The sequence below is a fragment of the Prionailurus bengalensis genome, chromosome D2 (genome assembly GCF_016509475.1).
Source record: "Prionailurus bengalensis isolate Pbe53 chromosome D2, Fcat_Pben_1.1_paternal_pri, whole genome shotgun sequence".
Lineage (NCBI taxonomy): Eukaryota > Metazoa > Chordata > Mammalia > Carnivora > Felidae > Prionailurus > Prionailurus bengalensis.
In genome coordinates this window covers 30,373,191-30,603,470 of record NC_057351.1, presented here as the reverse complement: position 1 = coordinate 30,603,470, position 230,280 = coordinate 30,373,191, and the positions used below count along the sequence as shown (strand labels likewise).

Below are 230,280 nucleotides of genomic sequence, written 5' to 3'. Positions count from 1 at the left end.
TGGACAATATTAGTGTGATAATGGATTAGTAGTTGCTCTGTTCTACTGGAAGCCAGGGCTGTCCTTTGTAACCGGAGACGTTGGTCAGGACTCCATGGTTGGGGGTGAATCAAAGCAATGTGTTTATTTCATGGGGAAATGTTCACTTGCTGTGGGCCATCCATGCTTTCTCTGATTTCTCCCTGATGAGGCAAAGGGTTGTGAGAGGCAAAATTTTGACCTCTTCAAAAAAGGAGAACCCCAGTTCTCCAGCAGTGGTCAAATGGACGCTTTTCAAAGCCTTTCCCATTTGGTAATACTGTGTGTATTTGGCCCCGTAAACTTGTAAATGTTTAGGCAACGGGAAACGTTAGGGTGACTGAGGGCCTCCAATTGCCTGAATGGGAAAGAACCCAAAGCAAGAATCCACTGCTCTCTGGATTTATACTAGTCAGTTGAGGCTGTTGATGGAATTAGTAGATAGCGTTTTAGACTATCTGCATTTTAAACAAGTGTTTTGCTGAGAAATCTGCCGACTTCCCGGAAGATCATGCATGTGTCGTAAGGGTATAAACACATCTCCGTTTGTTTAAATCTCATATGGCTTCTCGAACTCTTCTGGAAACAATGGTCTCAGTTTGTTGGGGGCTTCCTTACTCTTCTTTTTACCCCGTTTACCCTCTCTATGTAGGATTTTACTGTTCTTTGTCTTTGAAGGTACTCTCCAGGTCAGAAATTTAGTCAGGATAAAGTCCGCGTTTCCCAAGACATATATTCAAAGGGTTTCCAATGATCCCTTGGGGCATCTCAAGTGGTTTCGATTTCCCTGTTCTAGAGGAAGTGCCTATATCCCTTCTTCTATAGATTTCTGGTGTCCACTCTTGATCAGAAATAACCTTCAGGCCAACATTCAGAAGGGTTCAGGAAGGAGCCCCTGGGAATGCTTGAAAAATACTCCTACCCTGTGACCCACTCAGCCAGGCTGACTGAGATATAGTTGAATAATTCATCAATATATATTAGCTTCACATTCTCCCTGTAACTTCGCAATAAAAATGGTACACGTGGTCATTTTTATGTGCATTTTATGTAACTCATTTCATCCTAACATTTTGTTACGTGCTATCCTGAGAAAAAGGCTGGGTCTAAGAATTTACCAGGCAACATTCTCCCATTTCCTACTGGTTGTTTTCTTCCAATAGATGAATGATGTAGTTGCAACTCAGAGAGTCAAGGGGAATGTCAGCTTCATAAGGCTCTTGTTCTTTGAACAGAAGAGATCGTAGAGTTCACCTGCCTTTATGTTATGGGCAGACATTTGATATTCAAATGGGTGACGTGACTTGGTCAAGGCCATGTGGGTGAAACTTAGGGGCACTTCCAGATACCCAGCCTAAAGCAATTCCCCCCGACTCCAGACTTCTGAGGATGTAGAGGAACAGCTATGCAACCTAATGTGCAGACCTAGCTAAGTTATATATGTTATTGGGCATCTGACACATGCCCAAGAAATTCACCCAGATAATAGTGTGTAGTTAAAATACATTGAAAACAGCGTAATTATTAATTCACCAGTCACTGTGAGTTCTGCAGTGGCCAATAGCTCAGGGAATCTCAGACAAGGAGACTAATAAAGCGATAATGAGAGTTTACACTTACTGAATGCTTGCGATGTGCACTGTTGTTTTACATTTACCAACTCACTTGCTCCTCGCAACAACGCTCTGGGTTGGGCACTATTTCCTTCTCTGTACGGATGGAGACACGGAGGCAGAGAGTGGATGAGAAACTTGCCCACAGTTAATGGAGTTACGAAGTGACGGATTCATGCTGTTAATTCCTGTGCTAATAATCTGGTGATAAGGATGTGCACATCCATTTTAAGCAAAGAAATTTTGTGATTGGTCACAGGATGGAAAGTCCCTTGACCATTCCCAATACATGTCCTCAAGGAGTCAGCGAAAAGCCTCAGTACAGGAGGTTTGGTTGATTACCACTGCACTGAAGACATTTTCTTAACCTTCGACCTGTATGTGTGCATAATGTTATGAATACATGAATTGATTGCGAGTTGACTCCGTTAGCGACAAGGATGTCTGGCAAACATTTTATTGAGGTGCAGGATGAACTGCTTCTCCACTTAGGGACAGGCATGTAGCATGCTTTAGAGATGAAAAAGAAAGAAAGAAAGAAAAAGAAAGAAAGAAAGAAAGAAAGAAAGAAAGAAAGAAAGAAAGAAAAGGAAGAAGAAAAAAAAAGACGCAGCCATGCAACTGGGTTCATCTTCTATTGAGTCTACGTGTCATTCATTCACAAAATCTTCCATTTTAAGAATAACTTCATTGATTCTGCCCCCCCCCAAACCATTTAACTTTCTCATGATCCCAATTTATGATGTTGTGTGAATTGAGTGGGTGTTTATTTTCCATAGTTCGTTCTCATCTAGTTCATGACATCGATTACAATTTGTGATCGTTTTAGCCTTCTGAGATCTTGGTATGCAATTACCATATTAATTTCCTGACTGTCGCCCCTTCCAGAAGTCATGCAGGTATGTATTTATATCTGACCTACGTGACTAGATGGGTATAAGATTTATATATCCAGAATAATTTCATCTGAGAATTTCTGATCTCCTTTGAAGTAACTTGAGCTTCCCTGGGAGTGTCATGGAAACAGATGGAAATCATTGGTTTAAGCTCTTCTTTGAATGTAAGTTAGGCAATTCTAGATGCCGTATTAATTCCATTAAGACGCCAACTGGCATAACTCTAAATAGCAACGTGGAGGCCTGAGGTTATGAGTGTAGACAGAGCGCCAGGCTGAAAAGCACCCCACTATTCCAGGAAGCAAATACAGCTTTTAAATGTACCCTCTAGCTTGAAAAATTCCAGGCGATCTGATTTAAAATTTTTTATTAGATAGAAATATGCAAAGTCTTCCCTGATGTTATAGCTCGAACACTGAACATTTGATTAACATTTAATTAAACATTTGATATCCTTGATCAAAACTGGCGGCTTTAGGATCTTAATCACTTATGAAAGGGAATGATGTCTTTAAAAAAACACATAGGCAATTATTATGCCAACAAAGCCTATTCTTAGTAGCTCTGGTTAAAATGAACATCTTTGTCTCCTATCAAAAGAGACATCTTAATAGTCCAGGTTTTTTTTGTTTTTGTTTTTTTTAAACAACAACAAAATATGTCCTTTTGGATACTAAGTCCTGACCATTTGGTTCTGGGAAAGGGGATTTACATGACTGAGTATGTGTGAGTGTGTAGATGAGTATCTATGTAGATACATCTGTATATGAATTTATAAATGTCTGGTGTGCGTCTTACGTGTGCGTATGTTGTAAGGCGGGTCGTGACAGAGACTGCGGGGGGCTCAGCGAAGGGGGATACTTGGATTTTAAAGAATCTACCAAATGTTTAGCACTTAACTGGTGACTACATTGTAAAAGAAGATTTAATGTTTCAGGTTTTTAAGGGAAATACACCGTCAGCCCCGATTATGCAGAGTTGTGGTTAGGAAAATAAGGCACGAGGTGTCATTATTAATGGAAACAGAACGCGGAGCTGAGGGGAGCGAGACAGTTCGTATCTTGCTCTGTACAGTGCCAGAGCTCCCTGGGAGATCATCCCGTTACCCCCAGGCAGAGCTCTTCACCACAATTGGGATGGGAAGTGGCAGCACGCGTCTAGCGACGTTGGACCTTAGCATCTGTGTTGGGAGATCGGAGCAATGTGGCCCTCACACCCAAACAAAATTGCTCTTTCCAGTTTAGACCCATTCTAGAGAATGGGGGCACAGATTTTCCAAATCCACAAAAGCAGAATACCATAGTAAAACTATAATTTATTTATACAAATGGTGTGTTTTTACAAAGGCCATCTGTCAGTTGACTCTCTGATCTAAAACAAATCTGTTTGTTCCCCAAAAGAAATAACATGTCTGTTGAAAAAGGATTTATGGACGACAGGCTGCCCAATCCACCAGCCATTGGTATAATAGGAACTATTTATGATATATTTACTTCTACAGGAGTGCTGTGAGTGGAAACTATTACTTGTAAAGTATGGTAATTAATTTTTCATTACCTCAAAGCCAAGAAATGGAGCCCAGTTGCATTTATTAAGATGACTGCATGAAAAACATGTTTCTTGTGGAAAAAAAAAATCCAAATAAAAGCGTTCAGAGAGCTTTGGCAATGTGGTAGCTCACTGCCTTGATGGGTGCTGGTGGGGCCATGGGCTTGGACTTGAGCACTGGATTTGTTTTTGGAGGACAAGAGGCCAGATCATTATTGAATGACCCTGGCCGCTTGATCTCTAGGTACCACTGAGAGCCCTTACTGGAAATTAGATGTTACTAGTAATACTAAATAGAAAAAGGACTCTAGGCTGGGAGAGAGAGCAACGGAAGAGGAGAGAAGGCCCCCTGTCCCCATCCCCTGTACACAAAGGGGACAGTCAAGTGAATATTTATTAATATTTATTTCTGAATGGAATCTAACATTTTTTAAATATGAACTCTTTGCAAGACTCCATGCCAGGTCAAATGAGAGGTACAAAGAGGCATCTTCTCTCAGGAAGCTTGCCATTTATCTGATAACTGAGGGCATGGTGACATGCAGAAGTCACCTCGAAATTATCAGTGAAAAATTGTTAAGAGTTAGGAGTTACCTCGTCACTGAACACCTTTCTTGAGTGAATACCGATTTCTACATTTTGGTTTTCCAAAGTGTTCTTAAAATGAGCTAAACCAGGCTTTCCCCCAAGTGTTTATTTTATTGACTTTTATTTTTTGGTTTTCAAACATTTTGAGAATAGGTAATCGTTGAATAAAACCACAAGGTCTACAGGTGGACAATCCACAGGGTCCTTTCCCTTGTCTCCCCCAGGCAGCCGGTTGTCCTCTTTAAGGGCGCCAAAGTTACGTTCCTTCGGTGTCCTTCCAAGCATGTACTTTCCTCCCTGTTGGTGGACAGAGGTCTTGTCTGTCTTGCCTGGACTCTGGAAGAGTCTTAGCGTTCAATCTTCAGGGGACAGACGCTAAGCACATCCCCTCCTCTCTGCTGAGGTCTCAGGCAGAAGAGTGGATGTAGAGGCTCAGAGGCAAGATCCTGGTGAAGGTATAGGTTCGGGATGTCCTGCCAGTGCCTCAAGGTGAAAGACCCTCACCTCTGGATCTAGGAAAGTCCTCATATGGCGTAAGTCAAAGCTCAAGGACACAACTGGCACTGAAATGTGTTTTGTCTCTCAGGCTGACCATCCAAAATCCCACCTTGGAAGATAAGAGAACCCTCCTTTTATTTCTTGATGGGTCCTTGGAGATGCCCAGATGCCACTCAGCCGTATTTCCCACAAACACCTCCCAGTAATGGAGCTAGAGCTCAAGTGGGCACTGCTCTAGACCCCCATTGTGTAGACAGGTCTCTCAGGATAGTTAGACTGAGTCTGTCCCCAAGCTCCACCCTGCAAAGGGCATCGGAAGTGATGAGATGGTTTTTTTGTTGGGAACACATCCAAGGGCATATCTGCTTGGGACCTCTGCAGCCAGGGTCCACGGACAGGGTCCCCTTCAGCTAGGGCTGCTAAGCTTCCCATCGGGAGGCTGGGTGTCAGCTCAGCCCTTGGGGGAACCCCAGGGTAGTGGCCAGGGCATAACACCGCCCTGGGTGCTGCATGGGCAGGAGGTTGATATAGCCAAGGCACTCTAAGACTTCAGAATAGTGTGGCTGGGGGCAGCTCTTGGCTTCCTACGGCCCTTTAACCATGGCATCCTCAGGTCTGGTTTTCGGGAACGTTCTTGCCTGCCCCTCCCCTCCCCTTTGTAGAGGAAATCCTGTGTCCATTCCTGGGCCTCAACACACCATTCCCTGCCTCACCTAATTATTCCTTCCGTTTCAGGTGGGCTGGGAAGGAGTATCCGAGGCAAGAGGTGAGGGAGTTCATGCTAAAGGAGACTCAATCACTCACACCTTTGCTATTCATAGAGGTTTCTCTCTCAATTTCTTTCTTTCTTCCTTCCCTCCCCTTTGATACTCTTAGCTTGGGTTTTTGGGCACTTCTAAGTCCATCAGGAGCTGTTAGGGTTCTTGGAAGAACCCTGGAATGTTCTGGAATGTTTTGTGTGAATGTGCATTTCTTTTGAGAGGATCCATCTTATGTTGTTGGCAGGATCTCAGAGAGATTCCCCCATCCCCCAAAGCTAGCTAATGCTGACTCAGTTTTTTCATCTTGCCCCAGGGCCAGCTGAGCACTGGTTCCATTGTTATGAGGAAACTTCATTCCTCCCTTTATAGCAGAGATTGACAAACTTATTCTGCAACTGGCCAGATAGTAAAATATTTTAGGCTTCTGTGCCAAGAGACAACATGGAAGTCAATGTAGGTACTTATATAACAAGAGGGAAAAGAAATTTCCATAACATTAAAAATTTTTTTTTAAATTTTTTAATGTTCATTTATTTTTGAGAGAGAGAGAGAGAGAGAGAGCGAGTGGGGGGGGGTTGCAGAAAGAGAGGGAGACACAGAACCCCAAGCAGGTTCCAGGCTCTGAGCTGTCAGCCCAGACCCTGATGCGGGGCTTGAACTCATGGACTCACGGACTGTGAGATCATGACCTGAGCCGAAGTCGGCCGCCCAACGGACTGAGCCACCCAGGCGCCCCCATAACATATTTATTAATAAAATTTTGACTATAAGAACAGTACATTTTTTTTTTTGTAATACAGATTTATAAGTGAAAGAACAGAATTCTATTTTAAAGGTGATAGCATTTCTCATAGTAGGGGTTCGAAGTTCGCGTTCGCTGTCATCAAAACCGATCGCAAATGTTCATCTGTTAATGTACTAATGACTAATCCACTGCATGTGTTCAAACTGCCATATTTAACTGGAGGAGATCCTTCATTATGTGTAGAAGAAATTTCCTTTTCACGTAAGGGAAACAAATGGCTCAGAAATGGTCACAGGTGGAAGAAAAAACTCATCTGTCGGGCAAGTAGATGAACTGTTGACACACCCCCAGACTTCCAACTTTTAAAATTAAATTAAATTAAATTAAATTAAATTAAATTTTATGTTATTTTATTTATTTTGTTTTATTTGTGTCCACATCATTCATGGAAGGAAGAATGAATGTAGAGATTAGAGATTTGATTCCAGTTCTAGTTGCTCCATTGTGTGACCTTGGGCAAATGAGAGAATTGCTTTGAGTCTAGTTTTCTCATCTATAAAATGCTAATAGCAGTTAAAATTGAGGTTTTGGTGGTTTCTTTGTTTTTTTTTAACCGAATTTTGCTTTTGTAATCGTGTCTTTAAATATTTGGTCTAGGGGCACGTCGGTGGTTCAGTTGGTCGAGCGTCCGACTCTTGATTTCAACTCAGGTCATCGTCTCACAGTCACAAGATCGAGCCCTCATTCAGCAAGGAACCCGCTTAAGATTCTCTCCCTCTCCTTCTGCCCCTCCCCTGCTTTGCAAGCATGTTCTCTTCTCTCTCTCTCAAAAAAATTTTTTTTTTGGTTAAAATGAACCGAAAATGAATCTTTAAAATGAATATTATCTAATAGATAAGCTTAATGTATTATAATATCAATAGCTTTTATTTATTGAATACTTTCCATGTGCCCGGGACTGCCCTGCACTTCAGTAATGGTAATAATGTTAGTAATAATCAACCTGATTTCATGCTTATGATGTGCTATGTACTACACTAACTGCTTTGTATGTACGAGCTCATATATTCCTTATAATAACCACTTACGACAATTCCATTACCAGCCCACTTTATAGATGAAGACAAGTAAGGTTTCAGCGGTGCCACAACTTGCCTAAGGCAGCCCATCTCTCCACAAACTCTGAAGTCTTTGCTTTTTGCTTTTTTCTTATTTCTTTCTGTCTTTTCATAAAATGTTGTATCTTTTATCTGTTTGTTTGTTTGTTTGTTTGTTTAAGTAAGCTCTACACTCAAGGCAGGGCTTGAATTCATGACCCGAAACTCAAGAGTCAGGTGCTCTGTCAACGGAGCCAGACAGGCGCCCTCTATGTTCGATTTTTAAATGAAAAATTAAAACAAGCAGGTAAGATTAGAGAACCACAATTGGACCTAAGCAAGACTTGCCTCTAACTTGAAACTTACCGTTTTGAACCCAAGGCCACAATACGGTTTAGAGTCACGGAAGGGGGGTCGCCTGGGTAACTCAGTCAGTTGGGCGTCTGACTTTGGCTCAGGTCATGATCTCACGGTTCGTGAGTTTGAGCCCCGAGTCGGGCTCTGTGCTGACAGCTCAGAGCCTGGAACCTGCTTCCGATTCTGTGTCTCCTTCTCTCTCTGCCCCTCCCCTGCTCATGCTCTCTCTCTCTCTCCCTCAAAAATAAATAAACATTAAAAAAAATTAAAAAAAAAAAAAAAGAATCACGGAAGGGGACATGGGGTTTTTCCAGTCTAACCTCCCGTCCAGCGTAGGAATTCCCTCTTTGACAGCCTGGGCAGACAGTCACTTGGCCTCTGTTCTAACACCTCAGTGGCTGAACTTTTACCGCTGTATTAGGCTGTCTGTGCCACTGTTCAAGAATCTCAACAATGTGGCCAACTGAGCCACCCAGGCGCCCCTAGACCAAATATTTAAAGACATAATTAACAAAGACTCAAGCCCTGCAGATGCCTTTGCAATGCTAAAGCCATCAAGTAAGTGCTGGCCCATCTCTTTCTGGCTCTCGTCTCCCTCCCTTCCCGTTTCCTCCAACCCCTTTGGTAGAGGATTTCATGAAACTGGCTTTCGAGTGGAGTGAGGACGGCTATGTGGGATTTCATCGGGTGGAGCTCAAGGGCAGGGGATCAGAGGAAGGCTGCAGGTGGGCCAGGTGGGGCGTGGCCCGTGTCCCAGCTTGGTGGATCGTTGGGTGTTCTCGAACGGCTTAACCAATTCTCTGGAATTGACGGTGGAGGCCCTAACACAGGGAGCCTTGGACACAAGGGTGAGGGCTTGGTCTTGCTGTGATAAGCAGTGAGATCTTGGAGCTTCTTACGGATAGGGGAGTGGACAGGCTGAGAGCCGTGCTTCGGGGATGTCCCACCCTACCACCCACCCCCGACAACCGCAATGAATGGCCTGGTGAGGAGACTCTGGAGCAGAGACAGGTCCTTCCCAACCTGCTGCAGCGGGGGCCCCTGGTTCTTCTCATCCACAGGATCCTCTTTCTTTTAACACAGTAGAATATTCTTTCCCCTTACCGTAGTACAGGACAAGTTATTACATTTTTAAATACTAAGGATGTACAGGGGCATCTGGGTGGCTCAGTTGGTTGAACGTCTGACTTCGGCTCAGGTCGTGATCTCGCGGTGTGTGAGTTCGAGCCCCCCATCGGGCTCTGTGCTGACAGCTCAGAACCTGGAGCCTGCTATGGATTCTGTCTCTCTCTCTCTCTCTCTCTCTCTGGCCCTCCCCCACTCACACTCTGTCTCTCTCTCCTTCAAAAATAAACATTAAAAAAATAAACATTTTTTTTTTTTAAAGAAAGAAAGATACTTTTTAAAGAGGCCTAGTCAGTAGACCCGCTGAGAATCTCCTGGGCTAGTCGCACGTGTGTGACCGGTAGATGTGGAGTTCTCCATTCTCCTGATGCAATGATCTCACCTACAGCAGCCTGTCCTCGGAGCCCAGTTTTGTCAGAAGGACCGGTTCTCTTTCCAGCACGCCATGCCACCCTTCTCCCCGGTGGCTCCTTTCTTTCATCCAGCTCCTCGGATGGGGGTATGCTCCCCTTGGCTCCGTGTGGATGCTCATGAAATGGAGTGCTCCCAAACAATAGGACGAGGGAGCAAGAAGAACCTTATTGGGAGCCAGAGGGGATGGTCACAATTAAGATCTTTAAGAACTTTCAAAAAGACGTCCCCGCAGAGTGGCGTTGACAGCTGCTGCTCGCTGAGATGAGAAGCTACTGGCACAGAACCAGCCAGTTCTGAACAGCAGGGTTTCCCTGCTCTGCTCCAAAATGTTTCTTTCTCTCCGCGGTGGCTGCTGAAACGCAGGCCCGAGGAATCCTGCTTTAAATGTGCCACTGGGGACCCTGGGTTATTAAGGGTTATTGCTAGGGGTTCCTCCGTCTAAGAAGTGATTCCAGTTCTATATTATGCATGTTTGCGTCGGCTCAGAGGACTGCACGTGTGACTACAGAGCGGTGTGTGTGTTTGAGCTGATAACCCGTGTGGTCATTTGTCATGAGAATGATGTTGAGGACATTATAGTACATAATCCTAAGAAGCAACCGTTTGGGTATCAGATGCTCTCACTTCCCCCCTGCCCCCTGCCCTTAGGATACATTCTGCAGACTAAGCCTCCCATGCCAATGTTTTTATTTTCCAAGCAGAATGAGTGCTCGGATGACCTTGGCTCACACGTACATACTCTTCAAATGGTTACGTGCATTAACGATTCAGTTGAATTAATCACCCCCCATGCCTCTCTTGGGACGATTGAAAAATTTCTTAGATTGCCCAAGGTTAGATAAAAATCCCAATGTTTGAGTTCCGTCATCACGAAACAAATCCTGTGTGCCATCTCGCGTTCCTTTCCGCGTTGGTAAACGTCTTTAAAAAAAAAAAAAAATCAACAATCAAACGAGGCATCCTTCAAAAAAAAAAAGCGCACTGTAGTCCCTTTGCTAATCTTTTGAATGTGTGAGGTGTTGCCCTGGGAAATGCTATGAGGCTGATGTTTTATGTGGCTAATCTTACTTGACTCAACCCTAGTCATTCACAAACAACAGATGTTCATGGTATATTTTTTCACTTTCCTGCTTGCTCTGTGAGCAATTAGGTTTATAGTAGGCTGGGCCTTTGTCAGGTCCTCAGATTTCTAGACAAACCTGGTATTTTCCTCTGGCTGATGTTTTCCTCCCTCAGGATGCGGTGTTCTGCTGAGGTTAGAGGTTTGTGGTAGCCTTCATTTAGGTTTGTTCTTGTTTCGGGGTACAAGTAATTCAGGCACGAGGTTTCTGCGCGATGAAGTTTAGAGGCACTCTGTGTTTCTGTCTGGAACGCCGAAAACGCAGAATCTTTCCACAGAATTTGTAAAGGCGCTAGGCCGTCTCCTTGTTCACCAACCAACCACAAGATCTTTTGGACAATGCCAGAGCCTTCCGGAGAAATCCCCAGGGTAGCCGATTGTCCACTGTGGCTTTGGAATAACTGTTCCTCATCCCATGTCTCTCAGGCAAATATTATTATTCATTAGAATATCAGATTCAGAAACGTGATTTTAGCTGTCTTGAATTCAGTTCTGTGCGTGACAGTTTTGGAATGCCTACCCTTTACTAGGTTCTGATGGTCAACACACGCCACGGTGCAATCTGGATAGGAAGGGGCTGGGCTGATGTAGTCGAAACAAAGAACCAAAGAGAGCCAAGCGAGGCCCAAGGTGTGAATCCTATTCCTAAAGGACAGTGTATACAATTTGTGGAGTAAGTATTTCCATTCTAAGTATTTGGTGGCTTTATGTTTTTTTCCCCGATTATAAAAGCAAATCCTATTTATTGCCAGCATTTCGGAAAGAATAGAAAAGTAGTCGTGATCTTTAATCTCCACATTCGTATAATAACCGTCGCTAACACTTTATTTCACATCCTTCCTGTCTTTTCTCGAAGCATGTCTATAGTTCATAAAAAATTTATTTTATATTGTTTTTAAAAACTTTACGTTAGAAAATAAAACCTGTATTTAGAAAATGACCCAAATGTATGGGTTCACTATCAGTTATCACGAGGTGAATATTCTTGGAAGCGGTATCCAATAAAGAAACAGAACTTTGGGGCGCCTGGGTGGCACAGTCGGTTGAGCGGCCGACTTCAGCCAGGTCACGATCTCGCGGTCCGTGAGTTCGAGCCCCGCGTCAGGCTCTGGGCTGATGGCTCAGAACCTGGAGCCTGTTTCCGATTCTGTGCCTCCCTCTCTCTCTGCCCCTCCCCCGTTCATGCTCTGTCTCTCTCTGTCCCAAAAATAAATAAAAAACGTTGAAAAAAAAAATTAAAAAAAAAAAAAAAAAAGAAACAGAACTTTGCTGGGGCACCTGGGTGGCTGAGTCGGTTAAGCGTCCGACTTCAGCTCAGGTCGTGACCTCACGGTCCGTGAGTTCGAGCCCCGAGTCAGGCTCTGTGCTGACAGCTCAGAGCCTGGAGCCTGCTTCGGATTCTGTGTCTCCTTCTCTCTCTGCCCCTCCCCTGCTCACGGTCTGGCTCTCTCTGTCTCTCAAAAAATAAATAAATGTTTAAAAAAAAAAAAAAGAAACAGAACTTTGCCAACCGCCCCAGGAGTCCCCACACCTACCCCATCACCATCTCCAACCCCTACTTGCTACAAAAGTAACCACTATTCTGGTATTTATCACGTATGACATTTTATCATTTATAACTTCTACATAGGGAATAAGCCCCATCTTATATTGTTACTATTTTCCCAAAAAGTGTCCATGATCTCTTAAAGAGCTTTAAAAAAGTAAGACAAACACTTTTTTTTAAAAAAATTTTTTTTTTCAACGTTTATTTATTTTTGGGACAGAGAGAGACAGAGCATGAACGGAGGAGGGGCAGAGAGAGAGGGAGACACAGAATCGGAAACAGGCTCCAGGCTCTGAGCCATCAGCCCAGAGCCTGACGCGGGGCTCGAACTCCGGGACCGCGAGATCGTGACCTGGCTGAAGTCGGAGGCTTAACCGACTGCACCACCCAGGTGCCCCAACAAACACTTTTTTAAAAAGTTTATTCATTTATTTTTGAGAGAGGGGTGGAGAGAGAGAGAGAGAGAGAGAGAGACAGAGAGAGAGAGAATCCTAAGCAATCCTTGCTGTCAGCTCAGAACCTGACCGGGGGCTCGATCCCACGAACCGTGAGATCGTGACCTGAGCCGAAATCAAGAGTGGGACGCTTCACCCACTGAGCCGCTCAGGTGCCCCGGAAGAACACTTTTCTGTTTATGTAAATATTGACCATTTCTGGTGCTCTTCACTCTTTTGTGTTGATCCAGATTTTTCCATCTTCTGTACTTGTCCTTTTGCCTGCAGGACTTCCTTTAACATCTCCCAAAGCGCAGGTCTGCTTCAGTACAGTCTTGTAGCTTCTTTACGTTTGAAGACATCTTTACTTTTGGCTTTGAAAGGTATTTTTTTTTCCTAGGGTATTTTCTCTGTGATATTACAGGATGACAGAGTTTTGATGTCGGCTTAGGATGTTAGAAATGTTGCCCCACTGGTCTCTGGCTTGCATTGTTTCCCTTCAGAAGTCGTTTGTATTGTTGCCTTTGTTCTTCTGGCTGTTTGTAAGATTTTATCTTTGTCGCTGGTTTTCAGCAATTTGGTTAAGACATGCTTCGGTGGTTTTCTTCTTGTTGCTTGTGTTTAGCTTTATGACGCTTCTTGGACCTATGGGTTTAATCATGTTGATAAAATTTGGAAAAACTTCAGCCTGGACCTATGGGTTTAATCATGTTGATAAAATTTGGAAAAACTTCAGCCGTTATTTCTTCAATTACTTTTCGCCCCCTCCCCCTGCTTCGCACCTCTAGGGGCTTTTATGCTGCGGGGAGTTACCCCACTGCTCACCCATGCTCTGGGGTTTTTTCAGTCTTTTCTCTATGTGCTTCACGTCGAATAGTTTCTGTTGCTATGTCTTGAAGCTCTTTTCGTTCTGCACTGTCTAATCTGCGGTTTTTCCTGCCCAGTGTGTTTTAAAAATCTCAGATGTTGCGGTTTTCATTTCTAGAAGTTCACTTGGGTCTTTATTGGGTCATATTTTCCTGTCCTTTTTCATGCCCGGTAGTGCTTTTTAATTTAATTTTATTTTATTTATTTATTTTATTAAAAAAATTTTTTTTCAACGTTTATTTATTTTTTGGGGGGACAGAGAGAGACAGAGCATGAACGGGGGAGGGGCAGGGAGAGAGGGAGACACAGAATCGGAAACAGGCTCCAGGCTCTGAGCCGTCAGCCCAGAGCCTGACGCGGGGCTCGAACTCACGGACCACGAGATCGTGACCTGGCTGAAGTCGGACGCTTAATGGACTGCGCCACCCAGGCGCCCCTATTTTATTTATTTATTAAAAAAATTTTTTTTAAAATGTTTTTATTTATTTTTGAGACAGAGAGAGACAGAGCATGAGCAGGGGAGGGGCAGGGAGAGAGAGGGAGACACAGAATCCAAAGCAGGTTCCAGGCTCTGAGCTGTCAGCACAGAGCCCGACGCGGGGCTCGAACTCACAAACTGCGAGATCATGACCTGAGCCAAAGTCTGATGCTTAACCGACTGAGCCACCCAGGTGCCCCTATTTAATTTTTCGAATGTTTGTTTATCTTTGGTAAACAGAGTCCAAGTGGGGGAGGGACAGAGGAGAGGGAGACATAGAATCTGAAGCAGGTTCCAGGTTCTGAGCTGTCAGCACAGAGCCTGATGCAGGGCTTGAACTCACGGACCTCGAGATCATGACTGGAGCCAAAGTGGGATGCCTAACCAACTGAGCCACCCAGGCGCCTGACTGGTAATGTTTTTTTTAATAGGCTGCAGATATTGGCTCCAGACATTTTAATGTGTAGGATGCTGGTTGTTTTGCACTCCTGGAAATATTTTTGAGTTCATTTGTGGGATTCAGTAAAGTTACTTGGAAACAGTGTGACCACTTTGAGGTCTGCTTTTCAGTGTTGTCAGGTGAGGAGGTCAGAGCAGCGTTTGTTTTAGGGCTGATTTTGCCTCACTGTCTAAAAAAATTTTTTTTAACGTTTATTCACTTTTGAGAGACAGAGAGAGACAGAGCATGAGCAAGGGAGGGGCAGAGAGGGGGAGACACAGAATCTGAAGCAGGCTCCAGGCTCTGAGCTGTCAGCACAGAGCCTGATGCGGGGCTTGAACTCACGAACTATGGGATCATGACCTGAACTGAAGTTGGATGCTCAACCGACTGAGCCACCCAGGCGCCCCTGGCCTCACTGTCTCATGCTTCATGAATAACAGGGTTTTCCCACTCTGGTTGGTGAGATCATGGATGTTTCCTGGTTCTGTGTGAGCTCCTTTTGAGTGTCTTTCCCTGCCACTCACCCCCCCCACCCACCAGATTTGGGTAGTTTCCTCATGTCCATGTGCCATCAGTCCTCAAGAGTGGCCTCCTCAGACTCCTGGAGCTCTCTCTGGGTGCTCCTCTCCTCCCCACTGGACTTCACCAAATGGCCTTCTTGAACTGCTAGCTTGGTCTGTTCCACTCGGGACAGCTGTTAGGTTCCCCAGCTCTGCCTCCTGGGCTGGATAGTTCTCCAGGCAGGAGGCTGGGGCAATTGTGGGGCCCACCTTGTTCGTTTCCTCTCTTTCAGGGATCACTGTTCTGTGCAGCCGGATAGCCGAGGTCTAAAACCGGGCTTTTCCCTCTATTTTGTCTCCTCTTTTAGGTCTTCCAGGCAGGAGGGTAAATCTGGTTCCTGTTACACCATCTTGATCCGAAGCAGAAGGCCCTATCCCGACTTTTAAAGCAACTGCTTCTTGGGGCGCCTGGGTGGCGCAGTCGGTTAAGCGTCCGACTTCAGCCAGGTCACGATCTCGCGGTCTGTGAGTTCGAGCCCCGCGTCAGGCTCTGGGCTGATGGCTCGGAGCCTGGAGCCTGTTTCCCATTCTGTGTCTCCCTCTCTCTCTGCCCCTCCCCTGTTCATGCTCTGTCTCTCTCTGTCCCCAAAATAAATAAACGTTGAGAAAAAAAAAATTTTAAAGCGATTGCTTCTTATGCTATTTTGTAGTTTTATCCCCCAAGTGTACCTCTCTTCTCACTGTGCTTCAGTCTTGCCCATTAAAAAATTATCAGACATCTTTTAAGTCTCTTTTAATATACAGACTCCTTCTCCAGGCCTTTTTCCCCCCCTTTCATTTTATCTGGGGAAGGGCGGGACTCTTTGCCCAGGAGTGTCTCGTGCTGTGGATTTTGCTGATGGGTGTTCGCGGAACAGTCCAACACATGGCTTTAGCCTTCTGCATTTCCCACAAGTGGGCCGCAGATCCAGGGGTTTGATCTGACTTGAGTTCGGCGCCTTTGGCAAGATTACAGGGCTGCTCTCTTTCACCAGGAAGCACATCACGCCTGGTTGTCTCTCTTTCTGTGGTTGTTACATTAATGCTTAATGCCTACGTTTATTCATTCGTTGAGGATTGCAAAATGGTGATATTCTAATTCTTTAATTTCTTTTTCATTTTTTAGATGGAGTACCTTTATAAAGAGACACATATCCTCATTACTATTTGATTACCCACGGTAGAGTTTATATGGGAAGGCCGAATAAATGATTCATTTAAGATAATGAATTGGTTTCATATCATTCTCTCGAGATGACCCATTAGTATTTTAAAAATCATTTAAATAACATTATTAACTCACTGATGGATGGGTTTTAATCAACTGTAATTATTATCCTTTTTGAAGCTTAAATTGTCCCATCTTTGGCCTGGGGGGGGGGCCCCTTTAGGTTGGCACTCAGTCCCTTTTAACACTTTAGTAGCTTGGGAACTGCCTCGCTAGCTGGTGTGAGGAGATAGTCCAGGCTCATTTATACACGTTCTGCCCCAAACCAGGAGTAGCAACTTCCCCAAGAAGCTCTTGTCTCTTTTTGTGGAAAATGGTATTTCCAACGGTCTGAGTGTAGGCATGACCATGGCTGTTGGGTGGGTCATCGTTTTCAAGCTTCTTGAGTGACCAGAGCTAAGATTTCGTACGCGTGGACATTAGGAGATTTGGATCCTTTCCCAACATCTCACGATTTCCTGCGGATTCTTCCCGTTCATAACCACAGGGTTGTGAAATTGGACGTCTTCTCCGTTACACCTGTCTCTCCTCTCTTTTCCACCACGAATCCTGATTCTCAAGGGCACAAGAGATGATAGCATTAGAACATTTCACGATTACTCATGGACTTTATCCTTCACTCAAACAAGACACCTTCAGAAAAGTAACTATAAGGCTTCTACTGCCAGTGTTATTACTAAGAGTAGTGAAAATACTTTTTTGGGAGAGTCTCACCATTCTACCCCCATTTAAAAATAATGTACCGTATCTACCTTGTTTGAATGCCAACCACTGCATACTATAAAACTCTTTCCTTTAGGCCTCATTTAACGTTATTGTTACAAATAACTCCATGTTTACCACTGGGCACCATTTCTTAGGTTAAATGTTTCTCTAGTCATTTGGCTGGACTTAAAGTTAATTTGTTTTCGTTTAACTTATTTTCTTTCTAAAAATATATTTGTTTAGTGTTTATTCATTTTTGAGACAGAGAGAGAGGGAGAGAGCGAGCATGAGCAGGGGAGGGGCAGGGAGAGAGGGAGACACAGAATCCGAAGCAGGCTCCAGGCTCTGAGCTGTCAGCAAGAGCCCGACGCAGGGCTCGAACTCACAACGCACGAGATCGTGACCTGAGCCAAGGTCGGATGCTTAACCAACTGAGCCACCAGGGGCCCCTAGCCTATTTTATTTCTGCATATTGGTCTTGTCTGCAGCTCTTTCTTTAATAGATTTTTTCAGGGAGGGCTTATGGGACCAATGTCCTTGTGTTTTTTGCATGTCGAAAACATTTTTTTGTCCCTTTACACCTGAATGGCATTTTTGCTGCCTCTAAGATCCTTGACTCTGCTTTCTTTGAGTATCTTAAAATTATTGTGCATTTGCTTGCCAAGAAATATTAGCGTAGAAATGTTGTATGATAATCCAATTTTCTTTCTCTTATAATTCGTTTGCTGTTTTGATTGGATGCCCAAAGTGTTTTTTTTTCTTTTACTTTAAAGTTTAGTAATTTTATCAGAATATTTTGTGATATGAGTCATTCTAAGTCAATAATCTTAGGTATAGGAGTGTGTTCTTTTCAAATGCGGTTTCAAAACTTTTTTTTTTTAATTTCAAGAAAGTTTTTTAAATTACAGTTTTGGGCGTTTACTCATTCCCTTGTTTTAGTTTTTTTCTCTGGAGACTTCTATTACTCATGTATTGACTCGTCTTTCCCCATACAGCGTTCACCTGTTATCCACAGGGGATATGTTTCAAGTCCCCCGGTGGCTGCCTGAACTCATGGATTGCACCAAACCCTATATATTCTATGTTCCTTCCAGTATCTATGTACTGATGATAAAGTGTAATTTATAAATCAAATACAGGAAGAGAATCACAACAGTAACTAATAATAAAATAGAACAAATTATAACAATATACTATAATAAAAGTTACATGAATGTGGTCACTCTCTCAGAAGATCTTCCTGTATGTCACGCACCCTTCTTCTTGTGATGATATAAGATGGTAAAGTGCATACATGATGAAATGAATGAGGTGAATGACACAGCCATTGTGACATGGGGTCAGGCTACTATTGACCTTCTGATAATATGCTATAGTTTTTAAAAATTCCTGGTCTGATAATTCTGACAGTTTCTGTCCTATCTGATTTTGTTTTCTTTTTCTTTTTTTTGTAAGTTTATTTATTTTGAAAGAGAGAGAGAGAGAGAGCAGGAGAGGTGCAGAGAGAGAGGTAAGGGCACCAAGAGAGAACCCCAAACAGGCTCTGAGATGTCAGTGTGGAGCCCCACATGGGGCTTAAACTCAAGAACCGTGAGATCATGACCTGAATCCAGATCAAGAGTTGGCTGCTCAACCGTCTGAGCCACCCAGGTGCCCCATGATTCTGCTTCTGATGCTTATTCAGTCTCTTTACACAGCTTTTGCCTTTTAGTATGCCTTGTAAATTTTTGGTGAAAGGGGGACATGAGGTACTGAGGAAAAGAAAGTGCATCGCTAGGGTCTTTAGTAATGTGTTGGGGAGATGGAGTGGGAAGGGAAGCATTCTCTCATGTTATGACTAAGTCTTCGTCCTTTGGTGAGCCTATGTCCCTGAGCTGTGAACTTCACCCGTGCCCCACAGTCTCCCCCGCTCTCTTTAGGTGGGACAGGATAGCTAGAGGGGGTTGGAGTTGGGCACTTCCCTTTCTCCAGGCTGGCAAGGTGCTGAAAAAACCCAGTTAGTGAGGCTTTGGCAGAATGCTTTCTCTTGAGAGCAGGCCTAGATAAGAAGAGAAGAGTGCTCTGGCATATTTTAAAATGGTTCCTTTCCCCCTCCCTTGCCAGAAACATGATGGCATTTTTCTCTGAGACTCACACTGAGGACCTTATAGGGCTCCTGGAGGAGGTAAAATGCACAAATGCCTGGGGGAAGCTGTGACTGGAGTTACGAACTCACACTTGTCCACACGGAGCCTCCAGCAATGTATGCGGCCTCGGTTTTCCTGTCCTGGCAGGAAGTCTCTGCTCCTCTATGTCGTGATTCTCTGCATCCACCTGCCTGTAGCTCCGGCTTTGGAGGGACTCACTCTTCCTTTTAGCACCTTAGAGACTCGTCGGAGTCCACTGCTCACTTCTCAGCTCCACTTCTCAGCTATTGTTTTCAAGTTGGTAAGTATGTAAGTAGGGAAAGATGGCTGGTGGTTATCTTCCCCTTTCTGGGCTTTCCTTCATTATTTGGAGTTCTTGGCTCTGTAAGTGCTAACACTTTCCTAGCTCCCCAACACCTTCAAATAGGTTAAAAATTATTAGGCTAGCTTTTACAGCTGTTTTCAGTGGAATGGAACGAGCCAGTCCCTCATTGCCAGAACAGGACCCACTTTGCGGAGTTCGACTTTTGGTGACTATTTAAATTATTTTTCTAGGATCTCTAACTGCTCATTAAAAAAAATTGACCTGTTTCATAGTGTCTTGTACATGCAGCATAGTTTCTGCACTTAAAAATACCTAAGCATTTTATGGGGGCACCTGGGTGGCTCAGTTGGTTAAGGATCTGACTCTTGGTTTTGGCTCTGGTCGTGATCTTGCAACTCATGAGTTCGAGCCCCACCGTGGGCTCTGCACTGACGGCACAAAGCCTGCTCGGAATTCTCTGTTTCCTTCTCTCTCTTCCCTTTCCTCTCTCTCTCTCTCTCTCTCTCTCTCTGAAAAATAAATAAATAAACTTAAAAAATATCTAAGTGTTTTAAAGAATATACTTGTATTCTACCTTTCAGTGTCCCATCGCCTTTGTTTCTTAGGATGTCATTTCTCCTTGAAGGAGTTTGTGGCTCTCTTGTCCTTTACGTTTTGACTGTGAGCTAATCTCTACCAAGGGTCACTTCTGCTGGAGTTCTGATATGGTCTGCAGAATTTTCTAAGGGAGAAGTTTGCATTTGCCTCTGGTCGCACTCTAAGGGCTTCACTATCTCCAGCCAATTTTAATGTTAATTTCAGGTGTACAGATGAAGGAGAAATGGCAATTACTACTAATAGTAATGGGGTTTCTTTCGGGGCGGTGGAATGTTCTGGAAGAGATAGCGATGATGCTGACCCAACTTTGTGAATGAACTAAAAGCACTGAAACCACTTGAAAGTGGTTTGCACTTTACTGTATGTCAACTGTATGATAAAAACAAAACAAAAAAAAATCCAAGTTTCTCTACATGCAAGTGATATAAATTCAGCCTACACATCTCCCCCAGCCTCCCAAGGCCCAGGTGGACAAGAAATTTCTTTGTTGCACCTCTGGGCCTGTGGATAGTAGTTTTTAGTCCTTATTTAAAGACAAAGCAGCTGTTCAAGGCTTTCGTATTTTACCTCTTGCCTCCTCTAAGCCTTAGGACTTGTTCCTGTCTTTGGTGGGTATTAAAATCCCAACCTCAAACTCTTATGTCTTAAGTCTAATACCTCTTTAAGTCACCAGGATTTTTCTTCCTTCTTAACGTTCTAATTTGAATTCTTTTTTCATTTTTGGCCCCAGCGATTGTTTTTCTCTTGCTTTAGGTTAGCTAATCGTTTTGAAAAGTTGGTTAGTATATTGTAGTGTCACTACAGTCCATGTGATTAACACCTCTCCTGTTTTTGCTGCTACGCATAACACTGTAAGAAGCATTCTTTTTGTTCAAAGGACTTTTTTTTAAAGTTCTTGTTTTCTTTAATTTATTTTATGAGAGAGAGAGAGGGAGAGAAAGAGAATTGCAAGTAGGCTCGGCACTGTTAGCACAGACCCTGACATGGGGCTTGAACTCACAAACCGTGAAATCATGACCCGGGAGGAAATCAAGAGTCAGACGCTCAACCAACTGAGCCACCCAGGTGCCCCTGCAAGAAACAGCCTTGTACCTGTGTTCTCATGAGATGATACTTTTATTATTATTTTTGTAAGATTGAGTCCAATAAGTGGGACTGTTGTATCTGTCAGGAAGGAAGATTTCCTCTGCTCATCAAGGTGCTTCCAGCCAGACTAAGACTTAAATTGACATCAGACAGATGAACAAGAGAAAATCAAATTTAATTTCGTACATACGGGGAATCCACATAGATGTGAAAATTCCAAAGATAGACAAAACGGGGTATGCGTGTCGTTCTGAACTAAGGAGACAGGGATAGGGGTCTAGGATTTCAAAGGGAACCCATGCAATTCACAAGAAGTTGAAAAAGACTAACGGTTTGATAAAGAACTGTTTTCTGGGCCCCTGGAGGAACAAAGGGACGAAGAGGACTTGGATCAAACAGGCCTTGCTAGGTTCCTCCCTGTCTGCCCTATCTAGTTTATGTCATAATGTAGTTACCTGTGTCTTCCTGGAGCCGACTCTCCGTCTACATTCTTTTTAGGCAGTTGACGGGGAGGTAAAGAGCTTTTCCTGAACCTGCTGGGCTGCGATGCTTTTTAATTCAAAATCATCCCCACACCGAAGTGGCCCATCTTGGGGACCTTTGGACCCTACATGTCAAATGTATGCACATTTTGAATGTCCATAGCTATTGCCAGATAATTTCTCAGGGGTGCTGTAGAATACCCCCCCACCCCCACTCCCCCCAACCCCCTCAAAACTTGTGAAGTTCGTGAAGCAGGTCTTATCAGTTGTAGAAGGTGTAATTCATACAAAAGATTAGACTTGTCCATCTCTCTCTCTTTTTTTAAGTTTAGTTATTTATTTTGAGAAAGACAAAGACAGCATGGGTGGGGGAGAGGCAGAGAGAGGGAGACAGAGGATCCCAAGCAGGTTCCACGCTGCCAACGCAGAGCCCGATGCGGGGCTTGAACTCCCAAAACTGTGAGATCATGAACTGAGCCTAAACCCGCAGTCAGACTCTTAATCGACTGAGCCACCCAGGTGCCCCGAGACTTGTCTATCTCTTAAATCATATTCTTCTAAATCATACACCGAGCACCAAGTGACCCATAAAGCTGAATCCCAGGCTCCCCTGAAGGTGATTCTAGCATCTGTTCACTTGTTCCGGAGTCACTGAAACTTCAGTTTTGTTCAGTCTTACTTTTCGGATCCGTCTCTCAATTTTTATTCCCAAAGGGGTTGAGTTTGGCAGCTGTCCTTTCTGGCTTGGGTCTAAGACTCTCCCCTCGAAGGATGCTGGCTTTTTTCTTCTTTCCCAGGTTTTGACTGTCTTGGGACATATCTCTGCCTGTCCTCCCTTGGTCACTCCTAAGATTCACCCCTGGCCCACCTGTGATGGGCCGACGTTGGAATAAAATAGCCCCTGAAATTTGTGAATATTTCCTTTGCTATCATGGAAGATCGCACTGGGAGTTGTGGAGAAGATGAGGGCTATCTTAATAAGCATGGATAAAACTAATATTGATATATTTAAATGAATAGTAAGGAAGTCGAGAGAACTGGCTAATGGCCAGTACGATAATAAAACTGTGAGTTTTAAGCACAGAGGGCTGATTAGGGGGGGAAAAAAAGTTATATTGGGCAACACTGTGCAGTTTGTTTTGATAGTTTTGAAACTTGAGGAGACGCAGTAGATATTCTATGCATAAATGTTAGCAACACATTTCAGTGTTTGAGAATTTTGCTCGTAAAATTTAAGATGCTTTGGAATGAGAAACACGGTCACGTGGCTCTCAGTCTGCTTGAAAGACTGTAAATTACCAATGGTATTGTTTAGTAGTTGGCTGAGAAGTGACGGAGGTTACGGAGTCGGAACGTTATTGCTGGAAAACTGTACCTCTTAAGAAAAAATGTCAAGGAATTTCAGGAGTTTCGGAGCCGTGTATGAAGAAGAAATCATGTCGGTTCTGTCCCCTTGAAGTGCTGGGAGAGCTGACTTTTCGACAAGGTGGACAAGGGCAGACAGCGCTTTATGGAAATGAGGATTTTTTTTTTTTAACTTTTTAACGTTTATTTTTGAGACAGAGAGAGACAAAGCATGAACGGGGGAGGGTCAGGGAGAGGGAGACACAGAATCTGAAACAGGCTCCAGGCTCTGAGCTGTCAGCACAGAGCCCAACACGGGGCTCGAACTCACGGACCGCGAGATCATGACCTGAGCTGAAGTCGGCCGCTTAACCGACTGAGCCACCCAGGCGCCCCGGAAATGAGCATTTTATGTTTGAACGGCTTGTGGCGACCAAATGGCCCATCGGTTGTCACCTGGGAATTGTTTCTCTCAATGGTGGTGGTTGATGCTTTCCTGCTCTAAGCGTCGTAGGGATTCAGAAAGATTTTTCTCTAAAGTTCCAAATCCTTAGGGTTTATTTTACAAAAATTATTACATCCGCTTTCTTCAGTCACCTTTGGAATTGTTCGCCTGTTGTACTGATATTATTTTCAACAATTAAAAATCGTCAGTGGGGTGCCTGGGTGGCTCAGTCAATTAAGCGTCAGTCTTTTGGTTTTGGCTCAGGTCACGATCTCACCGTTTGTGGGTTCCAGTCCCGCATTGGGCTCTGTGCTGACGGTGCAAAGCCTGCTGGGGATTCTCTCTCTCTCTCTCTCTCTCTCTCTCTGCTCCCCCCACCTCCCCCACCCCACAGCTTGCACTTTTCTTCCCCCCCCTCTCAAAATAAATAAACTTAAAAAAAAAAAACAAACCCACGAGATTCTTGTGATTCAGGAATGGACTGTATTCTGTTGTAATTTCTCCCAGAAATGGAAATGTTTCATAGGCTCCCTTTGGGAATGCAATTATCTGGTTAATCTCAGTGTGCTATTACAAAGCATTTTTAGGTCTTGGTCTTGGTCTGTAACAAAGCACCATAGGCTTGCTGCCTTTAACAACAGATGTTTTTTCCTCGTGGTTCTGAAGGCCGGAAATCCAAGATCAAGGTGATGGCAGATTTGGTTCCTGGTTAGAACGCTCTTCCTGGCTTGCAGTCAGCTGCCTCCATGGTGGGTCTTCACATGGCCGAGGAGAGAGAGCTCTCTTCTTCCCTTTATAACGATCTTCCCTCCCACTCCTCATCATGGGGCTCCCACCCTCATGACTTTATCTAAACCTAATTACCTCCTAAAGGCCTCACCTCTAAATACCATCACATTTCGGGAAAGGGCTTCAACATATGAATTTTGAGAGGACACAAACGGTCCACAACAGATCTCATGCCTCTAAATTTTCTTTCAAGAAAATGCCTCTCAATGCCACATTTCTAATAGAATACAGTGTATATTTATACATATACACACATATATATCTTATCTAGACTATGTTGAAAAATATTTTGAAGTTGTGCATATATATGATATAAGGCATATAGAATATATTGCCAAATATTTTGAAGTCACATAAAGGGCAGTTTCTGGAACAATTGATCAGAATTTTTTCTGTTTTTACTTGTAATAGAGAATACTTGTCTCTCAGAGAAATGATTTCCCATCGATTTCCTTCCCATTTCCCTTTCTTCCTTTCAGCTTTTATTTTAAAAGCAATCTTGAAAAAAAAAATCAAACCCCGTCACTCTCCACAAGGCACTTTTTTTTTGGTAAGTTCCATTTGTTAGTTTTGTTCATATATAATTAGAGTCTGCAATTTTGTTTTCTGCTTATTTTATTCTACTTAAAACTGTCACAAATGTTTCCCTGTGTAGTTACATCATTACCTTTATCATTATCATATGATTTTATGATTGCACGATAATCTCAAAAGATGAAATAGCACATTTACCGAGCTGTTATAATGGAAACCATTCTAAAGTGCAATCGTGAGAGATGCTCCCCCTCCTTCTTCCTACTTGTCCCCAAAGATGCATGGGTCTTTTGGTGGGTAGTCAGAAGCTCTAGGCTATTCTGGGGGATGCCAGTCACAGAAATACCAGGTGCTCAGGGAACTTACAGTCCAGCTCAGCGACAATTTTTTTTAAAAAGTTTTTCAGGGGCGCCTGGGTGGCTCAGTCGGTTGAGCGGCCGACTTCGGCTCAGGTCATCATCTTGCAGTCTGTGAGTTCAAGTCCTGCATCGGGCTCTGTGCTGACAGCTCAGAGCCTGGAGCTTGTTTCAGATTCTGTGTCTCCCTCTCTCTGCACCTCCCCCATTCATGCTCTGTCTCTCTCTGTCCCAAAAATAAATCAACTTAAAAAAAATTTTTTTTTAATTTTTCATTACAAAAGCAGATCAATCTTGCTTCAAAAAATTTAGGGAGGGAAAAAAAAGAAGAAAAATCAGCCTTAGTTTCACCTTTGATACTATCACTGTAGTATTTCCTTCCACTTCGGCTTTTATATTAGTACATTCTCCGCCCCCCCCCCAGTTTTTTTTTCTTTGTCTTTTGCCTTAAAAACGTACAGAATACATGAATACATTCTTACTGTAAAAAATCAAAATAATTCTTTTTTAAAAATTAAAAAATTTTTTTTTAAATTTATTATTTTTTTTTTTTTTAAATTTTTTTTTTTTCAACGTTTATTTATTTTTGGGACAGAGAGAGACAGAGCATGAACGGGGGAGGGGCAGAGAGAGAGGGAGACACAGAATCGGAAACAGGCTCCAGGCTCTGAGCTGTCAGCCCAGAGCCCGACGCGGGGCTCGAACTCACGGACCGCAAGATCATGACCTGGCTGAAGTCGGACGCTTAACCGACTGCGCCACCCAGGCGCCCCTAAAATTTATTTTTGAGAGAGAGACCGTGCGAGCAGGGGAGGGGCCGAGAGAGAGGGAGACACAGAATCGGAAGCAGGCTCCAGGCTCGGAGCTGGCAGCACAGAACCCGACGCGGGGCTCGAACTCACGGACCGCGAGATCCTGACCTGAGCCCAAGTTGGACACTTAACTGAGCCACCCAGGCACCCCCTGATCAAAATAATTATTAAGTGGAAAGGACACAATAGAGCTGCTCTTCCTTCTAGCGTACTAACCTCCCCGCCCTTTGAAGGTAAGTTTCTATTCAATATTTGGTGAGCATGATTCCAATTTTCTTTCTTTGTGGCTACGTACATACAAATACATATACAGCTTCTTTTCTTTTTTACAAATAGGATCATTTCTACATTGTGTGGTACCTTGCTTTTTCAATTTACAGGGGAGCCATTTCATATTCTTTAGAAGGGATCATATCGGAATTTTAAAATGTTTCTTCTATTGATGGACATATAGATTTGTTCCTATTTTTTTCTATAACAAACAATGTTACAGTGACTATTCTTGTACATTCCTCTCTGGAACATGTGTGAGAATTTCTATGTGGTGGGTCCTTTTCAGTTGAACTTCAAGTTCATATAGGAGACATGTTAAAATTTTTGAGACATATTGTCAAACTGATTTGAATTTATATCCTTTCTAATAGTATCCCGGGGTGTCTGTTGTCTTTTATTCTCGTCAAATTTCATATTGTAAAACATAATTTTTTGATAACTTTGGAATGCTTTATTATCGCTTTCATTTGTGTTTCTTTGCATTGTAATAGATCTGGCTTATTTCACTTAGCGTAATGTTTTCAATATTCATTGATATGGTACCATGGATCAAAACTTCATTTCTTTTTTTTTTTTTAAGTTTATTTATTTGTTTTGCGACAGAGAGAGAGAGATAGTAGGGGAGGGGCACAGAGAGGGAGAGAGACTCCCAAGCAGATTTCTTGCTGTCAGCACGGAGTCCTACACAAACTAAAAGAGATCGTGACCTGAGCCGAGATCAAAAGGCAGTTGTTCAGCCAACTGAGCCACCCAGGCACACCCCCGTCTTTTTTATTATAGCTACCTTGGTAACAGTAAAGTGGCATTTCACTGTGGATTTGGTTTGAGTTGTTCATCTTTTTGTGCTTATCGGCCATTTGTACATCATCTTTGGAGTCATGTCTATTAAAATTCTTTTCCCATTTTTATAATGGGTTATTTGCCTTTTTTAAATTATTGAATTGAAGAGTTCTTTATTTATTGTAGATACAAGTCATATTTCCTTCCATTTTGTTGGTTGCCCTTTAATTCTTGACAGTGACCATGGAAGCACAACATTTTTAAATTTTTTTTAAATTTAATTTTTAATTTTTTAAAATTTACATCCAAATTAGTTAGCATCTAGTGCAACAATGATTTCAGGGGTAGATTCCTTAGTGCCCCTTCCCCATTTAGCCCATCCCCCTCCCACAGCCCCTCCCTTCACCCTCAGTTTGTTCTCCCTATTTATGAGTCTCTTCTGTTTTGTCCCCCTCCCTGTGTTTATATTATTTTTGTTTCCCTTCCCTTATGTTCATCTGTTTTCTCTCTTAAAGCCCTCATATGAGTGAAGTCATATGATTTTTGTCTTTCTCTGACTGACTAATTTCACTTAGCATAATACCCGCCAGTTCCATCCACGTAGCTGCAAATGGCAAGATTTCATTCTTTGGATTGCTGAATAATACTCCATTCTATATATATACCGCATCTTCCTTATCCATTCATCCATCGATGGACATTTGGGCTCTTTCCATACTTTGGCTATTGTGGATAGTGCTGCTATAAACATGGGGGTGCATGTGTCCCTTCGAAACAGCACACCTATATCCCGTGGATAGATGCCTAGTAGTGCAATTGCTGGGTCGTAGGGTAGTTCTATTTTCCGTTTTTTGAGGAACCTCCATACTGTTTTCCAGAGTGGCTGCACCAGCTTGCATTCCCACAAAATTTTTTAATTTTGATAAAATCTATTATATCTATTTTTTTCATTTGGTTGCTTGTGCTTTTGGGGTCCTGTCTAAAAAGGCTTTGCCTAACCCAAAGTCATGAGGATTTAATCCTATATTTTCTTCTAAGCGATTTCTAGTCTATCATCCATGGTCATTGAATTTTTTTAGATGGCGTGAAGTAAGTGTTCAAATTCATTTTTTTTCCCCACATGTATATATCCATTATTGCAACACTATTTGTGAAAAAGATTGTTTTTCCCATTGAATTGTCTTGGTATCTTTGTTGAAAATCAGTTCACGTAAGGTTTAGTTTCTGGTCTCTTCTATTGGAATGTCTATCTTTATGCCAATACCACGTAATCTTGATTACTGTGGTTTTGTGGTAAATTCTGAAATTAGAAGGCTGAGTTCAACTTTGTTCAGAATTTTTTTGTTTATTTTATGTCCTGATTTTGGCTATTCCATAGGAATGTTAGTATCAAGCTGTGAATTTCTGCAAGATAAAAGCGGTTGGGATTTTGACAAGGATTGCATTGAATATACTGATCAATTTGGGGAGTATTGCCATCTTGACAATATTAAGTCTTCTATCAACATGGGAAGGGTGTAGAGCTTACTTAAAAAAAAAGGTTTAAGAAAAATAAAATAAAAGACTGATAGAATTCCCAAGGGAAGCCATCAGGTTCTGGACCTTTCCTTGTGGGAAGTTTTAAAATTACTGACTTAATCTCTTGTAAGTATAGTCAGACTCTCTATTTCTTTCTCCTTTAGTCAGTTTTGATAGTTTATGTCTCTAGATTTGTCCTTTTCATTTAGATTATGTAATGTGTTGGCATATAATAGCTCATAGTATTCCTTTTATTTCTCTAATCCCTTTTATTTCTTATAATCTTATTTCTGTAAGGTTGGTAGTAATAGGCATCTATTAGTTCTAATTTGTTTATACTATTGTTCAAATCTTCTGTTTTCTTATTGACCAGCTACCTTGTTTTATGCATTTTGAAAGGGAGTATTGATATCTCCAACTATTATTTTTTATTTTTTAAAATGTTTATTTTTTGAGAGAGAGAGAGAGAGAGAGAGAGAGAGTGCAAGCAGGGTTAGAGCCGAGAGAGAGGAAGACAGAGGATTCAAAGCTGACAGCACAGAACCTGATGCGGGGCTCAAACTCAGGAACCCTGAGATCATGTCTTGAGCCGAAGTCATATGCTTAACTGACTGATTCACCCAGCCATCCCTCCATTTTTTTTTTTAATTTTTTTTTTAACGTTTATTTATTTTTGAGACAGAGAGAGACAGAGCATGAACGGGGGAGGGGCAGAAAGAGAGGGAGACACAGAATCCGAAACAGGCTCCAGGCTCCGAGCTGTCAGCACAGAGCCCGACCCGGGGCTTGAACTCACGGACCGTGAGATCATGACCTGAGCCGAAGTCGGCCGCTCAACCGACTGAGCCACCCAGGCGCCCCCAACTATTACTTTTTAATTGTCTGTTTTTCACTTCAATTCTATCAATTTTTACTTTATATATTCCTGGATCTGTTGTTAGGGTCATATGTATTTAGAATTTTTATATCTTCTTGAGGGATTGACCCTTTTATCATTATAAAATGTCCTTTTTTGTTTCTAGTAGGAATTTTTGTCTTACAGTTTATTTTGTCTGATACTAGTATAGTCATTCCAGTTCTCTTTTGATTACTGTTTGGATGGTATATCTTTTTCCTTTTTTTGACTGTCAATATATTTATGTCTTTGAATGGAAAATGTCTCTTAGAGATAGCATGTATTTAGATCATACTTTTTTTTCATTCATTCATTCTGACAAACTTTGTGTTTTGATTGGCAAGTTTAATCTATTAAACATTTAATGTAATTACTGATAAGGTACTATTTACATCTGCCCTTTGGTCAATATTTCTTTAATTTTTTTTTTTTTTTTAGCATTTATTCATTTTTGAAAGGCAGAGAGAGACAGAGCGCGAATGGGGGAGGGGGAGGGAGAGAGGGCGACGCAGAATCCGAAGCAGGCTCCAGGCTCCGAGCTGTCAGCACAGAGCCCGACGCGGGGCTTGAACTCGAACTCGACCGCGAGATTATGACCTGAGCCAAAGTCGGCCGCTTAACCGACTGAGCCACCCAGGCGCCTGGGTCAATATTTCTTTAAGTGTGCTTTTTGTCCATTTCACACTCTCTTCTCCTTCTGAGACTCCTATTACGCACATACTGGTATGCCTGATGGTGTCCCACGTGTCCCCAAGGCTTTTTTAGTTTTATTCTTGGGTTTTCTTTTCTGTTCCTCAGACTGGATAATCTCAATTGAACTATCTTCACATTTGCTAATTCTGTCTCCTCCCCGCTCAGATTTATTGTGTTTTGGTTGTATTTTTTAACCCCAGAATTTCTATTTGCTCTGTGTAGTCACTGAAGTCTGTGCTCAGTTAGCTCAGACATCAGCTAATGGTTACAAAGGGATTGCTCTAATGGCTAGAGCTAAGAAGTCTCCTATTCTTTGCCAAAGGGCTCTGTGTATGTGTTGGAACATGCCTTCAACGCTCAGCCAGGTAGCTGACAACTCTGCCTTAGCCCTCACTTACTGCTTGTACGGGGTCTCAAGGTCAGCCAGAGGTGATAGCCAGGGCTTCTCAGCTCTCTCCTGAGCGTGAGCACAGTCCCACGTATGCATGTGGCTTTTTAGATTACTAGGAATATGTTGGAGCTTTTAGAAGTCCCCCATGGACATTTCATTTCCCAATTTTTCCTTGTAAACTTTTTGGTTAGACTGTTGTTTTTCCCGACTGTTATCCACACTCACGTAGCCACAGCGTCAAACAGCCACCGCGGATGGTTTTTGACTAACGCCCCTCGAGAAGAGACAGTTTTCATTGGGATAACTCTGAGTCATGTCAAATAAAGATAAACCTGTCAAGAGATCCTTCTAGGAAATGACCAAGCAGGTCAGGTAATGACAGTTTTCTGCAAACGTGGCCTTGAATGAGTTCCAACCTGGCTCTGCCTGCCGCCTCCCCGCTCCCCCATTCGCCACCCCAAGTTTCTGGCGGGCTTTTGGTTTTCGCTGTGATTTCAGGCTGTCCACTGCTGAGCTGGGGAGGGAGTTATGGAAAGAAGGCGAATCAAATGTCAGCTAGTTTTCTTGAATAAATGTTTTCCGGGTTGCTGCAAACATTAATTTCTAGAGTTCTGAAAACGTTGATTCTGACAGTTTTTGCCATTGTTCCAGTTGCTTTTGAGAGGGGAAGTATTTTCAGAACTCCTTACTCTCTGATTCTCACCGATGGCAACCCTGGACACCTGATAATTTTCAATGTTTAGCACACCACATCTCCTTTGTATGTCCACACAGTTAATCAGCATTTTTATCTTCCTCTTATTCAGGATAAGGAATGGCATGGGGATGAGTTTATTTTCTCTTTCCCTAGGTTGCTACTGTCTCTGTTGAGAGAGAAATTCTAAAAATTGGGAATTAGCTTTGTTCCAAATGACTAACAGCAAAACAACAATCATTTAGGCTTAACTATACATTTTACTCATTTCTATGTGCATTCCAGTTTCTTATATTCCGTGGCTTACTTTATGCTGGGTTACACGTTCTGGTAATAATTCCAATGAGAGTTCACAGCCTAAGAAATATTCTGAGTCCTGCATATCTGAACATGTCTTCATTTTGTGCTAATAATTGAACACCAGTTTTATTGTATATAGAATTTAGTTTCACAGTTATTTTGCCTCAACTTTGAAGTTATTTCTACATTATCTTTTATTTGAGAGAGAGAGAGAGGATGAGCAGGAGAAAGGGGCAGAGGGAGACAGAAAGAGAGAGAGAGAGAGAGAGAGAGAGAGAGAATCCCAAGCCGGCTCTGCACTGTCAGCACAGAGCCTAACTCATGGTTCGATCCCACAAACCTGGGATCATGACCTGAGCTGAAATCAAGAGTTAGATACTCAACTGACTGGGCCACCCAGATGCCCCTCCACTGTCTTCTTTATATTAAAAAAAAAATCATTTCCAACGAAGAAAATTGTAATAGCATTAAGACTCCTGCCTACCCTTCACCCAGATTTACCAATTGTTCACATTTCCCCACATTTGTTTTATTATTTTCTTTTTGTCTTTGTCACTTTCTATTTTTTTCCTGAACTGTTGGAGAGCTGTTGTAGATATCCTCCCCCTAAGTAATTCAGTGTGTATTTTCTAAGGGCAAGAGTATCCACATTGAGAGCTATAATATCCTTATAAAAAATGGGAAATTTAACGTGAATACAATAGTACTAATATGCAGGCTCTACTCAAGTGTGTCCAATTGCCCTATAGAAAACTTGATGGTATTATTTTTCTGGTCCAGGATTCATCTGGTTCTCATGTCTCTTTAATCTTTCTCCTTTGTTAATCTGGATCATTTCTTCCGTCTCTCTTTGTCATTCCCCACACTGATATTTTTGAAGAGTACAGGCCAGTGTTTTTGTCGACTCTCCCTCCGTTGCATTGTATTCTTACATCCAATGTTGCTAGAATTTGGAGGTAGAGAGACTGAATGAGTGTGTGCTTAACTCAGCATACTCCACCCTCACTCTTGAAAAGCCGGGGAAATATACAGTCGACTTTGGGAATATCCGGTGCCCAAGCTCCTCAAGGCCTGTTGAAGCTCAGAATCCCTGGAGATGCCATGTAATGGCTCATTTTGGGGGGAATGTACTGCTTTCTCAAATGGAGCATGAGTTGGCAAAGAGATCTCTGTGCGTTGGCGCCATCCAAACCAATGTCTCCCCAGTTCCCACGTTACAGATTTAATCTCCAGGAGGTTGCACACGGACTTTTTTCAAGCACACTTATGGCTGTCAACAGCAACTATTGTCATATTGTGTTGAAAACACCAATGCTTACAATGTACCTCCCGCTATCACTGTAGGCCGTGATAGCCTCGGAAAGATTTAGAGTTCGGTGACGTCATTTTATGAGGAAGCAGGGACTCTGGGAGACGAAGATCTGGTGACGGCCACATAGCTTGTTAGTGCCACAGCCACATCTTGAATTAATATTCTGATTTATTATTTCAACTTGAAATGACCCAGCAATCCTAAAGAAACCACTGTTCAGCAGTGGCAAACTTACAGTGGCCACATAAATTGAATTCATGCTGGGAAGGAGTGGGGAATGGATATAGTTCCCATCTCCAGGACTAATATGCTGTGCATTTGCTAGCTCCGTTAAAAATGTCAGGTGGATAATATGCATAAAGTGTCATTGCATGGGGCTCTATGAAGTCAAAAACGAGAGACTGCAATTCATTATTCTAAGAGCATCTTGACTGTCAGCACATTGAATTAAGGGGCCAGTAGCAAAGAGGTCCTTCCCAGTTAACAGCCACACATGTGAAGGGTCAGGGGTCTTTAATTCAGAGGAAAGGCTCTAGCCATATAAACATAGAGATTTATTGCTCACCCAGCGATGAGTGTTAGGAGACGCGGGGGTCAACATCCTTCACGACATCTGCTTTTGATAAGCTCCGCAGAGTTAGTTATTTACGTCAAGAGTTCTTAGCCCCAAGCCAAGTGGGGGTGGGGTGGGGTGGAGAGACAGTGAACAGAGGAGAGGAAGGGCACGGGAGCTCACAGGGATCAGAAGGTTAATACTCAAATACAGGGCTCCATCAATACGTGCTCAAGGGTTTTCCTGATGACACATTTACCAGCATAATGTATGAGTTGAAAATGATGATGGGTTTTAATGTCTGTGAAATAGGTCTGGGTATTAAATACAGCAAAGCATCGCTTTACAATTGTAGAAAATCTTTTTGCGGTTCAACAGAAAATGATGCTTCATCTGTAGTATAACCTCCCTGGGTTATCGGATTCTCCATCTGTCCATTGTCTTTGAACGATACGTAAATTCTGTCGTGTCTGATGGTGATAGTCCACTGTAATTTGCAATTCATCGCCACTTTCTTTACTTCGTATAAATTTGTGCTCTTTTGACTTCTCTGCTGGGCTGGTTAAAACACGGTTGGTTTCCTCATCGCATGAGTCAAAATCCTTAACATGCATTCATTTTTATATCTGTATGCGAATCATGATTTTACCTTTAAAAATTTTTTTTAATGTTTTTATGTATTTTTGAGACAGAGAGAGACGGAGCATGCGCAGGGGAGGGGCAGAGCGAGAGAGGGAGACACGGTCTCTGAAGCAGGCTCCAGGCTCTGAGCTGTCAGCACAGAGCCCGATGCGGGGCTCGAACTCACGAACGGTGAGATCATGACCTGAGCCGAAGTCAGACACTTCACCGACTGAGCCACCCAGGCGCCCCGATTTTATCTTTTTCTGAATATTATCTTTTAACACAAAATTCTTCTGCAGCCTGATGGCTTGTCAAGAAATTCAGCTACGCTCCTCTTTCCCGTCTAAGAGTTGGTTATGCAGACCGGGGCTCTGGAGATTTTTTGACTGGAACTTTTAAACAGCAGTATTTTCAAACAAAACACAGCTGAAACTTTTTCTTTTCTTCATTTCTGATGCACTGTTGGGTTTATTAATTTGACAGCACAGGACTATGTATCTAAAGTACTTACCTGTTTCACCAGTTTTGCTGCAAGGAGTTAAGAGAAGTTGATGGGCGGTTGGGGAGGACAGTGAGAAAGAAAATGTCAAGGAACAGAAAACGGAAGTGATGTTTTTATATGCTTCATCGCAGCGCTACCATCGTGGAGCAGGAAGGGCTCCTGGTTGCATCTAACAACAGACCCAGATCCGGAACCCGTATCTTGCAGGTCTGCGCTGCTCTTTGGAAAACAAGAAGAGAGGTAGAAGCTTATATGTTTAGAAGCTCCCCACCCAGCCCCGCAAACTGTATAACGCAAGAACTGTATTTCTGATGCCCTAATCTGAAGACGGAGGCTCCTAGATTACTGAGAAGTGAATGCAGAAATTCCCTTCCACTTGCCCTCCATGTGGGTTTCCTTGAACAGCAGGGAGAGGGAGGGACCACAGTTCCGGAGAAGGGCCTCCGTGGTCCCCTTATCCTTAGCTGGTTTTCTCAAGAGCTGGTGGGACTATGGTGTCAGGTGACTTCGGGAGAGTCATAAACATTCTCAGCGTCTCTTGTAGAAGATGAGCAAGGTGCAGATGATCTCACAGGCTTGTTTCTATTCTGATATGGTAGGACCAAGCCTTTTGGGTGTGTTGAAGAGGAAAGGAACCTGCTATCTATCAAGGCTTTTTTTTTTTTTTTTTTTTTTAATTCCTTAGCTTCATTTTGGTCTTTCAGAAAGGCTAAGAAGGCACGTCTCAGTCCAACGGAGTTACTGCAGGCTTTTCATGGCTCCACAGTGGAGGTTGCCTGAGCCATTCCTTGGGACTCCTGCCCACTTTGGTTGGCTTGTCAATTCCAGGCCATTTGATTATATTTCTGCCTTGGTACAAATTTTCTTCGTGGGTTGTTAGACACGGGTGAAGAAATTTGGGGCAGATCAAGAAGATATTCAAAGCTTGAGTATTTCATTAAAAATTGTTGAAAATGATTTCTTCCCCAAACGCTCGTAAAGCTAATAAAATAATGATGGTTATTAATCATGGGTCTTTAGAAGTATCAACAGTAAAAGTTAACTTCACACTCCATTTCTTTTTGGTTTTGTCCCGAAATAGAATTCATGCAAAATAAAATATGAAACAGAAGTTTCCCCTATATGAAATGTGAAGCATCTGACTCTTGATTGCGGCTCAGGTCATGATCTCCTGGCCGTGAGATCGAGCTCCGTGCTGGGCTCTGCACTGACAGGATTTAGCCTGCTTGGGATTCTCTGTCTCCCTTTCTCTCTGCCCCTCCTCCACTCATGCTCTCTCTCTCTCTCTCTCTCTCTCAAAAAAAAAAAAAATCTATATATATACATATATAAAAGAAATTTCCCTTATATAAAATGTTCATACTCCAACGAATTGACATAACGAAAATTAAGACTTCGTATTTCCACATGCATCTTTTGAATTTTAAAACACCTGGGAGCAGCTGTTTTTATTTGTAGTTGAATCTCCATTCTTAAGTGATCTGGTCAGTCTCACATCTGTTACCAAGAGTCAGAACTAAAACCCACTCTCCTGACCTTTAATCTTTTCCTTTTTATATAGCACTATCTTACTTTCGTTAGTGAGGAACGAGGGCTCCCTTTAATCACGAAACCCCTTTTTCCTTCTGAAAGCTATTAAAATAAAGGTATATCATTCCTAAAAAAAACAATAAAGAATAAAAAAACCAAGATGTGGATGGTTTGTAATTTATTACTTAGATCAACTTCCATTTTAGAAAAAAAAACAGAAATAAAATATATAATCTATATTTACATTTGTACAGTGGAAAGTATTTACACCATAGATATTAAGTACAAAATCGCATAGAAAATTCTAGGATGACACAGACAGAAAGGACCACAGTTTCCGCAGGGGATTTTCTGGCTATGTTTTTCCTTAACAAATGGAAGCATTAGGCTAACAGTTGCCCAACCGTTTTGCTAATTTAGCCAGTTACTGTCTCGCTTTTCTAGCTTGGTGGCCTCTCCTAAACAGGCTTTTGTTCAGTGTAATTAGTAACTGAGTTTCCACACTGCTTTCTGGGGTTTCATCCTTAGGATACCTGTTCTGTCATCGTGGATCAGGACACTGGCCCTCGTGGGGTCCCCAGGGGGCAGAGCCTTCCCCTTAAAATGGCAGTTGTACTCATTTGCTAAAGTTCTCCCCATCTGGGAGTAGCAAAGCTACATTTCAAGGAATAGTCAGATTTTTTTCAGTTATGTCTTCTGCAGGATATTTGCGTTGCAAAGTATACCCATCCTCGTCTCGTATAGGGCCGAGGATTAGAAGGGGCTGTCATTTCGTGCGCTGGTGACAGAACTGAGGCTGGAACCGGGATCTTCTGACCCCCACGCAGCGCCCCTACTCTGGTCTCACTGCCTGGGATGGAGTTAGCTCAGCATCCCAGATTTTATTCTATCGAATGGGAGGCCAGAAAGTTTCAAAGAGATGTGGGTATGGGTTAGCTGGGGGCCCTGCCCTCTATTTCAAAGACACTTGAAAAGGCACTTGCCAAAAGCCATCTACTCCTAGGTCCTTAGGCAAACCCCAACCGCCTGGGCTGTCCTCCCTCCGGTTCACTTTTAGCTTGGACATTGCTGAAATGGAGCAAAGAGCCCACCGGAGGGAGGCGGGGAAGCTCTTTTTGACCCGGTATGTTCAGGCATTGGAAAACTGCATCGTGGCCAATTAAAAATCAAAGTCAGAGACTGGAAGGACAGAAAAATCCAGCAAAGAAATAAGTTTTGTTGAAATAGCACCCGATAATGGGAAGAAAACCACACAGGTGGCATTTAAAAGGACCAATCTTTTAACGTCAGTATCTATCTACCAAAAGGCTTGCTCACTGCTTAAGCAAGGTGCTTTCCTATGTCTACTTATACAAATAACTAACATGCTTCCAAACGATCAAAGGTGCCTGGAAAAATAAATTGGGTGCACCAGAAAATAGAGCCAAATTTATGAATGATAATAGAATAATAGTGACACGGATCACAATAATAAGAGACAGCTCTTAAAACACCAAGATACGACATATAAGAAGTTAGCAACAGCACAACATATACAAAATGGGTATCATAAAATGGAAACATTTCTGAAATTACCTGCAGGCTAGGAAAAGCAAGAAAAATTCTGTTCCATTATGGAGGTCATCATAGAAATAAAACAATGTGCATTTAAACATTGCACACCAAATGTACCAAACAACAAGAAAAAAAAAAAAAAAGCTTCAATAAAGTGAAAGTGGGGCACCTGGCCGGCTCAGTTGGAAGAGCTTGTGACTCTTGATTTGGGATCATGAGGTCGAGCCCACGTGGTTGTAGAGATTATTTTAATAAATGAAACTTAAAAAAAAAAAAAAGTGAAAGTAACAAATGCAGAAAGTCCAGTTGCTTCAGTAAAACGATCAGCCTGGGATTGCGGAGGAAGGTTGCAGTGTCCAGTTGGGTAAAAGGAAGTTGGTGGGAATAAAGGAATCGGGCACCTTTGCCCCTAATATGGTTTTGCAGGTAAATGGCATTCTTACTGAATCACTGAATTATGAAAAATCTTATAATATATACTTTTCCTCATAAGAAGCTCTCAGACTTATGGAGTATTTAAAATTCTTTGGAACCCTTTTTTAGATCATTGATGGGAGAGGCCACAGCGCTCAGAGAGTGAGGTCTGGGATAACAGTCCGGTTGCTGGAGAAAGCTGTGGTCTGAGGGGCAGGGGTTCTGTCCAGAAGGAGTCCCTTTGATCAGTAGGGAGAGGCCGAGGTTGAGGCCAAGGCTCACGCTCACGAGGTTGAGGCTGTCACGCTCTTGGGTCACCGGCGTCCAGTGGAACGCCTTTCTGAGGCTCCTAGTAGGAGTCCAAGAAACCCCAGGTCTCCAGAACGCCCCAGAAAGGCTTCATCTTTCCACGGCCAGCAGCCTGGGGTGGACACGTGGAAAGCTGTGAGCGCGGCCCTTCAGAACCACACTCATTGTGAGGGACGTGGTGTGACTACCTCAGGACTTGGTGAGGGGCACTCATACGAGTGGCTGTTTCACAAAAGAAAACCTTAACTGGAGAAACCACCCTTCCTTCAGGGGCCCCTTCTGAGAGGGGCACCCTCCCCTTACGGTTAGTGTTTGGACGGGGGAACTGAAGTCTGCACCCCAACACAGAACTAGTCCACTCCTCTGAGTCTGTGTGTCAGGGTGACGGCATATTTCTTGGCCATGCGGTAGAGTGGAACGTTACTCTGTCCTGCCTCTATCCCTGCTGGTGAGCTTTGTATGGCTCTTGGTCTAGTAACCCCAACCGTATTCCCAGGGCCACCTCTTTCTCCCTCATATACCTGCGGGGATGCCTTCCAGAAGCACACACAACACGGGAGCTAATTTTCTCTTCAAGACAGGTATTATAAACCCTTTTGGCCACATGGCAGCTACAGAGCCCCTCCGAGATTTATGCGGATCGTTCTAGAGCACACACACGGAACTCTAGTGGCCACGGTGATGGGAACCCTGCAGACCTCTGCTCATTCATGGGAAATACTGAGGGTCTTTCACGGAGGTCTTGGATGGCCAGGGAACCGGCTGGCTTTTTTGGCTAAGTTATGGAACAGAGCTGGCTTTTAAGAAAAAGGTTAGTTCCTCTATTTTTGGCCACAAATACCTGGCACTGGGTTTCTCTGAACATCTCATCACACATCAGAAACCTCATCCCGGATCCCCACAATCCACGCGTGGGAGCAATCCGAGTGAGTTCCCAAAGGCAAAGGAAGGAAACCAGCACAGGAAATTGTAGCCCCTCTTTGTTCAGGCAGCTTTGCATCCAGGTTTGCTGGAGAGGAAGCAGTTATCAGCTCAGACCGGAACCAGAACACCTCTTCAAATCAGAAGAAAATAGACACTGATGTGGTTAAAAAGCAAAGCAAACCAAGCAAATCCCTGACGGGCGTAAAGACAAATGCATCTGACCTGTCGAAATCAGCAAAAAAGCTATGGAACTATAGAATCACAACATATTACACCTAGCACCACCCGTTCGTTTTCAGGATAGGGAAGCTGAAACTCTTTGCTCTGTGGCCCGCTGCCTTCCCCTGGAGACACGGAACGCCCAGGTCTGTACTAACAAGTTCACTGTGACGTATTGAACTTAAAACCAATAGGAAACCCTGGAGATTTGCTTATGACCCTGAGACAAACAAATAAACAAACAAAAAAAAACCCCCAAGAAATCAAAGCAGTTTTTCACCAGGAGGTCCTAATAACAATGTTTTTATGAGAATAAACACCAAAAATGAAAGAAATAGAAAGCGTGTATTTCCCTACTCATCGGGAACATAATAAGATAAACGGTACCCCTGTCAAAGGCTATCGCGATGAAAGGCACCAGGCGTGTTTGGTAGGCAAACAAAATTGTCACGCAAGTTGACAAGATGGCAAACCTTTCTCCCACTTCACACAGGACTTCCTTGTGTGAAGGCGAGCTAGAATGGCAGGGAGCTCTGGGGGACAGAGGATGGGAATGGAGACAGAAAGGGATGGGGACAGGGACACAGGAGGGAACCAAGTGGTCTGAGGGCGAGGGGCGAATGGAAAACAAAAGAAAACAGACCAGATAAGGAGGGGAGAAATCTGCAGGGGTGCTAGAAGACCATCGCTGATGGGCTGGGGGGGTCTTAGCTCTTGGGGGAGGGTCAGAGATTAGTAAGTAACCATTTGGGAAAGTGCCACAAATGTCAAAAAGGTAGAAACCTCTCGGCCTCTCACCATCTACTTTACATGGTGAGGAAGAGCCAGCCCCGGGCACTGTATGGAGGTAAAAACGGGGCCCCTCGGAAATCAGGGACTGACCTGCAGCCCAGGAAAGGTCCTGCATGTTGAAAAATGACCTCTTTTTGGTAAACGGCACTAAGGCGTGAAAGGGATTCCTGCAGGGGTCACAGGACAGCTGTGCACGTTGTTGGGGACACTCAGGATGAGGAGAGTGGGTGAGGGGTTGGCTCACTCCAGGAGGCTTAGCACCAAGGTGCCTTCACAGGAGGCGCTTTTGACCCAAAGGAGAGCTCAGGGGAAATAACTTTTTAAAAGTCATAGGAAAAATACCGTTAGTAAAAAAGAAGACATCTCGCTTTAACATCAAAACAGAAATGATAGAAAAACTTCAATCGTTAGCAAACTATATACAGGTAAATGTTTTCTTCCATATAAAAGACCCACTGCCTGCAGTATAGACAGGTCCTTACCAAAAATAATTACAAGAAAAAAGTAATTAATTGGAGCTTTTATCATCTAGGGATTACTCTTGGAAACTCCACCCCCACCCCCCCCACTGCCTAATGTATACAGTGGTCAGATAAGCTGTGACCTTCATTATGCATTTCTGAAACTTACATTCTGACCTGCTTTGAAAAAATGCATTAAAGCTCAATTAAACGCACTGAAGGTTCCTGCAACAGAGCTTTATCTAGTGAATTACTGAGGTAACGATTGTTAAACTTAAGACGACAGGTTGACAGCCTGGGGGAGCCTCGCCCACAGCGTCTAAGAGGGCACGGGTGGGATTCGAAGGAGGGTGAGAGCCTGCTGGGGGGTGGGAGCCAGCCCAGCACCAAGGAAACATCTTCTGCTGGGGTCAATAAAAAGGAGAATCCTCATTCCTCAACCAGGAATATGGGTAACTGGAATTTTAAAGAAGGATTTAAAAAAATGCTGATTTTTCCCTGTCAGGGAAAAGAAAAATAAAACTCTAGGAGTATTTATGGGATTTAGTTTTAAAAAGCAACTTCCCAGGGGGCAGTCCACAACCATCGGCCTGTCCCCCCACCACCGGCCACCCAACGTTTCTGCTTCTCTGTTATTCAGCACACTTAGCATTTGTCCTCCAGGCCCCCTGTGTGGACGCAAGAGGGCCTGCTTTGAACCTGATTTGCCAGAAATTTTAATGCATCTTTTCCAAGCGACTCCATTTAGTTGAGGTTTGACAATGAAAAGCAAGGTTTTTTTTTTGTTTGTTTTTTTGTTCTTTTTTTTTTTTCCCGGACGGTGAACACGAACCACTGCGTTGTCTAACCTTACATAGCGCTTTTCTGTGTTCCGAGTCCTTTCCCTGGACGGTCCTCCGTTGCCGGTGAGGCGGGCGGAGCCCATCCCCGGTCAGGGATGAGGGAACGGAGCGCGGCGGGCTTGCCCATGGTGGCCCCGGGGGGCAAGTGGCAGTCAGGGCCAGCACGCGCACCTCCCTCCCTGGGCCAGGGCGCTGTCCCACTGGCTGTGGGACTTGCAGGCCTGTTTATTTTGGCGGACGTTTGCAATAAAACATTTGGTCTTTGGAAGAGCGGAGTGCAAGAAAAATGTCTCTTGGCGGGCAGTGTCACTGTATTTCTTACAGAGAAGAGAGCCCAGGACTGGCAGGTTCCTCTCTTAAAAGGTGGCCGTGATGGATCTGTCTTCCTCCACCGTTATTGGCTCAGAGTGGTTTGCTGGGAGGTGCGGAAGACCATTTGTCTGTATACAAATGTCCAGGATCCTGTGAGTCATCGAAAGTCCTCAAACCCATTCATTTGTGTGTCACGTCATATAGGGATGCTTTTTTATTTCTCCCATGCCCCCATGCGGAGGGCAGGGGGGTTGGGTGGCTGGTTCACCCGGCTGTAAAAACCCAGCAGTACTCACTGAGCCCCGTGTCATGTGTGGATCACCATCTGGGTCTATTAGCTGTGACTTTTGCCATATTCACTTATACACATGGGTCCTTGACCCCCAAGGGGTCCGGGATGGACTCAAGCTGTCTGTCTGCAGCCCCTGGATGTTGGATGTGCTCGTCCGACTCAGGTAAAGAGGCCGCTGTTCCTACTTACGATAAGCATCCAAAAGGGGAGAACGTGGAGTTATCAGTTATCAGTGAGGGTCAGGACTGGATGGACACCTTTGTGGGTCAGGCACTGTGAGTGGGAAAAATAATAAACTCGTTGTAATGCATTTGCTTTGGCTTGCAGGGCTGAGAAAAGATGCCGTGGAGTTAAGGTCAGAATGTGTGCCCTGGGTGATCCAGTCTTTCCCTCCTGAAAGTGCCCTGGGGAGGAATTTCTCGGAGCTGTCGGTTTATTCAAGAAGGACCTTGTTTGCCTTTGAATACCCACCGCCCTTTGTTTCTGCCTTTCTCTGGCCTACCTGCCCTTCAGATGTGGATGTCATTTCCGATCTGATTTTACCTCCCACCAGAGGTGAGTGGAGGTGAGAACAGGGGCAGTATCTTTGTGCTCTACACAATGTCCACCTGGTCCCAACACTTTAGGCCTTGGTACATGGTCGTGGCTCTAAGGAGACAGGAGGTGTTGAATCCTTGCCAGTGGTCGCCCTGGAGGGGCCGGGGGATGACTCATGAATTGGGTCCTAGTGTGACCCCACCTCCTGGTTGGCCAGGTTGACATCTGTCGTCACGGCGCACGGTTATCAACGGTGCCTTCCTTTACTTGCAACAAGTCCTCGATGGGACAAGAGAATATCGCCATCCTATTCACAGAAGAAGCAGGTGGCAAAGTGGTCTGCATGGGGTGACCGAGGGAGAAGAAAGGCAGTGGGCGGGTAGTTACCAAGCTCTGTCCCTTCAACAATTCCGCGAAAGGAAGAGGGCTTATTCCAGATCCTCTTGAAAATATGTCGATTGCTGCCTCTCTCCATCATTTCAGCTCAGTGACGGCTGGAGCCTCTCAGGACACCGGGCTACATGCGCGAGGCCCTTGGCTCTGAGGGCCAGCCTAGGCGTCCAACCTCACTGCCCAGGCTTCTCTCCTCTATGACATCATCGCTCTTTCCTCTTGAAGACAAATGCTCTCTGGTTTTCCAGCTTGGTACACTCATCAGCCGATGACATTTGAGAGAACCCAGGAAGTAAAAGGGTTAACAGTGACGCACCAAACGAAGTTGAAGGAAACATGTTGAGAAGGAGCTAGGAAGGTGACAGGTCTCCGGCCCCAGCTTCCCGGGGAGGGGAGGTCTTCCGAGGTGGGACAATGACAATGCTGGCGGGCGAGGCTGCTCAGAGAACTGCAATTGTCCAATAGAAAGGGGCATCCAAGAGCCCTTAAAGGTGTAGCAGCACAGCAGCAGACGGTCCCAGCTGTGGCTGTAGCCGAAATCCCGGCAGAGAGCTGGAGACACAGGCATGCCGAGCCTTCACTCTTCCGGTTGAGCTCTGGCCCTCAGGAAGGGCAGACGGCCCATAGTCACCTGTGGTCACCCTCTGATCAACCCTCAAGCCAGGCCCCTGGGAGGGGTCTGGCCTGACACTCTCCGTCTTCTCCCTCCTCCAGGGCAAGGTGCTTTCCCCAAGGCTCTGGGCCGGCTGGCTTCACTTCTTGGCCACCAACCATGGACTCTGGCCCTTGAGGAGGCATAGAGAAGGGGAAGGTTGAGGAGGAGTCCTACCAGTGATCGGCACGTGGGGATACCTCTCCGGACCAGGGGGATCCCACAGACCTGGCCGACCCAGGCAGACTCCCGGCGTGGGCCCCCCCTTCCTACCCGCTTTCGTCTGTAGAAATCTCATTTGCCCTCCCTTGACTGGAGAAGCAAGTATGGCCCGGGATTATGCTCAATGGAAGATTGTGCCTGGGATGGCGGGCAAGGCAAGGGGAGGACTGCTTGTCCGCAGGGCCAGCTCCTCCCTCTGTCCTCTGTCCTCCCTCCCTGGCAAACTCTGTCCTCCCTTCATTCTGGCCACACTGGCTGCCACAGAGTCCCCTGGCTGTGCCCTCATTTAGCACTTAGCACATACGTCTTTGCATTGCTGGGCACCCCTGTTAAATCCTGGAGGGCAGGCTGTGTCTCACAGTCCATAGGAGCCCTGGCCTTCCTGCCCCACTGCCTGCACATAGTAGGTGCTTCACCAAGTAGACTGTTAGCTCGGCAGGTCTTGGATGTTTATGAACCTTGGCCATGGGAGGGAGGCATTGAGCTAGGTCTCTAGGTGCCTAATGCATTAGACAGTCCCTCCCCTCTAAGAGTTCACTGTCTGGGTTGGAAGACTGACTTTTCCTCCTCCAATAGAAGGCGGAGGAAGAAAAAGACGCAGAGTTCTGGGTTGTTCCAAGGAGGAAGACTCACCTAACTTAGGAACCCAGAAACGTCTTCCCAGGGCCCTGGTGGTGAGAGCTGAATTTTGACAGGTGAGAAAGGACAGCGTTCCAGGCAGAGGACCCGGCGTGGGCAAGGGTGTGGAGAAGAAGCGGAGAATGTGTGTGGGCCGTGTAAGCAGACCCTTGCCGGGGAAGGCCCCGCAGTGCTGAGGCTTGTCCCCAGTCCTGCTCGCCTCCGTCTATCCTGTTCTTGGACAGAGGCTTGGGTGTTGCTCAGGGGCAGGCTTTTCTAGGGACCAGGGGGTCACTCTGTGTGTGGAATCCCGCCTTAGCGAATGAAACCCGGCTCTCCTTCCCTGCGTCACCCCCAGCCCCCACCCCCACCACAGTGAGCAGCAGGCAGCCTTGAGGAAACACCACCTCAAAACTCTGCTCCTTGAAGAACCGAGCAGCCGGCCCCTGCCTGGTCCTGGTCCTTCCTTCTTTCCCTGCCTCCCTCTTTGTGTGCGTCCTCTTTTCTGGCTCACTCACCGGCGGCCCACCCTTCTCTTTTCTAGCTTAGGTGCTCGACTCTCAGGGTGTCTTAAAGTGAGTCCAGGCACAGGGCCGGGGGGGGGGCAGGGGTGGTGTAAGGTCAGGGGTGCAGAGAGCCGGATATGGGGGGAGGCAAGGCGAACCTTACCACGGCCGCACTGCGTCCTTGAGCCTTTGTGGGGCTTTGGGGATCCTCCCTGTGTGCCAAGTCGTTAAACCCCTATCGCTTTGTCTCTGATGAATTTAGCGGTATAGATACCGATGAGAGCAAGCGCCTCTGCGGCCATCCCTGCCCTCCGAGAGCCGACCCCGCTCACCTACCCCACCAGCACAGGGCTGCTTGGGGTCCTCTGCTTAGGGTTATGGAGCACACACATGCAGCACACAGTTTTGCAATGCCAACTCCATGCATACTACTGTCACAGCCAGATGGCTCTAGGCGGAGGGGACAGGGAATGCTCCAGTGTCCGGTCCACCCAGGAGCCGACCGGTCAGTGGAATCAGTGGGTTTCAAGGTTGTCAGAGGTCACCTAAGTCAACTCCCTTATTTGGCACTCAGGGAAACAGAGAGCAGGAGTAAGGTGCCCCACGCCACATAGTTGACAACGGAGAAAGGACCGGAAGCCGAGCCTCCTGACTTGCTGGCCAGCGCCCTCCCTGTTCAGGGGCTAACCCCAACTCTCCCCGTGTCCTTGGCGCTCCATTCTGCCGGATGAGGTCAGGGGAAGGGAGGCCAGCCCTCGGCCTGGCAGGGAGGAAGCACAGGGGGAGGCTGAGAAGGGGTGAGGTGTGGAGGGAGTCGTTTCTTCCGTAGCGAGGTGGAGGGCTTCCTTTGGCCCACGTGACTGCAGAGGCACAAGTCACTGACCTTGGTGAGAGCGATTATGTGGGCCTAGATCACCCTGTTCCACTGTCAACCACGGGGGGCCCCGGTTCAGTCTTCTGGTAAGCCTCCAGGTAGGCAGGGGCGTGAGCCCCAGAAGGCAACAGGTCTCAAGACCCAGCACTTAGTTCCTAGAGAACATTTGCCAGCAGGACTGTAATGGGCTCCGTGGGGCGGGGCTTGGGTGCGCCACTCACTTCCCGGGCAGGCACGTCTCAGCAGGAGGGGCTGCACGTCCCAGGGACGGAGTGAGTGTCTTTAACCTCTGTGAGCCCTCTCTGGTCACCGGCCCCCGGCACTGCCCTCCCCCAGTGCTCCCGCGTCTCGTGCACCTGCTCTGCCGGTGTCAGTCCTGATCTATTCTGCGGACCGCTCGACCATCGGTTTCCCTGCTTCTAACGTCCCCGCACCCCGTGTGACACAGAGATGAGTCGAGTCAAGGTCCCAGGGGGCCCCAGGTGTGCAGCTCGAGGCCCTGCAGGGAGGAGGTCCTGGCTGAGGATACATGAGGCACCGAAGCACGTGAGGGTCAAACCTCAGTGGACGGCCACGCACCGGGGAGGGCAGGGTGGCCCCCGGCCGGTTGTTTCTTTTTGTCTCCGACCACCGGGCAGCTTGCAGTGAAATGTGTGGAGGACCTTCCCCTGCCCATCCAGGGCTCTCCTGCCAACTTATTTCTCCTTGACGCTGACTTTTAAACTTGCCCTAACATATATTTCTAGGCTATTCTCTATGTTCTTGTGAAGGGGATCCCTGTGGTATTAACGGGGGGGGGGGTGTAATAAGGAAGTGAACACCAGGATGGACATAAAGTTCGAGGGTTTTCTCTGGGGACAGTTACCCCGAGTCCTCAGCTCACACAGAAGCTCAGGTTCTGGAGCCTTCCAGTTCATGTTTGACTCTAGCCTGAGGCCATCAGTGGGGTCGGGCTGCTCCAACGAGGGCCTGAAAGGGAGTGGGTCTACAGGAACCAGGTTATACTGATGCCTCAGGACCTCAGTCCGGCCAGGGCGGGAGGAAGTGAAAGGAATGGGTGAGGCGGCCACTCTCTCCGGGAGTGGAGGATGTGGGCAGGGCAGCGTTCTGACTTTCAGGGCCCGTAGTCCCTTTTATGGCCACAATTACATTTTATGACTGCTCTGGCAGAAAGATGAATATAACCCTGGCTGGATTCATTATTAGACATTCTTTTTTCCCCCCTGAATTGAAAAGAAACGAAAAGGCAAATATTTTCGTAGCTCCTGAAAGTTCCGTGGGGCCGGGCTCGCGGCATTGTGCGTGAAGAAGGCGGCCCTGGCTGGGGCTGGTAACATCCCGGACTCAGGATCCCTCGGGAAGGGCCACATCCTGGAAGTCTCCCGCCACAGGAATAACGACAGTGCCGGCGGGCGGCGTGGGCCTCTGCCCCGTGGGGAGGGGACGGGCGACCGGTCGGTGACCATGGAGGTCAGCTCCAGGTCTACTTTTCAGTAGCTTCGTTTGCTTTTCAAACGAAGAAGGTGAGATGCAGAGAAGGAAGCAGATTCCCAAAACACAGGAGTGGCCGTCTAGAGTAAGAATGTTGATATGGTTGGTCCCCTGGGTCGGGGCAGCCGGTGGTCCCCTTCCCGCAATGTGGCAAGGGTCCCACGAACGTGAAGCCCCCTAACGTAGCGTTCGTGTGACTGTGCCTACAGCAGCGGGTTATTTTCAAGCCCCGAGGAAGCACCAATGTACGTTGTAAAACATCGAACAGTAAACCTGTGTGCCACACGTAGGGGGTACTTAAGGCAGGTTCCCTGAGACCTCTCCTAAGCCGTGTGCTGTGAACAGAACTCTGTAACCCCCTATTTATTAACAAATAAACACAACTTCGGATTGCCAGTCTGGCCCAGATTTGTGAGTGTTTTCTGAATGTTCTTTGTCGGAGTGCAATGGCCACGAGGCAAGCTTTCCAGCTGCGAGTGGTGCGTGGGCCTTGTAAACCTGTGTCAAACGAATGGCCACCAACAGCGGTAGCTGTGACTAGTGACTGTCGCTCAAAAGGAAGAAAAACACAAAATCATCAAAAAACAAAAAACAACAACAACAACAAAAAACCCCCCAAGAAACCAAAAGCAGTCACAAATAGCCCTTTGGAGCCCTGGGGATCCTAGAGGGTTTCAGCACAAGTGAATCTGAGATGTTCACATGGCTCTAGAACGCACTTGGGATATCTTACAATAGACGTTGCTTCAGAGTCCCCTCCCTCCCTCTGTTGGACCTCACAGTTTCATACAGTTGCTGTCTACTTCTGAGGACCCCTGCTTCGGAACTTGCTGCTCTCACAAGAAAGAATGTGTTTAATTTAATGATTGATCAGGATCAGGAATTGCCACGTTTAACTTTTTTTAATAATGAAAATCCGTAAGAGCTTAAAATATTCTTGGCAAAAACACCACCGATGTCCACATCCCCGTGAGTCCACACGTAAGCTAGTCAGCACCTTAGTGTTGGCCGGCCCCCTTCGGCACCAGAACACTATAATTTATTAAGCTTCAATACTTAATAAGTGTGCACAAATATCATGCAAACATATGCCCGTACTCACAAACAAAAAGTGTATTAGGGTCGTAGACGTATACAAAACATCTTGTAAACAAAAGGAAAGAGGTTGGCATTTTCTGTACAAAATATGCAAGGTTTTCTTTTTCTTTCTTTTTTTTTTTTAATAATAATCTGTAAGATGCATCATACTTCCGGCATTTTCAAAAAGTGAAAACTGTATAAAAATAAATACTCTATGTACAAACACACACACAGGCCAATCCCAGGTTAGAGGCATCACTGCAAAACAAAAACACACAAAACGACGTAGAGTTAGTGTCAGTGGGTCTGCGGGCGTCTACTTCCCTGGTGGGGAAGGAGTGTGCTCTCTGGAGGGCTGAGGGGGCAGCTCTGGAACAGGGCCTCGCGACCCCCTGGGCGGAAGACCCCAGAGCTGTCTGCACCCCGAAGGAAGGCAGAGGCAGGAAATCACTTTCGCCTTCCTGTCACCCCCTTCCTGGCCACTAGAGGGCACTTGCTCTCTATGTGGCCTTTGGGGGCTTGGCTGTTGATGAATTACCGCATCGTCCCGGACTGAATTTCTGGTGTGGACCAACAGACAGGAGGCTTTCTAGTTACTTCCCCAAGACACCGTAGCTCTGGACAGTGGCTGTTCTCCCCCTGCCAACCTCAACCACTGCCATCTCCTAACCATCAGCGGCAACCTTGAAGAAGGAAATCTTGGAAACACGTCATTTGACACGTCTCTTCCCTCCGCCTGTGGAGTTTTAACTAGGTCTCAAGGGACACACCAAAGGGACGAGGCATAGGGCTGGGTTAGCTACGCACAAACTCTTGGATACGGTGGGTTCTCCTTTTAGAAGGACAGACCAACACCTGGAGACTGCGTAGGGAGGGCTGTGAGCAGTCTCGGTGGGAGCCAGGTGGAGGGTGGCTGCGGAGGGAGGGTGGGCAGCATCGCGGCCGCCACCTTTGCCGAGGACCCGGGTGGGCTTCCGGATTAGTGACCTGATGGCTGTCATCAAGTCAGCACAGAGGAGCCCTGTGCTTTGGGGGCCCGGACTGAGCGGGGTGATTGGGTTCAGGAGCACAGCCCTGTGGTGTTAGACGGTGTTAATGATGCCAACGCCAAGGCTAGCGTGAGCAAATGAAAGCTCGTTGCTGATGGGAATTCTGGGAGCCCAGGAGACGCTGGGCAGCAGGTCCCCCGTGTGCCAGCAGGAAGCTCTGGCAGCTTAAGTTCAAGGGGAAGGGTAGAGTGGTGAGCCGGTCAGTCTCTACGAGGAGGTACAGAAGCTAAGTGAGTTTGTAGTTCAAGCAACTTAGATTCCCGACATCTGTATAAATGTCATCATGTGGCTTACCTGACCTCGCGTGAACGCTGCGAGAATAGCTGCCGATAACTAATTTTGAAACACGGTCTAGGGGCGCCCTGGGTGGCTCAGTCGGTTAAGCGTCCAACTTTTGATTTCAGCTCAGCTCACAAAGATCCCAGGGTTGTGGGATCACCCTGAGTGTGGAGACCCTCTCTCTGTCCCTTTCCCCGTTCATGCCCTCCCTTTCTCTTTGTCTCTCTCTAAAACAAAACAAAACAAAAACAAAAACCCAAAACAAAAAACCCCAAGGTCTAGTAGTCCTTGGAGGAAAGGTGCTGTAGAAATTAACCACATGAAGCATGAAGAGATCGGCTGTGGGGCTACATGGACCTGCCGTACGCTGGGGTCCGCGGATGCCTCAAAAAACATTTTTGAAGGTTCTCTAAGTGCGTGCAGTGAATGGGATGTTTAATGGGCACCCTGCCTTTGGGATCATTCCTTTCTCGACCCATGCCTTGCGGCCTCATCTGCAGAAAGGCCCAGCGTGGAAAGTGTGCGTGCATCATGTCACTTGGGAATGGAGCCCCAAGGACCCCTGTGTCCCCCGAGGCACTGCAAACCACCGGGCGGCCTTACCTTGTTCCAACAGCCCTGGACTGGTAAGCCATCTTCGCCCTGCGGGGAGGAAGGAAGGCAGGTGGCTCAGACTCTGGGACAGCCCGGCGAGCAGGCAGGACAGGGGAGCAAGGGCCACAAACACTGTGGCAGCCCGCCTCTTGTCTATCCCTCTCCTCTGCTTCAGGGCAGAGCCTCCGAAATGGATGGGAGGCAAGCCGGACTTCCCACTGACTAGGGTCACACGCAGTCACCGTGCAAGGCCAAGGGGGGGGCTGCCCTAGCCTGTGGGGTCAGCGAACAGCGGTGACCTGAGTGTCCTGTTAGGAACAGCCCTCGGCCGCGCAGGTCTCTGCTCTGGCTGTACTGAATGCTAGGTGCTCACAGCTCAGTCATTCAGCGCTTGGAGGCCTGTTTCGTCCTCTGTGAAACCTGGGGAAGGTGCGGTTGTATGAGGTGATCACTAAGGTGTCCCCAGCTCTCCTATGATCTTAGTTTCCTCCCTTCCTGAGCAGCAGGAGGAAGAGATCTAGGCGGTTCCCATCTGTTAATCAATAAGGAGGAGGGCGGGGTGCAAAGAGGCAAGCAACCTCACGGGAATCGCAACATGGTCTCGAGGTGCCTTCAGCAGGGTGACGCTGTCCTCGGGCTCAGCCTCAGCCATTACTGGGAATTTGGGACCGGGGGTGGAGATGAAGTGGAGGATGGGGATCAACCGTGCCCCGTCTGTCCCCTTTGCCGGTGGCACCCACAGAGCACCTGTGGCCCCAGGACGTCCTGAGGCTTCTCGGGCCCTGATATCCTGGCCCCCTCTGGCATACCCTGGGGGGATCTGGAAACTGTGAGACAAGGTGGGAGTGTGAGGCTGAACCGGGGCCCAGATCTGGTCTAGAATTGCAGCCCAGATCCTAGAATTCCATGCTCCAGGGCACAGAAGGATGGACGCAGGGTTTCAGATGACTGGAGCAAGCGGTTAGCCCAGAGGTGGTTGAATGGGAGCCCTCTGTGCCGCAGATCGATTTCATCCACCACGACAGGTGCCTAAACCTCTGGCCTGGCAGGTAGCAGGCAGCCGGCCCGCCGCGGAGGGCAGAAGAAGCCTAGTTATCTCAAACTGAGATAGCTCCCCCTGCCCCCATGTCCACAACGACACAGGGCAGGGGACGGGAAAAGAGCCACGACGAGAAACAAGAAAGGGAAGATATGTACGCTTCCCCAGCGAGATTCATAGACAAAGGACACATCGGTACGGGATGTTATTGCAGAAAATGCCGCTTTGCATTAAGGACCAAATGAAGATGACCTTCGTTGTCCCCTCTGGGTCAGGGAGGGTCTGCAGGGGGAGGTGGTGCATTCCAGGGCTTCATGGAGACCTGCCCCCTTCCCCAGCCCGCCGTGGTGCGACACTTCACATGGACTCTGGAAGGGAGAGGAGCCTCCGCGGGGCCACGGCGGCATTCCCATTGGCACGTGATGGTGGCAGGGCGACAGAGGAGAGTGGGGCAGGCGGAGGGAGTGTGTGAGAGAGGAGCAGGGTGGCGCGGGCCAGCGGAACTCAAGGTAGTCAGGCCACGGAAGGCACGTGGCCGAGAGGAGACCTGGCCGGTGATTAGTGGAGGTGCTCTGGGGGGACCGGGGGTCCTATGGCTGCGTGCTCGGGGGTCATCAGGCCAGGCGGTGGGGAGGAGGGGGCAGTGAGCAGGGGCTTCAGCAGGGGGGTGGGGGGAAGGGGGAGCATGCTACCCTGCAGTCTTCTTCTGTTGTCTATACTGGTCCTAAAAAGTCCCTTCAAGGGGCTCCGTGGTCACTTCTCAGGGGCACACAGCCTTTTCTCTTCTCTTCAGAGATAATTCTCGTGTGACCCCGGGGTGAGACGTGGGACCTGGAGTCCTCATCTCTTACTTGTATGAAAATAGCTCCGCGCACTCTAGACCTCCTGGGGAAGTATAGGAGAGCGGGAACCTTCTAAGCCAATTGCCTTGGAGTGAGGTGCCGTCCACTTCTCCCCTTGCAGCGAGGTGAAAGGGTGGCTATGGGGCCAGAACGTCCCTGCCCGACAGACCCTGAACCAGGTGTGAGCAGCACTGTGGCCACTCGGCCAGCACATGCGTGGGGAGGGTTCCTAAGAGCCTCCCTGTCTCCCCTCTTCTCTTCCTCAACTACATTCGCGACCTTTCCATTCTCTTCCAGGCTTGCCGGTGGTGGGTCATCTGCAGATGAAAGGGAGGGAAGCCAAGGGAGGGTCTTGTAGTGTCTCCCCGGGTTGAAGCAAAAAGGATGAATCGTTTAGTGTCTAAAATCCTGACCTTGGACCATCCTTTAGTTCTGGTGGCAGCACCGGGGTAACGACCCCAGAGCCAGCCCGGAAGAACGGGCAGAGTGGCCCCCTCTTCTACCTCAGTTCTAGAACTTCTCAGTCTACGTTTATGAGCATGCCCGTCTGTCCCCGGCCACATCACAAGATGGCGGAACGGGAAGGGGTGTGGGACTGGCTCAGGCATCTCATTCAAATGTTCCGCCTGGGGCTCAGCTGATGCTTGCTGAACCAACCGCAGGGTGTGAAGGAAGAGAAGTCACAGTTGCCAAGAACCTGCCCAGAGGATCTCACCTTCCTGACTTTCTGGGGGCAGGTTCGGCTAGAAGCCCCTAGGAAGGGAGGGTCGGATGCGGGATGGCTCACATTAAGGGGATGTGCTTTTGCAGCCGCTGGAGGAAGAAGCCGAGAAAACATCTGGCAAGCTTTGCGTGCTCCAGGGGGCATGCTTGGAGGCCCTGAGGACCAGCCAGGGCAGGGTGACCCTTAGCGTCTACAGAGAGAAGGGGCAGGAAGTGGAGACTGAGTGGATGGGGCAGGAGGCGTGAGGAGGGCGGCTGGAGAGGCATGCGGGCAAGAACCACACACGTGGGGAAGCCTGAGACGGCCGTGCAGGCGAGGGAGGGCGAGGCCATACCAATGGGCACGGGGCATCCAGTCCGTCCAGCCCTGGTAACCCCGGCTCCCCTTTCTCTCCTTTAAAACCTCGGTGTCCCTGTTCACAAAACCAACCACGATGATTATTTAGGTTGAGGCCGGCCAGCTCCGACTGTGGAGTGGAGAGGCCCAAGTCTTACCCCAGCCAGGATGCAGGGCCTTGAGGCATCTACGAGCAGGGCCCAAATCCCCGTTGATCCTCCTGTCCCAAATTCAACCTCTGCGCTCTCTTTGGCTGCCACGAGAGCTGAGCCGTGGCACATGTACGACCAGCCCCCTCCCCATGTAAAGACTCAATTGGAAACAGCGCAGATGAACTTCAAAGGTAGCGTGGCATCGTTTTCAGAGCCATGGGTTGTGAAGGCACTTGAGAAGCCCGGCTGATGTGCCACAAATCGTTCCTCAGAAGCCTGTTTGGGGGTGCTTCCCTACTGGTTTTAGCTGGATGGCTAGTGGGCATCGGGAGGCTGTATATTAAGAGCCCCCTTTCTCCAGCCTTGTTCTACCCAGTCTGGGGTATAGATGGCCCCCCGGGGGACATGAACCCGGGCGGTCTCCTGCATCCTGACAGAGGATCCCAAAACAGCTTGAACTGCTGGCCACAGAGGTGGCCGTGAAACGAAGAAGGCAAACGAGGGGCTCACAAACGCTACAGCGGCTTCCAAAGCCATGCTGGAGCTCGCGGCCAAGGCCTGCTCCCCAAGTCCCTTTCCTCGGGAGCGGGTTCTCATTTGCACACGTCCACTGTTCTACAGCTTTGAAGGAGAGGGATTCAGCCAGAATGACTGCAGCTGTGGTTTGAAGGCAAAGCCAACAGCAGGCAGAGTTTCCCTGGCCGAGTGAGCAGATATTTGCCTTCTTGGTTTCAAACTTGGCAAACCTCAAGGAACACACCAGAACAATGCAAGTGATAAATGAAGACATACCAACGGGCAGGGGGCGTCTAATCCAGGCGCTCCTTGGTCTCCCTTATCCCCTTTAGGCCCTCTAGAGCCTTTCTTCCCCCTCTCCCCCTGTAAATAATGGTTTAGTCCGAGAGAAAAAAATAACATCAAAACTTTAGGATCATTCCCGTGTTAAGGTTAGAATCAGAAAAAGAAAAAAAGAAAAATCAAAGAGGGAAAATACCGTCTCTTAATTAGGATCTTCTTCCTGGTAGGATTTGAGGCCAGCGCCCATCCTTACTCCTCTAGAAACTGGAGACTTTGGTTCAGGCAGGTGGGCAGGGGGCAGGGGAGGAAACTGAGGCCCGGGGACAGGGAGCAGTGGGGCTCAAAGCTGGAGGTGGAGGGAAGTGTCGATGGAATCTATCTGTGGCCAGCGTTGCTAACACCGAGCCCAGAGCGGTCTGGGATGAACAGAGGACCCACTTCCTTCTCTTCGAGGGTCCATTTTTGAAAGGCTTTGACATGGCAACTTTTGTCCCAATTGGTTTTCATCCCTTTGATATTCTATTAGGAGGCAAGATGATTTTATCCAGAACCCTGGGATATGTGTGCGTGTTTGTGTGCGTGTGTGTGCACATGCGTGTGTGTGAGCGTGTGAAGATGTGCTTGGGCATGCGTGTACAAGTGTGTGCACGTACGATTGTGTGCTTGCACGTGAGTGTACAGGCGTCCATGTGTACGTGTGTGTCCGGGGCTCATGGTGGCTCCTGGTTCTCAGTGAGGTCCTCTCATTGTACGTGCGTCACTGGCCTGTCCTGGTCCAGATTATAGGCAGCTATTTGTATATTGACAAGTTGGTTCAAGGAGCTCATTTGTTTCTGCAAAACTTCCCTAAGCATCTTCTTTCTAAATCGAACCCCACTTTGTATGCGTCAGGATCACTCTCCATTTAAAAAGGGGCAATGGGCGGGGTGCCTGGGTGGCACAGTCGGTTAAGTGTCTGACTTCAGCCAGGTCACGATCTCATAGTCCATGAGTTTGAGCCCCGCGTCGGGCTCTGGGCTGATGGCTCGGAGCCTGGAGCCTGTTTCCGATTCTGTGTCTCCCTCTCTTTCTGCCCCTCCCCCCTTCATGCTCTGTCTCTCTCTGTCCCAAAAATAAATAAACGTTGAAAAAAAATTTTTAAAAATAAAAAATAAAAATAAAAAGGGGCAATGGGGGAGTTTTTTAATGAATTTGAGTTTGGATTTTCACATGTTGGGTTTCCTTACAAAGGGGCCGAGTGTGCCCATGGGGAGCCTTCTTGGGAACGGGTCTCCTCAGCCGCAGAAGGCCGATGGCGTAATGCCTGGGGGCTTCCACTGTGCTCCCCGAGGTGGACAAGACCTTGAAGGCGGGCAGCGCGGGATCAGAGCAAAGGCTTGGAGCCAGAGCGCGTTCTGCCTATTACTAGCAACGTGTCTTGGGGAAGTTACTCAACCTCTCTGAGCCTGTAGAACGTGGATAATATGACCTGCTTCAAAACTTTGGTGTGATGTCTTTGTGCACGGTAAGTGCTTAATACTGACACATGGCACGTGCTCAGTCGGTGAGAGTTGCCGCATGATGATGCCAATGACGATTGTTACTTCTTGTTGGCCAGTACTGGAGCCGAGGCTCTGGACACGATCCTGTCACGTCTACTGTGTTCCTGCAGTGGAAGGCTGCAAGGTTCCTCGGAGGGAGGCAAAGGACGAGAATAGTTTTTATGTTGCCCCGAATCTTTGGAAAGTCCGCCCGTTTCTTGATTCCAGGGGTTCCCTGTGATGGCCAGTGCACTGGTCTGAGTGGGTTTTCTGAAGTGCAAATACTCACTTGGAAAATGCTGTGTTTAGGAGGGAACGTGTATATGCGCGTTAGGTGTGACTGTGTTGGCCCTGAGCTATGCCCACCAGTGAGAACATGATGGCGTGAACTGTCCCCGAGCGGTGGACAAGCAAAACCACCGGCTGCTTGGATGGGAAGCCCACGGTCAAATTTCTCAGCAATGTGGTCCCTTATTCACCTTGGGTCAGGTCAGTGTAAAAGTAAACACAGCTTCCCACGTTCAGAGGGTGGGCAAAGCTCCTGAGGGGTTGGCGGGGGTGGGGTTCCAGGTCCCTGATGATTCGCCTCTGGGCAACGGAGGGTCGGCGGTGGTCCTGACTTTCCAGGTGGGCAGCTTGCACCACGGGGCGCCATGTTCTAAGGGCCCAGGAAATGGCTTTACAGTGGACGCCCTCTGGAGATAGTAGAGTACTAGCTTTACCTACATTTTCCCTGCCTCCCACCCCCAAAGAGTGACAAAAAGAGGCCCTGGCAAAGAGGGGGTTCTAGGTGGGGAAAGGGCAAGTTAAAGTCGAGGAGCAGAGGTTTCTGCAAAATATAGGGATGCATGAATTGACCTGAGAAGAAATAAATCGCAGCTGGGAGAGTGGAAAGAAAAGGATGAGGGATATGGGGTTATGGTCATGGGGTGAACATGTTGGGCGGGGGGAGAGATATTGAAGGAGTGAAGGAAGGAAGTGTCCAGCCCGGGCCAAAAGAGATAATGGAGGAAGGAGAGGTAAGGAGGCAAGGGGACCTGGGGGAGCAGGCCGCTCGCACGCACAAGCACATGCACACCCAGACGGCGCGTCTCGCAGTGACCTCAGCCGCCCCGCGTGCGCGCAGACCTTCCGGCTGGCTGGCTGGCAGGCAGTCCCACCGCGGCACCCAATTTTCCTGACACCAGATTGCCAAATTCGTGCCACCGTTTATCTTGTGACCGCCTTTTTCATCCTAAACGTGGCTCCTGGGCCCAATGCACGAGGCCGCTAAAGGCCGAGAAGAGTACCGTCTCTTGTGACAAGGACAGAACATTCTTTCCATTGCCCTGTGTGTCCCCCTCAGGAAAGTGCCTGTTTGGGGCTCTGGGCCTTGCCGGCTACTGCAAGGACCTTCTTCCTTCCACGAACAGGAAAGAGGCTCCAAGGCCGTTGCCTGGTGGGACACAGGCAAGCCTAGTTTTAAGATGGCGCCTTGGTTCACCGTAAGACAGAGCAACAGGCTTGCGGTGCAGTGACTGGGGGCCTCTCGGAGGCCCAGGCATGACGTGTGGCGAGGTCTGAGAGCTACCTTAGGTAGCCACCCTCTCCTACCAGGGGTGGGGGCTGGGCTTGGAACACCTGCAGCTTCACCTTCATGAGCAACAGTGGGGCTTCTAACTAGAATGTCATCTAAGCCCCTCTGGGCTTTTCCCTTGACCAAAGTGTCAATACTCTGAGCTTCAAGCCTAAGGGAAAAAAACTGTCCATGGCAAAGCATTGACTGTGCTTGGAACTTCCTTTGTTTCGAAGGCTTTATCACCAAGCCCTTACATCTCTCCCCAAAGGTCCATTAGGGCCTGGGGTAGAAAGAGGGTCTGAGGAGGTGAGATGTAGGGGGAGCTCTTCCAGCACATTCTGGCATCCCAAGAGTCGGATCTCTTGAATAGAGGACACAAGCTGTTCCTTGATTCAGAGACCCGCTCTTCGGAATAAGTCAGTTGTCCTGTACGGTATGCTCTAAAGAGGGCTTGTGCAACTTGACCATTTGCCGGACTTGACTTTTACTAAGTGGCATATTGCTAATTTATGGGTGGGGCAGGGGAAAGTGTGTAAAACTTTTAGCTAGGAAGGAGTCACGGAGAAGAAATATTCTCCCGTGGATTCCTGGGACCTCACTGGTACATTCAGCAACCCCAGTCCCTTACATCAGCACCTCCAGCCTCCTGCCACCCCTCCAGCTGGGACAAGGGCATCTTTCTGCCTGTCTCCACGTCTAGGGCAACACGATCACTGCCACCGGAGGACTGGCTTTGCAGCCTCCAAATGGCTCACTGCCTCAAGCCAACTGGAAAAGTCTTAAGAAATAGTTCAAAAAGTATTAATTGAGTATGACAAAGACAACCAGAGCACTGTAGAAATAAATTAGAAAGGGAATTAGTGTGCCAGCTAAGAGGTGGAATGATCAATTTTTTTGGTGGTCACAGTCAGGAAGGTGGGCTTCCCAGCCTGCCTGAACAGCCAGCACATTTCTGGAAGTAGGTCTGTTTCTTCCGGTGATTTCTAGACTTGGTTTTCCGCGGACAGTTTAGTAGGGGTCCCTCTGCCTGCTTCCTCTTACTTATAGGGGCCACAGAACAAACTGAGTTGCTTTTGACCTGCTGCCAGAAAGGACAATTTAGGGATAGAAGGAGTTCAGTAAATACACCTTAAGTTGAAATGACAGGATATAAGACATAAGCAAGATATAAGCATACAGATTCTGGCACTTTCTAGCCGTGAACACGGTTATCAGTGCTCGAAGATCAGCCAGAAGACCAGGGTTTGAAAGCTATCTGCTGTGCCTCTGTCTGCGTGAGCTCAGTATATTTTGTCATGATTCTGGCCTGTTCTCCATCCGTTCCCCCACTCATTCTCGTCTACCTCTAAGACCCTTGGATATTATGACCCACTAGAAGATGCGCTTGGGCCTCTAAGAGCTGTGTGCCACACTCCGAGAACCACTGGGAGGAAACAGCAGATGAGACGTTCTATGAAGGGACCCGGTGGCCATCTCTCGGTCGGATGTAGTTAAATGGTCCCTGCTGGGCCCAGAGGCGTCTGTGTCATCCACCGTGTACCATCATATGGCCATGGGTGCTGTGGACATTCAATAATTGTGTCCTGCTGATGACGGCAGAAACCAAAGGGACAGCAAAGGACCTCGGGAGGTGCAATTCATTTCATGGTCCTGCTGACTTTTTCCAAGAGAAATAATGGCTGTGATGATTTTTTAAAGGCTTGGCTGCTTACAACAGCTGTCCGCTTGTGCTTGGAACTGGAATTTATTTCTTTCTCACCAGTGGCCTGGGATGCCTGGCGAAACTAAGTTTCAGAAAATACCATTTAGGGGTCCATTATCAGGGCACCCTAGGGAGAGCTGGGCACGTGACTCCCGTTGCTGGATGGCAATGCTAATCTGATGGCCACCCTGGGATTCAGTCTCCCCTTGTCTTGTGGAAAAATCCATGCTTCTATTTCAGGATTAGGCCTCAGGCTGCCTGCGTGCTACACAGTGAGCCCCTCACTATAAAGCCTTTTAATTCAGGATGATTTGCCAGGAAAGACTGTATCTGCCCATGTTGGGTCAGGAATCCCCAATTGATCATTCCACCACATCACGAAGACATTAGTAAGCAGAGCCAGAGTGCAAAGGCTCAGACTCACCCGGTTTCCTTTGTCCCCGGGTGGTCCGTGTAAACCCTGTAATAAATCGCACAAATGAAGACGCGTTAATGAGAAAAGGCAGGATGGCCATCCCGTCCTTCCTTCCAGGATCATAAAGGTCTTCACTGATGTCTGATTCATCAGAGGCAGGCTTAATTATCTCCATTTTACAGAAGGGGGACAAAGGGGCTTGACCTAGAGACAAATAATGAGTGATGGGCAAAGCCAAGAACACGGTCCTGGTTTTCTCTCGCTGCAGCCGAGACCCGGGCCGGTGGCTCTATTATTCTAGCTCACTCGTGCTAATGAGTGCCAGGTGCTGAGGACACGGCCTGGACACAGAGAGCTCTCCCGGCAGAAGAGGTGTTTGCATGGCTCTCCCGCCAGGCTCTTGCTAGAGAAATGACCCCAAAGCTGCTCATACCCTCTTTTCAAGGTACAGGCTGTTCTCCATTGTCTTTAGCGAGGGGAACGGCACAAGGCAAGGACCGGCCAGGGTTAGCCCGAGCAAAGCTGCCTGGGCATGGAACTGGTGAACAGATGTACCACCTCCCACCTTCCAGTGGGTGGGAAACAAAGGTCCTGGCTCTCTTGGGCGACCAACTTTTATAACAACCCAACGGGAAAATCTGCCGTAATTGGGAAGGCTGTCTCTTGGGAGAGCCGCCCCTCTCATGAAACCTCTCCCTCTGGCATTACGATGCTGTGGATGTGATTCTGCCCCTCCTCGACGGCAGGGGCCGCTGACACATTCGTCTGTGAGGCCCCCACTGCACGGAACACAGAGGCTTGCAGCGGGAGGGGCTCGTATGCGTTTGCCTCATGCCTGAGGACCTGAGGCCCAACAGGGGCCACGCGTCCCAAGCACTGCCTCGAGCAGTGCCCAGCGGGAAGTTCCACGGCCAGTTGGCTGTTGGCAGCCTCCTCTGTCACAGAAATCAGCGTTCTGGCTTAGCTCTGGATGTCTGCTCCGGGCTCTGGGTTTTCTGTTGTGACGATGGCTCTGTTGGGGGTAGGGACAGGCGGAGAGAAACTTCCCGTCCCGCGACACTTACAGGAAGCCCAGCCGCTCCTGATGGTCCTGTCATCCCAAGGTCGCCTTTGCTGCCCTGAAACAGGAGAGAGAAACCCGTGAGCCCTCCCTGATGGGGCAACAACCTTCCGTCAACCGTTTTCTGGTTTTGTGTGAAACCCAGGAAACCTCTCCAGTCCCCTCAAAGAGCCGTCACTGCAAAGCAAGGGCTGAGCGGAGGGCTTGACTGGTGTGGACTGTGCCTCGGCACCTCCCTCCCTCCAGCAGAGCCCATCCCCCGAGGCCCTCTGGAAAGACCGGACACTGTCCTGAAGGTAGTTGCTGGCCCTCAAGCAGAAGCCGGGGAGGGGAACAAGGAGCAGGACATGAGCATGGACAGCGAAGGTGGGGAAGAGGCAAAGAGCTTTGATTTCTTCTTTGAAGCCACAACTGTCCCCTCTGAGAGCAGCCATCCTGGTTCCCAAAGCGGCTGTGATCTCAGGGAAGCCTGTGACCTAGGGGGGAGGTCTAGTGTCCCAGCGGCTCTCCGGTGACCCGCCCCGCGCGGGCCTGGTTGGGGAAGAGCTGATGGACGGGACGGGCAGCCCTCCTCGTCCCCTGAGCCGAGCCCCCCACCGGCACCGCACATGCCCACTCCCCGGGCTGCGGCTGGGAGACGTGACTGTGGGAGCTGGCCTAACGCCCGTCCTCCTGACTGCCAGGATTTTCTTATGCCACCTGGCACTCCGTTCTATGCTGTCTTCCTCAGTCATACAGGGTTTAGGTGTGTCTGGTCCCAGCAGCACCGGGGACCTTGCCAGACTGAGCCTGTGACTAATGCCAGGTGACTAGGAGCCCAGCACGGGAAGCTGTCCGTCTGTCCGCTCACAGCTATAAAGTGAGCAACCCAGGCCGGCCGGCTCCCCCACGGGCTGCTGTGAGGGTCACTGGGAGAGGACAAGGAGGTACCTGCTGCTCCAGGAGGAATGGATGGGGGCTAAGGACCCGCGGCTGAGCCCGGGCCGGGGCGCTGGCCCCCTCCTGGTGTTCACACTCGCTGCCCCTGGTGTGCGGACCACCCCCCTGGTGTGCAGGGTTCCCGAGCACTCACCCTCTCGCCCTTTGGTCCCGCTGGGCCTGGAACTCCGACTGGTCCTGGAGTACCCTGGGGAGGCGAAAGAAAGCAGACGTGAGGGGGCCGGTGCCAGGGGGAGCCCCGGGAGCCCCGCCCGGCGCTGGAGATGAGCAAGGTCCAGAGGCCCATTTTCAGGGTTGGCGAGGCCAGGCTCGTTCAGGGCAGTCACTCGACTGGGGCGGGTTCCTGTTTGGGTGGGGGGCCTCAGGGAGAGAGGCGTCCCCCTGCCTCAGAGCCAGATTTGAGGGGGGAAACCCTTTCGCTTCACCACCAAGCTTGCCAAGGCTGAAAACGGTAGAACTGTTGCTTAGTTTGCTCCCTGAAGCGCTTGGGAGGGGTGGGTGCCATCCCCGGGGTGGGGGCGCGGGCTGGCACCTGCTTGCCGTCACAGCTCTACATGCAGCGGGAGGCGCTTCATGCCACAGAGACCGATGCAGACGCACACACAGAGGCAGGCGCGGGAGGGTCGCTCAGCCACCGCTCAGCCCACCCGCCCCACCGCCCCGGCCTCCCGCCTCCGGCCGGGCCTCTGCACCCGCTCCCAGGCCCCGCGGGGCAGGCTGCACCGGACAGTGAAGCAGTGTGCCTCGGACGGGTGCCAGCGCTGGCCTGGCCGGGAGATGTGCCCTGCGGGCTCCCGAATCGGGGCTGCCCGGGGGGTGGGGGTGGGGGCGGGGCTGGCTGTGACACAATTATCTCCGCCAGGTTCCCCGTTTCCACCCGGACTGGGCGAAGTGTGCATCTCAGAGCTTGCCTGTTGCTCGGCCTCGGTGTTTAGATTTCCTGCTCAGACAAGGACTTGAGGACGAGGGGCTGGCCTGTGCGCGGCTTTCTGGGGCACCAGCCAGTGGGGGAAACGCTGGCTGACCTCACGCGGAAAGGAAAAAGAGCGCTAAGACGTCCTCGGTGCCCCCTTTGCAACTACGGGGGGAGGACTGGGCAGGTGGCACAAGGGCGCCTCAAAAATGAAGGAGCCCCGATCAGGCTCGGAACGGCACTCCGGAGTCCCTGGCCTGCTTCAAGTCAAGCCTCTCAGGCCTTTCAGCTCTGCGATATTGGAGACGTTTCTTGGGCTCCCTGAGGGTCCATTTTCCGCCCTGTGAAGTGGGGATGATGATACGAGTGTCTGCTTTTGAGGCCCCTGCCCATTAAAACGGTTGAATGTATGTCACGCATTCGGCACCAATAAACGTCAGTATTGGCTGGGCAGGGTTATTTGCCCCATAAAACTTTTCCTTTAAGGTTGTGATATTGATTTAATGAGGGAAAATAAAACCTGGGGCCCAAAGGGGACAGCATCTCTGAATTTGCACTGCTCCCCCCGTCCGTCCAGGAAGAACGGAGCGCGTTGTGAGGACGGTTTTGCTTTCTCTGATTCCAGCCACAGATCATCCCCCTCGCCTGACGGGCCACCTGGGGAAGGTGCGCTAGGCGTGAGGAGGATGAAAAGGGAGGGGCTGGGGAGGAGCGAAGCCGGAATGATGCCTGGAAAAGAGGTCTAGTCTCCGTATGGGAGCAGGTGTAGTGTCGCCTCTGTAACCGCATGGTGGAGAGGGGCTCTGGAAGGGCCGTGGTCTCGGCTGAGCCACGTCACCGCCTCCGCTTGGTGAGGACACGTGCACTAGGACGAGGCTCTGCGGCTCCTTCTCGAAGCTCTGGGCTCCCACTGCACCAGCTGTGAGGTCCACCTCCAGGGCCCCGAGAAGGCCCACTGTTGCCTTTGAGCTTTTGACATCGGCCTGTACCCCAAGTGGATACCCTGCACCTCCACAAATGAAAGCCTGCAAACCCGCTTTCCCCTGAGGGCCATTCCAGCCAGCTCATTAGAACCTCGACTTCTAGGCAGACCATGCAGCCGTGGCCTCACAAGTGTCCCTGCAAAGGCAGGGCGGGGACTCCCTGGCTGGAAGGGGCCGGGTGTACCCACAGCTCTGGTGACGGCTCCCGGGCAGGGAAGTTCAGCCTCCTGGCCCTCGGTGCTCAGTGATCCCTATACCCTGGGAAGGTGACAGGCTTCAGTGGGAAAGCCACTTCCCTAAAGACCTCCCGGGGTGCTCTGGGAGGGGCCTGGCAGGTGGAGAGGAGAGGAGAGACTCTTTTTCTGATGCTTCAGCTGTGTGTCACGAGAAGGGCCAGGCGCTTTCTAGTCATGAGTAGTGATGCCTGTTTTCTGGAATCAGAAAAGAATGAAGAGGGGACCCGAATGTTCCTGACTTGCTCTGCATAAGCCCCCTGTTGAATCGCGGGGCGGCTGCGGCACCACAGGAAGTGGCTATAACATGCCTGCCGAACACTGAGCTGGGACCGTCCCACGTGATCCTAGATGCTACACCTGTCCTCACCCCAGGACACTCCACAGGGGCTGCACAGGACTAGGAAGCCCTTGTGGGCAGACAGGAGATGGACAGAGCTCACAGCATGAAGACAACACGGCATGACAGGCACATACAGACACTGTTGTGTTCGGTGGGCGTGAGTCAGGGTCCCGACCCCTGGGGCTGGGCTCCCAGGCCGCACTCGGCCCTCCGCGAGAAACAGAGTCTATGCCGCTGGAGCAGACTTCCACCCCGTGCCCGGCAGTCAGGAAATTCAGATTTGAGGACCCTGGGTTCACACGATGGCCGGGGGAATTCAGATGAAGGCCAATCCGTCTTTGGCCGAGAGACCCGAATAAGCGTTTCTGAACTGAGTGCAGACGGTACCTTTCTGGTGTTGGTGGTGGGATGAGGCATGACTCACGGGGAAAACGAGGCCACAGCGGGACAGGGACAGACGAGAGGGGTCACAGGCCGGGGGTGGGGTGGGGTGGGATGACGGGTAACGGAGAAGCGACACTCACCGGTGGCCCAGGCCTGCCGTCCAAACCTGAAGCTCCCTGGACGAAGGGAACAGTTTGACCAAGAAAAGGGGAGGGGAGGAACGGGAGGGAGAAAAAGGGACCGGGGAGGGAAGAGGTGAGTGAAGCAGTGACTCTGGACAGACACAAATGCTGGCAATCAAACAAAACGGGAGAAATAGGCTTGGGAGGACAGGTAATGGTATTCACACGGAAACCAACAAAAACGGACACTGGGTGCAGTGTGGCCGACCGCTGAGCAGGCCGGTGGAGATCCGTGCAGATGGCCGTTCTGATCCTCAGCGCCCCCTGCTTCCCTCTCGCCTGTTATCCCCTCTCAGAAACCCCTCTCCCAGGGGCTTCCAGTGCCCCGGAGAAAGGGACGCAGAAAGAGAATTCGTGGGAAGGTGTCTGGAACCAGAGGTAGTGCATCCCTTCCCCAGGACCAGTCTCACCGCAGAGGCACAAGCCTGTGTGGACGGTGGGTTGTCTTCCCAGCGTCTTTTGCACAGCAGCTGAGACCAGGCCATGCTGGGGAACCCTGAGGAAATCAGTACTGAGTTGGGAACCTGGGGGAGAAGCCAGCCTGCTTCTGCTCCAGCGTTGGGGCTCGGATGTTAGTGCTAACGATGCCTGACCTTTCTCTGGCACTGCAGTTTGCAAAACTCAGCACGAACTCGATCCTTTCGTGTTGTCTCCAAACAAGGGCCCTTTTATAGAAGAAGGCTTTGGGGACAGCTGACTGCGACAAAGGTCTAAGGCCACGTACGCCCTGGAGTAAACCGGCTGGCGGGTGGGATGCTATTAAGACCATTTGCAATGCAGCATCCAGTGATATATGAGAGGGGAATAGGCTGGGAAGCTGCCCCTGAGACCCACCTAGAAAAACCAGGGAGGAATTTGTCTAATGACTCCAACGTGAGAGAAGGCAGTGGAGACACTCTGGCCCCGTAAGGACTGAGTTCTTAAAAACTGCTTCCAGCAGTTCAGGAATGAGCCTAGGCCAGGGTGCCTGGGTGGCTCAGTTGGTTAAGTGTCCGACTTCCGCTCAGGTCATGATCTCATGGTCCGTGAGTTTGAGCCCCGGGTAGGGCTCTGGGGTGACAGCTCAGAGCCTGGAGCCTGCTTCGGATTCTGTGTCTTCCTCTCTCTCTGCCCCTCCCCCCACTTGTGCCTTGTCTCTCTCTCTCCCTCAAAAATAAATAAACATTTAAAACATTAAAAAAAAAAAGGAAAAAGAAATGTGTCTAGGCCTCAGGATTGTACGGTGGGGCGATGCCCCCCGGCAAGGAAGGGCAGGGGAAAGGGTGCTGGGTAGTAGGGTCCTCCGGGGACTTCCTTCTCAGTATTAGAATCACAAAAGTTCCAGGATGATCTTGACTCAGCCTAGAAAGCTGGGGTTCTCAACCCCACTGCCACATGAGAATTTCCTGGGGGAACATGTCAAATAATACAGATGCTTGGGTCCCACCCCACCCCAACTCAACCAGAGTCTCCAAGAATGAGGCTGGGAGTAATGGCATGTTTGGAAAGCTCCAGGCAACTCCAGTGTGTAGCCAGCCCTGAGAACCACTTCTGTAGGGCAAACAGGAGGAACTGAATAGGATGTTCTAGAAAAGCAGACTCCTACCATATGGCATACAATATTGCGGTGAAGCCAAAAATCAGAGCGTTCGCTAAGTATCCACACACTTTGTCTATGCAGCATTAATACTGAGTTATCTTGAGAGATCTGGAGCAGTGGACACAGACTGGAGGTTTTCAGGGCCTATGTGGGCCACTGACATATTTTGCACAATCTGCAGAGTTGCAAGGAATTTTGACTTCACGTTAGAAAATGGGGAGATTTCGTGTAAAATGCCAGATGTCCAGCTTCCTTTGAAAAATGAGACTATCCAGAATACTGGACCCTCATTCCCCCAAGGCAACAGTCAGCTGAACTGAGGAGGGACGGCTTTCCTTAAGAAGGGACCCATGGTCTCCAATGGGCCACAGTCCCCACTCCTCCCTATTGTCTCTCCGAAGTCCCCGTCTGTTGCCAGCTGTGAATATGCTTGCTCTGTTGTTTTCCTAAGCTAGCAAAAGTATTTCCCTGTGCCCGTTTCGCTATTGAAAGTTGACAGGTTGAAGGTAGACCGGCACTTTGTCTTTCCTCTGGCACTTTCTTTGTTTATACAACCTGTTTGGTCTCTGTGCCGTTTGCATTGCAACCCCTGGCTCCAGTCCCCAGTGTTCACTAGGGTGTTGGGGCCATGAAGGCGGGCAAGGAGAGATCTGTGGTTGAGCAGGGGCAGGAAGGCTCTTTAACAGTAAGGAGCATTTAACCATGCCGGACATAGCCTGAGACACAGGAAAACGTCTATTCAAGTCATCAGTTTTCTTTCAGGTACATCAGCTCCTTAAATGGTCCTACATTTGACGCGCTAATGAGCGTGGAATCATACCTTTCGCTCTTGCTGTTTGGTTGCTGTGATTATATTAACCAGGCCTTTGAGCCCTGCCGAGCTGGGGTAATTGGGTTTCTCTTTGTTGGAGAACAAAGCTGTTCTTTCCGGCTCCCGGGGGTGGGAACTGGCCTTGTGCCTGGGACGGAGGAAGCCCCAGTGGCTGAAATGGGCCCCTTCTCGAGGCTTTGGCCTCAGTGAAGGAGCAGCCTCTGGCGTGGCCTGACCACTGACTTCACATATGCCATCAAGTGACCCTCTCTCTTCTCTGGGGCCATCAGTAAAATGAGGAGATGGACCACGAATGACCATGCCAGCTCTAGAAAACCAAGCCACGAAGAGTGCCAGCCCCTCTGGGGTGTGAGGGAGGATGAAGCCCAGGGCTCCAGGGAGGGCGAGGCGGTGACAAGGCCATGAGCCCCCTGGAGTTTGGGACAAAAGATTCGCCCAGGCCGGGCCCCCCACGTCTGGAAATGTAGACGCCTCCCAAGCGGCCCCTCGCCCTGACCTGGGATCTGATCTCAGGGCAGGCTGCGAAGAGAGATCTGAAAGGCCTTAGCCTGCTGGGACCGGAGAATCTGCCTTTGTACAGGCTTTTCCGCCGTGGCCAGTGCTTAAGAGCAGAGAGCGGGGGCTCTGCTCGGGTCTCCGTAGGAAAATAAGAGAGAGACGAAGACGTTTCACTGTCTCCTTGCCCCCAGGTCCTTCACGCTGGGCTCCCAGGAAGGCAGAGCTTTACTGCCTCTGAATCAGGCACGTGTAGGCCAGAGGCTGATCTCAGGCCACCTGTGGCTCTCCAGCTGGGTGCTCCTTGTGTGTGGGGGGGGTGCCATATGTAGCTCTCTATTCCCCCCACACCCAGGCCAGGACCTGGCCCAGAGGGAGCCCTCGGTAAGGGAATTAGAGGCTCTGACCTCGCCCGGGGTAGGAAAGCAAAACCACGCGGAGTTCAGGGATGCTCAGAGCCTGAGAACCTGCAGCAGTGTTCCCCTGGGGTCCCGTACACCACCCGGCCTCCTCAGGACCACCCAGCTGGGCTCCTCACGGTGCTGCTGGCTCTGAGATACTTACGGGTAATCCCAGCGGCCCTCGGTCTCCTTTCTCTCCCTGGACACCCTTCTCTCCTTGTGCTCCATCCAGTCCCGCTTCCCCCTGAAGGAAAGGGAGGGGGGAAGATCACAGATGGGCACGTCTCAGCCACCTCAGTCTTGCGTTCTGGGATCCTGGAGGGTGGGGTGGGGTGGGGAGATGAGGGCAGGTAGAGGATGAAGGAGGGAGGCGGTGGAGGTGGCTGGCCCAGGGATGGCAGGCTGGAGACTCCAGGAGCCCTTGAATTCCTAGCCTGACTCTCCCTCAGTTCGAGTCCTCAGTATGCCTGTGGTGACTGGGAGGTCCCCCTAAGAAAAGGGGGTGGAGTGGACACAAGCCCACAGGGCAATTCCAGGTGGGGCTTGGGCCTAAGTGACCACTCGTATAGCAGCAAAAGTGGGGCCCTCCAGACACTGGCAGGTGCCTGAAATGCCAGCATGGGAACCCCGAGGCTTGCGAACTAACTGGGACAAGAAATTGCCCAACGGTCCCCTGAAGTATACTGGGGCAGGAAGTAAGGGCCAGTAGGCCATCAGCGCCCAGCCCCTCTTACCCAGTTGGAATGCTTTTGAGGGGGGAACCTGGGAGACCTCCAGGCTAGAGACCAGTGGGTTTGGACCCGGGGAGGGGGCCCACACTACACCCCTCTCTGTCTCCCACCCAAACTTCAAGGAGAGTGAAGGATCTGGGGTGGGTTACACGGAAAGGGATTTCATCATCTGCTAAGAATCTAACCTGTCACTCACTGGGTGGATTAATGGATGGGAAAATTCTAAATCCAAAGCCTGCCCAGTGTCAATGATGGATGTGAAAAGGACTGTAGGACTTCATTCTGTCCTGATTGTAGCCACTGGCTAGAGGGTCACGCGATTCCATTTAGGGAGGGGGTCAGCTGGGCCACCTGTCTCTGAAGGACTTTCTTCCTTTGCAGCCCTCACCCCCCGCCCCTTCCCCTGCTCCAGCACTTGTCACATGACCTCTTCTTACCTTTGGTCCAGGAACACCTTGGAGTCCCTGCATTTGGAAGCAAAACAGGGGTGTCTCAGAACAGCATTTCTGGTTAAGTCAAAAATACCTTGTCCACAAGTTGGACCACAAAAGAGCAAGGGCCTGGGGTCCCTGCCCAGGGGAAGCAGAGGGGATGCTAAGGGGGTTTGTGCTTGGGCCTCCCTGGGGTGGGGTCTGATCCAGGCTCTCCAGCCAGGGACTGACAGAGAATCTCTCTGTAACCCCCATAGCTGACCTAGAGTCTCACGAAGGGAAGATTTGGAAGGAACACAGCAAAAGTGGAATAAATTAACATATGCAAAGTGTTTGGAGCAGTGTTTGGCACACAATAAGTCTCAAGAAATGTTGGCTACTCTCATCATTACTATTCCTACTTCTGCCAGTGACAATGGGTGACACAGTGCCCTGGGGACTGTGAACCCCACCGAGGAAGGACCAGCATCTGTTGGTTGAAGATGCTTAGGGACCTTATAAAGGCCTCATCTTATCACCTGTAACCATGGAAAGGCCGATCCACTGGGGCTGGTCTTAAATCACTGTCTCTATTAATCTAGATCATTTTGCTGGCCAGATAGCAGAAAGAGGAAGCAGGAGAGCAGACGCCTGATGGCCAAGGGCAGAGCTTAGTGACAGAGGGACCCCTGCAGGGCCGTGGGACCAGACCCCAGGGCTGCCCGGCCACTCAACTATTTCCGGGAAACCCGGCAACACCCAGGTTCCTTGGCGTCGCTGAGGTGGTGCCTGTTTAGCAAGGGAAAGAAAAGGAGTAGGGAGGGGTTTGTGGTTGAGAAAATGCCACCCTGGGAGGAGGCCGTGACAGTGACCTGAGGCCTCTGAGGTTGACCCCAGTGACTGCTGCGGCGAGGGGATGTCAGGGGCCCGGTTAGAGTGGACTGAAACACTGACAAGCCCTCCAAACTTACCGGAGGTCCGGGAGGTCCCTCTGGCCCTGGGGGCCCAGGAACCTAGAATCCAAAGGGAGATGGTTAGCCCACCGCCTGTTACGCTCCAAGCGGCCTCTCCTTGTGACATGGCTCAGGGTCCAGCTGGGGACTGACTGCAAAGCCAGAGGAAGACAGAACTGCCCAGCATGTAGTCTCCCAAAAGAAGGCTTAGAACAGGGCAGAAACTCACAGCAATTGATTAACCTGTACAATATTAAAAAGAAAAAAAAAACCAACCCAAACATTGCCAGGAAATGCTGTCGAAACGTCTAGACTTCCAGATTTTCTTGAAAAAAAAAAAAAAGAGAGAAAGAAAGAAAAAAAAAAAACATCTGGCAGCACTAAGACTCTTGTTCATGCCTGGCAACAATTGCCTAGAGCTGAATAAGAGGTTTCCCCTCTGGGGCATGAGCTCTTCCAACGACCCCAGTCCCCACCACCCCCTATTGTCTTTGACCGCGACCTTTACCTTCATTTGTTGCATGCCTGGTCCTTGCAGGCATTTGAATTTGAGATCTTTGGCTTCAAGGAGCAGGGACTGGTTATGTGGAATCGGGGGGGGGGGGGACGCTGAGCAGTTTTGGAAAAATGTCCCTCAAGTCTCCTCGGGTCTGTAAGAGAGACCGCTGGTCTCTGCTTCCCTTGAAGGCACAGTGAAGCAGAACAGATTCACACTGGGCAGGGAAGGGGGAAGGACCCAGGGGGTCTCTCTCTCTCTCTGTGGAGGATGGTGTTCACGGCAGATTCTGTTTTTGATCAGGATGGACATCCATTTGCCCACAGTCAGTCACCCAGGAGGCAAGGGGGAGTCCTGCCTGCTCTTTTCTGAGCTGCTCACCCCATTTCAACTTTGAAGCTCTTCTTGTCTTCCCAGGGTTAGAATCCCACGGAGTGTGGCCGGGGTGTGACCTCTCTGCCAGGCCATCAGAGAGGAGCTCCCTACACCGGACAGAACTGGTACCTCTAATGTCTCTTGGGTCTGTGGACTTCTCGGCTCAACCTCTGGAAACTCGATTTTCTTTTGTGAAAAAGTTTACTGCTTTTTTTCTTATTATAAATAAGTAGTTCACGTATCCTGATTGTGGTCGAAGCTACCCAAACCTATGTACTGAATAAAATTCACGAACTATACAGACGTCGATTTTACCGTATGATAATTTGGAAAATAAAATAATTAATAACAGACCCATTAAAATCCTTTGTAAATTACAAGGGATTGAAAGAACGAAAAAGAGTAAACATCTGAATACTAATATTTTGCCTTATTTCCTTCCACGCTTTTTTGATGCGGCGTAAAATGCATTTGAATACGTCCGTACTTAATGATGATTATCATTAATTATATATATATGATTATATATATGATACATATACATGATATATATATATTTATGATGATTATCATAAATAAATAAATAAATAAATATATATAATTTGATTCTCTGCTGGTTTTTCATTTCAATAGAAAAAATTTTTCTATTTTTTGAGTACGTTCCCCACAGGGGTCCTTTTCATGGCGACTGCACGGCACAGAATGAGTTCCTCCCCAGCTGGGGCTCGGAACAGTGCTTGGCACAAACATTCTCAAACATGGGGACCCTTATTACCAGTAGGATTGTCAACCATAAGTTATTGAATCATTTCCTTCTTGTTAGAAATGTAGCCTGTTTCCAATTTGTACTTTAAATACTTCTGGAAGGAACATTTCTATGTGTGGTGCTTTTCCCGCATTTCGGAGCATTCCATTAGGAGACCATGCACGTCTACCTCGGTAACCATATCACATCATCAGGTTTGTCTCCCTAAGTGAGGCTGGGCCTTGGTGACACTGAAGGTGACCAGGGGCAGGGGACCTCTCTGGGGGCTGGGAAGCCTTGGTGGTCTCTTCCTTGGCTCTGGCTGGGTGGCCTAGGCCCACCCACCAAACGTCCTCTCCCTCACATACCACTGAGCTCTGCTGCTTTCCCTGAGCCTACAAATAGGCCCGAATCCCTCTCATCTTGTGAGAACCTGACTTCCGTCCTGAGTTCCTCTCCACTGTTGTGTCCTCCTCCCTTCACCAGACATCTCTCAGAGAATAACGCGTCTCTCTGGAAAGCCTGGCTTCCGGAGCTTCTAGGCAAACTCCTACAAAGTCTTCAAGACCCTGCTCAAATGCCCCGTCTTCTAGGATGCTCACCTAACTCCTTGAGCTGCTAACCATTGTATGCTTGCTGCTGGGACTGTTGGCAGCATAGAGAAGGTTCTGTTTCTTTTCCTACCTCCAGACTCTAGCACCGGGAACGAAGCATGGCGGGTGCTCTGTGAACACCAAGGGGGAGACCGTGAACCGGGGCTCTGAGGCCGAGCCTCTATGTTCAGTGAATGTTCAGCTTCTTCCTCGGTCCCTGTGCCGGGCAGTTGTGGGTTTCTTTCTAGAGCACAGGAACCCTGGAGGGGCTGTGGTGTGATGAGACCCCTGCCAGCCCCTCCCACCCCCGTGACACAGAAGGTAGGGCAGGTACAACCTACCTCCACTCCTGGGTCTCCCTTCTCCCCGGGCTCTCCTTTCTCCCCCTGTGGGCACAAAACACCACGGTGTGGATGCCGGCCCTCAGGGAGGCTGGCACAGGAATACCCTCAAATGTGTGACAAACCAACCAGCACTAGACTAGGCCTAGGTGTGACCGGGGGACATCTCGGAGGCTGAGGAGGCAGTCAGCCTGATGGACGATGCCCCGGCAAGGGCCCTGAGATCGCGGTCTTCAAGACTCTGCGGTCCCATGGGGCGCCTGGGTGGCCCAGTCGGTCGAGCGTCGGACTTGGGCTCAGGTCACAATCTCACGGTCTGTGGGTTCGAGCCCCACGTTGGGATTCTTTGCCCCTCCCCTGCTCATGCTCTGTCCCTCAAAAATAAGCATCAAGAAAAAAAAAAAGACTCTGTGGTTCCATCCCACGGGAGGAGAGGCCGATACTGTGCGTGGATCCTGCCGTGCACAGACCCTACAGTGACCCGAGACCTGTTTCTAACCAACAGAATATGGCACCTGGCAAAGGTGATGGGATGTCCCTCCTGTGGTTATGTTACAAGTTCACGGTACAAACTATAACATACACGTTAAGGTTATGTTAGAAATATGTTACACACACACACACACACACACACACACAGCTCTGTTGGAAGCAGGCACTGAGAGACTCCTGCCGGCCCTGACCTTGAAGAAGCCAGCTGCTCTAATGTGAACTGTCTGTCATGGGGAACAGCCCGCACTGGCAGCCTGGAGTAGCTGAGGGACGCAGCCCTACTATGGCAAGGCACATGGTCCTACTATGGCATGGATCATGCCAACAGCAGTGAGCTTGGATGAGGACCTGGGTGAGAACAGAGACCAATAGCCTGACCGCAGCCTCGTGAGGCCCCGGGCAGAAGACCCGGTGGCCTAAACGCTTGACCCACAGACACTCTGAGGTCACAGGTTCGCGCTGTCTTAAGCAGCTGAACTTGTGATTTGCAACGCAGCTGCAGAAATGAATATGGCTCTGGGAACAGAGCAAGGGCCTGTGGTGGGAGGGCGACGAGGAAGCTCCCACACCACATCCAGGAGCAGGTCCCCCGCTCCACACTGGAGGGGACACGTCAGGAGGCCGTGAGCTGTCCCCCTGTCCCATCTGGGCGGGGCAGCCCCAGTTAGTGGCTCCCGAGGGACTCCTGCGCTGGGTCAGAGGTGGGGCGGGTTGACCTCTGAGGTTCCTTATACTTCTAAGAGGAGAATTCTGAGTCTAAGATTCTAGCGCCTTTGAACCAGGCTGGTGCCTGAAGGCAGGGGCTGCCGTGCCGTGAGCGGAGGAAGTGGGAACCACTGTTCACCCTCCAGTCAGTACCCTGCACGGAGTAGCTGCTCATCAAGAGAACACGCCCGCCCCCCACTGAGGCCAGCCAGGCGGGCGGGGGTTAATGCAGCGTCATTATAGCACCGGGCATCGACTGGGCTGGTGACCACAGCCAGGGCGCCCCTGCTCCCGTGCCCTGGTCCGCAGCTGCCTGCTGACAACCTTGATACCCTGCCCTCTCGCCTTACTGTAAATCCCGGGAGCCCGATCGGGCCGGGCAATCCTGTTGTTCCGGGTCTCCCTTGGCCACCTGGTTCTCCTTTCTCCCCAGTTGGGCCGTCTAGACCCTACAGAGCGACAAAGATTTCTGTTAGTCAAGAGCAAGGTCATCAAGTGGGCCTCTGCGACCAACCGTGGCATGCACACATGGCTCCCTTCCTCCAAGGGCAGGTGTCTAGGATGGTGCCCATTTCACAGATAAAAGCCACTGAGGCCCAGAGAAGACTCCCAGGTCAAGTCGGCAGCCTGGCTGGACTGGGTACGGTCCTTTCTTTGTACCTGCAGCCTCTCCGGGGTATCAGGCTTCCGCATACTTTCCAAAGAGGCACATTTACACCTACGACTTCATCGCCTTCCCAACAACTCAGTGAAGGGTCCAGGGGAAGCATTCTTATCCCCATTTTAGAGATGACAGAACAGGTTCTGCAAGGCTCAGCAACTTTCCCCGAGGACACAGGAGATGACAGAACAGGACCAGTTCTCCTGAGATAGGAAACTGGCCTTCATAAAAGAAAAGGGCGGGGGGGGGGTGCTTGAAGGGAAACCCAGCTGAGTCTCCTGCCCCCACTTCCTGGCTGCAGGTCTCCGGCCCAGGCCGCGGTGGGGACCCTGAGGAAGCCATGCTGGGGTGGCACACTGTGCAGGCATACACGTGTCACAAGGTAGGGTCCCGGCCGGCCCAGCACTCACCGGTGGGCCTGCTTGCCCCGTCTCCCCTTTCTCCCCCTTTTCTCCTGGGCTCCCCACATGTCCGTCTTCACCCTTCATTCCTGTGGGCCCAGCCTTTCCTGGGGGGCCTTGGGGACCGGGAGGGCCCATGTCGCCTGGTTTGCCTCGAGGTCCCTTTAGAAAATATCAGCAATACTTATTATATACACTAATGGAGAAAAGAGAGAGAGAGAGAGAACAGGAAAGAACGGGAGGTCCAAAGGATGTGGCTCTTCAGTGCTTGACTGGCCCAGGCGAAGAGCCTGTCCACTTTCCCTGGGAATTCTAGAAACTTCCAGCCAGCCCAGCCGGGTCTTCCTGGCTCCTCTGGGGCCGGCAGTGTGGGGCTCAGGCTTGCATAGGGTTGGCCCCCACCTCCCCTACTCTCTTCCCCACAAGGCTCACACCTGGGCTTCTTCCAGAGCCTTCTGTCCCCCCTCCCGGTCCCCCTGCCAGCCCAGGTCAAGGTCCATCTTCGGAGGCTTGTCTGGGAGTGTCTGTTCTTACCTTTTCCCCGTCGTGTCCTGGAGGGCCTGGAAGTCCAATCTCCCCCTGTGACCAGGACAACTAAAGGTCACTCTCAGAGCAGAGACGAATGATAACTGTCATTTATGGGGCGCTTCCTATGTGCCAGGGTCCCCCGGAGGTATGTACTTGCACTGCCTCCATTTCCAGGTGAGGACCCCAGGGCAGAGGTGTGTGCCCAAGGCCTGCGGTCTGTGCAGAGTGGAGCTAGGTCCGAGTCCGGGCCTCCTGGCCCCACAGGCCACATTTTGGCCACAACCTTGTGTGCTGCCACTGAGGGCCCTGGGTACTCCCTGGGGGGCTGTTGTCTCCCAGTGCCGCCCAACCCAGCCCTCCTGTCCCGCCTGCCCCAGGGGGAGCTCCCTGTATCTTCACGTCAACCCAAGCCTCTTCTTTAGGTCAGGGAGGGAGATAAAGGAGGCCTGGTCTCTGTCTTTGAGGCCAGTAAACAACGAGCCACGTCTCCAAGGCAAAATGAGGCTATGAGGGGAGCAGAGAGGAAAGGGCAGTGAATTCTGCCTGGTAGATCAGGGGAGGCTTCAAGGAGGAGGTGGCCTTTGAGTTGAGCTCACACTATGAGGAGTGGGAAAGGTAGGGGAAGAGGGGAAGGAGCTTCAGGGCAGGGGCCCTCATGAGCAGAGGACAGAGGGGCAAACGTGCAGGGTCTTCTGAGAAAATCACAGGGGTGAGGCAGAATATAAAAGAGCAAAGGCAAGGAGTGAGGGAGGAGGGAGATCGGGGAGGAGCTTAAGTGCCACGTCGCCTGATGGGTGGGTTGGGGGTCCCCACATGGTTTTGCCTGGAGCATGGCTTGTCTAGACCCAGGCTCCAGCACATCAAAGGAGCCTGTGGATTACAGGAGCCCAAGTCAGGCAGCAGAGCCGAGGTGGCCGGTGTGGGGGTGGCTGCGATGTGGGCAAGGTAGGGCCTGGGGCGCCTGGGAGCAGCGGGAGGAGTCACAGGCCAAGTTGCCATGGTGGCTCTGCAGGGAACACTAGAGGGTCACCCATTGGCTTCCGCACTCAGGGACACACGCAGTGCCTCTGCGGGGCCCGCCCCACCGCCTTGTCAAGACAGGTGTTACCTTCTGGCCTGGGATCCCCGGGGCTCCGGGTGGGCCGATTTGCCCGGGAAGACCAGGGGGCCCCTAGGAAAGAAAAGAAAGACCCGTGGAGGAACTTTCCAACCAAGGAGGGGTGGCCTGTGGCCAGAGGGGTGTGTGTGGAGGCTGGTTTCCGGAGATCAATCATTTTCAAACGTTTCATCCTTTTTGCAAAGGAAACAGTATGGGGTTCCCACTGTGTAAGGCAGATGAGCCCTGAGTGCGTCTGGATTAGAGTGATGCTCCCCCTCCCCACCGACCTAGAGCCACGCCTAACAGCCTCTCCCTCTTCTCCCTATGAACACCCCTGGGGGCTCCTGGGCTCCAAGAACATGATTCTGACCTCTCCTGACGGGGCCTTAAAAATGCCTCCAGGAAACAGTCCAAATAGCCATCAGCAGGTGAAGGTCTGCGACGCTCATACAATGAAATATTACTTAGCAGGAAAAAAGGAAGCAGGCACTGGTTCCTGCCAGGCCACGGATGAAACCCAGACACATTATGCTGAGTAAAAGAAGCCAGACACAGACGAGAATACAGCGTGATTCCATTCAAATGACACTCCAAGAAAGGCAGGTGTAATCTACTGTGACAGAAAGCAGATCCGCGGCGCCCCGGGGCTGAAGGTCGGTGTGGGATTGACGCCTGAGGCACATAAAAGAACTTTCTGGAGTGACTGGGGTGGAGGATACGTGGGTATGTGCATTCGTCAAAGCTTATCCGACTTTACCCAAAAGTGGGTACGTCTTATTGTGTGTAACTCATACTTTGAGGTTGATTTTAAAAGAACCAAGAATTCTATGAAAGTTCTGCTCCGAATACTACTTCAAATAATATATGTTAATGTTCCCAAACGAAGCTCATCGATTCCAGAATCGTGTGAGGTTAATACCCACCTCCGGGGTCAGGGGATGCCGTGCCTGGTGCTTGATTCTGGATCTGTACACCCCCTAAGCCTTCTGTGGCATGTGGCCGTGAAAAATCGTAAGTGAAATGAAATCCCAACAGTTGGAGAACTTTGTGATCTCCTTTCTTCTCTCCACATGGAACTTAAACCTCGGGGTGGTTGTGTTAACCATAAATGTTCACCACAAAAATGCACAGGCCTGTCACTGGTAGGTGCACAAGTAAAACCTGGGCTTGGAATTCTCTGGCTTTCTGAGTGTAGAAAATGAAATTGATTCCTAGGGAAGGTGAAAATGCGGAGGTTGAGTTGCTACTGATTTTTTAGGGTTATGGATTTCATTGGCTGAAGGTTGAGAAAAACGAGAAGCCTAAGAGCATCCTCCTTGGGGCACCTGGGTGGCTCAGTCGGTTAAGCGTCAGACTCTTGATCTCGGCTCAGGTCATGATCTCGCGGTTCGTAAGATCGAGCCCCGAGTCGGGCTCTGCACTGACGGTGTGGAGCCTGCTTGGGATTCTCTCTCCCTCTCTCTCTGCCCCTCCCCTGCTCGCACTCTCTCTCTCTCTCAAAATAAATAAATAAACTTAAAAAAAGAGCAGCCTCCTCTCTACCTCCATCTCCTTGACACAGCTTTATGGAGAAGCATAGGAGCACGCAGTGGAATCGTCTGTCCAGAGGACAATCGGGACCCCGGGTCGGGGAGGCTCCTGAGACCCCCCTGCTCAGGCTCCCCTCACCCTCTGCCCCAGCACTTCACGGTCGGTCCAAACCCAGATGCCTAGCACCTGCTTTCTGGAAGCTAGACCTCAAGTCCTTGCCCTCCCTTGGCCCCCAGCCCCCAGCCCTCAGCCCTGCACCCAACAGAAAGGGGAAGACTTACCATCAAGGCCAGCGTTCGGATCTCCTGAAAACCAAAGCCATGCAATCAGTTGAAGAACAAGTCCAGAGCCATCTGGAGGCACCCCTTGGCCCAGGCAACGAGGGAGCTGGGCCTCCCCTTAGGAGCACAGTAGGGGTAGGCCCTGCTGGTGGGCCCCATGCTTCCCAACCCACACTACCCCACCTCTCGCACTGGGCAGACAAGTCCCTACACCTCACCAAATGCTGCTCTGAGGCTCTCCCACAACAAACGCAGTCAAGTCCCGAAACGGACCGCAGACTTCCCTTCACTTTGCCAAAGCAGGAGGGCACAGCACATCTCTTATTCTCTCTAATCACCGACTGGGACTCTCCCTTGTTCTTTCCTCTTCCCCCCAAGCCCAGATTTCCAGCCTCCGACGTAAACAAGGGAGCCCCTCAAGATATGGAACCGTATAGGAAGATATGGAGCCACTCAAGAAAGCAGAGGGACAGCGTTGGCATGAAGTCAGGATCATACACCTTCCAGATGGATTCACAGAGGTGCTTTCTTTTGAGCGGTGGTTCTCAACCCCGGGGGTGAGGTTTGGCCCCCAGGGGACTTTTGGGAATGTCTGGAGACATATTTTGGTTGTCACAACTGGGGGAGGGGTGCTACCGGCATCTAGTGGTTAATCACCCTACAACACGCAGGGCACCCCTCCCCCACAACTCCCAACGAGCACGCTCTAGCCATTCGTGGCAATACCCTGCTTCAAAGGGTGGGTACCATATGAACTTGAAACGTGATTAAATAGACACGCAAAGGAGATACGTTTCAGAAAGACAGATTCTACCATGTGAAAGGGCTATTGAAGAAACGGGGCTCCAGAACCCTGGATAGGTCAACATCCCACAGGGTGCCAGGATGCTCCAGTTACGGCTCTCAGTTCCCCAGAGCCAGGATAACCCGCCAGCCGGGCCACACCAAGGGCTGGGCCTCCCGGCTGCCAAACGAGGGAGGGGCATTTTCCTGGAGGCTGCAGGCAGAGGCCAAGGGAGACAGAGCAAGGGGGCCTCTCTTCTGGAAGCTCTGCCCATTAGCCTGGCCTCAAGGACACTAACTGGGGTGCTGGGGCGCTCCCTCATCAGGGCCGTGGTGCAGAGCCTTGGAGGCCCCCGGGCATCTCCAGATCTCTAGAGTCTGGGTTAGCCCCCACTCACCTGGAGAGCCTCGTTGATGTTCCCATTGTAGTCCACCATTTCTTTGCCTGGTTCCCCCTTGCTGCCCTGCAAGACAAACGTGGTCTCACCCCCGGCCCGGGCCCAGCAACCGCTGCCCGCTGTTAGACGGGATTGGACCCAACACGGGTGATGCCTGGCTGCACACGGGTGTGTCTAGAGCAGCAGGATGGGGAGCCTGTCAGCGGGTCCCCAACACTGAGGCAGGGTGCCCAGAGGTTCCACGACGGACACAGAAGACTCCGTGCGACAGCTGGGGACTAGCCAGGTCTGGAGAAGACCGAGTCCAGTCACGGCTGCGGTGGCGAACCTCCTGCCACAATCTTTCCCTCCCTCTCCGTCAAGACCCAGAGTCCAGCCACCTCGTGCCGTGAGCCCAGGGAAGTGAGACGTCGCACTGGGACTCTGGGCGAGAGACGCACGTACCTTGGGGCCAGCCGGTCCCTGTTCTCCGGCTGCTCCGGGCTCACCCTGTCGTACGACAAAGTTGGAGTGAGACGCAGTCAGGGCTGGGTACGAGAGAACCTGATGTCCCCAGAGGGGCCATCGTAAGGGTCCGTGGAGGGGCCGGGAGGCTCATCTCAGCTCAGGCCAAGAGGCTGCAAACGCCCCTGTGCATTAAAGTGCCGGCTCTACCCCTCCAGGAAGCGTCTCCACCCGAGGGCCCTCTTCTGTGCCTCCCAGCGCCTCTGGGCTCCGCTGCTTTTCACTGGAAGGGCATTCTTTCTCTCCTGTGTTAGTTGTTAGGGACTCCACCTGTCTGCCTGGCCACCTCTCCCCAGCCCCTAAGTCAGCCACCTCCTTGGGTGCAGGGACCAGGCCCTTTGCTTCGCTGTATTTCCAGTCAGCTCAAGGAGCAAGAGCTCAGTAACTTTTCGCCAATGGCCTGGGCGGTCGTAATTGCCACGGAAGGACCGTGGGTTCTCCCAGAGGCCTGAGTGTGAAAGCCCCAAACTGCAGGATGGGAAAAGGGAGTTCAGCGTAAGGGGAACACTCAACCTCCCTGGTGGGTGGGGTGGGGGTTGCTCCTGCTGGACAGAGGACAGAGCTATGGGGGAAGAAATGAAAACAAACCACACTTCCAACTGTTCTGGGACAACGTTAACATTCAAGACAAATTTCAAAAGTCAAGATAGAAAGTCCAGATAAAGGGACAACAGGCCCTTTAATAGAACTCAGCTCCTGGTGACCCTGCAGTGGGCCAGCCCATGGAGCGTTGAGTCACTGCCACCTGTGGGTAACCTGCCCCTTACCCCCCTGTCCCTACAGCATTTCAGTTGCTGAACACCTGTGAGGGACGGGGCAGCACCGACCTGACCCCAGGAAGGAGCTGGAGAGGAGTGGGAGCCCCACCTTTACCAGCGGCGTGGAAGCTCACAGAAGCAGAGGCTCTGGGAGGTTCCCTGGCCCAAGCGTGCACCCCCGAGCCAGCCTTTGCATGACTGCTGACTCGGGGGAAGGCTCTCCCCAGCCTACAGGAGTGGTGGCCCCAGGAGTCACGGCCCATCAGCCTTGTGCCTTGGGGGTCCAGCTGTGGGAATGGCCGCCATGATTCTTTCTCTCTCTGAGCTGGGGCCTGAGCTCCCAAGCTGCCCCTTGTCTCGGAACTGGGGGCCTCTGTACCTTGTCTCCTTGCCGTCCTGGGGGGCCGGCCTGGCCATCAACACCAGCTTCTCCCTGGGGAAGAGGAGAGACATGGGCTGAGGGTGTGCAGGGCAGCCCGGCCGGCTGCCTAAGGGGCCACACGAGGGCCTTGCTGTTGACGTTCTGGGTGTTGAGTGTCTTCGGATCTCCGTCAGTGTCTGCACTGGCTTCTGCTAACTCACCTCCTTCTGCTTCTCTGACTCCCACCCAGCCAGCCTGGGTCTCACCTCCTCCTGGCAGGCTTCCCTGCCTACTCCCTTCCTCCTCTGAGTTCAGCACGGCTTTCTGGGGTCCATACCGCCCTGCCGGGCCCTCCTCATTTCTTGATTAGCACACACAGGCCAGTTCTGTGGCAGCCCCCAGGTGTGGACTGCTGGCCGCCCCTGGCTGCAGGGGGGCAGGTCACTTTGGAACCCGGGACACTTGGAAAGGCACAACTCATCAGGTCCTGCCTCGGAGACAGAGGGGACCGTGAAGGCCCAGGGCATGTAGGGAGGGGCGCCAGGAGGCCTAGGAGGGGAGGTGCAGAGAGAGATGGGAGGAGGCCCACTGCGCATACTTCCCCTAGTCAGCATTTTGCCTGGACTTGGAAGGAGGACATAGGTTTGGGAGCAGCCTTCTATCTTTCCTCCTTTTTGTCCCAGGATGCAGGGATAGTCCCCAGACATCCTTGACCCCAGGTCAAGACCCAAGACATGCCAGGTATCCACTCCTTGAGGGGTCGGTGGGACAGACGGGGACAGACTCCAGCCCCGGGGATCCCAGAGCCCAGGTGGCAGGGCCACCTTTGGCAAAGCTGGTGATCATGACAGGGCACGAGCCACAGTCAGGTGGGCATGTGGGGGCGGGCCCGAGACCCTTTCTGCCACTTCATCTCACCTGTCTATGGGCTTCCTTCTGCCCCCACCCCCTACACTATATCCGTGTGAATTGTGGGTTTGTTTCTCCTGCTAGACTGTGAGCAAGTGGAGGGCAGATTCTCTGCAGCCTTGCAGCCCAGGCGGGGCCCTGCTCACAGCCACCCCTTGACCAACGTTGGTGGGATGAATGTGTGTGTTGTCTGAAATTGCGTCATGAGTCCTTTCCTTACAGGCCAAGAGAAAGAACGTCCCCATGTCCCTATGCTACTGGCATAAACCAAGTAGCACAAAAGGCACCTGCTTTGGGAAACCCAAATCTTACCGTTGGCGTTTCCACCCAGTGCAAGGAAGGTGAGGGCTGTCCCATTTGCAGATGACCCCACTGCTACTCCCCAGCCCCTTCCCCTCACCCCGTGTGCCAGCACCCGGTGGTGGAGCCCAGCTGGTCCCTGATCTTGACTTATTCTGAGCCTGGGTGAGGGGCCTTTCTGTCTGTCCTAAAGGTTCTGTAGCCATCGGTTCCTGACTCAGTTATATCATAGCCATTTGGATCAATGGGACCATCTATCCGCCCTCTTGACTGTTTCCCTTGCATGGTCAAACAGTCACCACTTAGAATCAGGCCCTCGGTCCAAATTGCCTTTGTAGAATCCACTGGAAAACCAACACATCTGGAGCATGAGAGAGGGCAAGGTGTCCAGGACAGGGTCCCCAAGAATGGGCTGAAGATAAAGGCCACAGACAGCACCCACCTTGAGTGCTGATCCCACAGGGAAACTCACCTTTGGGCCTGGGGGCCCAGGTAGCCCTGGGGGGCCGGGCTCCCCTCTGCCCCCTCCAAAGGAGTTGCCAGCGTCGCCTTTTTCTCCCTGGGGGTGGAAAGGTGGGAGGATGGGAGGTAAGTTAACCATCACTGGGTCCGTCTAGCTCTGGAAGTTGGTGGCTGATCCCTGTCTTTTCCCCCCTCATGGTTCCACGGGGTGGAGATAGCAGACCACCCCTCGGTCCAGGCCGGGCCCAGGGGCCCTCAGAAGCCTGGCTTGGTCTTATGGGCCGTGGGATGTGAGCAGACAATGGATCCAGCTACAGCAGGGGAACAGGTAGGGAGCTAAAACAGGAGACCCATCGTGACTTGGGTCTAGACTCTTTCTCAGAGTGTGTCCATGGACACTTCCTTCAGCGGGTGGGGAATATTTGGCATGTGAAAAAAGGAGTCTGGTGGCCAAAGGATGTCAGGAAAGGCAGAGTGAAATGGAGCAGGGCAGGCTCCTTCCCTGCAGGGTGCTCTGAGGCCCTGACGGGCTAGCATGCCCTGTGCCATCCCAAGGGGCCTGTGTTATGCAGCTCTCCCCAAACGTATTTGACCTCAAGTCTTTTGTTTTGTTTTAAATGGACCGTCTGATGGATTTCATGTACTAGGGGGCGCATTTTCAGAGCTGGTGCAAAGAGATCTGACAAGGTCATAGCTACTTGTCTTTGAATATAGGCGGTGTTTTGTTTTGTTTTATTTTGTTTTGTTTTTTTACCAATCAGGGCCTCCCACGTGGTACCCCACACAATAATCTAGCTGCGTTGCAGCTGCTTTCCCCCAATCTGGGAGGGACACCTCCCGTGCCGGGGCCCGTGTGAATGGTCAGGTGCGGATGAACACCAAGGCCTTTACACGGAGCCCACCATTCAGAGCTTGCCAACACCCACCTTCTGCCCCAGGAGGCCGAGCAGCCCGGGGGAGCCTGCAGCCCCCTTTTCGCCCTGTGGAGGAAATGCAGACAGTGCAGGGTTAGGAACTGCTTCTCCAGGACAACCGGGAAGGCACCGGCCCCACCAGCATGGAGCTGAGGCTTTCTCTGTCCTGCTTCCCTCCCCCTCTGTGGGCCATTTCCTGAAAGACTCCATTTCCTGCCAGACCCCCATCTGCACCTGACTCCTCCCTTGGGCCACTTCATACTGGTGACGGCCTGCCTCCCTGGTCTCCTGTTCCCCTGCGGGCTGGGCCCTCATCATTCACGAAGCGACAGGGACCAAGAGCACTTAGCCCCTTTTGGGGTCTCCTGGGGACAGGTGAACAGTTTAGAAGGCCGGTAGTCGGGGAAGCTCTTTTAAGTACTCTGCTCCTTTCATTTTTTAAAACGTCCAGCATTCAGAGCTCCCTGGTCTCTGCCTCCCTCCTCCCTGCCTCCAGGGAAGACAAAAACCATCTAACCATATTTTGAGAAGTTTGCTTCCTGTTATGGGTTGACTCGCGTCCTCCCCAAATTCGTATGTTGACGTTCCAACTGCCAGTATCTCAGAACGTGACCCTCTCGGGAAATAGTGCCATCAGAGATGCAATTAGCCAAGCTAGGAGAGTCATACTGGAGTGAGGTGGGCCCCTAATCCGTACGACTGGTGTCCTTGCAAGAGGGGAAGTTTGGACACGGACATGCATACAGGAAGAACACCATGTCAGGATAAGGCAGAGACCGGGGTGATAATTCTCCACGCCAGGGAACACCAAGGCTGCCGGCAAACCAACAGAAAGGAGGGAGGGACAGAGCAGACCCTCCTTCACGACCTGCAGAAGCAGTGAGCCCTGCTGACTCCTCGATCTCAGACTTCCGGGCTGCAGCACTGCGGGACAGTGACCTTCTGTGGTTTGAGCCACATAGTCTGTGGTCCTTTGTCAGGGCGGCTCCAGCAGACTAACACCCCTCGCTAAGCATCTTCTTCCGCCACGAAGAACTCTTCCCATGACACGCGTCACAGGGCCCTGCTCTCGCTGCGCAGGTGAAGCGGCACCGTGGCTATGCGGGACACCCCCCCCCCCCCCCCGGTCTCAGTGACAGAGCCAGGTCGGCCCCCCGCGTCCGCCGAAGCTCCGCTTTCTACACCATGGAGAGGCACTTTGCGCCCACAGAGTGTCTCCTACGGGGAGAGCACCCCCAAAAGAATCCCTGCAGGCCAACGCTAGAGGGCGCGTTCTCCACAGCCCCGTGGCTGCTGGTTCTCCTAGGTAATAATCCACACTGAGGGCCCCGGGGGTCATAATTCGCCAGATGTCTCGATGATTTTTGCCACTGGAGCCACAGAAGGTGCTGCACCAAGTCTTCAGGTGGCCTCCCCTTGCCACCTGATGGCGCATAGAAGCCGAGTGACAAAATAGCCTGAAGCTGCTCCAGGGAGGAGAGGAATGCCGGGTAAGGGCCCACGTGCTGGGAGGGAAGGGAGTCCTGGGGCCCCAGCAGGCCCTGCTTTGCCTGGGCCGTGCCTGGGATGTGCCTTAACTGGGGTCTGCCCTGCCACAGGCCGAGTCTGAAGGGAAATGATACAGGTGCTGCCCCACGAGGTCCTGGGGGATGGAGGGGAGGGGGAAGGCCTTCCTTCTGCTGGTCTTTCCTCCTGGGTCACCAACACTTTCAAGGAGGGAGGGTGTGCTCCCGAGTGCAGGATTTCTGAAGCTTTGCCGGGGCCATCCCGGCACTCCCTCTTTCTGGGGACACATGCACCCCCCCAGCACACCGCAGGCAGCACACCAGCCATGGGGGTGGGGCAGGGAGTGGGAGACCAGCAGAGGCCAGGATGGAGGGGACACACACTCAAAGACACAATATCCTACCCTCTGCCCCCTCTTCCCCGGCAAACCTGGGGGCCCTGGCTTCCCTGCTGCTCCTGGGTCTCCCTTTGGGGTAAGAAGAGAAAGTCACTGATAAGAGGATGGGGGTGGTGAGGGGTATGGTGGACAGTGATCATAAACCAGTGTTTCCAGAATACTAGTCCCATAAGATGTTCCTCTTAAAAAAAAGGATGATCTAGTCAAAAGAAATTTTGGAAAATGCTGCACCAGAAGTTACAGTTTTAGAGCTTCCCAACACACATACGGCATCTTAAAGGTTCTGAGAAGGCCTGCAGTAAAGCAACCTGTGAAATAGTTTTTACATCTGTATTTCCCAAACATATCTGACCATGGAAGCTTTTTTCATGTTACGTCTCTTACAGTCCCAGACAAGAGAGACAGAGCCCTGCAGGCACAGGGGACAATAGTTACTGCCTGCTGGAGCTGGTGTGTAGGCAAGCTATCCGAGCTTCCCAGACCAAAATGCAGGGAGTGGGAGGCAATCCTGCCCAGCAGGCCCCTCCTGGGTGGGCCGTCCTCCACTCAGCCAGGTCCCCAGCTCCGGGTCAGCCTCAGGGGGACCAGGAGCATAACAACAGCAGCCACTGTCACCTCCACCCCATGCTTGATGCTCCGTGCAGCCCAGAACATTCCCTCTGTATCAGTACCTTGGCTCCTGGGGTCCCCGGCTCACCCTGTGTGGAAAAAAAAAAGAAGACTCAGGTAAAGAGATGAGGGAGAGAGAGAGAGAGAGAGCGAGCAAACTAGTGTAGGAGCCATTAAGCAAAGGTACTCATGGGGTAGGTGAAGCATCTGGCCAGCCCACGGCTTTCCTCTGCCTAGGCCTCAGGTCCCAGGCCAAAGGAGGCCTCCCGGACGATTCCGTACCCTTCCCCTCGGTGGCGATGTGGCAATGTGAATGCCAGCGAGGCACCCCAGGTGGAGGGAGGGGAAGGAACGGGCGTTGGCTTTGGACAAGGTGCCCCCTGGGAGTGGACCTGCCGGGAGATCTACATTTGTGCTTCGGGGGTCCGCAACCATCCGCCTACCAACCCAACGGGTGGCTCGGGTGGGGTTCGGGAGAAGGTCTCCTGTTCCCTGCTCTGAAGCTTGGCAAGCACACAGCTGCTGAATTCTGAGGGACGAAGGAAAACGCTGGGTTCCCTTGCACGCCGGCAGGGGGGTGAGACCTTTAGCTGAGGCTGGTAAACCTTCGCTACATACTTTGCAAGGCTTAGCTAAGCCTCTCTTGCTCAAGTTGTGCATAAGGGCCTAAATGTGGCCTTAAGAGAAGTGTTTCCGAATCCTGTCTGCCCCCTCCTTGGTCCAGCGGCCATCCCACTGAGTCTCTGCAGGCCCGATTCTGTCTTCCTCTCCCCTTTCCCCCCATCCTGCCCCTCGTGTGTTGAGCGACAACGTTCCACCGACCTTCATCCCCGCCACGGTGATTCCGGGAGCCCCCTGGCAGAGAGAAGAGAAGGCGTGGTGACTTTCCGCAGTTGGGACAGGCACGGAGGGAGCGGCCCGCCTCCCGGCCTCCCCTTGAGGGGGATGTGGAGCCAGACCACTGGCTTCTGCCCGCTGTCCAGACCCTCAGCAGGGGTGGGTGGCTGAGTGTGGCACAGGGAGAGCAGGCCCCGAGGAAGGAGGAGGCTCTGTGCCGGTGAGCTACCCAGGCTTCCCAGCCTCCTGCTCAGGGGGCCCAGGGGGACCCAGATGGGGGTCTCTCTGGGATGCAATGTGGGGAGGGCTTCCGTGGGACAGGAAAGGAGGAGGAAGAGGAGATGGGAAGGAAGGAGGGTGGAAGGGAGAGCCGCGCGGCAGGGGAGAATGGGACGTGGCTGATTTGACCCCTGAGCCTGCAAGTGGGGCTCTTCTCACAGAGAGCTCTCTGGGCCTGTGCCCTCATGGACTGAGGAGCAACTGGGAGCGAACCCCATTTCCACATCAGCCCAGGACCAACCACTTGGAGGTAAACAGGCCGCCAAAGGCACCCCTCAGTAAATCCCAAGTGGAGGTGATTTTTAGGGAGTCCCTACCCCCCGCGTGGGACTGCAGCCAGGGCTGGGGTGACCCGGGAAGCTTTGTAACGACCCAGAGATGCCCAGGAGGTGGCCTGGCCACGTCAGGGCACTGGTGAGTGTCGGCTCACGGGAAGAACAGGCTGGCACAGCAAGGGGAGAGGGCTGGGGAGATATGTACCCGCCTTCACGTCTTCACAGTGGCACATGGGCAGGAGGAGTGGGGCCTCCGAGGTGTCCCAGGGCTTGGGAGAGAGAGCTGGGGCTCAGGCAGGGGCTGCCTGGGATGGGGTGAGGGGCACGTACCTTGGCTCCGTGTTTGCCCGGCATCCCCGGCATGCCTCGTTCTCCCTGAAGGAAGAAACAGAAGAAACGCTGAGGAGAGGGCCTGACTCGCCTGAGGCCCTGGGCCCTTGAAGCATGGCCTGCAAGGATGTCAACGAGGCGTCCATCCTGGTTGGTCTGGAAGCCCGGGACGGCCGTGCAGCTCACGCTGAGCTTGGAGGACCTGCCACCACCGGCGGCCACCACAGGCCACGTGAACTCACGGAAGGGCCCAAGTCCCAGAGCGCAGATCACGGTGCAAGAAAGGCGCCCAGCGAGACGGGGCTCACCAGCCGAGTCTGAGTCCTGAGGGGGCTGCGGGGGGAGCTATTCAAGATCTGCCACCAGCCAGGTGGCCTGCTGGCTCGGAGCTCAGTGCAACAGGGCCATGGGTGGAAGGGGCTGCTTGGCCATCACCGGTGTCCCCTCCCTCCAGGTCCCCCCTGGCCCTTCTGGCCCTATTTTCTGGTGCCTGCTGGCTGGGCCACTTCCTCCCGGCCTCCTGGGGTCTAACTCCTCCAGAGGGCGTGGCGGAGGGTGGGCCTTGGTTTGGGGGCGGAGACTGTGGGTGGAGGCAGGGTTGCGCCAGGAACCCATCCAGAGGCCCCGAGGGGGCTGTGGCTTCAGGACACTGTGGGGTTTGCTCTACTATCTCAGCAGCGTCCTGTCTTTCTCCTCAGCTTCTTTGACCTTCCCTGTGAAAATGCCACACCTGTGGGGCCGGGCTGTGAGCTCAGGAAGGACAGGAGGTAGATGGGGCTGGAGATGACAGCCAGTGACAAATGGAGGTCAAGCGGAGACGATGAGTCAAGACTCACCTACTGGGTCAGTGAAGTCGGGGGTGGGGGTGCTCAGGAGAGGAAGGAAGGCAGCTCCTGTCTCCATGAGCTGAACCCGAGATGAAGCCCCGGCCAGGGCTCTGAATGCCGAGCAGTGACAGGTGACAGCCACGAGCCTGCGGCAGCTGCATGCCTCTGAGCACATCTGAAGGCTTTGGAGGGCAACGCGGGGCCCTGACAGACCCTGTCCCGGCCCAGCCTCCCCACTCGGGTCTCAAGAGCTGTGGCCTTCGGGCCAGGCTGCAGTTCCCACACAGGCTTCCGGGCGAGGGATGACCTGGCCCCACCTGGCCCCCGTCTTTTCCGCTGCCCTCACCCCGTCTCTGCTATCTTCTGGGAAGTCCTGCCCACCCTTCTGCTCGCCAAAGCTAGAACGTCTTCCAACCTCTGTCCTGCATGACTGGGCCTCCGGCTAAGCTCCCCAGTGCACAGGCTGGACAATAACTCTCGCCACTTCAAAACAGCCGCCGGGGTTGGGGGGGGAGCTGGTCACATGCCACGTCCTCTGTGAAGGCTTTTGCTATGTGCCATAACCCAGTGCTGGCTCTTCAGCGTGGTAGGGACCACTGTGCATCTGTAATTTGCACGCACGGCCAGTGTCTGCCTGGGATGGTTCACCTCCATCCTCTTTGGCCTAAGTCTCTGTATTCTGCAACAGGCCCGGAATCTTTAGCTCCGAACGCAGGAGCCCTTCCTCACCCTGGCCCACCAGGACCCATGAACCACAGGCAAGGTCAGCGGAGCTGCACTCGGGAAGTGAACACAGCAGACGGGTCAGCGCCCCAGGTCTGCCCCAGCCACCGAGTTCCGGGAAATCCCTCTTCTGGGCCATTTACTGTGCCTGCCTTGTGTCTGGCATGGGGCTAAGTGCTTTCCAGCTTCCCTGTATTCAATCTCCAAGACTCTTCTCTGGCGTGGGAATTGATGCTATTCCTGTTTCCCAGGTGAGCAAACTGACTCAGAGAGAGAGGCCAGGTATGATCGCCAAGGTCGTGCAGAGCAGGGATTGGAACACAGGTCTTTTGTCTGCCAAAGCCCAGGTACCCATTTCTCTAAGCTGACCCCAAGCATCAGATGGGCTGATTCTAAAGTCCCTCTCTGCTGGAGGCCCCTCAGGTCTGTGCCTCATAGGGGTGAGCGGGTCAACTCATTGGGGGGCTCATTGGGTAGCTCACTGGGGGGCTGGGTCTTTGACCACAGGCATGACCCAGAGGGAAGAGCTGGGTAGGGCCCCACCTGCCAGCACAGGTCTGCTCTGTGGCCAGCAGAGGGTGCCACAGGACCTCGTCAGAAAACTGGCCCTTGTGACCATGATGGTGTCAGAGCCCGTTCCCCGCAGTAGCGCCAGCTGAGGGCCCCTGTCATCCTTTCCTTCAAAGAACCAGGATCTCCTGCTAACATTCCAACTGGCCCTAAGACACCAGGTGTGGGGAGGCACAGGTGGGAGATCGGCTTGGGTGTCTCTGACTATTCAGCCCTTCTTCCCTTGTCCTTCCCTCGGCCTTTCCTTAATGCCCCCGCCAGCCTCTTCCCACCCCGATCTGGGGAAACCGGCTGGGAGTCAGGAAAGGCTGTGTGACCCTGGGTAAGCCACCTTCCCTCTCTGGGTCCAGGATCCTCACCTGCAACGTGAGTTAGACTGGAGATCTCCCACCCACCCCTGCCCCACCCGCTTTCTCCAATCCCCCCCAGCCCTGCCTAGGTGAGGCCTTCAGTGGGGCGAGAGGTCAGAGCTGGGGAGGGGCCCCTGGCTCTGTTGGCATCTCCAGAACGAGGCTGTGGAGGTGAGAGTTTAGCTGTGGGGGGAAAATGCTGGTCTAGGAGGGGTCTTAGTGGGTCTCTGCTTTCTTTCCCTCCTATCCGGAGGTGGGGGGGACACCTGCTGATGCTTCAAGAAGGGGGGTGGCGGGTCTGCCCAAACCCCGCCTCTGGGCTTCTGTCTCCAACCTCAGCAGAAGCAGTGACACCAGCGAGTGAAGGTTTCTGGCTAATTGGGGTTGTCTTCAGCCCGTGCCAGCTCGTATGAAAGGACAAAACCATCCACTCCAGGGAAATCTGGGCCCCTTGGAGCCTAAGGAGGCAGCCCTCCTCGTTAGCGTGGCTGACCTTTGCCCCTTCCCTCCCCTCTGGGTCAAGTCTTTTAATTCTGCAGGCGACCCAGGCTCCCTTGATCCCCTTCTCAGGCCTCCCTCACTCCCACCCCTCTGCTGGGCAGGAAGCAGGGGCACCCCCCGCTGACCCCACCCTGCAGGCTTGTTCCCCTCTCATCAGGCCGGGTCTACCCCAGCCTGACCTCTGCCCTGGGGACTGGCCTGGCCCTACTCTAGGAAGCACTGATTCCTGGATCTGTGAGGTGAGACAGGGGTGAGTCATTGTCAAGGACTTCAGGGTGGCTGTGGGCAAGGGCACCTGTTTGCAGGGAGTGAGAAGCGAGCTTCTGGGGGCTATCGCTAAAAGGGGGACCACGACACCTTTGTTCCCACAGTTTTTCCCCTCCGTGTGTCTTTGTGGGGGCAGATTTACAAGCTCCTTCTTTCCAATTAAAAGTATTCCCCTTCAAAAGGTTTAAGTTTGGAATTGTGCTAAATTTCGATTCACTAACTGACTAGTGTCTTCACCTCGGGTGCGGAGGGAGTCCTCAAAGTGTGTCCAAGTCCAAGATCCCCAATTGAACTCCTCTATATTTGCCTTCTCTTGTCTTCCCAGGGGGCCCCAGGAGCTCCCCCAGCGGGCTCCTGGAGACCCCTGCTGGGCCACCCTGCAGCTGCGGAGGCGGGCACCCCAAGTCTTGCCCCAGGTGCACAAAGCATGGATGGCACAGGCTGCAGTGGGAACAGGCCAGGGACCCCCAGGCCGGGACATCCCACCACTTGGGAGGCTGGCTCTTGACCCAAGAGGCTGTCAAGAACCAATGCCCGGTTGCTGGCCGGGAAGGGGTAGATTCCAGTCACTGTGGCTTAGAAAGCTCTGGGTGAGCACAGGTGGGTAGAGCAGGGGCTGCCTGCAATGACCTTGAAGGCCTGCCCTAGCCCTGACTTTTATGAGGCCACTGACTCTCCAGCTGGGCCTTGTACAGGAGCACCTTGTAGCATCAGTAGGGTTTCTTTTCTGGTCCCCACTTCCAGGTGGAGGGACCCATCATTTACTGAGACGACAGGATAAAAGCCGGCTCCTTGGAGCACAAAATGGCCACGCTCCTGTCCCGTGGGAGCGGCCTCTTAAATGGTGATTTACTGCTTGTTGAACAAGCGGGGCAGGGACTTGGCAAGAAGACATGGGCTGGAGGGAGGTGGGGGGCTTCAAGGTCAGCTCCCAGCCAAGCGCAGGTCAGGCCAGAGGAGTGTGGGGTGATGCAGGGACCTCCCTAGCGTGAAGCTCCCTCTGCAGCCGGAGGGCGGGAGGGCCCGGGCAGAGCAGCTCCACACACAGACTCTTTGTTCTCTGCAGGGAGGAGGAAGGCCTGTCTGAGTGTGGGGAGTGGAAGGCTGCAGGGAAGGGAGGAGGTGGGGGTGTGTGGGGGGAGGCCAGCAGGCGGCTCAGGCCTCGGGCCTGGCCCAGGGCCCTTTCCCGGGCTGGGAAAGCTGGGTGAGGAGGGCTAATGTCTCTCTTTCCTCTAAAGGGTTCCTAGGACTCCCTTCCAGGAAAAGGCAGCTCATTTCCTTCTTCGCTGCCCTAGCCAGCTCCAGACAGGAGAGGCCTGGAACCAGGGGGATGCCAGGCCCTCCGGTAATTAGGACCGGCAGGAAGTGATCTTGGGAATTACCGGGGTCAGGCGCCCCATTGAAGGCCAGGGTTTTGGAAGGGCGGCTGGCTTGTAATCTCGATTTGAGATCGGTTGATTTTGTAGTTAGCTCCAAAAAGAAAAGTCAGCTCTAATTAATCTGTGGACTTTGGAGTGTGGGAGAAACAGGGCCCAGAGAGCACAGGCTAGGGGCTGGAGGCCGGCGGGGTGAGACTCCCAGTCCCCACGAGGCCTCAGATCTGAGGCCTATGTCGGGGATCCCTGATCTGCTTTAACTGAAACAGTCTGGATGTTCCCACTGGGATTTCATGGTTGTGAAAGAAAGTGCTGTCCCCACCCCAGAAGGCTCCTGCAGCCACGGCTGCCCTCGGCATGGAGCCCGGGGCTGCACGTGAGTGCCCTGTGGAGCCTGGGGTTGCTCAGGCCCTCTGAGAGCCACAGGGGTGCGGAGGGGGGGTCTCAGGCATAGCTGTGGTGGGGCCCTGAGACAAGCTGCCTTCTCCTGGTTTTACTGAAGGCCTGGTACCATGCTAACTGCTTGGGGCAATCATTCGGGGCGGGGAGGAATCAAGGCCAATGGACAAAGTGCTCCACTTCCTGGGCTCTTTGACCGAAATGCACCAAGGCCCCCGAGTTCTGCTCGCAGAGAGCCTGGGAAGCTCAGAGAAAGGCCTGAATCCAGCCACAGCCTTTTCTCATGGGAAGGAGATCAGCCCACCCCCACCCGTCTTCCTTCTGGGGGAGGAGGGCCTACTGGAAATCATGGCCACCCCCCACCCCTGCCCCCCACCGCCCTGCCATAAGGCCCAGGTAGTAAAGTCATTCAGAGCAAGGATGGCAAAGACGCGGGGAACAGACAGAACTGGGTTACTACTTCCTGCCTGTGGACCTTCTGGAACTCACCTCTTTGGGCCTCAGTTTGCTCATCTGTAAGTTAGGGTTAAGAATAAAACCTTCCTCACAGGGTTGCTATAGGGATCCAGGAACATGATGTATGCAAAGTGCCACGTACGAAGCCTGGCGTGTTGAAAAGACCCGGTAAGGCAGCTTAATGATACTAGCGGTCCCTCTACAGAAATGTGTCCACCCACACGGCCCCCTGCTGTGACTGGCAGACCAGGATGATCACACCCTGTTGGAGAAGGATTGAAGGAGTGTGGGAAGGGCCGGCGGGCGTGGCCGTACGGCGGGGGCCCAACTTGGACCGGGTAGGAGAGCGTCTGTTCCTCTCGCCCTCATCCCAGCGCCCTAGACATCCCACCTTAGGGTCCAGCTGATGTCCCTTGGGAGCCCCACGGCCTCCGCAAGGAGTGACCGCAGTTGGAGGCTGCTCTAGCAGGGGGCCGTCCCAGCCTGCCTCCCCTGATCTGAAAACGCACAGCCCCTAGCCTGCGGGGAGGGACTGTGTGCCTCAGTCCTGGTCCTTCATGCAGACCCCAAGGCTTACCGCTGACCGCCCCGCGCCAGTGCACCCCCTGCTGCCGGGTCAGATGGACCAGCTCCGACACGCTTAGAGAGAGGCTCTCACCAGGTTTTGTGATCTACATACCGTCTGACAACACCCGTCGATCCCCTTGAGAGAGAGCCAAGGTTGCAATGTTTTAAACACACGTTGCATCGTACGACACATTTAAAGTAGATCAGTGGTCATAAATTTGGATCAAATCGGTACCACATGGGTACACGATAATACTCACAGTGTCTAGGCAGCATGGCTGGTCCCGAGCGGGGTGGGGGCAGCATGGGGCCTGCTGGGCTTTGATCCTAAGGAGCTAGGGAAGGAGACTGCCTGCTGGCCTGGCTGGTCACTGAGAGGGATGCCAGGCCTGGTCCAGCCGCCCAGGGGTGGCGGTGGTGGGCAGAACTGATCATTAGCAAACTCTGCAGGCCACGAAACATCTTTGCTAAGAGTTCAGTTCCACCCATGTTGAAAGAAAGGCTCCCTGCCTGTGTATCAGGTCGCCAGGACAGAGAATTGAAGCAGACGTGGGTCTGTCGGTTACCCCATGGGTTCCCCTTGCACCTGAAACACAGGGGCCGTCCTATGGCCTCTGCCCCGGTATGGTGCTCCCACCGCCAGCGCTCACTCCTCCCTGGGTGCTGGGGTGGGTGCCTGTTACCAGCACCCAGCTGTCTCCTCTGCACGCCCCCTTTCAAGTACGGAGGGGAGGAGAGAGGAAAAGAGAGAATAGATAGATAGACAAAGAAGGAGTTCGGGGGATAAGCCTCCACATTCCAGGGAAGGCACAGGGAGGACAGCCCGTGCACAGCTAGCTTAGCCTAGGCCGACACCCTCTGAGTAGACACTCACTTCTGTGTCTGGGCCAGAAGACTGGCCCCTGGGCCTGGACTCATGAGACCTGGCCTCCGATTCCAGCATGATCTTTCGGCAGCCGTGCAACCTTGGGCAAAGGACTGACTTCTCTGAACTTCTCATCTGTACGCGGGGGGATACAGAGCTCTAACGGGCCATGGTCGGGACCGGTGGGATAGGGAGCACGTGAACTTTGGCTAAACTAGAGATGGGAAGCCCCCGGACACCTGTCCCTGGGCACCAGCATCCTTGTCTCGGCGCTCCGACGGGAAGCAAACTTTTGCCTGAATATGGTGGTCACTGGCTCGAGACACCCACGGCCCCAGTGGGTCTGGGGCAGTGGGATGGGCACTTGTAGCCTCTTGAGAGTCCCTTGACACCCTGGCCCTGAGCTGAGGCTGCTCCCTCCTCAGAAAAATAGACCCCCAAGCTCCTTTCTGGATGAGCCAGATTTCCAGTGGGCCCGCGGATGCAGATGCCTGCCGTGGCACACGGTTTCCCCGCCGCTGGCATCGCGGTGACTCTGGGGGAACTTCTGGCTGCCTGCACGGAACCAGGAGGCAGCAAATTTTGTAAGCCTGTGTGTGTGGATGGAAGCAACCGCAGAGGCTATAATTTCCACTTCCTGACACAACACAAATTTCTCAGTTTGTGCAGAACTAATTAAAGGTCTCTCAGGTCTTGCCATTTTGGCCCCCTGCCCCCCCCGCCAAGCTCCCATAAAACAGTGCGGTGATGGCAGCCGCCCGATTATAGAGTGTGAGGAATGTGCTTCTCCAGAGCAATCTTTCCCGTTCCCAAGTCCCTCCCCCTTCTCGTTCTCCCTCTCCTTCCTGCGTCCTTCCTTCTCCTGGTGCTGGGTCTAGAGGGCTGCATGAGGCTCCTTGTGGCAGGTGGTACCACGGGAAGGACCCAGGCCTGGGCTGGAGTTCCTGCTCTGTCCCTGAGAAGCCATGACACTTTGGGCAAGCCTCAGTGTCATTTGTTAAACAGGAGAATAGCACCGGCCTCAGGGTGCCTGGGCGGCTCAGCCGGTTAAGTGTCCGACTTTGGCTCAGGTCACGATCTCATGGTTCATGAGTTCGAGCTCCGCGTCAGGCTCGCTGCTGTCAGCCCAGAGCCCGTTTCAGATCCTGTCTCCCTCTCTCTCTGCCCCTCCCCTGCTCTCTCTCTCTCTCTCTCAAAAATAAATAAGCATTTAAAAAAAAGAAAAAAAGAATAGTACCAGCCTCGCAGCATGGTTTTAGGATTAGAAATAACGCAGGTCACATTGAAGGACAGCCTGGGCACATGGTAGGCATTCAGTAAGTGGTGACTATTATTAACATTATTTGTAAGTTATTATCGTTATTGTAATGACTGCCCCTGGGCCTTTGCTCAACTTGTCTCCCTGTCTAAAGTGCCATGTCCCTTCAGATCTGCTGGTTGAAGGATCACCGTGGTGGATTAAAAACGGCCATGGATGCTTTGCTATTCCTTCCACAAGAAGTGGAGGCGGCGTGTCCTCCAGCACCCCACTCATGCGCGTGACTTAGCCACGTGACTTCCTCTGACCAATAGGATAGCAGAAAGTGTGATGTCTTGACCGCTTTGGAAAAGCTCTTGTGCTCTCAATATTTGCGGGTTTGAACACTGCCCTGGGCCTGCCATGCTGTAAGAAAACCTGTGTAGCCTGCCGATGGCTGAAACGCCACACGGGGGAGAACAGAGACACCCAGACCACGGCCAGCACCAACCCCCAAACGTGTGGATGAGACCGTCTTGGCCTCTCTGGCCTTTCCACCCATCATCTAACGCAACGGCCCGAGCGAGCCCAGAGGAGACCAGCAGAACTCCCAGATGGCCAACCCACAGAACCAGAGTGAGAAATAAATTACCACTTGAAGCCAGGACGTTTGGGACGGTTTGCTACACAGCTACGGATAACCAATACGCCCACCCACTCACCAAGATTGAGCTCACAGGCTGTTTTCTCCCCGAAGGCTTCCCAAACTCCTCCCAGCCTGGGATGAATCTCTCTACCCCACTACCCATATTCACACAGTGCTTTGTGATGGTAGCTTAGCACAACCTGCCTTCACCAGGATTATTTGTACAGGAATCTCTGTCTCTCTGGACTGCAAGTTGCCAGAGAGCGGGGTTGGGACCCCACCTCCATATTCCCCACCATGCTCAGCCTGGAGCTCTGCCCAGGGCGGGCCCTGGTAATCTGTTCCCATTTACCAGGCCCTCAGGGGGCCAGTGAGAACCTGACTGCCTTGGTACAGATACAGGGCCCCAGTTGGTGGTAGGGGACCCACCTGAGTCTGAGGTCTGGCTGGGCCACTCATCACCTAAGGTCTTGCCCCTCTGAGCCTCCTCCTCCCCCCAGTGGAGACGCAAACTCCTGTCCAGCCAACCTCACAAGTGTGAGGCTCACACTGGGCAAGCGTGTGTGCAAACACGCATGGGCACAAGTCCTGACCCCGCATGCGTCATGGTGAAGACCCACTTGGGTTACTAGGGGGGGCGGGAGGTAAGATCCTTCCCTCCCCCTCCCACTCCTCCTTACCTTTCGGCCGTGGTAACCCTGGATTCCTGGGTCTCCCTGGGAAAACAAAGAGAAGACCGTTAGTGGGACTTTCCCAAATTCTGGCTCGCACTGTCGCCCTCACATTGCCCTTCCTCTTCTCAACGACTGCGAATCCTCCCGACTTCCAGCCAACCCTGGATCAATAGCTCTGCTTCCTCTGAAACACACGTGCGACGTGGTTGGGCACGGTCAGTGCTTTGCGACTTCTTGTCCCCAGAGCCCCGGGGTCCCCGGCTTCAGAGGGAGAGTCTGTTTGACACTTTGGGCCTCCACACAAGGTCTCACTAGAAACCCGATGACCCTGCAGGTCCCTTCCGGTTCTGACTCCAGGTGAATCGCTCTTTTATTGGGACGTTGTGACAGTGCCCCGGGCATCAACCTGGAGTTTCCAGCCAGACTCTAAGCTCCTCGGAGGGTGGGGCCGCGGCTCCCATATTCGTCATCGTGCCTGCACACAAAAGTGTGCAATGCCTAGGGGACCCAGGCAATTCCCAAGAGGGGAGTGGCGCTTTGGGAGCGAGCCAGGCGTGATCCGTCCCTCACTGAGGTCCCTCTCAGCAACTTACTCGGCAGCCTTAGGCGCTGAGTCTCCCCCCGCAGACAGCGCTCCCACCCATTCAGTGTGTCACCCCAAAGGGCCCTCACCTTTGGTCCTGGAGGCCCAGGTAAGCCCTGTGGAAGCAAGAGCAAGGTGAGTGGAGATGGGCTCTGCAGGGAGACATTGCAGGTTAGGCGTGTGCGCAGTGGAGGCCGGGCCAGGGGAGGGCCCGAGCAGCGATAATGAGTTCTGGATGTGCTAGGGAGCGGGTCTAGAAGATCCTGGACCGGTATCTGAAACCTGCCGAGGGCACACGGGGACGACAGGCTCGAGGGCCTCTTTGGTGCCATGTGGGCACCGTGGGCATCTCTGCTGGGCCCGCCCACTGGAAAATAGGCATCCTGCTAATTTGACAGTGTGGTTTGGTCCAGGTCTCCGCCCACCCGCCTCCTAATTGGGACCCCTCCCTGGGAAGCCGACCTTGCCCAACAGAGCCTTGGTTTTGCCTTTCTTTGGCCCTGTCAGCCTCCTGAAGAGCCTTCTGTCTCCTTCTGCCCCAGGGCGCTGTGACCACGGCAGTCAGCTGTGGGGAGGTGGTGTGGGCCCAGGGCCTGCGGGAGCCCAAGGGAGAGGCGAAGGAAGGCTGTGGCTCCACTGTGGTCTGGGGCATAGGTGTGGGCGGCAAACGTGGGCTGAAGAAAACCAAGATGCCCAAATCTGGTCTGTTTCAATTGGTTTCAAAACATGCTTCCTGGTTTTTCTTCTTTATAAACAACCTAACAAAGAAAACCATCTGGCTTGGGTCCAGTGAGTAGAAACCCAATACGTTTGGGGGGGCAGGGGGGTAGGGGTCCTCAAAGAAGTGGATTTTGAGTACTTTGTTGGTTTTCTTGGCTGGGTTGGGTTCAGGTCCCTAAATTTCACTTCCTTTCAGGTTTTCCATTTTCCCATCTCCAAACCCATAGAAGTGAGACTAATATTTCTCCCCGGGGTTCAAAACAGAAATATTTAAAATCTATTGTGGAGGTCAAGCTGGGCGGGAGAGCTGGCAAGCTAGGTTTCCACATTGCTGAGGTGCCAAGCTGGGTGCCCTGGGCGGCCAGGGCTGTTGCCCGGCATTGGTAGCAACCTCAGCTACACCGGACCTCGGCATCGGTGGCAAGAGCAGCTGGGGGGCCCAGGTTTGTGGCCGAGTGACCTGGAAAGTAGCTGCTGTCATCGAGGACTATTTGGCAGGGACATCGCTGACCTAGCAATTCCCCACCTCTGGGAATCGGTTGCAGCGAAAGAATCAGAGATGCACACACACATTTATGGTCAAGGCTATATATTACAGAAGGAACTCATTAACTATTCGTAAATAGGCCCAGCAGCAGCCCTAAGATCCACATCACGGGGGACTTCGGCCGTAGGAAAGGGAGTGGTTTATGATATTAAGTAAAAAACATAAGAGGACACAAACCGTTACATTATTCAGCATACTTGCGGACCTGGACAATGCGTGAGTGCCGCTATGTCTAAGGAGAAAAATGGAAGGGCCCTCCGAAATGTTAATAACGGAGAACTCTATGCATGGGGCAAAATAGATGCTTTAAAACACTTTGTCCATCTTCGAAATTTTTCTCCATGAATGTATGATGCTTTTGTCATAAGAAGGATAAAGGTTTCTTTCAATCATGTGAATAAACCATGTTGAACAGATGTTGCCTTTAACCCCGTCCCTTCAGAAACATATGGCCTTAGTCTTCGCTCGAAGACTGAGAGGACCCATTTTCCGCAAAGAAGTCCAGGTTATTCTGCCCTGGTTCTCTGTTGCATTAAATAGGCCAGGAGAGCGGGGTCTTGACCAAGGCTTGGAAACCTTGGTGGCTTGACCTACTGCCTGAGCGTGGTCTGGTCTGGAGGGGGCACCTGTTGACCTCCCTTGGCTACAGCAGCGATCCAATCCTCAGGCTTGATTCAGGGTCCCCCTGGCTTACCAGACATCCAGATTGGCTGGAAGGCGGCCCAGGGGTGCAAAACCCACATACAGCAGCAAAGGCATATTCATTAGGGTGCCGGGTGGTCAGATGGCCCTTAGCTACCTTCTTCAGAACCCACTGCCCCCAACTCAGGTTTTTCTAAGCCCAGGGGTCAGGGGACAGCCTTCAAAGGTGGCCCTGGGAACTTTCTTTCCAAGCTGGTCTCTGCCGAGGCTGGGAAAGGGGCAACCTCTTAGTGATTTCCTGCCTGGAAGGCAATGACTGGAATTGAGGCCTGGCCCCAGGAGCTGGGTGTTCAGAACCAGAGTTCAACAGTTGAGCTGGGCAGGGATGGGTAGCTTCTTGCGTGACCCGCCTACGTCCAATGGCCTTGCCAAGGTGTTTCTGCCTGTTAGGTGGGGACCCAGATTCTTGTCAGTTATGCAAAGTTGGGATGCTTCCAGAGAATTCTTGGGACAAACCTTGGGAGAGGAGGTGGTAGAGAGAGGAAGGAGATACTTACGGGTGGCCCCATGGGCCCTGGCAGTCCCGGGGGCCCCAGGGGTCCGCTTGGTCCAGGGGGGCCTGGTGGCCCCGGTGGTCCTTGGATACCGGCCTGGCCCTGTTCGCCCTGAGATTGGTGGAAATGAGAGTTAGAGGGAGACCCTCAGGGCTGGGGAACAGCTCCCGCCCCAGTGCCATGCACCCGGTGAGGGCCCTATCGTGGGCTCTGGTGGGAAGGCGGTGGGGCGTGACGGTGATGATGCCGTGGTGGTGACTGCATGCAGGGACCAGTGGCAGCAAGGAGACGGCCAAGACATTAGGCTCCCAAGAGGAGGGGTCCAGAGAGGATCTGCCACACGAGCGGCTGGCCCCCCGAGCAGGAGCCCTGCCGGGACCAGAGGCAGAGGACTGAGCGAGAAGACCCCACCTGACCTCGAGCATATTTCCGGCCTGGTCAGATGGCCGGGGTCCAGCCCAGGTGGTCCTCAGCCTGGCCTGCCTCGGCTCCTCCCTCCATGTGAACGGTCACATCCTCTCTCTACACCCACCCGCCGGGCATCGAAGGAGAGCAGTACATTCCTGCTTCCGTTTCCTGCTGCAGGATTTTGCTGTCTGATTGTCTGACTGGGACGGTCAAAGGAGGGCCTTAGGTCACAGGCCGCAGAAGTTGGTGTGGCTCACTAAACAACTGGGTAAGTGATTTTATGTAAAACATTTGGGCTGGGGGCTTCTGATGGCACAGGGAGAGCCCTGTCCCTCGAGGCCCACATTCCTGCGGGTGATCACGGACCGAGCCCGGGGTCCAGGTGGCCTGGGTTTCCCTTCCCCCATCCTTTCTGCGTGAGGCCTGCTTCTGTCACCTACATGATCTGTGCCTGGCTTCATAGGACAATTGAGCTGGCAACCCTGAACTTGGTTGAGTTTTGAAACCGTAAAGTGCTTTATGCCTGTATGGGTCTCGGTTAGTGTTCTTTTGCCCCACCCCTACTCCTCAGTCAGCTGCTCTGAGCCCAGCCTTTGTCACCCACCGTCCCTGTGCCCAGGGTGGACCGAGGGCCCAGGGAGCTAGGGGTGGCATCGGGTCCCCCTCAGGAGGAGGAGAGAGCCTGGCCATGTGACCCAGATCATGGGACTGGGGGCCAAGCCGAATCATCCTAGATCTAGACCGATGCTGTCATATTATTTTCTAAGCGACCTCCCCACGGACCATCTGGGCCCAGCTCCTGTGAGAGGGAGCCCATCCCTGCAGATGGCCGGGCAGGCGTGCGAGAGCTCCAGGCTGGGATGCAGGGGGACACAGGCGGCCGGAGGTGCGGCTTCAGTGTGCTCTCGGCAATTCCCACAGGAGGAAATGATGAGTACGGGTGGGGGCGCCCAGCTTCAGAAGGAGGACTGTGGGATCCTAGCAGCACCTGCTTCAACCTCCCTTGGCCGGGATGTGCTGGCGCAGATGACCCGGGGTTTCGTCCTGCTGCCCGCTCTGAGAAGCCGCTGGAGGGCGCGGAACGTCCATGGTGGAGGAGGCAGGGGCAGCGATGGGTCACAAGTCGCGTTTTGCAGAAGAGAAAACGGGCTCGGAGAAGTGGAACTCCCTGGCGGAGGCCACGTGGAGAATTCAGTGGGGAGCCAGGACCCAAACTTGGAACTCCGGACTATTCTTATTCATTCCAAATAAGCATCCCCCCCCCCCCCCAGAAAAAACGACTCACTGTCCAACTTTCTGCACTTTGGAAGTGACCTCCAACGCCATCTGCTAAGCACATCGTATTTCATACAGTGTCCTCTGTCAGCAGATGTTAGACCCAACGTTTAAGCCTCTTACAGAGCCTGTAAAATCAATACTGGTTTATCGATAGGAAATGGACAAGCCTTTCTATGTCCCATGAGGGCCGACAGCATAAAAATCTTATTCTCCGGGCAAAACCTGCGGCAGGCAGAGGAGAGGCCCCCGTTCTTCCCTCCCTACTCCGGAAACCAGGTCAGGGCAGCACAGAAAGTTCTGGCTCACCCGCGCCCTGCTCTTGAAAAGGGAGGCAGTAACACGCAGTGGCCTGGATCGAAGCCTGGGCCCCTCTCAATTTCTTCATCTGTGAGATGGGGATGACGATGATGGCACCCGCCCTGGCGGGTGACTGGTGTGACATTACACGAGCTAATCCGTGTGGCATTCTTACAGCAGTGCCTGGGGCCCGGCGAGGGCTCAGCCTACAGCAGCTAAAGCAACAGAGGCCAGGAGGTGGCTCTCGGGGGTTGAGGCGAATGGCCATTCTGACAGCAAGACAGCTCTTCTGGAATGGGGTCTGCCATTGGGGTGCGGGGGGGGTGACAGAGGGGTGGGCCTGGTGCCTCTCTGAGTGGCCGGGGGGCCCCTTGAAGAGTCACGCTTGGAGTAAGCCTTGGGAGCACATGGAGACTCTCGAGGATTTGGCCGCTGTAATGGGATATGTGGGCTCGGGTGGCACATGCATCACGTGTCCCTCTGTATTTTTAGTTGTTAATTGGAGTGAGTTTTCAGCCTCGTGCAGCCAGGTGCCTCAACACGCTGGCCTCTGGGCTCGTGACTCCTGCGTATGGCCAGATGGTGGCTCCAGGCCCTGCCGTCAGGCTTTCAGGGAGCATCTCAGAGCCCTGCCACGTCCAGCAGGCCCACGGCCTTGGGGGTAGCTCCTGCCCAGCGTGAGGAAGGCCAGGGGCATCAGCGGCAGCCGCGGGCTGCCTGGCCTGGAATCAAGCTGCAATGCTTCTGCCTGGATCCCTGGCTCTGTGGTCTCTTGTTTTCCGTTCTTGGTCACCTGGTCCTCTCCCAGCCGCCTTGGGTTCACAAGGCAGGAAGAAGGAAGCAGTTGCTCATAGCCATTACACCTGTTGGTCGTGGGCCACATCCCCCCTCCAAATTCCCTCACTCCTCAGACTCAGGTTACAAGCGATCAGGCGCTAAGTGATCCATTTCTAAATATAAAGGGTGTGGGTCCAACTGAGCGAGCCGGGTGGGTGGGGTCTGAAGACCCGGTTGCCGGGCTCCCATTCTGCCACTGGCTGTTTGCGTGACCTTGGGCACAAATTTACTTCTCAGAGCCTCGATTGAATCATAGCACTGAAACAATGCGAGGAGCAATGCCGAGTGCTTTGCACACACAATACCCCCGCGCGCAGTAGGAACGGCTATTATCCTCGCTTTACAAATGAACACCTGAGGCACAGAAAGGTTAAGCAATTTGCCCCAAAGCCCACAGCTAATGAGAGTCCGAGAAGCTGGGTGCTCTGTAAGTGACTGGCTGCTTGACCTTGGGCAACTAACTTACTATCTCCGAACCGTGACTTCCTTATAATAATAATAACAATAGTAATAGTAATAACTAGGGATGATCATGCCTAAGTCATACAACTGCCGAAAGAAGTAAATGAAGTCACATCTGTACAACGCACAGGCCCAGTGGTGGCTGTCGCTGGTGACTGTTATGAGGAACAGAGGTGTGTGACAGTTGTGGATCTCCTGGGCTTGGGTGTTGTGTATTTCTGCATCCATGACATTCGTGGGTCCGTCTTTGTCTAATCGAATGTAACTGAAGTAGAGTGAGGTTCTGGCTTAGTCCATCGTCCCCGCTGGCCCGTCGGGGCCGGGAGACCCGCCAAGCCCCTGGGGAAGCCACTCGTGGTCTCGACAAAGGGAAGGTGTCTACCTGGAAGGTCCGCCTTTTTATGACTGGGGGTGGAGCCAGTCGCACTGAATTGAGGAGAGGCAGCAGCTGAGGAGAAAGATGAGTTGGAAGGCCAGAGGGCAAAGGCCAAAGATCGCAGATGTTCAGAAGGATGCCGAATGTCGCCAGGAAGGCAGGGTGGCCAAGTGGGAGGGGAGGAGAGGAAGAGAGAAGAGTGATTAGTGAGCATGAGGCACAGTGAGGGAAGGTGTGGACGGGGCCCTCTCGCGGCTCGTGGGGTGCAGCACCGAGCTTGCCCTTAAATGGCACAGCATCCCCGAAGGGCAGCGGCCCTCGGGGGTTTGGCCAGCAGCACCCCCGGCCCGGGAGAGTGGGCCTCTTCGGCTGGGCCGTAGAGGCCTCGTGACACACAGCCCACCATTGCACTGCTGTCCCTTCCTGTCCCTGGGGGTGGATCGGGGCTGTCTGGCCAAGGGTGGAGCACACAGAGGCTCCGGTGGGGAGCCACGGGACTGGCTACATTGGTACTCGAAGCCAAGCTGGTCTGTGGCAACCTCTGGGTCGAACGAGAAGGGCTGGTGTCAGCAAATCTGGGGAGGACGGTCAGGGGCCGTGCCAAGTTGGGCTCCCAGGGGCTGAGCCGACCGAGGGTGTGGCTGGTGTGGGCGCAGGCTAAGTGCTACTGAGGTCTCCCCCCCCGCCCCCCCCCCCGCCCCGGGGGCCGGTGGGTTTGGAAAATAAAGGCTGGGCAAAGATGTCTCCAGCATGTTCAACCGCTTTTGGGGGGAGGCAACTCTCCATCACATTATCTGATGTGATTTTCATTTCTGGAAATTCTCGTTGCATTCCGTCTCCCTACCAATCAAAACTGAGCACCCCATGGCTTCAGGAAGTGGTCAGAACCTGTGTGACAGCAAAGATGGCACATAATTGACCTCTCGTTTCTGAAGGCATTTTCACTCACACGAAGCCCCCGGGATGAGTGTTAAGAAGTGGGGGCTCCCTGGGCTGAGAAGGGGAGCCCAGCTGTGGCCCTTCTAGGTCACTGCTGCCTGGAGGGACTGCGGCCGCCCCGAGAGCCCAGCCACCTCCCACTGTGGGGTCTGGGGACGTGCAATGTTGGGCTCTGCGTCCAGGGAGCCTCTCAGCAGAGAGGGGCCCAGAGTCCTTCCAGAATCCACAAACCTTCAGGGTAATGATCTGACTGGAGCGCAGAGACGAAAAAGTGCCGCTCGGGTGCTCCTGGTATGGGAGGGGACCGAGGTGGCAGAGACAGGGTGATAGGGGCGTGAGGGCTGAGGTCCACACACACCAGGGGCCCTGCTCCCCGCCCCAGGGCACTCCACCCCTCCCCTCCCTCCCTCCCTGGGATGCTGCAGGCTGGAACCGGGGCAGGGACCAGCCCAGGTCCCCCATTATCTTGTGGGCCTGGAGGCCTGCCACCCCACCATGCCTGCAAACCCCTCGGAGAACCACCAGAGCACTCTCCCTAGATGCCCCCTGCTTTCCTGCCCACGTCCAGATAAACTTCCAGCTGCCTCCCCCTGTCCGTCAGCTGAGCCCCCAACCAAATCCACTCTCCTCCCGGCCTGACTTGTGCCCTACACTGCCATCGTCATTGGCTTGCTGCACTCCGTGGCCAAGGTGCTTCTGGAGCCTTCTATGACTGCTCTCTCCCTCTTCTTGTCTTCGGTTGAGGGGCAGAGAGCCCTCCCCCACCTCCACCCCCACACGTTCACTAAGGAAACACTGCCAAAGCGTCTGCTGCCCTGTTGTCTTTGGTGCTGGGGGATGCTGTCTTTCTTTCGGGTAACATAACAATCCTGTGAGCCCATCGTTTCAAATAAACACAGCTGACTTTCTATTATTGTATCAGGATCAGGCTGGCCGGAACACCAGGGCCCCCACGTCCCTGGAGATCATGCCGCTGACGGGCTAGTTCTGTCTGTGCTGCTACCGGCCTGTGCCCCCTGCCCGGGCCCGGCCCAGCTGCCCATGTTGTGGACCCCCTCCCAGGCCCAGGAACCCAGGGGTCAGAGTCCGGGTGGCTGACCACTGCTAGTGAGGCCCTTCCAGTGGCCTTCTGGAGCCAGACGGACTCCGAGCCTGACTTGTGCTTGTCTGCAGTCCCTCAGTCCCCTTGCCCCGTGGGGCTGGGCAGCCAGGGAAACCACACTGTGTGTGTGTGTGTGTGTGTGTGTGTGTGTGTTTCTGGGCACCATAAGGCCCAGGGCACAGGGATGGGCACCTAAAGATGCTAGCCCTCCCGACTCCCACCACTGGGATTCGAGAGTGGCGTTTTTCTGGTCCCAGCTCACCGGGGCCCTCGATGGAGGGCACACATCTCTGCCCTCCCTGTCCCAGGAATGACCCCCTGCCATCAGTGCACCCATTTGAAGCTTCCTAATGGGCTGCAGCAGGCTTTGGGCTCTGTATTCAGGGGCAGAGCAAGGAAAAGGAAGGAGCTGGGGCGTGGGGGGGCGATTGGGAGACCCTCCCAGCTCAGAAATCCCCACCCTGCTCGGAGAGGGCCTCCTCTGTTCCTAAGGAGGCACAGCGGAGATTTTATCCTTGAATCGATGCGGCCAGCTCCCAGTTGTCTCCCACCACTGAGGTTGGGGTCATCTGAAATAATGACTAACCCAAAAGTCCCTCTGATTCAGCCCGGGCGGGCCGCCAGACACACGCACTCAGCCACACACACATGCACACTTGCACAAGCTGCACAGCCTCACGGAGGAGGTGATGTGCGGAGGAGACGCAGGGCTGGACGCCCGGAGTTCCAGACACAAACATGCCGGAAGGCTGGCAGGCCCTCCAGCACAGGGACAAACATACAAAGACACACCCGGGTGGGGTGGGGGGGTAAAACATGGGCGCTGGAGACCAGCTCTGTACAAACACACCGCTGACCCCTGGGCGCCTTCCTGGGGGCCAGCCATCCCCACGGCCACCGCGCGGGCTGCTGAGTGTTCCCCAACCTCTGTAGGTGCTGGGGGCCCAAGGAGGTGAGGCTGAGCAGGGGGCTGTGCCCCAGGGAGGCTCAGTTTTAGGGGTTCACTTACCCTATGTGGGTACTCTCCACACTGACCCTGGGGAAGGGAGAGAAGAGGCTGGCGTTAGGCACTTTTAGGGGGAATCGTGCCCTCAGGGGTCCCCCCCACATGCTCATGACCCACCGGCTCTGCTCTGTTCCTGGACCAACTCCCTCCCTCGCCCCTGGCTGGCAGCAGAGAAGAAGCCCCAAGGGCCTGCCTGGCTCTGGCCCCACGGACCCCAGGCAGGATTCCGCTGCCATATCCCACGTGCCACGACCGCACTCCGGAGTTATGCTCCTTGCCTGGCTGCAGGTATCTTCCAGAAAGGTCGATGCTCTGGGTGCGTCCCCCCAGTGGCCCCTGAGCAAGAGCCCGTGGATGGGAACTCCAGACACCAAGAGGGCTGGGGGCCACGGGGCCCTCGGAGATGCCTTCTCTGAGGTGGGGGTGCCAGGCTCCTGTGCCATTCGCCTGAGGCAAGCCCAGCAGAGCCTCCAGCAGAAACGTAAGGAGGTGGAGAATGTGGGCAGCCAGGAAGGGAGCCAAGCCAGTTTGCAAACTGACACCTCAAAATCCTAGAGCTCACGGCGGCGCATCAGGAAGCACTTGGGGGTGGCGGGCGGGCGGGCAGGGGAGTCTGAGAAAGGCCGGGCTCCGGGCCACCCCTCCCACCGAGGAAACACCTCCCAAAGGCAGCTTCTCTCTTCTCTCTCACACACCGCAGCATCCCCGGGGATGCCCCCGTTCTGCTAACGTTTGAAAATAGCCGCTCTGGACTGCTTTCTAACATGGGGGGCGGGGGCGCTGTTTCCTGAGATGAAAGTTCTGGAAAATTTCCATCAGGCTTACCTTTTCTCCTTTTTGTCCTTGAGGTCCCTAGGAAGAGACGGAAACGACAGAGTTAGAAAGTGAAGCTGAGGCCACGGGGGCCCGAAGCCTCCCCGCTGGGGGCCCTTAGGGCCAGGTACTAACCGGCTGTCCTCGGGGACCCATCAGGCCCTGCGGGGAGGAAACACACACAGGTCAGTGGGTGCCCAGAGGGTGGGCGGGTTCAGGGATGCGGGCCTGGGTGGGGATCGAGCTAGGACCCGGGGCCCCCAGGTGGGTTTTGGGATGCAGGGGCCTGAAGGCTGGGCTCCACCGCCCATGGCCTGGTCTTCCTGTGCCCGAGATGGTGGTGCGGTCTCTACACCAAGCGTCGGCTTCTCGGTCCCTCAGCGGGTGTGACTAGGCGTGCCTTGTCCCCCGCGTGCGGCCACGATGAACAGACGCCATCCCTCAGGCTTGCGCCATCACCGTCTCACGGGCCGGCTGGGAAGGAGGCCGCTTTTACACGCCGGGTGGTATTCTGCCACGTGGGCTGCCCGGCCCCACGCATGCCCATCTCCTCATGGAGCCAAAGAGTAGAGGTGGAAAGCCTCTTAGGAGACACCGGCACATTCTATCTTCCGCCCACCACTGCCTCAGCATGAAACCCACGGAGCCAGAAGGGCTTCTGGGTACGTGTGGGGGGCCGGGGCAGCGCTGTGGACACGGGGGGCTTTGGAGAAACGTTTGCTGAGAGACAGGAAGCAGGATGTTGGCATCTTAAGCCACGTTCCGGGCCCCTCAGAGGAACGTAAGGGGCCTTGGGGCTCCTCCTGGGGTGTCTTGTCAAGTTTGCACGGCTGAAAAAGAAGCCTGGGTTCAGGGTGGACCCTTGGTCCTTGAGGAGGACACAGGGTTCAGCTGGTTGTCTCACGAGCTGGCCTGAGGCTGGTGTTGGAGAGCCCGCACGACCGGCGTGGAGGTTAAAAGGGAGGACAGGCACATCATGCTTTGAGGACCCGCTCTGAGGCAGGCTTTTAGCATGCCGCACCCACGCTGGCCCACGAAGAAGGTGCTCATGTCAGCTCCGCCTCCCAGATGAGGTGACGGAGACAAGGTCCTACGGCTCAGTGAGTGGGGGCACTGGGACAAGAGCCGGGTTTGCTGACGGCAAAGGTCCAGCTGTTTCCACTCTGCCACACTCTTTGAACTGGGCTGGGGCTCAGAAGGCAGGGCTTCTAGACTTGGCTAGAGCCACAGCAGTGCCCCAGGCCCTGGGGCCCTGAGGTCCCTTCCAGCCACCATCCTGAGGGCCTGTGAGGATCCACCTGCTGAACCGGTCTCTTTGGGGCTTAAAGAACTCAGGGCCCCCTGGGATGGGTCCACGTGGGGGAGAGGAGCGTCTCTGGCCCCTGACTTGTCGACTGGACCAACCGCCAAACTGGGAAATTCCCAGGAGGTTCATGGGAGGGGACAAGTGGCCTCGGGACAATCCATGTGGCATCTAGCCCACGCGGTTGACCAAGTGTTCAGAATGAGGCCAGCAAAATGCGACACATCCGGCAGGGAAGCAGACTGCAGGTGGCCGGGCCACTCCCTCTCACGACAGAGACAGGCATATGACGAAGGGGAGGGCCGGGGGCCGAGGAAAGTAACACCAAGGTTGGGGACCGCAGAAACTTGGAGCATCCGGTCCAGATATCCCAGACGGTGGCCCGTGGGACAACAGTGGTCCCGGAGGTATCGTGTTGATGTTTTATTTCAATTAGCTGCTAACAGTTAAGAGCAAGGAAAATACAACACAAACCTGGATTTCAAGTCTCTCTAAATATTTCAAGGTCCAACAACAGATGGCACCGATGAAATCTAGCTGGACAGCAGCTGCCCCTTTAAGACAGGTCGTGGGTGATGTGCTAAAGGCTCTTGTCACACCTCCCCTCTGCCAGGCACTGTTGTGAGCACTGGGTGTGAATGAGCTCCTCCCACCCTGACGGGAGGCCCTGAGCAGTGGGATAAGACGTGAATTCAGAGTCCTGGCTCTCCTTAATGGCACGCGTGGGATCCCTGATCCTGTCTACACCTTACATTAGGTTCTCGGAGCTACTGTGGGGTGGCCGGGGCAGGGGTGATCCCCTTTTGAGGTGGGGACACAGGCTAAGCACATGAGAGTGAGCCCCTATCCCCCCCCCCCCCCATATGGGATACCTAGCCGAGGGGAAACCATCTGGGGACGGAGGTGAGCGGGAGACAGACAGATGATAAGCAGGCCAAGATAATTACACTAGACAGTGTGTTGAACTAGTAGCTCGGGATCCCTGGGCCAAGCCAAACAGAAGCTTAATGGCTCTGTGGTCTGGCCGATTTTGATGGATGACTAAGACCCAGGCAGGGGGTCTATCACACCGATGTGGCTCATGGGAGATGGGACCGCCTCACCTTTCCGCCTCCCCCCAAGTTACTTCTGACCCCCAAACAGACAAGGGAGACTCATGGTGGTTAAGGGGGGGAGGCAGAGGGATGGCAGAGGAAGAGCCCCATAGAAGGGTTCCTTTCCTTCAAGACCGAAGGCCCTGTCAGCAGAAAGGAGGTGTGGTGGACAGGTACGATCTCACCCCATGGGTCTCAATCCTAGCCCTCTTATTTAGAAGCTAGGTGGCCTTAGGCAATACGCTCAACCACTCTGTGCCTCGATCTCCCCTTCTGTAGAGTGGGGATAATAAGCTTTTATGAGGATTACAAAACAGTGCCTAGCTGACCATCATTACCACTTCTGGGTTGCCACGGACTATGTTATGGTAGCATCCAGGCCAGTAGGAAGGGGAAGAAGGTGGCAGGGAGAGGGTTGAGGGAATAAGCACCCCGAACTCCTGGCATCTAAGCCCCTATGCCTCTAGAACAATGGCAGCATGGAAGTGTATTCCTGCCACGGTCTCCATTGCCTCATGCATGTGCACAGCACGCTTGGAACGGGCAGGCGGAGGGGGTGGGGGGGGGACAACAAGAAATGCACCTGAAGGGGAGGTGGCTGTGACGGACAGGAAAGCTGGTTGGGCCCCTGGATTTCAATGCCAGCCCTTCCATCCACAGCCTCCAGGGCCTCACTGTTCTATTTCCAGTTCTGTGGCTATTTTAAGGACTTGCCTCCCTCAGGGCCTTTGCACATGCTGTTCTCCCATGTCCAGGGTGCTCCTTCCCATTCCTTTTTCTCTTAGTTAAACCGCCATCCCTCAGGCCCTGGTTCAAGTCTTTCTCGGAAGGTCTCAATGATCCTCAGCCTGGGTGAGGTGTTGTTACACCAAGGATTCTCAGAGTCGCTGGCACTGCCTTTTTGTAGTACCGATTGCCAAGGCAATTTGTTAATGACTCGAGTGATTATTTAAGCGTATGCTCCCCCGCTAGACTGTGAGCTACAGCATGGCAAGCACTGTGTCTTTCTTACTCCTGTCTATATCCCCGGCAGCTGGCGCCGTGCCCAGCATAGTGCAGACACTCGACAAGAATGTGTTAAAGGAAGGTAGGAGGCAGGGAGATAGGGAAGGAGACAGGAAACTAAGGAGGGAGAGAGGCAATGAAATGTGGAGGGAAGGAGTTAGAGAATTGGGTTTGGGCCCTCTTTTGGATGCTCCCCGGCTGTGTGACTTGAGGCCAGTTACTTAGGCTATCTGAGCTTCCGTTTCTACAGCCGTCACGGAGCTCCTAGTAGGATCTGCAGCACAGGGTTATGGTGACGATAAATGAGATAACACACGCATCGCGCTTAGCCCTGTGCCCACCACGTAGAAAACCGTCAATTAACGCTAGCTGGGTCGGAGGGAGCTGAGTTTTCAAGGGTCCTGTGCGTTGTAGGAGAGACTGGGGCAAAGGACAGGTCGCCCTACCCACCCCCGGAGCTATGCACCTCTTCCGGCGGGCAGGGTTCTGGCCTCCCGTGCCCTGGGCGCACCCCAGTTGTGAGTGGAGAGTGTTTTCACGTCTGCGCTTGGAGCAAGACACGCACCAGAGCCGGGCTGGACGGGGAGGCGGGGAGCCTGCACGTTCCGGCCGGTGGCAGGAGGGTTGCTCCCAAAGTAGAGGTGACCACCCCGCGAAGCTGGAACGGATCCCAGCCCCGGGCTGGCCCATCTGCTCTTAATGGCCCAGCAAAGTGGCCCCCTCCCCTGGAGTGGGCGGCCCCTGACAAGAAGAGACCTTTCCCTTCTGGAAGGAGTGGCCTGGGGGAGACTGTAGAGACGGGAAATTCCTTTAAAAGGCTCTGCAGAAGGCGGAAGGGACCCGGAAGCAGGTGCAGGTAACAGTCTGCTTCTCCGAGTCTGCTCTGTGCCCAACGGGGGCAGGAGCGCCCAGACTCCAGAGCCGGTTGCAGAGAAAGTGCCAGATGGGCTCCCCGCCCGCGTGAGTGAATGAATGCAAACTGAGCCCCGAGGCCGAGACCAGTGGCAGCTGGGGAGTTTGGGAGCACCAGCCTCTGCCCCCGTGGGACACTGGCGACCTCAGACTCTCTCTGGACCCCCCTTTCCTCATTTATCAGGTGGAGAAGCCCCCTGCCCAGCTCTCCCTGCTGCGTCGACGTCAGGACCTAGGGGATGCGTTGTGTACAGCTGGGGAGCCACCTGCCTGTCCCTGTGGGCCCCCTCTGCCGGGCGGTGCTTGGCTGGGGCCCATGAGGCCTGGGCTGACCCCCCACCCCTCAAGGGAAGGCAGGAAAGCTGGGGGTCTTACCATCTCTCCTTTGGGTCCGGGGGGGCCCTGGAAGGAGAAGAATGTGAGTGCCAGGTACACGGCACCCCAGAAGCCCCCGGCCTGCCCCGCGGGGCTGCTCCCTCCGTCACCCACTGCTCATTTTGCACGTCCTTCCTCCTCACCTGTGTTCTCACTCCCTTGAGCTGGCACCCCGTCCTGGACCCACTGGCTCAGACGTGGCCATTTGCCTGCCGCCTTTGCTGGGTCTCTTTACTTAGCAGAGGCCAGCCCCTCAAGAGCCCTGCCCCAGGCACATAGCCGGGGAAGCTTTGGGGGACGCCAGTTCTGGGAGAGGAGACAGATGGCCACTAGACCCTTCGCTGTACTCAGCTCTGGCCTGCAGTGGGGGACTGACCAGGTGGGCGGCCAGGCCCTCATGTGGAGGATGCCAGCCGCTCGGGGGCGAGGGAGCGCGTGGGGCACTGGCTGCCTTCCCTTGTCGTCTCTGAGGGCATCAAAGGTGCCGAGCTCTCCCCCAGCTCATTCTTTCCCAGGAGTGGGAAGGGGTCTCTTTCCCCCCCACAAACATTTGGGTCTCGGGCCCACGTTGAAAGGATTGAAATGGACAGAGAGAGAGGAGCCGTGGACGGGGGTACGGAAACTTGGGTGTGTGGGGGGCTCAACCGGGATGGGAGACCCGAGGAGAAGGGGAGGGGCCTTGGGGAGCAGGTGCCCAGGCTCCATTTAGAGTCAGTGCCTTGAGCTCTCCACCCCTCTTCTCTCCCTGCCACCTCCTTGCCTCACTCCCTACCGCAGCCCCTTCCAAGGGCACCCCAGAATCACCAAATTCTAGGAGTGGCTCTTGCTCTGGATCTGAGAGCTCAGCTCGGTGGCTGTGCATGGGCTTCTGCCCAGGGGAGGCCCGCTGGGGCCAGGGGCACTTCATTCTAATGGCCCCTCCCCACCTCCCACTGGCAACAATTTCCCGCCCCAGGAACTTTCATTCTATCTGGAGCTCCTCCCATGGAGTTAGGGTCTTGCAGAAGGACTAAGGACCCCGAGAGGGTGCACTCACCGGTTTTCCATCTAGCCCGATGGGACCCTGAAAGAGGAAAGAGGCCAAATGTGAGGATAGCATCACAAGTCTTCTGCCAAAGAGGCAGCTCGGGGCAGTGGTTAAGGGCACAGGTTCTGGACTCCAAGTTAGAGCTCAAGAGTAGGCTCGGCGACTTACTGGTTTGGGGACCATGGGTAAGCTGAAGCCTCAGTTTCTTATCTTAAAATGGGGATGAGACTAACAGAGTCTTCCACGAGGGCTCTTTGTGAGGAGTGAATGAAATGCCCCCTGTCCAGTGCATGAGGGACAACCTGATGGGTGACAGTCGCCATTGTGATCACAGACCTCCTCTTTGCTCCGAGTGGAAAGTAAAATGTATGTTCCTAGAACGCCTGGGGCTGGCCAGCACCGGGGCCTGGGGAAAAGAAGAGCCAGCTCCCTCTTAGAGCCTATGGTAGACCCCTCGGGCAGGGGTCACAGGACATCCCCATGGCCACCACACAGCCTCCTGCAGGCGGATCTGCTCTCCACGCCAGGTCGGAGGTTGCTTCCCTGAGGCGCATCGTCTGTTCCACATTCCAGTGTCCTGCTGGGGCTCACCCAGCCTGTGACTTCACTTGCCTGTCCCTGTCCTGCCGTGTCTTCCTCTCCCTGCGATTTTCCCTGCACTCGGGGCCAAGCGCTAAGCTGCTCTCCTCGGCTGCAGGAGAAGGTCCTTACTGACCAGGGTTGGAAGGTCAAGAGCAGCTTGAGGGCTGGCCCCACATGAAGTTGAACCCAGCCAGGCCCAAGGGTCACCGGGGACACAGCCAATCTCAGCCCTCCCTACTTACCGGAAATCCAGGAAAACCTCGAGTGCCCGGCTGACCCTGGAAAGAGCAGGAGAGGAGAGAAGATGGGAGCTAAACCAAGTCCCCTGGTTCACTTTCGCTCCCAGGGGGTCTGTGGTTTCCCTCCCACTGCTCTGGGGTCATCTGTGGGGGATGGACAAGGATGGAAATGAACACCAGAGAAGCCTCCTTCAGGGACGGGGGAGGGGGGGCAGCAGGGAAAAGGAGATGCCAGCACCCCTCGGGGTTTCCCGGGGGGGGGCTTCACTGCCTCCATGCTCTGGAACCCCGACATGGGAACAGGTGGCTGGAGAGCAAGGATGGCGGGGACCAGCCTGCACCACCCCAAACTCCTGCTCTGCGATCTCCTGCGTCCTTTTTATTGACACAGTCATCACCCGTGGCCCCTTATGTGAGGTTGGTTTGGATATCAGCAGATATCAGAACCTAACCTTAGGAATGTGTATTTCCTGACCCACATGGGTCAGATTGCTGGCTTTTTTTTATCCACCCTGGCCGGCAGGGCTCCCTGGTTGGGTAACCTCTGGGTCCCCCAATCTTTGTGCCCATTCACGCCCACTTTCCTGGAGGTGTAGGTGTTTGGGCTGGAGACTAGAACCGGCTGGTCATAGCCCGGTGGCTTGTGGCCAAGGCTCAGGACAGCGTGAGGCCACGCGGACCCAGGGGCTGAGGAGGGCTAAGCAGGAGGTCAAGGCTGGCGGTCTCTTCTCCTCACGTATCGTTCACAGCCGACCTCAGTCTCACCACCAGCCCCACCTTCCCTACTCTTTGCTCAGGCACACGCACCGCACCTTTCACACGGTTAGCCCTCAGCCTGGCATCGCCCTTTGACTGAGATGGCTACAACGTCCTCTCAAGCTCGGGCTTTGGAGCCTGGCAGACCGAGTTCTAGTCCTGCCTCCACCCGCGGCGGCTGTGTGACGAACCTCCTTGGACTTCCCTTTCCTCATTTGGGGGTGGGGATCGCAGGATAACCTCACAGGGTCATTGAACTACATTCGATGACACTGGGAAAGCCGGCTGAAATGGTAGCTGTTTGTTGGACTGGATGGAACCTAGGAGCACCAGAATGAAGCAAGGTTGCTTTGACCCGGTACGCCTTCGGGTCAATGGAGGATGGTCCCTGCCGAGGGGCGGTTTCAAAATCAGACCCCGTTCGGAGGCAGATTTCTCTGCATCCATCTGCCGTGAACCTGGAATATTCCAGGTTCCTGGAATTCTCCAGGCTGCTTGGAGAATTAATCTATGCATAAATTTATAATCCATAATTATAATATGATCCCAATCCCAGTGAACTGGGTTGTTGCTGGAAGCTGCTTCCTCGAAGCCACAGACAGCAGTGCCCGGAGGCCTCTGCTCAGGGGACACAGCTGAGTGGGATGGGGACCCTGCCATCAGGGTGGGAGCACCAGTCAAGTCGGGAGGGAGCCGCAGCATACGACAGGGTGGGACAGGCTTGTGGCAGGCAGCCAAAGGGCCGGAGCGAGGAGATGCCACTCATATATATATCAGAGGGACCTGGGCTTCTCTCCTCTCAAGGATAAGTGATGCTAAGAATAGGCCTGAGGAGAAAACCCGGAAACTGTGTGGTGTGGCCTCTGGAACCTCCCAGCGTAAACTTTCAACTACTCTGAATGCTGAGAGGCCTGAGGACAAAGGTCAGGAGGAGAAGATTCCAAGAAACATCTTCAAGTCCCACTGGGGATAATGTTTACACGGTAGGGATAATCACATGTTTTGCTAATTGCAGAGCCGGTCCCGGGAGCAGGATGCCTCCCCCCCCCGATGCAGAGCCAAATCTGGGGCTCACCAAGGCTTTTTCAAGGATCTTGGGAAGAATGTTGTCACTGACCAAACGGAAACTGGGACTCTACTTCCTGGAGATGCTGGGCTGGCTAAGGCGCTCAGGGAGGCCTGGAACTGGGTTTTAATTTACGTCTCTTCAGTTTCAGGCTGGAGTCGGACGTCTCTTCCAGTGTTTAATGGCCGGTCATTTACTCGTGAACTGCCTATTTGTATTCCTTACCAGCAAGTTCCCCTAGCTGGTTTGTTTCCCATTGACCTGAGTACAGCTCTTTGTCAAGGACAGTAACTCTCTGAGAGTCATGTGTGCTACAGATATTCCTTCCAACTTGGCATTTGTCTTTTTTACGCTGTGTTTCCTGCCAGATGGAAGTTTTACGTGTGTGTTGACAAACTTATCAATCTTTTCCTATGGCTTCTGGGGTTTCGTGTCATGTGTCCAAGGGCTTTCCTCAGTGCGGATGTAATAAATGTTTGCTCACGCTTTGTCCTTGTATTTTACGGTTTCATGTTTTATATCTAAGTATTTTATCCATTTGGTATTTATTCTGATCTAACAAGTGAGGTGGACATATGCAGCTCTTTCTTTCTTTTTAAGCTTTTTTTTTTTTTTTTTTTGGCTTTACCTTGTGGTGAATGGCTTGTCAGCTTGTCCCCGTAAAGCTTTGTCCCCGTAAAGCTTGTCAGCTTTACCTTGTGGTGAATGGCTTGTCCCCGCCTCATCTCCTGGACCATCTACTTTTCTCTTCCCATTGTGAAATGAAACCTTTACCACGGACTAAATTCCCAGATGCGTTTAGCTTTATTTCTGGCCTCCCCATTCTGTTCTATTTAACTGCTCTGTTTTTACAATACATTTGATATGCAATAAAACAGCCAGTCCCTTCCACCCCTAACTCCTGCACTCAAGTTTTTCAGTATTTTCCTGACATCCTTATGAAAGCTTATTTGTTGTTGTTGTTGTTGTTGAAAGCTTATTTTTTTATGAACGTTATTCTGCTGGACTCCCAACCCCATCAAAAGTTCACTGGGATTGGGATCATATTATAATTATGGATTATAAATTTATCCATAGATTAATTATGGATCAATACTATGTCCTTCCATATAAGAACAAGGGAAATACGTTTTATTTGCATTGTTCTCCAACATCTCTTCCCTTAATTCAGGGTCGGGGTAGAGAAGGAGCCAGGAGGATCCCGCTTTTTGGAAGTGGACCCCTGCAACCTGCAATTCATGCGGGGTAGACATACATAGACAGACAGAGGTTCTCTCTCCCTTCCCTTCTGTCTGAAATGGATCAGTCCTGTATCCGCCCAGAGCCAGTCTCCCCCTCCAAGCATGTGCTGACTATCTTTCAAACAAGATCCTGCGTGGTCAATGTTTAATCGCTGGCTGAGGTGACAGAGAGTGGGAGAGGAGAGTCCTGCTTGGCTCAGTATTTGCCAATCTCTGTGGTGTAAATATACCTCCCACCACAGCTGATTTTAAGCTACCAACATGATGCCACTGAACATAGGGATCGGAGGGGGGTACATGACCTGTTCTTGTGAGCCAGTCGATGAGGCAGGCAAACATCTCCCCTTGGACGTTACAAGGACATCTCAAATTCATCCTGTTCCAATTAGACTCCTCTTCCCCGGCACAATGTGCTCCCCTCTCTGAAGAAAGGCACCATCATCCACTTGGTGACTCGGGGGTGGGGGGGGGAAGGGTCAGGGGAGCTTTTCAAACCGCCAATCTGATCAAGTTCATCCTCCGCTGAACGCAAACCAAGGGCTCTCCACTGCCCTCAGGACAAAGTCCTGACTCCCGAACACCCTATCCAGGTCCTTCACAACTGGGGTCCCGCTCCCCTTGCTAGCCTGACCCCTGCTTTGCTATGCAAAGAACTTTCCTGCTATCCCTCACCCGGTGGTTTATAAGAACCTCTCTTGCCTCAGCGGCTCCTCCCCAGCCTCATTACCTGGGAACCTCTGCTCAACCTTGATCACAGCTTGGTCATCCCCGCTTCTCGGTCTGCCCCCACCCCAAGGCAGGGGCCCCCCCGCTGTCTGTATTATAATCACCATGGGGTTGCTGGTCTCTCTGCCAAGGGGCGAACAGGCTGTGGTCAGACTGTCATTGTCTACCCAGCACCTAGCCCCCAGTCAGTGCCTAACAACTTTTAATGGAATGAATAAACAAAGAAACACAACAGGTGTATCGACCCAGCATGGTGGGTCTCCTTGCGCCTGAGGGCTGGGCGTTCAAACGGCTCCTCCTGGACCCTGAAGGAAAGCTGGGGGGCTCGGGGAGGAGAGAGCTCCCCTTGAGATGGGGTGTGTTTCCTAGCCTGGCAGATGACCTGACCAGGGTCTACCGGGCCAGCCAATGTCCCGGCCTCCCCCTCAGTTCAATGGGGTGGCCATTCCAGCATCTTGCCTCACTGGAATATGAACCATCCCTTTCCCAAGTGTCTGGATGGTTCCCCCTTTGCTCGGCCTATTTAGGAAGAGATCAAAAGAAGAGGCAGGTGGTCCCTGAGAGTGGCAAGGCTGGTTCTTGTTAGGAGCATTTATTCTGAGCCCTTTCTGGCTGTGCGGAAAGCCACATGTGCCCCATCATCCTTGGCCACAGAGGGTTTGCCCGCCTAACCTCCACCCCTGAATGACAAACATCCCCTTTGTCTTCCCCTGTCCCCTGCTCTCCCCAGACCTGGGTGGCTTCCAGGTGGCGCTGAGGTGGTTTCCCCGGTCTCTAGTGAGGGCCCATCAGGGGAGACCACCGTCATCTGGGTGATGGTCACCCCCACAGACCAAAGTAGAAGGAAGCTGGGCTTGGTCAAGCCTCCAGGTACCATAAAACCTCTCCCACCACAGAGAGAACTTGTTCTTCTCCTTAAGGAAAATTTCCCTTTTAAACATTTTAAAATTTCCCTGGCCCAGGCCACGCTCTAGCACTGACCAGCCTCAGTCCCACTGAGGGACCTCAGGTGGGTTATGAAACCCTCAGTTTCCTTCTCTGTGAAACGGGCGGACAGGCCTGCCTCCCAGCTTTGTTGGGGAGGACTGGTAGAGGCCTGAGCAGAGGGGGGCTTTCAGCATAGGAGCTAGGATAGGACAGGTGCCCAGGAGACAGAAGTCATCACTGCTACCTGAATAGAGGGTCCTTTTCACCACTGGAGTCAAATGCAGTGCAGGGGGTGGGGTTCCTGACGAGGCCTAGGCACGGCTGGGCCAGAAGCCAGGGGAGCTGGGGCAGACTACCACCCCCGGGGCCTGTTCTCCAAAGTGGGGCCTCGTCAACGACTTCTAGAGAGCTCGTTGGCATGGTATCGCCAGAGAGGTGTTGGAGGGCCGGCACCATAGACACGACGGAATCTGTGGTCAGACTAGGAGGCAGGCAGAGATTTCTCTGTGAGCTTCTCATCTTCTAGTGGCCCCCTGGCTGAGCACCACCTTCGCCAGGAGCAAGCGGGCTCAGGGCGTCCCTGCGGGGGCTCCTCTGAGACACACAGAAGCTCGTAGCCCAACGGTGCCGCGGCCACGTGAGCCCAGAAGCCCGGATGCCGGTGACCCCGCGGCCTGGGGGTCTGCTATGGCAGCAGGGGTGCAGAGTGCGGACTCGAAGCTGCGCGGCTCGGGCTGAGTGACCGAGCGTTCCTAGCGAACGGTCCTGGACAAGTCACACTGCCTCTCCGTGCCAGCCTGGCTTTTCTCACCTTTGAGATGGAGGTGCTAATAGCCCCTACCTGTGAGGTTCTCGTGAGGATTCGACGAGTCACTGTGTGGAAAGGTCTTAGAATACCGCCTGCCACAAGTTAAGGGCCAAGTGTGAGCCCTTAACACCATCGCTGGGGTCTGAGCCAGAAATCTTGCCTGTGAGGCCACGTCTGTGCAGCCCAAGACCCTTCCGACTCTGTCTCCAGCGTAGACCCCCGAGTACCTGACCCCCAATCGCCAGCTCTGTCCTCTGGGCTCCCTCTGACTTGCTCCCGCTTCCAAGCGGCCCTGAATGGCCCCCCTCTCGGCTCCCAGCTCTCAACACAGCCCTCTCCTTTGGACATAACTTAGCAATGTGTTCTCTGACCCTTCTCCCTAGACTGTGGGTAGGAGAGACTCCTAGTTGCCACGGGCTCCCTCCGGCGAGGGCAGGGGCATAGGCAGGCTGGACCCCACCCATCCATGGGGCTAGCCTCAGACTCCCCGAGGCTAGCCCTCTGCTCCCCTCGGCTTCTCACTGGCAGGGCGGGGCAGGAAAAGTGCATGGCAGGGCGTGGGGATGGTGGCCTGGTCTATGCGGAAAACCCTGGGTGCCAAGGGTCTTGGGTTCTAATCCTGCCCCAGCCTCTGGGCCTCCCTAATCCTGGTCCCTCTCTGGGCCTCAGTTTCCCCTTCTGAGGAGGCTGTGTTAGACCTTCGCTGAGGTCCATTCTACCCTGACACTTGGTGATTGTGCTGAGGCTCTGCGGTTTGGGCCCTCCTTCCCGCAGTCCCAATATCTTCCCACATCATCACCCGTGTCCACTTTTGGTCCCTGAGGAAGCATCTGAGGGGAAGCCTCTGATTTTCCCAAGCCCCTGCGAAGGGGCAGAGGCTACCAAGAAGCAGGACCCGGCAGTCTGCCCGGCAGGGAGCCTTTGAGGACGAGTGGTAGGTTGAGCCTCTGCCAAGACCGGGAGCGGGTGCTTGGGGCAGTGAATCCGGATGCTGGGGATCTGCTCCCGAAGCTGCCAGAAACAAGGTCTGTCCCCTGGAAAGCTGGAGTGCCCCATCTGAGGAGGAGCGAGTACTTTCTCCCCGCCGCCTGTAAACAGCAGGGCCGCCTCACAGCTGCTGGTTTCCTGGCCAAAGGGTGGCCCCTGAGAACCCTCCTGCGGGGCTGTAATTTAGGGATATTTAGTCAGGCCCGGCCGGGTTGATCGCATTATGGGCGGTGGCCGCCAGGCCCGGAGGCACAGCCAGGATTTGCTCTCCCTCCAGAGCCCTTGTTATTAACTCGCCCGTCCCCCCACCCTGAAGAAGAGTAAAAACCACTTACAGGGGGGCCGCGGGGACCGATGATGGACATGCCGGCATCTCCTGGGGCCCCCTGTGGGAGAGAGAGAGAGAGGAGAGGGAGAGGGACAGGGGCAGAGGCAGGAGGTGGGGGGAGAGGCGGGCAACGGAGGAGGGAAAGAAAGGAGCTGGCAGGTGGGGAAGGGGAGCAGGGTGGGTGGGGGTGCCCAGGCAGGGGCCAGGAGGACAGAGGGTGTGGAGGGAGGCGGGGGATCAGAGGAGAGGAGACACAGGGTGCGTGGAGCATCCAGGAGGGAGTGAGAAGCAGGAGGAAGAAAGGGGGAAGACAGGTTAGCGGTAGCATATGGGACCAGGGACAGAGAGCGGTGGGACCCCAGGCAGAAGAGAGAAGAAGGGATTCAGTGCAGGGATGAGCCACAGGTGGCATGGGGACCGGGAGGGCACACGGCTCTGCCACACCGCTCAGGCCCCAGAGGCCTCCCGCGTGCCCTGCTTGGCGCCCTCCAATCTGCCCAGCCCCACCCGAGTCTCAGAGCCCCCGTGGCCTTTTAAGCCCAGCGCAGCCCCCAAACGCCCATGTGGCACACACACCCCACAACTGGTGAACCCGGCTGCCCCGTGGACGGGGCAGCTGAGGACAGAGGTGGGGACGAGACACACACTTGCTGTGTGGGTCCCGTGGCCCTGAGCCTGCAGGTGGGAGCTGCCTCGGGCCTCCTAGTCCTGCTGTGAGAGTCACACAGAAGGGATGGTGGCCGCTGCTGGACGGGGAGCGCCAGGTGCCATCCGAGGGTGACTGGGCTGCCGGATGTCTACGCCTGTGTGTGTGCGCACGTGTGTGTGGTGGGGGCAGGGACGGGAGACAGAAAGATGAAGGTGCGTGGGACACAGATGGGGGTGAGAGGTGATGCCCTGCTGGGAGGAGGGCGGCTGCTGCTTCCCCCCAGGAACCGCCCCTTCCGGTGGAAGAGATGCCCAGGGCCCCCCTTCTGGGTCTTTGCTCTGCCAGAAAGGCAGAGGACGGCACAGCACAATAGTTAGGAAGCCCAGCGTTGGAGTCAGACACGCCGGCACTCCTCTCCAGCCCTGTCACTTTCTGCTGTGTGACCTGGGGCAAGCCCTAGCCCTTCTCTGGGCCTCAGTTTCCTTCTCTGTAAAGCGAACTGGTTGGATGTGCTGCTCTCTGACCCCCTCAGAATCCACCAGGGCTAATGCTCCAGGACGGTCTCTTGGGCTCCTGGCTTCCGAGGGGGCTCTACTCTACAACCCCGGGGGGGTCTCCCTCTGGGGCAGCACAAAGAATTTCTACGTGTGAGGGCACTAGGAGTGGGCTGGGGAGGGACTAGAACCAGCTGCGCCAAACAGCGATCGATCGGTGCTCCCCTCCCTCTGGGAAGGGTGAATACGAGGCCACAGGCAGCCTCGGTGGCTAGGGAGACCGGCTCAGCCCGGAAGCTGAGGCCTAAGCCGGGAGTCAGTGGCCTGGAAGCTGGGCCGGGAGAGTCTGTGAGAGCAGGGTGCTGCGGCCTGCATGCTGGGGGACGGGAAGGGCTGAGATGGGGGCCTCGGAAAGCACCCCCGGAAAGTCCAAGGGGAAGAGACTGGGGCGGAAGGATGGAGGGGAAAGTGAGGACTCACCTTCTCGCCTGGTTGGCCCTTTACTCCCTGGGGCAGCCACATGCAACACAGGGTGTAGGGAAGAGAGAGGCGGGGAGAGAAAAAAGAAAGGATAAGAGAGAGGCACACACACAAGAATCTGTGTCAACGGCACAACGACCAAACAAAAGAAATCACTGTGAAATAAGAAACAAAACAAAACACAGATGCTGACACGTGACAGGTTCCGCGTCCGACAGGCACAGCACCTGGACGGCTACTGCCTCACCCCCGGGCCCGGCCCCAGCCAGCCGTTCCGGATAACTGAGAGAAACAGTGGCCGGGGCCTTAAAATTAAGGCCCTCTCAGAAAGTGTGTGTGTGTGTGTGTGTGTGTGAGAGAGAGAGAGAGAGAGAGAGAGAGAGAAACCCACCTAGGTCAGAAAATCTGCCTGAGAAGCCATGTCCCCAGGGCCTGGGTCACTTGAGGTGGGGGAGGGGGGGTGGATAGGCAGGAGGCAGACTGCTGTGAGCCGGAGTTTAGTTGGTTTGAAGGTCCAACCCAGTACCAAGCACAAAGTTTTGCCAAGCTTAGACACGCTGAGAGTCCTCAGGGCCGGCCAGGTAAGACGGTGGGAGGAGGAGGACAGACAGTAGGACATAAACATCAGGGTGGATGGGGGATGGGTCCGGGAGGCAGAGGAAACTGGGGAATCACCACGGGTCCCTGTAACCACAGTGACTGGCAGGTAGGCAGCTCCAATCCACTGAAGCCAGTGACGCCAGCTCTGTGGAACCCTGGGAGCAGCTCAAGCATTTCACACCCACTGGCCGCCCCCCCGTCCTTATCAGGTGGCTCAGGTTAGGTAGGACGCCTGCTGGGCAGCCAAATGGGTCCACTGTCACATCTAAGTAGCACAAGTGGCAAGAAAGCCCCCAACTGGCTTGGAAAATAGCCTTGTGTAGAAAGAAGTGGGGAGACCTCCTGGGGCCCGCCCTTCTGCCCCCACCACGGAGGATCAGAACTAGGCTCGGATGGACACTTCCTGGGGGCACGTGTCCACAAGGGCCCAAGGAGGAGGGCAGAAGCAGGGCAGGACTTTGCGCTTTGCAGTCGCCCCCTGCAGGCTGGCAGGGGCACTCGGCGTAGAGACCCCTGAAACCTGCCTGTTAGGGGCGAGGATTGTGGCATCTGACAGTCAGCTTGGGTACACACCCCAGCTCCTCCCCGATCCTGGGCAAACTGAGACTCAACATGCTTATCAACGGAACGGGTTCTTGCAGGGCTATGGTGGAGAACGTGCCGGCCCAGGCCCACGCACGGCGAGCTCCGGAGAAAGGCTGGCTGGCTGTTCCTTCCCTGCCTCGGTGACAGCTCGGAGGGGGGTGGGGGGCCAGGGTTTGGAGGTAGAGAACTGAAGCAGAGGGACAGGGCCGGGCGGGAGCTTGGGAAAGACACTTAACATCTGAGCCTTGATTTTCTCATCTGAAAAATGGGGGTGGAAATCGCGCCTGCCTCAGGCAGCGCCTGTGGGGCCCGCTAATGCGGTGAGGCTCTCAGCACATCAACGCCCAGCACGCAGTGAGCGCTCTCGGGTGTTAGCTGTGATGTGGCCGCCTTTTCTCTGAGCTCACACCAGGCACAAGTAGGCCACACCGAGGCCTAAGGCCAAGCCGGTGAGGAGGTGAGGTTACGAGGCAAGGCATGTGAGTGGCGCGGAAGGATGGCGTGGGGGTAGTCAGGGGACACGGGGGAGCCAGGGTGGACGTCGGGGCTGATGGCCGGTGGGGAGTCGGGGGTAGACCGGGAGAGGAGCTTGGACACGTACGTTCTAGACTCGTTGGGTGGCGGTGAGGCCAGCATGTGGCCATCACTACGTTGGGCCGCCCGCGGTGCCTCAGCTGCCCTTCCTGGCCCCTAGAAGCCAGCAGGGACGGCCCTGGTGCTGGGACCGGCGGCCTAGTGCCGGCCTTCCCATTCCTCAGCTCCATACCTTCCCTGCCGGACATTGTTGTTTCCCATTCTTCACCTAAGGGTTCAGCAGGAAACATTCAGCGTTTAACTCCCAGCTTCCCTGTGAGGATTTGGAGACACTGTCCCCGCCAGCTTCTAGTCTCTGTCTAGGGAAGGCGCCTCAGGAAGCCAGCTCCACAGCGGCTTCCGTGGGGCATCTCGGGCCGCGTTTCTCACCATTTTCTGCTGCTCTTGCTGGGGGGTGTGGAGCCTCTGGGGAGCCTCGGGGGTGGGGGTTGGCGTGGGTGGGAGTCCTCCTGATGTCAAGAGGGGCTTGGGCCTCATCCTGTCACCCAGGAGGCGATGGACCAAGAACTTGATCGCAATTGCACCAAGAACTTGGTGCAATTTCTTGGGTTTTTCCTTTGCAAGGAAAGGAAAGTCAGACTGTAAGGTCTGAAGGACTGGAATAAAACTTCTTCCCTTCTTCCCTGCTGTCCCTCTCTGAAGCAGACCTGGGTAGGGGGAGACAGAGGCCTGACCCCCTCCTTGGGGCTGGGGACACTGCCATGGTTTGGAGGACAGGCCAGCATGAAGAAGCAAGCAATGGCCACCCAAGCAGGTACGAATGCGCCAACTCACCACACGTCCAGGAATCCCAATGGCACCTTTGTCCCCCTGACAAAGGAGGCAGAAACGATTAGATGTGGCTGGAGCCGGGCCAGCATATAAAGGACCCCGTGGGCCAGCTGTGCACCCCAGACCTGCTTTACATAGGCAACTGGGATGATGGCCAGGGGTCATGTGGGTGAAGTTGCCCATTCAGCCCCCAAGGACTGTTGGGCAAGCAGCCACCCCATCGGGCACGGTGCTGTGGAAAGTGCACTAATGCAGGAGTCTGGTCCCTGGCCTGAGGCTCCGTTTCCCTATGTGTTTCATAAAGGGTCTAAGGCCCTTCCTCTCTTAGACTTCTGCTAATCTCTTCCATAATCTATTCCAGCTATGGCCAGGATGGGCCATATCCTTGACCAGTTCAACTCCAAGGCCCAGAGTAGGGCAAGTGGTGGCCCCACGTGACAGGTGAGTGGTTTATCTGTGCTAGAGCTGGGGCGCAGTGCCCATGTCCCCCGGCTCCTCCCCAGGCGCTCTGTCTGAGAAGGTTACGAAGGAGCCCTTCTCCATGCCCTTCCCGCACCCCCAGCAGGGACGGGAAGGACGGTGAGCCATGGGGATGTGCCTGCATCACAGATGTGAGCTGCTCGGAGGGAACCACTGTGTTTTGTAGCCAGGGGTTACATCTTCTCACTCTGGAAATCTGCTTAGTAAGTTTTGTTCCTCTCCTTCTTGCTAGAAAATATTTTTTTGCAGTCGCATGTGTGAAGACATCATGAAATCTGGGGCGGGGCCTGCGGTTTGCTACGAGTCCGGAAGGACGGAAAGCAACGGGGGCCAAAAATTAGATGGTGTCTGCCCCGGCTTCCTAGGCAGGAGACAGCTGGGCTTGCGGCTTCCTTGAAGGGGGTGGGCATTTCTGGGGTGATTCTGCATCTGCTGACCCCACCGAGGCAAAATGCCTTGAGGGACAGCTAGCATCTCAAGATGTGTGTGGACGCACAGAGAACAGCATGCGGCTCTGAAGTCAGGTCCTTGTCACACACACAGGCCGACGGGGTCTCCAGTAAAACTTTCACCCTTTGCAAGACTGGTGGGGCAGCAGTGTCGGTTACAAGCCTGGATCTGTTTTTGTAGCCTCCTTGAGCACCCGTGTCTCTCTCTCACGGGGCTGCTGGGAGGATGCCATGAAATGGGGTCCCGGGAAAGCCTTCTCCCAGGACGTGGCACCTGGTGAGTGTCGCATAAACGGAGTCTACAGCTAGTGAGCCCAGCATGGCCGCGGGCAAGGGAATTTTATAAGCGTGTCGGTACATCACACTGTTTGCATTTGACAAGGGGCTGGGAGCAGCAAATCTTTTCGTGGGTCGTTCCCAGGTTCCCTCCGTGGACGAGTGGCCCGCCCTTCCTGCTGAGGACACCAGGGCCTGCTGGACACTGGCCGTGCCACCCCCCACGGCCCACTCACTCGTGGGCTTTTGAGTGATATTGCAGGACGTGTGTACTGGTTTCTTTTTGTTTCTTTTTTAAAACTAATGTTCTTTGCAGTCCTGGCCATAAAATGCTCGGGTTAGGGACAGGCATGGAAGGGCCAGAGACTGGGAACTCTGTGAAGCAGCCCCTGCTCTGTGAACTGCCCCCAAATGCTTTTTAAAGGTGGAAGTTGTCAGAAAAAACAAAGTCTGCCCACGTTCTCCCCAGTCATCTGATTTTTCCCCTCCTTGGGTTTCATGGGACCGACTGACCCGTCCTTCTTTGCTCCGGGGCTCACACTTAACTGGGAGAGTTTCCATTTTCAAGGCCGAACACTCTCCCACATGCATTTCATTAAGAAAGTCACTTGCTGGACATGAATCCTAGAAGCTGCTGGATTAGCCAAGAGGCTACAGCGTAATTCATGTCTAAAAGAGGAGAAACTGGGGTGCACAGGAGGGTCTGGACTCCAACGGATGCGGCCCCTGGCGCGAGGGAGAGAGGGCAGCCCGGTGCCAGCCCTCGCTCACCCTCCATACCCCACCTTGGCCCTCTGCCTGGCTCCAGCATCTTGCCTGACTCACCAGACATCTGAGGCCCCATGATATCTAGTACTCAACGCATCTCTGCCCCAGGCTACATCGCGCAGAGCAATGTCTGTGAAGACTTCAAAGATTGTTCTCAAACGTCAAGCAGAGACTACGGGAAACAGGTATGAAATGGTGTGTGATAACATGGGCCCCCCCCCACCCACAGGTCTCCACTGAAGCCTGGACAACTGGACAAGGTATTTTACCTCTCTGGGTCTCAGTTTCCTCGGCTATAAAATGGGTATACTAATAGCCATTTCACTGAGTCGTTGACCGAATCAAATATATGAAGAGTGATTAGCATAGTGCCTGGCACGTATTAGGATCTCAGTAAGAGAGGGCTATTAGTATTTCTTCCCCTTTTATTCCGAAGTCCCCAGGGTTCCTTGGCACAACCTCTCTAGCATTCAGAAATGGTAACTGGCGGGGAGGGGAAACAAAGTTTTTGAGTCTACTCTTACCAGAGGTCCTAGGACAGAGGAGAGACAGCGGTCTTAAGCTAAGCTGGTAGGCAGGATACCCAGGAAGGCCAGCGAGCTGCCTCCCCTTCCAGCACCCCCTTAGCGGGCCTTCAGTCTAGAGGTCGGGTCCAGCCTTAGAAGGGCCTTCGTGCTGTCATCTGCCTGCCTGGGGCCCCAGGAGAAGTTTTCGAGGTTAGAGGTACTGGACAGAGGCCGCTCACCCAGATACGCCCGGAGGAAAGCAGCCACCCAACCTAGCCAGCCCTGAGTGGAGGAGAGCAGGCAAGAGAGACGCAAAGGAAGGAAGAAATGCAAACTACTTACTGGGAGGCCGGGTCTTCCAGCGGGACCCTGAAATAAAGCGGGAAAGAGTGAGGTTTACAAAGGTCAAGGCATGGTAATTACCTAAGCATTCCACCCTGCCCAGCCAGCTGTGTGACCTTGACGTCACCCGCGCTCTAGGAACCTCTGTTATTTTATGAACAAAATGAAGGTAGGGCCTTGATTACTAAGCTTCCTTCCAGTTCTAGTATTCATTCATTCATTCATTCATTCACTCATTCATAGAGGTCTCCTCCAGGCCCAGGGTAGGTGCAAGGAAAAGAAAGACACGAATGTCACCTCCCGTGTCTCTGCCTCTCATCACTCAAGGATCATTAAGGCTGTGGGCCTCACCACCACATCCCCTTCCTTTGAGCCTTTTGGTCTCAGTCAGTGCGATAGGCTGTCGGCCAGGCCTGCGGGCCGGCTCTGGCCTGGGAAAGGGCCCGAGGGGGTCGGGGCTCGTTCTTCCCTGTTCTACCACACAGAAGAAGTCAGATGCCTGCTCTGACGAAGCCGGTCCACCAGGAGATGCATCTTCTGGCTCCAGGGAGCATGACCAGGGAGCGAGGGAGTGGGAGAGGGGGTGGCACCCCGGGGGGCCTCTTCCCCTCTGTTGGGATGGCGGAGGAGGCAGAACTTCCTTCCTCTGATGCCTCCAACCAGCATCAGACCTCTCCATGATGAGCCGGGGCAGGGCATGAGGCAGGAACCTGGTCTCCCTCATACACGGGACCCCGTGTGGCTCCAGGAGCCTGTCCTCACGGACCACATCAGTGTCCTTCTCAAACCCTTTATTCCCATTTTCCTAGTGCTCCTGTCTAGCACAATTCGGGGCATAGACTAAAGGCTCCATGTAATAGATCCGAAATCCCACTGAAAAGCGGGAGACATTCGACAACATGTATGTTAGTGCTAATAATTGCCACAGTAGCAATATGCAGAGCTCAGGAACGAAGCAAATGCCAAGAAAATCATGCCTTTTTTGTTCTGGCGCTCAGCTTCCAGATGGGTCTGCTACAAGAGGGTGGCAGAGAAACTGCTCAAGTAGCTGCCTCGGGGCATCACGTAGCACCTTGTAAAGGGAAGGAAACACCTGGAGAGGGCTTCTGGAACCGAAAGGCGGCCCTGGCATGGCTGGGACACGGAGTCCAGGAGAGACGGTAACAGAGACAATAGGACTGAGTCACAAACGTGGGTTCCGGAGTCAGCCTGTCTGTGCTCAAATCCCGGTTCTGCCACGTCGTGGTCGGCGCCGTAAGCGAGCTGCCGGGCCTCCCTGGGTCTCAGTTTCCTCATCTTGTAAATGGGAGAACAATTATAGCTACTTCTTAGGATTAAATGAGATAATGTATGTATAGCACAGGGGCTGGCACACAACAGTGCTAAATAAATGCTGGCGATTACGACAATTAGAGAAGAGCACGGGCAGGAGGTACGTGGAGCTGGCTTCGGTTTCTCCCTGCCGAGGCTTAGTTACCAGATGTGGGTTCTCTCCTTCTAGACATCCTGCTCTTCGCGCAAAACCCAAAGCATGACCAGGGGTGGGTCTCAGGGTGCTCACTGGAAGACGAATCCTTCTGCTGCGGGGCTCGGACAAACCCAGGCAGCACTGGGAGTAAGTCACCTGCTCCGGCCCTTGCTCCTGAGGACATCCCGGAGGCGGTGGGGCAGTGACTCCCTCCTAGAGAACCAAGGTGGGGCCCAGTCAGGGAGTCCCTGGGGAATGCTGGGTAACGGCACGCACGGGCGCAGGGCCTGTCCCCATGTGTTCACTGCGCTTGATTTTGCCCCCACGGCACTGAAACATAAGCTCCCGAGGCTGGGATTTTTCTGTTTTGTTCACGGATGTGTCTCTAGTGCCTCGAGGAGTGCCGAGTTCTTGGTGGATGAATGAACCTGCGGGCGATGCTCCAAACCTGGGAACTCCGCCTCCTTCTTTCCCGGGCCCCCCACAAACACAGCTCAGCCGCCAAATGTCCTCCTCACCCCAGGGCTTTTAGCCCTGAGCGCATACCCTCTTTCTGTCACTTCTGCACTGCCTGGGCCCGATGTCACAAGAAGCCGGGCAGTCGCCGCCTCACACCCCAGGGGAGGGAATGGGCCGACGGTTTCCAACCTCACGATCTACCCCAAACAGGGACGGAAGGGACCTACCACTTTCACCTACCGCTCCTGTGTCCCAGCCACCTACTCCTCCTGCCTCGTTTGCACACGGAAGGGACTTCTCTTGGGTCTCAGTACCAGGAAAAGCTGTGTTTCACTCGTGTGCCTTCAACAACCCTGCTTTCCTCTTTGCTCTGAGCATCAGGAAGCCCGAAGCCAAGTCAGCGGCTGGTCCTGCCCAGGGTATTGTGGTGGCCTCAGCTCTGGATCCTTTTGCTTTCCTGCCTCTGCTCTCCACCCTCCTCCACTATTTCCGTGTCCAGTTTGTAAATCACCCTGAAATAGTTTCTAGAATAAGGTGGGTGGAAATGTATGAAATAATAAATAAATTAATGAAAGCTCACAGAATAATCATTTCCCCCTTAAAATTAACGGCTTGTAATCACTACATCAGGCTGCCTCCTTACAAACGTGTACCAAGTGTTAGCTAGTATTTCAGCAAGGATCACCTTCAGTCAGGGTAGCAGCTGGCCATCACATAGTTCCCTGTATTTCTCCGGAGAAAGACACCTCCCTACTTCCCTCTGTCATCTGTTTTGATCTCACAGTCTCCATTAAGAAGTTCTCTCTGAGATCCACAGCAGGCATGGCCAGCAGGTGTCAGCTTGAGTGCAGACTCCAGTGGATTGGTAGTGACTGAGTCAAGCATTATGCTAAGAAGCCTCCTGATTGATTAGCAATGTCTGCCATGGACACAAGGAGTGGAGTGGAGGTAACTACAAGGTTTCTACCACTTAAGTGACTCCTGCTGCTACTTAAATCCATCCTCCGTGGTTGTGTTCTCCGGGCACTGGCCATCCCGTGCCCACAGGAGCCTGGGTCTTCCAACTGGAGTCCAGAGCGACCCCAGGAAGGGGTTCCAAAGAGACACTCAGAGGGTGGGGACAGGTTTGTGACCAGCTGCCATCTATCTCCCTATCTCTTGCCTTCCTCAACAGGATTCTTCCTTTGCAGGAAGCAGACAGAACAGGGTTAGGAGGCGATTCCCACCCTGGCCAGCTTCCCATTTCCTCCTTGTGGTTTCAACCAGAGTGAAGGTGTAAGACACACACAGACGCTGTGCAGACCCCCCGGGGGTGGGAGCACCTGCTCTGGCTGGGAACGGTCTGGGGGCGAGGCCGGCAGGGGCTCTCAGAAAGCGGCATTTCTGGTGAGGGCAGGGACCCAGAGCTGCCGCTGGCAGGTCAGCCCAGCCGTGGGGCCGGGTGTGTGTGTGGGGGGGAGGCCCGAGGAGTGGGGGAAGCGAGGACTCTTTTTGGCTTCGTCAAAAAGAAGAGGGGGGAAAGCAGCCCATTTCCAGCAGGTGGTCTGTTGAAGTTTCCTATGGTGGAGTTTATTTTGGAAGATTGATGACAGGAATTGAGATCTGACATCTAAAACATGCCACGATAAATCATCCCCCTGCTTTCAGAGACTGACACGATTTTCCTCCCTCTGTAACCCGGCAGTCAGAGAGCGGGGCAGGGCCGTCAGCGCGGGTTCAATGTGCCTTTCGGGACCCGACGGAATAGCAAATAATGGTCTTACGGCAAATCGGGCCGGCCGCTCTCGCAGGACAGACCGAGAGGGAAACCGGTGTGGCAGTGGCTGCTCTGAGGAAGGGTGAGCATAGAGCAGCTTTGGGGAACCTTGACAAAGATCTGATGTGAGGGCTCCGCCCTTTCCACTCCCATCCCCAGCTCCCCCGGCAACCTCTGGGCCTTTTGTCCAGGTATCAGATGCTGCCCTCAAAGCAGACGTGCTCCTATTCTCTGGATCCATTACTTCGGGGAGCCAGTCTCTTTGGGCTCTTCTCAGGTTCTCTGGAAATGACTGGGCTCCCTTGCCCCGCCCTGGGCCTTAGGGCGACGCCAGGGGAAGAAGCCTGACAAGCTGGAACTGGTATTGTCTCCCAACCCAGCCCACTGAAATTGATCCCCTACATCAAAACACCACCACCAACAGCCACGACCACCCGCCCAAGGTAAGTGGGCCAGAATGGAGCTGCCACACAGCAGCGTGGACAGCACGTCCTCAGGAGAAGTCCACGCTCGGAGCCACGCGCTGGCCTGTTTACCGAAAGGCCAGGAGACCTTTCAAGGACCAGAACCGAGAAGAGATTATCTCTTTCTTCTTGCTAATACCCGGAGCTTCTTTGAGTCCAGTTGCTTCTTCTGGGGACAAAGGAGCTGGGCTGACAATGGGGCAAGCCAGCCTTTCAGATTGAAATTGGGACCTACTTTGCCCCCGGAGCCGCCATTGTCTCGCCCTGAGAGGTGCAGAAGTGGTTGGAAGGCAAAATGGCGGCCTCCTTCCCTGTGTCAACATTCTGGAGGGACCCCGCAGGCTTCTGCAGAGGAAGGTCCAGGGGCGCCCCTGGAAGACAGTGGGGCCGGCTGTCGGTTCCCCCACCCGGGGCCCGGGTTACCAGCAGGGAGCAGGGCCTTTCAGATGTGCAAGACCGGGCGGCGGCTGGAGTTACTTACAGGAGGTCCTGAAAGAGACAGAGAAAAGGCCAGGGTCAGTGTCACTGCTGGAAGGACAGGCAGAGCTGCCTTAGAAGCAGCATCCAAAAATTCTTCGGCCGAGGGGATTCCATCTGGTCTTTGGAGTTTGTATTTTCCTGGCCCACTTTCACCGATATAATCTCTTCCCCCTTTATTTCATCTCCATATTTGCATTATTGGATGAGAAATCCAGAGGTCTGGGCCCCAGGCGCAGCCCGGCTGGGGCCCTAACTTCCCGAGAATAGTCCCCTCTCGCTTCCCGCCCCAACCCGGGTACGCGGCTGCCTTCCAGGACACAGGGCCGTGGGCACCAAGGCAACGCGGCCAAAGGCCAGCTGTGCGACAGAACCTCAGGAGATGATGGTTATTAGCAGGCTCCTTGTCCTCTCCACACTCCCATGAAATGCAAGGGAAAACAAGCAGGAAGCAGCAGGGGCGAACGACATTTCTCGCTAGGTTCCCTGCCTGATGTCTCTCTGGCCTGGTTTCTGTTAAGCGGGTGAGTCAGGCGTTTCTACCCTCCTGGGTCTGCTGCCCGCTCCCTCCTCCTCCGCGCCCTCCTGTGCCCAGGGGTCTCCCTCCCTCTGCACTTATCTCTCGTCTCCTTCTCCTGTCCGGCCCCCCTCCTCCCGCCTCAGCAATAGCCCATGCCAGCCAAGAATTGCAAATTCACAGAGGGGGCAGGATGGGTGCGGAGGAAAGGTGGGGGACGAGGCAGCAGCAAGTTAGGGAGCTAAAAGCATGTCTGCCGAACATGAGTCATGAGACCCCCAGGGCCGGTGGGATCCGCAGCTGGGCCTGGTGTGTCCGCCGGGCCCCTAGCGACCTGGCCACGTTAACACAGCTGCTACTCTGTTGCGTCTTTTATGCTCGGCCAAGAAAGACTCCTTAAGTTCCCCCTTGTTCCTCACATTCCCAGAGCCGGCTTCCTTCTCTCTGCCTTCATCTGCCTGCCTCTCCGTCCGGCCAGGAGGAAACAGCCTCTTTCATGCTGGCCCCTGTCAAGCCATCCCGTTAAGGGGGAACAAAATGTTTTAAATTAGGGAAATAATAAGTCAAGAGGAGTAGTGACCGGGCGGAGAGGCCCAAGGCAGGCCGGGGTGGTTGAGGACAGCGAGAGGGAGGGAGGTTGAGGGAGGAGGGGAGCGTCTGGGACCTATTAGGCAGAGGGGCAGGGGAATGTCACCCAGAATCTGAAAATATCCCCTGAGTGCAGTTTGCCAGAGGGGCCAGCCCAGCTGGAAAGTCCGTGCCTCCTGGCTGGGGGAAGCATCCTCATGAGAAGCAGGCTGGTGACAAAGTTCAGTACACGGCAATTTGGGGATGGTTTAGCCACATGGAGGGCAGATGCCCCGCACCCTCCGGGCCAGACAGGGCCCCAGCTCCCAGCGCTGCAGGCTCTGGCGAAGGCCCAGCCCGCGGCTAGCAGGCTTTCTGCTGCATGTGTGTGCCCCATGAGGCGGGCCCGATGAGGCTGGCACTCAGCCAGCTCCCGGGAGAGCCATTTGTTGGGTCCACCCCGGAGCGATAGAAATTCTATTAAAGATTCCGCGACTTTTGGGGGCGCCTGGGTGGCTCAGTCAGTTAAGTGTCTGACTTTGGCTCAGGTCATGATCGCATGGTTCATGAGTCTGAGCCCCGCGTCGGGCCCTGTGCTGACAGCTCAGCACGTGGAGCCTGCTTTGGATTCTGTGTCTCCCTCTCTCTGCCCCTCCCTGCTCACACTCTGTGTGTGTGTCTCTCTCTCCCCCAAATAAGCAAACATTAAAAAAAAAATTAAAAAAGAAAAGATTTCAGGAATTTTTATTTATTTATTTATATTAATTTTTTTTTTAGTGTTTTTATTTATTTTTGAAGGAGAGAGAGACAGAGCACAAGCGGGGAGGGGCAGAGAGCGAGGGAGACACAGAATTCGAAGCAGGCTCCAGGCTCTGAGCTGTCAGCACAGAGCCCGACGCGGGGCTCGAACTCACAAACCGTGAGATCGTGACCTGAGCAGAAGCCGGAGGCTCAACCGACTGAGCCACCCAGGCGCCCCAGGAGTTTTTATATCATCCTCACCGCCATCATCACGACACACGCCTCCATGGTCCTCCCTCGGTGCCAGGCACAATTCTAAGTGTTCCCCATTATGGAGAAGGTTCTATTACCCCCACTTGGCAGATAAAGAAACTGAGTCACAGCAAGTCAGAGCTACTCCACCCAGGCCCTTCACTACAGTGCCGCTCTCCACACCTCTCCCTCAGCCGCATGCCCAGCTTTTCAGCCTCTGTCTCCCCTCTTTAGATCCTCCCATCTCTCTGTTTTGGGCTCCTTTTTCTTATGCAAGGGAAGCTGGCTGGGTCAATCTCTTCCAGGCCCACCACTCCCCCACCCGAGGCTTCAGGAATGGGAAGAATCCAGGTTTGTCACTCGATTCTGTACCTTAGGAAGGGAAAGAGGTTAGGGGAGTTGTATAAAAATGACATGTTTCTCCGGTCAGTGACGATCCTTAAGTGTTTCCCCTGAACTCTTCAGGCCCTGGGAAAACCTCACTGCGGCCCTGCCCCCGCCAGCACTGGATTTCAGAGCAGCAGCTTCCGCGAGTGCTCCATTCGGTGCCCAGCAGTCAGAAGGTGGCTTGGGAGCCTACGGCTTTGCGAGATCCTGCAGTGCCTTGCGGTTATAGATGGGCCTCCCAGGTGGCCGCTTGGCCATTCCTCAGTAACACCGATGCCGACTGACCTGTTCCACGGCCCAGGCACCAGAGGACAGGGTCACCCCAAGGCAACGCCAAGTCCTCATTGTACGGATGGGAAAACAGCAGCCCAGGGAGGGTAGTGACCATGCAGTCACTGTGTGAGTAGATGATCGGGATGGGGCCAGAACCCAGGTCTCCTGACTCCCCAGCCAGGGGTCTTCCTAATAAATCCCACGCTCACACTACCACAGCCGGAGGGAGGGGGAGATCACCTGACTCCATCCCTGGGCCTTTTGCAGCAGGGAGGATTATGAAGATTGTGCCAAGGTCCTGGGGTGAGCCCAGCAGCCTGTGGTGAGGTTCCCAGGGTAGGTCCACGGCAGAGACCCTCCTCCTCCCGCCTGATTTCTGTCACCCACCACCTCTGTGAAGACACTGCTGTCCTCTCCAGGGTATGGCTGACCTACTTCAAGTAAACAGCAATGCTCCTCTCGAATGGACCTGTAGCGATGAACTTCTAAGAAGAATCCTGGGGTAGTGTTCTAGGTCATGCCTTTCTTCAACCATTTTTTGTATATTCATTCATTCATTCATTCATTCAACAAACATTTGACAGTTGCCTGCCATGTGTCATTTGCTGTGTCGGGCTGTGGCTCTGTCCAGAAAGAGAAGGCATAGTCATCACCCTTTGAGGAAGGAAAAGTTCATTAGCTAAGCACCTAATATCCACCAGGCCCCAGGCTAAGCTCTAGTGATATGGAGATGAATCACTCATTTCCTCCCCTTGAGAAGTCAACAGTTTCCTGTGTTAGAAAGCTGGCAAAATTCCAGACAAGAGAAAATGAACACAAGGATTTCAGGACAGAGGTTTGCCAAGGATCCATTCATTTAGTCAGTCGACAACATTTACTGAGTGCCTGCTGTGGTGCCTAAGGTGGTCTCCTTGCGGTGTCTGGGGTGTGTGTGTGTGTGTGTGTGTGTGTTAGGTTTAATTTCTGTCCAGCAGAGCCTAGATTTGAACCAGGTCTCTCTTTCCCAGAAGCCTGTGCTCTCCAGCCAGTGGTCACGAAAGTCATCAGGGGTAGCACAGCCCGGCCCTCAGCCCCACACCTTTCTCATGTGGGCGGGTAAGCCCCCTCCTCCCCCTTTCTGGAGGGTTTGGCCCCGCCCAGACCCTGGGTCCAGTCCTGGTCCTGGATGGGGAAGCCAAGAGCCACAGGGTGAGCCCAGGTTCAACGTCCTATGAGCCGTGATCTGATCCTACGGGACTGCTGTGCTCCCAGCAGCTGAGGTCCTGGTCCTGACCCCTGCTGGTCATGCCGTGCCAGCTGGAGCAGGGTTTCTCCAGCGGGGGCAGTTTTGCACCCCAGGGGGTAGTTGGACATATCTGGAGACATTTGTGATTGTTACAACAATCTGCTTCTGGTCTCCTGCAGCTTCCTACAGCAAAGAATGTCAATTCCGCTGCGGGTGAGAAACCTTGCCCCAGACTAAAGGGACCAGTCCTGCCTTGGGGCTCCCAGTGTGCCTACAGTCCCTCCTGTGGCCCTATGTCGAGGCTGCAGCCTTCCCTCAACCTGGCGCTTTGCCAGCTTTGGGGATCCCGTTCTTCTGAAGGCTGGCCTGTTCTACCTCCACTCAAGACCTTGTTAGGACAAATAATTCATTTATTGAGCATTTACTCTGTGCCTGGCACACTGCAAAGAACTTTACGTATTTTATTGCACTCAGTCCGCCCAACAACCCAGTGAAATAGATACTATTCTTCGTCTTCCCATTCTACAGATGAGAAAGCTGTGGCCCAGGAAGAGCTTAAGACCTATGCTCACGGTCCAGAGCTAACGCATGCCTGAGCTGGCCCTCGCACACGGATCTTCCCGGCACCACCGCGGCACGAGCACAGCTTGGTGTAGCCTTGCAGGACCGGGGGGTCCCTGAAGCTTGCGGAAGGTACACGCGTGGGAAATAAATGGAGCCCCTTCTGTCTTAAGGAGTGGCCAAGGAGGGAAACACGAGTAGCTTCCAAAACCATTACGAGAAATTCATCAGTGACGGGCGTGATGGCCGGTTAAGGGAAACTGAAGGAGCCTCCAGGCAGCCTCTGTCCTTTGAGGCTGACATCAAAATGAACAACAAGGCTGTCTCCTTTTACAGCCCCGCGGCAGGAACACGGACTTGACAGAGAGGGCCAAGGCAGATTTCTGGGCAGACGCTCCGGGTGCCGTGCTCTGGGAGTGTGTCTGACAAGTCAACCTTTATGACTGGGAGCATGCTCACTGAGCTCTACCACAACCCAGCTCCCATCTTACAGATGAGGACGCTGAGGCTCAGAGGGGACATAACTTGACTGTGGGTGGTGGCAGGTAAGTGATCATCCCGACTCCTACTGCAGTGCTATTCCCACAGCAGCCTACTACTGGCAGAGCTTTGAGGCGGAGGAAGGAGGCTTTCCGTCTCTTCCAAAAAGTACACAACCACTCAGACGGGGTTGTGCTGAAGCCAGCTCATCCTACGGCCTTGTGAGAGCCGGCCGTGTGCATCTCTTTCCAACTCTGTTCAGGGACTTCACATTGGCAGCTGGAAATTGGCCATGATGGGAGTATTCACACCACAGAAATTGGCAAAAGCTACAAAGCAGCCCCCCCCCCACACACCCCAAGAGCCATCTGTTAATCATTTCCCAGCACGGTGCAGCTCAGATCTGTCCCATGATATCTCTTGGCCACAAGACATCCACAGACCTTTCCAGTTGGGGCTGGTGGAGAGTACCAGGTCCTGGGAGGAGTGGGCAGCAGTTAAAATCACACATGCCACATGCTTTACTTCCGCACTCACTGCAGACATTGCTAATCAATCACAGCTAGTCTTTCCCCAATGAGCCTTGACAAGGCTTCGGAATTCTTTCCAACACAACCACTATAAATCAGCAGGAACTGGCATGGGAGATGGAACCTATTAGTCATCTTGGAACTAGAGCCACCTGGGGGCTGAGACACAGGGAGGCAAGTAGGAGAAGCCTGAGGGTCCTTTTCTGCCTTTTCAGGTGAGCTGGGTCTAGCCTTGGGGCATAGCCGAGATGGAGGAGGAGAGGCTGGGTTTCCAGGACCCCTACACACGCCGCACACTTGGGGTAGAGAGTAGCATTAATGGCAGCCCTCTTCCCCACCCCCACCCAGCTGTCTAGAATGGCATTGGGAGTGGGGAGCCTGAGCAGGGAAAGGAGCAGCCAGTGAGATCCCCCCCCCCACCCCCAGTTCACTTCATGCTCTGGCCCCAGGATGTCCCCGGGCCCCGGGACCTAATGCTGCCCCACCTGGAGCTATCAGAGGGCAATTCACGCGGCCACCTTCCTGCAGACACCATGGAAGTGGTCTTTGTCCCTGGCGGGGCCTCAGGCCAACTCCAGAGGTTTCTGGAACACTCTGCCCTTGGCAAACCCTTCCTTTCGATCTGGAGGCTGTGCTCTCTCGTGTCCTTCCTTCCCATCTTCTTTGGTGAGTGCGTGGGGGCAGGCAGAGGGTGGTGGGACGAGGGGGGGCTCAGCGCCTCGCCTGGCACTTCTGGACACCGAGTGCACACCTGGGTAGCAGACTCTCTCACTTGTGTGCCCCACATTTGTTCTCCCTTCCTCCTTCCCAGCGTGATCCCTGTTTTCCTCAAGTCTCTGCCATTCTCCACACGGCCCCATGTCTGCAGGGAAGCCAACCCCAGGCCAAGCACTAGGAAGGGGCGAGGGGCCCCTGTCCCTGGGGCCAGGACGCTTGTGAAGATGGCTCTGGTGGGGTCAGTATGAACAGGCCAAGGGGGAAAGCCACGGCCGAGGACACCAAAGGACAGGGGATCTGTTCCCCTGTCACCGGGGAAGTAGCCCCAAGGCCCTGGGGGGGTGGCTGAGAGGGTGGCCACAGGCTGCAGCAGGGAGGAGAAGAAGGGAGGACCTGGCCGTGGGGGTCCCGCCCAAGGGCAGAGGGCAGTGCTCGGTCTCAGGCAGGAGGGACAACAGTTCAGACCACAGCTGGCCCCCGGCCACACCTGTGTCCCCGTCCACAACGGCACAACCACAGCTGCGATGCCGGGAGCCTGAGAGAGCAGGGCGCCGGGAAGGCTTGGCAAGGGCAGGAAGGGGCTGAGTTAGGCCCGGTTGGTCTTCCCGCCCTCTGCCGAGGCAGAGGCTTGAGGGCAGCCCGAGCGCGGTGCGAGGAGGGTGAAGGGAAAGTACGCCCTGGCTCACCGGAGCCGCGTCCCCACCGTGCTGGCTGCACAAATGTTTGTTATCGCAGACAGCTGCTCAACGCCAGCCCCGTGGCCAGCTGTGCCGGGGGTGCTAAGAGTCCGACACTGTCGCTGTTCTTGGGGGACTTCCTCTCTAGTTCAGGAGATGCCTCCCCACCCCAAGTGACTCCCCCCCCCCCCCGACCCCCACCCCCGACGCTCCGTCTCCGGGCTTGAGCTTCCGGCCAGCTTCTCCCTCCGGCGCAGGCCGCCTGCCTGCCGGTCACCCTACCTACTGCCTCCCGCAGACCTCCGAGACCGAGCCCAGAAACCCAAATCAGACCGGGGCCCCCGCGCTGTCCCCCCGCTTCAGCCCTAAGCCCTGAGTGCCATCCAGATTAGGCCTAGATGTGCTGTGGGTCTGGGTTGCCCACTCCCTGGGGAGCTCCTGCCCGTCGTGCTATGTGGCTGGATTTTGCCTTCTCAAAGGCTCTTGTTTCACCTTTCCTCCTTTGATACACACACACACACACACACACACACACACACACACCCCTGAGAGCTGGTAGCAGGTAAAAGCAGCCCCCTTCTGGGTCGCGAACCAAGGTACAGGCAGGGGACGTGCTGCCCACGGCCTCGTGAGGATCAGCCTGCACGGCAGGGCCAGGGTCCTCACAAGACCCTCCACCTCCACTCCCAGCCCCGAGCCAGGGCTTACTTTCTTCCCTGGGGTGTCACGTGGGTCCCCGCAGGAGGATAAGCCTCCGAGGCACCACACCTCTGACCCTGGTCCTTCTTCCTGACACCGGATCTTGCCACTGTATCCGATGTTCCCGTGGAAGGCCCTGCTTGGGGCAGCTCAAACGTCACCGCTCCCCTGGCAGGGCCCCACCAGGCCACTGCTGGAAGGAGAGGAACGGGGGGCCAGCCAGGGGTCGTGGTCCTGGCCAGACCCCCCATGGGGGGGGCCAGGACCCTTGTGAAGGACTCCCCCTCCTGCCCCCACATAGGACAGGAGCTTCCCTCAGAGGCCCAGGACAGGCCACAGGCTCCGTAGGTCTTATCTTAACCTCCTGGGGAAAGGGCTTTATCCTTTTCTTTTCTTTTTTTAAAATATTTTTTTAAATGGTTATTTATTTTTGAGAGACAGACCGTGAGCGGGGGAGGGGCACAGGGAGAGGGAGACACAGAATCTGAAGCAGGCTCCAGGCTCTGAGCTGGACAGAGCCCGACTCGGGGCTCGAACCCACGAACCGCGAGATCATGACCTGAGCTGAAGTCGGATGCTTAACTGACTGAGCCACCCAGGCACCCCTAACGCTTTCCTTTTTAACTTCCGCATTTATTGCTTCAACTGTAGAAGCAAGTAAGAGTCAACAGAACGTAGATGATGGCGCCAGAAGGGCAGACGGTAGAGAAAGATAATCGGCAGTAGGTCGTTTCTAGTCCCTTTGAGAACTTCGCGACCTCACCCACGGGCTTATGTCAGACCACTGTCATCTCTCAAGTCCAGCTCCCTGAGCCCTCCCACTGAGGACTGATTGCCAGCGCCACCCAGAAGCTTCGCATCTGAGGGGGAACTAGGCCCAGCCACACTCACACATGGTCTCATGGTTTCACTGTTCCTTCTTTTGCTTAGAAGTAATGGAACAGAAGCCTGACTTGACACCTTGGGTCTTTTGCTTATCAAACTGGTCTCCCTCCCAGAATGGTGGGTAAGAGCATCGGTTTTGGAGACAAACGGCCACTGGCTCAAATCCCAAGTGTGCTCTTTGTGAGCTGGGTGACCTTGAGCAAGTTGCTTAACTTCTCTGAGGTCCAGCGTCCTTTTCTGTAAAACGGATTAACGGTAGGGCCAACCTCATTGGAGTTCAAGGAGTAAATGAGAGACTTCTGGTAAAGGGTTTAGCAGCGTTCCTGGCTTGGAGTAAGCACTCAGTAGATGAGACCTCTGTTCTTAACGTTTTAGGGCTATTATCATATTCAACCCTAAGTAAGCCTTATCAGCTGGACACCTTCATCACTCATTTTACAGACGAGAACACTGAGGCACAGTATCTCCTGCTTGGGGTCACAGGCTGCAGCACGCTGACTCCAGGGCCCAGGCTGTTAGTCTCTTGGTCGCACTCACTGCCTCAGACGAGCCCCCGAAACCCCGGAAACCACGGAGAACAAACAGGCAGGGGTCAGAGGGTGTGGAGATAAGCAGAGCAGGATGGAGTCGGGTGACCATTTGACCAAAATAGTACAGGTTAAAGTCACCAGCTCTGAACTAGTGGGACGAATTACGTACGCATTTTCTTGCTTCCTTGGGCCCCTGACACTTCCAAGTTGGGGTCAGACTCAGAAGTCCTGAGTAAGGAAATCTGGAGGGTAGGTCTTGGGGGTGGAGATTACAGGACCAATTCTGCAGATTCAGGAAGAGAGGCGGCAGGCATTGTTTTCTGGCTGGTTTCCCGGAACAGCCTCAGGCTCAGGGCAGAGGGGTCCAGCTGCCCGAGCGCAGATGAGGGCAGTGGGAAGGGGGTTGGGGAGAGGCTCTCCATCAAATCACCCCCGGGTAGTCAGAGTGGAGGTCAATCAAGGAATCAAGGATGAGGCTCCCATCAAGATCTGGTGGCTCTGACCACCACCCCCCCGCCCCGCCCCGACTCTATTTTGATAAGGATCTGGAGTCTCACTTGAACTTGTCACCTTTGACGGAATCTCTAAGAAGCAGTGACGTCGGGCCCGAGTGACCTGGACATATCTCTCATGGAGAGTCACTTCCTGCCCCACCCCCACCCCTCACCTCAGGTCCTTCCCAGGAAGTGAGAAGCTGAGGAAGTCAGCCATTGAACAAATAAATGGTGCTCCCCTGCCAGGAACGGTTCTCCAGCAAAAGTGGCAGCAGAAATAGGGCAGGGGCACATCACCTCTTCCAAGCAGTCGGCTTTGATTGACCACAATGCCGTGGTACCACGCTCGGATCTCTCCCAAGCCCTCCAAATATTCAGTTAGTTGTCGTTCTCATTTTTATGTACAGATGTTAATTCCCTATCTTTCCTTTCGGGTCTTTTCTGCTAGAACGTAAGATTTCTGATGGGTGTGGTCATTTATCTTTTAGCCACTACTCCAAGAGGAGTTGAGGGAGATTAGATGCTGCAAACCCCAGTGCCTGCAAAGAGCCAAGGAAGTACCAATGAATGAAGCAGGCGATAGGGCAGGATAGAGACTGCGGCAAAGTGCCGAGGGCTAGACTGCGTGCCTAAAATGGAGTTACCACTCGTCAGCTCCAACCAAATACCGCCAGGTTGGGATGCAGACTCATTATTATTGGATCTTGAAAATATTCAAGAAAGATTGCAGATTTTTTTCAAAATCCGCTGGTTTCTATATGTCCCTATTCGCTTCAGAAAATAGAGAAACTAGTCTGCAAGCCAAAAAGGAAACTGCATTTGGTCCTCAAGTTGCCAACTCACAACACACAGCCTCTGGGGGGCTCTCCAGGCCTGATGCGTTCCAACTCCACAGCCCAGAAGTGCTGGCCCAGAAAGTGGGCTCGGTAAATCCTTGCCAAATTCACGAATGAGCACACGTAGGTCCGCTGGCTGGCACCTGAGCTAGGGAGCTGTGAAGACACGATGTCGTAACGGAGTCTGGAAACTGAACTTGTGTTTGAGCATGAGTTTTAACCCAGTGTGAAATGGCTCGGCTATGCCACCTTCGAGCGAGCTTACATCCCTCGCCCTCCGTCTACCACGCGTGGAAGCCCAGAGCCGAAGACCAGCATGACCAAGGCCCCAGTCTCCGGATGTCAGGTGAGTTAGAAGGCTGAACCTTACTCGGGCCTGGAGGGAAAGCAGGGTTATGTTGAGCAGTGACTGGGATAAATTAACAATCAGTTAGGTATTTAACTGCCCTGGGTATCCATTTTTCTTAAACCTTACTTTACATTGTACACATTTAAAAATATATAGCGTAGGAGTGCCTGGTGGCTCAGTCGGTTGAGCATCTTGACTCTTGGTGTCGGGTCAGGTCATGATCTCACGGTCTGTGAGTTCGAGCCCCACGTTGGGCTCCGTGCTGACAGTGCAGAGCCTGCTTGGGATTCTCTTTCTCCTTCTCTCTCTGCCCCTCCCCCACTCACTCTCTCCATCTCTCTCTCAAAAATAAACAAACTTAAAAAAATTTTTTTAAAAATGTATACCATAATTAGTAATTAATAAATGATAAGGTTTGGCCATAATACAGAGTGCTTTAATTTATAGGGGCATAATCAAGTGAAAAATTTGCCTGTCTCTGTCTCTCCACCAATTATGTGTTAAGCAGCTAGCTGTGTTATTTGCTCATAAGACCATGGTTAAGGCATGTGTGTGCAGGTATGGGCCAGGGAGCCATAAAGAAATACATGGGCTCATGGGCAGCAGCCTGGAGACCCTGGATGCATCATCTGCCATACCACCTGCCTGAACAGCACCACCACAGTCCAGCCCTTGAACCTCATGGTGGTCATGAAAACACCCACTACATGCCGGGCAGCAGACTGGGTACTTTTCATTCCCAGTTTTAAAGTTTCATAACACAACTTTTCTGCAAATATGTTCACTTATAGATGGAAATACAAGGGCTCGATAAAGTTAAAGTGATTGTCCAAGATCAAATAGCTACTAAATGGTGGAGCTGGGATTCTCACCTGGGTCTATCAGACTGTAAAGCCTATCCTCTTTCCACACCAGTGCACTGCCTGGGGAACCGGGTGTTTCCACTCTTCCTTACAGCACCCACCATTCTCCAGGGAACCACTGGCAGGGTTGAGACAAAACCCAGATGTCGGAGCCCTATTTTTAGTACCCAGACTGCAAATACCTGAGACACATACCACGAACTTCTATCCGTGGCCCGTGGCAGACATAACTAGTCGATTTCAGCACTGCCCCTTGTAATTTTGGCAGCCATAACCAATCAATTAGAGCTGGCACCTATGACGAAATATATTTGCCTTCCTTGGCCAGGGTCTCAGCAGCACAGCAGGTAAAAGAATTTCCGTAACGTAGGATGTCGAAACTCTAGCCAGAGTCCAGTGGCAAGCAGAGATAGACGGAAACTGCTATCTTAGACATGCGACAGGAAAAGGGGCAGAAGGAAAAGGAGAGGGTCAAGTGAGGCCCCGTAGCATACACGCCAGGCTGGACAGGCTGGCATGGGACCCCGCGCGTACGTGTTGGGGCTGTGGGGTGCTGGGGCGAACGAGGAGCCAAGGAACTAGATACATCTGAGCCGCGAAAAGTGAGAACACTTTGGGTCTCATATTTGGCTTAGCTTTCTAAAAAATAGTTTGGTTTGTTTTTCTGACGTTTATTTATTGTTAAAACAGCGCTTTAAGAACATTAAAGGACATTTTTGTGAAAGAAAAGCATCGTCCCTAACCCCGCAGCGCCCTGCTCTCCCACAACTGTTTCCATTTTCTCTTCTTGCCTCTGGCCCTCCTCCGCGTGCATACATACATTTGCAGGGTGGAAATTAGCACGCACGCAATAGGGCGCACTGCCTCTTTCGCTTAAATGTGACAAGGTAAACACATCCCCACACGGTGCAGCCCTTCCAGATGACAGTTTTCAAATGGCTGCACAATACATATGATTTACCTAGATCTGTTGGCTGCTAGATCTGGAAGTTTCTGTGCTTTTTATGTTTTACGCTACCACGAATACCTCTGTGCACGGAGCACTTTTCTTTTGATAGATTATTTTTATTTCAAGCGAAGGAAGTGGAGCTGTGGGGTCAGCGCGAAAACTCCGTAGGAGCGTCGCTATGACTTTTTACACTGGCTTTTGACCTCACGCGTGCAAACTCTTGAGAGTTTTCGGAGCGGGAGAGGGGCAGAGAGAGGGGGAGACACAGAATCCAAAGCAGGCTCCTAGCTGTCAGCGCAGAGCACGATGCGGGGCTCGAACTCATGAACCGGGAGATCATGACCTGAGCTGAAGTCGGACACCCAGCCGACTGAGCCACCCAGGTGCCACCCCCCATACGACTTTTTAATTAAGAGAAAACGCTTTTGGGGGGGCGGGGTCACCCTGGCGCACCAGGTTGTGTTATCAGGTGTTGATTCGCATGAAGGAGCTCACAGCAGAGAAGGCTGTACTCACTGCATCTCTGCACAGAGCCCCTCCACCCCACCTTCCTGCAGCCGGACAGCCCCCAGGCTCGGGCTTTGGTGGGGAGGGCAGGCGAGTGTGAGAACAGAGGAAAAGGCTGGGTGGTCTCCCAAGTTCTGGTCCTTTTCTGCCCGAGGCACCAGGAAAGTACAATAAACACAGACCGAGCAACCCCTGCCCCAGCCCCGGCCTCGGCCCCAGACCAGCCCCTGCCTCCGCCCCAGCACTGCCTCTCTGCCCCAGTCCCAGCCCCAGCCCAGCCTTAGCCATTGAGGGTCCCCCTTGACTGAGAGCACACTTCACTGCCCAGGAGAAAGGTCTGTCAGTTTAGCCCTCCAGGCCCCACTCCTCTCCCCATTCCGCCCGCTGGGGTCTCCTAGGATTGAATGAGCGTCACTCTAGGTCATACTCAGCGCCACCCCGGACCTTGTCCCCAGCTCCTTGTTCCAGCTTGGCGTTCCGCAGAGCTGCAGGGCCTTCCTGGGCCCACGTGGGCCCAGCCTCCTCACCTAGCAGAGTCCTAGCCAGCCCACAGTCACAGATGCTTACGGAAGGCGAAGAAGATAGAGTGAGTCCTGGCATGTGACCTCGGGCAAGTCAGCCTCTGAGCTTTGGCGTCCCCATCGGTAAAAGGGGGATGAAGCCGCAAGCATCTGCCGCCGAGAGGTGTGGTGGGAACCACGTGAGGTGACGTATGTGAAGCGCTCAAGCCCGTGCCTGGCACACAGTAAGTCCGTGTAAATTACTGCATTCTACATTGATCGTTATTACTCTTTCTGGTTGCAAGCAACACACGTTAAAAAGAAGCAATTAACTGAGAACATTCAGGCATTGATAACTGCCATGAAGAAGTCCGTGGTGTACCCCCCTGGAGGGGGCCTGGAGCTGGAGAAGATGCTTTAGCCTAGGTGGTAGGCAAAAGCCTTTCTGAGCAAGGGATTGGAGTTGAAACTTACAAAATGAGAAGGAGCTGGGTTGAGAGGATCCAAGGGCTGATCGTGCCACACAAGCCACAGCAAGTGCAAAGGCCCTGAGGCAAGTACAAGCTTAAGGTCCCCGGAGAGTAGACAAAGGCCTATGTGGCTGGAACTGTGATGTCTAATATGGTAGCCAGTAGCTACCTGAGGCCACTTATATTAAAATGAAATAGGGGCGCCTGGGTGGCGCAGTCGGTTAAGCGTCCGACTTCAGCCAGGTCACGATCTCGCGGTCCGGGAGTTCGAGCCCCGCGTCAGGCTCTGGGCTGATGGCTCAGAGCCTGGAGCCTGTTTCCGATTCTGTGTCTCCCTCTCTCTCTGCCCCTCCCCCGTTCATGCTCTGTCTCTCTCTGTCCCCAAAATAAATAAACGTTGAAAAAAAAAATAAAATGAAATAAAAAAAAATTTAGTTCCTCAGTCTTACCAGCCCCATTTCAAGCATTAATAGCCACATGTGATTAATGGCGCCTATATTCGGCAGCACAAGTGTAAAACATTTTCATCACTGTAGAAAGTTCTATTAAGCGGCTCTGCCTTAGAGCTTTGGGAGAAGAGGAAAGATTGACACAAGATTTGGCAGGAAGGCCAGGCAGGGGCCAGACCTCAAAGGATCCGGGAGGCCAGAGCAAAGAGCCTCGGATCGTCCCTAGCGCACTGGGAAACCTTTGGGGGTGCAGACTTCGGCTTAGGGGTAGAGAAGGAGCACCCGCTGACTCTCCCACGTGTCTGAGCCTGCGGAATCCTTTCACGTCAGAGCTGAAGGGGAACAGATGTGTTCACCGAGTGTGAGAAACCTCCCAGTTCTGAAGAGTAAACGGGAATGCCACAGAAACTTCCAGGCGGCTGGCATTTTCCCAAGGGGTGAGTGACTCCCCTTCGCGGAGACAGAGGTGGAGCTCCTGGTCCTGGCTATGTCCTGGCACCTTACAAAGGCCCCAGTGGCGGAAGCTGTGCTGTGCCCCCCAGACGCCCCTTCGGAGGGTGAAAGACAGTCCCCTGGACCCTGAAAGTGTTGCCGGCACAGAGCCTTTATCGGCAGTTCCCTTCAGGAACGGCCTTGGCTGAAGAGAGCCACCTTGTCTCAGGGCCCCCTCAGTGGCCCGGACCCGTGCCCGACTTGGGACAGTCCCCGCTCAGGAGCTACCTGGGGTGGGCGGAGGCCTTCCTTGAGGCTCCATCACAGCTCAGCCCCTCCTGCTCCCTCCCTCCCCCTCCCACATTTGACATGAGCTTCCCAGGGCACCCAGTCCGCCTCAGCCCCTCAGCTCACAGAAAAACAGCCTGTCTTTTAGCACACGGGCGGGACACAGTTGAGGAGTCGGACCACAAAGTCGTCGCCACGAGGGCAGCAGGAAGTCCAGTCCAGCCCTGACCAGAGGCGGCATCCTCCTCTGAGAAATCATATGTTCGGAGTCCCCCCTGCCACACAGGTTACACGTGCGGGTCCAGGTCCCCTCCCCGGGCCTCTAGGAGCAGTGTTGCAATCGACCCCCCGCCGGAAGCGAGGCCCAGGCTTTGAGAGAGTCCGTGACGAGCCCAATTTCCCACAGCTCCCAGAGGCCAAGGCTGGGATTTGAACTCAGACCTTACTGATTCCAGAATCTGTTCTTTTTGCCTGCACTGCGCCATGCAGCCCAGACTCGCAGAGTTTCAAACCCCAGGTTTCATACGTTGAAGGACGAATTGGCGTCAAAGAACACGGACATTCGGGTCTCCTCTCGCCTTTGCTGCAGTCAAGGACCAAAGCGACACTCTCTTCCCTTCACCCCCTGCTCACCGACTGGGCTTGATGGGGAGGCTACAGCTACTAGCTACCGTCTGTCATAGTCACTACTTTTCCAGGCTCTACAAATACTGCTTTGATGTGCCAACAGCCCCTAACGGAGACAGAGGCCAATAAATCATTCAGTGGAACCCAAGATGGTCCACCCAAGCTACTCTCCTGACCTCTGACCTCACTCAGGAGCTGGCTCCGGGACCGTTGTCTATCCCAGGTACTGGGGCAGGACAATTCAGGGAAGCTGCGATCCGCGAGGCGGCCCACAGTGGGCAAGGCCTGGAAAGGGGCCAGGAACATTTGTGACTTCAGCAAATGGGAAAAAACATCCATAAAAAAGTCACTTGGGGATGACAGTGGTGGTCTGCCCTGGGGACAGTTGAGGCAGCCTGGGGAGATGTCAAGAGACACTGACTGCCCTTGCTGCCGGCCCTGAGCACGACGCGAGACTATGCAAAAGCGACACAAGGCTTTTGAGGAAACAGTTCCTCCCATCTACTAGGGTCATAAAGTTCTCAGAATTGGGGCCCGGTGATGGGAAGGGCTGGGGCCAGGATCAAAAGGAGATGAGAAAAAAGAGAAGCAACATTCTCTCCTCTTATTAAAAAGAAATAAGAATAGAAACCTGCCATCACGAGGGAATCATCCCACAGCCCTTCCCAAAGACAGGCCGAGGACTGACCTGGCTGCTGAGCCTCGTCCCAACCGTGGGCCTCCATGGTGGGGTAGAGGGAAAGGCCGAGGTTGGCGTTGCCTACTGAGTCCCCCTCGAGGGTCTGGGTAGGCCACCAGGCCGTCAACGCCAGCCTCCAGCCGCCCTCTTAGAGGAAGTGGGAAAGGGATCCCAGGGGAGGGAAACTCTGTCTTGTCTCTGCTGGGACCAGAGAATGGGGCTGAGGCCTGGAAATGACCTTCCTTTGGTTTAGAGCCGGAAACTATTGCTTGAGTCTATGGCCATATTATCCCGAACATCGGATCTTGGAAGCTAGGCAGGGCCGGGCCTGGTTAGTACTTGGATGGGAGAAACCTACTGTTTGTAAGCACTGTGATTTCAAAACCTTTTTGGGGGGTGGGGCGCCTGGGTGGCTCAGTCGGGTAAGCGTCCAACTTTGGCTCAGGTCATGATCTCGCAGGTCACGAGTCCGAGTTCGAGCCCCGCGTCAGGCTCTGTGCCGCGAGCTCAGAGCCTGGGGCCTGCTTTGGATTCTGTGTCTCCCTCTCTTTCTCTGCCCCTCCCCCCCCCTCACGCTCTGCCGCTCTCTCTCTTTCTCTCCGCCCCCCTCAAAAATAAATAAACGTTAAAAAGCACTGTTGGAATTCTGAGACGTTTTAAAAAATGGTTTTGATATTTCTCTTTGTTTTGGTAAAACCATTACGGCAATTCCAGTCCATCTGAGCTGGAGAGAATGTGGAGACGATAGCTGTAAGGGGTCAAGGAACTGAGGGCTGCTGGGCCTGGTGGCCACGGCGGGAAATCCCCTGGGGACAGTGTTGCAGGAGTAAATGTTGGCTGGATGTGGCAGCCCTTGGCTGGACAAATGTCCAGCCTGCCTATGGCACGCCAGGAGAAGTGAGCTGTCAGAGAGGGGATATCAGGGGTGACGGCACAGCTTTGCTCGTCCTTAAGCTTCCTGGTAGTGCCAGCTGTTTTCTCAGTGGGAGGTGATTTGTTCTATTCTCTTTTCTTTCTTTCTTTTTTTAATTTTTAACATTTATTCATTTTTGAGAGACAGAGGGAGACAGAGCACGGACAAGAGAGGGGCAGAGAGAGGGAGACACCGAATCCGAAGCAGGCTCCAGGCTCCGGGCCGTCAGCACAGAGCCCGAGGCGGGGCTCGAACCCACGAACCATGAGATCATGACCTGAGCCGAAGTCAGACGCTTAACCGACTGAGCCACCTGGGCGCCCCTCGTTCTATTTTCATAAGGAGATGGGGGTCCCTTTTTGGTCCAAGGAATCATCCTTGTCCATATGTCTCCCAAAAGAGACACCACAGGAGTCCGGGGCAGGGAAGCAGGATGAGTCAGATGCCATCCGAGGGACACAGAAAGTCAGTGCTCGCCTGCCGGCTGACCTCCCTTTCAGAGTGCGGATTTGTTTACACTCCCAGCAGTCCTGACAATACCAGAACAGACGTTTCCTCAGAGGCACCTAAGCTTTGGAACCAAACAGACTCTGGTTCAAATCCCAGCGACTCAGGAGCTATGGAGCCCCCCGCAAGTTCCTTTTGATTTCGCTGAGCCTCAGTCTCCTTATTTATGAAACAGAACCGACCAACAGCACCAGCTTGCAAAACTATCGGGAGGGCAGGACATAATGGACGTAAAAGGTCTCGCACTTCATAAGGACTCAAAATAAACTCCAGCTTCACTTCTTGCTAGCAAGCCATCATGTGAGCTGAGGATGTTCGCCACAGGGTGATTTTCATTTCTTTCAGGCACAGTTCGCTCGCACTTTGTCAGTGGCCTCAGCCTATGGCTTCGTGGCACTCACGCAGCCAGCTGATCCCATCTGCTTGGCCACCTCTCCCCCGGAGCCCCTCATCTCAGCTGGTCCCCGTGGCTCCCCCACCTAGAGTCCCAGGGACCCAGATAACCCACTAAAAGACACCAACAGGTGGGTAGAGGAAGCCAGGGGGCAAGAAGGGGGCTGTGCTTCCTGACTCTGTTCCTCCCCGTCAAGCCTGGTGCAGGGAGAGGGTCCCCTCCCCCACTCCCTCTCTCCCGGTGGGTCAGCCCCACGCCCACAGAGGACCTTGCTGGGAAGAAGCTATTGAACGTTCTCTAAGTTTCTTGGCTGATTTTGCGGGGCCTGCCTCATTGCTTTTGGGGGTCGCAGATGGGGAAGGCGAAGGGGGAATAGGAGCCCCTCCCCCACCTTGGCCAAAGGCCCCTGTCCCTCCTTCCCAGGGCTCCTAATCCCTCCCTGCATAACGCCTGTCCTCCCAAGCTGAGATGCTGCAGAGCCAGAAGTTTATACACAGACCGGTTATTTATTGAGAGGCTTAGGGCCAGGATGAGATTGTGGCCGCATTCTCTTCTGCCCTGGCTCTTCTCACCTGGGTTGTAAGCAGAGAGGGAAGGAGAAGGGGCAGAGAGAGAGATAAGGGGATGGGATGGGGGAGAGGGCACTCACGTATCGAGGGCCTACTCTGTGCCTGGCCTTGGATGAGGTGCTCACAGGCGTTTACCGGAACAGATTACGATAGGTCGCTCATTCGCATGCACACGTGAGCAGCGCAACGGTGGCTGGCTGTCGTGAGGAGGAGAGGCTAGGGCAGACGGGGGTGACAGACAAGGTGAACAAAGAGCAGAGGGTGAGGTGGAGTGTCTGAGCGCGAGAGCTCATCGCTCGCCTCCACCTGGGATTTGGCCCGCTTCCGCTTTCTAGCAGCATCCCGGGGATGGGCCGCTAAGGAAAGGTGATGGCAGGTGGCAGATCCCGCTGGGAAGGCCCCAGCTAAGAATGATGGAGGGGGGACCAGAGGGCTCCAAGCAGCAGAGCTGTCACCGCTGCCCCCTCCTCAAATTCCTTGATCACTGCAGAGGGACCTCAGGGGGTGAGAATTTGGTTCCCCGCCCCGCCCCGGGGCGGGGGGGGGGGGGGGGCTCCTTGCTGAGAACCAAAAAGCCACCCTGTGTCTTTAAGGAGGCGCCTGTTGGGAGCGCGGGAGGGAGGAAGGTTAAGATGATTAGCTGGTGCTAACAAATTTAGGATGTGGAAGAAGTCTTTTCTTGGCTGTCCATCAAAGGAAGGATTGAATGTCCCTGAGCTTGGAGAGAGCAGAGGAGGGGAGAAAAGCATTGGGGGAGGGGAAGAGGAGGGCGGTAAGTGTTTACCAGCTGAGACTTCTCCCTGGACAGGCCTTCCCCGGGCACTGGGGGTGTGTGGGAGCCAGGCAGGCGTGTGGGGCGGTTGGCCGTGGGTCCAGACGCTGGCCTTCCCATCAGCCTGTCTGTCTGTCGTCGCCCCTCCCCCACTGCCCCAACCCCAGCTCAGGTTATGTCCAAGCAGCTGGGCTGAAAAGTGATCCTGGAGGAAGAAGGCCCTTCCTGTTGATTAGGAACCAGGACGCTCTCCCCCAGCACCCCTCCAGCCTGACCGGACCCCCTCCTCATTCAGGCTCCCTGTTCTGGGGCCACCCTCCGGCCCCTTGTCACCAAGGGCTGGGCCACTCTTCATCCAGGTTCCCCTGTAACCAAGGGAAACGTGCCCGGCCTCCCAGAGAGATGGAAAACCACTCAGGAAGGCCTTCATAAAAGGTTATTTCCGGCACAGGCTGGAAGAGGGGGGCATGGAACCGTGCCCTGTGCAGGAATGGTTCATTCCGAACAGCGTGGGCACGGCTGTGTGCCAGGGCTTGTGCTGGGCACTGGGAAACAGATAGCAAGGCACTGTTCCTGTCCCTGCCTTAGGTTCTGCCCCCGGGGAACTCGCCATCCAGGGGTGGGGGTGGGGTAGGAAGAGAGAAGAACAAAAAGAATGTGCTAAAATGAAAGGTATGTATAACAGTGGCTTTCAGAAAGCAACAGGAAAAGGATGGCCTGGAAGGATTATCCAAATGCAGCTTTCTAGGCCACACCCTTGGAGATTCTGATGCTGGAGGTCTGGTGTGGGACCTGGGCATCTGCGTTTTTAAGCAGAGCGGGTGATACTGATCCAGGTGGATGTCAGCGTTGATCTGGAGGAAGGCTGAAATGTAGGGGATGGGAGGGAGGGCGGGGGGGGGGGGGGTGCCGAGAAGAGGTGTAGGGATGGGTGCCGGAGACAGGAGAGGCTTTCTAGAGCTGGTAACCTGAGCTGATTCCTGCTGGGGAGGAAGGGGAGGCTGAGGCAGAGGAGGGGTGCAGCAGGCTGGTGGGTCGCAGAATGCCTAGGTTGGTGTGGCTGGAACCCAGGAGAAGCCCAGGCTGGGCGAGAAGTGAAATCATGGAAGTCCCCCCGGGGGAGTTTGATGTCTTCGGCAAGGGAAGTCTTGCTTGAGGTTGCAGTTTAGAGAACATTCTAGCTGCAAAGTCGCATGGGTGGAGAGGGCCAGAACGGGGGAGGGGGCAGTTATTAGGAGGCCAGGGCAAGAATCTCAATGAGGGCCAAGAGTGGGGTGCGGAAGAGGGTGGCAGGAGGTGGGGGGGGGCGGACAGTCACGGGGAATGCCAAGGAGGCTGAGTCTACAGGACACGGTGCCTAGTGGACTGAGGGGGAGGGCCATGGAGGAAACTGCAGTGATTCTCAAGTTTCTAGTCTCAGAGGTGGGTGGAGAGGGCTGCTTCCCCCTGAGGCTGAGGACACGAGAGGATGGGCCGGTTCAAGGGGAAGTTGGGACATTTGGCCCGAGCAAACCCAGGAGAAACAGGGTCCTGGAAGAGAGGAGAAAGGAGGTGACAGAGAGATGTCACCGAGCATGAAGTGTGAAGAGGGGACCCAGCAGGGCATGGCCAAGGAGCGCCCAGAGCCCTGGCCTCTGGTCCGGACTCAGGGAAGGGGAGCACAGGACGAGGTCTCAGAGGCACTCTGGGCATGCTACAGGTGGGGAAACTGAGGCCTGGGGAGGTGCAGGGCCTCGCCTAAGGAGACCTAGGACTCTCCCTCCTCCCTATCTCCTCACCCCATGGCCTGTGAGGGGCTGCCAGCCCACCCCTCTGTTACCCCATCTCTATAGCGTGCACGTGGCCTCTCTAGGCGTAAGGAGAGCCGTGCGGAGATGTGCACTCGCATCCCTGTTCACGCCGAGACCTGCTTGCAGCTGAGTGGGAATGTGTGCTGAGGACCAAGGGCCTTGGTCCCCCATCAGCTGCGGCACTTATCATATGCTGATGGCCTACTATGTGCCGGACATCGTGCTAGGCCCAGAACGTAGGGGACCTAAGCTAATCTGGGTGAGGGTTCAAGGCAGCTCCCCTTGCATGGAAACTCTCATCTAAGGCCTGAGGAGTGAGTAGGCGTGAGCTCGGCCATGAGACAGGACAGACTGTTATCAGGGGCGTGGAGCGGTCTCCCATCCACTTCCCACGGATCCTCCGGGACCGAGTGGTTCTTGGGTACAGAAATCAGGGACTTTGTCCTGGGCTCTGAATGTTGGAAAGGTATGGGGAGCTGGAGACTGGAGGTGATCTCTCTCTCTCTCTCTCACTCTCTCTCTGTCTCCCTCTCCCTCTCGCTCTCCCTCTCTCTCTCTTCCTCTCGAGAGGGGCCAGTGGCCCCTTCGGCATCACCTACTTCCTTTCCAACACAGGCCCACACTGTTCCACCTGTGACTTCTCCATCCTCCCTGACGCCCGTGCACCACTGGATGCAGAAGTTATGGGAGGGGGAAAGTGCCTGCGGCCTGCCCCAGGCTGGCCCCTTCTGGGAGAGAAACCTCCAGAGAAGTCCTAAGCCTTCCATGGAACAAAACAGAAGATACTACTCAGAAAGGATCTTAGGCACCATGCAAACATCTTCTTCTGCAAATCAAGAAACTGGGGGACAGAGAATCACATGACTAATGAGGTGACTAGGTGACATGGTTCTCTTGCAGTCCTTTCCAGTAAACTCCTACTCATCTCTCAAAACCCAGATGAAGTCACTTCCCTTGGGATTCCCAAAATGAAACCCAGGCGCTCCAGAACAAAACCAGTATGTCAACTCAGGAACGGAGACTTAATCCCATCCGATTCCCCAGCACGCTGTAATCGACAGTCTGGGGGACTCCTCTCTGAGGGGGCGATAACACCCTTAAGGCAGGTAAGGCATGGCTGCCATGATTTTAGGAACCTAAAGGATTTAAGTCCTTCTCAGATGGATCAGACAGGTCAGCCGACGCTTCCCTTCTCCAAGACAAAAGTGGCCATCTTTGTTCTCATCCTGCCGACGTTGACAGCTGACCCTTTTATATAAAGTGTTCGCTTCGTGTCTGCTATCGTGCTGGGCACGCCACGTGCATTGACCCGCTCAATCCTGATGACGACCCGATGGAGTGACTACTATTATTTCCCGATTTTTTGAAGTTTACTTATTTATTTGGAGAGAGACAGGGACAGCGCGAGTAGGGGAGGGGCAGACAGAGAGGGAGAGAGAGAGAATCCCAAGCAGGCTTCACGCGGTGCCCGCGCGGAGCCTGATGCGGGGCTCGAACTCACAAGACCGCGAGATCACGAGCCGAGCCAAAGCCAAGAGTCGGACGCCTGACCGACTGAGCCACCCAGGCGCCCTTGTTATTTCCCAATTTTTCAGATGAGAACTGAGCACAAAGTTCAGACCGCCTTGTACTTGTGAAGGGACTGCTCTCGACGGCAGGATGTTCTCAACTCACTTGTGTGTCTGTGGGCATCTCCCCTGGAGGAGGGGGACCGCGTCTCGTCTAGGTTTGTGATCGGTCACAAACCGGCCACAGTGCCTGGCCCAGAGCACATGCTCGGCACCTTTGACGCACAAATCCGGGTTTGTTGATGTGCTGGTTGACCGCAGCCTTCGTGGTGGACGCAGCAGGACACAGGTGGAAGTGACCGCACCGTCATCAACCTCGTCACCGCCTTGGCCGTCCCGGTAGACGTTAGTCGCGTACCTACTATACGCTCGGCCCCACGCGGCCTGCTGTGCATTCATCATCTCACTCCCATCACGATCCACACCGGAAGCCCTGCCCTGGTCTTCGCTTTCCAGATCCGAGCTGTCCGGTGGCACATTTTGCAGTCACGGAATGTCCTACGTCTGTGCTGTGCAGTACAATTTCCCCTCACCACTCAAGTACCTGAAATACGCCTGCTGTGACCCGGGAACTAAATTCTAAATTTTATCTCATTTTAATTGATTTAAATATAGAGCCACAGGTCACTAAGGGTGGTCATAACAGACATGGTGGTTATGTCATAGATGAAGGGAGACCCAAGAGGCTAGGTAATTTGCCCAAGAGCCTGCACCTGATGAATGACAAAGGTAGGACTCGCGCCCGGGGATGTTGGACCCCCGACGCCCGGACTTGGACCCCCCCCATGCCGTACCTCCATTATCCTTGCCTCACCCCTTGACGGTGGGTGCAGTGGGGAGGAGCTAGACCTCCGCGACCTCCGCGGCCTCTCGTTGAGCCCTCCGACGCTTTGTGGACTGGGGCGGACCTGTGGGAGACCCTGGAACCCTCCTGGGTCCCCTTTCCTGCTGTGACAGTGGGCACCGGAGAAGATGACCCCACATCCTCCCTCGCTGACATCCCACAAGCCACAGTCTTTTTGCAAGAGGCCTTTGGCCACCAGGGCTGGGATCCCTGGTCCCCACAGGAGCAAACGAGAGTGAAGCTGTCCTCGCCCGGCGGGTGCCGTTGCTGACACTGCCTCGCACCCCCGGGGCAGCACGTGGGGGTCAGCGTCTGGGGGCCCACAGCCTGTCCCGGCTGCTGGAGACGAGGGTGTAGAGAAGACTATGGCATCATTGGAAGCCAGTGTTTGGGGTGGGGATGACGTTAGTGTCGGCAGGAGCCCGGACAGATGAATGCCGCAGGGGTGGGGGGTAGTGGGATGCCGTCCTTAGAGAAGCAGTGGCCTGCGGTGAGGGGGAGGGCTACAGATATGAGCATCACATGCGGCCTGGGTGCAAGGACAGCCGGTTCTGATCCCTGCTCTGCACAGAAGCCAGGGAGCTTCTCGTGACCCCAATCCGAACGGGTTCTTCTCACTATACTTCACTGGCTCCCCATTGCTCTTAAGATAAAGACCAAAACCTTAACACGGCCTGCAAAGCCCGTGCCTTCCAGCTAAGCTGACCTTCGGCACCTGTCTCCTACCACCCTCTCCCTAGCTCTCGGCTCTGGCCACCCTGCTCTTCCTTCTGTGCCTCACTCTTGCTACACTCCTTCTCACCCCAGGGCCCTTGCACCAGCTGATCCTCTTTGCCCGGTTAATTTCTCCTCCTCAAGGATCACTTCTTCGAGGGAGCCTTCCCAGAGACCTTAAGGACTTTTTCTAGTTTTTCACGAAGCCCCGTATTTCCCTTCGGTAGGGCTGGTCACCATGGCAATTGCGCATTTGCTGGTGCAAGTCGATGCAGGTTGCCTCCCCCACTAAACCTTAAGGGCCATAGGGTCAGGTGTCATGGTCTGCTCACCGCGGGGTCCCCGGCACCTCGCAAAGCCAGGCATGGGGTATGTGCTCAGTAACATGAATTGCACAAACGCATGAAAGGATGCTGCTGTCATTTTGTGCCAGGCAATTGTGCTCTCTGAGACCAATATGTTAAATTACGACTTGTTGAGAATCTACTCTATGCCAGGTGCTGGGAAGGGCACAGAACTGACTATCCAGAGGGAAGACGGACAAGTAAACAGGCCATGATGACACAGCAGGATAAGGTTTTGCTCAAGACCTACAAGCGTTTAACAGAGGCATTTGGAGGGGTGAGGCTGGGAATCAGGGAGGACTTCGCTGATTCAAGGTTATGCTGGAGGGCCCGCTGGCCGAGGGCAGAGCACGGGCAAAGGTCCGGCAGGGGGAGAGCCCAAGGAAGGCTGTGCAGCAGTGAGGCCACAAGGCAGACGGGGAGCAGTGGGGAGAGAAGGGGCCAGGCGGCCGAGTCAGACTTTGTTGTGAAGGCACTGGCGCCACTGTGGGGCTTGAGGCAGAGGGGCGACAGAGGAGTGTCCTGCATAAAAGGAGAGGACTGAGTTTGGGGGCCCTCCAGCTCCGGCGCCCGGGGGTATGAGGCCCATGGGGGTAGGCTGGGAAGGTTCCGGATTTCACTGCCAGCAGAAGCCTCAGGGGACTGGTTGCCTCGCTGACGTCAACTCAAAGGTCACACAGATCCCAGGTTTCCTCTCAGGAGCAGTTAGGGCTCCAATCTGTCCTCTTACCCAGATCCCTTTGGGATCCTGTGACGTTCCCAGCCTGGACCACCTCGCGGGGTAACTGGTCCCCTGAGCTCCCGAGTCACTGTGAGAAGCGGGACTTCCTTTAATTTGTCCTAAACTTACCTCGCTCAAGTTTCAAAGGGGGGGCCCATGATCCTAGTATTTCGGGAGTGGGAAGAGAAGGAAACGCACATGAGCTGCCGCGGTGGGAAGGGGAACTCGGGACATCTTTGACTCCGGGGCCCTTTGCATCTCATCAGCCAACACGCTGTACTCCCACAACCCTAAGGACAGGCTGCCCGTCTCTCCCTGCCCCTGACCCAGGCCCTCTATGTGGGGTCTAAGCAGGGCAAGCCTGATGAACCAGAGGTGAAACTAAGCCATTCAAATGATTTCTCACATTTGTAGCAAACGGATGCCACAGCTGGGGCCAGGGGTGTCAGTTACAGGACCTCCAAGCAACCAGACTCTCCTTCCAGTCTGTTCCAGCCCGTTCTTCTGTGCCATCCCTCCGGGACACCGGCCTCCTCCCCCAGCACCTTGGGCCACAGCCATTCTCCAGTTCAGACCCAGCCGCCAGGCTCCCCTTGGTCTCGCACCCCCACGAGCAGCCCGGACCGTTGTTTCAGGATCATCGCCAAAACCTCTCCTGCATCTGTCCGCTTTCCCCATCTCCCCTGTCAACGTCATCTCTCACCTGCGCACCCACAACAGGCTCTCCTCTCCCTGCCTCTCCACCTCTGCAATCCGTTCTTTATCAGGGCCAAGAGGAATGTGAAATCTAAACCTGAGTGTGTGGCTCCCTCTCTTAGACCCTCTAGTGGCTTCCTGGTTCATTGAGGGCAAAATTTACAAACCCACTGGCCAGAGGCGTGCAAGGCGCCCCCAGGCTGGCCCCAGGACCACTCTGAGCTGTCTTCTCTCTCCATTTCTTTCATCCCATCAGGCCACTTTGACCTTTTTCTTCTTTAGACACAACAAGCTCATTTCCACCTCGGGGCCATTGCACACGCTGTTCCTGCTGGTCAGAACGCTCACTCCCCATCCTCTGATTTAATTACTTCATTAATTTATTCAATGGGCACTTTTATTGTGCTTTATCTTATGCCAGACTCACTCTGTGCACTTTTCAAGTTCTGAATCATTTGTCAACTCTTTGCATGGCCGGTTCCCTATCGTCAATTCAAATGTCCCCTTCTCGTGGACGCCTTCCCTGACCACCATTGAACACAGAAGCACTGCTCCCCACTGACCAGACCCTCTAGAAAATATGTCTTGATTTCATTTTTGTCATAACCATCAATGGTATTTTCTCGTTTATTTCCTTACGTGCTTACTGGCTAATTCTTTTACTGGACTAGAAGCTTCAGGAGGGCAGGCCTGTCAGTGACGTTGATCCTTATATCCCCAGAGCCTAGCTTGGTGTCTGCCCATGAGAATGAATGAATGAAGGGGTTATCTCTCCCCAAAAGGCTTCTGAGACCACCATGCTTTCTAAATGCAGGGTCTAAGCGGGAAATGCTTCCTGGGGACACTGCTTGAAGATCCAGTGAGGGGATGGGTTTCTGGAAGGAGAGGGTCAGGTCTTGCCCACCTTCATGTAAATACGAAAATAACAACCAGCAGGTTCATGGCAAATGGCAACATCCACGGTAGAACTTTCAAAGAACCTTCCCAGATATGAACCCCCAGGCCTCTCCCAGCTCCTCAGTGATGTTGTCATAGCCCCATTTCACAGATGCAGGGGCTGAGGCCCAGAGAGTCAGGGCCACACGATGTGCACCAATGCCAGGACTCGCCCTCATCTCCCAGTGCAGATACCAAGCCTTTACAAAGGGCTGTGCCCACCTGACCGCTGGGGCCCTGTATACAGCAAGGGGGCTCAGTGGAGACACCCACATTTGCTGAGGCCACCAGACAGCCTAGAGGGGCTCCTGTTGAGAGCCCTCAGGAAGGGCTGGTCCCCAGGGCAACTGGGAAGAGAGGCAATGCGAACAGTCCAAAGGGTTCAGGGCTGGGGTTCAGGACAGCGGGGTGACGGCAGCTCAACACCACTTATCAGGCCACCCCCCCCCCCCGCCACGTGCCAGGCACTGTCCCAAGTGCTTTATACACATTTCCCTAAGGCCCATGACATGTCAGTGCTTTATACACAATTCCTTAATGCCCGCGATGTAAATGTCATCGCCCCCCATTTTACAGACGAGAAAGCTGAGGCCCTGAGAGGGTAAGCCACTTTCCCATTGTAACAGTCGCATCCTGGAACTCAGCCAGCTGACAGTCCTGTCACTGGTTAGTGGAGGTACGTCTAGAAACGGTTGGGTAACCCTGGAAGAACCTCTTGTCTTCTCTGGCTTTTCGAGCCTAGCTGCAAAGCCCGGGCTCACACGAGATCTTGTCTAGGCCTGTCTGACTCTAACATGAGTCAGGGAGGGACGAGACAAGATATGTGGCCACTGCTGTCTCCTGCGGCCCCCTGCAAGGCGAGGAAGGGCTTGCTTGTTGCCTTGGCTCAGGGGCAGACTGTGCCCTGCCCACGGCACCACGGATGGAGGGTCCAGGGACAATCTGTCCACAGGGCCCAAGCCTCCTGTGCCAGCTGGATGACAAAGACCGGGGTACACAGGAATGGAGAAGGGCTGGCAGACCTCGGAGCTTCTCAAGACCAAGAAGGTGGCTCACCGTCTCCGCGGGGGGCTTGGTGTCTAAGGTGGGCAGATGCTATGAAGAACATGCACCCCACTGGACAACTACGGCAATGAACATCAGGATTGGGCCCCCAGCCGGGGCTTCCTTTGGATCATTAAATCTGGTTCCTTCTCTGTATGCCTCTGTCTCCTTTTCTCTCTCTCTCTCTGTGCCCCTCTTCCTCCCTCTCTCCCTCCCTCCTTCCTCCCTCCTTCCCTCCGTTCCTTCCTCCTTCCCTCCTTCCTTCCTTCCCTCCCTCCCTTCCTTCCTCCTTCCCTCCTTCCTCCCTCCCTCTTCCCTCCTTTCCTCCTTCCTTCCTTCCTTCCTTCCTTCCTTCCTTCCTTCCTCCTTCCCTCCCTTCCTCCCTTCCCCCCTTCCTCCCTCCCTCCCTCCCTCCCTCTCTTCCTTTATTCTCTCCTTCCTTCCCACAATTTTGCAACCTGTTATTCTATAGACACGTGATCCTATTGCCTCGAGGACCCCCACAAGGGGCATGAGCATAGACGATGCAGAAGTGAGAGCCAAGGCCAATTCCTGACTCGCAGGGGATCTGTTACCCTCCCCAGGGGCAAGGAGAAGCAGGAGTGAGGAAGTGCCCCGGGGAGAGCAGGGAAGGCTGGACCTGACTTCATTCCTAGAAATAGTTGTGCGGTGGGTGGTGGCCTAAGGGGCCAGTCGGTCGTAGGGACGTGGCAGCATGTTTTGTTCTGTCAGGAAGAACGGGCTGTCTGCCGGCTTCCGGAACCACACACCCAGCTTGGCTACAGCTCTTGGCCTCGGGAGGCAGCCAGGACCTGTGCCGCTGGTGGACCCTGGCCAGCGGGCTGTTTTATGTCCCTCAGCCTTGCCTTCGCGTCCATGAAACCCCTGCCTCCCCGTGACCCCAGCGGTGGCCCCGGGGACCACGTGGGGGACAAACGGAGAGTGCCTCCGTTCCCCACGTGGCTGTGCAGGTGAGGGCACGTTCCTTGTGTCCCCTCAGGGCCTCACTTTCCTCCAGTGGACTTTCCATCCTGCTCCTAGAGCTCTGAGGTGGCCAGAGGGGGCTCCAGGGGGACCCACGCTGGGCACCCAAGTCCCCCTCCCCACCCCCCCTGTGGGGCTCTCCGCTCTCACACTTACATGACGTGTATGTCCGACTCTGTAAGGTTCTCTTCCACAAAAGGGTTTGCCACTGACCCGCTCCGCCTGAGGTGACCCCTGACCTCCCTCTCGTGTGGACTGGGCAGCCGGACGGAGGAGGCACGCGGCCTCGGTCCCTGCAGGGCTGGACGGGCAGAGAGTCCCCCTCCATATCTGCTCAGGGGGGGCTCTTTGGATCCGGAATTGGGCCAAGCCCACCCCCAGAGTAGAGGCTCCTTGCCCTTCCTCCCCTAATGCGTGGCTTACTCCTCCTGCATTGGGGAGCACAATGAGAGTGCCGTCGTAAGGGTTGGGAGCTATACTCTTCTAGAGTCGAACAGACTTTCCAACGTCAAGTTCCCTCTCACGGCTGGCGGAGAAGAAGCAAAGCGCTGAGGCGGGGACGGAAAGTGAACGGTCCGCAGCTACAAGACGTTAGGCGCCGCGGGCATCGCGGACACGCACAGCCCCGAGTGAGCAGAACAGAAGCTCGGTTATCCAGAGCACGGCCCCTTGAGGCGAAAGGGGCGCGGAACTTCAGGATGACGGAACGGCGTCGAGAAAGAAAATCTCCGGGGACTTCCAGGGCTGTGCCTCAGACCCAGTGCCCCTTTCGGTCCCATGAGTCGTCTACCCCTTTCTCATGCCCATTCCTCGAGGTCAAAACAGAGCACCGAGTGCTGGCTGTTGCCCCCTGGGTGCCGATCAGGAAGACCAACAGAGCAGGGATGACCCTGTCAAGGATCTGGGACTGTAAGAACGCGGGACCCATCCATCAGGACCAGCACCTCCATACAGTCGGGATTAATGGGCAAGGCCACCACGCCCAGACTCATGAGCACCGTGAGGGAACAGAAATTCTTCATTTGAGAAGGACTGGCAGCAGATTCCAGGCCTAAAGGGCGATGAAGGGGACAGTTAGGCCGCCAAAGCCCTCGAGCCCTGGGCGTCCCGGAGCCTGGGGACACAGACCGGTCCGCCGTCCACGCCCACAGCAGGCAGGTCCGGGAACAGGTGGCCTCTCTTCCCCATACATGCTGCCCCAGGAGGTGTGGGGCCTGTCCCGCCCTCCTGCCAGCTTGTCGTGGTGTGCCAGGCCACGCCGTGACCACTCGCATAGCTATGCGGAGAGCCAGCATCCACTTATATACCCGTCGCCCGCTGGGCATTTTCCTATGGCTCCACGCCAGGCCGGCTCATCGCATTCCCTCCCCACTTAGGCGGGCTGGGGTGCCGGGCGGGCTCTGCTGGAGCCCTGCTCCCAGGCCCGACCCCCATCCCAGCCTCCGGGAGCCTCCCCAGAGTCTTCCCCGGGTGGGGGGGTTGGCCGGCCAAAGGAGGTAGCCCTGTCCAACCCCGGCCCAGCCACCTCCCACCTCCAGCTCCTTCGGCTGCACCCCCGTCCCACTGGGGACGCTCCCACGGTGCCTGGCCCACCGTGCCCGCCACACACAGACAGATGGCAAAGGCCGGAGGGGATGGGAAGAAGTCTGGAAACAAGTTTGTGAAGCCAGCTGGAAAGAATGACAGCCCAGGCCGGCCCCGCCGCCACTCAGCTTCCGGAGGGTCTGACCCTTTCGTAATCCTCTCCTCCTTTCCTTGTCTGCCCTGCCCCCGGCAGCCTCTGCCGTGCCCCCACAGGCCCAGCCATCTCCCTGCTGTGCTGGGGGCCCTTCCTGCCTCTCACCCAGGAGCTGAGCCCCGGGGCTGCTGGTGCCTTAAGTAAAAACAGGCCCCCATCAACAGTGTGGTTCGCCACGGGGTCCCTGCCTTGTGGCTCACCTCTTAGGGGCTGGGATCCCGGGGCTGGGACCAGGACACAAAGCACGCACGCACGGGGCCACCACCTGTGGGTCGGCCCCACCTGAGCCCTTGGCCTCTGCAGCAGCCGCGGCTCGCCCCGTGCATCCTTCCCCGGACTGTGAGTTCCTCTTACTCTCCTGAGGACGGGGCAGGGCACCGAGCCAGGGCTCCAGAGTGACTGAAAGACGCAGAGGCACAGAGACAGAGAGAGGGAAAGCAAGTCTGCCTTCTGACTGTCCCGGTTCCCTCTGAGCAAGTTAATTCCGGCTCCAGCACAGACCAGCTCTGTGACCTTGGCCGCATCGCGCAGCGCTTTAGGCCTCAGTCTTCCCGTATGCAAGCTGGAGACGACGACAGCATCGGCCATATGAAGCGAATATGAGGTCTGCACGAGCTAATGTGATCAAGTACTCATGACAGTGCCTGGCACAGATACACGCCGCGGTCACTGCGAGCGAATGTCCTCCGGCCTCATCTGGCCTCACCGCCTCCCTGGATGAGCGGTCCGGCCATTGCTCAGCCCGGGTTCCCTTGTCGTGCTGCGGGGAAGCCCGTGGCTCGCTGGAGGAGGTGCCCCGAAGCCCTGCTGCTTCCGGAGCCCGTCTCCCTGATGGAAGTGCCCGGCACTTTGGGGTCCTCATCTGGAAAACGCTGGTCATGTGAGGCATCGCCTCGGAGAGACACGGGGAGGGTGAAGTGAGGTGTGCGAGGGGAGACCGTCCCGGCCGCCCTGATGGTGGGGCAGGAGCCTGCCAGGGAGTCACCAGTGTGAGAGGCTGGCGGGGCTGTGACAGGCACGGGGGCAGCCGGTGACGGAGCGGGCGGCCGGGGAGGCTCCAGGAGGAGGACCTGAAGGCTGCATCCGTGTATCCAGCATATCCCACCTTCTAGTCCCTTATAGGGGACTTACTGTCCCTTTTCTGTAAAGCAGCACTGGCGTGCCTTTAGTGTCACCATGGTGGGGCCTCCCTTGGGACCCTATGGGGCACAGGGGGCAGAGGCCGGACCCGGGGCCCTCCGCTGCGTCTGCGCAGGGACCCCTCTGCCCTGGGCAGCCTGGGACAAGCCCCTAGCTCCCCAGCACACTTGGGGCCGGCGCCAGCATGGGAGGTGACTGTCCAGCAAAACGTGCCCCTGGCCTCTCTGCCCTGAGCAGTGACCTCAGCAGCCGGCCAGATGAAGGCATCTCCTCTCTGAGACCAAAGGTCAGCCCTTTCCTCAACCCACCTTCGCTGAGACGAGCCCTCCTGGGGCCCTCAGCTCTTCCACGGGGACACCCTGCCTCCCCACCCACCCCACCCCCAGATTGTCCCCAGGAGAGCTCTGCCTCCTTCGTCTCCACCCAACTCCCTTCTGTTCTGTCCCTGTGGGCAAAGGCGCTGGCATTCAAAGACTTGGGCTCAAGTCCGGACTGTCTCCCAGCCGCCGACCCAGGGCGCTCTCCAGACGTCAGGGCCTCAGCGGCCTCGTCTTTGAACTGGGCAGAACCACAGCCCCACATCACAGGCTGCGTGATGGGAATATAAACTGTCCTGTGTTTAAGGCGTGAGCATGATGCTCTCTCCTAATGCAATCGCAGGCGGGATCGTTACTGGTCCCCGGGGCCCGCAGGCTCACCTCTGCCGCGAGCTGTCCCTGGGCCACTTGCCCAATGGCCAACGCTTGCCACTTTACTTCTGTACCTTTCCTTTTACCACTCCCCTTGCCCCCTCCACATGCCACGCCGCGTCTTCTCTTAGTGGGGCCACTGAGGCCTCTTCCTGGCTCCCTGGTTGGCTCTGATTTGTCCTCAAGCGCGGCTTCGCACAGCGGGATCGTGTCGCACCCTTTCGGAGAGACCCTCCTGGCATCTTCAGGGTGACGTCCAACCCCCTCCGTGCCTACCTCCCCCACCCCAACCTTTTCCCAGCCTTATCTCTTGCTCTATCCCTCCATGGGAGCTCGCTACCGTCATTCTAGATGATTCCTCCGTTCCCAGAGTGGGGAAGGGGAGAAAAAGCACATTCCTTAGGTCTCTACACCTTTACTACACCGTTTCCTTAGCTCACAATGTCTTTATGTGTGTTTTTACTTACTGACAACTTCCTTGTCTTTCACAGCTTGCTTCGAATGCTCCCCCTTCCACGAACCCTTTCTTGATTCCTCCTTTTAAAAGTAACCGCTCCTAAAGGGCGCCTGGGCGGCTCTGTCGGTTAAGCGTCTGACTTTGGCTCGGGTCATGATTTCATGGTTTGTGAACTCGAGCCCGGCATCGGGTTCTCTGCTGACAGCTCAGAGCCTGGAGCCTGCTTCAGATTCAATGTCTCCCTCGCTCTCTGCCCCTCCCCGCTCCCTCTCTCTCTCTCTCTCTCAAAAACAAATAAACATTTAAAAAATAATAAAAGTAATCACTCCTTCTCTTGCATTTTCCAACCTTGTTTAGCATTTACCTCACCCTGGATAGGAAGGACTATGATTCACCTTGTATCCCCAGGGCACTGAACAGCTTATAACCCTCCGTGGGCCAAGGTCGCTCGCCGCGCAGCCCCCAGGCAGCCTACAACCCTAAAGGGTACACAGCCAGCCCAGAAGTCAGGCCACTGGTGCGCAGCCTGCCTCTGCGGGGCTGGGGTGAGGAGGTGGAAAGTGGGGGTTCGCTGAACTCGCCTGGCCACGGTTTCTGCCCTCACAGGGCAGGTTCTCAGGGAAAGACTCTGACGGGTGAACGTGGGATACGAACACGTGAAATCACCACAGGAGTGGATGGCCCCCTGGGACCTCAGGCAGCATGGTTTCTTCTTTCTCCTGGTCTCCTCTGCGGGCCTCTCTGAGACAGGGAGGTGGACAGACGGGGAGAAGTTGACACGCAGCAGGTGCCGCTGTCTACCTGTGACTCCCCCCTGCCGCACAGCTGGCCATGATTCTTTGGAGTTCCTGCAGATTTCCAGAATCACCCACGCCCCAACCAACAGCTGCTACAAAGGTGGCTTGTCTCTCTCTCTCGGGACACAGTGAAGCCGACAGCCTGCCTCCATATGGGTAACGAACTTTCAGAAAAGCCCCCGCCGCCCAGTGGTTCCCGCTCCGGGCTGCGGCTGGACACTGTGGCGCGCAGGGAGGGTGAGTCCCTCCATAAACCGCAGTTGTAAGGTCCTCTGACTGTCACCCCACTTGTGACCGCCCCTCCCTCTGCCGCCCCCATGGCTCTTCACAGCCCCCAGCACGCACACAGCCTGCGTCCCGCGACGTGACTGCATGGCGGGCGAGCCTAGCTGCTTTCCCCCTAAATGTGTTTCACGGTGTGGGACTCCACAGTTGACCGGGTGCTTTAGCAGTAACCCTGTGAGATCATTATTTATATGTAAGAGATGAGCTCATGGAAACTCAGAGAGGTTAGTGGCTCTTCCAATGCCAAAGAGCGAGGCCTGGAGCGCTGGGCTCCACACCGGGGGCTCCTGCCCCGCAGAAACGGCCACCGTGGCCTCTCTGAGGGCTGGCCCGTGTCTCACCCATCTTGTGTCTCTTGCAGTGCATTGCACGGTGTCCTGTGGATAGAGGCATCCAGAATTTTTCGGTGTTGGAATGACTTTGTCTTCAACAGGGCAGAGAGGGAGGTAGGAGCGAGTCGACATCTTCCACAGCCTGAGCCACGTTTCCCCTCCACCCCCCCCCACCCTGAATTCAGCGGCAAGACGGGGCATCCTCTTCCAGAACCTCACGTGGCTGGGTACCGCGGCTCCTGCCGCCGGAGAGTCGCTGCTTCCTACAGACAGCACAGCCCCGACCGGCCCATCTTCCTGTCACGCGGGAGTCAGGGTCGCCAGAGCCGATCCTGAACAACACAAGGCGAGGTATAACGGACGCACAACTTACTTCGTGGAATATTCGTCTCTGGCCGGGCAGGCGGGCAAGGGCACCTTCAGTTTTACAGTGGCAGAACTCAGAAAAGCTAAGGACCTCGCAGGGCTGAGCGCTGCCCCCTCACCGGGGGTCCAAACAGCTGTTTGGAGCACAACTGTGGGGGCAGCCAGAAGGAAGGGCCACCAGCCACGGCTGGGAGAGTCACGGGAGACGTGACAGAGGGCAGAGGAGGGGAAAGGGGGCGGTGCAGCATCAGGGGGACTAGGTGTTAGAGTCCGGTCGTGGGGGGTTTCGCCCCGCGGACGTGGGTCCCGGGAGGCGTGGCCCCCCACACGGGGTCTAAGCCCCGAGCAGGGACATACCCTTGTGGATGGAGAATGCCAATTATCACACAGTCCAGCCCGAAGGGCTCCGTCTGCTTCCTCTAATCCAACAGCATCCTCTGTGCAACCTTAACGCTTAAGTAATGTTTTCTCTGGAAATATTTCAGACATTCAAAGAGCTATCGAGATAAAATAATGCGTCATGTTGTTTTATAGGTTTCTTAATTTCATAGAAATGAATTATATTGTAAATATTCTCTCTCTTTTTTTGAGAGAGCAAGAAAGAGAGTGAGTTCATGTGCACACAAGTGGGGGAGGGGCAGAGAGACAGGGAAAGAGAGTCCCAAGCGGGTGCTCAGCATAGAGCCCGACACGGGGCTCGATCCCACGATCCTGGGGTCACGACCTGAGCCGAAATCAAGAGTGGGACACTCAACCGACTAAGCCACCCAGGTGCCCTGTAAGTATTCTCTTGTAATTCGCTTTTTTCCCTCGATAGGATACGATGCATCCAAGGTATTTGCCTGGCCTGAGGTCAAGTTCATCCATGCTCACTGCGTATATTTCATTGGCGAAACTACCGCAGTTTAATATCCCACAATGTGTCTCCACTCTGCTACTGACAAATATTTAGGTTTTCTTTTCCTTTTTCCCATAATACACTTGGTGTCGCAGTGAACACCCTTTCCTCTCTTATGCACGTGTGAGTGTTTCTCAAGGACATCCCAGAAGGGGCAGCAACACTTGACCAGATGCTGCCAAATTATCCCTCCAAGTCACTTATCTCTCTTTACACGTGAGGAACCTGAGGCCCAGAGAGAGGACCGTGACCCGCTCAGAGTCCCTCAGGGTCTGGGACTGATTCCCAGTCCAGGGCTCTTCTGGCCACAGCACACTGCCTTTCCGGAACTCTCCATTTCCTTATTTTTATTTCTCCACAAATCCCAGTGACCACCCAGCGGGCGTTATCAGAGCCGATCTAGGAGAAACACATTATCAACGTTGTCCAGGAGGGCTGGGGATCTGGAAGTGCTTTGGGGAGGAAACGGGGAAGAAATTAACTTTAGAGAATTCCCCAGGCGGCTGGCTCTGAAGTGCAGAGAGGACGGCCGCGAGACAAGAGGCATTTCCAGGGGCGGCCGTGGTCTCCGTCCCCTTCCCACGCTGCCTCCCTGGCCCTTCCCTCCCGGCGTTGGGGACTTCCCTACCTCTGCAAGGTAACAGCCAGCCCTCCTCTGGGGCAAGATGGTTGCCTGAAATGGGGCCACAAAGGCCTGAATTTGGAGCCCAGGGTCTGAGCTTTATTGACTGGCCATCTGATTTCAAAAGCACGACCTCTTCGACCTCTTTGGTCTGGTTTGACCCTGGCTCCCTTTACCCACAGCCTCTGCTCTAAACGATGTCATCAGCACACAGGTGTCACTAGGGAACCTGCTGGGCATGCAAAAGGGACAATGGCAGGAGGGGAGGCCTGTGGGGACAGCAGGCCACATTAGGGACTGGGACCTTTCACCTAAGGGCGAATGAAAGGAGGAAGTGCTTTCAAGAGGGTTATGCAGTAGCTTTTCAAAGATCGTTCAGGCTTCTGGATGAAGAAGGGATCCCAGGAGGCCGGTTAGGGGCTTCTACGGAGACTAAGGTGAGAGGTGGGGCAGTTCTAACAGGAGCGCTGGGGAGGAGCTGGATGCAGTCGGCAGGGTGGGAGGCGGGGTGGGATCGGTGGGGCTTGCTGGTGCGTGGGATGGGAGGGAAAAGGCAGTGTCCGGGCTGACTCCCAGGTTGCAGCCCAGGTGCTGGGCATGTGTGGTGGTGACACCATTTCCCAGGACCAGGGATGTTGGACAAGGGCCAGGCCTGGGAGAAAGAGGCTGGCTTTGGCTGCGTGCGCTCTGAGGATGGGCGGCCTGTGACGCCTCCAGGTGGAGAAGTCACGGAGGCCACCTAGTGTGGTTCGTAGGTGGGGAAGGTTCTCCCGCCTGGAAACCCGCAACGGCTCCTCTCAGTGTGTAAGAGCCTCATGCCGAGTTTTGCGGCCAAGCGTCTGCAGAATCTAAATCAAACGGTTAGTGATGGCAGCCAAAGAGAAACCCTCACGAGTGTATCCATCTTGGTCTGTTTCCACCTCCCATCTGAGGACAAATGACTTGCCCCAGTGGGTGGTTTTGCCTAGATTATACACGGAGCGCACACCGGGCGTTATGTTTGCATCGACAGCAGAACTAAGGGACAAGGCTATGGCAGGGGCGGAGGGGTTAAGAGTTTGTCAGGTAGAAACAGAGAGCAAAGCAATCAGAACATCATGAGTGGATGTGAACCCATGAGACACTAGGATATGGGCAGGGCAGGTGAGAAGTCCATTTTACTGAAAGAAAAAGGAGTACAGCGTAATGGGAGACAGGTCACAGAGCCTAGGCTTGAGAGACAAATGGCCTTGTCACTGGGGTGGGGTGTGTAGGAGCACTAGGGAGCCATGGATGGTTTTTGAGCCATCGAGTAGAATTGATAGGACCCAACGATGATGGCGTACATGGATGAAGAAGAAGAAGGCATTGATGTTGCCACTGGCTTGGAGCCTGGGTGTTTGGGAGATCAGATGGGCCATGAGACGGGACTGCAAAGACAGAAGGGGAAGGTGGAGGTGGGAGAGGAGGAAAGAAGCTGACACAGCACAAAAGCCTGGGGGAAGAAAAAAGCAGAAATAGGGAGAGTTGGAATCCAATAGGAGGATCTCTTATCAGGCTGGCCCTCAGGGATGTGCTTTAAGGAATAGCCAGGAATGACTCAGAATTAACCCGCCAATTATTTGCAAATAAAGCAGAGTGGACCTGACCACGGTATTTCTTTAGTGTAAATGTTCCCCCTAACACATCCATCAGCTCTGCACTCTTTTTCTTTATTAATGGCACCCAGGGACACTTTGGTCTAAATTCTCCCTTTTCTGGGTTAGCTGAGTCGGTGTGTTTGTTTGTGCGTGGAGGGGTCTGCTCTGCGGCAGTCCGAGAGAGGTGAGGGGGGCTTTCTCCAGGCTGGAAGCTATGGCCATAGTCCCCATCCATGAAAATGTCCTGAGACTGTTGGCGGGGGGGGGGGATCGGGAATCTGCCACCAGGGCAAACGGGGCAAGGCTAGACAAGGTTCAGGACATGTGGACACCAGCTCCTCTCACCACCTATGGAAAATAACCAAGTCCAGAGAGGCAGTTCCAACTCGGACATAATAGCAGCACATGAGATAATGGAGCCCTGCGCATAGGCTCACAGACTTCCGTTCCTGGAAGGGGCTTCTCCTCCCTTAAGCATCCTCCACATCATTGCTAGCATACAAGTTGGATCAGGTCACATCCCTGCTTCCCAAACCTTCTCTGACACCACATCATCTCCTGAAGGGGAACAAAGCCAGGCCGCAGGTGTTCACTGCTCTCCACGCCGGCACCCACAGCAGACATCATTAAGCGATTACCGCATAGTCTGCTGAGCCTGCATGTAGCCTCAGGATCTGACTCTGCACTCTCCAGGCAGCCACTGCTAATCGATCACCCTCGGGATGAAAACCATCTCCCTCTCTTTGGAGGAAGAGAGCTGGAACTCCTCAGCTTGGCCTTTTGCTATCTTTTCCCACCCTGATTTCAGATCACTGCTTCTGTGCTCCAGCTTCCTTCACCTGCTCGCCATTCCCCAACAGTCTGCCTTTTTCTTATTCTCAGAGCCTCTGTCCAGGCCGGTGTCTCAGCCCGGAATGCCCTCTATGCCGACTGCTGGTTGTCTCTCCATTATCTGTTCTTCCACGTCTGACGGCAACAGACTTGAATCTGGGCATATGGCTGCCCAGCCAAAAAAAACAAAAAAAAACTCTGCCTGGCCTCCCTTGGACCCGGTAACCATGTGACTAAGAGCTGACCACTGGGATCCGAGCAGAAGTGATGCATGTCGGGATTTTCTTTTTCCTTCCAGTTTTGCTCTTAAAGGTTTGGGTATATGTTCCCCCAGCCTCCTTCTTCTCTCATACTAGCCAGGGATGGTGAGGACAAAACGATTGTCAGCCTCACGCCACGTGAAGAAGATGGCAAGGCCACCTTCCCAGCCCTGAACCACAGTCCTCTGGCCTGCTAAGGAAGGGGCCTCCCCTCTACCTTGTTAGGGCCCCTGTATCTGGAGCTCTGTTGTTATGGGGGCAGCTCAATCTATACCCTAACTGTATGCCCTCCCGCCAACCTCCAGTGCCACCTGTTCGGGGAACTTTTCCTTGAGTCCCGAGCTCCTCTGGGAGCCCTGGCACTTCGTATGCCTCTCATCAGCACACTGTAAACCAGTGGATGGCCATGGGCTCTCCCATGAGCCAGGCCGAAGGCAACTTCTCTCCTGCCTGTACCAGGGCTGGTTAAGGTGCTAATGCAAAGATCTCACCATCCCACCCGTCATCCATGCTTTGGCAGTCTAAACCTCTTGGCCTGGTGGCCAAATCGTGACTCTGACCTACACTTCCACCTCAGAGGCGAGGCCCCACAGCCGTCTGCACCAGCGGCTCAGCTGACGAGGCTCCTTCCGTGTGAAATCCCTCACCGTGCCAACCCCACCCAGCCCCAGCGTGGCGGGCCTGAAGGAGCTGCTTCCTTGATGGCTGGAGCCCATATTGTCCTGCTCTTCATTTGTTGCGAAGAACAAGGAGTGGGAGTTTCCCTAATCTTTGTATGCTTCCTCAAGTGGCCTGGGAAGTCCCACAGTGTGTGCATTGGTTCCCAAAGCCCTTCCCCTGTCCCACCAGGTCATATCCTTTGCAAACAGCTCACGCTTACTCCTCTGAACTTCTGGTGGCTGTGACTGTCCTAGTGAGGCCCAACCTTCAGCACCCTGGCCCAGGCCTGCGGGCCCATCACGGCCCTGGAAAACAACGCATGTGGCCCAGGAGCGGTCAGATCTCAGCCAGTACGTGGCTATTTTGGGACAGGGAGGATCCTGGGAGGATGCTGGCGAGGTCAGAGTAGGAAGGGAAGGAGGTGGGTTTTCTGCCCATGATTATGTGTCCTGAGCCCTCTGGAGGCCATCCAGGGGCCCAAGGCTGCCACTAGGAAGGACACACCCAGGGCTCCGCCTTAGCGCAGCCAGCCACAGAGGCAGACTGGGGGCAGGCATGGGCTCAAGATTCCAGGCTCGGATCCCAGCGGCCACAGGAGGCAGAAAGAGCGTGTGTTTATGTGTTCTGTACCAACAGCGGTGACTTCAGCATCAGGCAAGACTCAGGACACTCTCAGGGTGGGGTGGGGTGGGGTGTGTGGTGTATGAAGGCGGGAAGGTGTCAGAAACCAGCCAGAGGGCAGATGAAGAACACAGGAAAGAATCCAACCTCTCAGGAATGATCCCTGATGCTCACTTACTGAAGATGCGTTGAGCATCTCTGTACGGGCACGTTCTTAGATGCCAGCGGGACAGAAATGATGACGCTTTGACTTTGTGGGCAGCACTTTCCAGCGGTATAAGTCCTGCAAATATCAGGAACCTCAAAGTGGTTCACAAAGTGGTTTTATAAACTCTGACCCTACGGAAATAATCTGAGAGGCATCATTTAGGTTCAAGAACGAGAGTGGTGTTCTACTCATGAGTCTGGACACCAGAAATCCACGCTGCCTGTTTGGAGTGTTCTGGGAGCGGCCATCCATCAGTATGAAGTGTTCGGTACTGTTCCTGGCACGTAGCAGGTACTGGGTTAGGGGCAGTGGCAGCGAGCGCTGTTACTGGCAACAGCTGGGCAGCCGTGTGGCCTGCAGCCTCCAGCGTGGAGGGGGTAACTTCACCATGGGGCGAGAACCCTCGGGCTGGACGGAAGGAGAAGGTGCAGAGACCCACCCGAGAGGACCCAGCCCATCTCAGCAGATGCATTTTACTCCGCGGTTCCGTTGTCTGAGATGCTTCCACGTGGCCCTTCCAGTCCTTTCCTGCTGGGAGAGCATCTTAGTCTCCTGATTTTTGCCTCAATTTGGGGTCCTCTTATTAAATTCTCCTGATGTTACCCACCTGTCTCTGATCTATAATTTGGGCCAAACTGCCCTCCGGGTGATTCTCCAACACCCTAAACACCCCTCCCAGGAGCCTTTGCTCTCTCCTCCCATCTCCTGCCTGCCGGGTCCCTGCTGGTGGCCCCTCCCCACCCCTCCGCACTGTGTCCCTCCTTCCCACCACCTCTGAGCGCTCCGCCCTTGCTTTACCGCTCCCTCCTCCCAGTCCAAGACCCCTGGGTCACACACAGACTCCCAGAAGTGAGGAGAGGTGAAGAACCTTTCCTCGGAAAGCAGAAGTGAGGAGAGATTGGAACCTTTCCTCCTTCCTGCCACATCCCTCCCCAGCCCCGAGCCTCCCAGGACTGCCTGAGCCAGACTCTCCCAAGTGCAAAATTGACGCCTGTCCCCACTTGGAGGGCAGGCGGGACACGTGAAGCCCAATCAGGAAGGAGAGGGAGAAGCCTCCGCCTCACCATAAATGTGCAGCCCACGCGGCCCCCAGCACCAGGGCACGGCGCTTGACAGGACTTCTGTGCATCTTCAAGTACAAGAGAAATTGAGGCACTGACAAGAACAGTACTTTCTAAGAATCAGGAAAAGCGCTAAGTACTTTGCATGACTGTCTCACAGAGTCTCCACCATACAGCTGCAAGGTGGCTACTAACCCCATTTGTCACACCAGGCAACTGAGACACAGAGGTTCAGTAATTCTCTCAAAGTCACACAGCTGATAAATGGCAGAGCGGGACCCCAAACCTCTATTGTCTGTGGCTCCAAGTGTCCTGCCCTTCAGCCGCATTCTAGACTTGGAGCAGAAGGCGGTGGCAGTTGACGGAGAGCTATGGGGACAACAGGCAGGCTTAGCTGAAGCATGGGCTGCCCTAGAGGGCCCGACGCTTACGGGTGCTCCGCCCAGGCCCTGCCACCCTTCCCTCACCTTCATCCCAGCTCATTAATCTTGGCATTCTTTTGCCAACAAGTTTCCCAGATGCCAGCACTCAACGTCCTGGGCCCTGTGGGAGGGAGAGAGCTTCCCAGGACTCTGGACACCCTTTTAATTAACCCGGACGACCCTCTCCCGACGGGCCAGCTGAATCCCGTCGTGGCCCCACCGTTTCCCGTGGTCGCGCCCTCAACAGTGACTCCGCCCCAGCTTCCCTCATTCCTCTGACAATGTGGGCTCCCCATTTCCCACACGCCCACCACCTGTTGGCCTCCTTGCCCTGGCCTGGGGACCCTGGGTGAGGACTACCGGGACCCCTGGGCGCCTGTGCCCTGTGGGGGTCCTGCCATTGTCACATGCCCGCAGAGGGTGGAAAGGAGCCTACTTGGGGCTGACAGAGGCCCTGAGCAGGGCAAGCCCCTCTGTGATTACTCGAGGGTGTCCCCGCTCCTCATTTTCTCTTTCTGGAGCTTCCTTCCTGCCCCACAAAAAAAAGGATAGCCCATCCCAGTTACTCACGGAGCAGTGACACTTGTCCATCTGTCATTCTCATAGCTGAATCCTAATGACTACTCACCTAGAAGAGCCCTCGTGAGCTGTAACTGGTCACTATCATTAACGGTGGACTGTGCCATTGAACTCACCACGCAGTAGGGAGCCCAGCACGGAGTGGGAACCCCGGGTGAGGAGCACAGGAAGAGCACTCGAGCAGGAGTCCTCACTAGTGATCTGAGCAGATAGGGCCGGTCGACGGCAAAAGCGGGATCAGAGTCCAGATTACCCCCCCCCCCCCCCCGCCCACCACCACCTTGCAGCCTCGAGTCCGTGTGTGAGTATGCATTGACGCGTGTCGCCTAGATGCCGTCCAGCAAACGCACAGCGCCCTGAGCCATCCGGCTAGGGCAGGCAAGTTTTACAAGGATGGACTCATTCATTCATTTGTGTAACAATTTTGTACACCTACTGTGTGTCGGGAGTTGGGGGCACAACGGTGAACTTGACGAGCCAGGTCCCTGCCCCCCTGGGCTTGTGTTTTCTTCAACTCTGCATAACACTTCGTAATTTTCTGAACGCAGCCATGCCCATCGTCATACGTGATTTCACCCCCTGGCGGGCTCCCCCTCCTCCCTCAGAAGGGTTTACAGATGAACGAATACGCGAACAACTGAATGACAAACGGCAGGTGGGCGGGCCAGCTGACCAGCCGAGGGGAGGTAAGCATTTCAGATCCCGTCATTCCCATCTTTCACATCAACAGTGATGCCGCGAGCAGGCGTGGTGAGATCACGCCCACTAAGGGGGCCTCCGGTTCCGGTCCCCCTCCCGGTCACCTATTCGCAGGGCTCCTTACCTGGTGGGCAGTGACACCCTGCAGACGTCTTCGGGGGGGCCTCCCGGCGCCTCCGAGAGTGGAGCTTCCATTTCTGCGAAAGGAGACGGAGAAGAGGGATCACGGATTGGAAGGCCAAGCCCTGGGAAGGGTCTGCAGGCTGGTGGGGATGGAGGGGGAGAAAGGGCCACCTGGGGCCCGGCGGGAGGACTGTTCCTGGATCAAAGACTGGCCACAGGCGTCTGCGTAATAAGAAGCAGATGGAGAAGGTCCTATCTAGGGAATCTCAGTGTCTGATGTCTTCTGAGTGCTCTTAAAGAAATTAACCCCAACCCCAAGGCCCTATAAACCAGTTGTGGCCTCCCTGCACTCCACAATCACGGGCACAATGACCCACTTTTCTCGGCTCTCTGCTAATTGTTTCCTGTCTAGGTCTGGGCTCCTGATTGATCCTGGCGTCAGGGACAGTGACTTCTGTTCTGGGGTCCCTCACAGCCAGGCACAGGCGGGCCTGGGCAGCGGTGGGGGAGAGGGGTTGAGCAGACCACCTTGTCCCCCCCATGGAAACTCTTCCTTTGCAAAGCACCGAGCCAATCAGGAAGGGCCCCAAGGAAGTGGCAGCAAGAAGACCGAGGCGTCTCCTGCCCTCGCAGCTGCCATTTCCGTGGTGGCGATGGACAGGGACACGGCTGTAAGCACCAGCATCCCAACTTTTCAAAGGGCAGTGCGCCGAGCGCCTCGGTCCCCCAGCCACACAGCGTGGGCCACACTGGCACAGAGGCTACAAGGGCCGCTTCCGGGGCGAGGCTACCCGCGTTCCTACGCAGTCCTCCGACCCTGAGCAGGATTAAGCCTCGCTGGGTTAATGGGAGGATTGAATGGTCGATGCAGAGAAGGAGCGGAGCCTGCCCGCCCCCCGCCCCCCGCCCCTGCCAGGAGGCACACACGATGCGTTGGCTCTTGTCACACTCCCAGGTTACAGGTGAGGAACCCCACGCACAGGGCGGGGAGACTAACACGGCCAAGGTCAGAGGTGGAGTATGGCAGGCACCGGGCTCGGATGCTAGTTGGGCAGTTAGAACCTGGTAGCCCCGGGGCCAAGTTAGCCTCTAGATGTGTTTTATTCGGTTCCTCCAGTGATGGTTTTTTTTTCATTGACTTTGTTTCCAGTAGTTTGAAGTGACTGATTTCACATGTAAAGCTGCCACAGCCACAGCCACAGCCACAGCCACAGCCACCGTGGCTCGCAGGCGCTGACTCTGACCAGTATACTGAGGTCCCTGCATGCGAAGCAGGTGGGAGGCCAGCGGCCCAGCCCCCAATGCACATTTCTCCATCGTCTGCCTCCTCAGTGCTGTGTGGTTCCGCCGCTCAGGCTGGGCCCCGGGAGAGGTAAAGAAAGTCATAGGATTTGGTGTCAGCTGTTTGGAGGGTGGAGACGGAAGGTCAGGAAAGCTTCATGAGGATGTGTAATGTCTGCGGAGCCCCCCCACCCCACCCGGGGGAACTACCACTAAGCTGGCCGATTTTGCCCGGAGAATCACCTCTATTTCTCACAGTCTAACTCTAAGGGAGATTTAATAGTGATCTCATGTTCTACGTCAGGAAACGGAGGCTCAGAGAGGCTGAGTGACCTGGTGGAGTCACACAGCTGTGTCCGCGGTGGGTCTGGGATGAGACCTCGGATCTTTTGACCCAAAGTCCACTCCATCCTGCTGGAGAGAGGTGCACGACGCCCCCGCGCGAGAGAGTACAGCAGACCAGGCGGTGGGGGTTGGGGGGGGGCGTTGCTGGGCAGAGGCTCTGAAGGCAGAAGGGGGCTGAAGGTCAACATAGACAGGAGGGAGGGGAAGGGAAGAATGTTCCAAAGGGGAGGCCCTCGCTCACAAAGGGCGGCTGACACACACATATTAGATAGACAGATGTTGAGGTCAGGCTGCGGGTGGATCCCTACCAGGCAAACAAATGACCCCCCAGCACAAAGTCTAGTGAAGGGCCCAGCTCTGAGCCCAGCTCACGAATCCACTCCTCGCTGGGGGACCACGTGCATCCACCTGCAACCTTCCCACCAATAACCTGTGGGCTCTTCAAGGGGCTTATTTGTGGCTGTGCCCGGCACACAGTAGGCATGTGACTTACGTCCGCTAACAGGCAGGGCCAGCCGGTGAGTGACAAGCCAAGGCCAGCTGGGTTTGCACAGGGTTGCGCTCACTCAACCCCAGCGACACGCCAAGCAGAGGTTGGGTCCTGGAGCTAGAGAATGCAACGCAAGGGGTGGACGGGGCCCCTGCCTTCGCGGGGCTCACCTTCTGGTGGGGGAGACAGAGAAACAAACAAGCAACCAATTCAGTGGTAAGTGTGGCAGAGAAAAATAAAGTAGGGTAAAGCGAACAGTGATGGCAGGAGGTATTGGAAACTCGGGGGTCAGAGAAGGGGTCTCTGTGGAGGGGACGTTCAGCACTGACCTGGCGCGAGCAAGGAAATGAGTCATGCGCAGACGTGGAGGGGGTGTGTTCCAGACAGAAGGAAGCAGAAGCAAAGGCCCTGAGACAGACGGCGCAGAGGATTAAGGGTGCTAGAGGGGGTCGGGGCAGCATGGCTGGAGGGCTGAGCGCGGTGGGAGGGCACAGGGCAGGGCACTGGCAAAGGCTGAATTTATAGTGACACAGGCCCCTGACATTTCCATGCCCTCTTGACAGCCAGGAAACTTGCTGCTTACAGTTGGATGCTGTGGCCTTGCTCTAATTCGCTACCGTTATCCCGGATGAGAGCCCAGCAGGTGCTCGGTGCTTCCCTGGATCCTTCAGCTCCCAGCCCCTCCTTCTCCCGCCTCCTTCCTTCCCAACCCCAGCGCCCTTCCCCCAACGTCCCTGTCAACTGATGACCCTGAGAAAACAGAAGCAGCCAGAAGAGGCCTGCCAGCGGCTCCCGCCACCGTGCACACCCGCCCACATGCGCCTGCGACGGCACCTGCCCCTTCTCTCTGCTTCTCCCACGTGAGGCCAACCTTGCACCTGCATGCACACCAGGCTTTCCCCGCCCACCCACATCAGGAATTCCCTGCTCTAGGCTCCATCCGGGGCTCTCATCAGGCTCGGCCTTTGCTATAAAGGGCCAGCTACGGAATAGTTCAGGCTGTGCGAACTGCACGACGACACAACCACTCAGCTGTGCTGCTGGAGGCGAGAAGCAGCCACAGAAAACACGAAACGCAAAGCTGTGTTCCGGTAAAGACACATTTACGAAAACAGGCTGCGGCCGGGACGTAGCTGTCGCCTGCCACTCCCTGATGTAATCATTAGGCAGACACGCTGCTGTTCCTCCCACCATGAGGAGAAAGGAAAAGAAAAATCCTCTCTTGACCACGCTCTTTCCCAGGCAAACTCCTGGAGCACCCCTGCAAGGCTCTGACCCTCCCTCCACCAAGCGCTGTCCCCCAGGTCGTCAGTGACCCCCATGTTGCTAAGCCCAGGGGACAGTCCTTCTCATCTCAGCCTGTGACAGTGTTCGCTCGCCCCTCCTTCTTCCTGACACACCCTCTCCACCTGGCTGCCAGGACGCCACCCTCCCAGTTTCCCTCCTGCCAGTCCGTGCTCCTTCTGTCTCCTCTGTTGGTTCCTTCTTATCTATTTGGAGGCCGCAGGGCCCTGGCTCACCTCTTTTCTCTCTGCTCTGGCTCCTGAGGGCCCTCGCCCTGCGTCACGTCTCCTCTGTACGTGACGATGCCGCCCTCACTGCCCCTCCTGCTCGGATCTTCCTCCAGAACCAGACGCACGTATCCAGCTCCCGACTTAACATCTCCATTGATAGGATCTCAAAATTAGCTTGGCAAAACCGGGCCCTTCATATTTCGTCCCCACTCCCCTGGGCCTGCCCCTCCGCTGTCTTCCTCGTCTCAGAGAAAGGTGACTTCGTGTCGCCAGACCCTGGAGGTCATCAGTGATGCTTCCTTCGCTCTCACTCCACGCCCATTTGGCCAGCTACTCCTGTTCTCCACTTTCTGGACACATCCAGGATCTGACCCCTTTCCACCACCTCGGCACTACACCCAGTTCAAGCTTCATCATCTCTGTCCCAGTCACTGTGATAACCTCCTGGCGACCCCCTCGTGATAACCTCGTGATAACTCCCTGCCTTTAGCCTTGCCCCACAGAGCATTCTCAACAGGGCCGCCAGGGGGCCATACAGGCCTCCTTGATGCTCCTGCTCATGCCAGGCTTTCTCCTACCCCAGGGCCTTTGAACTTGTTGGCCTGTCTGCTTGGGATGTTCATTTCCTAGCTAACCACCGTCTCACTCTCAGAGAGGTCTTCTCTGCCCCCAGTGCCCTCTTGCGACATACTTCCTATCCCTCCTCCCTGTTTGACTTTTCTCCTTTGGATTTTGTTGCGTTGTTGGCTCATTTATCTTGCTTCCTGTCTACGCTGATCACAGGAAGGTAAGTTCCACAAGGACATGGTCTGTTTTCGGCTCTCCCACTGTGTATTAAGCAAAAGATATAGCCCCTCGGGGCCTCAGTTTCCTCATGTCTAAAACGGGGATGACATTAGTTATCCCCGGGACTACACAGGCCAGGTAGAAGGATAAAATGAGATGAGATCAGAAAACAAAAAGAGTGTCCAGATGTAAAGAACCGGGAGCGTCATATCGCCCGTGCCTAGAACAAGGCCCGGCACCTGGTAGGTGCTCAATAAACAGCGGTTGTTCATAAATCAGGAGATCTCACATCGAGGTGTGGACTTCCGATCTCTCTTATCCAATGGGGCATCTGGCAGCACTGGGCCATGGCGACGACTGGGTGGTGCTGAGAGATGGCTGTCCCTTTTATGTGAGCATGTGCCGCCCAGGTCATCACAGTACCTCTCCCTGGCCGGCTTCGCTTACTTAGGCCACCAGCCTGGCCCCGCTTAGGCATCCGAGCTTGAGACCCCTGGTGAGAAATGTCCAAGAGGAGGCTCGGGGGTGGGTGGAGAACCTGCCAAGACTCCAGCGTGGACCCCCAGTCACCCTGGATGGAGCAGCCCTCCTGCTCCACCCCTGCTGGCGGCCAGGGCCTCCTGGAATGCCCCACATGGCCAGAGCCGAAACATGACTGCCTGATCTTTGCAGCTATTAAAATGCCTGTATCAGTATCAAAGGGAAAATGCCAGGCGGCTACTCACTCCCCCCAGAGAAGGCGGTGAGGCCTGGCCTTGGGTTTAGGGGCCAGTCCCTCCCTGTGCTTAGCTCCAGGACTCTTAAAGGGCTCAGGCTCCACCTGAGCCTCTGTAATACGTGGGTGTGTCCAAGTGGTGGTGGTGGGGGGCGGAGCCCAGAGCAGGTGAGCTCCGCACTCCACGGCTGTGACCTTGATCCTGGCACCTCCCCTCCCACAGGGAATCTGTAAAATGGGGCTATTGCCCCCCCTCCCCCACCAACCTCCCGGTGTTGCTGTGGAAAACGCCTTGGAAACCATAAAGAGGGTCCTGCCTGCAGCCCTGCCTTTCGACCGTGAGTTGCCCATTGACATGACCACACTGAGCAGAGCTCCAGTCCCAGCACCAGCGTCTGATTACAATGCCTGCCCCACAGCGGTGTGCCATCCCATCTGCCAGAGCCCCTTTCATCACCCCGTGCCACACGGCCACTGGGATGGCGTCCTGTTGGAGATCAAGCCAGTTCTTGGAGGGCAGGGCCTGGTCTGGTGTCTCGGGTCCACACTTGAACTGGATTAATCGCTTGGAGGTCTGCCCTTCCCTGCGGCGCAGGGGGACGTGGGCTTCGGCAGAATTTGGAAAGATGGAGATGGGGGAGGGGGGCGTTCTGGTGAGGAGCAAAGACACAGAGGCAGGACGGAGGCGGCACAGAGCCAGTGCGTGGGCCTAATCCCAGGGATGGCTGGCGGGGGGGGGGGGGGTGCTGGCCCCGTAGACGGGCTTTGTTAAGGGGACAGGCCCATGGTGGAGCGCAGGAAAATCAGCACGGGGAAATCAAGACGGAGGAAATTGAGACACTCAAGCCACACCCGCCCAAACTGGACTTGCTCCGGGGGCCGAGAGGGGGTGCCATGGGGTGTGCCCAGGGAACTGTCTTCTCCTCCCTCCACAGTCCTCTTTGTGCAACGCACTTGGCACCTGATCACAGACTCCCAGGGCCGTGAAACAGGGCCCCGAGGGGCCGCCGGATGCCACGGGCTGCCTCTGCCCCCCTGTTTCACCAGAACCGCACAGGGGTGTCGCTCTAGGCTCTGCAGATCAGAAAGAGTTGAGGGAAAGGAGGTGAATGCCCTGGGGTGAGTTTTCCAGGCTTCATATAAGAAAGTCCTTCCTTTCAGCTAACCTTCGGCCCTGCTGCTGCCTCAGGGAGTTAGGGAGTGGGGGCCCTTGGAACTATGCAGATGTGGGCGGGGGCCAGGCTGTCACGAGCCTAGGACTAAAGGTTCCAGGGGCCTGGGGTAGTTTCAGGGCCCGGTGCAGGATGAAGCAGGGGTCCCCTACACAGAGCAGGGAGGGGCTGGGCTGAGAGGGCTGGAGTGGAAGCCAGGAGCCTCTACCCTCCTTCCCTCCTTCTAGCAAATGGGTACTGAGGACCTGTGCATGCAGAGCCACAGGAAATGCCAGGACATGTCGGAGCAAAGCAGACACAGAGGCTGCCCCGTGGAGCTTACTGTCCAGGCAGAGGCACCACGAACCACACACGTCAACAAGAAGCAGCCACAGTCATCGAGCTCTGGCGAGTAGGGGTGAGGCTCTACAGGCTGGGGAAGTGACGGCAGGGCAGAGACCCGAGGATGACCCCGAGGTGCAGGGAAAACGGCTGAGACCTGACACCATCATGTGCTTCTTACGAACCGGGGCGGGCGGGGGGGGGGGGGTGTCCTGCACAGATGAATTCATTCAGCACTCTCAGCACCCCACTCATGAGGAACGGCACGTCGCTTGCACGGCGACGGGCAGCCAAGACGGGCAAGGCCGGATTCGAACCGGGAAGCCTGGTTCGGAGCCCATGTGCCTCCACTGCACAGCTGTGATGGGGGCGGGGGGGAGGGGGGTGGGCTCTTTCCCGGAGATTGCAATACTTTTTGACTGGAGGGCCAGGCACTGCTCAAAGCACTTGTTTAACTTTTTAAATTCTAAAAGCAACACTTAATGAGAGGGAGACGCTCTTATCACCCTCACCCTCCCAGTTCTTAGAGGTACAACCCAAAGCACGGAGAGGTTAAGCGACTCGCCCAGTGTCACACAGCCAGTCACTAGCAGAGCTGGACTTGAACCCAGCAATCTGGCTCCAGAGTCTGTGCTCCTAGTGGTGGCAGTGTATGACCGTGTGGCTGGACTTTGAAAGTGAGGGAAGGCGGAGCCCTGAGGCAAGAGAGGGTGGCGAGGGCCATGCTCTTCAGGCCCCATGAACCACATTAAGAGATGTAGTCTCTGGCCTGATGGCAATAGGAAGTTACCAAAGAGTGTAATTAGGGGACTGTGGTGACTGTATTTAGAGCTTCCTTTTTTTTTTCTTTAACGTTTATTTATTTTTGAGAGAAAGAGACAGAGTGTGAATGGGAGAGGGGCAGAGAGAGAGAGAGAGAGAGAGGGAGACACAGAATTGGAAGCAGGTTCTGGGCTCCGAGCTGTCAGCACAGAGCCCGACGCGGGGCTCGAACCCACAAACTGTGAGATCGTGACCTGAGCCGAAGTCGGACGCTCAACCGACTGAGCCACCCAGGCGCCCCTGAAAGATCACTCCAGCTGCTGTGTGGGTGCTGAGTGGGACAGGGCAGAGTGGAACAGGAGCAGGTGAGCTAGGAGGCTCTTGTCACAGCCCAGAAGAGCCTCGGGTAGCCTGGGTGGGGACGGGCAGGCAGTCGTAGAGAAAAGAGGACAGTCTGCAGGAGGCCGAGATGGTGCAAGCGGCGGGGTCTGGGAGGAGGTGCAGCTGGAGGCCAGTGCATCCACAGATGAAGGGGTTGTGGGGAGGGGCGGGCTCCTACTCAGTTTAGACATGTGGAGTTTGAGGTGCTTTCAGGACACGCTGGAGGGGTGGGATGGCAGGTGTAGAGACGGGCATGGTGCTCTGACAAGACGAACACACACATTACAGCCAGAACAGTGAGCTGCATGTGGTAGTGAGCTCCCTGTCACTGTGGGTATGTAAGCCTTAGAACCAGGGATATCGGGGCGGGGGCGGGGGGGGATTCCCCCCCCCTTCCTTCCAACACTCCCTTCCAACACTCTGATTCTATGGAGTAGGGGAGAGGCTGGAGGTAGCAGGACCATCCTCTGACCTCCCATATCACCGAGTCTCCCCCTACCCTCAGGAAACCACAAATGCCAGCTCACTGGGACTAAGGCTATTCCTGGAAGAGCCCCAGGTAATGCCCCTTTAACCAGTCCCCTTTCTGCATCCTTGTCTCCTGAGGTCACCCTTCCCGTCCTGCCCTACAGGCCGCCTTGGCAGAGCGTGACCCGCTAGAGAACACCTGACAACAGGGGCTCGAGAGGCACTGCAGCATGACAGGCAACTGCAGGGGTAAAGTCCCTTGGACGGCGGGATGGCAGGCCCTGTCACAGCCTTCCTGGGGAAGATGTGTCCCTTGTGGGCGGCAAGGCCTCCCCGCTGTAACTGAAAGAACATAAAGGCAGGAGCCTGCTGGCAGGAGGGCCGGATGGACAGGGAAATAGCCGAGTAAAGGAAAGGCTGAGACTGGACCGCGGGCATTAAGGAAGCCCGAGGCGGGGGTGGGCATGGGTGGCGGGGAGAGGCAAGGAGGCTGAAGAGGCAGGAGGGGCCCAGGCCGCGTGGACTCTAGCCACGCAGGGCTTCGGGAAAACCTACAATAGACTCCAGGCTAGGAGACGGGGAGCCCCTGTGTCTCCCTGGAAAGCCGTGCCCAGCCTCTCGGGCAGGAAGTTCCTCCCCTCTGTGCGCGGCTCGCCCCTGCTCTTTGAAGGACCAGAGGAGCCCCTGCTGCCGGCAGCTGCGTCTCTGCCCTTTTCGGCCGTAAAGAATTTTCTGCAGGGAGGCCCCCACCCAGGGCAGGGGGCATTCGGCATGTGGATGTTGGGGGGGGCGTCAGTGTGGAGCTGCGGCTGGGGTCTGCTGGCATCATGGACACCGCCCGGGAGAGCCGGGGACCCCGGTCCGCCCCAGCCTTCCCAGGCCCTCCCCAGATCCCAGCACCGTGACCCTCATGACTGCCGGCGCCAGCCTCTCGGCACTGCTCGGGACCCAGGTGAGGGGCCTGGGTGTAGTGGCACGGGTAAATGCTGTCTCTCTCCGTCTCAGGGGCTGCCAGCCATGGGACTTGCTAAATACCCCACCGTAAGACCCTACCCACAGGGACTGCATCGGGGTTCCAGGAAGGGGGTCGGCCTCGGTGGGTTTTACGGCTCCCAGCTGATGCTCTGCAGCCAGGGCAGGTCTTTGAGGACACGCAGGAGGGGAGACTAACTCTAAAGAGTTCAGTTGTTAAAGCGCTTCTCCCCCGGCCTTGCTTCAAAAGGAGACATTCAGCTGGCTGCGTGGACAGACAGACACGTATTATTCCGCAAGGCAGCTGGAGGTAAGGGGCAGCAAGAAAGGCGAAGACAGGGTGATACACGGGAACTGGGGTTGGGGCTTAGGCAGAAACTTCTGCCCGAAGGACTAGCCCGTGTCACAGGGTGAACCCCAGGTTGGGTGCTAAGCTTTCTAGAGGGCGGTTCAGTGTCCAAGAGACAAGACCTGATCCATCCCTCCTGGAAAGTTCTGGACAGTGATTTTCCTAACGGTGTTCATCACCAAGGCCTGATGTCACAAATGACATCCTCTGGGGCATTTTACAGCAAAGATGGTCACGTAGGCCTGATGCCAAGTCAGTTCAATCAGCGCCACTGCTGCGGAAGCTGAACCAAAGTGAACAGGTCCCTAGCCCCTGGTCTCCACGACCTGTCTCAGCTGGCTTAGTAGGGTATGGTACTTTCTACAGATGGTGTACCACTAGCGGCCTTAGAGGGCTAACTCTGGGGCCAGAATGCTTGGGTTCAAGGCCTGCCTCCGCGACTCACTGTGTGACCTTGGGAAAGCCACTGAACTTCTCTGGGCCTCCATTTTTCTCTCCTGAAGGAACGTCAAATGAAATATATATAAAAATATAACCACTTCAGAGGATTATTTTGAGAAGTAAACGAAGTAAGAGGTGGTAGAAATCTTGGAACAGTGGTCAATAAATATTAGCTATGACTCAAAGATGAGGGAGGTGGTGAGGATTACAGCTGCTATTAATTGAAAGATTTCATCTAATCCGGCAACAACCCGTGAGGAGGTCGTCATCATCTCCATTGCTCCGACCAGGACGCTGAGGCTCAGGTCACACAAGTAGCCAGCGGCAGAGGTCCATGTGACGTCACATGCTGTGGGCTTACCCACCTTACTGTTTTGCGCCAACCAAAAATGTGCCAGGCGCCTGGGCGGGTGGAGAGGAAGCTGCTGGCCACTGGGGGTCGTGGACGGGAATGGATGGACGCTTCCAGCCGCTCTGTCCAGGCGGGAACACATCACCCTGAACCATCCCCACTCTCCTGGCCAGCGCACTAGGGATGCAGCTCGGATTGAGGGGTTCATCATTTCCCCTTCGGCTGGTTGCTCTGAAACACCATTTCCAGGGCACGCCCCTGAGCAAATGCTGAGCATACAGCTGCGTCTTGGGTTGGGATGGGGGAAAGGGAGTAACCTGTAACAGAGGGACCTGAAATCGGCAACTAATTGCTGAGGGCTGCCTACATTATGCAGTCCCTGGGCTCCATAAGGGACCTGGAGACCAGTGAGCTCTCATCCCTGCTGCTGGATTGTGCGAGATCAAACGTGAGACAAGATATTTAAAGGCAACAGAGAGGAGAACACACTGCACAATGTGCTGGAGGCAGAGCCACAGAAGGCAAATAGGGATTACGTTGCACGTTGATGCTAAGACCCAGGGAGGGGCAGTCTGGGCGGCTGTGTTGAGAAGGATTCTGAGGCTGGTCTAGGCTCCCTGGGCATGTGTTGAGAGGTTAGGAATGGCTGCCGTGGGTCTGGGACAAGAGAAGTCAGCCCCTGCCATGTCTCTACTTTCCTTCTCCCAGCTAGATGTTTGGCATGGCCAGCAAGTTCTGCAGGAAGTCAGAGCAGAGAGAGAGCCCGTTTTGGGTTGGAGTGGTTTGGGGAAGGCTTTCCAGAAGGCACTGGGGCAAGATGAAAATGATTAGGAGTAAGGGAAAAAAGCATCTTTCTGAGGGTGTCAAACTGTGACTCTTTGCTTAAGACAGACGGCATCGTGTTTCAGACGCTTTGACTCTCTCACCATTTTCCTATGAGGGTTTGCTACTTAATGAGGTCCTCAGTTTGGTCTGGAGCTACCTGATCGCTGTAAGGCCTTTGGAGAAGCTGTAAAATGTTACCCCCTCTCCCTGGTGTTATCTGTAATAAATATTGCTCTGTATTTTTCTTTTAACTTAGAATCATGAGATGGCTCTTTATCTCGAACACCGACTCTCACTAATTAGTGGCAGCTTCCTGGGGCAGCACTGAAAAGCATTCCAAGGCCGTATGTAGGCTCAACGGGGAAAGTGTGCTGCAGTCGATTAGCAATGTCTGCTGAGGCCAGGGAATGGGGAGTGGAGCATGCCACGTCTTTACCACCACTTCACCAGACAATTAACTATTGTCTGGAAGGGGGAAGGTGTGGTGTGGAAGACAGATGCTCTCCAGAGAGGGGGATCCTACCTCTGGCTCTTCTGATCCCTGGCTGTGGAGGCTTCAGACCTGTTTTTTATCTATAGAGAGAAGGGGCTGGGATTGAGGGGCTCTGAGGATCTTCCCTCCATTGACTCCCCACAAGACTGCTCAGGCACTGACCACATATGCAAAGTCAGATGCAGTGGAGGCTGGCTGCACATGAGGGGATCTAGGGTCTGTCTGATTACGGAGGCCCAGGCTGCTGTGATCTACAGGCCACACCCCCAGAGGCACATACTTCCTCGGTAAGAGCCCCCCCCCCCACCCCCCCGTCTTTCAGACGCTGCTTTGATCTCTCCCCTGAATTCTCCTCTGGAAAAAAACCAGTAAAAGGCCCCTGCACATACCCTCTAAATGTAAGACATTCCTGTTACAGTGGTTGGTATTGTTATTTTTATGGAGGAGGGAGTCTGCCCAGGGTTCTTCAACTTTTTAGCCTAGAGGTTTCAACCCTCCCTCGACCCCCAGGAAATTCCTGAAGGTGGAAAACGCCCTTCCCACCCAAAGGACTGGATCATAGAGAGCAGGATGGAAGGACAGTGACATCAGTCTTCTTATCTGTAAAATGGGAGAATGAGAGCGTCAGTCCCTCAGGGAGGTTGTGGGGATTGAAAGAGGTAACGCTCACAGCAGCGGCTGCTGCATGGACCCTATAAACGTGAGACGTTCTCATCAGGGGTGCCGTTACTCTCACTGTTGGGGGAGGGGAGTCCGCCTGGCACCCCCCACCCCCCCGCCGGTGCCCACCTGGAAGCTGGCTGCTGACACCATAGATCCTACAACTTGGATCTAGCTGTCTGAACTCGGGTCCCTCCTGCTTCCCAGCACACCCTCTGCCCAGCCCCTGGTGACATCCGATTTCCTCCGTTTGGGACATTCCAGTTTCTTTCTTCACAGCAAGCAAATCAAGTAACAGGCAGCTGGAGCGCTCATTAAGGGTCCCAGCCCAGAAGAGAGGCACCGATGGGGGAAGAGTTGGGGCCTGAGGACTGGAAGCCACACTGCCAGCTCCCCATGAGCTGGCTCCCCGCCCCCATCCTCCTCTCCCCGCTCTGACCCTCCCCTCCCCCACGGCCAGGCCCCTCAGATCCAGAGGCCTTCTTTCTAGCATCTGCCTCTGGCCTGCCTCATTCCAGGCTCCTCTCCCACTGGGTCCCCTCAGCCTGGCCTTCCCTGCTGGCCCTTTCTTCCACCCGCCTTCCAGATCCCCACACCCAGCATGCCGCCTTCCCCCCTGGGCGGGGGGTGGGGTTTGCGGTGCCCCTGGGTTGGTGCCTCCAGGCCACCGCACAGGCTGTGTGCTTCACCGGACTGCCCTGTCCAGTGCCCTTCTTCCATCTTCCAGGGAGTGGCCAGGCCCACCTGCTGCAGGACGGATCGTCTGCCCCAGCTTCCGGGGAGCACTCGTACAGTCCTGGGCACGGCCTTTGGTGGGGGCACCTTCTCGTGCATCCTCCCACCTGCCATCTCCTGAAAATCTCACAGCAACCCCAAGAGGGAGGCAGAGCCTGGGCGTTACAGAGGAGGAGCCTGAGGTTTAGGGGGTGGCATGGCTTGCCGAAGGCCACATGGCTGGGGGCAAAGCCCAGCTGGAATCCCGGGGTGGGGTCCCTCCACTCACGGGGTGCCTGTGTGCCCTTTACAGAAGGAGCCCTCCACATGTCCACGTCGCAGAATCACTCTGCTAACAAAGCCACTGCCCGGGCTCTCCTCTGCCTTTTCTTCCCTCTGGGGGATCTGATGGCCCCCGCTTCTCCCTTCCCCGCCTCACCCCTGCCTCACCCTTGCCCTCTGCTCAGCCCTGGGAGAGCACACCTAGGAAAGGGACTCCTAGGGAGGAGGGAGGCCTCAAGTGGCTCCCGGACACCTTTGCTGGCCCACAAGTGGCTTTGCTCCTAGTGCAGTGCTGTCCCACGGAACTTTCTGCGAGGATATACATATTCTGTGTCTACGGCGTCCAACAACTGGCAACCACCAGCCTCGGGTGTCTCTTGAGCCTACTTGAAATGTGGCTAGTGTGACTGATCAACTTAATTTTAGATGTATTAAATTTTAATTAATGAATTAATTACCCATAGGACGGGCCCCTCCCTCTGGCTCCGGTGCCCTCTGCTGTTGACCTCACTTCCCATCGGTTTCACTCACTCCTCTCTGTCCCTACCTGCAGCCCAGTCCGGGCCCCAGCCCCCTCTGGCCTGTGCTAGCCGCTTGTTTGGCCTTCCTCTCTGCCCTACTCTCCGCCCCACTCTAGGAACATACCTGCCCTTCTATGGCTCCCCACTGCCCTCACATAGATCTAACAGTCTCTGAGGCACCTGCTGACCCAGGCTACCCGTCTCTCTCCAGTCAGATCTTCCACCATTCAGCTCCCCAAGGCAAACCGCACCCCCGCCCCCCACTCTTCCAACCTTCAGAAGCTGTTCTCTTTGCCCCTTGGACCAGGCCCCTCCACTCATCCCTTTTGCCTGAAGTCTCCTATTCACCCTTTAAGGCTTCACTTGAAAATCACTTTCCCAGGAAGCCACTGCCGTCAGGTACATTGCATGTTGATAACATTCCCCAGACCTCCTCCGCCTCTGTTATCGTAGCATGTTTCACATGACATGGTCACCGCCCGGTGTCTTTTTTTGTGTCCTATTTGTCTGTAAGTTTAGGAGGGCAGATGTGTGACACCCCCCCCCCCCGCCCCCCGCCAATGCCTGATCCACTCCAGCTCTCAGAAACATTTGCCAAGTGAATGAATGAAAATGGACAAAGGACGGTGGCAGGACAGAGTGAAGAACCAGGGAAGTGGGGTCAGGAACTTAGGTTCTAGTTCTGGGTCTCATCATATGACTCGGGGTAACCTACTGCCCCTCTGTGGTCCTTAGTTTCCCCATCTGTAAAACAGGGGTCAGTTCAGATGCTCTAGCAGATGAGAGGTCTCAGAAGTCAGTAGGGACACAGGAAGCTACAGGTTGCAGAGGAGGAATCAGCACGTCAGATAACGTTGTCAGTCCCAAGGCCCGGAGAGCGAGAGACTTGACATGGTTAAGTCTCAAGCAGAGGAAGCAAGGATCTGGGGCATGCCCTGGCCAGCAGGAGGGGCCAGGAAGAGGAAAGGATGGAGAGAGGCTTTGAGAGGGGCTCCCAGAGCCAAATGCTTGTCCCTCTGCTGTCAAGGACCCTGAGATACCTGGCGGGAGCCCTGACTGCCCGAACACGATCTCCACCACCCAGCCAGTCCCACGTGCACTGTCCACCAGCTGGCAAAGGCTGCCTGCCTGTTGAGCCCAGACACTTCCCAGGGGACTGTGGGTGGCCATCCCCTGGGTCCTGGCAGGGCACGGGAACGAGCTGCCGGCAGCGGTCATGGGTGTGCCGCTAGTCTCAGTAAGCTTGCCCTGGGACCACCCTCTCTGCTCTGGCCCTGTGGCCTCCCTCTCGGTGTCCACCCTGGAAAGGTGTGTGGCAAATTACCAGCCTTTGCCTGGCAATGGAACCTGAGAGAGGCCTGGCTGTAGGGAACTGGTACCTTGTGCCAGAATGGTCCCAGGGCCCACCACGGTTAGAACTGGGCTCGAATGCTCACCACGACCACAACCATCTTCGAGCTCAGAGGAGTGAGGGTATTTGCCCCAGGCTGCACAGCTTTTAAGTAGCAGAGTGGGGATCAAAACCACCTCCCTGCTCTTTACTGCTCCTACTAAGTAAGAGGCCCCCTCTGAGTTCTTCCTCAGGGGAACTTTCCAGGCTGTTCCAGGACCTCTTCCCAGGCCACTGCTGCCCTTACCTGTGGGTCCTCCCCTTCATTTGGGCCCTGGATCCCTTGTGCTGTCCAGATCCTTATAAGTCACCAAGACTCACACTCTTCACTGCCCAGCTTTTCCTCTGGTGGCACCAATGAGACTGTATGTCCCTCCTTCCTGGGTGAGTTCTTTTCATGCACTCCTAAGATTGCCATGGCCAAGAAACACTAGTGGCTTTTAATCCACTTAGGTTCAAGGACATTTCGGAAGTGGAGAAAGCTCAGCATCCTTTCCCCAGGAAAACACGCAAACACGAAATGGTGGGGACCATCCCAGGGGACCAGGGATAAGAAACAAGAGAGTATGCCCAGCGCGCCCAGGCGCTCTCTGCGCGGGACGCTGGGGGCGCCTGCTGGCGGCGGGAGCGGAAGGGTCCCACGCAAGCAGCCGGGGTCCTTGGGTTCCTCCGAATCCACCGCAGGGCAACGTCCGTCCCCGCTCCCCCCCCCCCCTCCCCCAGCAGACGGCTCCTGCGAGGCCCGGGCGCACCGCGCCGCTTGGAGAGCAAGAGCCCGCGGGCACCGGCTGGTCGAAAGTTTGGAGGCTGCGCGAGGGGGCGCCGCGGGCAGGGATAAAAGCCAGTAACAAAGAGCACAGACCTCATCCAGCAGTTGGTTGACTCGTCCCAAAATAGCCGTCTCCATTTGCTGCTCCCCACGCTCCGATTCCAGGCGCAGCACCCGGGCCTGCAGCTCCGCGGTCCGAAAGTGGGCGAGCAGGCTGAGCGCCAGCGAACACAGGGCCAGCGCCAGCAGCCCGCACGACCCCGGGCTCGGCAGCCGCGCGCAGCGCTCCGCCGGCGCCACCGCCAGCGCCACCGTCGCGGGCGCGCTTAGCTCCCCGGGGCCGCGGGCACCGGCGGCTGCCGCTTTGCGGGGGCGCTCGGCTACCATCCCCTTGCGTCTTGAGAACCAATAAATAAATAAATAGAATAAATAAAGGCGAGAGCCGCTGCCCAGAGGCGCGATCCAAGCTGCGGGCAAGGGGGGAAAAATGTCCCTTTCCTTTGCTCCCGGCAAAGACGATGGAAAAATTAGCGGCAGGAGGGGGAGAGCCGAGAGAACACAACCAGCTGCCGCTGGCAGTACAGCGGTAGTAGACCCAGGTGAGAAGAGAGTTACTTCGAAGAACGTTCCAAGTCCAGGAAAGTTAGGGGAGTCCGGCCGGCTCTCCCTCTCTCCGCCCCGTTTCCCCCTTCAAGTATCTGCAGAGTCCCGGAGTTGGTTCCGCGCTGTCGGTCCTTCTTGGTGTCTCGCGTCTCCCGGGCGAGCCGGCTTCAGTCCCGGCGCGAAGGGGCGCACACCGAGGGCCCCATGGGCAGAGGTGGGTCGTGGCCGCCGCCGAGAAGCGTTGGGGCCGATTCCGGCGCCTCTGTAATTTGACACACTGGCTGCGGCTGAACGGATCGGATGAGCAATCCGTGCTACTTCCCAAACTAATCTCTCCCACCCCCTCCCTCCTCCTCCTCCTCCTCCTCCTCCTCCTCCTCCTCCTCCTCCCCTCCTCTCCTCCACCTCCTGCGGGGCCGACGGCTTGGATTTATTTATTTATGCAAACTCGCCCGGGGTGGGGGGCGTGGTGTGCTGGGCCCGCTGCCCCAACCCGCGGGCCCGGGAGCCCCTCTCCCGCGCTCCCTGTCCCCTTTGAAGTGACACTCGGGGTTATTTATAGGCAGGAAGGGGGTGTGGAGTGGAGCGGGGCCTCTACTTCGCTCCCTTTCTCCGGATTCACACCGAGGGCCCTCTGCCTTCCACCGAAGTGGAGGGGCCAGGCATCTCTCTGCTTTCGGACAAGTTGGCAAAGGCAGCCTTTGGGATCCTCCAAAGAACCTGGCTGAGTTATGGTCAGGCACCTAGATGGATCTCTATATCCTGAGCAGGAAGCTCTAAATCTTTTCTGGCACCATTGTCTCCCCCCCCCCACCCCGAACGTGTCCCGGTGTCTCATTCCCTCCCCGCTCACCCCAAACCAGTTCCACCTTGGGCCCTGTACCTCCCGAGTCCTGCAGCTCTGTGGAGCCTTTGGTTGGGTTCATTCCACCTAGCACATCTTTAACAGCCTTACTCCGGGGTGAAAAGTCAGCCCTCCAGAGGGCAGAGGAATTGGCCTCCTTTTCTCTCTTTCGGGACCAAGATGTAACAAGGTACAGGAGAATGAAACTGAGCAGAAAGGCTTCATTCCAAACAAGGTACCTGAGAGTCAGATCCCCGTCCCTCCCCTTCCTGCCTGTCATTGATCTGAGACCCATTCCATCCCGCGGTGGCTGTCGCTGTCGGAGGAGCCTGCCCCAATTCGCCCAGCCATCAAAGGTGAACTATTCTCAAGGGCACGCGCAGTCAGAGTCCTTCTCTGGAGCTCACCCGCTCCCTCCTGCTGTCATTTCCTAGGCTCCTGTAGAGAAACACTGGTGGCCTGAGGGCAGTTTGTAGTTTCCTCTCCTGTCATTTCCCCACCTCCAGTAACATTTGTATCCCAAGAGACCTTATCTCCCTGCCGCCTCTTGACATTCTTGCAAATGAGGTGGTGGGATTGAGCTCTTGGAGAAAGCCTACTTCCCAGGAACGGGGGGGGGGGGGGGGGGGGGGGGGGGGGGGCGGGGGGGCAGGGGACAAAAGGCCGGCCTTTGAAATGTGAAATGCGGGTTGGGGTGCCCAGAGTGTTGTGATTCCATTTTATAAAAGCAGGGTGTACAACTTGACAAGGGATATACTGACTTGGTGGGGCCTGATGTATAATAGAGTGACAAGGCACACCTAAGGGTGTAGCACATTTAAGAGAGTAACATAGTAACGTAGCGCTCATATGTAATAAACGCTTTAGCATTGCAGGCTTGGTCAGTCAGCCCCATGGGGGACTACAGGGATACCAAATTATGCTTGGGAGAGTGCTGTTGGCCAGGGGTTCCAGGTCAGTGCAAGCTCTAGCATTTCCCTGAGGTGGAACGCCGGGTTAGGGCGCCTGTGTTCCCCCCCAGGGGAGATGGGTGCCTCCCCCCAGCCACTCAAGACGATCCCTGGAGAACCCATGGGTGTTGGAGACCACCAGGGGGCGCCAGAGAATTTCTGCACTGAGATGCCTGCCAGAGATTCTGGGACTTGGATTCTCTACCTCCACCCCCGACCGGCCCCCCCAGGCTATTGGGAATGGAGGGACAGCACAGGGGGCTAGTTTCATTCCTTCCTTGCTCCGCGAGCTGATCTTTCCCCTTTGCGGACTTTAGGAGCCCTCAGGAATGCTCAGCCAGTGAGACCGTTGACCTGGAGCTGGAAACAAGGAGGAGGTGCAGTGCTAGCCTGACCCTGGCATCGCAAACCGCATGTCTGAACCTCAGGGGCTTCCAGGGGACTCTGGAGTCAGAGAAACCTGGGTATAAATCACAGCTGTGTCAAGCTTGGGCAGCTTAACGAGGTAATGCAGGAAAAGCGCTCAGCAAAGTGCTCGGGCACAGAGCAGGCCCTTAAAAATGGCATCTGCTTCTTCTTTGGGATTCATAGTTGCTGGTGCCAGCTAAGATACAGCTGCTGCTGGGCTCCCCGTTGTGAAACAGAAAGAAATTTCAATCCCAAGGGAAAGCAGATGAGTCACAGACTCCATTTCCCCATCACTGAAAGCTGGGGGTAGCAGCTTGTAGGAGGCAGGCCTCAGTCTGAGTGGGGGGGGGGGGTCCCTATCCCCCAATGTCCCTTCCCTTCTCTGTATACCGTCTGGTGAATTCTCCCTCCCAGCGAAGCATTGCTTACCATAGACACAAGGTAACTGGGCTTATCCCGAACACTCTTTCTGCAGAAGTGGGGGCTGGGAGCTACGGACACGGGGAAGAAAAGACCCTACTTTTCAGGAGCTCAAAATCCAGCCGGGAAGATTGGATATGTTCGAAAACAGCTGCCACGTAAGGCAGAACAGTGAAACATCCCCCAAACAGTGCACGGGCCACAAGAAAGTGCTGTGGGGGTTCCCGGGAAGAAGGGCAGGGATCCTGTGGCTCAGGAAGAATTTCTTGTTTGTAGTAAGAAGTGGCTTTCAGCATTAACCCAAAGAGTTTGACTTTGCTCTGTGGCCATGCTTATAGCCCTAGAGGAAACCGATATTCTGGATACCAGGATGGAAAGCTAAGGAAAAGTGCCCCTATGCACATGGGCTGTACTGTTTCCAAAGTGTTTTCTGTGTTTTTCTGCTTCCACGTATTTGCTCCTGCTGGACCCTTTTCCAGAAAGTCCATCCTTTGCTTACGGGCTCTGGGCACCTTAAAACCCTATTGTTCTCTCCAAACCCAATTTTAGGGTGCAAACCCCACTTCTCCACTTCTCAACCTCCCACTTCCTGAAACCCTTACCGTCCCGGCAAGTGAGACCCCACTGCCTCGTCTACTCCTGTCTCTCCAGCCTGATTTTTGGTCCTTCTTGAAGAGTCCTCCACTTCTCCCCGTGTCAAAAATGGTGGTTACAACTCCTCAGGAGTCACAGAGTCGCTGCTGAGCTGTGCCACCCGCTTCAGAATCACCCATAGAGGCCACAGGAGTGCGGACACGTGTTGTTTTATCTCCGGAGCCTACTCTCACTTCTCCCCATGACTGTGGCTCAGGTTCCCTTGGGGGACCCCCCTACTCTCAGTCCATGTGGCTCTGATGGGACTGACCCCATGCCTAGCTCCTATCTTCTTTTTTTAAAAATTTATTAATGTTTATTTATTTTTGGAAGGCGGGGCAGAGAGAGAGGGAGACACAGAATCCGAAGCAGGCGCCAAGCTGTCCGCACAGAACCCGAGGCGGGGCTCAAACTCAGGAACTGCGAGATCATGACCTGAGCCGAAGTCGGATGCTCAACCGACTGAGCCACCCAGGGGCCCCAAGGCCTACACTTTTCAATTCCAGGAGTCATATTTGCTTAAGCTAGTGTGAATTGGGTTTCTTCTCCGAGCCCAGAGTCACAGATAGGGGCTCCCTTACAGAGCCAGAAGCTCTTTATGGTCGTGGAAGGGGCACAGGAATCCCAGGCTCCCATCCTGTTTATAGAAGTTCCCTGGCAGATTGGGATGTGCGTGCAAGGTAGAAAGTCCCTGTGCTGAGCACTCCTCCTGGGGGATCGTGCCCCTCCTGAGCTCCGGTTTTCTGTCCTCGGATGATGATTCTCCAGTGCAGACCCACAGCCTGTGCCTAGCACTCCTCACGCACCTCCAGCTGCCTCCTGCCAGCTCCCTTAGGAGCTCCCTTCCCCGCCACCTCATGTCACGCGGAGCATCCCCTGTTCTGCCTTCCTCCCGTTCCTCTGGCACGGCATTGGCATCATCCTGTGGCTCCGGCTGGATGTGTGCCTTTGCCCTCGTCCTTACTTCCTCCATCCAGTTGGGACCGACCCCTGTGGATTCTACCTCCTTAGTTTCTTTCAGATCTGTTCCTCCCTTCGGATCCCTTTGCTTCCACTGCCTGTCCCATGCCTAGCATACACCAACTCAACTTTCCCCCCATAGTAACCACAACTGGGAAACCTAACCCAAGGAAGCCTGGCCCAGGACCTGCCAGAACATTCCCCCATGCACAGCTTTTTCTCACTTCCTGTTCCTCATTTCGCCCTCAGGTTTTATGATCCCTGCCAGGCCGGCACCCCTCCCAGCTCTGCTTCTGATGCCTGCATGTGGTAAGCAACAAGATAGAAGGGGCCTGGGCCCCTGGTGGCTTTGTGGGATTGAGTTGCCAGACAAGCCCAGACTTTCATGTGGGGGAGAAGTAACCTGTCTCAGCTGAGCCACAGACTAATTATTCTGGTCTGTCTCGTGTAGCCTAAACCACATCCCATGACCTGTGTCAATCCTCTCCCCGAGGGTGTGTGTTGCTAGACAGCAGGCGTGGACCGTGTTTATTTCTGTATGCTCAGCACTCGGCACAGCGAAAATGCCCCCAGAAATGGTATTTGAATGAATGAATGAGCGAATGAATGGATGGATGAACTCCCAATTCCCACTCTTGCCTAGCTATATTGCTTCCCCTGTGCACCTATCTCCTCTTATGCACGATTTAGAGGTTGATGGGCAATGAGGGGAAAGGAGAACTGGAAGGGATAAAGGCCTTCCCCGCTCTGAAATTCACCCATTCGCCAAATATTTGTGGAGCGCTTTCTAGTGCCAGGCCCCAAGCTGGTGTTGGAGACACCTCTGTGCACATGGAAGGCTCGTGGTGGAGGTGCACGGGGACAGTGCTACGATGAGGTCACGGGGGTGGGGGGGTGATTGGGGAGGCAGAAGGGAGTCCCTACTAGGCTTGGGGGGGGGGGATGGGGCCTGAAGGATGAGCGGAGTCAGTCAGATAATGGGGTGTGGGGAGGGCTTGCCGCACAGAGGCATCTGCCTGTGCAAAATCCCGGAGGTAAGAGGGAGCATGGTGCTTTCGGGAAATTGTAAATGGCTCACCGGGCCTGAAATACAAAGTGCAAAGGAGAGAGAGGGCTTAGGGTGAAGAGTGGGTGGGGGCAGGGCAAGGTAAGCGTGTGGGTTTTGTCCTGAGGGCAGAGGGGAGCCAGGGAGGGGCTGTGCCCCCGGTGCAGGTGCCGGCTGTTGCGCGAGCCGCTGACCTGCCCTGTGGAGGCCGCTTCCCAAAGAGCATGACCTGAGCTCAGGCTCCGGGGAAAGAGGGTGAGCGAGAGGCAGTTCTCTTGGGCTCCAGCTGTCAATTCTGACTTTGTACAAGCTTTGAACGAAACGCTCGGCCCGGTTAGAGTACAGTAGCATGCGGCGTCTCTGGGGAGAGCGCTCTGGGGTTTGGGGGCCAGCCGGAGGCCCCCCTGCCTGGGGCTGCCGATCAGACATTTGGAAATGCCTTTTCCCGGGTCCCCACTTCCTTCCCACGCAGCCACGCCAATCAGTTCACTGGCTGTGGCTGCAGAGCAGGGGCTGGGGGTCAAGGGGCAGGGGCTGCAGATGTGCGGGGGAGGGCCGGCCTGCCCAGGGGGCCCCCGGGAGCCTTGTTAACTGCGGCCAAAACAAACTCTCTCATTAAGTAGAGAGCAAAGCCAGGTGCGGAGGCTGCGCTGATGAAATCGCCGGGGGCCCTCGCGCCCACCCAGGGGCTTGGAGGGGCTTGGGGGCATGCGGCTTCGGCCACGAACGACCACGTGCACGTACGTGGGGCTGTGACCCTTCCCCCCCCCCCCCCCCCCAGCGGCCGTCTGTCTAGGCTCCCGCTGCGTGTACGCGGCTTTATCTGCTCTTGGCGTTTCGGCGCGTGTGACGCATGCTCATTTCTGCGCACGCGCGCGAGAAGGCACACGCAGGGGAGGGCGCGTGCTCTGGCTGCCCCAGGGCTGCCCCCCAGTGGGGCTGGACTGTCTCCAAGCCACTCGGTGTGCGTGTGCGTGTGTGTGTGTGTGCCCGCGCGTGCGCAACTGTGCACGTGCTGACCTCTGCGCGTGCATTTGGCTTTGGTCCAGATGTGTGTACAGAAACACGTGTGTGCTGCTGAGTGGTCGCCCCCCCCCCCCATCGTGTCTCAGAGCGATGAGGGCAGTAACCGAGGGCGGTGTTGCAGTCATCTATAGCTGCATGACAAAGCTCCCCAAAACGTAGTGCGTTCAGCAGGATGATTTACTCTTTCTCACACTTCTGTAAGTCGATAGGGTTCAGCAGAGTGGTTCTTCTGTTCTATGTGGCTGTGGCTGCACTGTGGTAGCTTGGCACAGGCTCGGCTGGGGGTGTAACATCCAGATGGCTTCTCATTCTCCAGGGGCCACTCTAGGTGGCTTCTTATCCTTCCACGGTCCATCCCGAGCCTCTTTACAGCGTGATGGCTGTCGTCCGAAGGGAGAGTTCCGATAGGACATAAGTCCCGGTGGGCGAGGACTTATGAAGCCTCTGCTGGTATGACACTTGCTAATGTCCAACACGTGGCCAAAACGAGTCACATGGCCAAGGCTGGTTCCGTGTGGGAGGGAACTACCCACGAACCTGATTCCGGGATGTGTGCTCCTTTGGGAGCCACAGATGTAACTGCCTCCCCCAGTCTTGGAAGAATGCCTGGTAAGACAGGTCTATGAGTTCATCGGACCCTAAGACATAAGATTTGGGGAATATCGTGTTAGCAAAGGCCATGCCCAACTGTGTACCCTAAGTGCCTAGATCCTTCCCAGACCAGCAGCTGGAGACCCCAAACAGCCCGCATCCCTCGGGTCTCAGGTGGTGCAAGGGTAACTCAGCAGACATCTCCTCTCTGGTCTCATTCCGTCACTGGGCCCACACAGCTCTGGAACCTGTTTTCTGCTCGCTTGGAGGCTGTTCTGAATGGTTTCAGGGGCTGGCTCCGCTGTTTCCCGGCAGTGTGACTTGTGACCTCTCTGTACCCGGTTTTTAAATCTGAAACATGGCGAGAAAAATTCCTGTGTCCTGGGGCCATTGTGAGGATTGGCTGCATGGGGCCTGCTAAGTGCCACGTCAGCACCCAGGACAAGACCATCATCGCCACCATAATAACTGCAGAGATTGGAGGTATACAACAGAGACCCAAGCAGAGTTTACACCTCTCCTCTAACCCTGTGTTCCTGCAGCTGAGGGGAGGGACGGGGTAGGTCATTGACCCATCATCCGTCAGTCCACGCCTATGATTGGGCTCCTGGTGGAAGCAAAACCCAGAGTCGGTGCTCACAGAATCTGCAATCCCCTGGGGCCTCTGTAGGGACCTGTGTGCAGTGCCAGGGAGCATGAGCTGAAGGCCAAAAATACAGGCAGGTGAGTGACCTGGGACTTGGAGAAGGGGAGATGGATGGAGACTTGGAGTTGGGATGAAGATTCAGGAAGGCTCCCCGGAGGAGGTGAGTCTCGAGCAGGATCCTGGAACGTGGCACGATCCAGATTTAGAAAAAAGTAGGGGAGGGCCGAGAGAATAGAGCAGAAGTTCCAAACTTTTGTGCTTGATTCTTGCTAGGGGGGCATTATGTGATTACCTGGCCCCCGGCAGCCCCAACCATCCATCTCTTCAATCCCTTTCTTCTCAGGTACCATGGGCAGGGCATGTTTGGCCTACATACCAACACCCCCATTTCCGCACCATTGGCAGACATCACTAATCAACTACAGAACACCACTACACACACACGCACGCACACGCTCCTTCGGCTTCTCAAAGCAGGAAGCTTATTATCAATCAGTGGAGGTTAGTGCTTGGGGTGAAACTGTTTTGCTAACTCAGGTCAAGTTGAAATAAAGCACCATCTTTGAAGCCTCGAAAGCTCTCCATGTGCAAACTGTGTGCCTTTCAGTGTCTTCACCTCTGGATCTCAGCCTCCTGTCAGGGGCAGGGGAATATTAATTCCTACTCGGAGGAACCTGGGAGCCTCCAATGAGACCATGTGTGTGAGGCTCTAATACAGCACAAAATCCAGAAGAAATGATGATGACGCTGCAGGCAGATGTCGGAAACCATGAACAAATGTATCCATCCGAGTCCCATTTGTAGCGTTTTGGAGGAAGGACAATCCATTGAGGAGTGGGAGTGGGGTGCGGACCCTCTGAGCTGTCAGCTGTGGACACACGGCTCAGAGTCTGGGGCTCAGAATCTGGGTCCCCGCGCAGGCACAGAGGAAGGGCATCACAAGCGTGTGCTCAGAGGAGCATCCTGGGATTTGCGCTGTCCCTGATGGGGGGGGAAGAGATGTCAGAAAGGCAAGAGACTGCGGGTTAAGAGACAGATGTTTTTGTTTGATGACAGACGGGTAAGGAAGAACACAATTAGTTGACGAAGCTGATCCCTGTTTACCAGCATCTGGGAACTGCAAGTTATGGTGTCGTGTCTCTGGCTGCTCTCCTGTCCCCCGCCCTCCCCCCAGCCCCACCAGCGACCGCCACCACCGTGAAACTCTTCGTCTGGACTATGAGAGCTCAGTCGTCGAGTCTCCCCTTCGGAGCAGCTCTCCCGCTTTGAACTAGGGAGTATGCCTACCCCTTGCCCGGAAGAAACTTGATAAATTCCCCAGGGCTTCACTAGTATATGGGACCTGCAGAAACTGCACAGAGAGGTCAGAGTGTGGTCCAAGGTCACACAGCACACTAGTGCAGAGCCAGACCGGGGCCCAGCCTCTTCCCTCCCAGGCATCACACGGCCCCCAAGTTCAAGCCTAGCCCAGGGTCTGGACTGTGGCCAAGGGCTAGTAAATCCAGAGGGGGCTTTGCCCTCCCTACAGAGTTTTTCTCCCTCTAGTTCCTTCTCCGGCAGTAGCTGTGAAAGCAGACCTGCCTGGCACATGCATTCCTGTAAACCTCATTACAAGGGTCTTTTTTCCCCCCTTCTCTTTTTTCCTAAAGGTTGTTGCTTTTGTTAAGGTTATTTCTGAAGCTGGAGAGAGAAATGCCCTGTTTGTCTTTCCTATACAGGCCTCCCTCCATCAGGAAGTGAGGGGTCTTGCTTTCTTCGAGCAATCCATTCCTGACATGAGATCACTGCTGACAGTTGGGTCTGCTGTAGATGTATTAACCTGAGTCTTCCCTCCGCCGTATAAGGCTCTGGGACAACATGTGGAAACAGATGTTTGCTTGGAGCAGGAGCAGGAGGCACTGGGCCAAACGCAAGGCCCAGCCCCCCGGGAAGGGGGACAGATGTGCCGAAGGCTGCGGCAGGCTGTGGGTGATGGGTTAGCGTGGGAGCCTGGCACATCTGAAGGGGAAGCTCCCCCTCTGGGCTGGGCACAAGGGCCCGTCACACTGGGCCTGCCCAGGGATTAGAACCAGTGCTGCAGAGGCGCTGGACTCTGTTCTCGCAACCTCCCTTTTTGCTCCCATCCTGTGGCCAAGGACTAGGAGTCCAGCTCCTTGAACGTGCCACCTTTCCTATCTCCCAGAAATGGGAAATCCCTGAAAGGCTGGGGACGTCCTCAAATTCAGATTGGTCGAGGTTTCAAACATCAGGTTCGGGGCTTAGCACGTTATAATTCTCGGGAAAAGAGTAACGATGGTGGAGGTGATGGTGGTAAACGGGGTAGGTGAACGTGGATACAAACCAGGAAACCCACCTGCTCACCAAGTTTCTCCCCATTGCCGTGTCTGTGCTCAGCACATGACTAAGCTGGGCCAACTGCAAGAACGCATGCGTCTTGCCACTGTGATTGGCCCGAAGGGTGACCAAGCCGCACCAATCAGGGACTTTCCCTGGAGCTTTCCAAACTACTTGGGAAGACGGAAATTCTTTTACTTTATGTCACAATGTGGCAAGGATATAGATCCTTGGCTCACTTGGAGAGGGGTCTGTAGGCAGATGTAGGGAATTAAACGGGCAGCAGAACGAAGCAGGGATAAGAGATGGAGGGAAGGAAAGCATCCTTTCGGTGTTTGGATGGTACAGTCCCTTGGGCAGAGTTATCCCTGTGATGGTCTTGCCCTTTTTGAGTTTGGGTGTGTCACCCCCACCTCTCCCTCTCTCGCTCTCTTCCTCTCTCTGTCTCTCTTTAAGCTAGCTGACTTGGTTTTCTGTCACTTGCTACCAAAGCGTTCTGACTCACCGTGAGCGGAAGGTGATCATGGAAATGTAAAGATGATCGCGTGAGAGGAAGCCTAATAATGATGACAGTGGAGACGAAACTGGCAAAGACAACATCGGTGTTGGAAGTGGCCATGATGATGAAATGGTGTTGCCAATAATAGAGGTAAACAATAGAGGTGATCATGGCTTACATTAGATGGTGGCACGACAGGAATGATACCGGTGATGATGGAGGCGGTCATGGGATCAATCGTGCGCATCATGGTGAGGACGCTATGACTTTACCAGCCTAATGTGGGTATATGTCTGAGAAACACAGCTCCAAAATATCCAAGAAAGGACCATAAAGAAAGGATGGGTGAAGGGGACAAGTTTTTCCACAATTTCAGGTCCTTTCCTTTTTCTTAACTGAATAAATCCTAGCTGAACCCGGACCTGGAGAGGAGGGCTGCAGATGGTACCCCACAGAACTTCGTAACTATATCGGAATCTTCCGGAACAGAAAGACTCGGGGTCCCCAACCAGGCCCTTTTGAGAATTCTAGTTGCCTCCAACGGTTCAGACATCAGGCAAGATGAGCCTGGGGTGGGGGGGACAGCAAACATAAAAAAGCACCACATCTTGTGTCTGACCATTTGCAGTTTAACCGTGTATGTCTGTGCCTGTCTGTTCATCATGGTCCACTTGGTGAAACTGATCGCTTCTGGAGAATAATAGCAACTAATTTTTGCCAAGCATTTCCCATGTGCCAAGGATTGATCTGAGTGCTATAATTTATAGAGACCACCTTGCATGATGAAATCCTCACAACTATCTCCAGTTAACAAATGAGGACACTGACGTGCGGAGAGATGGTATAGCTCACCCGAAGTCACAGTTAGGGAAGGCAGGGGAAAAGCCACACCGTCTGGGCTCCAGGTCCCATCCCCTGACTCCCAGCCCTCTGGGAAATGTGCTCAGGATGGGTAGGGGCCCCAGGAACTTCTGATCCAATCTCTTCCCCAGGGCCTCCCCTTTAAAAGCCAATGGGGACCAAGTGAAGTCCTGGGGGCCTCATGGAAAAGGCCACCTGCTTTAAGGGGCTGCCTGGTCGTGCCATTTCCCACATGGGGAGGATCTCTGATGGAGGAGGGCTGGGTTACTGGGAGGACCTCCACCTCGTCTTTGAGGTTTATTTTCTTCTCCCCGAGAGAGGGTTCTTGCCAGCAGTAATGAGCTCTATGTTTCAGCCTCAGGCATGAGACGGTGGCTTTGGGGTCAGACTTTGGGGTATGTGATTCTCATTTCACCACTTTGGGCTGGTAACTACTTTTCTGAGGCTTGATTTTCCCCCCCTGTAAGGTGTAGACAAGAATTCCTATTTCCTGCTGTTACTGAGAGCATTCAGTGTGTAAGGTGCTTAGCCCAGTGCCTGACACATAGTAAGTACTCAATAAATGTCAGCCAGTTACTATAATGATATTTCAATTCTCTGGACTTCACTCTTCTTTGGCATTCTCCTTCTCATTCATGAGCAGGGTTTCTGTTCAGCTATGAGGAGAGAGGCCTAGGAGGGAAGAGTCCGGTGGTTAAAGGAACCCAGACCTGACTTTAGTACAAGAGGGTCAGTACTGGCCCCTAAGCTATCTCTCTCCCCCAGAAATTATAGATCCCTGTAGCTGTACTTTTAAAAATAAACACATGCCATTTCTACGATGGAAATTTTTCTTTAAAAAAAAAAAAGGAAGTAAGTAAAACACTCTCCTGCCTTTTCCCTCCGCCAAGCAGAACTAAGAAAGATAAATGAAGCCTTTTACACACACGTAGGAAGTTCCAGGTCCGGCCCCCACCCTAACATGGTTCGGGCTTTGTTAGAGGCTTCTGCAGCCTCAGGAGCAAGCACCCACCCCGGGTGCCCCTGGGAGGCCTACGGGGGGCTCGGCAGAGTGCATATCCTCTTTTGGGGTGGGGGAGTGGGCACTCCCTGCCTTTTAGTTTTTTTCCTTCTCCACAGTGCCCCCTGCAGGCTGCCAGAGCCGCCGCACTGGTTCACCCCATCCGTTTATCCCTGGTTGACCACGTGTTGGGCACCCCACACTGCGGCCTCGGCCCATGAGAATACTGGTCCCGGATCACCCAGCCAGTAAGTGGCAGAGTCAGGACCAGAAGAAAGGCTTTGATTTCCCTGGCCTAACTTCCTCCCACACCTGTCACTCTCTGCCCACTCAAAGCACCAGCTCCAGAGACTCTGACATCTATTTGTAGGTCTGGGCGGTGGTGAGGAAATCTGAATCTGGAGTCAGAAGCCACGGGCTCTGTCCTACCTCACTTTCTGTCCTCTGCGTAACCCTATAGGTCACCCTTTTCTGCAGGAAGGGGTAAAGCAGACTACCACTTGGGTTTGTTAACGCGCAAAGGTCCCAGTACATAGGAAGGACTCAATACATACTTTAAAATTCGTATCACGAGAAACCATCATCGTTTCATGATGATGGAACGAGGTGGGGGTATTGATTAATGGATCTGGCTGTTCTGAATGTCCCCCCCCCCCTTTTTTTTTTGCAACGAACATTGATTGCTTCGTTAAGAAAAAAAAATGTTTTAAATAACATACAAACAAGATGTCTGTGCTTCCCGACTATATCTCCTTTCCTAGAACTATTATATGGACACTTGCATGGGCTGTCTAGACTTGGAAGCAGCTCAAAAATGTTTTGAGTGAATCAGAATGCTTTGGGTTGCAAGTGATATAAAGTCTCACCTATGGGGTAACCCAGCCCATCCCCAAGAAGCTGGTGGGAGCCCCAGGGACAGTTTTTTTTCTTTGTGAAGGGCAGGGCCCCTTGAAGTTCTCCCCTGGAGAGGGGCCTGCCCCTGAGGTGTTGGGCGGGGGGAGTCTCACCCAAACTAGCAAGAACAATAAAGTTGACTCACATAATTGAAAAATCCATAGGCAGGTCTGGTGATGTAAGCAGCCTAATCTATAGGCTTCAGGTGATGTTTGATCTAGAGTTTAACAGTGTCACTAAGGACTCAGTTTCTCTCTTCCCCTGCTCTCTCTCCCTTCCTCCTTTCCTCCATCCTTTTCTCCCCCTTGCTTTCTTTCTTTCTCTTTCTCCTCCCCCATCTCTCTCTTCCTCCCCGACTCCTGCTTCTTCTGCTATGGTGCCCTCATTCTTACTTTTCCTTGTGGTCCTAAGATGGGTTCCGACGCCTTCCAGGGCTACGTACGCTTTCTCATTCATATCCTGCCAGAGAGAAAGAGCATCTTATCTTAGCGTTAACAGCAGGAGTCCTGAGAATCATTCTAATTGGACTAGCTCAGGTCACATGCTCACCCCTGGGCCAATCCTGGTGGGCAGGAGGATGGCCTGGGCTAACTGGCTTCTCCCGAGTGTGGAGTGAGGGTAGAGTCCACCTTCCTGAATCACTAGCCCCCAACAGAAAACAGCGATACCGGCTAGAACAATTGGGTCCTGGGAAGTAACCAACAAGCGTCCTCACGATTCATGGTGCTGTGGATCCCACAACATCTTTGTCAGTAAATATAATAATAATGATAACAATAACAACAACAAATTAAAAAATTAAGCAATAGCACACTAAGTTTCGTGACTTCTCAAAACTGATGTAGAGATGCGGATGTTTCTAGGACTCCAACTATTCTCTCAGTAGCATGGATTATGGGCTGTTGCTTACGTGGTTCTCTCTTTGGTTGTATGATGGATACTTGCTTTTATTACAGCTCGTGATCCACATGGGTCCGGCACTCCAGATTTCCTTTGGGCAATGGTTTGCTCTTCCCACTCTCCATCCACATGATTTGAATGAGAGCTATGTTCCAGGTTGATCTGGTGGGATCATGTGACCTAGGTTTAGTGGTGCAGGGAAGTTCTTTTTGGCTTCAGTGATTGGTTCCAGGATAGACACATGATCCAATCTGGGCCAATGACTGCTGGGCCCAGGAGGTTATTTCCCATAACTCGGGGAGGAAAAGCTCTTTTCCATTGAGTTTGAATCTAGGAACGTGTCTCCTGGAGTTGCTGTCAGCCAACTTGCCACAACTTGGAGCTGGAGAACAAAGACAATCAGAAAAGGGTAGCTCTGAAAAATGGAAACGGACCAAGACTGCGTCCTAGTGACAATCCGAAACCCTGGAACCAGCTGTACCCGAAGCTAGCGCCATCTTGGATTTTCAGGAATATGTTCCAAAAATTCTCTTTTTTTGGTCAAGCCTGGTGAGTTGGGTTTTCTGTCACTGGCACTCCCAAGTGTCCTAACTGGCAGAGCATGTGTTTGACTTACCCCAGCCCCACCCACCTTGGGCTAAAAGCTTCTGATGTATTTTCTGCAGAACACAGACTTTCAATGAGGAAACTGTTCCCCTGCCAAATGCTTCCTCCTGGGGGTGCTGAAACATGAGGTCTGTTAAGAAGAAAAAACATTTGTCTACAATGGGTCCCAGTCATGTGGTCAGGCCATCATCGCTGTGGTCATTACTGTGAATCGTTGAAGAAAGAGGTGCTCCGAAGGGAAGAGAAGAGAAAGGCAGGCAATGGCCACTTTGACAAAGGCATCGCTGGGAGAGCTATGGGCCGCTCCCTGGGGGAAATCAAGCCTGGCTGTTGGGAATGTTTCCCAAGAGAATGTGCCTGGCTTTGCTGCAAATTCCTACGCAAGCCCTTCCTCAAATGGCTTAAATAATCTGAAGAGCTTTGCTATGTATTTTTCATTCCACATACTATTTGCTCTGCCCGCTTGTCCCAGCCAGCCAAGTTTAACCCGACAGAGACATTCTTGCAGAATTCAAGTTAATGGAGTCTCATAACTGCAGGGACTATGTGTCTGCTGTCCTTTTGTGTGGCTTTGACTGTGTCCAATTTAGCAGACGTCACCGAGCATCTTCCCCTGCCAGGACCCTGTTTGCTGGGGTCCTTGGTGAGCACTGATGTGGATTAGATGCAACCCCTGTGCCTCGGAGAGCTCAGGGCTGGGGGACGGACGACGTGAGGGCGACAGGCTTTTACCCCATGAGCCGAAAGGAATAAGGGCACTGGAGGGCTGGGCTGGAGCCCTGAGAATGTGGGGGAGGAAGACGGCGCGGAGGCAGGCGTGCAGGGCTCACAGGTCCTGCCTTGGCACTTCCCCTGCAACGGTGGGAGAACCTTCCTCCAGGGAGAGGGGGAGGCTCTCCAGGCCAGGGAAGGGCAGAGCAGAGACACAAAGAATTCACAGCCACGTGCTCATCTTTCCTCCCATCTTCCTTAGGCTGTGTTTCTGCATCTCAACCTCAAAGGAGGTTATGAAAGGATCACGCTCAAGGGGTTAACTGTCAAAAATGAGACTTCATGGTCACATTACAGCCCCTCTCCTTAGTTAAGTTCTTGCTTTTTTGGCCAGGGCTCTCCTTTCTTTGAGCCAATCTGACAAGCTCAAAGCAAAGCCAAGAATTGTATGTCTTATAGCATCATGGTGGTTTCTAGACCAGCCTACTGCCTGAGAGCCCGCTGGCAAATATTGCAGCTACAAACTCTCTCAGTCACGAATTGGCCGCATTAGCTCATGAGCTCGTGGCGGTTACCATTTCCACATTGTATGGGGTTGGCTTTTGAGTACAAGGGATTTGAGAAGAGGGGAGGAATGAATGTGTTTCCAAAAAGCAATGTTGGGTGGGGATGGGAGCCTGGGCTAAATGAAGACGTGGCCCAGAAAGGAGAGGGGTAGGTAAGAGGGTGGGACAGATACGGAGCTCTATCTGGGAGCATAGACGCTGGCCATTAATTGGCAGTTTACTAGCTCCGCTGTGGGGCTTGGGACTACCATTCAACCTCTCTGTGCCTCCTTTAGGAGAAATAAGAATAATTGGAACCTCTGATGGTGGGTGATGACATATTAGCGATCACATACTCCGTAACAAACTATACAAAGCTTAGTGGTTTAAAACAACAAAATGGGTTAGTTATCTCCAGTGGTTTCTACAGTTCAGGAATTCAGGAGTGGCTTGGCTGGGCAGGTCTAGCTTGGGGTCTCTTGTGAGGTTGCAGTCAGATGTAGGTTGGGGTGGTGCTCACCTGAAAGCTTGAGGGTCCGCTTCCAAGGTGTTAGTGGCTTTTGGTGGCAGGACCCAGCTCCCCTCTGTGTGGCATCTCCGCAAGGCTGCTGGATCCGCAGGACATAGCTGCCACCTTCCCCTTGTGTGAGGGCTCCAAGAGACCGGGGTAGAGGCTGCAATGCCTTTTATGACCCACCCTTGGGAGTCACATACTGTCACTGTTCCATTTGTCGCACAAGTCAGTCATGTATACTTGTATATACATGTATACACATGTGTACTTGTATATACATACAAGTCAGTATCTAAAAATATACTCAGTGTGGAAGGGGACCACCAAAGCAGTCGAGAGGCTAGCTAGCACAGGGCTCCCGCCAGCCCCCGCGATGCATGACCCTCCACGTGCAAAAGTAACTGACCCCTTCGCAGGGCCCCGCAGGGACTCATTCCCCTACAGCATCAGCTCGAAGTCCGGAATCTCAGCATCTAGAGCACGTGCAGGTTAAGGCTCCTTGGGTGTCGTTCTGCACTCAGTTCAGTTAAAGATGAAGGGGCTTCAGGAGCCAGGAGGGACCTGGAGGACCGTGGGGCGGGAAGCAAGGAGGGGGGAATTGTAGGCAAGGACAGAAGCAAGGTCTGGAAGGGGGAAATGGCAGGAGGGGAAAAAACATTGGTTACTCTTTCCAAACACTAACCTGAGGTATTGCCAAGGCCCCCCTGAAATTCGGAGACGTTTAAGTGACCTGTAAAGGTGATGTCACTCGTCACAGACAGATCCAGAGTAAGGATCTGGAACCTCCTTCTGGACACCAAACTACAGTGTTTGGGCATGCTTAGGGATGGTGAGAAAACCTGTGTAACTGCCAATCCGGTGGGACTGTCCTGGGAGACGAGGAACCAAAGTAGTTGCCATCAACTGCCCGTGAGCTGCCTGGCCCGTTTCTAAGCACTTTGCGGACGTGGAAGAAAGCCGCTGGGCCAGGACACGGCTGACTCTTGAGGAGCGCTGTTTTCTTGGAAGAAGTTTGGAGAAGTCAGCTCTGGTGAGGGGTCAGAGAACCCTGTATTGTGAGGGAGGGTGAAGAAGCAAGGAAGATGTATTGTAGAAGGCTCTCGGGGGGCAGGGTGGGGAGCACTTATTTTGGGACACTCTGTAGGAACCAAGGGACACAGGGAGTCAGATTTCAGCTCTGCTGGAGGGAGGGCCTAAGGATTTGTCAGAAGTTAGAAAGACTCTTCCTCAAGGTAGCAAGTTCCCCGTCAGAGTGATGATGAAGCAGAGGATGGGTGAACTTGATGGTAAGACAGACCCTTGGATGGACCATCCGATGAGACCTCGAAGATTCCTGCCCACCCCCCCACCCCCGCACTGAGATGCCATGATTCTTCCCTCCCTCTGAGTTCTGGTATCTTCCACCTTCATTCATTTCACTCCCACTAATCCATACCTCGTGGTAATTTAGACAGGTGCTGTCTGAAGGCACTGGCAACTATGAAAAATGAGAGACAGGACGTGAAATTAGATCACAGGGGAAGGGCTTGCCCTGCCTATGAGAGCAGGCTGTTTCCAAGCCTTCCTTCCTACGTAAGCAATCACCCGGGTAATTGACATCATTGTTCACTCCCAGCTCATTGTTCACCCAGCCCTTGCCTCCCGCTCTTTCTGAGAAAATCGAGGCCGTCAAGTACGAGTTCTCAATTCCCAGACATCCGCGCCCTGAGCTCTTGCACCAGCCAGACTCACTGCAGTCTCAGAGGATGAGCTCTCTCTCTGTTCAAAGCCAACCACTCCACCTGTGTCTTTGGCCTCCGATTCTCCTGCCTCCTCTGAGAGGCTACGCCATCAGTCATCTTCCTTCCCTCGAAGCTTTGCATCTCCCAGTCATTGGCTGCTTCTCTTCCATCTAAAAATATACTCGGGCCTCTCACAGCCAAAACACCCTAAACCCTTCTGTCTAAAACTCCCTACTCCCCTTCTCGTCCAACCTTCTCAATAAAGGAGTCCACACCTGCCGTTCTCCCATCGTTCACCGCCCATTCGTACTTTAATTCACTGCAAACTGGTCAACTGACATTGCTCCTAATTACTCTTAATGTTTTAATGACCCCGACTGACAAATCAAATAGACGTTTCTAGATCCTTAACTAGCAAACACTACTCTTCTGGAACTTTCTCCCTTGACCTCGGTGATATCACTTGTTGTCTTCTTTGTCTCTTTCAAGGGCTCGGTGGTGGCCAGTCTCCAAGATGGCCCTCAAAGATTCACACTGCCTGGAGTTTGCCTTGCATAATCCCAGGATTGGACAGCATGGCCAGTAGAATATGGCCGAAGTAATGATATGTCACTTCCGAGACAGGTCATAAAAGACAGTGTGGCTTCTGTTTTGGTCTCTCTCTCATTCTCTGTCTTGGGTCACTTACTCTGAGAGAATCCAGCTGCCATATACTGAGGACCCTCAGGTAGCCTGTAGAGAGGCTCAGTTGGCAAGGAACTGAGGCTTCTGGCCAATAACTGGCAAAAACCTGAAGACTCCAACCAATAGCCATATGAGTGAGCCTTCTTGGAAGTGGATCCTCCAGCCCAAATCAAGGCTTTAGATAATGCAGATCCAAGCAACAGTTGACTGCAACCTTGAGAGAGACCCTAAGTCAGAACCACCCAGCTACGCACTTCCCAGGTTCCTGACCCTCAGAAACTATGAGAAAGTAAATGTTTGTTTCTTTTATTATTATTAAAGTTTACTTATTTATTTTGAGAGAGAGAGAAAGAGCATGAGCAGGGGGAGGGGCAGAGAGAGAAGGAAAGGAAGAATCCCAACGCAGGGCTTGATCTCACGAACTGTGAGATCATGATCTGAGCCAAAATCAGGAGTCATACACTTAACCGACTGAGCCACCCAGTTGTCCCTAAATGTTTGTTGCTTTAAGGACTAAGTTCTAGGGCAACTTGGCACTCAGAAACTAACAAGAGTCCTTTTCTTTGACCCCATAATGGAGCTCCATGAAATGTTGGTGTTCTGTGGGATTGATCCTACTCTGCATGACCTCATTTCTCCCTCTTGGTCCTCCCGGGGTGGCGTAAACACTATGGGTTGCCTATCCAGTAGTTATCCCACACCCCCTACTTCCATCCTGCTGGCAGAATCCACTTCCCATGATTGGGGTGGAAAATGCCAGATACTTGCTTTACCAGCCCCCCTGGCCGCTAGAGTATAGGTACAAGATCCAATCTTGGCCCAGGGCCCTGAGGAACAGTCTGCCATATGCTGTGAGAAAAGTTTCTTTTCCTAATAAAAAGAGGGAAATTAGTGAGAGGCTCTCTTTTTGCCTTGGAGCTCTTAAAAGTCATGTGAAGCACGATGCTTGGAGCTATAACATCTGCCGTTCTGGGCAGTGCATTTTTCCCCATTATTCTCCTTGGCTACATCGACAGCGAACCCTGGAGAAGATGCCCTCCTTTAGGGCTGAGCAGCTTTCTCAGCCTGTTTCCTGCCTGCAGAATTTTGCAAGCCCAAGAGTTCAACCTTGAACAGTCCTAGGCCTTTTCAGTCCAGGATTGTGATTTCCACCCCACCCTTCCCAGTTAAAGATGTAGCAATCTTCTTCTTCTTTTTTTTATTCTGGACAACTCCATGTACCGATAACCACATCATCAGTTTTTATCCTAGATATTCATTTTACATTGGCTGAATGTCTTTCCTTTCTTGTCCCCATTAGCTCCCACTTCCTTCAAGTCACTAAGTTTGAGGGCAATTCAACACACGTAAGTTGAGTCTGGTGGACCTAAGCCCTCCTTCCAGTCTCTTTCTCCTGAGTCAGTCTGTCATGGTGGAAAGTTGGCTTCTTAATCTCTTCAGAGTTTCAACAATGGATATGCAGCCATGCCATCCATTCGATAGTTGCCACAGGCTAAGATTTTTCTCTGGCTGCATTTAAGGGATTTTTCCTTCATCATTGCTTTTTAGCCATTTGACTGTAATGTGCCTTGGTGTGGTTTTCTTTGTGTTTATCCTGATTGAAGTTCATTGAATTTCTTGAATCTATGGGTTTATATTTTTCATCACATTTGGGAACTAGTTGGTTCATTATTTTTTTTCAAATACTCACACTCTTTTCCTGGGACTCTAATTACATGTGTGTCTGACCATTTGTCCAACAGGTCACTGAAGCTCTGTTATGTTTTCTGTGATTTTTTTTTTCTCTCTCTGTGCTTCAGTTTATCCTGTCTTCAAGTTTCATTGATCTCTTTTCTATAATGTCTAATTTGCTATTTAGGCTATCCAGTGAAGTTTTCATTTTATATATTGTATGTATTAGTCAGGTTTCTCCAGAGACACAGAACCAATAGGATCTATCTCTATCTCTATCCCCATCTATCCAAAATGAGATTTATTATAAAGAATTGGCTCACACAGTTATGGATGCTGACAAGTCCCATGACCTGCCATTTGTAAGCTGGGAAAAACCAGTGGCCTTAGAACCAGGAGTGCTGTGGATGGTAGAAGCCCAAGTCCAAGGGTAAGAGAAGACCAATGTCTTAGCTTAAGCAGTCAGATGGGGAGAGACAATTCAATAATTTGTCATCTTTTGGCTCTATTTAGGCTCTCGATGGCCACTAACATTGGGGAAGGAAATCTGCTTTACTCAGCTCACAAATTCAAATACTAATCTTGTCTGGAAACACCCTCACTAACATACACAGAAATAACGTTTAATGAGCTAGCTGGTCATCTTCTGGCCCCGTCAAGTTGACACATAAAATTTACCTTCACTTTGTATTTTTCAGTTCTAAAGTTGCATTTCATGCTTCCTAACAATATGTTCATTTGCTTTCTCATTATTTTCCTATTTTCCTTTACATACTGAGTCTATGGAATGGCTGTCCAAAATTCTTGTCCATTAATTCGATCACATCTGTCATGGCTGAGTTGATTGTATTCACTGACTTTTTTTCTTTTGGTTATGAGTGTCGTTTCTTTACCTCTCATATCTAGTGGTTTTTGACTGGAAGATGGGCATTTTGTTTTTTTTTTTAAATTTTTTTTTAACGTTTATTTATTTTTGAGACAGAGAGAGACAGAGCATGAATGGGGGAGGGGCAGAGAGAGAGGGAGACACAGAACTGGAAGCAGGCTCCAGGCTCTGAGCCATCAGCCCAGAGAAGATGGGCATTTTGAATATCACCTTCCTGAGTACTGAATTTTGCTATCATTCTTTGAAAGTGTTGAGTTTTATTCTGGCAATTTACTTGGAGCTCAGCTTGATCCTTTCAAAGCTTGCCTGTTCACTTTGGTAGGATGGGTCTGTCATCGTGTTCACTCTAGGGCTTGCTAATTTACCTTCGTTCCTTAGGTGTGGCCTTTCATAAGTTTTCACTAACTGCTCTGGGTGCTTAAAGAGCCCCTTCACTGACCTGCACCTCAGCATCTCCCAACTCTGTCTGAGCCCAGAGGGTTGTTTGGTTTACAACACCCCAGTAATTATTCTTTCTCTGATATTTGTTCTCGGTCCAATCTCATGGAGACTCACAGTCCACGTGCACAGTGTAGTATTTAACCAAAGACTCCAAATGACTCCCCTTCAACCTCTGAAGCTCTTTCTCTGCATAGCACCCTCCTCTTCGGGATTCTGCTCTGCAAATGCCAGCTACATGTGTTCTCTGCATTCTGATTCCTGTCTCCTCCAAAGAGTCAGAATTCTGTGCTCCACTTGGGCTGCCCCTTCCAGGCTGGTGGTCTGGTAAATGTCCCCAGGCACAAAGTTAGATTGATCACAGAGTTCATCTTATTTGTTTTCCTCCTCTCAGGGAACACAGCCTTGTTCGGCTGGTTATCCAGTGTCTGAAAACAGATGTTTCATACATTTTATCCAGTTTTCTACTTGTTTATGATGGGCAAGCCTAGTCCAGTATCTGTGACTCCATCATCGCCCAAAGCAGAAGTCCACGCAGGATAAGTTTTCATCAGCCTTGCTGACTGAAAGCATTTCTCAATTTTGCATTTTACCATCTAGGGTTGAGAAGCAGTTGCCTCTTCCAGCCCCACAAGCACTAATTAGTGGACATTTAATTCCCTCTCATTCCTGCAAGGCAACCCGCCAGTTCTTTCCTGAGCCTATCCCTTTCTGTCTCTTGCCAAGCACAGCCAAAGGCAGGCACCACATCCACTAACCAAGTGTTTTCTACCCCCTGCCCCTGCGGTTCCAAGTCCTTTAGTTACTTCATCTGTCTTCACGTTATTGCAGGGCATACCGTTATGTACGAATGGAGGTGATACATAAAGATCTGGGTCCTTGATAACATATTGAGATGATGAAGGAGCCCAGCACCTAACTCCACACTTATTAAGTGGAATAAATAAATGCCCTTGGTTGTTTTAGGTCCCTTTAAGTGTGTGTTCTATTCCCTGCAGCCTAGAGCTTCCTGATGGACACGGGCTGGTCCCACCCCCTTCCGTAGCTTCTAAGCTCGTGCCCCTCAGGTCGCCGTCTTCGGCACAGATCTTCCCCCACAGGGGCAAGCTCAGACACACACCTGCCTGTGGTCCTCTCCCCGGGGATGTCCCGCCTCATTCCTCAAACTCAACCTCCAACATTGATCTTATTTTCCCTTCGTAAACTTGCTTCCCTCAGGATTCCCAATCTCAGCTGAAAGCGTCACCATCTGCTTTGTAACCCAAGCTATAAGCCTGGCCGTCCTTCTGGATTTCCCTTTTCCTGCCTCTCTTGATATTTACGAATCACCAGGCCCTACTGATTTTGTCCCCTAAGCATTTCTCAGATGCATTCCCTTCTCTCCATTTTCCCTACCGCTACTGAGGACAGGCGCCCGGTGCCTCTCGCCTGGGCTACTCCCAGCTGCTCCCCTGCTTCCAGGGCGTCCTCTGCCCTGCATCCGTCTCTCTGAAACTCGGATTTATCTGCATCACTCCCCTGCTTAGGACCTTTTAACGCCCCTTCCCTCGTTGATATGACGAAGTCCAAACCCTTACCAAGGCTCCAGGTTCTGACTTCTGCTGACTCCTGCTCTTTGCCACCCCTTGTCTTCATGCTACATCCCAGTAACACCAACTTGTGGCTGGTCTCCCTCGTCAGCCCCCTTCTTCTCCCAGGTGGCCCACAGTGGCTGTGCAATGAATGTTTAACGACTAAACGAACCACCCCATAAATCCCTTACAGCAGGTCCCCTACGGACCATCTCTGCGGAATGCTTAGTGGTTAGCTCACTCAAGTAAGTAGATTAACTTAAAAATAATAAAACCGTGTTTCCTTGAAATCATTTTTCCACCAGCACTTTCCTTTAATTAGTACAATCAGGGACGGGAGTGCATTTGTGGTGAAGTTTCCATAGCACTTCTCTCGGAAGGGGTATTAGGTTTCCAGAAGCAAATAATCATGGCTTAGGGAAGAGAAAATGTGTACAAAGCATGGCATGGATCTGAGAAGCTGCTGGAAAACTTTTCTAGGCCATGGAGATCAGGATAGGCCTTGAGCATCCATAAGGGGGGGCGGTGACTGTGGATGTGGGCAACTTGGGTGGGTGTTGGACCTTTCCACCAGTTGCCACACCCACCAAAATTCCACTGTTAGATGGTGACTCCTTTTGACTATCCATCACCTTTTGCTATGGAATGCTTACAAGCCAAACTTCCCGTTGAAGGAAGTCTCTCTCTCTCCTTCCAGAAATTGCTCTCTTTTGCCTGGAAAGCATTCACCTCCTTCTCTGTCTACCCCGAGTTTTCCTATTCTTCAAAATGTAGATTAAATCCCTTCCCTCTCACCAAGCCTCCCCAGATCTTTCTTTTAAGATTGTGAGCGCCTCAAGAGCAGAAACCATTCAACCTTGTCTCCTGGGTGCCTGTTACAGAGCCTGGCACACGGTAGATGTTGACTAGAGGAAGGGTGAACTGCCCTGAACCCATTCAGTGCACTCATTTTAGAGGTTTCTCAGCTTAGATAAGACGGTGAGGAGAACACTTTGGGCATATAGTATGTGGGACACCATCTGTACTCTTATTCTGGACCCCCAAAATGATGGGGCACCTGCCTGTGGGTACCTTGGGGAAGGAGATAAGAATTTTCATACAGGTCGTCGGACAGGGGCTCGGCAAAGTTCAGTGACCTGGGTGGTTGTGTCTCTGGCTTGATGATTAAAGGGAAGGCATGGGTCACGTAATGTTAGCCTGTGCACGTGTGATGGGAATTTCTTGCTCTTGGGTTGGCGGGTGCCCCATTCCTCCCCTCATTTACACCTTTCCCCTAACCCCACCCTAGACTGTGGGGACAGTCTCTCCCACCATCATCCTGGTCTTAGAGCCTGTTTCCTTCAGGTTCTTTCACCTCTTTGACCCCTTCAGCCTCTCAGCAACTGAGAAAAACAGCTTCCTTTGCTTGATGATAGGAAGGGCTTCGTATTCAAATCCCCGGTCCTCAAATAAGGAAGTGAGAGAAAATACCCGTGCCCAATCTTTTCTAGTGTGACGGAGAAAGGGGGAAAAAGGAACAGTTCAACTTCCAAATTAGAAGAGGCTGAATCTTGGTGCAGCTACTATGGAAAACAATATGGAGGCTCCCCAAAAAAATTAAAGGTAGAACTACCATGGACGCCTGAGTGGCTCAGTCCGTTAAGCGTCTGACTCTTGATTTTGGCTCAGGTCATGCTCTCACAGTTCGTGAGTTCGAGCCCCGCGTCGGGCTCTGTGCTGACAGCACAGGGCCTACTTGGGATTCTTTTGCCACCCCACCCTCTCTGCCTTTCCGCCAACACTCATGCTCTCTCTGTCTCTCAAAATAAATAAAGAAACATTAAAAAAAAAAAAAAAGAACTGGGATGTTTGGGTTGCTCAGTAGGTTAAGCGTCCGACTTTGGCTCAGGTCATGATCTCACAGTTGGTGAGTTTCAGCCCCGCGTGGGGCTCTGTGCTGACAGCTCAGAGCCTGGAGCCTGCTTCGGATTCGGTGTCTCCCTCTCCCATTCATGCTCTCTCTCTCTCTCTCTCTCTTTCTCTCTCTCAAAAATAATAAAGATTAAAAAAAAAAAAAAGAACTACCACGTGATCCAGTGATCCTACTTCTGGGACTACAGCAGAAGGAAACAAAAACGCTGTGTGAAAGAGACGTCTTCACCCCGTGTTCCCAGCAGCATTACCTACAATAGGAAGCAGCCCATGTGTCCACCAATAGACAAATGGATAAACAAGAGGCGGTACCTGTATACAGTGGAATATCTTTCAGCCACGACAAAGAAAGAAATCTTGCCGTTTGCAACAACATGAATGGGCCCCGAGGGCACTGTGCAACGTAAAATAAGTCAGAGAAAGGCAAATATTGCGTGGTCGCAAACAAGCAAACAAACAAAGAAACAAACAGACAACCCACCAAACAAACAAAAACCAGACTCAGGAAGAGAATGAGATTTGTGGCGACCAGAGGCAGGTGGTTGGGGGAGGGGAAATCGGGGGGAAGGTGGTCAAGGTTACAAACTTCCTGCTGTAAGGTAAATAGGTACCAGGGATATAATGTGCAATGCGATGACTATAGGTTTTGGGTTTTTTTTGGGTTTTTTTTTGTTTTTTTTTTTAATTTTTTTTTTTAACATTTATTTATTTTTGAGACAGAGAGAGACAGAGCATGAACAGGGGAGGGTCAGAGAGAGTGAGACACAGAATCTGAAACAGGCTCCAGGCTCTGAGCTGTCAGCACAGAGCCCGACGCGGGGCTCGAACTCACAGCCCTCACAGACCGCGAGACCATGACCTGAGCCGAAGTCGGCCGCTTAACCGACCGAGCCACCCAGGCGCCCCTGTTTGTTTGTTTTTTTTATAAAAGGGGGGCTGAATCCTTCTTGTGTTGGATTAACCCTCAATTCTTCACCTCTCTTGTGCCTTGTCGTGCCTTGTCGTGGCCCCATTACAGTGGTGCATGTTACTCTGCCTCTTCTGTCTGGGCTGGCCCCTATGACAATGGCCTAGGACAGAAGGGAAAATGCACCTGCTCCTTGGGAGGGGGGAGGCTGCAGGTGATTCTGCTTCCCTCTTACGCTTCTGTCGCTGCCATGAGGGGAATGTGTCCTGCCTGCCCCCCCCACCCCACCCCGGGGCTGTCCTGAGAGGATAAGAGAGACGAGGAGTAGAATGTCCCCAACCAACCCACAGACCCGCAGTGAGAAGCAGCACAAAGCAGAGGGGCTCGGTCAAGCCCGGCCTGGATCAGTTGAGCTTCAGCCAATCTCCCCGAGAATAAAGGTTCACTGTGTTAAGCCACCGAGCGTTGGGGTCATTTGTTATGCAGCATTATTGTGGCAGCTAACGGATAGAGCTCTTTTGCCAGAAGGCAAGGGTAGAGCAGGGAGCACTTAGGAGGGGCACGGCACACAATGAGAACTTAGTATTTGGTTATCGGTCGAGCCTTGCTGGCAGGCTTCAGAAAAGAATGTGAGAATATCAGACCTGGAGGAGCCATTAAAGGGGTTCTGGATGGAGAAACGAGATCGAGCAGAGCTCTGACTTGCCCAAGATCACACAGGGAATTGTGGCTGAGTTTGGACCAGCACCCAGGGCGGGAGCTCCCCGCCGCAGTGGGCTGACTCCCCCGCTTCCTGTGGGCCAGCCCAACGAGAGCCATGGCTTCTTCCGGCTCCTTCCTTGGCCTCACGTATGAGCTTCGTGTCATTGTGTTGGGATTTTGATGAATGGGAAGTGTTGGCAAGGGAGGAGAGGCAGGAAGAAGGTGCAGCCAGAGACGAGTATCCGGATGCAAGCAGGGAAGTTCCATCCACACCCCCCTCTCCCTCTGGTGCCAAATGCCCTGTGATGGGACCCCCAGCCCGGACCCCAGGCTGCGGGCCAGCTTCCACAGCCTGGTCTCGGGAGGGGCACTTGCTTTCAGGTGCTAGAGGCTCGATGACTGGCTCACCTGTCATCATTAACCTCCGTCCCCCTCCCCCCCCCGGGGAACCCAGTACAGACAGCCGTGGGGACGGGCTGGAGAGTCTGGGAAGGAGTGGGAACCAGGGTTCAAGGGAGGAGCCTGCTGTTCCTTGCTGTTTGTGGCCCACCGAGGCACCTCTGCCCACTCCAGGCCCCGTGGCTTAGAGCGGAACCAGCTTCTGAGACTCTTGCTGGGGGATAGCCCACCAATCTGCCCACGCGCAGGAGCCGCGGAAGAAGGGAGTCCCGGGCCAAAGACTTCGGGGGCTTCCTTGAGTTCCCTCGACGAGAAAAGCTGAGCAAGAGAGAGTGGAAAGGACACCAACTGGGAAGTCCGAGAGCGGGGTTCGGGCCCCCGCTTTGCCTCTTATTGGAAACCCGTGTGGCCTTAGGAAAGTCGCTTCCCATATCTGGGCCTCCCTGTCTTCCATTCTGTCAAACGGCTGGGTTGGGAAATTGCCCTTGGAGGGTGCCTTCAGCCCCAGTGTCCGGTGATAGCCAGGGCTGCAGTATTTCCTCCATTCCCACGGAATAACACTAATAACTCAGATGGAACCGGTCGTCAAGATGCACAAGACGCTGAACCAAGCGCTTGCCCGCGATAACTCGGTTCAGGCTCACGGTAATCCTACGAGGTAGGTACTCGTATTCTCTCCGCTCTACAGACGAGGAAACTGAGGCTCATCACGGCTCAGATACTCACTTCTGTCCACTCGGCTTGTCCACGTGGAGCCCGGAGCCTGGGCTACCTAACCTCCCTGCCGCAGCTCTGGAGAGAGGCTTAACTCCTTCCCCGGCCTTTCTTTCCAGGACGCCCTTCCTCCTTCCTTGCACACATCCACGGTCCGGGCAAAGAACCCCAGGCTCCAGTCTGGAAGCACCGAGGATGCCTGAAAGAAATCCCTTCAGTCACAGGGACGGATGCAGTTTAACCATTACCCTCCCTGCGCTGCCTCGGCCGCCAGCCCCCCCCCCCCCCCCCCCCCCCCCCCCCCCCCCCCGGTGCAGGCTGCGGGAGATACGGCGGGCCCTGCGCTGAAGGTGGCTGGGGACTTAAGACTGACGCGGGGAAGTCTGCTGCCTTCTTCATCCCCGGACTGCTGGGGCCTCGCACGGTGCCTGATAGGCAGCAGATGCAGTGAGCGCTTGCTGATTGCACGTTGGGGTGACGGAGTCCGCAGTGTGGACTGCAGCAAAGGCTCAGAGCCGCCGTGTTCCTGTCTCCGAGCTCCTAGAGTTTAGGAGGCGGGGAGGGGCCAAGCCCCTGGAGACAGACTGCCTCTGGGCATCCAACTCACTGGAGGTTAACCACAAACCTAGGGGTGAGAAGATTCTACCTGCCAGCACCCCGCCCTTCCTAGAAAGTCCTCTACTTGCCTCTCCCTTGAGGGGCCCCAGGCCCCTTGCACCTACAGCCCCTTAATGAGCCAACCATGGAATCTGTAGGCTTGGACGCGCACCACTAAAATGACTCGTTGGGGAGGGAGGCACAACGCGGAGATGCTGACAGGTCTCCGAGGCTCCCGTCCTGAAACCCCCTGTGATTCCACAGGCCCGGCTCGGTGGGGTTGGTACAGAGACCAGCCCCTGCTTGGTGTGACGACCGGAAGGGGCGACCGAGTCGCAGAAGCAACTCCGCCCCTAATGAGATAAATAGGCTCTCCGAGCTGCAGTGAGGGATGGGGACGGTAAGCCGGGCCCCCATGTCGCAACCAGGGAGGCTCCGAACTCACCTGTGGCAAAATGTAGGCAAGTGCTTGGAGAAGTCACGGGTGGCAGAAAGGCTGGAGAGCGGGGTGGGGAGGGTAGCCCTGAGGATCCTAACTCCTTGGGCAACCACGAGCCTCCTGAGGCTTCCGTTCCTACTCATTCATTCACTGATGCAGGGTCATCGGTGGGCAGAGGGCAGTCTGCATGGCTGCCCGGGGCTGACGCTTTGCTCTGTGATCTCCGTCAGGTCACTTCTCACCTCTAAGCCTTCGGGCCTCTGGCCTTGGCAATCAGCCACGTGCCCAGCCCTGGAACCAGCCCACCTGTGCTCCACGAGGCCTGCTGCAGGAAAGGCAGGTCCCCTGGGAGATGTGACTCCACCTCCAGCTCGGCCCCTGCCCCAGCGGCTTCTCTGAGTCTCCGCTTCTCGGCTAGGTAGGGGTGAGTCATCCTGGCCTCCCAAAAGTGTTGTGAGGATTACACGAAATCCCTTAGCGGCGGCGTTCGGCACATGCCCAGTAACTGGGGCTTGATAAGCGTTACCCCGGCCTTTCTCCAAAGTCACCATTCGTGGGAAAATAGGCTTTGTAAACTCTGGCCTATCACCACCTTGCGAAGCCTCCGTTTATTCAGGGAGGTGTCAGCCCCACCTGGAAGGGTGAAGTCTGAGAATACTCTCTGCCACGCCCCTGCCTCTTCCGGGTCTTTCCCTGTCACATGACCCCAGCCCCCATGAGAAGCGAAGCCCTTTCTCTTTGAAACCTAGCATTCTCGCGCTCTTTCCCCTCTTCGGATCCAAACCCTGCCCTCGGAAATGGGCCAGACGACTCATTTATAATAAAGTGTGAATGACTGACTTGGCTGGGGTTTTGCCTCTCGTTGGGGGTTGCCTTCGGGGAGGAAACAAAGCCATCTGTGGGCTGAGTGATTAGAGAGTCCTTCGGGCATCGATGTCCAAATGAAAGAGTTATCTGTGAGTCTGTGTGTTGGAGGAACCTCCCTGGAGGGGGTCCAGGATTCTGCCGGACACCTAGGCTCTTGTTCTTTGAGCAAATCGGCTCCACGGGGAGCCTGGGCTCCCGGACCCTAGCCTGTCCTTGGGGTCTAAGGCCCCTTCTGGTAACACATCCGGACCCCAATAAAAAGCTGTTTCAGGGATTCCCAAGGAGCCCCACAGACCCACCCTGACTCCAAGCCCTGCCCACGCCCCCGCTCTGAGCCACCCGCCCCAGCTGGCCTCGCAGCTCTTCTGTCCTCTGCTCAGATCCCAGCTCCTGGGGTTTGGGAACAAGATGGCCCGATTCATGCCAGGCAGCTTTTTGTTTACATTGTTTGGGTCTTTCTCCTTTTTGAAAAAGAAAAGGAGAGAAAAGAAGAAAAGAAAGGAGAGAAAAGGAAGCAAGGAAAGGATGTGAGGGAGGGGGAGAGGAAGGAAGGAAAAAAATTGTACTTTGGCCAAAAGAGTTTAAATTTTTTTTTTTTCAACGTTTATTTATTTTGGGGACAGAGAGAGACAGAGCATGAACGGGGGAGGGGCAGAGAGAGAGGGAGACACAGAATCGGAAACAGGCTCCAGGCTCTGAGCCATCAGCCCAGAGCCCGACGCGGGGCTCGAACTCCCGGACCGTGAGATCGTGACCTGGCTGAAGTCGGACGCTTAACCGACTGCACCACCCAGGCGCCCTGGCCAAAAGAGTTTAAAATAAAGTTTTGCCTCTTTCTTTCGCCATCCTCCCCTCCTCCTCCCCCCTCTCCTCCTCTTCTCCCTCCTCCTCCTCTTCTTTTTTTCCCCCAGCAGCAAATGACCAGACTCTGAAATGAAAGGGCAGGGACGCCTCTGGCTGTCAGAAGACACGGGGAGGCCAGCCCTGCCTGTCACGCGGGCGCGGGGCTGTGCGGTCCGGGGAGCCACTAGTTTGGAAGCGCCGACAAGGCCCAGGAGAGGCCAATCCCCTCAAGCTCTAGCGTTTTCATAACCTTGCTGCCACCCCTCACTCGTCATTCCCTGCTGCCCCAAAATCAGAGGAGGAGGGAGGAAAGGACAGCGAGCTCAGCACTCCTCACCATGACCCCCAGATATGGGTCCATGTTTTTCCTACCATGCGTTGTTCTCTGAGCTCCTTTTGTCGGTGGCCGGGAGTTCCAAGAAAGAAGAGATGGTTCTTTCTCCTTCGCGCTGTCACCACAGGACCTTGGACTCGGCAGACGGAAGGAAAGGGGAGGAAGCCAGTTCACCCCACAGCCCTCGGCTCGTTGCAGCCAACACCTACCCTTGGACGTTCTGGTCTCCGGACCCTTCCCCACACATGCTCACACACACACACGTTCATGGACACACTCAGGCACACACACACACACACACGCTGTGCACACACACATGCTCACACACACGTTCATGGACACACTCAGGCACGCACACACACATGCTCACACACACTCAGCTGAGCACACACAGCATGCACGCAAGCACACACTCATGCCCACGGCCACGTGCCTGTATTGAGAGGCTCTCCCTTCTTCAGAACCTGTGAGCTGGGGAAGGGGCAGCAGGTTTCTCAGCACCCTGGGAATGACCCTGAGGCCAGAGACTCCTGTTCTAGGTCTTTCCCGGAGGGAGAGGACGTCAACTCCATTCTGCCTCCCTCGGTGTCCCTAGCTCAAGGTCAGAGGAACAGAGCCACCTGAGCTGCTGTGTCTCTCTCCCGGGGGTCTCTGCCCGAGCCCATCTGGCCCGGGCCCCTGCGAGCACCCAGCCAAGAGGTGTCTGGGCAGCCGCCAACCCCCACCACGAGGGTGCCGGGGTGAGTGGCGAAGTCCCGCCCCCCTGCCCCTGTCCCTCTACCCAGCTGTCCCCTGTACAGCCGGCCACGCCCCACTGTCCTTGGTCCCGGGACTCCACCGAAGCTCCCGCTCACCGTCCATGAAATCAGTGAGCTGGCTCAAATCCCCCCAGCTCGTGGAATACAAGTTGTTTCACAGGTCGGGAAACTGACGCTTAGGGATGCGATGTCGTGTCCAGGGTGGCACCTGGGAGCAGGAGTCAAACCTGAGTTAGTGACATCCCTTGGGCGGGTCTCCTCCCGTGTCAGCGCCTCTCCCGCTGGGGGATTTCACACCCGACAGGAACCTAAGACCTCACCAGCCTTCCTGGGCACAAGCTGAGAAGGGAATGTGAGGGAAGGGTCTCCTCGTGCCCCATCCTGGCCACACTGGGCCCAGAAGGTGGATGTGCCCCTGGGGCCCAGAAAATAGCTCTAACCTGTCTCTCATCCAGCCAGACACGAAAGTCTAGACAGACCATCTTTTCCTTCTATGTCTTCAAAACGCGCATTTCCTAAGTTTTTGTGCCCGGAAGAAACCGTTGTTTAAGCAGACTCTGGAACACCCAGCCCCCCATTCCGGTCTCGTTCCTGCTGGGTGCCACGAATACGCTCCTCTTAGGGCCTACCGGACATGCCTCACGCACGGAAAGCTCTAAGACTAGGGTCTGGCACACAAATGCTCTACAAGTCAGGGTATCCCAGCGTCATCATCAAATGGCAAGGTGGCACATTGGAAAGCAGGCCGGGCTTCCAACCCCAGCGTTCTCTGTCACTGGCGGGGTCTCGGTTTCCTCATTTTTCAAGTGAGGCGAAGGGGCACCTGAGTGGCTCAGTCGGTTGAGCGTCCGACTTCAGCTCAGGTCATGATCTCGCCGTTCATGGGTTCGAGCCCCGCGTCGGGCTCTGTGCTGAGAGCTCGGAGCCTGGCGCCTGCTTCAGATTCTGTGTCTCCCTCTCTCTGCCCCTCCCCCACTCACGCTCTGTGTGTCTCTCTCTCTCTCTCTAAGGTAAAATAAACATTAAAAAAAATTAAAAAAAAAAAAATAAAGTGAGGCGGGTTCGCTGGATGCCCCAGAACGTCCATTCAGTTCTATGCTACAGGGTGCTCTGAGCTGACCAAGGCCTGACCCTCCCGGATAACATGTGTTCCAGGCCCTGTGAGCATCTGATTTCCCACGTCGATGTTTTCCAGACATGCTTTCCTCATTTCCACAGAGTAGGGGGGAGCCAGGACCAGAAGTTCCTGCTGACAAAAAAAAAAAAAAAAAAAAAACAGATGCCCAGAGAGGTTATGTGACCCGCCCAAAGTCACACAGCAGACTCAACACCAGGACCCAGCTTTCCTTTCATTGTCTTCCAAGGGACGTAGTGGCTCCTTTCAAATGGAGCAGTAGGAGCGGGAACCATGGGGAGGGGGGTGAGACCGAGCTAAAGAATGGGAGCCATGTTGGAGGGTTGAACAACATTCCTGTCCCCTCTCCCCACAAGGCTTGCCAGCTGTTTGAAGTAATGAGAGAAAGGCGGGCAGCAGGAGAAACCCCCCGGCTCTGAAACCCAGCTTTCACCACAAGCAGTGAGCAGAGAGCGCCTAATGACTCCAAGCTGTTCTGGAACGTTCTCTTGGCCCCAGGGAGCCGCCTTGGAGTCCGGCTGCTGTGCGCGGCAGCCGTGTGAACTGCTTGCAGGCAGCGAGCCCGGCCACCAGCGACCACCAGCGACCACAGCCACGGGGCCACTGGCAGGTGGGGCCGGGGGAGGGGCAGCTCCCTCCTTTCTTAGCATGGACGTCCAGAGTCAGCCGAGTTAGCAAGGAACGGGGCTGTGTGGCCAAGAGGGCTCAGGCTCCAGCTCCCCCTCCTTTCCTGCCAGCCGATAGAATGGACCCAGCCTGGGGTCAGAAAGGCACTTGGGGCACGTCTCCCCCGCCGCCGGGCAGCGCCCAGGACCAGAGCAGCTCAGGCCACGATGAGCCGAGGGCTCCAGTCTGTGAATGCCCCTCCCCACCCTTTCCTCCCACTAGCAGCTGAGTGCTTAGGCCTAAGTGTTGACTCAAGCCCTGCCACTTATGAGCTGTGTGACTTCGGGCAAGTTACTTAACCACTCTGGGCAAGGTACTTAACCTCTGAGGCAAATACCTATCTCCTAGGGTTATTGCGCTGGATAAATGAGTCTTGTTGATCTTACTTCCGTCAGCCTCTCCCTGCTCTCCTCTGCTTCAGCCCACCTTCCCTAGACTCACTGTCAACCCATTCTCCCCTGGTGTCACCGAAAAGGCAAAGCTGAGGCCTGAGTGATTCAGCCAGCAGAGACACAACAAACCACTTTTTGAATCAGTTTGTTAGTCACATAGACGGCAAGTGGAAGAGTGACCAGAGGGGCCAGCTCCCCAGGCCCTTGTCCCACACACCAGAGAGGATGACACCGAAGCAGAAAGGGGCCAGATGAGTTCAGTGCGGGTGGTGAGATATCCCACCGCTTAGGAGCCGGGTCTAGACTGCCACTGAGCAGTTTTATGGCACGCGGCTAGCCCCAGAGGCCATGGGGCAGAACCCAGGCGGCGTCAGAACCCAGGCGGCGGTGAGAAGTGGTCTCATGACAGCCTCCCAGGGGAGGTAAGCGGGAGATGGCCTCCTAGCGGCTCCTCACAAGCCTCCCCATCTCTGGCATTTCAGGGATCGCAAGGTGAGTTCCTCTGAGACTTCAGCGACTGGTTCAAGCCTTTGCTGAGTGGCCTGGGCAGATACGGCAGTCGGCTGTCTCCCTTTTCTCTCTGCGACGGTGGGGCCCCAGGCGTGGCCGGGCCCCTCTTCACAGCCTCATGGCAACCGTGGTGATGATGGCGACAGCTAGCATTCATTGGGTGCCCTCTGTGCCCGGCCTTGTGCTGAGGGTCTTGTGTATGTTGCTATAAATGAACTCAAACCATCCAAGTCTCCCCGCTGAGGTTATGAGGGCCTCGCCTGTGGAAACCTGGTCTCCCTCCTTCACTGCTGTGTTGCCACAAGCCTGGCACGCACAGGTCCTTGTAGCAGATGCTGCCCAGGGCTTCCCATGCCTTTCTGCTCCCGTGTCTCTTGGCCCCGGGGGTTCTAGAAATAAGTTACTGTACCTACGTCCTTATCTCAGAGTCGGCTTCCGGGGGAACCCAAACTAAGACAGGGCTTCCTGTGTGCAGAAGATACACTGTGGGGTTACAGGGAGGTAAGCCACTAGCCTCATAGTGCTCCACAATTTTCATTGTTATGATAAACATGTATTTCTTTGGCCATTACATCAAAAATATATTTATTTAGAGGCGCCTGGCTGGTTCAGTCACTAGAGCATGTGACTCTTGATGTCGGGGTTGTGAGTTCGAGACCCATGCTGGGTGTAGAGATTACTTAAAACTCAAAGCTAAAACTATGGTAAACTCCACATTGGAAAGATGAGCTCCAGCCACAGAGGAGGAGAATCCCCTTCCTGCCCAGGGGAGCGTGCTAACGATCACCCAGACAGGAAGGCCATGGGTGTGTGTAGGGGAAAGAGGATAGCACAAATGCCTGGGGGTGGCAGGAGTGGTCAGGGAGGGCTTCCCGGAGGAGGGAGCAAGGGAGCTGGGCCTTGAGGATGGTTTGGAATGAAACAGATGGTGAGTGGAGCTCTCAGGCGTCAGTGAGGGTGTGAGCACCCGCTCCAGGCAGGGACAAAGGACCGGTGAAGGTTGCTTGTGGGGTCCTGGGAAGGCCAGTTCTGCTCTTCACCAGCTGGTGACCTTGGGCAATAACTCTGCCCCTCTGAGCCTCCCCTCCTTATCTGTACAGTGGGCGTCACAGCCGTGCCTACCTCAGGGCATTGCTATAAGGGTTATTAGACAAGGTGATGTGGGCAAAGAGCCTGACACAGAGGGTGTGAACAGAGCCCAGAGGCGACCGCTGGGGGGGTGCGGGACACCTAGGGCTCCCTGTCTGGGACACCTGGCTCACTGTCTGCCACTAATGGGACGGCTCGGGAGGTGCCGGGATGGCATCTGGAGAGGCACAGTGCCAGGTCCCCTCACTTCTGGCCCCTGCCGTCAGGGCACTCGGGTAGCCTCATGCAAAGTGAGACTTGCGTCTCAGCTCCACCTGCCTCCAAAGCTCTAGGGCAGAACCGGATGAAGGAACAGAGGGGATGGTTTATAAACTGTCAAGTACGGGTACTTTGGAAGGATCAGAGCGAGGGCCCCATGACTCAAATTCAAGATGGGTCTTCTTACAGCAGAGACATTATGACGGGGCTGGAATTCCTAGAAGTTTCAAGCTGGCAATGTTTCTAGATGGAATAGTCTAGATCAACCCCCACACATGCCCCATTTCTAGACACTCAAACCAAGGCCCAGGAAAGGAGGACGATTTACCCAAGGCCTGACACAGCTGTGTTAAGACACGAGCCAGGGCAGGGACTTGAACCAAGGACTCTGGTGGCCAGCCGGTCCAGGGCACCCTCCTCCCCACCGAGCCTACCAGGAGCACGGCCACCTTTGAAGCAACCCCCCTCCGCCCCACTTCCGTCCTCCCCTTCCCAGCCTTCGCCGTCCCTCGCGCCGCCTCCGCCCCCACCTTCAACCTGCCCGCGCTCCGCATCCGCTCCCACCTGGTGACCTGGCTCTGAGCGTTGCTCTCGGAGAAGCCGCGTTGGCATGGGTCTGTGGTTGCAAGACTCCCCACCTCTGTTTACGGGTGTTTATCCAGTTGTGTCCTGTCTGCCCTTCTCGCCTGGAAGAGGGATGGCTCATCCTGCCTCCTGGTACCATCGATCACTCCCTGTGGGCTCTGACCTCTGTCCACAGTGGGTGCCGGGAGCCGGCCACGAGCCAGCCAGCGCGGAGCCCGGCCCTGGGCAAGGCTGGCGCAAGTGGGGGATGTGAGGATCTCCCAGAGAAAAGGGGGCTGCGTTCTTGGAAACGCGGCCCCCATATTAACAATCATAAGGTTTTAAATGCCAGTTCCCATTTGGTGCCCATTCACTCTAAGTAAGGACTATACTAAGTGCTTTCCACGTGCCGCCCGGCTGAAGCTTTCTGCCCCCTCTCTGCCGGATATAGTCCTGGCTGCTCCTATTTTTCAGGTGGAAAGGGTCAGAGAAGTTTTATTTAGCTACAGATCGCGCAACGCGTGGGTGGTGGAGCCAGGATTCACACCCAGGTCCTTTGGGCCCCCAGTCCCCAGGCTGGTCATCGCTCCATTATACTGATCACTCCTTCCATGACCCACGGATGACTGGAGTCTGCCTTCGCACACTGCTGCAGGGAAGGCGGTAGTTTCCGCGCACCCCCTCCCCCCACCAAGGTTCCTCGGGAGGCCGAATGGGTCCCAGCCATCTTAGAGCTACCTG

At 53.7% G+C, this 230,280-nt stretch overlaps 1 protein-coding gene across 4 annotated transcripts; it reads right to left on the bottom strand.

The window, feature by feature from the left end:
- Positions 1 to 48,277: 48,277 nt before the first annotated feature.
- Positions 48,278 to 193,416, bottom strand: COL13A1 (collagen type XIII alpha 1 chain). Of its 4 annotated transcripts, none has more exons than XM_043596520.1 (41): positions 192,587 to 193,416; positions 176,492 to 176,564; positions 132,808 to 132,815; positions 128,180 to 128,206; positions 125,362 to 125,397; positions 122,809 to 122,835; positions 121,193 to 121,243; positions 114,350 to 114,385; positions 113,535 to 113,561; positions 112,499 to 112,525; positions 107,945 to 107,971; positions 107,822 to 107,848; positions 107,000 to 107,026; positions 105,120 to 105,176; positions 100,295 to 100,402; positions 97,918 to 97,944; positions 97,252 to 97,287; positions 87,788 to 87,832; positions 86,889 to 86,921; positions 86,129 to 86,155; positions 83,567 to 83,620; positions 82,651 to 82,737; positions 80,988 to 81,041; positions 79,791 to 79,835; positions 79,347 to 79,412; positions 78,166 to 78,189; positions 76,364 to 76,426; positions 75,262 to 75,306; positions 74,737 to 74,889; positions 74,016 to 74,114; positions 72,469 to 72,513; positions 69,937 to 69,978; positions 68,993 to 69,019; positions 67,988 to 68,068; positions 64,476 to 64,511; positions 61,613 to 61,666; positions 60,545 to 60,598; positions 59,490 to 59,525; positions 54,280 to 54,366; positions 50,404 to 50,442; positions 48,278 to 48,730 (listed from the first exon to the last, which is right to left on the bottom strand). In XM_043596520.1, exons 1-41 carry the CDS (start codon positions 192,878 to 192,880, stop codon positions 48,728 to 48,730), a joined length of 2,214 nt encoding a protein of 737 aa, XP_043452455.1. In that variant the 5' UTR covers positions 192,881 to 193,416; the 3' UTR covers positions 48,278 to 48,727. The 4 variants fall into 4 exon arrangements, with proteins under 4 accessions (XP_043452455.1, XP_043452458.1, XP_043452456.1 ...); XM_043596523.1 differs by lacking the exon at positions 105,120 to 105,176 and adding an exon at positions 103,956 to 104,021; XM_043596521.1 differs by lacking the exon at positions 64,476 to 64,511.
- Between the last annotated feature and the right edge of the window lie 36,864 nt (positions 193,417 to 230,280).

Bases quoted from the DNA above. Each gene is read 5' to 3' on its own strand.
- COL13A1 (XM_043596523.1), bottom strand. From the start codon at position 192,880: ATGGTAGCCGAGCGCCCCCGCAAAGCGGCAGCCGCCGGTGCCCGCGGC. The intron at 97,945-100,294 runs GTAAGTATCTCC...TTGCTTCCACAG, and splicing joins CAGGGCCCATGGGGCCACCC to GGCTTACCTGGGCCTCCAGG. The intron at 87,833-97,251 runs GTAAGGAGGAGT...TTCTTCCTTCAG, and splicing joins AGGGTTACCACGGCCGAAAG to GGAGAACGAGGCATGCCGGG.